Source organism: Lissotriton vulgaris, chromosome 3_2, assembly GCF_964263255.1.
Source record: "Lissotriton vulgaris chromosome 3_2, aLisVul1.2, whole genome shotgun sequence".
Taxonomy (NCBI): domain Eukaryota; kingdom Metazoa; phylum Chordata; class Amphibia; order Caudata; family Salamandridae; genus Lissotriton; species Lissotriton vulgaris.
In genome coordinates this window covers 279223391-279511748 of record NC_141690.1, presented here as the reverse complement: position 1 = coordinate 279511748, position 288358 = coordinate 279223391, and the positions used below count along the sequence as shown (strand labels likewise).

At 48.6% G+C, this 288358-nt stretch overlaps 2 protein-coding genes across 3 annotated transcripts; both read right to left on the bottom strand.

Annotated features, from left to right (window-relative positions):
* Nucleotides 1–60841: 60841 nt before the first annotated feature.
* MOGS (mannosyl-oligosaccharide glucosidase) lies at nucleotides 60842–136983 on the bottom strand. Its single transcript, XM_086964352.1, has 5 exons — nucleotides 136861–136983; nucleotides 122935–123288; nucleotides 108802–109022; nucleotides 80696–80889; nucleotides 60842–63284 (listed from the first exon to the last, which is right to left on the bottom strand). The coding sequence occupies exons 2-5, from the start codon at nucleotides 123278–123280 to the stop codon at nucleotides 61532–61534; spliced, it is 2514 nt and encodes an 837-aa protein (XP_086820478.1). The 5' UTR covers nucleotides 123281–123288; nucleotides 136861–136983; the 3' UTR covers nucleotides 60842–61531.
* A 12920-nt stretch (nucleotides 136984–149903) lies between these two features.
* On the bottom strand, nucleotides 149904–273562 carry LOC147725685 (programmed cell death protein 4-like). 2 transcript variants are annotated; one of them, XM_086964359.1, is made up of 12 exons: nucleotides 273386–273562; nucleotides 241301–241360; nucleotides 230709–230986; nucleotides 211526–211623; nucleotides 211072–211185; nucleotides 206941–207162; nucleotides 206677–206774; nucleotides 198832–198946; nucleotides 194468–194575; nucleotides 193607–193717; nucleotides 192924–193063; nucleotides 149904–151397 (listed from the first exon to the last, which is right to left on the bottom strand). In XM_086964359.1, the coding sequence occupies exons 3-12, from the start codon at nucleotides 230971–230973 to the stop codon at nucleotides 151346–151348; spliced, it is 1323 nt and encodes a 440-aa protein (XP_086820485.1). In that variant the 5' UTR covers nucleotides 230974–230986; nucleotides 241301–241360; nucleotides 273386–273562; the 3' UTR covers nucleotides 149904–151345. The 2 variants fall into 2 exon arrangements, with proteins under 2 accessions (XP_086820485.1, XP_086820486.1); XM_086964360.1 differs by having other exon boundaries at nucleotides 273420–273499.
* Nucleotides 273563–288358: the final 14796 nt, after the last annotated feature.

Below are 288358 nucleotides of genomic sequence, written 5' to 3'. Positions count from 1 at the left end.
AGTGAGTGAGCTCCAGGCTCTTTCCTCTAAACCTCCAGGCTCTTTCCTCTAAACCTCCTTTCCTTTCTGTCCATCCGGACAATGTTGTGTTGCGGACTAGGCCCTCTTTCCTGCCCAAGGTTGTCGCGGCCTTCCACATCAGGCAGTCTATCACCTTGCCCACCTTCTTTCCACCTCCGCATCCCTCAAAGGAGGAAGAGCGGCTCCACCGTCTGGACCCAAAACGTGCGCTCTCATTCTATTTGGATCGCACACGCCATTTCCGGGTGGATGACCAACTCTTTGTTGGTTACGTGGGCGCTAAGAAGGACGGGCGGTACACAAGTGGACCATCTCTCAGTGGGTCGTCTTGTGTATCAAGGCTTGTTACTCCTTGGCAATGAAGGAGCCTCCTGTTGGGCTGCGGGCCCATTCCACTCGGGCCACGGCGGCTACCACTGCCCAGGGCCGGGGTGTGTCCTTGCAGGACATCTGTCAGGCAGCTACATGGGCATCGTTGCACACGTTTGCAAGACACTACTGCCTGGACAGCCATGTCTGGAAGGATGGCTTCTTGGTCGTTCCGTCCTCCAGGACTTTCTGGTGTGATTATTGGTTCGTAGACCCACCACTGGGGTTGATATTGCTGGGGTATCTATTCTAAGGTAAGGAATCTAATACTAACCTGTTTCTTTCAGATGAACAAGTTAGTTACCTTCGGTAACGATATATCTGTAAGAAACAGTAGTTAGTAATAATGATTAAATCAACCCGCTTGATTATTCAGTTCAAAACATCATTTGCTATCTATTACATTTGCAGCGTTTCAATTTAGCTTACACATCAGTGTGGAATCTCAATATTGACTAATGGGTCCACCATTTGAGCCATTGCATATATGTGAAGTGCTATTTCTCACTTGTAAGGTAGCTTTCCTCATAGCTATCGCATCACTGAGGAGAGTAGGTGAGCTTTGGGCACTAACCATAGAAGAACCATTTTTACAAATACACCAAAACAATGTGGCTCTTCAGACCAACCCTAAATTCCTACCTAAGGTCATTTCTACCTTTCATATCAACCAATCTGTTGAGTTGCCTGTGTTCTTCTCTTAACCAGATTCTGTGGCAGAACGTGCTTTACACATGTTAGATGTGAAAAGAGCACTACTTTACTATATAGAAAGGACAACACCTTTCTGTAAGACAAAACAACTGTTTGATGCATATGAGCTGTAGATCGTATACTGTCACATAGATCGCCATCTGGTGTTGGGCCCGGGTGTTTGCACTTTGTTATTGTAGAAGTCTTTGTAGTCACGTGATAGGTGACTCCTCCTTTGGTTAGTAGTGCGCATGGGCAACGACTCCATCTAGTTATTTCCACCATCTGGTTCGGATGTGATTTGCTGTGCTCCAGGTCGGTGTCTTATTCGATCTCCCTTCGACGCGCTAAGCTCCCACCGTTTGGTATTGTTTTGAGAGCGATCTCTTGACGCGTATCCCAAGAACCAACACAATCTTAGAGTCTGGTCATCGACGCGGGCCGTTGGGCTGATCAACGCCATCAAAACCAGCATATGGAAAGGACTCCATTAAAAAAAAAATGCAAGTGTGGTGCTAAATTCCCACACACAGATCTGCGCGAGGTCTGCAACCTTTGCCTCTCCCCAGAACACAAGAGTCAACACTGCCAGGCCTGTGCTTCAATCAGGTCCAAGATAACCGTACGTGATCCCTGGGCTCGATGTCACGAAATGTCCTAGATCAATCATCTTGGCGCCGGACTACATCTTCGATGCAGGCCCAGATGATCCAGAGACAGGAGATGAACAAACCAGCATCTTCTAAGCCGATGAATCGGACTCAGAAGATCAGACAATTAATCCAGGTCAAAGGAGCGTGAGTACTGAGATCAACGCCCCTGCCCCGAAGAAACAGAAGGCTCCGGTAACACCTTCACCTTTAAGTCTGGGTAAACAGTGACAATACTTCAGAAGTCCTGCCTTCAGGCCCGGCTCCGAAGTCCACAAAGCCTTCAGGCAGCTCAGGATTGAGCCAGCCACACCACGGTACCGAGAAACCATATTCGGCACAGAAACCCAAGGTACCGTTGACACCAGACTCTTCGGCACCAAAACAGTCAACCCCAGGCTTCGGATCCGAAAAAACATGTTAAACTGCTGGAGAAAATTTCGGAGTCGAAAACTCCACCTAAGCAGAAGGAGGCTAAGACCCCTCCTAAAGATAAAGATGACAAACCAAAGCACCACTTGGAGCCTAATTCCTTGGTGCAGAAAAAACTGTGGATCAAAAGAACTGTTTCACCCAGATCCACTGGATCCTAAACAAACACTCCTTATCCACCCTGTTAGGTCAGTCAGGTCACGTCTATACCACCTAAAAAGAGGAAATTGGACACCTGAGATACCCTTTAAGAAAAAAGACAGCCACTTCACCTATGAGTCCTTTCTCTCCACCTCCAAAACTTCCAAACGTAATACTCTCTCCAGGACACTACCCAGTGCCGCCTCCTTTCACCTGCACCACAAGGTGATGAGGATATAGGGGTGGAGATGAGGACGAGGACATAGACCCACCACATGATACTGATTACACCCAAAGTATCCCACCTCCTGAGCCAGATGTATATCCCTCTAGGCCATCCCCTCCAGATGACAACGTAGGGTTTGCGCAACTAATAATTAGAGCTGCACAATATCATGGAGTGCAACTCCACTCAGACCCTTTGGAGGAATATATTTCATTGGAGACCTCGCAGCCTCAGAAATCAACAAATACTCTCTTTATGCTAAAGGGGATGACATGTTTAAAGTTTTTAAAGATCCTGTCAGGGCTAGAGTGGTCAATCCTAGAATTGGAAAAAAATATAAATCAGCTCCAAGTGATCCAGCTTACATTAAGGGTCAACTCCCCCTGGATTCACTAGTAGCGGCAAAGGCCTGTAAACTGGCAAATTCTCAAACCACAGGTTATGCTGCTCTGCCAGACAAAGAGTTCAAATTGTTGGACACATCCGGTAAAAGTGTTGCGTTACAGGCGGCAAATCTTTGGTGTATCGCTAATTCACAGGCTTTACTAGCTAGGTATGATGGGGGCCCATTATGATGAGCTTGAAACGCTAGGTCCCTAGTCAAACACAACATTCAAACAGCGGAACTGATTGAAACGCAAGACCTTGACCACCTCTTCGTTACAGAAACGTGGGCAGACGAGGCATCCAATTTAGATCTAGACGCAGCCATACCTGAGGGTTTCAGGCTCAACAGGGCAGATAGGAAGGAGAAACGGGGGGTGACGTGGCCATTATATCAAACAAAAAACGTAAGTTAAAGAGCTCAGATAAGGGAAGCAGCAGGGATTGTGAGAAGCTAGATTTTCAACTACACCATAACGGACTTCTAATTTACAGACCCGCCAAGGCTAAAACGCCCATTATCAATCTATTAAACTCTTTTTTTTTAGAATCTAGCGTGAGAGGCGCCCATTACACAATTTTAGGGGATTTCAACCTACATCTCGAGAAAAGCTCGGACACAGCGGTAGCAACACTTAACCGCATGCGCGCTAGCGGGTTTTCCCGCTGTGCGCTGAAATGTCAAAATCGAGCCTTACTTGACAAAGCCAGCTCGTCATGCGCGCAGCGCAGGTAACGCCCATGACGAGCTGGCTTTGTCACCAGCATTGAAAGGGTTAATGATGCCCTAGCAAACCTGGCCATGGACCAGATGGTCAAGCAGGGCAACCACAACCCATGCCACACGCTTGATGGGTTATTTACATCCAGCAGGGGGGTAAAAATACTGGAAACTTACAGGTTCCGTGGTTGGACCATAAGGCGATCATTTTTACAATCGAGGTCACAGAAGCACTAGCCAGGGCCTTCCCAACAACCAAAGATGTTCACATATCGCGACTGGGCCAAGATTAACACACGGATACTACAAGAACTCCAGTCGCTAGTCCCTGATTTGACCCAAGACAGTAATGCAGCCACAGAGCAAATTACCAAATGGATAAACCTAGCAGTGAGTGCTGCAGTCCCACTGAGAAAGGTTATATATAAAAGGAAAACTCTATCTCAACCATGGTTTTCTGAAGCCCTTAGGGCGCAAAAACGAAAATGCAGGAAAGCGGAGAAAGTGTGGAGGACGAATTACGAACCAGGGCCAAGGGAAGACTATAAAGCCTTATTGGCAGTATATAAAAATATAAAGCCTTATTGGTAGTATATAAAAAACTTATAGAGACAGAAAAAAGCAGCTACTACACACTTAAAATCAATGAGGCCAAAGACTCCAGTAAAGAGCTTTTCGCCACAGTAAAAAAACGGACACAATTAGGCAGCAATGACTCGGTAGAGATTTGCTCCGAGTTTTGTAACATGCTGGCTGATTTCTTTGTCACCAAAGTCTCTGCAGTGTACGACTCTTTTAAAAACACAGACATAACCGAAGGGGTTCAGTCTCCTTTAAACAATACCGATGCAGCTAGGGAAAGCCAGATAAACTCTGAGATTAAGATAGCTCACCCCAAGACATAGCAGAACACTCGGTTTCTTTTCCAGCCAACATCAGAGGAGCAGATTCTGCAGGCGGTTATGACCACCAGGTCAGGTTGCCCTTTGGACCCATGCCCTCCAAAGGTGATGCATCTTTTTCCCGAACCACTGAGCAAACAGCTGGAAAAACTGTTCAGGCATATTCTTACATCTGGAGTCTTCTCAGAAGCCTGGAAATCTACATCAGTAATGCCACTCCTAAAATAAAAAAACAAATCTAGACCCGGAAGATCCTGCCAACTTCAGACCTTTTACAAGGATTCCTTTTGTGGCTAAGGTGTTGGAGAAACTACTGAATAAACAACTAGCCCAATTCCTCACAGATGGAAACATCCTAGACCACTCTGTTTGGTTTTCGAGAGGGACACAGTACTGAAACGGCACTGCTAACGGCAGTGGAGGAGCTCAGGATTGTTCTCTATGCCGGGGGGGGGAAGGCCGCCTTGGTCCATTTGGGTCTCCCAGCGGCCTTTGACACGGTCAACCACAAGACACTTCTGACTCGTCTGGCCGGAGTAGGAGTTCAGGGCTCAGCCTGTACGCTTCTGGCTTCATATCTGAGTAATAGATCCTTTACAGTGGAGCTGGGAGAAGCAAGATCAGAACCTTTCAGATCACCATGTGGTGTGCTGCAGGGGTCCTCCCTAAGCCCCACTCTTTTTAATTTGTACGTGGCACCTCTGGCGGCCATCATAAGAGAAAGTTGTTTTGTTGCAGTCTCCTATGCCGACGACACACAAATAGTTGTGTCCATTGCCAGCAATGTCGATGAAACTGCGAAAAAATTTAAGACCTGCATGACTCAAATCAAGCAGTGGATGCAGAGCAACTGTTTAAAACTGAATGGGGATAAAAGTGAAGTAATGCTGCTAAGATCGGATGCCAAGGTATGGACACCGGAATGGTGGCCAGACAGCCTTGGCAACTGTCCTTCCCAGGTTCAGAAGGTAAGAAACCTTGGTATAATTTTGGACAACAAGCTTTCCTTTGATGCTCAGGCCAGTAAACTGACATCTGCAGTATGGTTCATTTTGAAAATGATAAGGAAGCTTCTACCATGTATCCCGCTTGACACCAGGAAAACGGTGGTAACAGCACTGGCCATATCAAGGCTAGACTACGGGAACGCGCTTTATGCCGGTGCCCAGGCCCAAATTATAACAACTCCAACGCTTACAAGACGCAGCAGCCAGACTGGTGTTGGATGTCCCAAAGTACGAGCCAATAGCCCATAGATTGGATCACCTCCATTGGCTCCCGATATCTGAAAGAATGGCGTTTAAATCACTCTGCCTGGCCTACAAGGCCCTCCACGGCTCAGGCCCTTTGTTCCTTAGAACACGGCTCAAACCTTACGAACCATCCAGAACCCTCAGATCCGGTCAGTTACGACTGCTCCAGGTTTCAGGTTTAGACAGACCAGATGGGGAGGAAGGAGTTTCGTACTGCAGACGGCTAGGACCTGGAACTTACTCCCAGTCACCATCAAAAACGGTACTTCTTTGCTCTCCTTCTGAAAGGAAGTAAAAACCTGGTTGTTTAAGGCAAGATAGATGCGAGCACGCCGGACCATGTGTCTTTGAAATCAGAATCAGTGCCAAGACTCCCACGGGCAATCGCGCGCTTAATAAAATAATACATCGATCAATCAAATCAATCCACATGTAACCTCTTCCAGACCAATATAAAACCAAGGCAAATGATCTCATACAAGAGGGAAAGTTGATCACAAATACCTCTATTAAATGTGCCCATGATGCAGCGGGTACTGCATCTCGCACAATTAGTACAAGTGTGTTACCACGCAGACATGCGTGGTTATGCGTATCTGGTTTTAAACAGGAGGTGCAGTCCACCATCCTCAATCAACCTTTGGATCAGGAACACTTGTTTGGACCTACTGTGGACACCTCTTTAGAAAAGATGAAGAAGGACACAAACAGCCAAGTCTACGGGGGTTCTACAGGCAACAACTAGTAGAGGTTCCTTTAGTCGCTCCTCTTCTAGGGGTGCCTCCAAAACTATTGGCACAGAAAACACCTCTTCCACCTATAAAAGCCCCGCTCAAACTCGAACAAAGGATATTTTAGAGGGACGTACAATAACCGAGGGAGAGGATGTGGTTCCAACACCTGCAACTCCCCTACCACAAAACAGTGGTAGGAGACCATTCCACTCCGGTTGGGGGAAGACTATCACAGTCCTACCGGTCTGGCATTCCATCACTACAGACTGGTGGGTGAGACAAATTATCAAGTATGGTTGCTGCCTAGAACGCACTTCAACCCCCTCCCAGACAATGTCCAATGTCTCCAGAACACCTCATGCTTCTAAAGCAGTAGGTTCTCTCTCTGTTGCAAAAACATGCTATAGAACCGGTTCCCCTACATCAAGATACAGGGGTTTACTCCCTTTATTTTCTCATTCCAAAAAAAGGACGGCACTCTCAGGCCAATATTCAACCTCAGGCCGTTAAACCTGTACATACAATCTGACCGCTTACACACGTTCACTCTCCAACAGGTCCTCCCACTGCTCCAACAAGGCGATTTTCTTGCCACTCAAGATCTCAAAGACGCCTACTTCCACATTCCTATTCACCCTGTTCACAGTAAATACCTATGGTATGTAGTGGACGGTCAACATTATCAGTTCAAAGTCCTTCCATTTGCAAGTGAAAACAGCTCCCAGAGTCTTCACAAAATGTGTCGCAGTGGTAGCAGCCCACTTGAGAAGACAACACATTCATTTGTTTTCTTACCTGAACGACTGGCTCAGAAAAGCCAAGTCATGCAGCGGCTGTGTACAACAAACACAACACAATCCAGCTGCTACACAACTTGGGATTCACAATAAACCTCACCAAGTCACATCTCCAACGTCCCACACCCAACTGTACTTATGTGCAAAAATAGATACTTCCAAAGCCTTGCATATCCCAATCCGACCAGGATAGGCAGTATGCAGGCTCTCATAACAAAATTTCAACCACAACCCTCACTACCAGCTGGAGTGTTCATGCAGCTAATAGGGATGATGGCCTCTTGCATCTTAATCGTTCCTTATGCAAGAGTCCAGATGGGTGCATTACAGGAATGTCTAGCACATCAGTGGAACCAATCTCAAGGTCAACTTACAGATCTGGTTTCGGTGGACAGCGCAAGCATCGCTTTCTGCAATGGTGGAACACACCACATTTTTCCAAAGGGCGGCTGTTCTTAGACCCAGTTCCACAAATGGTGCTAACAGCGGACGCATCGCTCATCGGCTGGGGAGCTCATCTCTTAAACCATACTATTAAGGGTATGTGGATCCCTTAACAGAAACTCCTCCACATCAATCACCTGGAGTTACTGGGCATATTTCTCGCTCTAAAATATTTTCAGATACCTTGTGGGCAAAGCTGTCTTTGTCCAGACGGACAACATGAAAGCAATCTACTATGTGCAAAAACGGGGGGGGGGGGGCACACTCTGCAGCTTTCACGTCTAGCGCAAAGCATTTGGTGATGGGTCATTCCTCCAAAAATATACCTCTTAGCAGAACATCTACCTGGGATACACAATGACATTGCTGATATGCTCAGTCATCAACAACTGCAGATTCACGAATGGGAACTTCATCTGCAAGTTCTTCATCCGTTTCTTCAAATGTGGTGCCACCCAGACATAGATCGGTTTGCCCCATATTTAAACTTTCTGGGGCAGATTTATGTTGTGTATGCGCCACGTTTGCGTCACGCAACTCTGGCGTAAACGTGGCGCATCCCTACGACCGATTTACAACGTGACGCATCTAGGCAGATGCGTCACGTTGTAAAGCCCTGCGCCGCTTGTGGGCGTTCCGGCGCAGGGTGGGCGTTCCGGGGCAGGTGCGCCTCGCAAAAGTGGCTGAGTGAAATCTATAAGATTTCACTCAGTCACTTTTAGGCCAATGCTGCGTCAAAACCCTGCGCCTGCTTGAAGCAGGCGTAAGGCATGAGGCAGCATTGGACAGATAGGGCACCCCCGAGCCTTGCTGGAGCTGCGTCGCGCTTGCGACACAACTCCAGCAATGCGTCACTTTTACGGCACAGATGCGTGACGCATCTGTGCCGTTTTTGCCCCATGGTGCGCCGCATCATAAATGCGGCGCACCATGGGTGACGTAGCTGTGGCGCACTGTGGCGCATGTTAACTGGCGCATCCCTCGGGATGCGCCAGTTAACATAAATCTGCCCCAAAATGCCTAACTTCACCACCAGGTATCCAGACCCACTGTCCAAAGGCAATACGATATGGATGAACTGGTCAGGTAGATTAGCGTACGCTTTCCGCCTCTCCCGCTGATTCCGTTACTGGTGCACAAGCTCAAACAGCCTCTCCCTATGATCCTGGTTGCTCCAACATGGGCCCGACAACCATGGTTCACAACACTGCTGGAACTCTCAGTAGTTCCACACCAAAAGTTGCACCTTTCCCCAAAGCTTCTCACGCAGAACCATAGGGAGAGAGGACATCCAGATCCAGCTCAACTGAACCTAGCGATCTGGCTTCTGAAGTCTTAGTTTGTTTCTCTCAATCTCCCACCAGACTGCATGAACGTCAAGTACCAATTATTCTTATTATTCCAGCAGCCTTTCCTCATAAGTGGTTCAGCTTTCCGAACACATCGGTTCGGCGGGAGCCTGCTGGAAGTGAATACAAACCATTAGAAATGATGGGCATGTCTGTGACCTCTGACCTCCACAAGCTCTACATTTTCAATACCAGGGAAACGGGCGGAGAGGGCCGGATTACTACGATCATGGCCATATATACAACTGGATCTTTTCTATTTTTTCATCCTGAGAAGACTGTTTCCAAAGCTGCCAGTGTTGCTGCCTTTTAAAACATCAAAATTAGATGCAGATGTCACACGACATGGGATTACTTAACAGCGGCGAGTTAATTACACTCTTTAGAACAAGCGCGGCCCCGCCGAGCCTCGCATACAGTAAGGGGCGAAGCCACGTGAAGAGAGAGGGGGGAGCAGGAGGTGAGTCCGCGAGTGGTGCACACGCTTGGGGGAGCAGTCTGCTCATTTTCAAACACTGCACTTGTGCTTGTGGTGCGCCACTGTGCACTCCCGTAAGGTGGATGCCGCCACAAGCACCCGTGTGTTCTTGAAAATGAGCAGAGCGACGCCTAAAGGCCCTCCTAAGCAGCGCATGCGCGCTGCCCGTAGGCGAGACCTAAAAATGAACTTTAAGCAGTCAAAAGCCCCTGAAGTCCAATAGAGTGCTACCTTTGGTTGTAAGGAAGGCTTGTTTAAATTAAATTGGTTTATATACCGCTTACTACCCCTAACAAGGTGTTGAAAATATCAATCTTTATATTACATAAGAAAACATAGTTATGTACATCAAAAGAATACCTTAAAGTGCTGCATGAGAAACAGATATTTTAAGGAGTGTACAGGGAAGATGAGTGGAGGAATACGCACGTTGTTTGCATGATCAAAATATGCTACCTTAAGATTCTTTAAAGTGCTGAAAGGGAGCAGAATCAGAGGTAGAGGAAAGAGGGGACCATTCTGGCTGATTAGGTACTTGACAACTCTTATGCACCCCTAAGGCTGCTTCAAAAAGCTACATAGGGAACTGATAAGAGAGAGTGGAAGGTGAAGTGTAATTCTTTATATGGAACAATATTTTTCCTCACCTACCTCTTGCTCATGATGCCTTATGCCCCAGTGCTTGCCCCAGTGCTTTCCCCATTTTGCACTTTGAAGTAGTCTTGGGGCATCATAAAAATTGATCAAGCACCCAACATGCTGTGATGTTTTCCTCCACATACCCCAACTACCCTCCCTCTTCATACGGAGCAGCCTTAGGATGGCATATGTACTACACAAACTTCCAGAACGCCCCAACAACTCCCCGTTCTCTCTCCTCATCTTTGCTCTCTCCAGTCACTTCTTTCCTATTTCTATTCTCACACAGCACTTGGAAGAAGCTTATAGACTGCATAGAGGCTGTGCAAAAATTCTAAAATGCTATGACGTTCCTATTTTCTCTTTCTCTCTTTGGAGACAAATATGTAAAAATCAATTCTTTATATTATATTCAAGACTGCAATTTCACCTTTTAGCAAGTGCTTACAGTTTTGACAATTGGCAAAGGAGGCACAAACATTAGTCAAGCTTGTATGTAGTGTGCATTGGGTATTGTTTTGCGCTCTTGCAATGGCAAAAGCAATTTTACTTTGAGGTACAAAAGCACTGTTTCTCACCTTCAAAGGAGATGGCATGTCTGCTGGAAGAACATGCCTTTCAAAACCTAAACTATATATAACAGCACATCTGATACACTGGGTAAATTACAATATCTGGTAGTTTGGTTGGAGCCTTTGTAGAAAAGGGGATGTGCTGATGTTGTTTTGATTCCAATATATGTTTTAAATGTATATAGGCCAAAGTCCCTGGTAAGACAGACAATTATTGACGGGATAGAAAAACGACTATAGTAGTTCTCAGGCAATTACCAGTTGACACCTTTACAGCTGATGTTGATTATATGTGACAGGTGAGTTTGTTGTCCACAACCCACCAGAAGTTGAGTAGATTCTTGCTCTGAGGATTGTACCGAAGACTACTTTTAATAAGATGTTTGTGAACGTTAGGAGCCAAATTCTGTGCAATACAATGAATGCATGGAACCTAAAGACTGAAGTGAACGAGGACATATCTTAGATGTTGAACTACTCCGGTATTTGGTGTGAACTCACATTTTTCCATAACAGAGATTGTAAAGTGATCCATCGCTGCAGTATCTTTAGCATCATGATGGATGGGAAATTATTTATGTGACTATTATATGCAACTAAGCTGAACCAAAATACCCCATTTCACTTTGATTTTTAAATAAATCTTTGGAGGGAGATTTTAGTACCTCATGTGCTGCACTCACTTGCATTGTAATGTTTCACGTCTTTGTTGCTCGTAGCCTAGGCTGTATTGCACAAAGACCCTTCGTTGCCGCACACGAAGGAAAATAATTAGAGGGAACATTGGTCATGAGATCACCTTTTTGGATCTGATTTTGAAGGTAAAGGGTTTGGGAAACTTTAGCTCAGGGCTCGTTTTTTTTTACTGGTGTAAAGTCTATGAGCTTCTCTTTTTTTTGACTGGTGTAAAGTCTATGAGCTTTGCTCCCACAACCAAGTTGCCTGCTTGCCAGCAGCCACCAACCAGAGGCCCTCTATCCCCGATTGGATAACATTGGGCCCCAGCACTCTGCACCTGGCCGCCCTAGTGCCGCTGAGGGTGTAAAAAGAGTGCATCCTTGACCCTGGGAGACCCCAGAGTCTAACTCCAGAGCCTCAACTCCCACTACCAAAACCGATCACTATTTTTCTCCATAGGATAATATTGACTGTTTTTCTGTGGAAAGTTTCTAAGCGTGGCGTTTGAGAAACTAAAGAAATTCTTTAAAATTGCATTATCTAACAAAAACGATTTAATTTTTTTTTTATTGTTTGTCATTTATACACAGCACATACAAGAGCACAATGGTAGCAAATACACAGTCATAGTTATACAGCAACTTATTCGCAGAGTAAATTGCATGTTGGCGGCAGCGGCTCCCCAGCTCCAATATAAGCTAATATCACCCGTACAGTAGGTAACCGCACCCCCTAACACTGTGGTGTCAACGGCCACATCTTCCTGCTTGTCGCCAGTATTCGCGGTACTCTACAGTCCACTAATGTAATGTCTCTGTTTCGTCAAGTGGTGACGCACCGTCTCGTGTGTCGTCTGGCTCTATGGTTGAAGCCTCGGCCCCTCTATCAGAACTGCCTCGTGCGGCCCTCCTCTCCAAATACAACGCCCAATAATTTTTCGTCCGGTTTCGAGGGGGGAGTAGGTCACTGTATAGACCATGTAGAAAAAGGTAGAGCCGATGTCGACCAAGAACCTTTATGTATTGCCCGGCGTTAACCGCCTCTCATACCATTTGAATCTATCAAACAAAGAGGCAGGCGCTGGAGACTGGAAGGCAAGAAACAGGAGTTTATTCCGACGGAGCAGAACACATCAAATCAGACAAGAGGGTATCTTCTCGAGGTGCTCTAGCCTCATCTCTGAGGCCTGGCCTCTTATGCACAGGTTTATGGTCTTTATTGCAGTTTATTACATGTGGCACATTCTTGCAAATACTTTGATGTACGGAAAGACATCCTCGGAATCCCTGCTTCATGCCCGTTCCCACACACATTTACAGTAGAAGTCCCCACCCCGGTCTCAACAGGTGATGACTGTCGCGCAGCTGGACATTCCGCCGATTCCTGGAATGTGTGCGACTGATCGGATCTCATGGGGTGGGGTCTTTGATCGGTTGTGGATCCTTTGATGAGAGTAGCTTCCTACTGTATGGGGGCAATAAACTGCATCCGAAGGGCCAGGTGGCGGCCTGGGAACGAGCAGGACAGTCGGGCACAGAGGAAAGGGGTTTATCAAAGAATACGCGATCATGAAAGGGATGGAGGGAGGTGATTAGCTGGGAACGGGATGTGGTTCCGAGGCAGGGTTTAGCTGAAGGGGAGGTTTATGGCCCAAGCATGTGAGGGCGAGGGCTGTCAGCGTGCGGGGGGATGCTTGCGAGGTTAGAGGGAGAGAGAGACGCGCTGGCTATCGGCAGTGGGCAGAGAGGCCATGGCATTCAAAATGGCTGCTACTTGCGCGCACATACGAGCCTGAAAAGGGACAAGATGGCGCCGATAATGTTGATGTCGCAAACTAGATTTCAACAGTCCTCCCTTTTCAACATATCTAGCCAGCTTGTCAGTCGATATCTATCCCCATTATATTCCTAACCTCGACATCGTACAATGCTTTCATGCGTTCTTTTTCGAAGTCCAGAGTCTTAGGGCAGATACAGGTTGCACATAGTGAACACAGAGGCGGCAAGCATTGAATACCCAGGCAGAATCCACATATTATGACAATCGGTATCAGTATGATCATAAATAACCTCCACCCCCAGTTCTTCACGGTACTCCAGAACCAACCCCCAATCGACCATTCTTCTTGTTCCTGGTGAACTTCTGAGCAAAGTCTGTGGAGGTGTTCAATGGCTTTGTACACTGAGGGTGAATTGTCCGGTATGTAGGTGCAACAGCTGGACCCAATAATGCGGCATGCTCCTCCACGATCCGCTAGAACCACATCTAGAACAAGGCGGTTCTGAAGAGCCACCAGGCGGACTGCCTGAAGCTCGGCTGTATTGTTGGTGAGGATGCCAGTTGTAATGTTCATTGTCGTTTCAACTGCCTGGGTCAAATGTCGGATGGCACGGCTGTTCGCCATCGGACCCCAGAGTGGAACAAGTCCCTTCATTGCGTCGAAGAACTGTGCTCCGGTGGAGTCGGCTTGCTCAATGTCTTTTGCTCGCCTTTGTCGGTGATGGTTTGCTGGAGCCACATAGGTAGGCAGAAGAATGAAGGCAATGTAACAAGTACCCCCCCAGCCTTTGTGGAGCCAGATGTAAGTTTTTGTACCACAAAGTACATATTCGGAGAAGTGACAAAAGAGGGTGGATCAGTTGAGTCCAAAGTTCTGGTGCTGCGGCAAGCGCTGTGGCCTACCAGCTGTGTCCCAAGTCCTTCGATGAACATAAGACCTGAGACATTGACGACAGATAGGGCCACAGTCAGGGTGGCAGCTGTTCGTTTCCGGAGGTAGGAGAAGGTGGGTCTGGTTGGGTTGTTGAACACCTGCATTTCAATCCGTTCTTTGACAGGGATGTCCATATGAATAGTCGTTGGATGTCAGGGGGCAAAAGTGTGCAGCAGTTCTCCCTGTTTTGTTCTGCCAGACCCCATGAAAGAAATGTGTCATAGTTCTGCTGGAAGTGGCATTATCCCTGTAGCTTTCTTGCAAGAGGATCAGCCAAGCAAGGCAGGAGCCGTGAACTGAGAAAGGTGAAGGGATGAAGGGGATGGAATGTCCAGTGGCGTGGGGTAACAACCCACATATCCAGCAGTTGGTGGCATTGGTGGCAAGATTGTGCTGGTGCAGCAATTGCACGAAGGAGTTGTTCCAAAACTCCTCACGTCTTTCTCGGAGTTGAGGTGAAAGAGAGACCAGGTAATGTTCTTTCATTGTGGTAGGCTGTGCAGTGGTCAGAAATGTCTTATGAGCTGGTGCGCTCTCTTCCACGATCCAGAGGGTGGTCATGAGGAGGAGGCAAAAGAGAAGGGTGATAAAGAGAGCAATAGTCATTGAGCTGTGGATTTTGTCAGTCTTTGGGTTTCTGTAGTGAATCTTCGGATGTCCAGTTGCTTCCATCATCTTCGTGCCGGGTGCTTCCATCATCTTCAAGGGGCTCGGTAGCGGGCAGAACCCTAAACTTTGTTTGGCTTCTCTCCTGGCAGCCTTTAGTAGTGTTAGGCCACCGCTCTGAGAATTGTAACTTAGTCAGTGGTCTGCTTAGCCGAAGCTCCCTCCTTTCGTCGCAGGTTATACCCTTCTCTGGATGGCACAGTGGGATCGGGGAATTCTGTCAGTTCAAGTGTCTATTCATCAGGGTAACAGCTCAGGGATGGTCGATCTTTGTCCAGTAGCTCTTCTTGGGTGGCCACGTCTTCGGTCGTCGTCAGGGTTGAGGAGATCTTTTTACAGTGGTGTGAATGTAGCCAGTTCCACTGTACGGGTGGTGATCAAGACTTGCCAGGGGCCCGTCCACCGAGGTTCCAGACTCTTTGCACGTTGGAAATTTCGGACTAGCACAAAGTCACTGGGTTGGATGTCGTGTCCGGGGCACCTGGAAGCATCAGGAATGGCATGCAACACCTGTTGATGGATAACGGACAGTGTCTTAGTCAGGTTGTACAAATAATCGGACATTAGGACGTTCGGGACGTCGTGAATGGAAGTTGGTTTTGGTGCAGACCAGACGCTCATGGGCTGGCCGAAAACGACCTCTTAAGGCGTCAAATGGTGTTTGGTGGGGGTGGAACGCATGGATAGCAATGCTAGTGGGAGAGTGTCTGGCCATTTTAGTCCTGTGGTAGCCACTATTTTAGCTAGTTTGAGCTTCAGTGTGGCATTATGTCGCTCAACTAGTCCAGCAGATTGGGGGTGGAAAACTGCATGACATTTTTGTTTTACACCCAACCCCTTCAAGACGAGTTGGATAACTTCGGCTACGAAGTGGGGGCCATTGTCGCTCCACAAAATTCGACAAAGGCCGTAGCGAGGGAAGAATTCTTTCAGTAGTACCTTTGCAGTGGCAGTGGCAGTGTTGTCGCGAGTTGGATAGGCTTCCACCCACTTGCTAAATGCGCACACGACAACAAGCACATACTTCAGACCTTGGCATCTTTCTAGTTGGATGTAGTCCATCTGCAGGACTTCAAATGGATGATTGGGAACCCCAAACCCTCCCCAGGGTACTATAGTTCCCTTCCCAGGGTTGTGTTGCAGGCATATCGGACATTGTTGGACCAGACGTTTAGCAGAGTCTGCGATCTTGTCGTTGAGCCAAACTTTGGAGACAAGTTCGGTCATAGGGGCAGATCCTATGTGTGCAGGAGAGTGTGCCATGGTCAGTATGGGGATCAGGTATGAATTGGGTAGCAACCATTTGTTCGTGTCTTTTGTCCGCCAGCAGCCTTCATCGTCTTTCAGCCCCACCCATGCCCATTCAGTCAATTCGTGCGGTGAGCTGGCCATTTGGATGTCTCTAATAGTCTCCCTAGCGCCTGTCCATTTTTCTGCTTGTGACCGGGTCACATACATGCGTGTCGTTGTCCTATTCTCAGCAGTGGTTCGGGCAGTGATGTCGGCCAGTGCGTTCCCCTGCCCAATGAAGTCTGTCACCTTTTTGTGTGCCTGGCATTTTATTACAGCAAGTTGCTTGGGAAGGAGGACCGCTTCAGTCAGAGCAGAGACTAGATCTCCGTGTAAGATGGGTGTGCCGTGCGAGGTCAGGAATCCCCTCTCCTTCCATAGGAGCCCAAAATGATGAACCACCCCGAAGGCATACTGGCTGTCGGTGTAAATGTTTGCTGTGGTTCCTGCTGCTAGGATACATGCTCGTGTGAGGGCAATCAGTTCTGCTGCCTGTGCAGATTGTTGTGTGATGTGGGCTGTCTCTACTACAGTGTTAACTGCATAAGCAGCTGAGGTGGTGCCGTCGGGGAGTTTGATGCAAGAGCCGTCCACCCATAGCTCCCCGTCAGGGTCTGGGAAGGCTGTGTCTCTGAGGTCAACCCTACTCCTAGTCTGTTCGTCCGTGAGGGTCACACAGTCGTGTACAAGGGACACATTGGGGTCGTTCTCAGGTAGGGGCAACAAAGTTGCTGGATTCAGCGTGGTGCATCTTTTCAGGGTGATGTGGGGGGCAAGCAGGGTCAGTTCGTACCCAGTCAGTCGTGCACTAGTCAGGTGTTGCGTCTTAGTCTGGTTCAGGAGGGTGTCGACCCCATGGGGTACTAACACCGTGTGGGAGTTCGAGAGTACGATCCCCTCACTCTGTCGGATAGAGATAGCAGCGGCAGCTACAGCTCGAAGGCAGGCAGGCAAAGCTCTGGCTACGGGGTCAAGAGTGGCAGAGAAGTAGGCACATGGGCGTTGTTTTGGGCCAATGGACTGGGTCAAGATAGACAAAGCGCATCCCTCCCTTTCGTGGGTATAAAGGGAGAAGGGTTTCGTGTAATCGGGGGTTCCTAGGACAGGGGCTGAGCAGAGGGCGTCTCGAAGTTCTATGAAGGAGGATTGGCACTCAGGGGTCCAAGGGAGCGGGAAGGGGACATCTTTAGCCAGCAGGGAAAGCAGTGGTTTCACAATGAGGCTGAAATTTGGCAACCACTGTCGGCAGAAGGAAGTGAGGCCTAGCAGGGAGAGGACTTGTTTCTGGGTTTTAGGGACAGGGGTCTCTAGAATGGTCTGAATCTGGTCAGGGGTAAGCTTTCTCCCGTCTTTGGACAAGAGGTGGCCTAGGTAAGTGACCTGGGGTTGGCAGAATTGCAACTTCTTCTTGGAGACCTTGTGGCCATTTTCCGCAAGGAAGTGCAGGAGTTGGATGGTGGCTGTGACTGCAAGTGGAGTGGTGTCGGCTGCCAAAAGGATATCATAGACGTACTGTATCAACACCACTCCATCCGGTAACTGGACTGCGTCCAGTTGTCTCTTGAGGGCCTGGCTGTAGATGCTGGGACTTTCAGTGTAGCCTTGGGGTGCTCGACAGAATCTATACGAGCGGGCTTTTAGGGTGAAGCCGAAAACGTATCGGCTGTCTGGGTGGATGGGGATAGAGAAGAAAGCGTTCTTGAGATCAATGACAGTGAAGGTGGTAGCAGTGGAAGGAATCAGAGTCAGAATAGTGGTAATGTCTGAGACTACAGGGTACTGAGGTACAACTACTTTGTTGACCACTCGTAGGTCGATGATGAAGCAGTACGCTTTCTCATCTCCCTCACCTTGCTTTTTTATAATGGGTAGGATAGGGCTGTTGCAAACATTGCTAACTGCTTCCTCTACCACTCCTGCGTCTATCAGGGACTGGATAATCTTTACCAATGCCTTCTCGCCCTCGGGCGATATCCGATATTGTGGAAGTTTTGGGAGTATTGCGTCCTGTCGGGACAAAGTCTGAGCAGAGTCGGGTTATCGTACAGAAAGACTCGAACTCCATCTTGCGAACACCTAATAGTAGCTCGGAAATGCTTCAGTAAGTCAAGTCCCATAATGGCATCAGGGGTGTTGGATGAGAGCAAAAACGTTGTGTCAGTGGTGTTATTTTCTAAGTCAAAGGAGATCGGTGGAGGGCGTTCCATCGAAACCTATCGATGTTACGAGTGAGCCAGACAAGGGTGCCCTTGGAATCAGTCGTTTAGATAACTCACTACGTGTTGCGCCAGTGTATACCAGAATTGGAGACTTCGTACCCAGGACCTTAGCGGTAACATAAGGACCTTGCTGGTCAACATAGAGCTCGACTGGATCCCTCCCTTGCCCCTGGCAGTCCTATGCGAAGTCGTGGGCGTCATCGCAGTCAGACTGCTGGTACTGGTTCTGTCGGGGATGGTCAAATGTGTTCGGTCTGCCTGGCCTGTCGTTGCTGGTGTCGTTTGTGGACCCTCATCCCTGTCCTCTATTTCTTGGCCCACCCGCTATATCTCTTGTGTCCCTATTCTTATTCATTTCTACTAGGACCGAACACTGAGATTTCCAATTGCCGAATCCTTTGCAAAATGCACACTGGTTCTCGTCGATGTCTTTTCGTCCAGCATAGGGTGCGGGTGTACGGTCTTTAGGGAGTGGGTTTCTAGGAGCATTCGACTGGTAATTTTCCTTGTACTGTTCTCGTCCTATAGTCACCCCTTGCAACTGCGCGATCATCACCCTTTCTTTCAGGTCCTTTTTATTTTTCTTAGTCGTCCTATCATTCTCGTTCTTCTGATGCTCGTAATACTGGGCCATCTGGAGGATAGCCGCAGGTTTGGAGGCCGCCCAACTACTCTCGCTAGCCTGTAGTTTCTGAGAGACTTCCTGCGACAGACCTTTAACATAGTTCTGAACAAACAGATGATGTCCGGTTGCAGTGGTCATGTCTTGGCCGCTGTAATCGGAAAACACCGTTTCAAACCGGGAGAAGTATTCTGACACGTCTTCCTGGGGTTTCTGGCGGCAGGCCGTTACTATCGACCAGTCCACCTTCTTTTCTGGGATCAGGGTTTTCAGTTTTTGCACGATTTTGTCTGGGAGTTCTAAAATGGGCTTCAAAGGTTTCTGTCCAGGCTCTCGTTGTCTGTCCACGCCATCGAGTTGTGACCAGGTATGTCCGAACAGCTCAAGGTGGTCGACTTTCCGGATTTGCTTCCAAACATCAGCTGGCAGACATAACCCGAAAAACAAATCGATGTCAGCTAGGGTCATAATCGTTGAACCTAAGGCTGTACCTAATTCAGTATAAATGGCAGTGGGGTTTTTCCGTAAATCGGGCAGGGATTTTTGGAACGTCAGAATATCTTGTCGATCCCATGGTTGGTAGACCCAGTTATAAACTACCCTCCCTTTTGCATCTTGATGGTGAACATCATCGTGCGTTTCCAGACCTCGTGGGGGGACCCAGTAGGGAGCGGCCTCCCTTATAGGCATCATGGCACTAGCTTGTTCTATTCGAGGTTCGGTCGCTACAGGAGCCGTAGGTTTAGCTTCCAACCCCTGTTCAGTGAGGTGGCGGAAAACTTCAAGCGTACGCGTGAGGAGGTCCGTCACGTCACACTCGCCCTCATCCCCGATCTCAACCTTCCTATATAGAGTCGTTAGGCTCTCGGGACCTTTGTCTCCGTATCGGTCTTCATAAGCATTTAGGGTATGGTAACAAAATCGCACAACAAAGTGCCGTCTGTGGCTCTCAGCATATGAGTTGTACATATCCATTACGTACTCCTCACTCTCCTTCCGTTCCACTAGTGTCTTTACTATCTTGTCGATCCCTGCTCGCTCATCCTTGCTCAACCTGTTTATTCTAGTGGAATCTTTCTTTCGGGCCTCAGGGTCGTCTAATACTGCTGCTTGTGCTGCATCGAGTACAAGGGGTTCGGCCGGTGCGGAGGCCATGAGGACCGAGGCCCTGGTACTATTCTCATCTGCGCTTGGGGGTGGCGGGTGTTGTACTAAGGGTCGGGAAGGGGCATATGGAGGGGGCATGTAGATGATCGGAGGACCTAGTAATAATCATCGTTTGCTCTCTGTTTCAAGGGTAGCTCGGGGTAGAGCATAGAGGGTGTTCTGACAGGACACTGACTCGATGTTTCGGACTCTTGCTTCTGTTTGGTTTCCTCTCTCTCCTTTATCTCTTCCTCTAACTTTCTGGCAGCTAGGTGAGCTGCTTTTCGCAGTTCTTTCTCTAATCTGACTTAGTTTCTCTTTTTACGTTGTTCTGTTTCTTTGCGCCACATGCCGAGACTATCAAGCATAGTGGGCGTTGTCTTATTATTATGAAGGGCTGTTTCCAGCGTGTTCATTTTATCATCATCGAAGGATCCTATCAGTGGCCACTGACTTCCCTGATCCTTTCTAGTATATTTATGCCATAGCTTGCTATAGCGATTAGTCCATGCTTCATGAACATGTCCTTATTAGGGGTGCCTTCCAGTGGAGCTGGATGGTTCATCTCTAATAAGCGGTCCGTGCTGAACCAACTACCAATTAGTGGGGAGAAGATAGTCATGACAGATTACAACGGGGGACAAAGGTCCGCACTACCTATCCTTCACTACTTGCAAAGACTAGACAGAATATTTCTATTCTACGTTATTTGCAAACAGAGAATATCTCAAAAGAACCAACTTCGAACAGTCAATGTTCGGACAATCAATCAATCAGTGGGGAGAAAAATAGGCACGACAGATTACAACGGGGGACAAAAGTCTGCGTTACCTACCCTTCACTATCTGCAAAGGAAGAGAGAATATCTCTATTCCTCCCTGTTTGCAGGCAGAGAATATCTCAAAAGAACAAACAATCGAAGAGTAATACTAGTATTTTCCAAACAATCAAACAATCGTTTCGCAATTTGTCGTGTTACACGACCTTACCCGCATGGACAGTTTCTCGTCTTCCACATCCAGCGCCCGATCATCCTCTATTCTCCGTAACTGTCACGGCACTCCTGATGGTTCCCAGTCAGGACCGTAGATCACTCGAGAGAGGTCTGCTCGGAGCCGGCGAAGTTCGGATGATCGGCTGCCAGACGAGGGTCTATCGGGCAGGAGCTCTCCCGATCGTTGCAGTTGTTCACTCTGTCGTCAGGACCTCTCCCACTGGATCCACGTGTCGCTGATGGGCCCCACGTTTGGGACGCCAATTGTAGAAAAAGGTAGAGCTGATGTCGACCAAGAACCTTTAAGTATTGCCCAGCGTTAACTGCCTCTCATACCATTCGAATCTATCAAACAAAGAGGCAGGCGCTGGAGACTGGAAGGCAGGAAACAGGAGTTTATTCCGACGGAGCAGAACACATCAAATCAGACACAGGGTATCTTCTCGAGGTGCTCTAACCGCATCTCTGAGGCCTGGCCTCTTATACACAGGTTTATGGTCTTTATTGCAGTTTATTACATGTGGCACATTCTTGCAAATACTTTGATGTACGGAAAGACATCCTCGGAATCCCCGCTTCATGCCCATTCCCACACACATTTACAGTAGAAGTCCCCACCCCGGTCTCAACAGGTGATGACTGTCATGCAGCTGGACATTCCGCCGATTCCCGGAATGTGTGCGGCTGATCGGATCTCATGGGGTGGGGGCTTTGATCGGTTGTGGATCCTTTGATGAGAGAAGCTTCCTACTGTATGGGGGCAATAAACTGCATCCGAAGGGCCAGGTGGCGGCCTGGGAACGAGCAGGACAATCGGGCACAGAGGAAAGGGGTTTATCAAAGGATACGCGATCATGAAAGGGATGGAGGGAGGTGTTTAGCTGGGAACGGGATGTGGTTCCGAGGCAGGGTTGCGCTGAAGGGGAGGTTTATGGCCCAAGCATGTGAGGGCGGGGGCTGTCAGTGTGCGGGGGATGCTTGCGAGGTTAGAGGGAGAGAGAGAGACGCGCTGGCTATCGGCAGTGGGCAGAGAGGCCATGGCATTCAAAATGGCTGCTACTTGCGCGCACATACGAGCCTGAAAATGGACAAGATGGCGCCGATAATGTTGATGTCGCAAACTAGATTTTAACAACCAGTCTGCGTACAGCAATATAGCATGTCATTCTGCCATCTGGCCATCGTCTGAGTCGGCCCTCGCATCCAAGTCAGTGCAACGCAGCATTTAGCAAGTAGAAAGGCCATGTCTGTCAGTCTCCGCAACTCTGGCACAATATCTTTGGAATAGCCCAACAGGGCAAGAAGCGGCGAAGGCGTTAACGCCAGACCGGTGATGACATTCACTTCTTTGTATACTGCTAACCAAAAGTCCGCCACCCTCGGGCAAGTCCAGGCCAGGTGCAGGAAGTCCGCAGACTGTGTACTACACCTCTCGCAGCTAGGGCTCTCTCGTAGTCCGTAACGGTACAGCCGCTCGGCGGTATAGTAGACCCTGTTAAGAAACTTAAAATGTAACAGGCGATGTCGGCCGTTGAGCGACACATTTCAAACGCTTGCGCAACAATACCTCCATTTATCCTCAGGGAGGTCCACGTTTAAGTCCGCCTGCCACGCTAGTCGAGGTTTTGCATAATGCGTTGTCAGTTCCGTTAGCGTAATACGGTATAGTTGCGATATTAATTTAGTGGGTGATTTAGCAGAGGCCATAAATTCATATGCCAGGACCACCTGCGGCTCCTCCATGTCTTCCCCCAGGAGCGCTCTCAGTGCTTGTCTCACCCTGTGAAACTGGAAGCGTGGTAAAAGCTGGGTACCCAAATCTCCGTCTGAGTCTACGTCCTCCCAAGTACGGGCCGAGCCACCGGCAAAGAGGTCACCCATAGTATATATATTCAATTTAGCAAGAGCGGATAGAACACCCCTGTCCCTACAAGGGCCCAGCCATGTGCACCGGGTCTGCCACTATTCCCTCGATCCTCAAATGTGGTGCTTCCGTAGGGCCATGCATCCAACCATAGGCATGTGCGCCTTGAGCCGCACGGTAATAAAGCTCCATATCCGGGGCGTTAAGGCCACCCTCCTCCTAGGGTCGGATAAAAATGTTCCACGCCACCCTGGCCTGCTTACCAGCCCAGACCAACCGCAGCACCAGTGCGTGCAACTATTTAAAAAAAGCGCTCCACAGGACCATCTGGATGTTACTGAACAGGAATAGCAGGCAGGGGAGAACTACCATTTTCAGCAATGATATGCGTCCCAGCAGGGACAGAGGTAGATCAATCCATTTAGCAATTGTGTCTTCCAGGTTGGAAATCGCCACTCCATAATTCTCCCGAAGGATTACCTCTGGGTCCGTGTGTAGCCGGATGCCCAAATATCGTACCGAGTCCGTGGTCCACTGTATTGGATAATCAGAGTCTACCCTCTTGGTGGCAGGGGTGAGTGGGAACATGACAGTTTTATTCCACTTCACATGTACCCCAGACAGCGAACTGAACACGACCACTTCCCTCAGTACTCTCGAGAGGTTTTCCTCCGGGTTCCGCACATAAAGCAAGGTGTCATCCGCATAGGTAGAAACTATCAGGTTGTATCCCGAAAAGCGAATTACCCGGTGGCCATGATATTCCCGGAGCGCGCACACCAGTGGTTCCGCGACCAGGGCGTACAAGAGAGGAGATAGGGGCAACCCTGTCGAGTGCCCCGGCCTATTGTAAAGGGCTCTGTAATGAGTGATCCAATTCGTACTCTCGCCGTCGGGGAGGAATAAAGAGTGTCCAGCAGTTGAATAAAGAGGTCCCCTACTCCCATGCGTCGGAGCACAAGTAGGAAAAAAGTCCACTTGACAGAGTCTAAGGCCTTTTCCATATCCAGGAAGACGGCAACCGCCGGGACTTCCGGGCGCGTGTGCTGGAACTTCGCAAAAACTGTGCGAAGATTATATAACAGATTCCGATTAGGGACAAAGCCCGCTTGCTCGGGGGCCACTAATCTAGGGATCAGCGGACTGAGTCTGTTTGCGACAATTTTCACAAAGATCTTAGCGTCCACGTTAATCAGGGATAGTGGTCGATAGGATGCACAGTCTTCTGGGGGTTTGCCTGGTTTAAGAATAGCCACTATAATGGCCTCTCTCATCCTGGGTGGCATCGACCCAATCCCCCCCCCCCTTCCGCCATCTGCTCAAACAGCGTAAGCAGCCTGGGCGTTAATATATCTGAGAATGTTTTATAAAACGAGGCCGAAAAACCGTCACTGCCTGGAGCGCTCCCCGCCCTCATGGAGGACAATGCCCAGACCACCTCCTCTCTCTCAAAGGGATGCACTAGAAATTCACGGATGGTGTTTGTAAGCCAGGGTAACTGAATATGCGTTAGGTAGTCAAGGATCTGTTCCTCTGAGGCTGATCCCCTAGAGGCATGAAGTGCCGCGTAATATTCCCGAAAGCGTTCTGCTACTTGCTCCGCTGTCAACTCCTCGTCCGTTTGCGGCGATCGGAGTATCGGTGTCTTGGTACCATGCCTATTCTGTTTTGCGAGTCTAGCCAAAACCGCCCCTGGGCGTTCTCCCTCCCCGTACGATCTGGCTATGGAGTATTTCCCCAGGTATTTCACCTCCGCGTCTGCCTCATCGTGATATTCTCGAAGCGGTTTTGCAGGTTCCCGGGTCAGTGCCGGGGCACGAAGCGTGACCAACACCGGGGAATGATCCGAATAGGTACGGGGTAGCGTCGCGCAGGCCTGCACCGCAGAGAGGAGGGACGGTGACAACAGCCAATAGTCAATGCGGGTATGAATGTTGTGTTGCGCCGAATAATGCGTATACCCCCCTTGCGTCGGGTGCCTGACCCTCCAAACATCCTGCAGTCCCAGTTTCGTCATTTCAGTTTCTAACACTCGGGCAGAGGCACAGGGGCGTCTGTCAGGGCCGTCTGAGCGATCTAACGCCGGGTGTCGCGCCATGTTGAAGTCACCACCCAAAGAACATATTCTTCCCCTAAGTCCCTGACTCTGCCAGCCATCATTATGTAAAAAGAGGGGCAATCAAAGTTGGGACCGTACGTGTTGATAACAAGGAAGGTCATGCCCTTGCCGGCGCATTTCGTTATGGTGTATCTGCCTTTCGAGTCCGTAGCTATGGGTGTGAGAGTCAGGGAGGCCTTCGGGTTCACCCAGGTCAATACACCCCTAGCATTGGAAGTAAAGCCTGCCACATGTGTATTATTATGCAAACCTCTATAAGTCAATGTAGGGCTGTCCGGCCTCAAATGAGTCTCTTGGAGCATGGCTACATCTATCGCGTGTCTCAATAGGTATTGTAGTACCTGTCTGACCTTTCTGTGGTGATTGAGACCTCGGAAGTTCCATGTCAGGAAGGTGAGAGTGTCATTGTCCTGAGTGCGTTGTGTCATGTCAGTGGGTGCAGTAGGAAGTTGCAATTGGTTGCGATCGAGCGCATCACCGTCCAGAGTGTCATCCTATGTATGTGTGCCAACACATGTCAAAGTCAAACAAATAATCCAAAACCAAATTCCTTCCCACAAAAACAGCGTGCAGGAAAAAACAATGTACTGTACCCCAACCCCCTCTCAAGCTTGCCCTACCCCAACCAGGCTGCACCCCTCACCGTCTCCCGCATCCCTCCCTCCACCTCCCAGCAATGATCCTCTCCCAGCAATGATCCTCTCCCAGCAATGATCCTCAATCGCCCCTCTACGCCCCCCACCCCCACCCTCAGCTCTCAGAACTATGAGAATGAAAGAAAGCAGTACATAACAAGAACAAATTTCCCCAATGGAGGATAGGGCAGAGAAACGTGGTTCACACTCCGGGGCATAGGTAGCATGCACATAGCAAATATGTAACAGTATTGAACAGTACTACCGCCACATGGCCCTGCCCCTCCGCCTCCACATAGAAGAAGGTAGCATAATAACAATTCTACTGACTGTATCGGGCCGAGTTCCATAGCAAAGCCCTGGGTGGTCTTAACATCGGATAGTCTCAACGGGTCTCTTCAGCTCCCCAGAACACCCCCCACCTGGGATGCTCTCACTCCGAGTACGGCATTGTGCAAGCCTAGAGGTAACGCATAAGACAAGAGGAGAGGCAACACTTCTTTGCGCACCCCTTCAGAGCAACACCCTGCAAATACACAGAACCTATAAAATCAGGGAATCGCCAAGGCAGCGAATCAAAGAAAAAGTAGGCAGAGAAGCACCCCAGTATAGAGTCATCATGTAAAGTACTAGTGTTCCCCATCAGGTCTGGAAATCATGTTGGCGCACAAGTTCGACAATAGGTAGGGGCCCTCCTCCTCCAACCCCAACCAGTGTCTATACCAAACAGTCCTGCCACTGTGCAGTCCCCGTAGATCAAGCACCTCATCAGATAGCCGACAGCAGACTCAGTCCTACTCTTCCAAAGGTCCTCCTGTCGCCTCCTCTGCTCCGTCGCCTCTCGGTGCCTGTTGATTATCACGGCGCCAGTCCCTCATGGCTCTCTGTAGCGCCTTCGGGTCCGTACAAATAGTAGAGCGACCCTGTCTGTTGACCCTCAGTTTGGCGGGATACAGCAGGGCGTAGTCAATGCCGAGTTCGCGTAGCTGTCGCTTCATGGAAACAAACTGGCGTCTAGCCTCCTGCACCCTAGCTGCAAAATCTGGGAACAGGGATAGCGTGCTGCCTTCATAGTGTAATGGCTGTTTCTCTCTTGCCAGTCTCAGAGCAGTGTCCCGGTCCCTGTAGTTGAGAAGTTTAGCCACGATAGGCCGCAGCGGGGCACCCAGCTTGGGTCTTGGGCCGAGGGTGCGATGGGCGCGCTCTATCACGAACATTCCTGAGAAGGCAGTGTCTCCCAGCAGCTTTTTAAGTAGTGACTCGACGAAGAGATCCATATTGCCCGTTTGAGTGGTCCCTGGAAGGCCCGTGATGCGTATGTTGCATCTGAGCGACCGCGCCTCCAAATCTTCGGCCTAGTCTTGGAGCAGCTGAATCACCTCGCCCAACTGCTTGTGATCCGAGTCCAGTGTCGTCTGTGACTCCTCCACCTCTCCTATTCTACGCTTCGCCATATCTAGGCACTCAGCATGTTTATCCAACGGCTCCGCCATCCTGTCCATGCGGTATGTGAGAGCGTCCATTTTGGCACCTAGGGAAGTGAGGCCGCCCTGTAAGTTCTTTTCCATCGCCAGGAGAATGCTGCGAATATCAGGTTCTGCCGAGTCGCCTTCCCCCGAGCCTCCCGCACCATTCCTCATGTCGCAAGATGGCGGGTCTGGGGCCTTAGTCTTCCTGGTCTGGTCAAAGTTAAGTTTGGGCTGCGAGCGGTCCGGGCGGCCCATGTCGCCTCAGCAGAGAGCAAAGTGCACCAACACACCTAATAACCCCTCCACACACAGCTGGGACAACCAGTGGCCAAGCCACCCTCTGAAAACGGTGCGCCGAAAAGGTTGATGTCCGATTGGATGCCGTGCAGGCCCCGAAAAGTGTGCCTGCCCCCGAGGGTCAGCGTGCGAGTCAGCAGGGCAATAGACAAGGGAACCAGGCCAGGGGTTACTCACGTAACACAACTGCATCCCAGGCCCAGAGATAGTGCAGCTCTCGCAGGTCCACAGCAAACGTCTCTCCACAGTGAGTTCTGAAGATCGCCTCTCAGTTATTTACGAGGAAACCAATGGGGCCACGGCGCACTCCAAATGGGACGCAACGGGCTGGGCAGGTCGCAAACAGAGCGCTTCAGGTCGCGTGGAAAGTAGCCAGCCCAACATCCAGTCGATCAGAAGATGGAGGCAGCGCAGCAGGAAGGCCCGAGACCTATGGGGCACCAAGAGCGCTAGGGGGGTATAATCACTGCGCCCCCATCACTCCCAGGCAGACTCACGGCCGACTCCCAACCGCCCCCGCCAATCACAGTCCCGGTCGCCCAATGCCAGCCGGTCCGCCGTTGCCACAGCGTGTCCCCAGCTCCGCTCTCAGCACAGTGGTGGGGGCTCTTCCGCAGCGGAGGTCCGTAGGCAGCGAAGCGGGCGCAGTCGGGGATCCGCGGCCGGAGCCGCGCCGGGAGACTCGCAGGCCCAGCAGAAGCCTGGGGCTCTCGTGAGTCTCTGCCCCCTCCTCAGGTCACTAGCGTAGTGGGCTCACCTCAGGCGGCGCGTTCACGCTTCAGGCTCCGCCGGAACTATACCGAAGCAGCTCTTCGCCCTGCCACAGCAGAAAGGGCACTTCCAGCCGCCGTGCCGCACACCCTCAGGGAGAAGATTTGGCCAGCCCAGGCTGCGCAACAGCCCCAGCTCCACACAAGCCGCATCGCCTCGTGGGTCAGCACGCAGCAGGTCAGTCAAGAAAAAGGCACTTCCCGGTGCCCTAGGCACCTGAAACTCCAGACGATCGCGCCCTCACTGCTCGGGAGCCTGTGGCTGGCTTCGCGGCGCCCAAATAGTACTGCTACCCTCAGGATAGGTTACAGCCGTGGTTCCCAAACTGTGCGCCGCGGCTCCCTGGTGCGCCGTTATGAGTTGCCAGGGGTGCCGCGGCAAGATGTGGGCAACATGCAGAGTGGAGCTGCAGGGGCTCTTAGAAGGGGTGAAACAACAGCAAGGCCTCATTAACATGCAAATGGTCTTTAAAAGACCTGTGAAGTGCTCGGGTGCGGCTGTGTGTGCACCAGGTATGCTGTCTCATCCTGGGCTGCCACACACAACGGGGAGGCGGAGGGTGGGGGGGGGGGGTTCGGGGGGCTGAAGCCCTTTGAGTCCAATGGGTGTTGCGAGCCGCGACTGTATTTTTTTGGGTGGATTATTGAATGAGAGGGTGGTAGAGCCGGAACACAAACCTTTAATATGATATGACTCAGCTGCTTTAATGTTTTGCAAAAGGTATGAGATATACATTTCTTAAACACTGAAAGAGAAAAATAAGGGATAAAGTAAGCCAACGGTATCAAGCAATGTCTTCATCCATGTATTTACACTGAATCAACATGCCAAACACGCACATCCAGAATGTGTGTTACTTTTGACTAGCAGGATACACCAACAATACAACCTATATTCAAAATGAAAAGGCACTTGTTTTCAGCATCAGGTGTACTGTGCAATCTTCCTTATTTTAACCACTACTCCTTTCAATGTCTTGAAAATGCATTCGCGTGTCTTTCTCCCTCTCTCACCTGAACTCGAAAGGCACCAAGCAAACTGGTTCACTGTATCTCATAAAACTGAGAAGAAGTTCCAATTCGTGGTGTGCAAAGGAATCCTTGACCTCATGGACCGCTCTCACTCTTTATGTTGATCATCTCCATCAATTCACCTAGCTGCAGTCATGCAACACAAATGCATCAGCACCTCATCACTGCTCGCTCATCACTCCCACGCGCCTCCTCCACATTAAAATCATTTCACCTCTTCTGACCTTTACTGGTTGCACCGGCATGCCTTGTGTCTGGAATGCTGCCTTTACTTTATTTATTGATGCCATTGAAACATGGAGGAAAGGCATGGCAGGATGAGGTAGACTGAGAGCACGAAGGGGGCTGGGATGGACAGAAGGGGAAGTCTGAAAGCACAGTGGGAGCAGGCATTGCCAGATGGGTCAATCAGGGGGCACAAATGGAGCAGTCACGGACACAAGGAGCAGTCACGGACACAAGGAGCAGACCGAGTGCACGAAGAAAGGAGGCATGCACAGAAGGGGCAGTCAGAGTGCACGGGGCAGGTATGGACAGAAGGGGAAGTCTGAAAGCACAGTGGGAGCAGGCATTGCCAGATGGGTCAATCAGGGGGCACAAATGGAGCAGTCATGGACACAAGGAGCAGACTGAGTGCACGAAGAAAGGAGGCATGCACAGAAGGGGCAGTCAGAGTGCACGGGGCAGGTATGGACAGAAGGGTAGTCTGAGGGCACGACGGAAGCAGGCATGAACACTAGGAGCAGACTAAGGGCACGAAGGGAGCAGGCATGGAGAGAAGGGTAGTCTGAGGACACAGGGAGCAGCATGGATAGAAGACACAGTCAGAGGACACAAAGGGAGCAGGCATGGAAAGAAGTGACAGTCTCAAGACACAAAAGGGACAGACATGGTTAGAGGGGGCAGGAGAGGTCACGAAGGGAGCAAGCATGGGCAGAACGGGCACTCCTAGCACAGGGCCAGCCACGAGGCATAAAACAAGAGACGAGGGAGAGATCCGGGGGCAGGGGGGAGAGGGTTGGCAGGGTTCTGGCAGACAGGGGTGTATTAAATGAATTTTGGCATGCGTGTTTGCCTGTTGGGTGCATTTTTCCTCCAGTATGCAATGATAACACCAAGTGGCTCTGTCTTAACTTGGTGGAATTTAACTCCAGATTAACCGAGAGTTCTACTGGGTTTTTGTCTAGAATAGATTAGAAAAATAACAATGGTCCTGTCTGTAAACGCACGTTTGGAAATGTTTTTTAAACATAATACACTTTTTAAAAATGTCATTGCAAATGCATATTCCATATATTTAATAGGGTTTACAGACAGGGCCATCGTCATTTTTCTAAACTACTCTGGACCAAACCCAGTACAACTCTCGGATGGTCCCTGAAAGGGGAAGGCATTCAAATATTACTGAAACATCCGTATGGTCACTCGCTCGAATACAGCCTCCCAACCCTGAGTTCACAACACATTTACATTCTCGATGAGAGAAAACTTATCAGCACATAAAACAAAAGTTTGTTTTTCCCCTTTTACAACTGTTATCTTTTTATTTTGTTACAAATATGATTAAATACTGTCATTGCATCCCAATAAATTTAAGGAAACAGGAAGTACTCCCAAGGTCGGGCTTATATCCCCACCCACCGTCCACCGGTAAAAAAATGGGGGGGAGCCACGGCCAACTGCCAATTTGATCAAGGGAGACACGGGTCAAAAAAGTTTGGGAACCACTGGGTTACAGGATCGTTGTCGTGGCGGAGGAGCCGACGGCTTAGGCGGCCATCACTGTTGCAGGCTAGCTCCCCCCCCCCCCCCCCCCCCCCCCGGCACCCCCACAGAAACGATTTTACTTACCTGTTTTCAGGAAATGTCCAATAGTAGTATCTAGGTATACTACTCTGTGTAAGACTAGTAATCTCAAAAGTTACTAAGCTGCTATTTTACTAAAAAGCCTATTCAAGTCTATTTCCTGCATTTATTAAGTATTGCATTCTCTGCATCCATACTGTAAATCAAGCCAACGTATATATACAATTATCATTCAAACTGTATTCTAATTGCATTACCACTGTAAAGTATTTATTGCTTACCTGTACCAGGCTTGATTGGTTCTAGAAAATAAAACAACTACAAATATTTTTTACCAAAACAATTGGTCTGAAGTTCAGTCTTTGGGTGTGTAAATTCATTTGCTGACTGAGTGTGTACAACAAATGCTTAACACTGCCCTCTGATACTGCTTTACTGGTCTACCACACTGACACAGAGACTGAGAGTTAGGTTCTATCTAAATTTACCTCTGCCTACCTTTGGGGTTCCACTGGACTCTGAGCACACTATACCTCACTTTGGTATAGTATATACAGAGCCAGCTTCTCACATTGGTGGATCAGCGTTGGGATATACAACTTTGCAATTGTTGGACTACTTGGTTACCACCTGATCACACAACAGAAATCTTAAATTGTCTTTAGAATTCAGATTTTTTCAAATAGTAATTTTTGCAAAATTACTACGTCTCGTTAGGGCCTTGGTCAAGTCCATGTAGAATTGTATAAAAATAAAAAGTCACTGTAGCTAGGGTTAGAGTTTTTTTTTTACAATGTCTCAAAACAAGAACCCAGTAGTTAGTGAAAATAATCACAATGGCTTTGAGGACCAGGTTGAGGAGCTCATCCTCACCCCTTACCTTTACTTGACTTTCAAGGAGGTGGGGTCCCTATGTAAACTTAAAAACATAGCCATGGGTCCCCATCCCACCAAATAAAAGCTTCAGGAGCTGTTGCTGGGTATGCTAATGACCACCCATCTCAAAATAGTAAAGATCAATCAGATGAGGAAGAAGGGGAAGACCAGGTAGATCAACCCCCTCCACTCAATAGGAAGAAACGGGTCCAGGTACCCTTGACTCCAACAGTAAACCTCTCAGTATCTAGATTCCACACAGGTCGGTCAGGTACCATTGAGGACAGCCTCAAAGAGGAGGACAGCCTCTTAGCAAGGTTGACCAAAAGACTGGATCTAGAGACCAGGTTGCTGGCTCTAGAAAGAGAGAGAGCAGAGATGGGCCTAGCACCCATCAATGGTGGCAGCAATTTACTTAAGGATAAAGAGAAATCTTATTGTCCCAAAATCCCCAAAGGGATTGTCCCTAAATATGAAGAGAGTGATGATATCACAAAATGTTTCACAGCCTTTGACAGGGGGGCATTCATTTAGGAACTGTTCTCTGGTAACTGCAGAGACAGACTCATGACCATTACAGGGGAGATGGATGGGTCTTATGACCTCATGAAGAGAACTCTCTTGTAAAAGAGGGTTGGGAGAGGCCTGTCCAAGAACCCAAACAAGATATTGTGGACTATGTGCTTGGCCTAAGGTCCAGAATGGCTGAGTACATGGAAAAGGAATCCAAGAATCTTGAGGCCAGCCAGGAGCTTCAGAAGCACTGGTATGACCAAAAAGCTGCACTGGTTGAATTTCACCCTGGGCAGAAGATGTGGGGTTTGGAGCTAGTGGCACCAAGGGCTCTACAGGACAGATGGAGTGGCCCTTACCCTATCCTAGAGAAAAAGAGTGAAGTTGCCTACTTGGTTGACCTGAGCACAAGCAGGATACCCAAAAGGGTTATCCATGTGAACCACCTGAAGCTCTACCATGACAGGGGTGACATCACCATGCTAATGGTGACTGATGAGAATCGTGAGACAGAGAGTGAACCTCTCCCTGATCTCCTTTCATACAGCCCAAATGATGGGTCAGTGGATGGAGTTGTCTTTTCAGACATCCTCTCTGTCCAGCAGCAGACTGATTGCAAGCAAGTCTTGCAACAGTATGATAAGCTCTTTTCCTTGACCCCTGGTCAGACAAACTGGTGTACCCATGATGGGACACTGGTGACAGTTCACCTGTCAAAAACAAAATCCATCGACCGTCTGATCAAGTCAAGGAAAGCATCAGAGCTGAAGTCAGCAAGATGCTGGAGTTAGGGGTTATTGAACCCTCTGAGAGCCCCATGGTTCTGGTCCCCAACCTCATCCACCGGGTGGAAAGAGAGAAATTAGGTTCTGTGTGGAATATAGAGGGCTCAACTCGGTCACCAAGACAGATGCTCACCCTATCCCAAGAGCAGATGAGTTGATAGACAAATTGGGTGCAGCCAAATTTCTAAGTATCTTTGACTTGACTGCAGGGTACTGGCAGATTGGTATGGCCCCCGGAGCAAAAGAAAAGACCACATTCTCCACACCTGATGGGCATTATCAGTTTACTGTTTTGACCTTTGGTTTAAAGAATGCCCCTACCACCTTCCAGAGGCTGGCGAACCAACTCCTTGCTGGATTAGAGTTCTTTAGTGCAGCTTATCTAGATGATATTGGTGTCTTTAGCTCCACTTGGCAGAATCACCTGGTTCACCTTGGGAAGGTTTTAAATGCCCTGCCGACTGCAGGCCTACTATCAAGGCATCCAAATGCAAGATAGGACAGGGAACTGTGGTGTACTTGTGCCACCTTGTTGGTAGAGGCCAGGTACAGCCCAAGATCCAGGCCAATCTGGACTGGGCAGCTCCAACAACTCAGACCTAAGTCAGGGCATTCCTTGGCTTGAGTGGGTACTACAGGAGGTTTGTGAAGGGACATGGGTCCATTTTGGCTCTCCTCACAAAACTCACCTCCAAAAAGATACATAAGAAAATCAACTTGACTGTTAGTTGCCAGAAGGCTTTTGACACCCTAAAAGAAGCAAAGGGTTGTGTGAGAAGGTGCCTTCTTTCTGTATGGTTGCCCCCACTATTTGCTGAATTGCTGATGTGCTTTGACCGAGTGTGCCCTGGGCTCCTGCTAATCAGGTACCCTGGGCCTATGTTCTTTCCCTAAAACTGCATTGAAGCCTAAACCCAATTGGCATCTCTGGCCACAGGTCAGAGCCTGGTAAATGGTACCACAGGTACCCACGGCACTGTGACCAGAGAAGGCCTCTAAGGGCTGCAGCACCTATTGTGCCATCCTTAGAGGTCTGTACCATTACACTCACACACTGCCTTTGCAGGCTGTGTGTTGTGGTGCAGAACAAAGTGAAGAGTCAACCTGGCACACATCTATGTGCAATGCCTACAACCCACTGACCTGGTATAGGTCAGTCACCCCTCCAGCTGGGTGCACTATACCAGTGGTGAGGGTACAGGTGCATGAACTTTGTTTCCCTACAGTGTCTAAGTCCATTTTTAGACATTGTAAGTGCAATGCTGCCATCAAGAGTATATGGTGCTGGGAGTTTGTCATTATGAACTCCACAGCACCATAATGGCTACACTGAAAACTGAGCAGTTTGGTATCAAACTTCACAGCACATTAAACCCACACTGATGCGAATGTAGGATTTAATGAAGATTGCGCACAGAGGGCATCTTAGAGATGCCTCCTGAAAACTGACCTACCACTAGTGTCCATGCTGAGTGGCTGCTTTCAGCTGCCACCACCAGACATGTTTCTAGACCCCTGCGTCGAGAGCCTATTGCTCTCTGGGGCCTGAAACAATGCACATCTTGGGACGAGGTGCCAAACCTCCTCCCCCAGGATGGGCAGGGTTCACGAAGGGGAATCTTGAAAGGCATAACACCTTTTGTTAGCTTCCGCAGGCCACTTGTTGCTCTCATGCCCTGCAAAGCATTATGGGACGAGATTCTAGAGTGCAGTGACAATTACAGTATCCAATATCAAAACATTCCTCAAGGAGCAGGCTCTCGGGCTCAGCTAACCTAGGGAGAGAACCAAGCAGATGCCTTGAACACAAAGAGCACATCATGCTGAACGATTGGGTGGTGGTCCCATCCTCCTAGGACCACCCAAGCACAGGTATGGGCAAAAATACAATCCCAACCAAAGGCCCTGCAAAGCATTACGGGACGCTATTCTACAGTGCAGTGAATATTATAGTGTCCAATATCAAAACAATCCTCAAGGGCCAGCTCTCTCAGGCTCTGCTGAGAGCTAATTTATAATATTCACTTCACTCTAGAATCTTGACCCATAATGCTTTGCTGGGCCTTTCGTTGGCATTGTATTTTTGCACATAACTTTGCTTGGGGTGGTCCTAGGAGGAGGGGACCACCACCGAATCGTTCAGCATGATATACTCTTTGTTACAGTTCAAGAATTTATTGAAAATGACAAACTCCCCAACATATGAACACAAGCCCCTAGTGAGACCAGTCCTAAAATTCAAAAGGGAATCAAAACGAATAGGACTGCACAAGTGTAAAAATTATTCTGGTGTACCAATGCATTATTAGACCAATTGTATTTGATTTATTTATGCTTCGTGATATATATGAATTATTGTTAATTTATTGTTTATGATCTTGTGTTTGGTTGTGCCGAAACTCAGACATGTTTACAAGCTGGTATTAAAAATGAAAATATGTGAACAAAACATAGGTGCTCTAGAATTAATTAATCAGAGACCCAGTCTGCTTATAATAAAAAGCAGCATGATATAATCTCGAGACCAGGCCTGTTTGTTGATTATTGATTATAGTGTCCTGCCTGGTCCCGTAGGACAACACCCCTCCTGTGTGTAAAGTTTATTCATTTATAAAACGCACGACTACTTGGCCTAGAGTTCCGGTGCTGGCATAGGAGGAGTCGGACTCGCTGTGGGATTAGCTGTTAACAAGGCAGTCTATAAGCCGAATATCTAGTGGGAGTCTATTCCAGAAGATAGGTCCTAGAAAGGAAAGGGATCTCCCACCCGTTCTGAGACGATCAATGTGGGGCACTGCAGCATCAGTGATGAGTCTCGCGCTGCAGCATCAGTCATGCGTCTGGCACTGCAGCATCAGTCATGCGTCTGGCACTGCAGCATCGGCCATGCGTCTTGCACTGCAGCATCGGTCATGCGTCTGGCACTGCAGCATCGGTCATGCGTCTCGCACTGCAGCATCGGTCATGCGTCTCGCACTGCAGCATCGGTCATGCGTCTCGCACTGCAGCATCGGTCATGCGTCTCGCACTGCAGCATCGGTCATGCGTCTCGCACTGCAGCATCGGTCATGCGTCTCGCGCTGCAGCAGCGGTCAAGCGTCTGGCGCTGCAGCAGCGGTCATGCGTCTGGCGCTGCAGCAGCGGTCATGCGTCTGGCGCTGCAGCATCGGTCATGCGTCTGGCTCTGCAGCATCGGTCATGCGTCTGGCACTGCAGCATCGGTCATGCGTCTGGCACTGCAGCATCGGTCATGCGTCTGGCACTGCAGCATCGGTCATGCGTCTGGCACTGCAGCATCGGTCATGCGTCTGGCACTGCAGCATCGGTCATGCGTCTGGCACTGCAGCATCGGTCATGCGTCTCGCACTGCAGCATCGGTCATGCGTCTCGCACTGCAGCATCGGTCAAGCGTCTCGCACTGCAGCAGCAGTCAAGCGTCTGGCGCTGCAGCAGCAGTCAAGCGTCTGGCGCTGCAGCATCGGTCATGCGTCTGGCGCTGCAGCATCGGTCATGCGTCTGGCCCTGCAGCATCGGTCATGCGTCTGGCACTGCACCATCGGTCATGCGTCTGGCCCTGCAGCATCGGTCATGCGTCTGGCCCTGCAGCATCGGTCATGCGTCTGGCACTGCAGCATCGGTCATGCGTCTGGCACTGCAGCATCGGTCATGCGTCTGGCACTGCAGCATCGGTCATGCGTCTGGCACTGCAGCATCGGTCATGCGTCTGGCACTGCAGCATCGGTCATGCGTCTGGCACTGCAGCATCGGTCATGCGTCTGGCACTGCAGCATCGGTCATGCGTCTGGCACTGCAGCATCGGTCATGCGTCTCTCACTGCAGCATCGGTCATGCGTCTGGCACTGCAGCATCAGTCATGCGTCTTGCACTGCAGAATCAGGCATGCATCCCACATTGCAGCATCAACCATAGCTGACAGTCTTCTTATTTGAGGACTGTTATCTCGCCAAGAAATCCACCTACACGTAGTGCTGCTGAATAAAACTCCGACAGGAGTAAAAGGCCACACACACTATGGGACCTGTTGGCAGGAGTGCGCATGTTAACCAAGGGCATGACAATGCCTTTTTTTAAAAAAATGTTTTGAAACTTGCAAGCAGTGCATGAACACGCTCTTTGTACTTATAGTCCTTGCTTACGAGAAGCAAGGCTAGCAGTAAAAGAGGTGCAGGTATTGCCAGCCTTGCTTCTAGTAAGCAGCGACTAAAAGTACAAAGTGTGTGTTTACACACCACTTGCAAGTTTTCAAAACACATAAATGAAAGGCATTGTCATTTACAATACCAATAGCTCAAACTCTTGCAAATGCGAGACCTATTGCATTGCAAATGCTTGTTCCTATTTGTATTTGGTTGGCAGAGTCCTTGGAACTCTATGCAGACATCTCTATTTGTTTAAATGAGCCAGTCCAATGAGGCCACTGTGTTTTATCAGGACAACCCTCATAAAAATACTTGCTGGGTCTTCATGGCTGTGGCCGTGTGGTGAGGAGAAGCAGTCCAGTCGTTCAGTCAAGGGATTAACGATGGGGAGGCAAGAACCTTGCACATTCTTTGTGAGCTGTTGCCAGCATCGCTTCTGCTAAACATGAGCCCCCTGCCACGGCTAAAAATCAAGCTGGCCAGAGCTTAATCTGGGGAGTACCACGACCCCTGCCCCCAACCCTCAGAGCTTGTCCCGAAGGGGCAAACTTCTGGTGTGGGTCATAAGCTTTCTGAAAACGTCAAGAGTTCCAAGGCCTTAGACTCTGCACTGGTTTTTCCTTAGCCATTGGCAAAGTCCTTCTTGAGTAGGCCAGGGGTGACCGGTTGACCGTAGTTCTGTCTGCAAGCGAATAGGCCTTGCTACGTGCCACCTTTCTGGTATTGGTTCCATCCAGATTGAGATGTCCGATGAAGAGGTCAAGGTTTTCCATCTGGCAAATCAAATGACCACAGATCACTACTCTGAGGACGTCGTTTCTTTCTCTACCAAGGCAAAAAAAATGTTTTACTTGCATGATTGACTGGCAGAGACGTTTTTGCATGACAGGACTTGTACTTGAAATATCCTCCTTTCTGTCTGAAACCGGTGCGTCCCTCCAGATCTGGGCAGCCCATCTCCAAAATCTTTTCTAAAGGCCTTTGGTGGATTGAAGAGGCCAGTCCTTCACATGAACACCTTGTAGTTGAGGGTGGAAAAATTGGCTCTGAAAGCCTTTCTACCCTGGATTGACAGATGACCTTTTATTACACAAGAACAAAAGGTGGAGAAAAGTCACAGATCAGATCCCAGGAGCTCAAAGCCTTTTCATTGGGTCAACCACAGCACTGACTGAATGGAGCATGTACCAGACGTACAAAACGCAATCGCCGTACTTGGGACTACCACGAGTAGAAGCTGAACTTGAATCAACTGTAGCTCATCTTCAACAGATAGAATGAACTCCTACTCGAACTGTTTGCTACTCCGGACAAAGGTAAAATCCACTTTATGCTATCAGGTAGTAGTAGCCAGAGACACCAGGAGATGCTGCTTGAATTTCCTGGTCAGAGATTTATGTGTATGCCTTCGCTTCTGTCCCTCTCATTAAGAGTTCTACTTAAACTAAATAGCTGTGCAAGCTCTACCTTATAACTGAAGCCGGGCAAGGCTGTTTTGCTATACAGACATGTTCAATTCAAGGTAGACCCTTACCTCCTGATCAAAGTTCATGGTCAGATTATTTTAACTGAACATTGAACTGTGTGAAATATTGTACTACATCGACCAAGATGCAATGGGGTAATGGCACTTACCCCCCCTTCCACCACTGAAAACAGCACCTTGAAACTCAAACTCTTGTGACTTAAACTCTGGCCAGTGAGGTGAAGGGACTCGGAGCTCCAACTCCCGACAGAGGTTTAATTGCCTTTGTTTTCTACCACAGTCAGACTGACAGCAAAGGCATCCTCAAGCTCTGCTTATCCATTCAGATATACCTTTTCACTTCTTTTTAGTGCTAAGTTCCATTCCTTGAGACCCATCTCATAACAGTATGCAGAAAAATAAGCCCCTTTTAGGTCGAGTGTGAGCAGTCTCCTCCTCCTGCTACAACACCCTCCGCATGCGCCGCAGGATCTACAAGTGGATCCCGAACGAAACAAGAAGAACGGTGACACAGGCCCTCGTCGGCAGCAGACTGGACTACGGCAACACACTCTACGCAGGAATCCCAGCCAAACACCTACGATGACTACAACGCATCCAAAACGCCTCCGCCCGACTGAGCATCAACATCCCCCGCCGCAGTCACATCATCTCCCACCTGAGAGACCTACACTGACTCCCCATCGACAAGAGGATCACCTTCAAGCTCCTCACCCACGCACACAAAGCACTCCACAATGCCTGACCAGCCTACCTGAACAGCAGACTCTGCTTCTATACCCCCACCCGCCAGCTCTGCTCCGCCAGCATCGACCTTGCCGCTGTCCCCCGTATCCAGCGAACAACCTCCGGTAGCAGATCCTGCTCCAACCTCGCCGCCAAGACATGGAACACCCTCCCCACCCACCTACGGCAGACCCAAGACCTACTTTCCTTCAGAAGACTCCTCAAGACCTGGCTCTTCGAGCAGTAGCGGCACCCCCTTCGTGCCTTGAGACCCTCACAGGTAAGTAGTGCGCTTTACAAGTACTCTGATTAATTGATTGCATGCTGGAATGCGGTAGGGACTTGAAGATCCGCGCACTCTCCACCCACATTTTTCATTGGCTTGTATCATTGTCCACTGTAAACTGTGTCTGTTCATTTGTCAATGTGCTTAGTTGTCCCTCCTTAGTACCACCATGTCTCATTTGTAACCTCCCTGTCAGGTACCCCACAAGACTCACCTGGGCTTGTGAAGCAATCCCGCAGAGACGACACAAACCACCGCCCCTAGTCCCAACAAACCCCCGCGGGGAGTAATACCCGACAAGGATGAGATGGATCCAGGGATGGGGGCCAAAGGAACCAGGGAAGTGGCTTTGGTGGTAGGGACGTTGGGAAGGGTCTTGGCACAGCTGAGGGAACAAGAAATGCCTGATTAGGACTAGGTCTACACTCGTGCTGAAAACACCCCACAAGACACATGCAGACAGGAGCCCCTGTTTCTGACACTCACCATAACTCGTTGTTCGGGTTGACTCAATGAAGAGGTCTGTGAAGTTTCGTCCAGGAGCTTTACGTCCTTGGTAAGGAAAACGAAAATAAGGCGCTCCCGCGCCAGGACCACCAAAGAACCAAAAGAAATCAAAGGAAGGCGCTCCTGCGCTGAAAGGGAGTCACGAAAAAGAATTCCAGGGTAAGCGCTATAGCGTGGCCCATATGTACAATGCTCATACGCTTTAGGCGTGTAGGAAACAAGCAGTAGCGCTCCTGCGCAACTGCCAAAACAAAGGTATATCCGGAGTACAAAGTCAAAGCGCTCCTGCGCTATGGTCAAAACAACTGAGGAACCAAAGTGCTGAAAGTTAAAGCGCACCTGCGCTTCCTACTGCAAACAGGCAGTAGCGCTCCAGCTCCACTGCCAAACAAAAGGACAAAGGCAGGGATGTAGCAGCGAGCCTTCGCAGCTGCTTCCTAAAGATGCTATCAGCAGCGCTCCTGCGCGGCTGACTCCTGTAATACAGCACAGCAATCAGTCACGTAACGCGTGAAGAAAGGAAGCGTTACCGTGACTCGAAGTAGCCGCCCCTCCAGTAGAGCAGCAGAAGACCGGACCTCCGACGTCTGCTGGGCTGAAGCGCATCTGCTGGGAAGTATCAGAAGCACCGATCTGGCGGGCTTCACGCATTTTAAGCGTGTTCCCCCGGAAGTGCTTGGTGTAGACGGTGTGGCAGAGGACTAGACCGGGACACCACTTCCGGCCGGAAGTGAGTATCCCGATGCCTGCATGCATCCTGTGGCGCCGGACAGCGGAAAGCCGCCACACGACACTCCCATGGCGATACCCTGTTACGTATGTTGTTGGTCAGTAGGATTTAATTACAGCTTCTGAGCACTATTTTCTCAAATAGCCTTGCCCTACCTGCTGTTGCAGACAGGACACGCTCTCTCCTAACACTTTAAAAAAAGGTTTATAGCACGCATTTGCAGTACAATAGGTCTTGCATTTGAGAGTGTTTAAGCTATCAGCATTGTAAATGACAATACATATATAAACATTATTTACAATGCCAATAGCTCAAATGCGAGACATATTGCATTGCAAATGCTTACTCCGATTTGTATTTGGTTGGCGGAGTCCTTGTAACTCTATTTAGACATCTCTATTTGTTTAAATGAGCCAGTCCAATGAGGCCACCAAGTTTAACCGGGACAACCCTCATAAAAATACTTGCTGGGTCTTCATCGCTGTGGCCGTGTGGAGAGAATAAGCAACATCTGTCAGACACAGCCAAAGGTTTAAGAACCTTGCACATTCTTTTGCGATATCACCAGCGCATGCCTACTGCTAAACGCGAGCCTCCTGCCAAAGCAAAAAGCAAAGTGTCAGAACTAAATGTCTGGGGACTACCACAACCCCTGCCACAAACCCTCCGAGCTTGCCCTGAAGGTGCTTACTTCGGGTCTGGGTCATCGGCCTCCCTTTTCATTGCAGACACCCCCCAGGATCTGCTGATCCAATAGTGGAGGACGCTCCTTCTCTCACCTGGTGGCCAAAGCCGGGAACGACCTTCCCCTGCACCTCAGGAACGCTGCATCGCTCCGGGAATTCAGAAATGGGCTCAAGGCATGGTTGATCAAATTAACAGCACCGCGAAGAAGCTAGCAACTCCAGCTCCTTGAGACCGTCATGGGTGACTTGCTGCACTTTATCAATCCGGATTGAGATTTTCCAAACATTTCCCTGGGCAACTCAGCAGGCGGTGGCGGTGTTGGTATTCCTGCAGCTCTTACTCAGCCCACTTTTCAACTCCCAGTAAGAACTTTGATGCGCCTCTTATGAAAGATTGAGGCACTATGGCAATGCAAGAGGGCATGTCCAGCCACATGTGCATCTGCTAACGCAATGTCTTTCAGCTTAATGGACACCAGTGCAGGGTCGCTTGCAAGATCTAGTGTTGGTGAAGGACGATGTCCATCACTTTTTGCAGTTGTAGAACAACGACGATTTGTAGCACTAGCCGCCTGGGGAGCGCATCTCAACAACAGGACTAAACAGAATGTGGGGTCCTCATTACCCTGGGTGCCACATACACTACCTTACCTTGAGCTCCTTGCTAGCCATGTTGCTCTCGAAGCCTTCCACTCATTCAGGGCAAAATAGTCCTGATCAAAACGGACAATATGTCTGCGATCTATTATCTCCATGAACTGACAGTGAGTACTCACTATATAACCTTCTGTCGGAGTAACTCCCTGGGAAAGACAACGACTTAGCAGACCTGCTCAGGAGGACGCATCAACAAGTCCACAAGTGAGAACTCCACCCCTAAGTCCCACTCCAAGGTTTCCAACTTTGGGAGACTCCGCAAATAGACTGGTTTGCCACCCCTTAAAATGCAAAATGCCCCAACTTCATCTCCAGGTACCCACAGTCCCCAGGCAATGCACTATGGATGAACTGGCCAGAGATCTTCACGTTTTCCCAACTCTCAACGTGTGTGGAAGATGCAGCAAACATCTCAAACAACCTAATCCTCATAGCCCTCACTGCAACCAGACAACCACGGTGTTCACACTTCCGGAGATGTCCATCAGCTCCACAAGAAGCGCCTCAACAAGCCAGACCTTCTCCCAGACAGACACCCAGATCCCAGGCAACTCGATCTAGCAATTGAGGACCTAGATTTTGGATACTTTTGACTTCTGCAGGAGTGCAGGGATTTATTGCGCAATCCTTGTAGGACTATTACAGGCTCACCATGATGCAGAAAAATGGAAGAGATTCATCCATTATTGCATCAGCAAACACAATGACTCTTAAGACGATAGTTCAGGAAATTGTTACTTGCTCGATCTACAGAAATCAGGTTGTGCATAAACTTTAATATGGCTCCATTTAGCAGCCATAGCTGCCTGCATGCAAACCATAGAACGCGCCTCAGTTCTTCACATCCCTGCAATTAGAGTTGTAGAAGGGTCTCAAAAGGATTATCCCTTCTAGAGTATCCCCTGCTTTGGTGTGGAATCTCAATGTGATCCGTACCAGATTTCTGGGTCCTTCTTTGACCCCTTACATGCTTGACCTCTTCAAATCCTTTCTTTGAATGAAGCTTTCCTCATAGTCATAACATTCCTCAGACACATCAGTGAGTTAGAGGCCTTCATGTAGCAGGAACACTTCTTTTGGGTACACAAAGACCAGGTTGTATTCAGTACCAAATAAAGTATTTTTCCCCTTTCATCTCGACAAACCATAGGCCTCCCAGTCATCTTCCCTCAACCAGACTCCGTAGCAGACCGAGCCCTGCACACACTAGACGTTAAACGGGCTCTCGTACTACATTCATGAAACCAAGTCTTTTCACAAAGCCAACCAGCTATTCATAGCCTTTGCTAAATCACTTAAGGGCCAACCTATTTCTAAGGCTGGTATTGCAAAGCGGATGGACCACTGCACCTAAGTTTGATTTCACAAAGCAAAACAGCATCCAGTTTCCTCCAAGGCACACTCTACACATAAAAAGGCAGTAGTGAGGCTGTTCTTGGTAAAATCAAACTTTTTTGCTCTGAGCCACCCAACCCAAAATGTTTTGGAATGGGGGGGGGGGGGGGGGGGGGAGCTCAGGGGATGAGGCTTTTGAGATCTTTTTAGGGGTATATTTTTTGTTGGCTCCTAATCCACACTAAATGTGTGACTTATAAAAGAACAAATAGATAAAAAAGTGAAATAAACAAAAAACACAGTACTCCCATTAATTTGGGTCTCGTGATCCCCTTCGGTCTCCTGGGCCTCAATGCAACTGCAACTTCTGTACTAATGAAAGGTGCAGCCCCGAGTATCAGACAATCGAATCTACTCTTTCACCCCTTTCCCACCAATCCTGCTGTGACCACGGATTTCTATAGATCATATAGTTTGAAGGGGGGTACTTTTCTTAAAGTGTGCAACAAGAAGAAACAGGATGAGGTGAATTTGTTAATCTGGGTTTTAAAAAGAGTGGCTGGGGTCAAAGATCACCCACTGCCCCGATTACTCACTGATAATACCGGGGGCAAAGTACGAGGTCACCAAGATTAATCCCAGAAGGTAGCGTCCTTGCCAAGCAGAAGAATCTCGGTTTTATCTAAATTCACCCATTCACAGACTCACTGAGACACAAACACGCACTCACAGACCCACTTATACTCCATCACACCCACTTAGAAACCTACTCATACACCCACTGAGACACTCATACACTCACTGTCAAAAGTTATTGGTTACAATTAAGGAATAAAGTTTAAAAACCTTAGAAATTCACTTAAAAAACAAAGATTACAGAGATGTTATAGTTAGGAAATAAAATTGAAAAAAAACTTTGAATGTGACTGAAATAACCAAAGGTAAGATGGACGTTATCGTTAGGAAATAGAATTTTAAAAAACTTAGAAAATCACTGAAAAAAACGAAGGTTACAGGGACATTCTAGTTAGGCTCACATTTCACTTGTACAAGACCACTGAAATTCAGCAGTTATATTTACCTGAGCTAACTATAACTTATGCCCCAGCAATACCCTGCTTATGAACTCACATATTACTTCACTCTTGACATGGTAAGTGATATCACTGATGATATCCAGCATTTGTAAGTGATTTCTAAATGTTTAGGAGTACTCCTCCTTACAGCTCTACAGCTCTTCACTTTGGCAGAGGTTCCTCTTGAGTCCAGAAGTGATCTAATTCTCTGGAGGTTTAAGGTCCAATACTTATACCCCATTTTCTCAAAGTCCCCTTTGTGGCAAGGGTCTCGGAGCCCAGTCCAAACCAGTTCGGTCCTTCCTGGTCCAGCTTTACCACAGGACATGTAGACAGCATTGTGCCGCAAAGGAGACACAGCCTATTTAGGTGCAAGTGAAACTCCTCCCACCACTCTAAATGCAGCCAAGGTCTATTCAGCTCAGTTAGCCTCAACCCCCGTTGTGGCTCTCTACAGTGAATGCACATACCCAGCTCCTGTCACTCTAAAGCTAGACAGTCAATACACAAAAAAGCAGAGACACACAGAATGGTTAAACAAGAATATGCCTAATTTCTAAAAGTGGCATTTTCAAACACACAATTAAAAGACCATCTCCCTAAAAATATGTGTTAGTAAATTCAGAAAGCCTAAACCCCATTTCTCTATCTTGTCCCAATGGAAAGTTATACTTGTAAGATATTACAAAGTAACTCCTATGTTAGCCTATGGGATAGATTGCCTTTCAATAGTGAAAAACTAAATTGGCAGCATTTCACTATCAGGACATGTAAAACACACCAGCACGTCCTACCTTTTAATACATTGCACCTGGCCCATGGGGGTACCTTGGGGCTACCGGAGGGGTGCCTTACATGTAAGAAAAGGGAAGGTCGGGGCATGCAAAGTGTACTTGCCAATCAATCAATCAATCAATCACGACATTTGTATAGCGCACTACTCACCCGGGAGGGTCTCAAGGCGCTGGTGGAGGGGAAAGTTACTGCTCGAACAGCCAGGCCTTGAGCTGCTTCCTGAAGGCGAGATGGTCTTGGGTTCGCCGAAGGTGGGTGGGGAGGGAGTTCCACGTCTTGGCTGCCAGGTAGGAGAAGGATCTTCCTCCGGCGGTGGCTCTGCGGATGCGTGGTACGGTGGCGAGTGCATGGCCGGTCGATCGTAGCTGGCGGGTGGGCGTGTAGAAGGTCATGCGGTCGTTGAGGTACTTGGGGCCCAGGTCGTGGAGAGCCTTGTGTGCGTGGGTGAGGAGTCTGAACGTGATTCTCTTGCTGACGGGGAGCCAGTGCAGGTCTCTCAGGTGTCCGGTGATGTGGCTGTGTCGGGGGATGTCGAGGATGAGTCGGGCGGAGGCGTTCTGGATGCGTTGGAGTCTTTTTTGGAGTTTTGCTGTGGTTCCGGCGTAGAGGGTGTTCCCGTAGTCCAGTCGGCTGGTGACGAGTGCCTGGGTGGCGGTCTTCCTGATTTCCGTGGGGATCCATCTGAAGATCTTGCAGGGCATGCGCAGGGTGTTGTAGCACGAGGATGAGACGGCGTTGACTTGTCTGGTCATTGTCAGGGAGGAGTGCAGGATGAAGCCCAGGTTGCGTGCGTGGTCCGTCGGTTTGGGACCGGTGCCCAGGGCCGGGGGCCACCAGGAGTCGTCCCAGGCGGAGGGTGATGATCCCAGGATGAGGACTTCCGTCTTGTCCGAGTTCAGTTTAAGGCGGCTGTTCCTCATCCAGTCGGCGACGTATTTCATCCCTTCATGTAGGTTGGCTCTGGCGGTGGTGGGGTCGCTGGTGAGGGAGAGGATGAGCTGGGTGTCGTCGGCGTAGGAGATGATGTTGAGGTTGTGCTGGCGTGCGAATGCTGCGAGGGGGCTCATGTAGACGTTGAAGAGGGTTGGGCTGAGTGAGGATCCTTGTGGTACGCCACAGATGACTTCGGTGGCCTCGGATCTGAACGGAGGGAGGCGGACTCTCTGGGTTCTTCCGGTGAGGAACGAGATGATCCATTCCAGCGCTTTTTCTCGAATTCCGATGTTGCTGAGGCGCTTCACTAGAGTTCGGTGGCAGACGGTGTCGAATGCCGCAGAGAGGTCCAGGAGGATGAGGGCCGCTGTTTCCCTGTTGTCGATCAGGGTTCTGATGTCGTCGGTGGCTGCGATCAGGGCGGTCTCGGTGCTGTGGTTGGCCCGAAACCCGGACTGCGAGGGGTCGAGGGATCCGTTCGTCTCGAGGAAGGCGGCCAGCTGTTTGTTGACGGTCTTTTCGATGACTTTGGCCGGAAAAGGAAGGAGCGAGATGGGATGGTAGTTCTTGAGGTCGGTGGGGTCCGCCGTTGGTTTCTTCAGGAGGGCGGTCAGCTCGGCGTGCTTCTTGCTCTCCGGGAAGGTGGCTGTGTGGAAGGAGGAGTGGATGGTGTCTCGGAGATGGGGTGCGATGGTGGCGTCTGCTTTGTTGAAGACGTGGTGTGGGCATGGGTCGGTTGGTGATCCGGAGTGGATGGAGTTCATCGTGCGGGTGGTGTCTTCGGTGCTGATCGGGGTCCAGTTGCAGAGGGTGGTGGTGGTGGGCGTTGGTTCGGTGGTAGGGTGCGTGGTCTGTGCGTCGAAGCTGTTGTGTATGTCGGCGATCTTGCTGTGGAAGAACGAGGCGAGTGAGTTGCAGAGGTCTTGCGAGGGAGTGATGTTGTTGTTTCCGGCGCTGGGGTTGGAGAACTCTTTGACGATGCTGAAGAGTTCCTTGCTGTCTTGGGTGTTGTTGTCCAGTCGTTCTTTTAGTGCCGTCTTCTTGGTGGCACGGATCAGCTGATGGTGTTTGCGGATGGCGTGCTTGAGGGCGGTCCTGTTGTCTGTGGTGTGGTCGAGCCGCCAGGCTTTCTCGAGGGTGAGGCAGTTCTTCTTGGATTCCTTGAGTTCGTGTTGAACCAGGGGGTTTTCTTGCTGCTGTGTCTGCTGGGAGGGTTCTTTAGTGGTGCGAGGTCATCGGCGCAGGCGGTCAGCCACTTGGTGAGGTTGCTGGCTGCTTCGTTGGGGTCCGTTGTGCTGGTGGGAGTGTTCTGGCTGAGGGAGACGGTGAACTGCTCGGCGGTGATCTTGCTCCAGCATTGGCAGGGGACCTGTTGCGGGTGGTGGTGGGTCGTAGTTTTTTTGAAGCTGAAGTGGACACAGCTGTGGTCGGTCCAGTGGAGTCCGGTGGCGTGGCTGAAGGAGATGTGCTTGCAGGATGAGAAGACTGGGTCAAGCGTGTGGCCGGCGTAGTGGGTGGGGGTGTTCACTAGTTGCTTGAGTCCGAGGTTGGTGAGGTTGTCCAGTAGGGCGGTGGTGTTTCTGTCGTCGTTGTTCTCCAGGTGAAAGTTGAGGTCTCCTAGGGGGATGTAGTTGGCAGAGGGAAGGGCGTGCAGGCTGATGAAGTCTGCGATGTCTTCGCTGAATTGTGTGCGTGGTCCTGGTGGTCTGTAGATGAGGGTGCCGCGGAGGGTGGTCTTGGGGTCAGTGTATATCTGGACGTGCAGGTGTTCGGCGGCGGTGAAGGTTTCGTCGGAGTTAGTTGAGATGCGGATGGTGTTCTTGTGTACGATGGCGATGCCTCCTCCCGTCTGGTTGACGCGGTCCTTCCGGGTGATCTTGTATCCGTCCGGGATGGCTATGTCGGGCGCTGAGGAGGCGTTCATCCAGGTTTCGGTGAAGAAGGCGACGTCCGGTGCTGTCGTGTCGAGCAGGTCCCAGAGTTCCACGGCGTGCCTGTGGATGGAGCGGGTGTTAAGCAGGATGCACTTCAGGTGGTTGCTGCTGGTGCAGGGCTTGGCGGTGGCCGTGCAGATCCGGTAGCAGGAGAATTGGCAGGCGAAGGGTCCGTGGGTGCGTCTCGGGGTGGCTTGGTAGCAGGCAGGGTTCCGGCCAGTGTTGAGTGCGTTGAGTGTTGCGGCGTCGTAGGTCCATCGGGTCTTCTTGCTTTGGCGGGGGCCAGGGGTCCTGGCACTGGGCGCGGTCCAGGCGCGGACGGGCGCAGACGGGTTTACCTTTGGCGCACCTTCGGCGCTCAAACGGTGCTCCCGCTGCGCGGTCGCTCAGGGGGCGTCATAAGTAAGGAGCCGGGAGGGAGGAGCAGCTGGGTGGCGGGAGCGGGGCGGCGAATGGAGTCGCAGGGGGGCGGGGACGCAGGGAGGCAGCGGCGGGAAATCCAAGGGTCTGCGGGCAGCGGGGATCCCAGGAGCTGCGGGCGGCGCTCGAGGGAAACTGCAGGCAGGAGGCGGCAAGGCAAGGCAGGCAGGAGCGGCAGCAGAGGGTGGAGCGACCAAGCCCTGAGGAGAGCTGAGCGGTCGACATGGCAGTTTGAAACTGTGTGCGCAGACACTGCAGTGGCATGTCTGAGATACATTTACTGAGCTATTCATGTGGGTGGCACAATCAGTGCTGCAGGCCCACTAGTAGCATTTGATTTACAGTCCCTGGGCATACAGTGCACTTTACTAGGGGCATATCTGGAGATCAAATATGCCAACTATGGATAACCAATCAGAATCACAATTTACCCAGAGAGCATATGCACTTTAGCACTGATCAGCAGTGGTACAGTTTCCAGAGTCCCAGAGCCAACAAAAACAGGTCAGGGAAGAATAGGAGGAAGAAGCAAAAGGTTTGGGGGATAAACCTACAGAAGGGCCATTTCCAACACCCACTTAGTCCCCTGTCCTGAAGTGTTAAATGAAAACAAATATAAGGGGCAGAATAGGGATACCCTGCCCCTCCTAGCCCCTAGGGGGGGAACCCTGAGGGGCCCAGCACCTGTGACCCCTACCACATTTTTTTTTAAAATTACCAAATTGCTGCGATACCACGGGATCAACAAAAAAAATGGTGTCCGGCGCTACACTGTTCAATTATGGGCCCTGCGGTGCCTACTCTTGGAGCCATATTCAATAAGGGGAGGGGAGCCAGGGGGCTACGCTTCCCGTGCCATTATAGGTTCATTGAGCCCAACCACGGGGCCAAAATTATCAAAAAGGGGGATGGGGCCACGCCTTCCCCAAGCCATTATTGAAGGACCCAGAGCCCACCCCCTGGGCTGCAATACGCATAAAAATATAGGGGGCGGGGAGGAACCTAGCGCAGAAGATGGCCGCGTAGGTTAGCAGCTCCGCCGGACCCGGACCCCGTCCCACTATCCTTGTACCTATCCTGCTGCACTGTCATTGCCCAAGATCGGCCGGGGCCAAGCAACGCCCACCTCAGTAACTCTGATCGCGCTGCGAGGTCGGGGACCGGAGCAGTGCACCGCGCTGATTTGGACCGGTCTCTTCGGCGAAGCCAGGGGCTCGAATGGAGTGAGCGGCCGGCGTACAACTGCACAACACCCGGGGCCGAGACCGGTCGGGCCTGGGTGTCAAGATCATCCTGTCGGCGCTGGTGAGAGGAGTGGGGACCAAATGCTGCAGAGGTGCCCTCCCCCCCCCCTGTTAGGAGAGCGAGCAGTGCGCCCCGGACGGTGCCTTTTCGTTGAGGAACTGCGGGGGGGAGACTCGGGCCCACTGCCGGGTTGGTGGAGGGAGAAGATGGCCCCGAATGCGGTAGCAGAGTGATCCCATGCAGAACTGGTATGTGGGGTCGCGTCGGGGGTGCCAGGAAATGTGAAGTAGATCCCCCGCTACCCCCTCCCCTGCCTGAAGCCTAAGTGGGCACAATGCTTGGACTGCAGACTACAGCCCCGGTTGCTGGTGGAGTTGGTAACTGGGGCGACCCGGCCGGGGGGCGAGAAGACCACCCCGGGAGCTGTGTTGGGAGGCCCATTGCCGGTTTCTTGGGGTGCAAATGGGGAGAAGGCCCATTTGCTGCGGAGTCACGATCTATCTCCCCGGGCGCCCGTGTGAAGTTTGCAACATTGGATGCAAGAGTGACGGTGGAGGGCGGCGGGGCCCTCGGAGGACGGCTGTTGCCTATACCATTGCTCCCAGAGGTGTGTGTGAGTGAGAAAGCACCCCCTGAGAGACTTTGACGCATCGGACAGATCCCTCTTGCGGGGACAGCTGGGGGGGTCCCATCTGGTGGATCGGAACCGCCCATTGACGTGCATCGACCTCCGCAGAGTGATTTGGTGGCCCTCTTGTCCTGCCTCCCTGCCCTCGCTGGTAGGGTCAAAGGCCCAGCGGGCATCTGCTTGGCGCTCGCCGGAACTGTACTCATCCTGTCCCAAGTTGGCAGCCCGCTGGCGGTTTCTGTTTCTCGCCTGATCAAAGGTCTTGTTCTTGCTTGAGGCTGGACTTCTGTGTGGCGAGTTGACTGGCCTAGAGTGGGTCATCCTAGTCTAATATTATCAGTTTGGCCTGGTGAGTTATTGTCGCGGCTGTCAAAGTGGTGGGCCTTGGAGGGCTCGTGGAGTTTCCTAGATGGCGACCAAGCCTGAGAGTGATAAGTTGCAGTCCCGGTCTACTAAGGGGTCTCGCTACATCCAGGCCAATAAACCTGACCGCTACACGATGCCTAGAAGGTCGCCGCCCGATCTGAAGAGAGCGCAAGACACTGGTGCCAGTCCTCCACCGGAGACCACATTTCTAGACGTGATGGCAGCCATAGATGGGGTCAGAACATCCCTTGGACAGAAGATGGAGTCGCTTGACCACAAGCTTGATACTGTAACCATAGAAGTCAACCTCATCCGTGCTGATCTCACCAAAACCAGTGAAAAAGTTAAATCCCTAGACATTAAAACCGCTAGCCTGACGGACAATGTATCGTTGCTGCAACAGGATGTGCGAAATCTTAGGGCGGTCAGTGACCTCACGAGCCGAAAACTGGAACACTACGAGGGGAGAGCTTGGAGAAATAATGTTCACATTATAGGTGTACCGGAAAAGGCCGAAGGCCTGGCCCGGACTTATTCGTGGAGGAACTTATCCTTAATCATCTTAAGCCCAAGGGGCTGGGCAACTTTTTTACTATTGAGCAGGCGCACAATGTCCCGGGGGGTAAGACCGAAACCTGGGGCCCCCCCTCGCCCGATGATCGCGAGAGTGCTTAACTTCAGGGACAGAGACGCTATCCTGCAGGCCTCCAGGTCGGGAGGCCCCCTGAAATTTGAGAATGCCAGTCTTGATTTTTCCCAGATTTCACTCAGGCGGTCCAAAGACAACGCCAGGGCTTTCTGGGAGTTAAGAAGAGACTCGGGGAAAGAGGTCTTAAATATGCCATGATGTTCCCGGTCCGGTTGAGGATTGAGATTGAAGGGAAGGCTTGGTTCTTCGACAATCCGGACGTGGCCTCGGACTGGTTGGAGAGACTTCCCCCGGTGGGGTGTGAGGGACAAGATGGTGGGAGTGGGTGGGGGGGACATGCGGGAGCAGGAGTAATGTACGCCACTCTTGTTTGAGACGTTGGAACTGTCGAATGGTGGGCCTCCCGCATGCGCTTCCTTTCGTTCTGACCCTTGAGAGATGTGAGCCGCAGTAGGCGCAGGGCTTGATATCCTGGGGGTGGGGGAAGGGGTTATGGGGTGCTGACTTCCTCCTCATTTCTACCTTTAGATAGTTGGTTAGTTAGAATTTGGGGCGACAGGTGACAAGTTGGGGTAAGGCGGAAGTCATGAGCAGGGGTGCAGGGTGGGGGGAGGGGGATTGGGAAAATTATTGTTGTGTTTTTCTTTTTGTCTTTTCTTTATGCTTCAGGTGGTACTGTTGCAGTTTTTCTCCTTTTTTCTTTATGCATCAGGTGTTAATGCTGCAGCTAGACGTTTTTTGTGTGGGTCAGATGTCGCAGGTTAATCAGGGATCGGAGATGAAGGTGCTGAGCTGGAATGTGAATGGTCTGAGTGACAGGATTAAGAGAGGGATGGTCAATCAGCTTATTAGAAACACTCCCCAGATGTGTCATTATTGCAGGAGAGACACCTTGTGGGTAACCACTGTATGGCCCTCCATAAAGGGGGATAAAATTTGGGGGCGCATGCCGGGTTTACAACCGGGTCCAGAGGTGTCGGTATTTTGGTGAAAAATTCCTTTCCTATGGCAATACAGGCCACTTGGTTGGATCAGAGGGGTAGGTATGTTGGTGTTTCGGGGCAACTATGGGGGAGGACGGTCACCTTTTTATCAATATATGTGCAGCCGGGCCTTCAGGCTGACACTTTTAGAGACCTAAGTATTGTTTTTCTTACTCTGCCTTTTGGTTTTGGGGGGTGATTTTAACACAGTGCCCGATGGAGAGGTAGACAGGAGCCCGCCGCGAGTACTCAGGCCATCGCAGAGATGGCTCTCAAACTTCCTTGAGACGCTGGGACTGGTGGGTAGCTGGCGAGTGCGTAATTCAACGCAGGCACACTTTACCCACATATCAGCAGTGCACAATAGCTTGTCCAGGTTAGATTACATATTGCTACCGGCAGCCATGGTAGCTACAGTTCAAGAGGCACGATATCTTGGCAGAGGGATTTCTGATCATTCTCCACTGTGGTTGTGGCTCACATTCGGACGGACGGTGGTGGGTAGGCTACCTCCTATTAGTGTATGGCAAATAAAAGACCCGGCCACTAAGAAGGAGGTTATTCAGATGTTGGAACGCTATTTCTAGGCGAATGTGGGAACAGTCGACTCAGTGCAGTCCCTTTGGGAAGCTTACAAAGTGGTAGTGAGAGGTGAGGTCCTATCTTTAGTAGCGGGGAAGAGGAAGAAACGTCAGGTGGAGGTGACTAAGATGGAGGCAGAGTGATAAGTTTGGAGGAGAGGGTGGCTAGATCATCTGCGCCGGAGGACCTCCACCTTTTGAGGTTACGGCAAGATGAATATAAATGCCTAGCTAGAGATAGAGCGATAGCCCAAAACAACGCCATACAGAGCCGAATATATGAACATGGAGACAAGGCTGGTAAATTGATCATGTGGCTTGAACATGAGGAATGGGCATCTAGGCTGGTACCTGAGCTAGAGGTAACAGAATCAGATACAGTTACGGACCTGCAGGCGGTGGCTAATGAGTTTTCCGAGTATTACAAAGGTGTGTACACTGCTGATAGAGGGTTTACAGAGGCTGAGAACAGTGAAATGATTAAGGATATTGTCATGCCGGGATTGTCTGAAGAGGTTAAGTGCTATATAGACTCTCCTTTCTCCGATGATGAAGTCGCGCAGGCAATTAGAGCAATGAAATCCGGTAAGGTGACTGGTCCCAATGGGATACCGATAGAGTTGTATAAACTAAATGCCCATAAGCTTGCCCCGTATATCCGAGCCATGTTTCTGGAGAGTAAAGAGCAGGGTCAGCTCCCATATGACCAGCGGGTAGCGAATATAGTGCTTATACATAAAGCGGGTAAGCTCATGACACAATGCTCTTCATATAGGCCCATTTCGCTTCTTAATGCAGAGCCCAAAATCTTGGCGAAACTACTTGCTACTAGGTTGGGCAACTAGTCACAACCTTGATACACCCTTATCAGTCTGGCTTCATGCCGCGCCGGAACACAGCTCTGAACTTGCGGAGGCTGCACTGGATTCTTGGGGGTTCCTCGAAGATACAGGAACCGGCAGTCTTGGTGTCCTTAGACGCCACTATGCCGTTCGATAGGGTTGAATGGAATTATTTGTTTGCGGTGTTGGTGAAACTGGGTTTTGGAGGGGAGTTTATTGGATGGGTACGATTATTATACACTAATCCCGTGGCCAGAGTGGTGGTTAATAACTGTAGATCGAATGATTTTTCACTGGAGAGGGGCACGAGACAAGGATGCCCGTTGTCCCCGCTGCTCTTCGCTCTTGCACTAGAGCCTCTGGCGGCGTGGGTTCGGTCGATACGTGGCCTGTGGTGGACACCGGACTGGGAGGATAACATTTTATTATATGCGGATGATATTCTGCTCTATCTCGCCAATCCCAGAGCGTCTTTGATCAATTTTCTGGATGTGCTTGCCATATTTGGTAGGTACTCAGGATGTGCTATAAATTGGTCGAAATCGATGCTTTTTGTCCTTGCGGGCCAACCGCCGGTAATTCCGCAGTCGTACCACATTCAGATTGAGCCAGTAGGATTCAAATATCTAGGTATCTACATAACGCTCGACCCAAAGTTGAGATACGCCAATAACATGGGTTCCCTCTTGAGCTGGTGTAAGAAGGATGTGGAACGCTGGAGAGCTCTTCCACTATCATTGCTTGGAAGGGCAGCGCTGGCCCTACCTCTATTCTTATATGCACTTCAGAATTCAATGGACCCAGTACCAGTCTGCTATTTCAAAGAAATTGAGCAACTTCAGAGGCAGCTTCTTTGGGACGGTAGACCCCGAATAGCGTTTGTTAAATTAACTCTCCCATGGTATGATGGGGGAATCGGACTCCCGGATTTAGGGAAGTACTACTGGGCGTCGCAATTAACGGCTGTGAATCATATCATCTATGGACCCCCTGGAGACCCAGGTTATGCCATGGACCGCGGGCTTGCGCCTGGTGGAGATATTAATAGAGCTTTGTATGCTAAGCCGGGGTGGTTCGCACTAACGGGCCCAACTGCGCATGCAGTACAGGTGTGGCACGCTGCTAATAGGTATTTAGGCTGGGAGGGAAGATTGACATTGGCCACCTGTTAAATTCGGAGAGACTCTGGAGTTTGTGGAAGTCTAAGGGGTTTGATAAGTGGGATCTTAGAGGGATTACCCAGATAAAGGATGTGTGGGGAGGAGATAAGATACATGCATTTGACTTTAAGCAACAGTATAGATTGCATGATAATGAGCTTTATCGATATCGACAGGTGAGGCATGCTCTCCTCACCCACGTACCTAGAGACGCTGCGCTTCCGGAAGCCTCTCCTCTCGAAGACTTAGTACTAGACGGGCACCTTCCCAAGAAGACTATTTCCTTAATATATAGGAAGCTTGTTAATAATATGGAGGATCCGCTGGGGCGTGTTAGAGCGCAGTGGAGTGCTGACGGGTTGGAATTAGACGACGAGGATTGGGTGGAGGCAGTTTCCTCCCCGAAGGTAGTGGCGATTCAGATGGGACTCCGACTGGCGCAGCTAAAGATTTTGCATAGATCATATATTACCGGGCCTCGTTTGGTGCGAATGGGGCAAGTGGGGAGTGGAGAGTGCAGAAGGGAATGTGGAGAACTTGGCACTTTTATGCATATTCTTTGGCACTGCGAGGCACTACAGGCGTTCTGGACGAAGGTTCACGATGAGCTGAAAGAGGTATTGGGAGAGGACATACGACCAGAGGCTCAAAGTTGTCTATTGAATGTGTGGGAACACAGGGATCTGACTGTGTACTGGAGACAATGGGTGACACTAGGGTACCTGGTGGCTAAACGAAATATAGCTCAGCTTTGGGGAGCAAGCCAGCCGCCTCGAGTCTCTAGATGGGCCGAGGATTTGGACTGGTGTATGTTTAGGGAGAAGTCTGTGTATGTGGCCAGGGATTGCCCGGAGAAATGGGGGAAAGGTCTGGGGGCATGGAACAGTCATCGTGGAGAGATTTGTGAACCACTAGCACCACGAATGGAATCGGAAGCGCAGGAATCCCTGTGATCCTATCACAACATATATAGTTACATGCGATTCTGTACCTGCGATATGTTGACCTATACAATGAGAAAAGTATGGTAGATCCTGATGTTTTTATTTATGCCTTTTTTTTGTAATGTAATTTTCCTTTTGTTAATTTTGATAATAGCTTAAAGTTTTGTAAATAACTTTTGTGAAGTTTATGTTCAGTGTATTTTATTGTGACGAAATTCCAAGAACAGAAGTGAAATATTAACATGTTTTTGTTACATTTGTAATAAAGCTTCAAACATTGAGAGAGCATATTTGAACCAGGTGTTGTTGAATGGTCGCAGAGATTGATGATGTGGTGGCGCTGAGTGATGTTGTGATGGCAAACGAGTGATGCTGTGGTTTCAGTGATGTTGTGGTAGCACATAGTGATTTTGTGAGGGTGAGGGGGTGTGAGGGGGTATGAGGGTGAGGGGGAGTGAAGGTGAGAGGGGGTGAGGGTGAGAGGGTGAGGGGGTGTGAGGTTGAGTGAGGGGGTGTGAGGGTGAGAGGGGGTGAGGGTGTGAGGGTGAGGTGGTGTGAGGGTGAGGGTGAGGGTGAGTGAAGGGGTGTGAGGGTGTGTGAGGGTGAGGGTGTGTGAGGGTGGGGGGTGAGGGTGTGTGAGGGTGAGGTTGTGTGAGGGTGAGGGGGTGTGAGGGTGAGGGGGGTGAGAGGGGGTGAGGGTGTGTGAGGGTGAGGGTGTGTGAGGGTGAGGGGGGGTGAGGGTGTGTGAGGGTGAGGGTGTGTGAGGGTGAGGGTGTGTGAGGGTGGGTGAGGGTGTGTGAGGGTATGGGGTGTGTGAGGGTATGTGGTGGTGAGGGTGTGGGGTTGTGCGGGTGAGAGGGTGAGGGAGGGTGAGGGTGAGGTGGTGTGAGGGTGAGTGAGGGTGTGTGAGGGTGGGGGGGTGAGGGTGTGTGAGGGTGAGGTTGTGTGAGGGTGAGGGGGTGTGAGGGTGAGGGGGGTGTGAGGGTGAGGGGGTGAGGGTGTGTGGGGGTGAGGGGGGGTGAGGGTGAGTGAGGGTGTGTGAGGGTGAGGGTGGGTGAGGGTGTGTGGGTGTGAGGGTGTGTGAGGGTATGGGGGGTTGGGGTTGTGAGGGTGAGAGGGTGAGGGAGGGAGAGGGGGGTGACAGGGGTGACGGGGGTGAGGGTGAGTGAGGATGCGGGTGTGTGAGGGTGAGGTGGGTGCGGGTGTGTGAGGGTGAGAGGGTGTGTGAGGATGGGTGAGAGGGTGTGTGTGGATGTGTGAGGGGGTGAGGGTGAGAAGGTGAGTGAGGGGTTGTGAGGGTGAGGGGGTGTGAGGGTGAGGGTGTGTGAGGGTGTGTGAGGGTGAGGGGGTGTGTGGGTGAGGGGGTGGCTGCATAAACCAACCATTTTATCTTTTCCATTTACTTCAATCACACAGGGAAAGGATCATAAATGCTTGTTCTCCCTTGAGTCTGAATTGACAACACATGACTGTGGCAACTATAGCAGCAAAACTGATGTGCTGCAAGCGTGAGTGTGCCCTTCACACTCACATTTATTACAAACCCAAAGTGCACCAGTGGGAATAATGCAGACCGCTCCCTGCAGGTCCTGTGTCACTTGGAGTGATGGGGCAGCACAAAGCCTATGGATATCTCTGAGACAAGGAGTCTTGAGGCACGGGGATGGTGGGGGGCACGTTTCTTGTTATGCCACAGAAGAAGAAAATAATCCCCATTTAATTCATGTGGGACTTCAAGAATCCCTTCAATAGTTTGTAATATAATTTAAAACAAAACAGAATCCCTCCGTGTTACCAGATGACATTCCAAACTATGCAAATTTTAGGTACAGGATGAGTAAGGATTAGTGTCATGAGGATATTTGCCAAACATTAAAAAAAATGATTTGCCTTGAACAGTTTTCACTTTTACCATTTTGACTAATGCGTGCAAAATATTTTCGGTATTGCAGACAATAGCTTACTACTATAATGCCTACATAAGCAATGTATTATAAACTGTTTGTGCAGGAAAGTAAAAAAAAAAGTGAGAATGCAAAAAATATCCTGCATTTCCAAAGCTTTACGGGTAACTGTTAATCAACAAATATGAATACTTCACAAGACACAGAAATGGTGTACGAATATGAAATACCAGCTCCCCAGTTATGTGTAATACTTGCTCCCCCTGACTGCTGGCCGCCCTATTTGCCTCTTCTTGAGCGCCAATGCAAATGATTGAAGTAAGACAGCGGTGAATGAGTAACATATTCAAAATGTCACCAAATTCCAATTTTGACAGGTGATATGCCCTACTCGTGTCAATGAGCAAATATATAAAACCATTCACACGAGTATCTTAAAACATAGTGGAGGCAAACAGGAAAGGCTAGAATCTGCAATCTTCTGCCTAATGACCACATAACAAACAAGCCAGCAACAAAACAAAAATATTATAGGGCGCCGCCGCGCTGCCCGCGGCGACCCGGAAGCTCTTGGCCGGCCGGCCAATCCGCTCGCGGCCGACCGGAAGTCCCGCCTCCCGAGGTCCGCGAGCTGCCGGCGCATGGAGCGCCCTGCCGTCTGGGGTAGCCCGGGTCCCCAGTAGGGGGCCGGGGAGAAGGAGGAGTGTGGCGCCTGTTGCGGGGCTCCTCTGACCTGAGGGAGCCCCGATTTAGATGAGGAGACGCGCCGCGAGGAGCCCCGCCGGAAGAGCGCAGTCGGTGAGTGGGGCCCAGGGCTGATGTGAAGTGCGTGCGTGCCTGTGTATGCCTGGTGGGGGGTTGGGGGGGGAGTGTGTGCGCGAGGGAATGTGTGTGCGCATGCGTGACTGTGTGTGATTGAGAGAGAATGCGAGGTAGGGGATAGTGTGCCTGTATGTGTGCCTGTATGTGTGCCGTATGCCTGCGTGTGCATGCGCGCGCCTGTGTGTGTGTGTGTGTGCGTGCGTGCGTGCGTGCATGCAGAGGGGTGGGGGCTGCCTGTGTCTGTGTGTGAGCAAGGGCTTTGCGCATGCGCAGCTATCAGACGCTCGCTCCCGAGGTGAAATCTGACCTCGTCAAAGCGCGCGTCTGGTAGCTGTCCACATTCCTAAATACGGGCCACAATAGGTCTGAAGCAGACACCTTCAATGCTCACGCATTGAGGGTAGGTCTGCTCGACCTAAAAATAGAGGGGGGCCACGCAGCCCTTTTCCCCGAGCCGCCCGAGGACCCCATCCCCAGAGGTTGATTTAAATAATAAAAGGGCTGTGAGTCGCCCTCCAGAGCTATTATAGGCTCTGGAGAGCCCACCCACCGGGGCTGAAATGCTCCAAAAGTGTGGGATGGGGCCTCCAGGGCCTAATAAGGGTTGGGGAGGGGCTGCCACTTATCCACCTCCCCTTGAATATACAGGGGCTCTGGGATGGGGTCTCCAGGGTCTAATGAGGATCGGGGGGGCATTCAGCCTTCCTCCCTTTAAAAGAGGTATGGGCCTGGGGGAATGAGGTCCCCAGGGCCTTTTAAAGGCTCTGGGAAGGGGCCATGCAGCCCCACCCCCTTAAAAAACGAAGGCCCTGGGGTACTGGGCCTCTAGGGTCCAGGGAGAGAGGGTGCTTCATCCCCCCTCTCCTTTAAAAAACATAAGACCCTGGGGGAGGGACTCCCCAGGGTCTAATGGGCTTAATGAGGCTTGGGAGCAATGAGGCTCCGGGAGGGGGCGCCATGTGCCCACCGTCCCCCCCATGTCTTTAAAAAGCAAAGGGCCTGTTGGGAGTTTGCTGTTTCGGCCATGCGTGGCGGAGCGTTGGCTTTATGTACGGCAATAAAATATTACTTTACGTTTTAAAATAAACAACTAGAAATTCACGGAACAAAACAACGGTTAAATTAAATCTTTAGTTAGGTGTAAAAAAAAGATCAATTTTTGTTAAAAAAAACAACCTCATCGATGATGTCATTTGAGAAGTCATCAGCGATGTCATAAATGAGGTCATTGAACATGTCATGAGTGATATCATGTGCTGTCATAAGCAATGCATGGTGGGGGCGCAAGTTATAGTTTGCGCTGCTAACTATAAATGGTGAGTTTAAGTGTTTTTTAGTTTAAAACGTCATTGACATATTCACCTAACTATAACGTTACTTAAACCTTTGTTTTTTTCAGCAAAAATATATATATATAATGTTCTTTTACTTTTGTTGAATTAATCTTCTTTTGTGCAAAACGACTTTTTAGTGAGTAATTCTTCTCCAGAGTGCTGCTGTATTTTCTTTTTTGATGATGTATACTGAATGTGTGTGAGTGAGAGAGATAGTAACGCATATAGAGCCACCTAACTTGAAAGCAATGCAAGACCGATGAAGAGTGCCAAAACCCGGAGATGCTCCCTTGCCGTACTGATGGTCTGTTCAATTTGCTGGGTCAATTTGAAAAAGCGATGCCGTGAGAATATTTGTTTTGATTCTTTGTCATGAACAGTCATTTTATTATAAATAGTCCATTTCACATTTTTTAATTTACTATATCATAACAGTAAAAATTATACACCTTTTGTGTGTTAAAACAACTTTTTCCTGCCTTATCTGTGAAAACAAAGGAGAAAGGACAGATTAGTCAAAACCCAGTAAACCTTTAGTCAGAGGACAAGAACTCAAATTAAGTAACGAATGCTGTGCCTAAGAGTAGGAGACAACAGAGTCACAAAGCGAAAGAACAACCAAGATGGAGCCAGTTGTCGATAGCTTGAGGAACATAGCACTTTAAAGAGGTAAGAGAAGACCACAGAAGACACTGAAGAGAGAGATAGGAATGTAATGCAAAGAAGAGAGTAGCCCTTCTCCTGATCTGTGAAGAAATCATTCATGTGTCTTCCAATGTGAACCCTCAGTCAGCTTCTAACATAGAACATCTGCTGAGACTCTTCAAATACTGTCCCTCATGCAGACAACTTAAAACTGGACAATCAGAAACTCCCAATCAGACCGAGGCAGACCAATGATGTCCACCCAGCCTCACATGAACCACAGTCATTTAAGTCAAGGATACCAGCTCCATCCCACAAACGTTGTCTGTTCCAAGAGCTGAGGAGCTCGACAAGTTGGCACCAGCGCACCACAAGGGATGAATCCACATAAAGGGCTTTTAATACTCTTCTGCCATCATCAGTACCACCAGAGCGGACCAGCCTGTGAAAGGGTAGCAGCCTTGCCCTTTTCCAGTACTGTCATTATACTGCTCCCAGATGTAGCCCGTCTCCATATACTGCCGGTACACGTTACCAATCAGGTTTGACCTCAGCTCCTGATACAGGTTTGCTGCCTGCTCACGGTAAGGTCCATCGATGCTTGCATAGTGACGAAGGGCTCGAACAGCTAAATAGTTGATGTTGATCCAGATCGGGCCCCGCCAATAGGGGCCGTCATGCTCAGTATTGTGCTTCATGTACAGTGAGCTGGACTTTGCCAGGGAGCGCAGCCCGTACGGAGTCCACAGTTTCTTCTCACTCCTCATGTCCTTAAAGATGGCCTCGAGCCGGGGCGAATCAGGTTGTAGCACATTCAGCAAGAAGGGGAACAAGCTGATATAACCAAGGGCACCAACATGCTGCAGTTTGGGGAGCTTGCGGACCACACGCACCAAACGGGGTGGTGGCATGTGATTAGGGTTATGACCTGGAGGTACAAAAATCCTCTCTCGTTCTAATGAGACTGCTTGAGTATGATTCCCATAGTCCGCAAAGGCTTGGAGCTGCTCCGACCAATGATGCTTTTCCAACAGTGCATTATCACTAAGCGCAAGCTGCATCCGCTGGTACTCACCAGCTGGCTCACCCAGCATCTGCGCAATTTGTCCCATGACCTCAGAAGCCAGCACCATCCAGCAGCGAAGATCCACATGCCGCTCATCACTGGATGGATGTGAAGCCCGGGGATAGTCGTCTAGACCAGAGGTCAATGTTTTAGGGTTAAGGTAAATGTTGGTGTCCTCATCACGGCCTCTCCATCGAAATGTGTAAGGAAGTGGACCTTCCTGAGTTGTGTTGTACCAGTCGTACCAGGTCTTAAGCCTCGGTAAAAGTTTCCGAAGGTACAGTTCATCTTTGCTGGCTAGTGGTTCTCCTTCCATGCCAGCCAGAAGTTTCTGTAGGGTCAAGAAGAGGGTGGGTGGGTTGGCATTCTCATTACGCTGCAGAATAAACTCTACAGGCACTTTGCTCCGGGCCTCACTATCCAGGATCTGCTCGCGTGGAATCCATCCCTCGATGTTCATCAAGTCCAACCAGTGGGCGACCACCTCCTTGCTTATTGCTGGATCCCACTTACTGACCAAGAGCTGGTGAAAACCCTCATCCCAGAGGAATCCACGAGGGAAGAAGGATCGTGATGGCACAGCTGTATAGAGTGGACCCTCCGGGTAGGCCACCGGCTGCTCATTGTACCGGGATTGCACAAAAGAGTGACCGTAGAAGTACCCCATGCCACCGATCATGTTACTGAGAGCTGACTGGGCAAATTGCACTTGTGCAGGTGAGAAACCTTTGCTGCTCAGCGAGAAGGTCTGCTCAAATTTTGCTTCAAAGGCAGACTTGTGTCTGGCCAACACTGCTGAAAAATTAGGTCCCACCAGCGAGTTAGGACGGTCTACAAAACTACCTGATTCAAAAGACACCTCAATCTCAAAGGGAAGCTGCACAGTGACCTGGTGCATGACAAGATAGCTCTCTTCAACGGGGGCATCTCCAGGTTGTTGCGGCGGAGGCCGATATGTGTCAACAGCAAAGTAGTGTCGCTTAGCACCAGTTGGTGGACTGTACACAAAGCGCCGGCTGAGGCTGCTCTTCACAACATCGGTCAGTCGATGCAGACCTGGGCTCACAGTTTGAAGGTAGTTGTAGCTACGAAAGACAAGAAAATGTTAGAACAAATAAGAAGGGACAATAGGAATTTAACTACGAGGCACATTTGAGTGAAAAAGACCTCATACAATAGCAAATATGAATACAGCATGATAAACTCAGAGTGGGCTATTGACAAACGTAAACATACACGAGAAAACTTACACGTCTAAGTTCATTCATACACATCTGAGTAACTTTAGTTCTTCTGGTTATTCACTAATTACAAGTGTAAAGTTACTCAAGAGTGTAGACCTACATGTCCCCATTCCCAATACAGGGGATGGAGTCAGTAAAAATATCATATACAACTATATCTTCTAGTAGTGGCTTTACAACTGTATTTGATGTTCTGCACACTTGTCAGAGACAACCTCATGGTAAGGTACAGGGTAAGTTATAAAAGTTAAAAAATGTAATTAAAAACAATAGTTTAAATGTTTAATGTTAAATGTCAATGTGAACTATTTAGATGTATTTTATATGTAAGACACATTTTTCAAAATGCGTATCACTGGTATATATTTACCTCCATTATTTTGTTTAGGGGTATTGAGCATCTGTTTGTGGTAGGCCATGTGTGGTGCTGGGCTTTCTCCAGCTCTGAGCTGAGGTACAATTATGACTGCTTTCGGTCTCTTTTGGCCGTAGTAACTATAGAAGTGCAGTTTGTGAATAGCAATGGGCTGGTCTTTTGTCTTTTCGTTTAACCCCTCCTTAACACCCTCTCATTTATTTATAACAATTCCCAATTTTCTAGGCACTCGCCCCTGACATATTTACTTCTAAAATGTGTGTCTATGTGTGCGGAGATCTCTGCACACAAATGAGAGGGGAGGTATAGACCTCAGTAAGCAGGTCAGTGATTAAATGTTGTCGTATTTTAGTCGTACTACTGCATTACTACTAACTATACTACAAAATGCAGTTTGTGGCTAGACACCAGCGCTGCAAACAAAAGTTTAGCAAATGGAGACGGCCCGAATAGAAGATATAATTACAGGGAAACATGGGAGCAAGGAGGAAAATCAAACACAAGAGAGATAAAGTGTTCCAACAGATGGGTGACTATCTGTCACCCTTAATGGCACCTACACAGCACACGACCCGACGCAAAGTGCCTCAACCCAGAACCGAGACACAAATAGGACCTGAACATTTGCGGCTATACATAGAAAACAGACCTATTTTAGCATCAGAGCTTCCAAGCAAAACAAAACACTCCTAAAAAATATCACAGTCATTTCAAATGTGTCTTCATCAAAAGCATGTAGCTTTCACAATGCTAAGAACGAACCACGGAACCGGAGTGCAGTGATGCCACACACCTTTGGAACAGTGATGCCCCATTATTTCAAGCAAGCGATAGTCATGACAAAAGGCCCTTTCATTCCTGTACTCCTCACAAGTCTCTTGGCCGTTGTACGACCCACAGTCCATCTGTCTTTAGTAGTGCTCTCACGGAGGATATGGTGCCTCACCGTATTCAGCGTCTACAGGTAATTGACTGCCCAGTACATGTCTAATGCCCCACCTCATACTAATAGGCACTTTGGGCCCGATTACGATGTCGGTCCGCCCGACATCTGGCATTGCGGTCCGCTCACCGCATTATGATGCGTGGAGAAGTGTGGCTCACCGGTTAGAGGCGGCAGACCCAGATGCAGAGGTCGGCCCGGGACCAGGTTTCAATTCCCGACGCGGCAGGGTACGGAACCAATGTCGGCGGGCTCGATAAATGTCGCCTCGGTGCCTCTCTAACCATGGGTCCCATGCTGCAACTCTGGGCAATAGCTTGCTTAATCTCCACAACGGCCCCAAGAACACAGTGATGCCTGGCTTCACCTTGGGGATGCCCAATAGGGACCATCTCACAGGGAAAGCCAGGACGAGTTCCCCAGTGGTACACAGCACCAAGAAACACCAGGGTGAACGTGCGCTTTACAAATTCATCATAACATAACATAACATAACATGATGCAGCGGGCAGAGGCATCGGGTGGAAGGACCTTCCGCGGTGCTTCCGACAGGCTCAAAGAGCCCTTCGGTGCGCCAGAACACACCATAATCCCATAATGAAGGCGGGGCCAGGGTCGGCTCTACCGTTGGGATTACGATAACAGATTCTGACAGCCTTTTCATGTCAGCCTTTCCAACATGGAAAGGCTGTAGGAAAGTGTTTTAGGGGCCCCTGGCAGGGCCCCCATACCTCCGGCCCTCTGAAATGGGGCTTGGAGGTGCACCTATAATGCCCCCTTAAACATCTCTGCACCGTGTGGCAGGCACAGTGAGGTGACTGCCACACACAGTGGAGAAATGTTTCCAAACATGCATTTTACAATGGAAGCTTGTGCCGAGGGCCTTCTCCGCCTGCTGCACAAGCCTCCATTGTAAAATGCATGTTCATGACTGCCCGATGGGTGGTCGCATCGCAATAGCCAGGTCGGAACCGCCGATTTAAGGTCGGACGATTTCCAGACCGCTATGTGGTCAGACGGACACAAGACCGCCCAACGTCATAATCAGGACCTTTGTGTCCAATAGCATCCGGACTTAGAAAAGGCTTCCCCTAGTCTTCCTGTTGGGTGCCCAATAGATACCGGTGAGAAATGTGGCAGGCTGACGGTGGTGAGGATGGGTGATCAGAGGCATTTTATGTGTTGCTGCTTCACCTCCCATTCCCACAACCTAAACAGGAAATTCATTTTAGTGGGGAAGCAAATATCCCATGAGCGCATTGGTTGGTCAAGCAGTCTCCGGGTCAAGATCTACTCTCAGGAATTGGAAAGGGAGCAGGAGGAAACAGGGAACATACAACTGAAGCCTCTGTACAGCTAAGAGAACGATAATACAAAGTACAAAGTGTTAAAATACATTTATGACTATTGACAAAAACTTGAAGAAAAACTATGAAAGGAATCCGGGGGAAGGGGGAATAATCTGGTCTTCAGGGCTTCTTTGGTGTAGTTCAGAAACATAGGACAACTCTTTATTCCTTGATGGAATAATATGACAAGAACAAGGTGACATAGAAAGGTTACATACATATGTTTACATTCAAGTGGGTCTATTTCTACTCTGTCTTAGGAACTGTGGCCAAACAGGAACGTTTTGTCCACAGGATAAGGAGTTGCCCGGTAATTCAGCACTATTGGGAGTCAGAGTAACACGGAGGCCTCTGCGAAGTGGGGCCTCTTGAATATTTGGGAAGTAACTGCCCTTACCAGTAGGGATCAGATATGAATGACACCACAGTTGAATGACTGGATTGAGAAACTGGTGCATGCTAACGGAGAGAATGGTCTATGAAAGCAGGGGCAATGATTGGTTAGCGCACAAACATCGTAAGTGCGTCCCTGCGTTTGGGCACACCTTTTGGTCGTCACAAAGGACAGACTCTGTTGTATTTTGTTTGGTTATTTAATTGTTGTTTACAAGTTCAACAAGTTCGTTTGCATCATACTTTCATTTAATGAATATTTTATTTCATATCCTCATTTAGTGATTTCCAGTGCACATTTGAGGTAAAAAAACACAAACGCTCCAATGCATTTCGGGCGTGGCCCTTTGTCAAGGAGCTCTGTTGGTGAAAATAACATAATTGATATATGCCGTAATATATGATGTTCATCACACACAGTTAAAGGTTAGAATAACGTGCAGAACATGCTAACTGTATCGGTGTGGTTTTAAATTGGTGCATGCTCGACGTGTTTCGTGGTAATCCGTGTGGGTGCATGGTAACATAGTGACATAGTGGCAGGTTGAAAAACTGCGTGTACAGAGGTGAAACGTACCGGGTGTTTCCTTGTAACTGAATTCAGGGCGGTCGATGGCTTGCGCTGTTGGTGAAAACACTGGAGCTTTAGAATGGTGACCTAATGCAGTAGCAGGTCAGCAAAGTAAATAAAATCGGAATCGCAATTTGACTTACTTCGTTGCGAAGCTGGAAACGTCTCAAAGGTTTACAGTCTTGGAGAGTCAAGTCAGAAGTTCTCCTCGTTTCGGGACACAGAGGAGACCTGAGCGAGGGTGTGTTGGCGCGTAGGTGGGAGATTTAAACCTGACTGGGACCCGGAAAGGTTCGTAGTGTCAGCGAGTGGAAAACGGACTAATGAAACTGATGAAAGTTTGGCGGCCATCTTAGCCTGGGTTGAATCGGGAATGGTGGAAGGAGTGCAATGGATGCACTGTCTAAAAGATGCGGGGAAAAGGGTGATGCGGGCTGAATACAACGACGTGTGTGAAGAAAGGGACATGTATATGTTAATTGTATGTCGGTGGGTACATAAAGCATGAATCAACATAAATTGTTAAAGCAAACCACACTATTTGCAATGCATTACAATATCATAAAGATCTTTACAAATAACAGCTAAGTTCAATGCGGTCATTGAGACCGAACGGTTTCAAAGATTGTAATCGATAAATCCAGGCTGTCTCACGTTGTAGTAGGGTTCTGTTATTGTCTCTGCCTTCTTTTTTTCTCAACCAACTCTAGTACCATGAATTTAAGTTGAGCTATGTTGTGTCTCTGTTCATGGAAGTGCATAGCTATGCTGGATCGTTCATTTTTTGTCCGTATGTTGGATTTGTGCTCATTGAGTCGTATCGTGATTTTTCTCTCAGTTTTTCCTATGTAGATTTTCCCACATGGGCACTTTAGTAAATAAACAAGGTTTATGGAGTCACAAGTTGCATTTACGTTCACCTTGATGTTGTGTCCCCTCATGGGGTGGCTTATGTTGTTTCCTCGTATGATGTTGTTACAACTGTTGCAATTGTAACAGGGAAGTGTTCCATTGATTGTGATCTGTTTTCCGGATTCCCTTGGTAATATCTCTTTCAGATTAGCTGCTCTGGTGTAGGCTCTGTGGCGAGTATGCGCCAATGGTTTAAAACATTTTTTTTGTATTGGTTGCTTTGGGTGGAATATTGCGAAACCACCACCATTCTGTTTTCTTCTTTTTTAGTCGCTCTGGTGAGAGCTTCATTACGTGAGATGGCATTTACTTTCTCAGTTGCCTTGGTTATGATGTCTTGGGGGTACCCCCTGTTCTGAAATCTAATGCCTGTTTCTTTCATGCGGGTGCAGCAGGTTGTGGGATCCGAAGTTATTTGCTTAATCCACAGCATTTGGCTGTATGGAAGGTGCTTTTTTAGGGAGTTCTGATGAAAACTTGTGTGGTGTAGAGTGTTATTGCGGTCTGTGTCTTTCCTAAACAGATCGGTTTCTAGTCTTCCTTCTGTGAATTCAATGGATACATCCAGGAAACTTATTATATGATCACTGATGTGCCAGGTTAATTGGATCCTATTGTCTTTGGTGTTTAATTCAGTGAGCGCTAATTCCAATTTTGACCTTGTGTCTTTCCATATGAAAAAAAGATCATCAATATAACGGACGAACATTTTGAGGTTATCTATCCAGTTCCTGTTATCGTAGATGTCTGTGTTTTCAAACTCAGCCATGTACATGTTAGCGTAAGTTGGCGCGTCGCAATTGCCCATGGACATACCGGACAGTTGTAAGTACCAGTGCTGGTCATAGGTGAAGTAGCTGTGATAAAGCGTATAAATCATCAACTCCATAAGGAATGGTTGTAAGTTGGTGGGGATATCACTGTTCAGAATTGCCTTTTCCATGGCGTCAATCCCTCCGCCGTGTGGGATTGATGTGTATAGACTTCTCACATCAGCGGTGCATAGAATGAGGTCTTCCCCTTCTTCTATGTGTACTTCAGATAATTTAACCAGAAATTCAGTGGTGTCCTTTCTGTAGCTCTTTTGGATAGAACCTCTGGTGGAAACTATCGGTCGGAATGGTGGGTTCACCATATCTTTGTGGATCTTGGGAGGCATTGTCATAGTTGGACTACGGGGATGTTCTACCGTGAGGTATTTGCTGGTCCTGTCATCAATGATCCCTTCATTGGAGGCTTTAAGGATGAGTTCCCTTAATTCATTCTTGTATTCCGAGGTTGGATTGCCTTCAAGTGGCATGTGTTGCGGTCAGAAATGTGCTCCATTATTTTTGCTGTATACATGCTGGTATTTACGATGACTAGTGCGCCACCTTTATCTGCCTTGAGGCACTTGATTTGTTTGTTGTTGGCTATTTTTCTGAGGGTATCCTGGTCTTTCTGGGTGATATTCGGTTGTGTCTTCCTTTGAAAATAGATTTTAGCGATGTCTTGTTTAACAAGAGTTTCAAAAGTATCTATGCTTTTGTGGCTGCATGGTGGCATATAGGTGCTCTTGGGGCGTAAGCCGAGCAGTTGATCAAGTTTCACCTCTGTGGTTGGTGTTAACACATTACTGAAGAAATGTCTCAATCTCAATTTTCTGGTTAATTTGAATGTACTTATCTCTAGTTCGAGAAGGTTGCTGGAATGAGTAGGAATGAATGATGTTCCTTTTTGTAAAAGTTTGGCTTCATGTGGTGTCAACGTCATGTCTGAAATGTTGATGACTAGTGATTCTTCTTTTTGGTGTTTTTCTTTGAACTTCTTGTTTTGGTCTGGTTTGTTTCCTGTTCTTTTGCCCCTCCGGGGTCTTCGGTTTTCTCGGGCCCTCCTCTAAAAAAGGCTCCCTGGTGGGGATGCTAGTTGTGGTTGAATCGGTGCTGAGACTAGCTTCCTGAGTGTTTCTTGGTGTAGTTGAAAAAGTTACGGCGTATATCAATTATGTTATTTTCACCAACAGAGCTCCTTGACAAAGGGCCACGTCCGAAATGCATCGGAGCGTTTGTGTTTTTTTACTACAAATGTGCACTGGAAATCACTAAATGAGGATATGAAATAAAATATTCATTAAATGAAAGTATGATCCAAACGAACTTGTTGAACTTGTAAACAACAATTAAATAACCAAACAAAATACAACGGAGTCTGTCCTTTGTGACGACCAAAAGGTGTGCTCAAACGCAGGGACGCACTTACGATGTTTCTGCGCTAACCAAGCATTACTTATTGAGCGTACTTGGACGGTTACGCTATCTGGTGGAGCACCCAACCTCACGGACTTTATCAATTTGACTTTAACCTTTTAATAAACCACTGCAGTGCGCCTAGCCTCTTCTCAGTTAGCAGGGGCAATGATGCCACCCACATTTGAAACAGCAATGCAACATTATTTCAAGCAATTTATAATTCAGGACAAAAGGCCCTTTTCAGTCCTGTACTCCTCACAAATCTCTTGGCTGTTGTACAAGCCACAGTCCATCGGTCTTCAGCAGTGCTCACACGGCGGATATGGTCTCTCACCAGATTCAGAGCCTACAGACAACGGACTGCTCCCCTATATGTCCAATGCCCCAGTTGGACAAATGGACCAAAATATGGGAAAAATGGAACGATCATCTGGGAAAACGATGTGCTTCTATCGCAGGGGCCGGTTATGATGTTTTGCGTCGTAGGCGCTCGGACTCTGCTGCTGCCTCTTCAATCCTTAATGGTTAAACGGGGAGAGTGAACGGGGGCAGTGATTTTTTGTGGCTGACAGGAGACTGATTTGGTACGGTTATCTCATGATGCTGCAATGTGTATTGCTTAATGTCACTGCTCGTTTGTTTGCTCTATTTGCAATAAAGAGATCTTTAAAAAAGTGTCTCTATTTCTGAGTCAATGACAGTGCAATATTCTGTGTCTTCAAATAAGGAGTATTCTTACAGACAACCTAGATATGAATATGTCTGAATATCTCACTTACTATTTTTTCTTCAGTCCTCTCTCTTTTAAGTCCTCATGTTAAAATTCTATATATTTTAATAAATCCCTGTTTAATGGTTCAAAGAAGAGAGACAGTTTTCCTGTATGGACTATATCTGGCAAAAAGGTAGAGTCAGTCAACGCCAATGCACCACCAGGTTCAAACAGGGTGAGTTTGGCGGTAGCTGATGCCCTCAACTGTCACGCCTCGCAACACCGATACCTAGTAGACTAGACCAGAAGACAAACTGATAAAGGATGGTGCATGACAGACGGCACGTTGAGGGGTGGCTACCTCTATGAAATCCCTGATGACAAGGGAGACCTCAATTATATATTTCCCCGGTCAGGTGTAATCTTAAAGGGATGGGAAACCAAGGAACACGGAGGGACTTAACATTGTTCCCCTCACCATTCACGCCGCTCTGGGACGATAGATATTTATCAATGGGCCTAGATAGGGACGTTTTCCTTTACTGGTGGGAGGCAAGTGGGAGAACCATTAAGAGCATGTTTGAGGAACGAGATACAAGTATTTTACCAGGTTAAAGAGGAGAAAAGGCAAAAAGAGGGAAAATAATGTAAATACTGCCAAGTGCTGTACTGGGAACCACAAACACTCGAAGAAAGCAGCGAGTCAGGACTGAACCTCCTTTGAAAAGTTCCTCATTTCATACAATGAAGATGTAATGACAGCAGCTTCTCAACAAACCAGGGACAGGTTCCCACTCAAACCAGCCTGTGAGAGGGAACTCAATATAACACTGGACCAGGAGCAACAAGGAGGGCCTTGAGACCCTTACAGGCGATCTGTCGAGCTTCACATATCCCGGGTTGATTAATTGATTGATTATCACGATTGACCAATGGGATAACATTCTGACTAGACAACCAACGGAGTGGCTAGTCATCTGGGTGAAAAAGAAACTCTATTTAAAATACTTTACCGAAGGTATTATACAGCAGGTAAATTAAGGACCATCGACCACTCCAGAGATACGCTCTGCTGGAGGGAGTATGGACAGGCTGAGCCTCCGACTCCTATCCTTTGTCCTTGCCCACCACTGTGAGATTTGTGTCACTCAGTATTGCAAAGGAGTGAAGTAGTGACAGGATCACTAATATGGAGTGCCCAGAGGTTAGCTTGCAGGGGTCCCCACCAGAAGAAATACACCCTTTCTACACTAGAAAGGTGAATATCAGGTCCCCTATACTTCTAGCAACCAAGCCGGCCCTCCTAGCACGCTGGAGAACGGTAACAGAACCAACGGAACTCATGTGGATGGGGAGGCGGAGGTGGATTCTCAGTAAAGAGAAACTACCTCAAACAGCTCAGGGGAAAGAAAGACAAAGGAGGTCTCGAGTAGATTTCTTGGTGAAAGATTTCAAGGAGCTGCAGTGTCCCAGGAGATCAGAGCGCTACGTATCCCGGAGAAATCCAAAATAGACTGTTACTGCCAACACAAGCAAGAACTCCGATGCTGGTCAACTAGAGAGTCGACCAGAAGGGAGAATGCGACTGTGTTGGCGGGGTTATTGGGTAAGTTTCGGGGGAGGGGTGGGGTAACACTTAGCATATATGTTAATTTCCCTTCTAATGAAAATATATTTAAACTTAAAAAAGTCCTAAGTATTGTCTACCAAGTCAGATCCCTCCACTCTTACAAATATTCAACCTATCTCCCTGCTTTGGTGCCTCAGTAAAATCACGGAAAAACGAGTTAATACTCAACTGATGACCGATTTAGAAGCGGCAAATATTCGACATCCTAATCAATCAGGTTTCAGGCCTCAGCACTCAACAGAATCCGCGCTTCTGTGCACTGCTGAAGCCCTTAAATCTTCATCAGGCCAGGGAAAAAAGGCTGTGCTGGTCTTATTAGACTTATCAGCCGCTTTTGACACGGTCTCACATGACATCCTACTGGGCCGTCTCAAATCATATGGCATTTCTCATCTTGCCTTGGCTAAAGTAATTTCTACATAACCGAAGCCAAATTATTATTCTTGGCCAATATCAGTCAGCAGAAACCCCCCTGCTCTTTGGGGTCCCACAGGGGTCCATCCTCAGCCCAGTGCTCTTTAACGCCTACATGGCCCCCCTCATTAGTCTGATATCGTCTTTTAACATTGAGACAATTTCGCACGCAGACGATACTCAATTAATTCCGGTACAAGATGAAAACACCACACTTGCTGAAGAAAATCTCCTACAGTGTCTTACTGCAGTCTTTCGCTGGATGAAAGTTAATAACTTAAAATGTAATTCGGAAAGAAAAGGAAATCATGCCGCTAGGGAAATCAAATACCTTTCCCCCCAGCTCATGGTGGCCCACAGACCCCCGTCAACCCCCCTAACACAGTGACGGTAGTAAAAAACCTGGGTGTGAAATTCGACTCAGCACTTTCCTTTCGCCAGCAATCCCTAGCTGTTGCAGAGTCATGTTTTTTCTGATAAAATCACTCCAAAAGTTTTTCGATCTTCTCCCCTGCACGGCTAGGAAAATAATTTGAGTGGCCCTAATCACTTCCAGACCCGATTACTGCAACGGCCTCTAAGAAGGAATTAATAACATGGCCTTAAACAAATTACAGATGGTGCAACATGCAGCCGTTCGATTAGTATTAAAATGGCCTAGAAGCTCATCAGCTGCCTTAAAACTCTTTACTTGCGGCCCATCCACGAAAGAGTCTTGCTCAAGATCTTAATAAGTACTTTCAGAGCTTTTAACTCCACAGGCCCCCGCTCGCTACCGTCAGGGCAGGTTTGATCACTATGCCGACCAGCATTCTTAGTTTTACAATTTTTAGATAATGAACTTATGAAATAGATTTTAGCAAATTTCTTGAAAAGTGTGATATAACGTAGGAAGTTGATAACTGTGTAATGAATTAAAGATCTGTATTACAAACCTGTCCCTACTGGAAATGTATCGAAGTTTTTTATAATGTTTTGTATGATGTGCTTTTACGATTTTTAAGCATCAAAATCAAATTTATCTATCTATCACTATGTGACATACCGCACGCTCACGTCGTTTGATGCAAATATTTTGAAGCCCCCTGATTTTAGGTATACCACAAAGGGTGGGAAATCTATTGCGGTGCTTAGGACCAAAGCTTGGAATCTGCTCCCGAATCACCTAAGTTTCTTCAAACGGAGGGAGACCCTCTTCAAGAAGGCTCTGAAAACCTGTTTTTTTCTGCCCCATACGCTCTATGTAGATCACTCATCTGACTCTCCTAGTTCTAGTTGTGAGAGTTAGGGATCCACACAGCGCCATGATGCTCCTCAAAGTGAAAGCTGCGCTCTACAAGTACTCTATAACATAACATAACACCATCAGACTGCAGCTCTTCTAGGGGAGTAATGTGTGACGCAGAAGCACAACAGGTGTCCTTGGATGCTCAAGGTGCCTTAAATGCACTCAAAGTTACGCTATTCGTTTAGCCACGCCAAGTGACACAGGAGCACATGGTGTCCAAATTCATGCTGCAGGTTTTCTAGGGGGCCTAATAAGGCCCTTGGTTACAGTTTTATGGACGTCTTCAAAGTGCTGCCCCACATGTTAAGGTGGGCTGACCTCAGCATTTGACTGTTTTGGCTTTGCACCAACTGTTGACATCTGTTCTTGGCCTTTGTTATCCTTTGGGGCTTGTAAGAATGAATTCAGGCAGTCCATCTCTTTCGGTATAAATAATCTCAAATGCTCAAACATTATTGACTCACACTCAGCTCACTAACCATCACACTCCCCATCACAGCCAAATAATGTACATATGAGCTACAAAATCTAAGTCAGTAACCAGCGGGATCGAATGACGAATCCCAACAATATCCTACACCAGCAGCACCATAAACCAAATACGCTGCAGGTATTCTGGTCCTTTTAAAAGAAGGCAGCACAGCTTACAAAGGACAGACGTAACAGATGAATGTGCCTGGAACTTCACCAAACAAAAAGGCTGCCAACTAGAACACAAATGACGTCCATCCATCTCCGCTGACGTTAAGCAAAAATGTAGAGATAACCATCACCCACAAAAAGCTCTCTTCTCTGAGAAGCCGTCTCAAGACTTGAGTGATCGGCTTCGTGATTACTTGCATCAACGAAGACGTTAGATCCAAAATGTGAAAGGATTGCTTCACAAATAACAATCATACACCCGCTCCTAAACGGCCCACACAATTTTAATAATGTGCATACGCACAGGCTCGCGGTAAGACATACTTCTACCCTTAGTAATGGTTGAAAGAATATCCCCAGCCTGGCCTTTGACATCCTCAGTTGTATCATTACAGAGAGACTTATTAGGAGCCACTAAAACATGCTGTGCGTAAACCCTGGAGAAAAAGCCTGGCAATCCCGCAAACTACAGCAGGCCCGTAAGGAGTCAGACCTTTCTCCTGAAATATCGAAGATTCTATAGTCGTCTCCCACTCAAAGCAGACTAGAAGGTACTCTCTTACTTTCAATGAAGCTCTAGGCCTACATGTGGTACTGAAACAGTATTACTCAATGTCAGACAGAGGTTACTGAAACTATGAGGCAATGGTTAACCTGCTGCACTGATCCTTTCAGACTTCTCTCAAGCCGTTGAAACTACAGACCGTACATATCTTCTTTATCATCTAAAAGATGAACTGGGAATAAGGGGCAACGATCTCAACAACGTTCTGTCATTTCTATTCAAAAGGGGAGCAACTAATTCACCTTGGTCATTCCCCTAGTCTAATTGAACCTCCTGAGGCAGAAGCCGGGAGCACGACTTGATGATTTTAAAATACTAAAACTGATTGCTTCTTCACCTGTGTATTTTGTGATTTTAAACGTACTCACCATCTGATCCATGTCCCCCGCGCAGCCGACTTTACGCTGCAGCAGTAGGACACCGATCAATTTCACCTTCTGACGCCACTCCGGCGAGCGCCAAGGCCACGCCCCCCTCCGCCTCCTCGCCCACTATAAATCATGTGCTTGCACCGAACGCGCAGCGGACGCGACGATTGCGTGCCGAAGGCGCGCCTAAGACAAGCCAGTCTGCGCCCGTCCGCGACCGAACGGACCTAGGGCTTAGGCAACCCCACTACGCCCGACCGCAACAATATTCATCGGCGCAACTATATGGACTCCAAGGCCCTTGGCCGATTGACGCCTCCGTAAGCAGCTATATTAATAGTTTGGGACTAACGGCCTCACCCCCTTCCCCTTCTTTTCCTGCTCCAACCCACCTTCTCCCTTCCCCTCCCTCCTCCCGCTCTGATTCCCCTGCTGGAACCAAGCCCACTTCTCTTTCTATTTACTATCTCAATACCCGCTCTGCAGTCAAGCATTATCATGAACTCTATGTTCTACTCGACCTCCACAAACCTGACCTCTTATTCTTGACAGAGACTTGGTTCCGTGATTGCTCCCTCCCTTCCCTATTAGCATCACTTCCTGCCACTTACTACGCTCTCCACGCCGACCGGCCATCCGACAAACCGGGCGGGAGCGTCGCTCTGATCGCCCGCAAAGAACTACCCTTTCAGACTCTCACTTTTCCTTCTATCGGCACTTCCGATTTCTTAGTTGTCCGCTCACTCTCCCTTAATGTACCCCTCACATGCTTACTTATGTACCGCCCCCCTCCCCCCCAATCCTCCCAATTCTTCCTTACTGGGTTCCAAGAGCTTGTGGCCACCCTGGCGGTCAACAACTCCTCCATCATGGTGCTAGGTGACTTCAACTTTTGGTCTTCCGACCCAGCTGAATGCTCCACCTCCAAGGAATTCTCCGATACTCTACGATCTCTCAATTTCATCTCTCACGTCCTCTCCCCTACTCATATCCAAGGCCACATTCTCGGCCAGATCTGGTCCCTCCACTGTCCTATTACGTCCCTATCCATTTCCCCCTGCTCCTGGTCTGACCACTTCCTGATTTCCTTCTCTCTACAACTTGGCCTACCCACCAAGCCCTCGCATCCCAAAATCATTTGGGTACGCTCCTGGGGCCGGGTGGATGCGGCCTCTGTAGCCTCCTCTCTTTCCTCCTCCAGTCCAGACTTACTTGGTCTGCCTATCTCAGAACAAGCCAACTCCATCAATTCCTGGCTTCTATCAGGCTGTGACTCCATCGCCCCTCTTAGGCGAGTCTCCTCCAGACGCACGAACGACTCCAACCGCTGGTTCAACGAGGAACTGAAGTCTCTAAAACTTACAGTCCGTCACGCCAAACGAGCCTGGAGAAAACAATACTGTCCCATCCTCAAAGCCCAGTACACCTCCCTTCTGTCGCAATATAAAAAAACTATTTTGACCACCAAAACAAACTACTTTTCCTCTAAAATCTTAGCCGCCGAGAACCAGCCCAGAGAAATTTTCTCTATTGTCCACAAACTCGCTTATTCTGACAGAACCACCCTCAAACCTCCTCCGTCAGAATCTCTATGCGACTCCTTGAACACGTATTTCCTGGATAAAATCGCAAAAATCAAAGCCAATATCCCCCCCCTTCTCCCTCATTCCTCAATCCTTCCCGCCCTCCTCCAGAGGCTCGTCTTGATTCTTTCCCTCTCTTAACAGAAGAATCCTTTCTTTCCCTTCTCCCTTTGGTCAAATCAGGTTCCCCACTTGACCCGTGCCCTGCCCACATTCTCAGGCTCATCTTCACGATCTGCCCACTACCTCCGCACCTTTCTCAACAGCTCCCTGTCGCAGGGCGTTGTTACCCCAACTCTCAAAACAGCTATAATTCTTCCCATTCTCAAGAAACCTGGCGCCTCCGCTCCCGTCAACTACCGCCCCATCTCTCTACTACCCTAATTGGGGAAAGTACTGGAGCGACACGTGACCAGAGCACTCACCACCCACGTGGAAGTAAACCGAGTTTTAGCCCCCCGTCAGGCCGGATTTCGCCCAGCTCACTCCACTGAGTCTGTAGTGGTATTGGTGCACTGAGTCTGTAGTGGTATCGGTGCTTGACAACCTTAAATGATTGGACACCAACCTCCCACAGGCCTTGGTCCTACTCGACCTCTCCGCCGCCTTTGACACGGTGGACCATTCCATCTTACTTTCCCTTGTCAGGGCGGCAGGAGTCGGCGGCTCGGCCTTGGTCTGGCTGTCCTCCTTCCTAGGAGACCGCACCCAAGCGGTGCGCCTGGGCGACTTCTCGGCTGAACCTCGGAAGGTCCTATGTGGGGTCCCTCAGGGCTCCTCTCTCTCCCCACTACTTTTCAATTTGTACATAGCCCCCTCATCTTTGCTCTTCAGCAAATGGAGGTCTCCGTATACAACTATGCGGATGACCTCCAGCTCATATTCTCCCTATCTCAAACCTCTGACTCTAAGGCTAACTTCCAATCTACCATGATCTTCATCCGGGACTGGGTGAACCACAACCACCTGAAACTAAACCCCGATAAAACAGAGCTGGTTTTGACAGGTGGTTGCTCCAGTCCCTGGTCCCCCCTCTTTTGGCCCCCCTCCCTCGGTCCCCCTCCGTCCCCCGCCTCCTACGTCAAAATACTTGGTATCAAGCTCAACGATCAACTCACTCTGCACTCCCAGGTGAGCTCAGTGGTTTCCTCTTCCTTTCTTTCACTCCGCACTATCCGCAAGGTCTCCCGCTTCTTCTCCTTCTCTGCCCTCAAACTAATCATACTAGCTATGGTCGTCTCTCGTTTGGACTATGGCAATGCCCTTTACTACGGTATGCCCGCCTACAACGTACGACGACTGCAACTAGTTCAGAACCAAGCCGCCCGCCTTGTCCACAATCTGGCCAAATCCCATCACGTCACCCCCTCCTAAAATCCTTGCACTGGCTCCCCATCTGCGAACGCTCCCAGTTCAAGGTGGGCTGCATCACCTTCCAGGCTCAGGTAGATTCTGCCCCAGCATTTATCTCCTCGGAGATTAAAGCCTATGCCCCCTCTAGGGAATTGCACTCCTCCTCTCAACACCTGTTGATAGTGCCCCGCTTTCGCCGTAAAAAATGGGGAGGCTCAAAATTCTCCACACTTGCCCCCACTTTTTGGAATTCCCTTCCAGACCACCTCAGATCCTCTACCCAATATTCTCTTTTCAGAAAGGCACTAAAAACCTTCCTGTTTTCACAAGCCTTCCCTCAATAATCTCTCCCATGTCCACCCTCCTCCCCGCCCCTCGAGGCTTCAGTAAACTGTAGCGCCAAGAAACCGCCAGGTGTACGCGCGCTTTAGAAATATTTTAAACTCAAACTCATATCTAAGGCCATTTCTGTAGTCCATGAGGTGACCTAGGCGGTCTTCGATATCATCGCTCCTCTTCGATACCTATATGCCTACTCTGACAGGAGTAATTACTTTGGTCTCCACTATGAGATGTTTGCATTCTGAATCTCCATGAAGACAGAAAAGGCTCCTAAACCATTGCCCTATGCTCACAAGCCATAGGGGTATGTCTGTCCGAAAGTAATATTCTGGCAGTGGGACCAACTAAACCAACCAAAAACCAAGTCGACTAGCCACATGACGTGCCCCAACTCCACCCCCAAAACCAGTCTTAACAGGGGTACTGTTCAACTCTACCATACCCTTTGACCAGCAAGGGCAAGCTCTCACAACATGTGTCAAGTTCAACATCTATAGCCAATCAAAAGACTGCCCCTGTGAGGAATCTTGAACCAAACCACACTTGCCCAAGCAGATGCATTCTCCAGGCTCCTAAGGTATTCCACTGTCCATCAGAGTACAACACTATATCGAAAGTTTAATGGCTACTTTACAAGCAATTATAATCACCTGCCTTGAGAGAGCACAACTAGATCTCCAGACTTCACTAAACTGCTGTAGAAGCACAGACTAAGACAACCCGTCTCAGCATAACCTTGGAATCCCATCCTGGCCAGCCACAAGTTATATCGCAAGCCACTTCCTGTCTTTTAAACCACAAAAGTCATTTGCTTTCCTCCGTAGACTCTAAACCGGCCATCACCAAATGGCACCGGAACATACCCGGGGAGGGGTAATTAGCCTTGGCAGAAGTAGCACTCAGGAACGGGGTCCCCAGTTCCTGCAGATGCATCATCGAACGAAGCACTTTTACGATACAGCTGAAAACCAAACAAGCACTTCAATATAGCACCTGCAATCTGCAATACTATATTCACCATGAACTATAAGGACATTTATCCTCCTGCCTTCTTCCTTTCTCAGATGTAAATAATAATTTTGCACTCCTCATTTTGTACTTAACATATTGTGGTGGTCTATTGTGGTGATCTATTGTGGTGATCTATTGTGGTGGTCTACCGTGGCGTTCACATGCTGAGTAGAATGTTATTGCATAGGTGTTCTATCTTCTCATTGGAATGTGGGTGATGTAAACAAGGATGACAGTTGTCGCCTGGTGCTGTTAAGATACAACATGAATAAATACTTTTCCTTAATCAACACACATTGTGTGGTACACTGGGTCACTACAATTTGGTGATGACCGACACATATTCATTTCTCCATGCACGGTCAGTTTTTCTTTGTTTTGAAGCTTGGTTCTTTTATGGCAATTGTTGCCTCTTTTAAATAAAAATATACATACAAACAGAGGGTGCACACATGTGCTGAAAAGCATAGTTGTACTGGTTGCATAGACATGCTGAGAGCCCCACATGGGTGCACAGATATGTTCCAGGTACTAAAAGTCTGCATAATATTGCTAATGCTCGATGGCCTTACCTTGCATATTTAGATGACTCCGCTTTCTCTCCCCTGGGTTTCTGAAAAGTCATTCTGAAATGCCCCAGCTGGTCCGTAGATCCTGTCACGTACGCCAGGCGGCTTCTATCCTCCACATGGGGTTGCAAAGAGCCTTGCCCGTCTGTGGCCACGTAGAAAATCAGCGAGACGAGGGAGGCCTGGGTATCTGGAGTCTAAGGAGACAAGAGTAGGAGAAGAGATTGATGCAGGAATAGGAGGTTTGGAAGTAGATGCTGTTCTGTGCTAGTTACATAGGCTACACTTTTCTGTGGCAAAATAGTCCTGTTGGTAGTAGCGCACTCTACATGATACAATTTTATTTGGAACACGTGCCTGCTACAGAATATTAACTCTCTACTGAGCTGTGATTCTGGTACGTTCTAGGGATTAAGGGAGGATGCTGTGGGCATGTTCTAGTGGCCAGTGGCTTAATGCCGCTGATGAATCATATTTTGTTCATGGTATGATCGACATGTGGGGGCATAGCTCGTTAGGACGGAAAGTGTTTATGTTTTTAATCTTAAAGGGGTCTTGCATCACCAGACTCTTTCCAGAGCTGAGCAGGGAATGAGATTGATAGAATGGTAGAGTGGCTATACTGTGGAGTGGATAAGGTAAAAGCTAAAGTAGCTAAAAAAAGCACTGACTGCCTAAGACTTAGTTCCCTTCCACAAAAGGTTAGGAGATACAGTAATACCCCAAGAGACCAGGGACCAGATGTAGGTAGGTAATCGTTTGAGATCCCAAATAGCGGATTTTTGCGATGCGCTATTTGGTAATCGCAAACAACCATGTACAAATGTGTGGTTTACACATTTTGCGATTCCCAGTCGGTTGCAAATAAACCTACTTCATGAATATTAATGAGGTAGGTCTCAGTCTGCAACCCATTGGGAATTGCTAAAATTATAGGGATGGTGGCCTGCTGGGGTCAGCAGACCACCATGTTTGTGATTGCTTTTTAAATAAAACAATCATTTTCAGCTTGTTTTCCTTAAAGGACAATGGGATGCGTTTCAAAAATAAAAATGAAGAAGTTTTCTTTTCATTGTTAAGAGCGGGCAGGGGTCCGCGGGACCACCGCCTGCTCTTGAAAAATGTTATAACAAACATTCACTAAGGGGAAGGAGTCCCTTGGGGACCCTTTCCCAGTTGCAAATGGGTTTCCACCTACTTGAAGTCGGCGGTAAAATACATTTTGCACCACGTTTCAGTCGCGAAACATTCATACATACCACTGCGAATCGGTATTAGGAAGGTAACATGCCCCTTCCTAATACTGAACCGCAAACCCAATTTGCAATTCGGTAATAGGTTACCAAATCACAAGTAGAGCTTTGTACATGTAAAAAAGTCTTTTTGCGTTTGCAAACGGGCAGATTCTGTGAGCCGGCCAGAAAAAAAATTGTACATCTGGCCCCAGGTCCTGTTACTAAGAGCTAAGAATACGGCTTGAGCGCTGATCGCGAGCAGGTGCTTTTCAAGCTGCACAGCGACTGCGTTCATTATTTTGTATAGGAAGAGAAGATTCAGTAACGGGCAGTTTTAGATCGGACTAGTTATGGGCTTATTTCTGGATGGTGGAATTACCAGGTACTTAAGAAGTTTTAGTGGAAGGGATCTGAAGGGATGTTAGCTAGGGGTAGATCGGAGGAGCTCGGAGGAGCTCTGCTCAGAGAAAACTTGGTGACATTTTGGATTGCCCAAGAATGCTGTGCAGGAGGTTTGGGACAGGGGTGGAGGTATGATGTGGCATCCTAGAGTTGGCTAGAGGAGCCGAGTATCTAGAACTTTCCAACCCCCACCCAAAAACGGCAAGAGAAGCCACAGAACAAGACCAGGCTGGGCAGCGACGACGACGATAACAACAGAGCCAGCCGTAGAGAATAGTCACTCGATGCCTGTAAAGTCTGGACTAAGGACTTTGTCTCCAGCAGACCCTCAGAACTAGGATGGGTCTTGCCAGAGGTGAGGGTACCCTTTTGCCATGGACTTCAATGTGCCCTCTTGGTGCCCATCAAGAGAGCCTGAAGGCTCTTGGACCTGGATGTGCATGCAGGAGGCCATCACATGCGGTGCTTAAGCTTGCTTTCCCACTCAGGGGCCGTTCCCCATTTATGAAGAGATTACATTCCAATGCCTTGTTAGACCCAGTATTCAGCGTTGAGATTAAAGTAGAAATCATTGAATGCTTCACAAAGAATGGGCATCAAAACACATAATATAGGTACAGTTGACAACGTGTATACACTCTTAAGGCAGTGTTAAAAGGAGCATGTATTGCAAAGGAGAGACTAAAAACGCATTGGGCGCTTATGAAAATATGGTAGATGGGGATCTGCAAGGCAGAACTCAAACTGGAAATCATCTCATATTCTTCAATGTTGGCTGTCCTTCAACAAAAGTAAAAAACAAACACAGAATAATACAAAACAGCAGAATACAAAATTAAGCACCAGCCTAGATGGGCAGCAAGTCGCTCTTATGGGGAAAAGCCACATGGGCCAGTAATAATATTGTGGAGATGACCAGTTGTGCCATCATGTGGAGAAAACTACACACATTCGCTGCATTCTATTCTGACCTCTATACTTCAAGACCTCACAGAGCAACTCTCCATAGACTAGAATACCTTGATAGGGTCGCCCTGACGGGGCTGGGTAGCGGGCAGCGCATCACCACTGAAGAGGTAACTGCAGTTATTCAGGGATTGCCTGGCAGTAAGTCACCAAGCACGGATGGACTGCTGAAATAATTCCACAAAGAATTTGCCTCTGCATTTACTTACGCAAGAGAAGCGCGCAAGAGGCTAATCCTCCCTTACCTCCCTACGAGGGAAACACTCCCGATTCACACTTCTTAAACCCAGACACCCACCAGGAATAGTATAAATCACAGAGGCCACTATCACTCATTAACACAGATTCCATAATGTTGGCTAAAATAATAGCGAACATGCTGTTCCCCAATCTGGTTCTGCCTGACCAGTCTGGATTCATTCCTGCGAGGTTCACATCTCAGAAACTAAGATGCCTGATCGCACTTATCGGCCAACTACACACTGGCCTGGAGGCGGTCCTACTAGATGCACTCTCAAGGTGTTCGACTATTTGGAGCTGAAATTCCTGTTCTCCCTGCTTCGGAGGATGGACATCCCACCGCGTCTTTTGGATTGGATCACATTACTGTACACCTCTCCCAGTGCACTCATATGGACCAATGGGACAGTCTCTGATCCTATTACAATAAAACATTTTCTCTTTGTTCTCTTTGTGGCAAGGGTCTCTGAGCCCAACTCAAACCAGTTCTGCCCTCTCTGGCCTGGCTTCACTACAGGAGGTGGAGGCAGCCTTGTGCAGCGGAAACACTGCGTATTCAAGTGCTAGTGAATACTCCTATCATCACTAGAAATGCATAGTAGGCTTAGTCAGCCCAACTATGAGTCAACCAGGAAAGGCAGGACACACCTCCACCACCCTTGTGATTGACTACAGTGAATGCACATCCCCAGCCCCTGTCACTCAAAAATCAGACAGTCAATACACAAACCAGCAGAGGCACACAATTGCAAGAAAATGCAAATTAATGTTAAACCAGAAAATGCCTACTTTCTATACGTTTTTACAAGAGACAGTGGTCCCTGGGACAGTAAAGAATGCATAATCAATGAATATAGCCCCAATCAGTACTATAGTAACACCAATTTCCAGCCGGATAAAGGCAATTTTAATATGCAAAATAGTTGAAATAGAACACCGAATGCGAGTCAAATAACAGTGGGATACAAGCCTGTATCCGTAGACCCACATATCAAACAAACAAACAGAGTAAAAAGGCTCAGGCAGTTTGTGGTTGTTTCTATAAGGTAATTGTTAGAACTGGGGGTCTCTAGTTGGCAGAGGTAAGTGCCTTAGACCAAGTAGGGACCCTTGCTTCTAGTCAGGGTGAAGGAATAGCCCTCTGAGATAACCCCTGCTCACCCTCTAGGTAGCATGGCGCGAGCAGTCTAGGCTAAACAGAGCCAATGTGGATAACACTTGCACTTAACACAACAATAATCCCCAATCCACCACAAACTGAGACCACACAAGTAAGTATATTTTATAAAAATATATAACTTTATCTAGTTTCAGCAAGGTAAATCAAGCAGTGGCACGATAATTACTTCATTCTAAAAACGTAGCACTTCTTCTCAATGGTTGCACTTAATCTTTAAGGGGGGTACTTGGTTTCAGGAAGTTCGTATAGTAAAAAGAAATGTCTCAAGTCACTTAAATCAGCAGGTAAAAATATTGCCACTGATTCATAATTAATCTGCTCTCAAAGCGAGCCAGGACAACAATGTCAGCGCTTAAAGTAGCCAAGTCGATCTGCCCCCAATGCCAGGAATGCCAAGCGCTACAAGCGCGTCTCACCCGAGGGCTGGGGGACTCCTTTTCCTTCCCACGGCACTTCCTTCGGCCTCAGGCGAGCCTCCTTTGCCAGCGCTCACTCGCGCTCGTGCCCGGCCGGTCTCAGCAGGCTCTCCGCCCGCTCCCAGTCTCTCGGGGGCGGCGAGGAGCAGAGACGGCAGGCCGGGGGCTCGAGCACTCCTACAACTCCCTCGGCGAGTACGGGTCCGTCTTCCCCGGGCCCGGCGATGATTACGCAGGCAGACGAGGACCTTGACGGCGGGAACCAACCCTGTCGCGGCACTTTTGCCGAGCCTCCCGTGACGACACCGTCACACCGGGGGAATCAGCCAATCCGGTCGCGGCGCTTCTGCCGAGCCTCCTGTGACGTCACCGCCTGCCCTGGAGAAATCGACCAATCCCGTCGCGGCGTTTCTTCCTCAGCCTCCGGCGGCAGCCAAACACAGCGCGGCCCCTTCGTGGCTGCAGGCAGACCCTCGGGGGTGATATCAGGGCCCGGGCCCGCGGCGATGCTGAGGCGGGTCAAGCGGAATTAACCCCCGCCACGCTGGAAAGCTTCAGCACCCTCTGGCCCCCACAAGCACGTGTCGAGGCACACGTCGATCTCGAGATACAGCAGTTAGCAGACAGCGCGGCGCTCTCCAGCAGAACAGAGAGCAGCCAGCGCGCTACACGGGGCAATCAGCAGGGCTTAGTCCAGCAGTCCCCGAGTTTCACTGCACACAGCAATTTCTTGATCTCCTCCCCACACAGCAGCTCCAGGGGGGGGCACAGCAGAGTCTTGTTATCCTTGGGCAACCTTTATGTTCCTGGGTTGCAGACAGGGAGCCAGCTCTTCTCAGGCCCCCAGCTCTTCTCAGGCCCTTGGAGATTCAGGTTGCAGACACAGCACACAGCAGAGTCTTGGCAGTTTCAAGCAGGCAGGGACACAGCTCACAGCAAAGTCCCTTTCTCCTCCTCAGCTTTCAGTTGCAACAGCAGAACAGGTCAGCCCTTAGAGCACACAGCAAGGCAATCTTCCTTCTTTCAGCAGAGGTTCCTTCTTGATTGTAGAATTTTAGAATCTAATCTTCTGTAGTCAGGGGTCCTTCCCTTATACCCCTGAACGCCTTTGAAGTTCTTTGAAGCCTTGGTGCAAGGGGGCCCTGAGCACTGGAATGTTTCTGGTGTTCTTCTTCCTGTCAGCTTCAGGGCCAGAGGTGACAGTGGGCCGGCAGGGGAGTTAGCCAGCACGGTGGTCAGGCAGAACCAGCCCAGCACTATCAGGCGCTTCTTCCTCCCCTTCCCCGGGCAACAGATGTCGCCTTTCACCCCTGGGCTGACTCCAACCCCCTCCGGGGCCCTGCAGCTCCTGTCACGCAGGCATTCCACACACAGGCCCAGGCACACAGAAAGGTTTATACAAAAGAACAGCCACTTTCTAAAAGTGCTATTCTCAACCCCAGGATCCAAAAACAACCTTTACTAAAAGATGTGTCATTTAATTCTGAGTTCAGGGATATCTTTCATTGATGTTCCATCTTGTTCCTATAGGAAGATAGGCTGGGATCCAATGGGACCAGCCTCCCCCATTTTACCCTAGGGAGCCATACAGCCCTACAGCAGTGAGCACACAAAGTGGCTGCTGCTCTCTACCAGAGCATGTTACCTGCACTAGTACATGCTCTACCCTACCCATACACTGCACCCTGCCCAGGGGGGTACCTTGGGCCTTCCATAGGGGTGGCTGATGTGCACAGACAGGGGAGGGTTAAGCCCAGCCAGTGGGGACACTGGCCAGGCGGACATGGCAGTCCACTGACTGCACACAGGCCCTGCGCTGGCAGGCCTGAGACACCATTTTAGAGCTACTCATGTGGGTGGCGCAATCTGCGCTGCAGGCCCACTAGTAGCATCTGTCATCACCAGCCCTGGCACACACAGTGCACTTTACTAGGGACTTCATCGTGATACAAATATGCCAATCAGGTATACCCAATCAATATGACAATTTACAGAGGGAGCACTTACCCTCTGACGTTGATCAGCAGTGGCAGAGGGTCCAAAGCATCTAAATCAGCAAAAACGAAATCCAGCACAGCATCAAAAATACATGAGTCAGAGGCAAAAAGAGGGGGGGGGAAACCACGCCAAGGATGTCAGGTCTAACAGTAATACATAAATGGCGAAACAACTAGTATGAAAAGGTCACCTTGCCCTTGAAGGTCCTATCACTTAATGTCAAAGGGCTCAACTCCCCCAACAAGCGACACCAGATTTGGCGCTATCTCTTGCATCACTCCCCTGACATTATCCTCCTCCAGGAGACGCACCTTCTGAAGGGAGACACCAGGCGTATGGCGCACCCTAGATACCCCACGCAGTTCTGGGCTTCCTCTGACACCAAGATGGCGGGGGTGGCAATCCTCTGCAGGGCTGGCTTTAGACGGGGACCCACGAAACCCTTCAAGAGTGCTGACGGGCGTTTCCTCCGAGCCACGGTGCAGATGGGGCGTACGCAACTCACCCTGGGATGTGTATATGCGCCCAACCAGTCGCAGGACAAATACCTCCAGGCGCTCCTGCGGGACCAGTTCCCATCGGGTGACCCTAACGTGATCCTGGGCGGAGACTTCAATTTAGTGTGGGACCCTGAGTTGGATCGAGCGGGAGCCTCCTTTAATGGCATGGGGGCAATGTCCTCTACCCTTAAAACGCAGCTTACAGACTTGGGACTCGTGGATGTGTGGCGCTACCACAACCCGGGGACCCGGGACTACTCCTTCTACTCACACTCCCATAGGACATACTCCCGTATCGACTACCTCTTCACCTCCCTTGAACTGGCCCGAGATTCCTTAGCTGCCGCCATATCTGACATTTCCCTATCGGACCACGCCCATGTGGAACTCTTGCTGCAAGACCCCCTGGCCCGTGCAACTCGTGAGCGCAGATGGGTGCGCCCGCCGGCTGTCCTTCGGGACCCGGAGGACGTTGCCAGCATTCGCGACGCCATAGACTCGGATTTCGCGATTAACGACACCCCTGCCATGCCCTTCCATACGGTCTGGGATGCCTTCAAGGCCACCATTCGGGGCCACATTACCTCCCTGGCGGTGGCGCGGAGGAGGGAGGCGTTCAAAGTGGAAACTGACCTGGCTAGTGAAATCAAACTAGCGGAGGCTCAGGACCGGGACTCCCCTTCGCAGGCGTCTAAGAGAACGCTCGCCAACCTCAGGGGGCAACTCCGCACTCTGCGCACCAACAAAGCAGAACACTCCCTGCTGGCGCTCAAACAATGCTACTATGAGGGCGGGGACAAAGTTGGACGCCTTCTGGCTGGCAGGCTGCGAGCGCGTGCAGCCAGGGCCCACATCGCCAACGTCAAGAAGCAAGATGGCACCTGCGCCACCTCTGAGAAAGCCAAGCAGGACGCCTTCGTCGCCTACTACTCTTCCCTATATGCGGAGGAGCCCACCTCCGCGGAAGCACGGGAGGCCGTTCTCGCGGATTTCGAGGGGTCTCCACTGTCCCCGGCATGTGCAGCCGCGCTAGAGGGTCCCCTGCAGGAGGAGGAAATAACAGAGGCTGTCAAGGACCTCCCCACTGGGAAAACCCCGGGACCAGACGGCCTACCGTTGGCCTTCTACCGCCTATTCTTGACCGCACCTACTGCGGCTGTACGGCTCCTTCTCTGACACCACTGGACCGTCTCCCGATATGGGCCTGGCGGAGATCGCCCTGATCCCCAAACCTGGGAAAGACCCCGACTTGTGTGCCTCTTATCGCCCCATAGCCCTCCTGAATACTGATCTCAAGATCTACACCAAGATCCTGGCCAAACGGCTGGACCCGTACATGCCGGGGCTAATCGACCCGGACCAGGTGGGATTTATTCGGGACCGTCAGGGGGCCGACAACGTTCGCAGACTGGCACACCTAGTGGGGAAGGTACGGCATTGGGATATACCGGCTTGCCTCCTCTCGCTAGACGCAGAAAAGGCCTTCGACCGGGTCGACTGGACCTTCTTGCGGGCGGTCCTCCAGAAACTAGGTCTTGGCCCTAACATGATCTCTAGGTGCATGGCCCCCTATCTCGGACCGCAAGCCAGAATTCGGGTCAATGGCCAACTGACATCGCCGCTCTCGATTCACAGGGGCACGAGGCAGGGATGCCCGCTCTCGCAGCTCCTATTCGCCCTAGCGGTGGAACCGCTGGCGGAGCTGATTAGGCGTACTCCTGGCATCCATGGAATCCCCCACGGGGGACGCACCAACAAAGTAGCGCTGTTTGCGGATGACCTGATTCTTACTCTTACGCGCCCCAGGGACTCCCTCCCGGCGGTGCACGGAGCCCTCTCACTTTTTGAACAAGCGTCAGGCCTAAAGATTAACCATACCAAATCTTGGGTGCTTAACCTCACCGTCCCCGAAGAAGAGGTCACCTTCCTGAAAGGGGTTACGCCCTACCGCTGGGCGGAGGGCCACATTAAATACCTGGGTCTGGACCTAACGCCCCACCTGGATTCGTGGTCCACGCGGAACTGGGCATCTTGCCGCAAGGAAGTCCTGGCGGACTTGCGGAAGTGGAAGCCCTTAATGATCTCCTGGCTAGGGCGGCTCAACACGGTCAAGATGTCGATCCTCCCCCGTATACTATATGTTTTTCAGTGCCTACCCACCCCGATCCCGCTCCACTGCATTAGGAGTCTCCAACGCGACCTCACGTCCTTCATCTGGGGTGGTAAGCGACCCCGCTTTTCGCAGAAAGTCCTGATGGAACCAAGAGACAGGGGCGGCCTCGCCTGCCCGAATCTCCTCCACTACTACTGGGCGGCGCACCTTCGATTCGTAATAGAATGGGGGGCACGCGAAAGCGACAAACACTGGTTCCACATGGACCGGGTGGTCACGGGACGCACCATATGGGACCTGCCTTGGTTACCGCGTGTGGCGCGCTCCAGAAGTGCGTACATGGCGGTCCCAACAAGAACAGTCCTTGACATATGGGACAGGGTGGCAGTGTCCAAGGGCCTAACCACGTTCCCCTCTCCGCACACCCCCATTGCAGGTAACCCGCACTTTCCCCCTGCGGCCCGGGCCCGAGCTTTTGAGAGATGGACACAAGGGGACTGCAGAGTTGTGGGGGACCTCTTCCTTGGAGGGGCGCCTAAATCATGGTCAGACTGCAGAGATGAATTTGACCTCCCCTCGACCGCCAGCCTACAGTATGCCCAACTGCGCCATTGGACTATGGGAGACGATATGTACCAGGCTGCCACCAGGGCATACACGCCATTCGAGAAATTGGCGCGCTCCCTCGGGGGGCTGAAACGGCTTATCCTCAGATCTACAACATCCTGCAACATCCCACCGCCCCACCTGCGCATCCCTATCAGAGGCAATGGCAGTCGGCGACCGGCGCCGATATCACTCCTTCTCAGTGGGCCCGGCTATGGACTGACATCCCTAAAACCTATCGTAGCATCCCGCAGAGGGAAAACGCATACAAGATGCTAACGCAATGGTACTATACCCCCCTAAGACTCAGCAAAATGTTCCCTACTTCCTCGCCGCTGTGCTGGAGGTGTGGCACCGCGACTGGCGACTTCGTACACATCTGGTGGGCCTGCCCTACCCTAGCTGTCTTTTGGAAGGAGGTCCTCAGTCACATTAAGAAGGTGTTGGGTTTCCCCCTACCTGAAGAGGTTTTCACGCTCCTGCTGGGCATTCGACCCCCTGCACTTAGGGCCCTCACGCGCAGCGACTGGGTCCTCACCCTTCACATGCTAGGCGCTGCTAAGCAACTCATTGCTCTGTATTGGAAGCGGGCTGAGGCACCGCCGATAGCCTCCTGGTTTGTGCGCCTCTGGCAGGTCCTGACTATGGAGCTGCTTACGGCGCGAGTGCAATCGAGGGGGGTACGCTTCAAGGCAGTGTGGGAACCCCTTGTGCGCCATCTGTGCTCCATCAGCTATGCCCGCCACATGCCCCCCCGGCTGCGCGCTCTGCAGTTATTCGAGGACGCCCTCATCCCTGCTGACCCAAGCAGACTAGACCCTTAGCTGCTTCCCCCACCGCGGACGCTTTTGCGCTCTAACACTCAGCCCACCAGTTTGCGTCCTCTAGCCCCCGCCCGGCAACTGCAGTCCTCCTCCCCAGGCTCCACTCTTCTTCTCGCTACTGCTCACTCTTCTTCCGACTTTTTCTCCCTTCCTACTTGCCGCCCTGGCTTCCGCCCCTCTACGGGGTAGTTTGGGCCCCGTTGGGCCTTTGGAAAACGTGACACTACTGCCTTTATTCCCATACGCGCCTCCCCCGCACAACGTTACAACATCAGCGCGTGATTGCCTTCGGCCATCATTGCCCCTAAGCCACGCGGCCGGCCCCTCCTGGGGGTTGTAGGCAGGGCGCTGTGTTAATGCTTCAACCTCCCCTGGTTACTTATGCCTATCAATTCTTTACTGCGCGGCCGGCCTCTACACGGGGTTGTAGGCTTATCGCTGTGTTCACAATAAAAACAGATTTGAACAAAAGAAAAGGTCACCTTTACACAAAATTACATGCGAGAATCACTGTGTATAAGGTTGACAACTATGTTGACGGCGTTTCGATGCTTATCTGTAGGATATTGGATCATCATCAGGACTATCAAATAAAGTGCCTGTAATTTTACTGTATATTTAACATGGAGATAAACAGGGAAGAAAAAAGCAGGGAGAAAGAAACTTATACGGTGATAAGTCAGGGATTTAACAATGTAAAGGACGCTCAGAGTGAGAGGGTGCTGCAAGGGGTGAGAGAACTGTAGCTGGTGAGAGAGCGGCGCTGCGAGGGTGTGATGGGCGCAGCGAGAGGCGCTGCTGGGGTGAGAGGACGCTATGAGGGGCACTACTAAGGGTGGGAGGGGCTCTGCTAGAGGTGAGAAAGAACTCCAGGTGGTGTGAAAGCTGCACTGCTCGAGCGAGAGAGGGCCTGGTGGGGGTAACGGATTTGCTGAAGAGGGAGCGAAAGGGCACTGTAGTAGACAAGCAGTACTTCAGGGGTGAGAAGGGTACTAAAGGTTCGGGGACGGGGGCTACAGGGGGCAAGGGATGCCCTGCAAGGAGTGATTTTCTATGGGGGGGAAAGTCCCTGTCTACCGGGACTGTGTGTGCATGTGTGTGGCAGAGGTGTGAATAGGGCGCACACTGAAAGAAGTCACCTTGGGGAGAGTGGATGTGTGCACGGGTGACAGTGAGTGTATGAAATCACTGTGTGAAGGTTGCATCCATGCGGGTGGTGAGGAAGCAAGGAGAGGGTGAACCAGTGTGTGTAATGACTGTCTGCTGGCGGGCTGTATGCAGCGATGGGGTGCTGCTCGGTGAAGGTGTGTACAGCATGATTGTGAGGGGACAGTGAGCGAAAGTAGTGTCTGAGAACAACTGTCTGCCAACAGTGCGTGATACGTCACTGGTACCCTGAAAACTCGCTGGTGGTACATATAGCCCTGTGATACCCCCTCATGGAAAGTGCGTGCAAGGCGCGTGTCTTCAGAGAAATGTGTGCACCGGGAACCATTGTGCAGACGTTATATCAGAGGGAGAGGCTTCTTGCAGAAAGTCTCTTCAACAAAGTGTGTGCAGAAGGAGTGCGTGTAAAGGGGTCACCAACTAGGAAGTCACCAGAGCCGATTAGGAAGTCACTTCAAGAAAAGTGTGTGCATAGGGGGTCACCAGCTAGGTAGCCACTAGCCACTGCAGGGAGAGTGTGTGAAGGGTGAGTGCGTGCAGGGTGAGTGCGTGCAGGGTGAATACCAGCTAGGAAGTCACTGCAAGGAAACTTTAATTTGACAAGTCCCAAAGACTGCTCTGTGATCAAGAACAGAGAATGGTGCATGTGTGCGTGCGTACGTGACTGTGTGGGGATTGCCCTAGAGTAAAACGTCAAAGTGAGAAGAAATGTTCCCTCGCAGATTTTCTGCCATTTTTGCCAACGCAACGCTTACGGACCCTAGGCTGCGAAGATCTCGGCTTGTGGGTTATTATGTTAACATTTTAAATGCAGTGCCTTTTAATTTGTTCCAATATGAAAAGATCATTAACACGCACCAGCATTGATAATGGGAAGGAAAGCATTTTTAAAGGGAACTTTAGCACACTTTCGAGGAAATATTGTTTGTTTGTGGCGGATTGCTGTGTTCAAGTTGTACATTTGGGAAAAACCTGATCTATGAAAAGGCCAATATTCGTGATGTCCATAAAACTTAAATCTGGTAGTAAACATCTGGCACACTCCGAGATACAATTAACGCTGAACGGCCTGTCCCATACAGAATACTGGCTGCGCCCCGAGTTTGCACGGGTGAGACGGGATCGTCCACTCGTAAAATCAATATAAAGCAAGGATTTTGACTTCAGCGGGTAATTATAGCTCCCAGGAATTCTGTGTTACATGTATACGTGTGCAGTGGGTGGCGTCGGGGCTTGTGAAAGGATATTACACCCATTGATTAATTTGTTAAAAAATTAAGTGCCAGGGATCTCGTCAGGAGGCAACTACCATTGGGAAAAATCCCCTCGTCAGGAGGCAACTACCATTGGGAAAAATCCCCTAAAGAGGGGCAAGCGCTACAGATTGAGGAGGCAATTTCCTCCTTGGACTTCACTCAACAGGTGAAGGGACCGACACACGAGAAGGGACATGTGCTTGATTTAGTTTGGACCACTATGCCAGTCCAGGGTTCTACAGAGATCTTGTTATGCGCCTGGTCTGACCACTCTTTAATAAGGGGCAGAATTCTATTGAACGGCCACCTGTCCAAGCCTGGGGAAGGTTGGAAAATGGCCCGGAAGTGGAGAAACTTCGATGGGGAGAAAATGGTGCATCTCCTGGAAGAGTCTCCTTCAGTAAAGGAGCAGGACGCTAATATTGATGCCCTTTGTGGACACCTTCAGCATAGACTGGGGAGAGCCATTGATTTAGTGGCACCCCTTCGTAGGGTGAAGAAGGTGGAGAGAGGAGCTGGGGCTCCTTGGTATAATGACTCCTTACGGGATATGAAACGTGGGGTGAGGAGGAAAGAACGAGCATGGCGGAAAGAGTATGACGCCACTGCCAAGAAAGAATATATCTCATCCTTAGCGACTTACAAACTAGCCATCCAAACTAGGAAGGCTGCTTTCTTTGAGGAAAGAATAGTTGCAGCTAGAAATCCACAGAAGGAAATCTTTCGGGTCCTGGCTGAGCTCAGGATAAACAAAGAGCAAAGCACTGAGTTCGCCCAGGAGGATTGCCAGAGGTTCCAGGACTTCTTTGTGAACAAGATCTCCGATATTCTGGGAGAAATTGCTGCAACTACACCCCTCGCCTGTCCTCGCCCACCTGACCACACTACCCCGCCGGATATTATACCGTTAGCTGAGTTCTCCCCAATTGCAAAACAGGAACTACTTACGATTACGGACCGAGTCAAATCCAGCTCCCAGGCTGATCCATGCCCTCCTGATGTGTTCAAATTGGCACTGCCAGGTATTGAGAAAGAAGTCTTGCATTTGTTGAACACTTCCCTTCACATAGGACAGGTCCCTCTAGCTTTCAAAGAGGCTCGCCTGATTCCTCTACTAAAAAAACCTGGATCGGACACGAAGTGTTTGAAGAACTTCCGACCCATCTCCCAGTTGCTTTTTTGGCTAAGGTGATTGAGCAGCATGTGCTGGCATTTCTCTCAGGACATCTAGAGAGCAACAACCTGTTGGAGCCCAATCAGGCAGGGTTCCGTGCCAACCATAGCACGGAATTAGTCATGCTATCAATCCTGGATGAATTGAGGAGTCGAGCTGATATAAAAACACCGAGCGCCCTGGTACTACTGGATCTCTCCGCGGCCTTTGATACCGTGTGTCATGAACAACTATTGTCGCGGTTGAGGTCTTTTGGTATCAGGGGTACAGCACATGCATGGCTTACATCATTCCTGCAGGGCAGGACACAAAGAGTACAGTTGGGAGACTTCCTTTCCACCTCTGCTCCCATCACTTGTGGGGTTCCACAGGGTTCTGCCCTGTCACCCCTACTCTTTAATATTTACTTGCAGCCATTAATTGCACTCCTGAATAGGATGGACTGCCTAGTATACAACTACGCCAAAGACACCCAGATAATCATCCGGCTGGATGATGGCCCGGGAGCGTCTACCAGGTTGCAGGACATACTCAAAGCCACGGTTAATTGGATGTCCGAGAACTCCTTAAAAATCAACCCAGACAAGACGGAAGTGTTGCCTATTTCCATCACGGGCAACCCCTGGAGCGAGAAATTCTGACCTGTGGAGCTGGGTGTGCCACCGGAACCGGCGACTGCAGTCAAAAGTCTGGGCCTGTACGTGGATGATAAATTCTCCATGAAAAAACAAGTCACCACGGTAGTGGGTACCTGTATAGGCCTGATGCGACAATTGAGAAGGATCTCTGCACTACTCTCATTTTCCACCTTGAGACACGTGGTCTCAGCCACAATCCTGGCTAGGCTGGACTACGGAAACTCCCTGTATATCGGTCTACCCCAGCGGCTGCTGGATAAGCTACAAGGGGTTATGAATGACGCAGCCCGGCTGATTTACAAGAAACCTAGGACTGCCCACTCTTCCCCTCTGATGCAGGAGCTACATTGGCTCCCGGTTCGGCAGAGGGTTGTATTCAAAGGATTGTGTATCGTACACAAGGCGCTGTATGGTAATGCACCAAGATACTTGAAATCCCGCCTATCCCCATATACACCGAGCATGACTTTGCGCTCGTCGGACGCTACCCTCTTGTCCCAATCCCGTTTTAAACTGGCCACGGTGGGGGGACGTGCTTTCTCCAACACACTCCCAGCTTTGTGGAACAAACTGGCCACAGAACTAAGGAAGGAATGCAATCTGTTATCCTTTAGAAAAAAGTTAAAAACTGTACTGTTCAAGCAAGCATGGAGCAGCCTCTAGGCGTTGTGTTAAGATCAAGTAAATACCGAACCCCACTACGTAATCTGGACAAACAGCACTTAGAGACCCCGGTGGTTATAACGCGCTATACAAATTAAATAAATAAATTAAATAAATAAATGTTAAGTACAGCACATACCAACATTATAATTTTTAAAAAGTGTGGTCCCGAAAGTGAAAGAGGACCGCACTCTTGTCTTTATGGGGCCATGTGTTTAAACACATAGCCCCATAAGGGTAAGAAAGTGCTTTGCGACAAACGCAAAGCAGGCCATCGAGTCCGGCTCGGAGGCAAAAGGGCGTCTACAGAAATCCCTCCTTTCCAATGGCAGGCCACCGTTTAGCATACACAGTGACGCCAGCCAATGGAAATGAGGGGCAGGGCTTAAAGCACTCTTCAGAAAGTCCTTGCCAACAATAAATCTCGCGAGGCGAGCAGCGCATGCGCTGCCACGCGAGACCTCAAAAACTTATCTTAGTTGAACAAGGTAAACTATATCTCAGAAAAGTAAGTTAAGCGTACGCAAGAGAACACGGATCGCAGAAGAAGGAGGGGCATTACAGAAGATAAATAGAATCACGGATAGCAAACTAAGATAGGGGCTGAGAAACAGTGCAAAAATGGGAGAACGAGAGGCGGACGAAGCAAGAGGGATCCAAAAGAGTTCCCAGGGTTAGGAAGCAATTGTTAGAGATGCCGCAAGCAGACAACACATATGAATCATATAGGTAGAGACTTCTTGTAGCATTTATTTGTCTTCCTTCCCCTTCGTCTCTACCTCTATACTATGTCTGGGGCCCCTTTTGTTTGAGTGGTACAAGCAGACAACACATCAGCAAGTTAGCTCTTCCATATTTGCATATGAATGTGTATGTCAATTTTGAAGACTAGCAGTAGAAACAGGAAGGATTTTCAGTATTTGGTTTGAAACGAAGATTAGGCAGAGGTGCTACTTGTATTTTGAAATCTACAGAAGCTGAAGTGTAGACTCAGTTTCTCCAAGTTTCAATGCACCTATTGAAAAAAAGGAATGTTTCACTTTTTCGAAGACACCCATCAATTCATAATTTAAAAATATAATAAAAAACCCTGTCCACTAAAACACAAACACCAACTGGGTTCTTTAACCTAAAAAGAAAATAAAGAAAAGACTGCATAAGCAGAGACAGCGAGTCTGAATCACACACAGGTCACCTGATGAGACTGCATAAACATAGACAAGAAGCCCGTATAAATCTCAGGGAAGGAGAGAGTGTAAAGCCGAAGCATTTCCAGCGATGTCTAATGTTAGGCAGTTTAACAAGAGACTTAGTGTCATAGACATTAATGCACAAATCTGCCTATGCGGCGCTAAAAGAGCTACACCGGTTACCAGTGAAGAGACGTATGGAGTTCAAGGCTCTCTGCATAGCATTTAAAGCAACTCATGACATAGGACCTGTCTTTTTTAAACAGAACTTTCAACTATACACTCCTGCACGCCATCTACGCTAGCTCCCGCTTACTATCTGGTGACCCCCAGGTTGAGGAAAAGCTCCTGGGGCGGGAGAAGCTTTCTGGTCGGTACAACCAGACTCTGGAATTCGCTTCTCCAGAGCTTAAAAGACGAAACCCACTTGTTGGCCTTCAGGAAAGCATTAAAATTTAGCTCTTCAATCTTTGATTCTGTACTAAGACCCTATGGCATTTTTTCACCAGATGAGCTAGCACCTTGACACCTTCGGGTAATTGTATCGCGCTTTAAAAATCTCTTTTTCATTTAATTTCAATACGGCGGACTGGAAATCTGCCACTTGCTGGTGGATGTCCCGCATTGCCTAATCTAATAGCCCCACCACAAAATCACACACACGTCCCCATAAGAGAGCAGGAAGAAGAGAGTGAAAACCATACGTATCCATCCACGGAGGCATCTACTGGAAAGGTGCGGAGGCAAAGAGCTTGCATCAACAAAAAACATAACAGGTACATCCAATGAAGCAGGAGAGAAAAGGCTGCATTAATAAAGTTAATAAGGCTATATCAACAAAGGCGATAAGGCTGTATAACGTTCATATCATCAAGGCTGCAGAAAAGCAGCGACTTTAAGATCACTGGCAATGTCGAACATAAGGAACAGGGGAAAAGAAACTGCGGAAAGAAGACCTACTCACACTCAAGTGCATGAAAAGAAACAGAGGAAAAAGAGGCTGCACCAAAGAGACAATACGGGCCCTAGCAGGCATTCTGGTAGAAACATTTTTGAGAAATCCACCTTTAGCAGAGAAAACAGTGCAGCACATTGTAATCAAATGTTTTTGTTGTTGTAGAAAGCAGTAGTGACAAACTATATTCAGATTAGTCAGCACCGCAATTTGAACGCGAACAATTACATCAATAAAAAGGTCCCTTAGCTCACCATCCTATGGACCAATACAAAGATTCCAATGTACTCCAACTGGAGCTGGAATCGTAAATTAGTACGATTGCAGTAGTGGTGAGAGTGGTGATGGTCCGGTCTCAAGGTCAAGTAAGGGCAGGTTATTTGTAATAACTTTCTTGCAGGCCGTGGATGATGGAAGACTGTAGCTCCCACTTCCTCCCTCATTAGGAGAACGTAAAGTTAACAAAGCAGATGGCCAGGGGTATTTTGAAGAAATTAGAAATGTTTAAAACACAGTTTACTCAAATTATTTATCTTCATTCCCATTTATTCGGGTTACGTCAACTTACAACGCCATAGCACATTGCACTTTCTGCTCCCCTGATTGCTTCCCAGTCCACTGCGGCAGTTCCTGCCGATTGAGCGGAGGGACGTAGCTCCTCCCCCTGGCTGCACCAATTTCCGGCAGGTGATAGACTTACTGGATACTTAAGCAGCATGTGTAGCCGGACGCGCGCAGCAGGCGCGCCTAAGCCGGCCAAAGGCAAGCCCGTCCACGCCTGGACCGCGCCCAGTACCAGAGATGCTGTCCGTCAGTCTAACCTGACTGCTCGCCACATGCTTTATACAGGCAGGGAATTATGGGCTCTAAATCATATACATATTACTCACTCTATTAAATGTGCATGTTTTGACCCTAACAAATTGTCTATCAAAAACTGACCACCTGTTCTAGCTGTGGTTTCTCTCTGTCAAGCCCTTGCACACTCCCTCTTAATACTCATCCATCACTGAAAGATCCCCTGCCAACACCTCGTGGAGCCCTTATTAATGCACGATCTCTTCTTAAACACAAGTTGGACATTGCTAAGCTGATGGATGCTCAGGCTCTTGACATGCTCTTTGTTACAGAAACATAGGCTGATCGGGGATCAGGCCCTGGTTTCTGCATCGCTGTTCCACTGGGTTTTACGGTATTCAGACACGCCGGAACTCACAAAAAAAGGGGTGGCTAGCCTTGATCTACCAGGATGCCTATACAGCATCTTTCGAGCCTGTACTCTTTCAAGACTGCAAAGCTTTCTTTTTTAATTTAAAGATAAATAAACTCCTCGCATATAAAGGGCTGTATCTTTATTGTCCCCCAGGGGCAAAAAATGGTTTCCTTAACACACTTCTTGAAACCTATTCTCATGAAAACAGTTTCTATATTTTAGGCGACTTTAATTTCCATTTAGAGTCTGTCACTGACATGAATACTATTTCCTTATTTGATACCTTGAAGATGGCAGGCTTAGACCAACAGGTCACCGGCCCTATGCATCGGGCAGGCCATACCTTAGATGGCATCTTTACTAACAATGATTTAATAAAAATTAAGGAGATCCTACCTCAGACCTGGACCAACCATTTTGTGGTTATCTTTGAGCTTAGAAGTACTTTAAAAGACCAACCGAATATATCCAACAGGCCGTCAGATCCTACCGCGACTGTAAACGTGTCGACAACACCTTGCTTAGGCGTCAGCTTTCGCGCTCACAAACAAAAATGCCGGAAAAGGCAGACCAGGCTTACTTACATTTCAATCAATGGCGCATGCAGACGGCTGATAATATAGCTCCCCTGCAAAAAGCCTCAAGCAATAGGAAAACCCCAACAGCCCCCTGTTTTTCAGAAACCTTGAGTTTGAAAAAGCAAGAGGGTAGAAGACAAGACAGATGTTGGAGATTAAATTATAATGATCATGAACTCGCTAAGGATAAGATAGTCTTAGCTGACCATAAAAATCTAATTCTGACAGAAAAACGCTCCTATTTTTCCAAACAAATTAAGAAGGCGGAAAATTCCACTAAAGAGCTGTTTCGAGTGGTAACTAGTATGTCTACCCTACCTGATAAGATAGTGAATAATCATTCTCGGGACTTTTGTAACTCACTAGCTCAACATTTTTAAAGTAAAATGGAACAAATCTATACCACCATGGGCAATGGGACAAGGTCTGAGATTCGCGATCCTGGAATCCCGCGACATCCTAATGCTCCGGCCTTCAAAGAATTCAGATGAGTAACGGTGGATGAGGTAACCACCCATATTATACAGGCTAAATCTGGCTCTCACCATGACCCCTTTCCCCCAAGAATTTTTAAACAAGTTCCTGAGATTCTTGGCCCCAGCTTAACGCCAATTTTTACTCCTATGTTTATGGAGGGTGTCTTTCCCCCCATCTGGAAGAGGGCACCAAATCTGCCTCTTCAGAAAAAAATCAAATCTTGATGAAGCTGATACCAATAATTATAGGCCCATTTCACGTCTCCCAGTTCCAGCCAAATTGGTGGAGAAAGTTATGAATAATCAACTAACCCAATATCTACTGGAATATAACTTCTTGGATGAATCCCAATTCGATTTCAGGGCAGAGCACAGCACCTAGACTACCCTGGTAAAAGTCATACCCTGGTAAAAGTCATAGTCTTGGATGCAGGTGGTGCTGCGGCCCTTATTCTGCTCGACCGGTCGTCAGCGCTTGACACGGCCGCCCATAACTTATTACTTGCCCGTCTAAATGATTTCTTCTTTTCTATCTGATAGGCTACAATCAGTTTTCTTGGGCAACCATGATTCCCCGTCTTTCACTCTGCCATGTGGGGTCCCTCGGGGCTCTTGAATGAGCCCTACACTCTTTAAAGTATATGTATCAGAACAGGCCGCATTAATCAGATCCTTCAGGGTGGCTTTAACATCCTACGCAGACAACACTCAAATCGTACTGTCCATCTGTGAAAATGTCATACCGCCGGTAACAAGATTTAGAGACTGCCTGCTGGCAGTCAACGCATGGATGAGTTCACATTGCCTCAAGCTTAATTCAAGAAAGACTGAGGGGATCCTGTTTGGGAACTACTCCCCCAACTGGTCACAGATCTGGTGGCCGGATGAATTGGGAACAGTGCCCATCCCGGTTACCAAAGCAAAATATTTAGGAGTGATCACAGACGAAAGACTAAACTTTGAAGCTCAAGTCAAAGAAGTCTCGTCAGTTTCCTTCTACTTAAAGAGGATCAAGGAAATCTTACCTCTGATCCCATTATGACAGCAAGAAAATAGTAATTTCTTCTCTAGTCATGGCTAAACTGGACTACTGCAATGGGCTCCATCTTGAAATTCCCGTGAAGCAGATACATAGATTGCAGATGATCCAGAATGCAGCCGCAAGGCTCCTGCTGGGGATCCCTAAGTTTTAATCACAAGGCACCCATCTTTGGAAACTGCATTGGCTTCCAGTCAAGGGTCGCATTAAGTTTAAGGCCTTATGCGTCGCATATAAGGCACTTCACGGTACCGGCCTTCAGTTTTTGAGACGATCATTACACTGGTACTCCCCAAACAGATCTGAAGGGGTAAAACTGATGCTCTCTCAGAGATTCTGTAAGGCTCATTGGGGTGGTGGAAGCTTGACTGTGGGTGCTATAAAACTCTGGAACCCCCCCCCCCCTTCTCCTTCAGAAGTCTTCTATCTTTAACATCTTTTCGTAAAGCCCTAAAGACCTGGCTATTTAATGAATAGTGCACTAGCCTGCTTCCGGACTGTTAGCCCCAATACACCGTTTGGTATTCGTGTGCTGTATAAATCTCAATAACATAACATAGTGATGCATTCATGTTCAAACTTTTATTTTTTGCAAGAAAAGTTTTCAACGATTCAAGTCTTTAATATGTTCACTGTCAACCAATAAGATCTTATCCTAATCACACATCTTTAGTGCAAGTGATCAGGGAAAAAGCTGACTCAGGGACAAGGGATTTTTAGAAACATTTTTCTGACTACAGAAACTTCAGATACCACTGGCAAGTTACCTACATTTACACACCTTTATCTCATCGGTGCCAAGAACCTACATGGAACAAGTATTCCACCATGAAAGCGCATCACAGAACACATGGTCTCTCGCACAGGGCTCGAACAGAATCAGATGCTTACTCCACAGTGAAGGGTCTCCAGGACGGTGGAGTTCTGGGAAAGGCAATGCAGACAAGTTACTGAACTACTACTGCTAGTTGTAGACTAAATTAATGTTCACGGTGATCAATTAGAAAAGTTTGATTCACTGAAAGGAGACTACCAACAATTAGTATTTTGTATTTGTAAAGTGCGACATTCATCCCAGAGGACATCACGGCACTAGGACCGCATACACTACAGTAAGGGAAGGTCGCAGGTTATTCTAATGACTAATTGGTTTAGTATCTGGGGAACAGGAAGGTTTTTAACTTCTTTCTAAAAAGCAGACAATCATCTGTCAGGCTAAGTTAAGTTAGAGGTAATTCCAGAGAACCGCAGCTGACTTGGAGAAGGAACGATCGCCCATCAGGACTTTGGTAGTACGTTTGACCTTTGCAAGGTCCTGATGGCGCGATCTCAGGTTGCGTGATGGGACGTGGTGTTCCATTTTGTCCCGTAGAATGTGTGGGCCTTTCTTATGTAAGGTTCTGTGTGCGTAGCAGAGGAGCTTAAATTTGGCTCTTTGGCGCACCAGCATCCAGTGTAGTTCCTTTATGTGTGGGATGCTGAACTGTATCTGTTTTTATTGCAGACCAATTTAGTGGCAGTGTTCTGGACTACTTGAAGTCGAGAAAAAAGGTAATCGGCCATGACAACATAAAGTGCATTTCCATAGTCCAGTCTGCTCAGGAAAAGGGCCTGTGTGACCGTTTTCCAGCAATTCAAAGGGATCAAGGGAAAAGACTTCTGAAAAGTTTCAGTTTGGCGAACCTTTTTCCACACAGCGTGCGTACCTGATCCTGCATGGATAAGGTATCAATGAATAGGATGCCCAGATTTTCTGCAACACGTTTGGGTTCAAGGGCGGTATTCAATGCTTGGGGCCACCAGCTGTTGTCCCAAATTAAGTGTGCACCCCCAAAGAGCAAGATGTCGGACTTTCCAGCGGTTAGCTTTAGGCAGTGCTCTGTCGTCCAAGTTGCAATTTCGGTAAGGCAGTAGATTAGGTTGCTCTAAGTGTCGATATTAGTCGGACTGTCAACCAGGGGGATCATTAATTGTGTATCGTCGGCATATGAGCTGTTATCAAAGCCCCATTTCCTGCTGATGTCTGCTAGGGAGGAGACATATGCATTAAAAAAGGGTGGGGCTCAGCGAGGCTCCTTGTGGGACTCCATATTTAATGCTTTTTGGGGTAGAATTTGAATTTTTTGGGTTCTGTTTTTCAGGAAGGATGTGAACCATGGCAGGGCTTTTGAGTGTAATCCTTTCTCATGGAGAATTCGTAGTAGATTGTTATGAGATACGGTATCGAAACCCACAGTAAGGTCCAAGTGGATCAATACCACGGCTCTGCCTTGATCCACAAGGGAGCTGATATTATCCGATACAGCAAGTAAAGTGGCCTTGGTGCTGTTGTTGGCCCTAAAGCCAGTCTGGGAGGGGTCCAGTAGGTTATTGGTTTCCAGAAAAGTGGTGAGTTGTCTATTGACCAATCTCTCTAAGACTTTGGACAGGTACGGTAGCAGCGAGATTGGTCGGTAATTTGCTGGGTCGTAGATTTCAAGACCACTGTCTCCTTCCATATGTCTGGGTAGGAGGCTAGCTCTAGAGATTGGTTAAAAACGTTGGTGACATGGGGGCATAGAATTGACACTAGTTGAGAAAAGATGAAGTGTAGATTTCTATCAGAAACCTTGGGGGGCGCAGAGATCCTAGGAGTCAAACTCAGACAGGGGGCGGCGTGTGTGGTGTTTTTGGTGGTCTACCGCCCGCCTGGGGCTTTGCCGGATTTTCCTGTGCTGTTTATTAGACTGCTGCAGGATTTGCGGTCGAGATACGATAAAATGATTGTCGTTGGAGATTTTAACTACCATTGGGAGAAATCCCCTAAAGAAGGTCAAGCACTATTAATTGAGGAGGCAATTTCCTCCTTAGACTTTACTCAGCAGGTGAATGGACCGACTCATGAGAAGGGACACATGCTAGACTTAATCTGGACTACTATGCCAGTCCAGGACGCCACAGAGATTTTGCCATGCGTTTGGTCTGATCATTCGTTAATAAAATGTAAAATCCTTCTGAACGGTCATCCGCCCAAGTTGGGTGAAGGTTGGAAAATGGCCCGGAAATGGAGAAATCTTGATGGAGAGAGAATGAAGTCTTTCCTACAACAGTCTCCGCCGTTAAAGGAGCAGGGCGCCAATGTCGATGCCCTTTGCGGACATCTTCACCACAAATTGGGGAGAGCCATTGAGTTGGTGGCACCCCTTCGTAGGGTGAAGAAGGTGGATAGGGGAGCTGGGGCCCCTTGGTATAATGATTCCCTACGTGACATGAAACGTGGGGTGAGGAGGAAAGAACGTGCATGGCGGAAGGAGTATGACGCCACTGCTAAGAAAGACTACACGTCTTCCCTGGCGTCCTACAAATCAGCCATTCAAACCAGAAAGGCGGTCTTTTTCGAGGAGAGAATAGTGGCAGCTAGGAATCCACAGAAGGAAATCTTTCGGGTTCTGTCAGAACTCAGGACAAACAAAGAGCAAAGCACTGAGTTCACCCAACAGGATTGTCAGAAGTTCCAGGACTTCTTTGTGAGTAAGATCTCCGACATTCTGGGAGAAATCGCTGCAACTATACCCCTCGATTGTCCTAGCCCATCTGATTACATTGTTCCGCCAGTTCTCACTCCGTTAGCCGAGTTCCCTTCAATTATAAAGCAGGAACTGACCAAGATTACGGACCGAGTTAAATCCGGTTCATTGGTGGATCCATGTCCGCCTGAAGTATTCAAGCTAGCACTACCGGGCATTGAAGAAGAAGTCTTGCACTTACTGAATACTTCTCTCCACACAGGACAGGTCCCTCTAGCATTTAAAGAGGCTCGACTGATCCCTTTACTAAAAAAACCTGGTTCAGACACAAAGTGTCTAAAGAACTTTCGTCCCATCTCCCAGTTGCCTTTTCTGGCTAAGGTAATTGAGCAGCATGTGTTGGTATCGCTCTCAAAACATCTAGACAGTAACAACCTGTTGGAGGCCAATCAGGCAGGGTTCCGTGCTAATCATAGCACGGAACTAGTCATGCTATCAATTCTGGATGAATTGAGGAGCCGGGCAGATACAAAAACACCTAGCGCCCTGGTACTATTAGATCTCTCCGCGGCGTTTGACACCGTGTGTCATGAACAACTTTTGTCGCGGTTGAGGTCTTTTGGTATCAGGGGTACAGCCCTGGCATGGCTTGCATCATTTCTGCAGGGCAGGACACAAAGAGTCCAACTGGGGGACCTGCTTTCCACCTCCGCGCCTATTACTTGCGGGGTCCCACAGGGCTCTGCTTTGTCGCCCCTACTCTTCAACATCTATTTGCAGCCATTGATTGCACTCCTGAACAGGATGGACTGCCTAGTTTATAACTACGCTGATGACACCCAGATTATCATCCGGTTAGAGGAAGGTCCAGGAGCGTCTACCAGGCTACAGGACATACTTAAAGCCACGGTTAATTGGATGTCTAAAAACTCCCTAAAAATTAACCCGGACAAGACGGAAGTGTTGCCCATTTCCATCACGGGCAACCCCTGGAACGAGAAATTCTGGCCTGCAGAGCTGGGTGTACCACCGAAACCAGCGGTTGCAGTTAAAAGTTTGGGTCTGTACATGGATGGGAAACTATCCATGGAAAAACAGGTCACGACTGTAGTAGGAATCTGCATTGGCTTAATGCGGCAACTGAGAAAAATATCGGCACTGCTATCGTTTTCCACCCTGAAACATGTGGTTTCAGCTACAATCCTGGCCAGACTGGATTATGGAAACTCCCTGTACATAGGGTTACCCCAGCGGCTGCTGGATAAGTTACAGGGGGTTATGAACGACGCTGCCAGGCTGATCTACAAGAAACCCAGGATGACCCACTCATCCCCGCTGATGCAGGAGCTTCATTGGCTCCCAATTCGGCAGAGAGTAGCTTTCAAGGGACTGTGTATAGTGCATAAGACGCTGTACGGGAAAGCACCAAAATACCTAAAGTCCAGAATTTCCCTCTATACGCCGAGCAGGACTTTACGTTCTTCAGATGCTACTCTCCTATCCCAACCCCGGTTTAAATTGGCCACGGTGGGGGGACGTGCTTTTTCTAAAACACTCCCGGCTCTGTGGAATAAATTGACCCCAGATCTAAGGAAGGAACGCAATTTGTTAACTTTTAGGAAAAAGCTAAAAACTGTTTTATTTAAACAAGCATGGAGCAGCCACTAGGTGTACTCCAAGATCAAGTAATATGCTGAGCCCTACTAGTTAATTTGGACAATCAGCGCTTAGAGGCCCCGGTGGTTATAACGCGCTATACAAATTAAATAAATAAATAAATAAATAGACAATGATTGAGTGGTGTGCATGCCTTAACCTCAGTCATAGCTTTAGCTACCTGTTCTTCTGAGAAGGGGGCAGAGTGCCCAGAAGGGCCTGAGCCAGGGGATGGGGTACCATGATTTCGCAGTCTATATGATCTCTCTCGGGTAATTGTTAAAGGATGCATAGATTTTGGTCACTTTCTCTGTAAAGAAGTTGTTAAGGAGCTCGTAGTTCTCAATTGAGGGTGCCATAGTTTGAGACAGACTAGTGGGCTTGCAGAGTTCTCGGATTACTTTATAAAGTTCTTTAGAAGAATTCCCATTATAGTCAATCCTTTTTGTTACAAGAGAATATGCAATTCTTGTTACAAGAGAATATGCAATTCAAGACGGCATATGTTTCCAGACAATGCAAATGCAATGTGGGAAATTCTGACAGACTACAGACAACACAAACTCTTCTGTTTCTTATACAGAACACATTGAAAACCGAATTGTTGGATATATTTCAGGGTGCCGATTTGGTCCTTGTACAAAATTGTAAATCAAAGATCAGCCTTCATGAGCAGACAGAGCAAATCTAACCTCAACAAGAGGGAGGTTCAGACAAAAAAACTTGGTCTTCTCAAAGACACTGCTGAAAGTGGCCAGAATGAGGTCTCAAGTGAAATAATGGTTTTATGGAGGCAGCAACGATAAAAGAAGGAGCAGTCTGAGGATGGACAGTCTACCAGAGCTGAGAAACCTATGACTTCAGAGGCATTCCCACTGAGCAGGAGTCAGATACAAAGGGAGAGACTGTCCGCTTCTTCCCAGTGACTACAACGTGCAAGACCCCTCGCTGTATTTCTTTCAGGGCTAAAAGAAGCACTTGACATGGACAATAAGAGCCCAAAATAGAATTTTGATACTACTGTACATTTCATGTGACCTTATGGGGACTATTTGTGTCAAAAGGGGAGATTATGGGGATATTCTTCAAGGGTTTTGTTTGGGTTTAAATTGGTAAAAAGCATTAGGAGTGTAGCTCTGTCACCGGCATGATAAAATGATACATTATACCTCTTAGCTTTGCTTTGTACGAGTTTTGTTACAAGCAAAATTAATCATTTGTAACTTGAGATTAAAGGTTACAAATAATTCATTCACTTGTAACTGAAGTAGTAGAAAGGCAAGCTAATAGGGTATGAGTCGGGCTCCCAGTTTTATGGTATTTATTTTTTCTACATTTCCATCTGTATTTATCCATATTTATTTTTTGCTAATTCTTTCTGTATTTATCATTTTTAATTTTTGTTTTCTGTATAAATGACGCTGCAATGGGTATTTTTCCACATTTATTTAACTGGTAAATGTATACTCGCATTTGAATGTCCAAAAGGTTTCAGGAGTATACAGAGCAATTGCATTATCTGAAAACACTTACATTATAAAATAGCATACAAAACTGTAGATCTGGCCTTAATTAAGCTCAATTAGGAATTCTATTGTCTTTTTTCATCTCTCCTACTTCTCAATCTGTACAGCTACTGACCTGGCACTCATGATTAACAGCAGAAAAAAATAGCCAAAGGCCTATTTTCCGTATTTTACTGTATTTAAAAATAAATACAGACAGGAAACTAAACAGTTTTCTGTCTGTATTTATCTGTAAAAATCAGTAAAAACTGAGAACTGGGAGCTTTTTGTATGATATATGGTGTTTTACGTATAACAGGGTCCAACCTGCCATAAGCTTTAACCCGTTCTGTGCTGCCGTCGGCCGTTGGCCGACAGGAGCACTACCTCCCTAGTGCTGCCGTCGGCCAATGGCCGACGCAGCCCCGCCCACCCTTTAGAACGCCCGCACCGCGGCGGAAAAACCGTAAAAAAGATCCAACACATCTTGGTAAACAGATTTTGAAGCTCAGAAAACACATTTTTTCCATACTCTGCTCTACCTACAGACAATGGACAAGATAATGTCCCGGTTGTGTTACCGTCTCTCTCCTACATCCAGAGGCTCAGTTACCTGTTGTGTGCCAGTGATTCGCCAGCTCCAGTCTCCTCCGTGCTGACCTCCAACCCTCTTCACAAAGTCTGTCCTCAGGGCAAAGCCAAAGTCTTGGATCTCCTGGATTCCAAAGTTGACCCCATCATGCATGAGCCAGCCGTAGCGGGGCAGCCGGTCGCTCTGCTCACAGGTGTGCCGCAGGCTGACGTCCATCTCCCGCTGCTGCATCCACATGAGGCCTGTGGGGAATGGACCCAAAAAGAGACAGACAGGTGGGTGAGAGAAAAAAAGTGGCCAATCAAAAGGGGTGAGATTCAGGGAGGAAGAAAGAGTCAGACACAAAACCAGAAAAAAAAATAAGGGGGGATTTTGAGGGAGCGGGGAATACAGCGAAGTGGTTACAGAAAAGCAGACGAGGAGAACAAAGGGGGCACCAACTACTACAATATTTGCTCAACAACATGAACCCAAACTTTCACCTAATGTGTGTTGGATTCCCACTGTATATACACACGTCTCTCCATATATCTTATATGTTTCCCTTCCCTCTGTTGTGTGAGCACTACAAACACACAGCGCGTTGCTACTTTTTCTTCCTTTAAGTGCCAAATTCGTTTTTTCTCAAGGATTATGACTTGTTTTCACAAGCTCTTCTTGATATGATATTACAAATGGCTCTATAATACACACTAATTGAGTGGGCAAGTAAAACTTTTTTTGCCTCCAGTAATTGTATTACTGCTTATTCAGGTTCAAGTTCAAAAGCTCTTTACTCGGCTGATGCAGCCATAAAAGACAAATAAAATCAGAATAAGACAAATGAAAATCGAACAGAGATTAAGATAATTAATACACACACAATTAAAACAGTAGAGTTCCTCTGTCAGCAATAAACAGCTGACAATAAAATTAACTTCCCGGTGTCTATGAGATTGTTAAATTCATAGGTCATAAAAACTCTAAGATTCCAACATACATAATGATACAAAAGTTGACCAAACAGCAGTAATGAAAAAGCGCTTTCCGAAACCTAGGGGTGGTATTAGCCCTCCACTGTTTTCTTGGATCTAATCGCAGCCTCTAAAAAACAGAACATACACTAAAGCAAATGCCTGGGGTGCTCAACAATTGTAGGTGATAGAAAGCCTCTCTACAACTACCATGGCCAAGGGTTTTAAGCAGAAGTTTAAGAAAGTGCCTACGTGCATGATTAAAATAGGTACAAAAAAAGGTATACTGTAGCAGAGATTGTTCCGAAGTGCCATCGCAGGGACAGGGTGGAGCAGTACTCCCCGTTGTGGCATACGATGGTACAAAAGCCGCCAAACAGTACAGCATCTAAAACAAAATAAAAATGATCGCTCCCAATGCGTTATTCAAGTGAGAAAGCAAATGTTATGTTATGCTATGGTATGTTAAGTATTCTTATATAGCGCACAGCTGCCTCAGCGAAGAGGCGCCCCGGCGCTGATAGCGGTGTCAGAAGGCGGCTAGGGACTAAACCAAGGGGAGCAGGTAAGTTTTGGTGGCCTTACGAAAGGACAGCAAGCAATCCATGCGACAGATCTGAATAGGGAGGGAGTTCCACAGTTTAGCGGCAAGATACCGGAAGTTCCGGCCCCCAGTAAAAAGAGCGCACTGTGCTTTTCTTAGTCTCAGCTACACGTCTACTATCCTCAAGGGACTGCAGAAATAATCTCTTAACCTGCAATTTATCCTCTTTTTTTATGTTTGTAGGAAAAGAAAAAAAGAGTAGACATCCCCAGTGCCTTTAGTGACCTTGATATATACCTCAAACGTGTCATTACATGCCCGTAATCCAATCCGACACAGTCCAGGATAAGGTCTCTGCAAAGCTTGGCACATGGATTAGCCCAAATGCTACTCCAAAGCAGCGAGGGGGGCTGTCCAACCCATAATCAATAAATCGCTGGCTTAGCTCTTCATGGACAATATAACTCACGGTCGTAAGCGAAAGATACAACAACCTCCGGCAAATGAATTCTCCTCGGACTGAAGTGTGGCATCATGTAGAGAGCCATGTTTGCTCAGACAATGTGTAAGGCAATCAGGTTACAAACACTGAGCTCAGGACACCTGGCAGCAGACAAGATGCCCAGGGATATGACAGGGGCCAAGGAACAAAAGGAATGTAGCGTGAGACATGGACCAAGCAGATCTAGAAGCAGGCATGACCCAATGAGACCTAGAAGCAAGCATGACCCAATGAGACCTAGAAGCAGGCATGGCGCAAGGTGATATGGAAGCAGGAATGGTACAAGGAGACCTGGAAGCAGGCATGGCCTAAGGAGAACTGGAAGCAAGCAAGGTCCAAGGAGATTTGGAAGCAGGCATGGCCGAAGGAGACCTAGAAGCAGGCATGACCAAAAGATACCAGGAAGCAGGCATGGTCCAAGGAGGCCAGCCAGAGTACCCAGTAGACATGGCTTTCAGGAGCCCTAGCAGCAGACATAGCTTTCAGGAGACATAGCAGCAAATAGGACATGCAGGATACCTGGAAGCATACATGTTTTTCAGGAGACCTGGCGTCAGACATTAAGCTTAAGACACCTCGCAGCCAGCACTAACCTTAGGGGACCTGTCAGCAGACATTGAACTTAGGAGAACTCTCAGTAGGTGACATTGACCTCAGAAGACCTAGAAGCAGACATAGCGCTCAAGACACCAAGCAGCAGACAGGGTGCTCAGGAGATATGACAGCGGACAGAGCCCATGGAAGACCTGGGAACAGACAATGCTCAGTAAGACATGCATGGTTTCGTTGGGGGTGAGAATACCAATGTATTAGGGCACCAAGCATCTAATTTATGGATGTGGAAATATCCCTGTACCAATGGCTAAGAGAGCAAGTATTAATTCCCAGTCAGTATTTAAATCTAGATGTCCTCACTGTCTCAAGCATTACTCCTGTCTTCCCATATACAAGCCAATCAATCAATTTCTAAAGCGCACAGATACTCCATCCGGAGTGCCCCGGCGCTGACAAACGGCAACCACCCATCCCTCCCACAGTTTCCATCCATATCAGAAAGTCAATCCGAACAAACTGCAAACTCCACACATGTTACCATCCCCCTGGCAGCAACGCTCAGTTTAAGGACCATTTAATGGAGATCATCACAGCCCATTTGTCTCTTCGTTCTAATGATATATTCCTTGGTGACTTTAATTTACATCGGAATGACTCTAAAGACAATGTAATCAATATCCTTGAAGAGCTCCTGGAAGACCTATCCTTCACACAAGCCTGCTCTCTCTCTCCCTACTCATACAAAAGGTGCCACCTTAGACTGGATCATCTCCAGAGACAATGCTGTTAAAATTAGCTCATTTGATCCATGTGATTGGTCGGACTACCTCATCATAATCTTTCAAATAACGTTCATAAAAATGAAAAAAAATCTCACAACCACTCAATAAATAAACATTGGGTCCGGGATACTAAAATGTAAACAATGTAAATCTAATGGCAAGCTGTGAGAGGGAGCTTCACCCACCGGACAGTATGGGTAATGTGAATGATCTCACTGATCACAATAACTCTACAGTGACTAACGTAATCAGCTCCATAGCTCCTCTAAAACTGAAAAGAATTCATGATAAAGATAAACAAGCATTTGCGATGCAATAGGTCTCGCAGTTACACGAGTTAAAGCTATTGGCATTGTAAATGACAATGCCTTTTATTTATGTTTTTAAAACAAATATAAAAGGCACTGTTATTTGCAATGTCAATAGCTCAAACTCGCGTAAATGCAAGACCTATTGCATTGCAAATGCTTGTTAAAGGTGGAAGAGATTTTTTAAGTGCCACATGTGCTGATAAGTGAGAAATGGTACCAAAGAAATGCTACCGACTGGGACTACAAAACCAGCATTTTAGCCATCAAATGAAGTTTTCTTCTCTTTCTTTCCTCCTGGCTTTGTGGTAGTGAACAAAATAAATACACATACCTCTCCAACTGCTTAAGAACGCTATAAAACATAAAGTTACTAGTGTAAAAACAAACGTTATCCCTCGGAAGACAAAACAAGCAGCTGTAACTTTCGGTGCTGAGTAGGTGATGTAGTGACTGTGATGTGTGACCTCTGTTGTGTTCGGCAGCTGTAGAGAGATCAGCCAGGATGCCAGTCAGAGTGGGTGAATATATTATACCTTTTAGAATAAAGAAATATCATTTTATACATCTACAAGGAATAATTTATATATGAAAAGCGAGAAGATATCACCCCTTATAGTTTCAAGGCGCTGGGGGCAGTCAGGGAAATTAAATGAGCTATTGCCCAGAGTCACATGGTGCTGAGCTGAGCTGCTGTGCCGCCGGGGATCGGACCGTGCTCCGGACTCAGCCAGCCACTCTGGCCGCTGCGCCACACCTCTCCCCCAAGGAAGGCCACTTCCTCCACGCGTGCTTCGCATTGGCTTTGCTCTCTTAAATCTGCAGGACAGGTTCCCTGTCCAGCGGCCTTGCATCCAATAACAAATCCCCTGGATGTCAGCTTCGGGTCACTGAAAACAGACCTGTTCTTGGGGGTCAGATGTCATATAGAGTGTAGAGAGGCACAAGCTGTGGTTGCAGCACTGAAACCCTTGGGGGTTAATCTGTTATCTACAGCCCCCACACACCAACTCGGCCACCTTTTGGACCCTATTTTTGCTAACTGGGAGGGTATTAAGGTTTCATCTCCGATCCAAACGATCTGGTCGGACCACAGCATCATCCCATTCGAAATTGAGAATGTGCCCTTAGGAACTAGACCTAGGATACCCCTACCGCAGAAGCGGAGGAATGGAAGAAATTCACCCCAGAAACGTTTGTAAACACCCTATCAGAACATCCCTTGTCCTTAGGCAACACCGTACAGGAGGCATGGAGCAGTTATGAAAATTGGATGTCCAACGCTCTGGATAAGGTTGCGCCCTGGACATCCAAACCCCCGGCAAGGCAATCTAGAACTGCCCCCTGGTTCTCAGAAAAACTTAAATGAGCTAAAGCCAAATGTAAAACCTTGGAACGGAGCTGGAGGAAAAACTATGCTCCAGAACATAAAGCTCATTATAGAACGGAGTTAAAAAAAATACCAAAAACTAGTAAGATCTGAGAAAAGTATCTATCTTAATAACAGGATTGAGCTAGCAGACAATCCCACCAGAGAACTCTTTGTTATTTATAAGGAGCTCACGGTTCCATCTAGACTTGAAGCTCAAGACACTTACTCTAATGAGCTATGTGATTCTGTAGCGGATTTCTTTGTAGAAAAGGTCGATAAAATCTATGCCACCTTTAAACATAGGGCCGATCCTTCATGTCACCATGTGGACGCAAGAGACAGCTCTAGCCCCATAAGGAAATCCCATCTTACATGCTTCAAAACACCTGAAAGACATGATCTATTATGTATCGTCAACAGCATACAATCCGGCTCTCCTAGCGATGCATGCCCGCCGGCTCGTTGTAAAGGAGTCATGGAGAGCATGTTGGTTGACCATATTAGCCACATGGTGACATTATCCTTCCAGGAATGCTACGTACCTGATGCGTGGAAAACTGCTCAGGTTATTTCTCTAAAAAAGAAACCCAATATCCATATCTCTCAACTCCAAAATCTCCGTCCCATCTCCCTTCTCCCCTTCTGTTCTAAAGTCGTAGAAAAGGTGGTTAATAGGCAGCTCATGGAATACCTTGAGGAGGAAGCCCTCCTCCATCCCTCACAATCAGGATTTAGATCCGGCTACTCTACGGAGTCAGCCGTTCTCTATTCCACTGAGTGCCTTAGACAGATAGTGGATGAAGGTGAGACAGCAGCGTTGGTTTTATTAGATCTAAGTGCAGCGTTTGACACCGTGCTGCACACAACGCTGCTGTCTCGACTTTCTGAGATGGGGGTGGTAGGATCAGCACTTGCCTGGTTACGATCCTTCCTGGCCAATAGGAGCTTTCAGATGCACTGCCCACCCTTTAAATCTTCTCTTAGGAAGGTGAGCCATGGGGTTCCCCAGGGCTCAAGCTTGAGCCCTACTTTGTTTAACATCTATATGGAACCCCTGGCTCACGTAGTGGAGGCTTTTGGGGTGGGCATTGTCAGCTATGCTGATGACACCCAACTGATAATGAAGCTTACGCCCGACCACAGTGAAGATGCCACTAATTCTTCCAACTGTTTGTCATCAGTGGCATCATGGATGAACAACAACTGCCTGCGCCTTAATGGCGAAAAAACAGAACTGCTGGTGGTTGGGAAAGCAGCATCTGCTTGGTCTCATAGGTGGTGGCCTACCGATTTGGTTAGCCCTCCCATTCCCGTGGTTTCGTTAAGAAATCTTGGCGTATTGCTTGACTCAGACCTTTCTTAGAAGTCCCACGTCAGCAAGGTGACTGGTAGGTGCTTCAGCATACTGAGGGTCCTTCGGAAGGTTTTAGATCTCCTCCCTATTGGAGCCAGAAAGACTATTGTCCATGCCTTGGTGACCCCCCACCTTGATTATGGGAATGCTCTGCTAGTAGGCTTGAGTGTGAAAGGCCTTCACCAACTCCAGTGTGTTCAGAACGCTGCTGCACGCCTTGTGCTCGGGCTTCCTCGCAGAGCCTCTGGGAAGACCCCGCTGGCCAAGCTGCATTGGCTCCCAGTCAGGGAACGGATTAAATTTAAAGTTCTTTGTTTTGCGCACCGCATTGCCCAGGGCAAAGGCCCAGGTTATCTAAAGAACCTCCTCAGTGTACATCGCCCTATCTGGAATCTGAGATCATCCGGTGCGATGCTGTTTAAACTTCCCCGAATCAAGAGAGCCAGGATGGGTGGCCGCTCGTTTAGGTACTTAGCCTCCAAACAGTGGAATGAACTCCCACTCCACCTCCGAATGGAACCCTCCGAATCTAGATTCCGGGGAAAACTCAAAACATTTCTGTTCCCCACCATGTAACCATCTTTGGCTCTGCTAACATCTGCCTCATGAAACCTAGCAGCAGTGAGCGCGGGGACACACTGTTTTCTGTGTAACCAGGCGCTTAACAAATGGCTTATAAAATAAAAAAATTAAAAAATTTAGACTCAATTAACTGTGCACGGCAGGACGTGGCCTATTTCCTGGTGACAGTTACATTTTGGTTTTACTTCGCATTGGTTTTCACTCCCTTATTCCATCTAACCTTGTCTTTGGTATTAAATGAAATTTAGCTCTGTGCAGCGCTGGAGACCTTGGAGACCACAGAATTAGTTTTGTGCGCTACATAATAGACTCCTTTCTCACAGGCCGGAGACAGATGCAGGCTCATTAGCAGGGGGAGATGTTATTTTTATTTATTCTATTAAATAATAGCACCGATACGAATAATATTTAACATTTATAAATATAGCTAACTCTACACACCTGTCCTGCAGTACATGGACATAGCATGTTCAAATCAGCTACCTTTAACCTGCATTCCCATAGTGATGCTCTTGTCCACATAAAGCACTTAGGCCAGACCACATCCAGATGTTCGAATCAAAATATGGCATTTAACCCAGACTACATGAAGATGGACGCGCTGAAAGAAGGCACATTTAACTCAGAATGCCTGGTGCCAACCTTAGCATGCTGTGCACAGGTTGCATGATGATTTCCCTGTCGACATAAATCACACGTAGTCTAGCCAGCGTGGTGACATCCTTAATTACATCAGCTGAGTGTAGCCCAGACTACAGGGTGGCAGCATTATATAATTTATTGTATACTGCCTGCATTACATGGACAGAATTGTATGCCAGAATACCGAGCACATAAAAATAATGCTCCAAAAATATCGCATACTATGGCACACTTCACACATTAGTCGTGACACTTACCGAGTGAGCAGCACTGCGGCGGGTGCCCTGCCCTCGGCTGCCTGCTTCTGACCTGCCCGTCCTGCCTCTGGCTCCCATGCATGCACAGATGCGGTGTGTACTCAATAGCCCGTGCACAAGGAGCCATCCAGTGACACCCATACGCGCGTCCTCCACCCCCTCCCGCCTTCTCCCTAAGTTTTCATTTCCCGGCAAAGGCTCTCGAAAGTGAAACTTATGGCTGCACCCTCTGCTGAATGCACACTTTGAAGACGCCACAGGCAGGCACGTAATTATGGATGAAGGGGTTTGGGCAAGGTGCGCGCGAGAGCCGGCGGGACCAGAGGGTAGAGGGGCGATGCTGTCCCACGCGCTCCCGGTACCTGCTCGCATCTCTGCCTGCCGCCTTGAAGACACCACAGGCAGGCACGTAATTATGGATGAGGGGGTGTGCGCATGGAGCGCGCGAGAGCCGGCGGGACCAGAGGGTGGAGGGGCGATGCTGTCCCACGCACTCCTGGTATCTGCTCGCATCTTTGCCTGCCGCCTGCCGGGCTCGAAGCTCCAACATCTAGCATGTGTTTAGAGAGCGTAGGTGATTACAACGATCGGCGATAGATGCCGTGAGCGTGCACATGGGCTGTCCAGGCGCCCTCGTGCGCGAAAGTGAAAGCGTGGGGGAGCACGAAAAGAGACGTTACCAACGCCGCCGTACACGCTCACAGCTCATGTCTCCAAAAGCGCGCATTCACAGCTCATGCCTCCAATGTCTTTACAAGCTCGTGCACCTCTCTTCAGACCCTTCACCGTGTCATTGGACAAAAGGACAGGCCCTTCACCATCCCACTTCACTAAGCAAGTCGGCGACAATAGATCTCGCTTAGCGAGCAGCTTCGCTGCATCGCTAGGTGAGACCTAAAAAATCTCTGGTTCAATGGGTTGCTAAATGATGAAAGAAGAAACCTCAGACTCGCTGAAAGGAAATAGAGGCATCACCCCACTTCCTCCCATTTACATCTTCTAAGAAAGACCAGAACCGTTTACAACAAAAGAATTCTCAGATCAAAAAAAGATTTCTTTGGTACTGAACTTTACAATGCGTAAAACAGACCGTGTAAAGTTGATAAAACGTCAATTGAACAGGCTTGCTAAAACCTCACTTGAATCAGCTAGAGCCCAAATAAGCTGCGAGGAATTCTCTTCCTTTTTCTCATCCAAAGCCAACACCCTGGAAATCGAACTCTTGACAGCTGTTGATGCACTCTACTACTCGCATATTCTCCATCCCGAACCACTACACCCTCATTTCCAAAGTCAAAAAACAAAGCACAATGGTCTGATTTCAAGCCATACGGCCACAATGACATTGCTACAACCATATTGTCCATTAGTCCATTAATCCTAATAATCACTACAATGATCCCATCCAAATGCCTTCCGTTACTCCAGCAATGCATCGTCCCCAGCTGGACCAACATAACAAATGCTTCCTTATCTCAAGGAACCTTACCAGACTGGTTCAAGACTGGTCAAGTCCTTCCCATCTTAAAAAAAATAAACAGACAGGGAATGCTGCCTAATAATTTTAAGCCATTGACCAAAATTCCTCTTTTAGCCAAAGCACTAGAAGTATGAGTGCAACAGCAGTTGAGACAACAAATCCAGAAATTCAATTTGCTTGATGACTGTCAATCTGGGTTTAGACCTGGTCACAATACCAAATCTGTAATTCTTGATATAGTGGACCATGCTCTATTGGCGCTTGATCAAAACAAATTCTGCCTATTAGTTCTTCTTGACTGGTCTTCCGCATTTGACACCGTAAACCATGAAATATTGCTAGCCAGACTCGAAAACAGGATTGGGTTATTGGGTACAGTCTTGACTGATTTAAATCCTTCTTGCGGAACAGAACCTAAAGATTTTTGGTTAACCATGATCTATCCTCACCTTCCTCTAGCTCAATTGGTGTTCCGAAAGGCTCTAGTTTATCCCCTTCACTGTTTACCCTTTATGTAGAACCTCTCACTGAAACTCTCCGGCATACTAACACTTCCTACCACATGTATGCGGATGATACTCAGATTTATATGGCGATCTCATCTCTGGAGGAGATCAAGCCAATGGATGATGCCTTAAAGCGGACTTAACATTGGCTAACCTGCAATCATGTTAAACTCAATTAGCAAAAAACAGAATTCCTTTTGATTTCGCTGAACCAAAAGCTCCGCCGATGCTAAGGAACGGACGATCACTGCTCTAAACTGCTCTCCTGTCCTGGTTGAATCCCCCAAATCTCTTGGTATTACGCTTGATAAGAACTTAAAGATGCAAACTCACATGAACTCGATGGCCAAAAGCGCCTGCTTTCAATTGAGTGATCTCATGAAACTGAAACCACTCATTTTATCTACAGACCTCAAAATGGCAGACCAGTCCTTTGTCAACTCTAGAATGGAGTATGGTTGCACTACACTTTCAGGCTTACCCGAGATCGCCACTGCTCCCCTAAAAACGTGTCTCAACGCTGCAGCAAGACTCCTGACAGAATCAAAAAAATGTGATCACATCTCACCTTATCTGAAGGCTTTGTACTGGCTAACATTTGAAGCCAGAATTCAACGTAACTGGCTTGTAATACTCACAAAGCTCTCCACCACAAAACACGGATGTATCTAGCCCAAACAAAATCACGATTTTGAGAGACGGCAGACCATCTCGGAGCGCCAGGGATCTAGTTCTGAAACCACACTTATTCCAGAAGAAAAAACCTGACAGAGCCTTCTCCAGAGCTGCCCCTAAATCTAGAATTCGCTTCCTCCTAACTTCAGAAGAATGAGCTCTACTTCTGCCTTCAAGAAGGAAGCTAAGATCTTCCTTATGAGCAACTTCCTACCATAGCTGATGACTGCACTCAATCCTCTCCATCTCTGAACCCAGGTTGCCACCCAGTCCATTCTTGCCATTTTCCATCAGTAAGCCCTCTGCTCTCTCCCTCTAACTCTATAATAACAACTTTGTTCCTGACTTGGTGCATTACAGAAAGTCCTTACTTGCTGAGATTTATCACTTATTTAACTGTTTGCTTATACCGACCTCCAAGTAACATTGTCAAGTCCAAGTACATTGCATTGACCTGGCTATTACTATATTTATTGTGTCCTCATGATTCGTTTGTTGTTATCACTCTTTTGACGTAATTTTTCATTTTCTACTATGTAATTGTTAGGCGATCTGATACCCACGTGTCATGTTCGCGCTACATAAAACTTTGAATAAATAAAAAAATATATATATATCCATACTAATATAATACAGAGAGAGCCCAAACCTTTGAGGCGGGTAATCTCAGGAACCACAGCACCAATCACAACACCCAATAGAGCGTTGGAAAGGGCATTTGCAGCAGAAGGACATAGGCTATGCAGACGCCCACCATATACATTCAAAAGGTAAAAGAACCGTGCCAGCAAAGTAGTCCCTTGTGGGCATGTCTGTGTTGTGCGCTGGGCATGTGCTGGGGGCGTGACAAGCACTGGGGGCGTGTGGTACGTTCCGCTCTTCATGCCATGTCTCATATCGTGTGCTAATCCCACCCTGCTCCCTTTAAATACCCCTGCATCCCATAATCATAACCCACCCTTACTCCTTAAAATACCCCAACACCCTTAAACACTAACCCATCTTAACCCTATAAATATATCCTGTACCCCAAAACCCAAACCTATCCCTAAACCCTAAAAATAACCATGTACCCCAAAACCCAAACCTACCCCTGAACCCTAAAATACCCCTGTACCCCAAAACCCAAACCTAGCCCTGAACCCTAAAAAAAACCCTGTACCCCAAAACCCAATCCTACCCATGAACCCTAAAAATATCCCTATACCGCAAAACCCAAACCTAGCCCTGAACCCTAAAAATACCCCTGTACCCCAAAACCCAAACCTAGCCCTGAACCCTAAAAATACCCCTGTACCCCAAAACCCAAACCTAGCCCTGAACCCTAAAAATACCCCTGTAGCCCAAAACCCATACCTATCCCTGAACCCTAAAACTACCCCTGTACCCCATAACCCAAAATTATATCTAAACCCTTAAAATACCCAAACACCCCAGAACATATACCTCAGTACCCCAAAACATATATCCCTATACCCATACTTACCTTATCCAAACATTAAAAAAACATGCTTTTACCATTCATGCATTTACAACGAATTTCGTTGTAAATGTATGCGTGGTAAAAGCATATAAATGTAATGCCATGCGTTATAATGACATTGCGGAGTCATGGTACTTTCGTAATGAAAGTATGCGGAGTGATGGTATGCGCAAAGAAAGTTGCGGAATAATGGATGTTTACCCTCCCCCGGTATGTACATTGGTGGCACGGCGGCCCACATCTCCAGCAACATACTCATATTTTTTCACCACCCATTTGAAAAATGCACAGGTCTCTCTCATTGATGGCCAGCAGCAACATACACTTTTAGACACACCTCCCGCCACAAGTTCTGGAATTGCGAACTTTAGAGCTGGGGAGCTACGTTCGAATCTCGGCATCAGCTCAACATCCTGTGATTCCAAGCAAATAGCTTTGTCTCCCCGCGTCTACCACAAATGAATGTGTTCTTCTGTAATGTAAATTGTGCTCATGCCATGTTGTCGAGTTCGCGCTGTATAATATTGCATGGAAAAATAAAGTAGGGAAACTCGAAGTTCACATACTACTGAACGTGCACTCTTAAGGGCATCATCAGTGCACTGTGAATCTGAGTGTTTCACAGGCCTGTCACAGATAAGAAATGCTATCAAAACGAAATCCTACAAAACAATATACTACTGGCCGGCAGCAATTCATACCCGGACAACGTCGGGACGGGCTGCTAGTATATAAATAAAATAAATAAATACTACGTTTTAACAGACTTTCGAAAACAGACTTTCAGCTCTGATTTTACGATTCAATGCCTGGGCAGCAAGATAGGAAAAAGACTGGCCTCTCCAGTCCTTGTGGTTAAATCTTGGGATCTCTTTGATCTCGGAAGAGCGAGGGGATCTGATTGGGTAGTAATGGATTCACCTGTTAGAATGATCACTAGGACCTGTGCTATAAAAAGCTCCATGGGCCAGGACTAGAGTTTTAAACAAAATCCTCTCCTAAATCGGTAGCCAATGAAGCTCCTTCAGATAGGGAGGGATTGACGCCTGCATTGGAACCTTTAATAAAAGTTTCACTGCAGTGTTGTGTACCAACTGTAACCGTTTTAGGAAGTAGGTGGGCAAACCTAAATACAACGTGCTAGCCGAGTGAAGGTATGCAGTGTTCCAACTGCTGCTGAAATCTAGCAGCTCATAGTCAGTTGCAGATCAAATTGAACTGGTCACGGACCCTGATGGTCAGGTAAGGAGCGGGGAGTGCAGCGCACTCCGTCCAGCAGTCAATTCCCATGGGGGGAGCAGCAGAAACAGCAGAAACTCTGAAGGTTGCTGGCCCACATCAACTCAAAGACTGCTATCAGGCAATTCTTAAAAGTACTTTCAGCCTCAGGTGTGTCCCTCTCCATCAATGGAAAAAGCTGTGCGTCATTCGCACACGAGGCTAGCTGTATCCCAAAAGATTCTACTAAAAGATCCAGGAGAGCCATTTAAATATGGAGTAGAGTCGGACTCGACGATGAGCCCTGTGGAACTCCAAACGTCATCTCGTAGACATCCAAGGAATATGGGGCCATTCAGACTGCTGGGCTTCTGTAAAGGAACGAGTCCATACCAAGGTAAGCCCCCCGGCTCCGAGGTCTCCCAGACACTGGAGGAGGATGGTGTGCGACAGGATCAAAGGCTGCTGAGAGATCAAGTAGGATCAGAGCGGCCTGCTTTTCCTGAATAAGCGTCAGTTTGACAGCATCTGTCTCCTTCACCAGTGCCTTCTCAGTACTAGGACGTGCCCTAAAAACGGATTGTGAAGGATGCAGTAGATTACATTTCTCCAAATAGGCAGGTAATCGTGCGTTAGTCCGTTTCTCCAGCAGCTTTGAATTGACCTATTCTTGCAGTGTTTGCATGGAATAACTTCCCAGTATCAAGCTTTCAGACACTTATTGTAAAGACTAATCAAATGGTGACCAATCAAAAAGGCTGGTATTTAAATCTAGAACGTATGCCCCAGGATAATGAGCTGAATGGGTATGAACTGAGCTAGGAATCTCAAAAGCACAGAACCATCCTGTGAACAGAGCTTTAGAAGCATAGGGTCACTATAAAAAGACTCAAGTGGAGTTGCAGTAGGCAGACCCTAGAGGAGTGAACCTTTCCCCTCACCTGTCACCAATGACTTTGGGCTTCGTGTTTTCATCCCGAAGTAAACCTGTGGCCTGTAGGAGCCCCAGAATTTCTCGGGTGACACATCAGGGCTGCTGCTGTTAGTGTCGAGAATACGCTGTGAGCTGTGAAGAGTGGTGATGCGCCCAGCTAGCCACCACTGGAGGTAGAGGTGATAGGCAAAACTGGAGGCCCCCACCAAGCAGCAGATAGCAGCTAGCGACAGGCAGATAGTGGTTGGGTCCACACTGGATTTCTTGTCTTTCTTCTGGGGGCGGCCAGGCTTTTGTTCTGGGCTTCGGTGGTGGGATCCATTAATTACTTGCCGCCGCCTCTCTCGGGCCATTCTGCAACCTAGAAGAAAGTGGATGCAAAGTCAGAGCTTGTGAAAATGGTCCTCAACAATTATCTTCGATTGGCGGAATCTGAACTACATCTGTCGTACAAAATAAATATCACAAGCTGGACACAGTTCACTCATATCTGTCTTACGTAAACAGGAAAGGGGTCTAAACACAGCGTGTAAGTTCAAGAAACGCCTCTGCCCAAGACTTATGCCTTGACTAAATAAACAAAATATTTTATGTCTAAGCCACTATAACCTATACATACACAGGTCTGCTATGAGAAGGATGGAGCCACTGGTTGTGAGAACATATCTTTCACTCATGTAAACAAAGCTGAAAGCTGGTGGGTCACTGGACACAGGTCTATCTGCAAAGCAAATATTGTCATATGGAAGCTTGTGTACTTTATTTGCTGTTTATTTGAACACCTTTAGCATGAACTCTTCTCTCTGTTCTATGCACGTCACCATGCATGTGGCCTCTCAAAGTCTAAGATTTCTAGTTATAACAACACTCGGAGACAGTGTGACATGCTAAAATAGTGGAGACGGGGAGCAGGTCCTCGACTGTGTGCAGTGCCTGCACTGGTGGTAAGGATCAGGTCCTTCACCGTGTCATTGGACAGAAGGACAGGCCATTCACTGTGACAAGTGCAAGGAGTGGAGGTGTGGAGCAGACCCTTCACTGTGTCATTGGACAGAAGGACAGGCCCTTCACCGTTACAAGTGCAAGGAGCGGAGGTGTGGAGCAGACCCTTCACTGTGTCATTGGACGGAAGGACAGGCCCTTCACCGTTACAAGTGCAAGGAGCGGAGGTGTGGAGCAGACCCTTCACTGTGTCATTGGACAGAAGGACAGGCCATTCACTGTTACAAGTGCAAGGAGCGGAGGTGTGGAGCAGACCCTTCACTGTGTCATTGGACAGAAGGACAGGCCCTTCACCGTTACAAGTGCAAGGAGCGGAGGTGTGGAGCAGACCCTTCACTGTGTCATTGGACAGAAGGACAGGCCCTTCACCGTTACAAGTGCAAGGAGCGGAGGTGTGGAGCAGACCCTTCACCGTGTCATTGGACAGAAGGACAGGCCCTTCACCGTTACAAGTGCAAGGAGTGGAGGTGTGGAGCAGACCCTTCACTGTGTCATTGGACAGAAAGACAGGCCCTTCACCGTTACAAGTGCAAGGAGGGGAGGTGTGGAGCAGACCCTTCACCGTGTCCTCTGACAGAAGGACAGGCCCTTCACCGTTATAAGTGCAAGGAGCAGAGATGTGGAGCGGACCCTACACTGTCATTGGACAGAAGGACAGGCCCTTCACTGTGACAAGTGCAAGGAAGGCAGGTGTGGAGCAGACCCTTCACCGTGTCACTGGACAGAAGGACAGGCCCTTCACTGTGACAAGTGCAAGGAGCGGAAGTGTGGAGCAGACCCTTCACCGTGTCATTGGACAGAAGGACAGGCCCTTCACCGTTACAAGTGCAAGGAGCGGAGGTGTGGAGCAGACCCTTCACCGTGTCATTGGACAAAAGGACAGGCCCTTCACCGTTACAAGTGCAAGGAGCGGAGGTGTGGAGCAGACCCTTCACCGTGTCATTGGACGGAAGGACAGGCCCTTCACTGTTACAAGTGCAAGGAGTGGAAGTGTGGAGCAGACCCTTCACCGTGTCATTGGACAGAAGGACAGTCCCTTCACTGTTACAAGTGCAAGGAGCGGAGGTGTGGAGCAGACCCTTCACTGTGTCATTGGACAGAAGGACAGCCCCTTCACTGTTACAAGTGCAAGGAGTGGAAGTGTGGAGCAGACCCTTCACCGTGTCATTGGACAAAAGGACAGGCCCTTCACCGTTACAAGTGCAAGGAGCGGAGGTGTGGAGCAGACCCTTCACCGTGTCATTGGACGGAAGGACAGGCCCTTCACCGTTACAAGTGCAAGGAGCAGAGGTGTGGAGCAGACCCTTCACCGTGTCCTCTGACAGAAGGACAGGCCCTTCACCGTTACAAGTGCAAGGAGCGGAGGTGTGGAGCAGACCCTACACTGTCATTGGACAGAAGGACAGGCCCTTCACTGTGACAAGTGCAAGGAGCGGAGGTGTGGAGCAGACCCTACACTGTCATTAGACAGAAGGACAGGCCCTTCACTGTGACAAGTGCAAGGAGCAGAGGTGTGGAGCAGACCCTTCACCGTGTCCTCTGACAGAAGGACAGGCCCTTCACCGTTATAAGTGCAAGGAGCGGAGATGTGGAGCAGACCCTACACTGTCATTGGACAGAAGGACAGGCCCTTCACTGTGACAAGTGCCATGAAGGCAGGCGTGGAGCAGACCCTTCACCGTGTCATTGGACAGAAGGACAGGCCCTTCACCGTTACAAGTGCGAGGAGCGGAGGTGTGGAGCAGACCCTTCACCGTGTCATTGGACAGAAGGACAGGCCCTTCACCGTTACAAGTGCAAGGAGCGGAGGTGTGGAGCAGACCCTTCACCGTGTCATTGGACAGAAGGACAGGCCCTTCACCGTTACAAGTGCATGGAGCAGAGGTGTGGAGCAGACCCTTCACCGTGTCATTGGATTGAAGGACAAGCCCTTCACCGTTACAAGTGCAAGGAGTGGAGGTGTGGAGCAGACCTTTCACTGTGTCATTGGACAGAAGGACAGGCCCTTCACTGTTACAAGTGCAAGGAGTGGAGGTGCAAAGCAGACCCTTCACCGTGTCATTGGACAGAAGGACAGGCCCTTCACCGTTACAAGTGCAAGGAGTGGAGGTGTGGAGCAGACCTTTCACTGTGTCATTGGACAGAAGGACAGGCCCTTCATTGTGACAAGTGCCATGAAGGCAGGTGTGGAGCAGACCCTTCACCGTGTCATTGGACATAAGGACAGGCCCTTCACCGTTACAAGTGCAAGGAGCAGAGGTGTGGAGCAGACCCTTCACCGTGTCATTGGACGGAAGGACAGGCTCTTCACCGTTACAAGTGCAAGGAGCGGAGGTGTGGAGCAGACCTTTCACTGTGTCATTGGACAGAAGGACAGGCCCTTCACTGTTACAAGTGCAAGGAGTGGAGGTGCAAAGCAGACCCTTCACTTTGTCATTGGACAGAAAGACAGGCCCTTCACCGTTACAAGTGCAAGGAGTGGAGGTGTGGAGCAGACCCTTCACCGTGTCATTGGACAGAAGGACAGGCCCTTCACTGTTACAAGTACAAGGAGCTGAGGTGTGGAGCAGATCCTTCACCGTGTCATTGGACAGAAGGATAAGCCCTTCACTGTTGCAAGTGAAAGTAGCGGAGGTGTGGACCCGACCCTTCACTGTGTCATTGGACATAAGAACAGGCCCTTCACCGTTACAAGTGCGAGGAGCGGAGGTGTGGAGCAGACCCTTCACCGTGTCATTGGACAGAAGGACAGGCCCTTCACCGTTACAAGTGCAAGGAGTGGAGGTGTGGAGCAGACCTTTCACTGTGTCATTGGACAGAAGGACAGGCCCTTCACTGTTACAAGTGCAAGGAGTGGAGGTGCAAAGCAGACCCTTCACTTTGTCATTGGACAGAAAGACAGGCCCTTCACCGTTACAAGTGCAAGGAGTGGAGGTGTGGAGCAGACCCTTCACCGTGTCATTGGACAGAAGGACAGGCCCTTCACTGTTACAAGTGCAAGGAGTGGAGGTGACCCTTCACTCTGTCATTGGACAGAAAGACAGGCCCTTCACGTTACAAGTGAAAGGAGTGGAGGTGTGGAGCAGACCCTTCACCGTGTCATTGGACAGAAGGACAGGCCCTTCACCGTTACAAGTGCAAGGAGCGGAGGTGTGGAGCAGACCCTTCACTGTGTCATTGGACAGAAGGACAGGCCCTTCACTGTGACAAGTGCAAGGAAGGCAGGTGTGGAGCAGACCCTTCACCGTGTCATTGGACAGAAGGACAGGTCCTTCACATTTACAAGTGCAAGGAGCGAAGGTGTGGAGCAGACCCTTCACCGTGTCATTGGACAGAAGGACAGGCCTTTCACCGTTACAAGTGCAAGGAGTGGCGGTGTGGAGCAGACCCTTCACCGTGTCATTGGACAGAAGGACAGGCCCTTCACCGTTACAAGTGCAAGTAGCAGAGGTGTGGAGCAGACCCTTCACTGTGTCATTGGACAGAAGGACAGGCCCTTCACCGTTACAAGTGCAAGGAGTGGAGGTGTGGAGCAGACCCTTCACCGTGTCATTGGACAGAAGGACAGGCTCTTCACCGTTACAAGTGCAAGGAGCGGAGGTGTGGAGCAGACATTTCACTGTGTCATTGGACAGAAGGACAGGCCCTTCACCGTTACAAGTGCAAGTAGCGGAGGTGTGGAGCAGACCCTTCGCCGTATCATTGGTCAGAAGGACAGGCCCTTCACTGTTACAAGTGCAAGGAGCGGAGGTGACCCTTCACTCGGTCATTGGACAGAAAGACAGGTCCTTCACTGTTACAAGTGAAAGGAGTGGAGGTGTGGAGCAGACCCTTCACTGTGTCATTGGACAGAAGGACAGGCCCTTCACCGTTACAAGTGCAAGGAGTGGAGGTGTGGAGCAGACCTTTCATCGTGTCATTGGACAGAAGGACAGGCCCTTCACCATTACAAGTACAAGGAGCGGGGGTGTGGAGCAGACCCTTCGCCGTGTCATTGGACAGAAGGACAGGCCCTTCACTGTGACGAGTGCAAGGAGCGGAGGTGTGGAGCAGACCCTTCACCGTGTCATTGGACAGAAGGACAGGCCCTTCACTGTGACAAGTGCAGGGAGCGGAGGTGTGGAGCAGACCCTTCACCGTGTCCTCTGACAGAAGGACAGGCCCTTCACCATTACAAGTGCAAGGAGCGGAGGTGTAGAGCAGGCCCTTCACCGTGTCCTCTGACAGAAGGACAGGCCCTTCACCGTTATAAGTGCAAGGAGCGGAGATGTGGAGCAGACCCTTCACCGTGTCATTGGACAGTAGGATAGGCCCTTCACTGTTACAAGTGCAAGGAGTGGAGGTGTGGAGCAAAACCTTCACCGTGTCATTGGACAGAAGGACAGGCCCTTCACCGTTACAAGTGCAAGGAGTGGAGGTGTGGAGCAGACCCTTCACCGTGTCATTGGACAGAAAGACAGGCCCTTCACCGTTACAAGTGCAAGTAGCAGAGGTGTGGAGCAGACCCTTCACCGTGTCATTGGACAGAAAGACAGGCCCTTCACTGTTACAAGTGCAAGGAGACTTGGATCAGGTCCTTCACTGTGCAGAGCGAATGCATTGGAAAACTGGAGCAGGTCCTTTACTGTGCACAGCGAATGCAATGGAGACCTAAGAATGTCCTTCACTGTGAACAGCGAATGCAACGGAGCGAATGCACAGAGGATCTGGGATAGGTCCTTCACTGTGCACAGCCAATGCAACGGAGACTGGAGCAGGTCCTTCACTGTGCACAGCGAATGCAACGGAGACGTGGAGCAGGTCCTTTACTGTGCACAGCGAATGCAACGGAGACCTGGAGCAGGTCCTTCATTGTGCACAGTGACCTGGAGCAGGTCCTTCACTGTGTACAGCGAATACAACGGAGACCTGGAGCAGGTCCTTCACTGTGCACAGTGAATGCAACGGAGACCTGAGAAGGTTCTTCACTGTGCACAGCGAATTCAATGGGGACCTGGAGCAAGTCCTTCACTGTGCACAGCGAATGCAAAGGAGACTTGGAGCAGGTCCTTCACTGTGCACAGCGAATGCAACGGAGACCTGAGAAGGTCCTTCACTGTGCACAGCGAATGCAACGGAGACCTGGAGCAGGTCCTTCACTGTGCACAGCGAATGCAACGGAGACCTGAGAAAGTCCTTCACTGTGCACAGCGAATGCGACGGAGACCTCGAGCAGGTCCTTCACTGTGCACAGCGAATGCGACGGAGACCTGGAGCAGGTCCTTCACTGTGCACAGGGAATGCAACGGAGACCTGGTGCAGGTCCTTCACTGTGCACAGCAAATGCAACGGAGACTTGGAGCAGGTCCTTTACTGTGCACAGGGAATGCAACGGAGACCAGAGAAGGTCCTTCACTGTGCACAGAGAATGCAACGGAGACCTGGAGCAGGTCCTTCACTGTGCACAGTGAATGCAACAGAGACCTGAGAAGGTCCTTCACTGTGCACAGGGAATGCAACGGAGACCTGGAGCAGGTCCTTCACTGTGCACAGTGAATGCAACGGCGACCTGGAGCAGGTCCTTCACTGTGCACAGTGAATCGCAACGGAGATCTGAGAAAGTCCTTCACTGTGCACAGAGAATGCAACGGAGACCTGGAGCAGGTCCCAGACTGTGCACAGCGATTGCAACGGAGACCTGGAGCAGGTCCTTCACTGTGCACAGTGAATGCAACGGAGACCTGGAGCAGGTCCTTCACTGTGCACAGCGAATGCAACGGAGACCTGGAGCAGGTCCTTCACTGTGCACAGCGAATGCAACGGAAACCTGGAGCAGGTCCTTCACTGTGCACAGCGAATGAAACGGAGACCTGGAGCAGGTCCTTCACTGTGCACAGCGAATGAAACGGAGACCTGGAGCAGGTCCTTCACATTGCACAGCGAATGCAACGGAGACCTGGAGCAGGTCCTTCACTGTGCACAGCGAATGCAACGGAAACCTGGAGCAGGTCCTTCACTGTGCACAGTGAATGCAACGGAGACCTGGAGCAGGTCCTTCACTGTGTACAGCGAATACAACGGAGACCTGGAGCAGGTCCTTCACTGTGCACAGTGAATGCAACGGAGACCTGGAGCAGGTCCTTCACTGTGCACAGCGAATGCAACGGAAACCTGGAGCAGGTCCTTCACTGTGCACAGTGAATGCAACGGAGACCTGGAGCAGGTCCTTCACTGTGTACAGCGAATACAACGGAGACCTGGAGCAGGTCCTTCACTGTGCACAGTGAATGCAACGGCGACCTGGAGCAGGTCCTTCACTGTGCACAGTCAACGCAACGGAGATCTGAGAAAGTCCTTCACTGTGCACAGAGAATGCAACGGAGACCTGGAGCAGGTCCCAGACTGTGCACAGCGATTGCATTGGAGACCTGGAGCAGGTCCTTCACTGTGCACAGTGAATGCAACGGAGACCTGGAGCAGGTCCTTCACTGTGCACAGCGAATGCAACGGAGACCTGGAGCAGGTCCCACACTGTGCACAGTGAATGCAACGGAGACCTGGAGCGGGTCCTTCACTGTGCACAGCGAATGCAACGGAGACCTGGAGCAGGTCCTTCACTGTGCACAGCGAATGCAACGGAGACCTGGAGCAGGTCCTTCACTGTGCACAGCGAATGCAACGGAAACCTGGAGCAGGGCCTTCACTGTGCACAGCGAATGAAACGGAGACCTGGAGCAGGTCCTTCACTGTGCACAGTGAATGCAACGGAGACCTGGAGCAGGTCCTTCACTGTGTACAGCGAATACAACGGAGACCTGGAGCAGGTCCTTCACTGTGCACAGTGAATGCAACGGAGACCTGGAGCAGGTCCTTCACTGTGCACAGCGAATGCAACGGAAACCTGGAGCAGGTCCTTCACTGTGCACAGTGAATGCAACGGAGACCTGGAGCAGGTCCTTCACTGTGTACAGCGAATACAACGGAGACCTGGAGCAGGTCCTTCACTGTGCACAGTGAATGCAACGGCGACCTGGAGCAGGTCCTTCACTGTGCACAGTCAACGCAACGGAGATCTGAGAAAGTCCTTCACTGTGCACAGAGAATGCAACGGAGACCTGGAGCAGGTCCCAGACTGTGCACAGCGATTGCAACGGAGACCTGGAGCAGGTCCTTCACTGTGCACAGTGAATGCAACGGAGACCTGGAGCAGGTCCTTCACTGTGCACAGCGAATGCAACGGAGACCTGGAGCAGGTCCCACACTGTGCACAGTGAATGCAACGGAGACCTGGAGCGGGTCCTTCACTGTGCACAGCGAATGCAACGGAGACCTGGAGCAGGTCCTTCACTGTGCACAGCGAATGCAACGGAAACCTGGAGCAGGGCCTTCACTGTGCACAGCGAATGAAACGGAGACCTGGAGCAGGTCCTTCACTGTGCACAGCGAATGAAACGGAGACCTGGAGCAGGTCCTTCACTGTGCACAGCGAATGCAACGGAGACCTGGAGCAGGTCCTTCACTGTGCACAGCGAATGCAACAGAAACCTGGAGCAGGTCCTTCACTGTGCACAGCGGATGAAACGGAGACCTGGAGCAGGTCCTTCACTGTGCACAGCGAATGCAACGGAGACCTGGAGCAGGTCCTTCACTGTGCACAGCGAATGAAACGGAGACCTGGAGCAGGTCCTTCACTGTGCACAGCGAATGCAACGGAGACCTGGAGCAGGTCCTTCACTGTGCACAGCGAATGCAACGGAAACCTGGAGCAGGGCCTTCACTGCGCACAGCGAATGAAACGGAGACCTGGAGCAGGTCCTTCACTGTGCACAGCGAATGAAACGGAGACCTGGAGCAGGTCCTTCACTGTGCACAGCGAATGCAACGGAGACCTGGAGCAGGTCCTTCACTGTGCACAGCGAATGCAACGGAAACCTGGAGCCGGTCCTTCACTGTGCACAGCGAATGAAACGGAGACCTGGAGCAGGTCCTTCACTGTGCACAGCGAATGCAACGGAAACCTGGAGCAGGTCCTTCACTGTGCACAGCGAATACAACGGAGACCTGGAGCAGGTCCTTCACTGTGCACAGCGAATACAACAGAGACCTGGAGCAGGTCCCACACAGTGAATGCACACAGGATCTGGGGCGGTGCAGTGTGGGTTTGAAGGTTCATAAGGAGGCCCAGAGAATGCATGGGATGGTAGCAGGTGGCCCCTTACTATGCCCTGTGTGTACAGAGACCTGTACTGCTGCCTCACCCTGACCCACTGTGCTCCTACGTAGCGGTGACATAGTTAATTATTTGCGCTTACCTTAATTTAGGCATTTCTGAACGACGACTGTGCCCCTGTCCCGCGCTACCCTACCGCCATTTGCTGTTGTTGATTGTGTTTACCCTCTCCCCGTGTCTCCTCCCCGCGCCCGCCTCCCAGCCGACCCTCCCACTCACTAGTATCACACTGCAGGCCCCGTCCTCGTCCACCTCTGTGACCGTCTGGATCCTGTACTCAGCGGCCGCTCCCATTCGCTCCCTGCCTGTCCAGAGAAAGTGCCTCGGCGTTTTCCTAGCGCCTGGTATCGTTTACATTGATCTATTTATTTATTTAACTGTGCTCCTACGTAGCGGTGAATTAATTAATTAATTTGCGCTCAGCTTCATTGAATTATTTATTTAACTGTGCTCCTACGTAGCGGTGACATAGTTAATTATTTGCGCTTACCTTAATTTAGGCATTTCTGAACGACGACTGTGCCCCTGTCCCGCGCTACCCTACCGCCATTTGCTGTTGTTGATTGTGTTTACCCTCTCCCCGTGTCTCCTCCCCGCGCCCGCCTCCCAGCCGACCCTCCCACTCACTAGTATCACACTGCAGGCCCCGTCCTCGTCCACCTCTGTGACCGTCTGGATCCTGTACTCAGCGGCCGCTCCCACTCGCTCCCTGCCTGTCCAGAGAAAGTGCCTCGGCGTTTTCCTAGCGCCTGGTATCGTTTACATTGATCTATTTATTTATTTAACTGTGCTCCTACGTAGCGGTGAATTAATTAATTAATTTGCGCTCAGCTTCATTGAATTATTTATTTAACTGTGCTCCTACGTAGCGGTGACATAGTTAATTATTTGCGCTTACCTTAATTTAGGCATTTCTGAACGACGACTGTGCCCCTGTCCCGCGCTACCCTACCGCCATTTGCTGTTGTTGATTGTGTTTACCCTCTCCCCGCGCCCGCCTCCCAGCCGACCCTCCCACACTCCGCCCCCTCCACTATCCATTTATGGACAGATGGACCTACGCGCAGCGTCCACGCGCTTCGGCCACGCCGAAGGTGCGCCAAAGGTAAGCCCGTCTACGCCCGTCCGCGCCTGGACCGCGCCCAGCGCCAGACCCCCTGGCCCCCGTCCCTCCCTGCCCCCCCACATTTCCTACGACGCCGCTTCCCTCCTAGCCCTTAACCCCGGTCGCTCTCCCAACTGCGCCCAAGCCGCCCCCGGATACACCCATGGACCTTTCTCTTGCTACTCCTGCAAATTCATCGGCACCGACAACATCTCCGCTACGACCACACCACAGACTCCCGACCCCACCCATCTACAATGCATCCTTCTCAACACCCGATCGGTCCACAGACACGCCATTGACCTATGGAATCTACTAGACACCATCTCTCCAGACGTCGCCTTCCTTACGGAAACGTGGATGAACGCTTCCTCCGCACCTGACATCACCATTGCCATCCCTGAAGACTATAAGATCACTCGCAAGGACCGTACCGGCACAGGAGGAGGAATCGCTATCGTCCATAAGAAATCAATCCGCATATCAACCAGCTCGGACGCCAACCTCGCCAACTCCGAACACCTTCACTTCCAGATCCACGTCGACCCCAAGACTACACTCAGAGGCACCCTCCTCTACAGACCACCAGGACCCCGCGCAAAATTCAGTGAAGACATCACGGACTCCATCACTCCACACGCGCTCCCCTCCAAAGACTACATCCTTCTGGGAGACCTCAACTTTCACCTTGAAAAGAACAACGACCGCAACACCACCACCCTTTTGGACAACCTCGCCAATCTCGGACTTAAACAACTTGTCACCACCTCCACCCACATCGCAGGTCACACACTCGACCCCATCTTCACATCCAGCAACCATGTCTCCTTCAGCCACACCACAGACCTCCTCTGGACTGACCACAGCTGCGTCCACTTCACCTACAACAAACCAAAACCCAGCATCCACCTCCAACCTACCCTGCAAAGAAACTGGAACAAAATCACCACGGACGAAATCTCCGCTTCGCTCCTTCAAAACACCCCAGCCCTCTCATCCAACGCTAACGAAGACGCCGCCAACCTCACCATCTGGCTATCCAAAACCGCTGACACCCTAGCGCCACTGAAAAAACGTCAAAACAAACCTGGCAGCAAGAAGGCCTCTTGGTTCAACGATGATCTAAAGAAGTCCAAGAAACTCTGCCGCACCCTTGAAAAGACCTGGAAAAAATACCCAACCACCAGCACCAAGGACGCCTTCAAAAACGCCACCCGCATTCACCACCAACTAATCCGAAAGGCCAAAAGAACAGCATTCAAGGATCGACTTGACAACAACGCTCACAACAGCAAGGAACTTTTCAACATCGTCAAGGAATTTTCCAATCCCTCGGCCAACTCAAACGACATCACCCCCTCTCAAACCCTCTGCGACTCCCTAGCCTCATTTTTCCACAACAAAATTGCAGACATCCACAACAGCTTTGACAACCAACCCGGAAACCATCCCACCCTACCAGTTGCTGATCATCCTCCCCCGGCGAACACCCTTAACGATTGGAACCCAATCTCCACTGAAGACACCATCCGCCTAATGAACTCCATCCACTCAGGATCTCCCACAGACCCATGTCCTCACCACATCTTCAACAAAGCAGACTCCGTCATAGCACCGCACCTCCGAGACATCATCAACTGCTCCTTCATCTCCGCCACCTTTCCGGCAGACTGGAAACACGCTGAACTCACCGCCCTTCTGAAAAAACCCACAGCGGACCCCACCGAACTCAAAAACTACCGCCCCATCTCGCTCCTACCATTCCCGGCCAAAGTCATCGAGAAAGCTGTCAACAACCAGCTCGCCGCCTTCCTCGAAGCCAACAAATCCCTCGACCCCTCACAATCCGGATTCAGAACAAAACACAGCACTGAGACCGCCCTCATCGCAGCTACAGACGACATTCGAACTCTACTGGACAATGGTGACACCGTCGCCCTCATCCTCCTTGACCTCTCTGCAGCATTCGACACAGTTTGCCACAAAACACTGTTACAACGCCTCAATAACATCGGAATCCAAGGAAAAGCACTTGAATGGATCACCTCATTCCTCACCGGAAGAACCCAGAGAGTCCGTCTTCCACCATTCACGTCAGAGGCCTCTGAAGTCATCTGCGGCGTACCACAAGGATCCTCTCTCAGTCCCACCCTCTTCAACGTATACACGAGCCCCCTCGCGGCCATCGCACGCCAACACAACCTCAACATCATCTCCTACGCGGATGACACGCAACTGATCCTTTCTCTCACCAATGACCCCAGCACCGCCAAAACTAACCTACACGAAGGAATGAAAGAAGTTGCCGAATGGATGCAACTAAGCCGTCTGAAACTGAACTCAGACAAAACAGAAGTCCTCATCCTAGGTACATCCCCATCTGCATGGGACGACTCCTGGTGGCCGGAAGCCCTCGGAAAAGCACCCATCCCGACAGACCACGCACGCAACCTAGGCGTCATCCTGGATTCTTCACTTTCAATGAACAGACAAGTCAGCGCCGTATCCTCTTCCTGCTTCAACATTCTTCGCATGCTCAAAAAAACTTTTCGCTGGATCCCCTCCGACACAAGGAAAACAGTCACCCACGCTCTGGTCACGAGCCGACTGGACTATGGAAACACCCTTTACGCAGGTACTACCGCAAAACTCCAGAAGAAACTCCAACGAATCCAAAACGCCTCAGCCAGACTCATATTAGACATCCCACGCAACGAACACATCTCTGGCCACCTTAAAGACCTCCACTGGCTTCCCGTCAATAAGAGAATCACTTTCCGGCTGCTAACCCACGCACACAAAGCACTCTACGACACCGGTCCAGAAGGCCTCAACTCACGACTGTCCTTCTACACCCCCTCCCGCCAACTACGTTCTTCCAACCAAGCCCTCGCCACTGTACCCCGCATCAACAAGACCACCATGGGAGGCAGATCCTTTTCATACCTGGCTGCCAAAACATGGAACTCACTCCCCGCATACCTTCGCCTTACCCAGAACCACCTAGCATTCAGAAAACAACTTAAAACTTGGATATTTGACAAGTAATCCCCCCCCCCCCTTCCTAAGCGCCTTGAAACCCTCTGGGTATGTAGTGCGCTATACAAATTCTTTGACTTGACTTGACATTCGGTTATGTTAATCGGATGAGTGCAGCGCTCAGCTGCCCCGGTCAGACTTCCAGGCGCTGACATTTCCCTGGAGAGCTGCACCACGGCGTCCCTGTGTCCAATGAATGCAGGGGGGGAGCCCCCACTTCATGTGCAATTTTTTTTAGTTTGTCTCTTTTATGCAACACATGTAATCCTAATCCTTATGTGTCTCAACTGGCACTTATGTAAAGCGCTCTGACGCCTTCGGGTAAAGTTCGCGCTATAGAAAATCGCATTAAATAAAAATTATAAAAATAAACGAAGAATCCCCTCAGCAGTTGCAGGTGCCCTAGAGACCCAGGCTGGGCTCCTCCGCCCCCACCCCAGTCACAAACCCGCCCCCTGGCTTGCTCTGCTGCTTTACATAGTGTGGTGAAAAGGATTTTAGCGCCTGCGGGCCGTGCGCGCTGCAAGCAGCGCTATACTGATAGGACACGTCGTGCAAACCACATTCATTGAACCCACCTGAGCTTCTCGGCCACCGTACTCCCCTCACTTCCGGGTTCAATCTGCAACGTCACCGAGAGCAGCCGGACAAACACTGGGCGAACTAGAGCGCTGACCTCAGAATCTGGAGGGCCTATGTCTTACGTCACAAGGGGAATTTACCAGAGCGAGCCAATGTGTGGAGCTAGAGCGCTGACCTCAACAATTGAACGTGTTACGCGAGCGCCATGGCCGACGTCACCGGTTAACGGAGCCCTTGTGCGGAGCTAGAGCGCTGACCTCTGCAGTCAGTGTCCAACGAGGGCGCCATGCTGCTGCTGGGAAACCAGCTGCTCTGGAAGCCCTTCAGTCCATGCTGAAGTCAGGTGCGCCAACCAGCCCTGCCAACTGCCACGCTGCGTTGTGACCAACCGTCCGTAAATTTCACGGACAGTCCGTCATTTCGGCCGTCTGTCCGTTGTCTGTGAAGGATCCTTTAACGGACGCCATTTGTCCGTCATTTTAACCGGGCACAGCTTGCCCCCACCTCCCTTCTTGACTCTGATGCTGTTCCAAAGCTCAGACCCCCCACAGCATTGGAGAGGCACAGCGGGATGGCACCCCTCACACCTTCAGCCCTTGATGAGCTGTTAAGAGGTGCTTGAAGGTGACAGAGGGAGGGGCTGCAGGTTCAGGAGCAGGGGCATCCATTCAGATGCAAACAGCCCTGAATGCGTCTGCAATTTAGAGGGGCCGCCGCCTCACACATTCCCTTTCTGCCCGGGCCCCAAACATCCTAGAACCGCCCTGATTGCAGCACTGGTTCTCTTCACAGAGCGGTTCTTCAAACATGCAGTCTATAATATAATAAAATAGAGAAATGGCACAATCGCACCCACACTGATTAACAAAGTATGGAGGACAATCAGTTCTCTTGGAGCATCTCCTGTAAGTACTGTACATCACAGTGGGGGGTGGCAAAACTAACATTTTGGGTAGGGAGCCTGTCTTCTCGTTGTCTTGTCCAGGAGGGGATGAGGAGCCCTACCCCACCCTGGAAGAGACAGGATGATACTAGAATACTGCATGCCCACCCCTGTGCCCACCCTGGTGGATCCCGTTCCCCCTCCAGTGATGGCTCTTGTTCCCCCCTGTGGTGGATTCTGTCTCTGCCCTGGGTGGCTTCTGTCCCAGTCCTGGAATGTCTCCTGCAGCGAGGGTGAAGTTCTTGATGGGCCTCTTCTAAGAAAGGCTTAGCTCAAAATTAATATGAAAAGGTGGGTGAGTGAGTGAGTAAGTGAAGGGATGGGTGGATAGCTGGATGAATTACTGAAAGGGTGAGTGGATGAATGAAATATAATGAGAGAGGATGGCCGGATTGATGAGTGAGTTGAAGGATGAGAGAGAGAAAAAGTAAATAGCTGGATGTATGGGTGGAAGGGTAGCTGGGTGGATGGATCAGTAAAATGATGGCTGGATGAGTGAAAGTGTGGATGGTGAGTGAGTGGATGGATGAGTGAAATGATAGATGATTGATGAACGGATAAATGCAAGGGCGAATGGATGGCCAGATGAGCAAAAGGGTGGATGTAAGGACGGATGAGTAAGTGAAAGGGAGGGTAGATGGACAAAAGGATGAATAGATGAGTGTAGTGAAAGGGTAAATGGATGAGAGAAAGGATGGATGTGTGATAGGGTCGATTCATGAGTGGATGAGTAGATGGGTGGGTGGGTGGATGGATGGAAGGGAGGATTGCTAAGTGAAAGGGTCGATGGAGAGAGAAAGGGAGGATGGATGAGTTAAAGGGTGGATGGTTAGAAGGATGAGTGACTGGGTGGATGGATAGTAAGTGAAAGGATCGCTGGATGGGTGAAAGGGTAAATGGCTGGATGGATGAGTGAATGGATGGATGGATCGGTAGAAGAGAGGATGGATGAGTGTACAGATGAATAGGGTGAAAGGGTGGATGGATGGATGATGGATGAGTGAAAGGATGAATGAAGGGATGGATGAGTAAAATGATAGATGGAAGGCTACATGATGGATAGGTTTGCAAATGGTTGAATATGTTTAGATATGGCTAGGTTTACTTATATACTATTGCGCGACCTCTGATGAGTCTGTAAAACTTATCCAATTGTCCTGAAGTTTTGTCCTGAATTTTGACCTACTGTCCTGAATTTGTGTCCTGAATTTTGACCCTTTGTCCTGAATTTTTACACTCACCGTCCTGAATTTGCACCAATGCCAGTTGGTCACCCTAGCCACGCATCAGGGGTTAGGTTTACAAATGTCACACATTTATCGCTCTAAAATGATCAAATCACTGGTTTTAGTCATGGATGTGATACACAAGCACATGCAAAGCCAATAGGTCTGCCTTGTGTTCACTGCATGCTCGTTGTGTGATATATCTGGACACAGGAATGGATAATTCACAGAGAGGCCCTCCAATACTCTTCATGGTTTCATTTATTCATGGTAAAGCATCATTTGAAGTGTCACGCATCGGATGTTAGAATGTCACTCGTATACCAACTGAAACCATGGAAATGTCACACTTAAGCAGTCTGAAAACTTGGCTGCTTTGTTTTTGTGCCCTTTCCCTCACTAAAATACGTTACAGTCACACATTTTAGCTCCTCTGCGCAATCATTGCTCAAGGCGCTCAGCTCTAAGCACTGTGGTGCAGACAATGTTTATTTGCGAATTTGGTCATTTGCCAATGTTGATCCTTCAATATTCACATTGGAAACTTTCAGTTTGTGAAGATTTACAATGTTCGAAAACCATGCCAAGGTTTCTAAACAGGAGAATTTTTTACAATGGATTTCATCCTTCTGAGGTCGATAAAATGACATTGGGTAACAATAAACATCTGTTATTCAGTGCCAAGATACCCTTGGGTGACCTTGCGATTAACAAATACATGTTATGTAAAGAGTCCTTTGTCACCACCGAGGTGTTCACTTCTCTATTCCCATCAGCACTGTAGCTTTAATTGAAACCTTTTGCTGCTGTTTACTGGATACAGTTAAAGAGCTGCAGCTTTGCAAGATATAGTGATCTGTTTGAAAAATGGTTCTTTTTTGTTAACACAGCAGACACAATTTCTTGTGGATGTATTGCATCATAAACAAGATGGGAGGCTGATAAACTTTTTGGGGTAAGGACATTTTAAATTAACCACTGTCTATCAATCAATGGCTTTCCATCTGTAGTAAAGGATGCTTTGAATATTGCATAGGTCTTACCACCCCTTCACTGCAGGAATGGATTTCATACTGGGGAGAACGTGAGATGCAGGCCTGGAATACAAGAGGCATGCTTTTTCTGCAGACATCTATAAAGTGAAACACAGGGAGAGTTTCATATACTAAATGGCGAATGGGCTTGCTCTGAAATATGTATTGCATTGCAGCATTTATGTACTGCTTACGACCACTATGCGTAAGGTGAGTGGGGAAGTGTGCTGTATTTGTTTTGATCCAATGTGGGAAGTGTTTCCATGCTGTAAGTGATGACCACTGAGGTTTGATGATCATATTATGGCACAGGAGAGCCTAGCAGGGTGTTGGATGACCAGTGTGACAGACAGATGCACAGGTCTATGGTTTCCGGTAAGCGGCTAGTTTTGAACAGCTCTGCACGTTCCTGTGTGGTATTCCCTATGACCTTGTCTGTTTAGCTGATTACTGCACAGGTTGTTTAATCATACATTTTGGGTATAGTTGTGGTCCTGAACTGGCAGGGTTGGAGGGTGAGGAAAGTGGAGACATTATTAGAAAGGGCATTTTTATTATCATCCCTTGTCTGAGTGGCTTTGTGAGATGTAAAGAAGCAGTCACATTGTATGGATATCTGGGACCTGCAGTGGTGGACAATATTAAAGTCCTCAGAATTGTCCAGAAATGTATGACAAATCTCTTCAGTTATTCCATGCTGGGTCTGGTGGCTTAGTGGACTAATGAGTCCAATATAGGTGCCTGATTTCAACCTCATAGTCACATGTTCAAATCCAGATGGGTCCACATAGCCTTTCATCCTCCCGAGGTCGATAAAATGAGTACCATTGAGTTGGATAACATTATACATCTGTTATTCACCGCCAAGATACCCTTGGGTGAATGTGTGCTTTACATATGCACATTATACTTCTTCATTTGGTGACGGGTGGTTTTTGGCTGTACAGTGCTGGTGATAGACGACTCTCACAACAGATGTCTTATGTGCATTTAAAAGGTATAAGTGACCGCAGCGTAGTATAGTTTTAGTAATATTGTGACCCATCACTGTTACATATGCACGTATACAAGTATCTAATGCCATGGCAAACCATAGGTCAGCCCTTCTTAGCTTACTTGCATATCAAGAACAGTTTTCTGGTTAGGTTGTTTGCCTTAGAGGGTTGTAAGCTGAGGATTACACTTGAGGGTGTGCCCGTTTGCTGGACTCTATTGCTCCCAGCAATGCAGTGGGTAATGCAAGTATCTAGGAAATAGCGGTGTTTTTAGTTGTCTTTAGAAATGTATAGCAGCCAGGGTGCTTCTAACGCTAGCTGCTAGTGAGTTCCAGAGCTTGGGGGGTTGTACTGAGAAAGCAGTGCCTCTCACGGATTTCTTATGATAAGGTGTTAAACTAATAAGTGGTGCGAACCTGGAGCACTGTGTTAGGTTTGATTTGTTTTGCTTGAATTTAACTTGTAGGTATAGCAGTCCCTTTGTCTGCAAAGCTCCGTGGACAGTAAGGAGTGCCTTGAGCATTGCCCTTCTAGCTCTGGGTATCCAGTGGAGTGACGGTATGACCAGGAGTCCTACATTCTCGTGGGTGAATGCCTTGTGATACCGAAGGGGATGATGGACGGAGTGATTAAAAAAATCAAACACTCACCCCCATTCAACTGATCTGGGTTTAATCCATCACCATTCTTTAGCTCACTCCACCACCCCAGTTCAGACATGGCCATATGCAAATCAGTCTGACCCTGTGCCTCATGGAAACAGTCCAGCCTGAACTGCCAAGCCATGTCTTCCCTGGACCACAAACAAGCATCCTGGGACCAGTTTTGGGTTCATAACCCTCATCAGCCAGGCTATCTTGAATCCAGTGGCCAAGTGAGCAAGGGACTCACGTCTGAGCATACCCTGCCAACTTAGGGCGAACAAAGCAATACAAAAGGGGGTGATGGACGGAGCGTTTGAGCAGATCAAACACTCACCCCCATTCAACTGATCTGGGTTTAATCCATCACCATTCTTTAGCTCACTCCACCACCCCAGTTCAGACATGGCCATATGAAAATCAGTCTGACCCTGTGCCTCATGGAAACAGTCCAGCCCGAACTGCCAAGCCATGCCTTCCCTGAACCGGAAACAAGCTTCCAAGGACCAGTTTCTGGCAATTCCGCTGTCTTCAGCCCGGCTATCTTGAATCTAGACTCACTGGTGTGGCTCACTGGTTAGAGGCGGCAGACCCGGGAGCAGAGGACGGCCCGGGACCAGGGTTCAATTCCCGACGTGGCAGGGTCGTGGACCAGGGTCAGCGGACTTGGTAATTCTCACCTCGGTGCCTACTCTAACCAGGGATCACACTCGGCAACTCTGGGCATTAGCTTGCCTCATCTCCACAACGGCCCCCCACATACGCCGGGGATGCCTGGTTTCACCTTGGAGATACCCAGTAGGGCCCATCTCACAGGGAAAGCCAGGACGGGTTCCCCAGCGGTCTACTGCGCAGAGATACTCCTTCGGAGTCGATTCTAGCGCATTACAAACCCACAATTAATTAATTCTTTAATTAAGGGACCCACGTCTGGCATACCCTGCCAACTTATGGCGAACAAAGCGATACCAAAGGGGATGAAGGACGGAGCATTTGAGCAGATCAAACACTCACCCCCAGTCAACTGATCTGGGTTTAATCCATCACCATTCTTTAGCTCACTCCACCACCCCAGTTCAGACATGGCCATATTTTAGCTGTCTTTAGAAATGTATAGCAGCCAGAGTGCTTCTAATGCTAGCTGCTAGTGAGTTCCAGAGCTTGGGGTCTTGTACTGAGAAAGCAGTGCCTCTCACGGATTTCTTATGATAAGATGTTAAACTAATAAGTGGTGCGAACCTGGAGCACTGTGTTAGATATGATTTATTTTCCTTGAATTTAACTTGTAGGTATAGCAGTCCCTTTGTCTGCAAAGCTCCGTGGACAGTAAGGAGTGCCTTGAGCATTGCCCTTCTAGCTCTGGGTATCCAGTGGAGTGTCTGTAGGACCAGGAGTCATACATTCTCGTGGGTGAATGCAGAGAAGAAGCCTTGTGGAGGCATTTTGAATGAGTTGTATTTTGCGTAAGATATAAGCAGGTGAACCGTGGGTATAGGCTGTGGATATAGTAAAGCTTGAAGATTATGAGTGTGAGGATGGCTTGCAATTTATGTTGGTGTGCAAGGTATGGAAATATGCGACATAGTGTTTTCATTTGGCAGAATCGCTCTTGGTAACGTCGTTAGCATGCGTTATCAAGGATAAGTCTGACTCTGTAGTTTATCCGAGGTTTCAAGCTACTTAGGCATATGGGGGTAGGCTGGCAGTTCTGCCATTGTCCGCAGGTCATGATGCCGGACTTGGCAGTATTGAGCTTTAGATGTTTATTCATCATCCGTGTGCTTATGGCAAGAGGCAGTCATTAAGTAGAGGCCTTTGGGGCCATCCACTTTTTGAATGATTATTGTCATCTGCATAGCTGTAAAAGGTGAGGTTGTATGATTTGCAACTTCAGAAATGTCGATTATCATGATGTGAGGTCACGTGACATCACGTCCGCTACCCCAGGTGTTAGACGGGAAACCTGAGGGTCGGCCGAGCAAGGGGGAGAGGCCTCCTGGCGAGGGTCCTCTCCTCGGATCGTACGGACGAGCAACCACCCCCCCCTACAGATGGACGCCACACAAAGATAGGTTCTTAGCACTTTTATCGGTATTCTTTGGCAGGTTATTGCAATAGTACAGATGGAACGGGATACTGGGATCCCTCTAAACGTAGTCTCTGTGGGAAGGGGGTAGCGGGACAGTCTTAGTACCGGTCTGGTACAGGGATGCCTGACGCACAGCTCTCAATCCTCGAGCTGGAGGGTTCTCTGGTATGGGCCGCGGCAGTGCCAGCAGGACTCCAAGGATGGTTCACGAAGTTGAGCAGCGCCAGCGCCAGCGCCAGCAGGACTCCAAGGATGGTTCACGAAGATGAGCCGCGGCAGCAGGACTCCAAGGATGGTTCACGAAGATGAGCCGCGGCAGCGCCGACAGGACTCCAAGGATGGTTCACGAAGATGAGCCGCGGCAGCGCCAGCAGGACTCCAAGGATGGTTCACGAAGATGAGTTCGTCTCGGTGTCTCTCGACTCCAGGATACAACTGCCTTCCTGCTCTGGAGCTGCCCCAGTTATAGGGCTGGTGCCTTTTGATGTCCGGACCCTCGCACTTGGAGGTCGGAGGGTCCGGGATGTGCGAGTTCAGACACCCAGCAGGGGGGTGGAGCCAGCGCCCAGGGAGGCTGGGGGCGATCGAAACCAGGCGGATGGGGGTCCATCGAAACTTCTTCCCCCATTGACTCGTCAAGTGGTCTCTTTACCCCCTGGGTGGATCGTGGTGCCTCGATGTCGGGGTTTTGCTGGGCCTGAGGCTGGGGTCGGGCCGAGGCCACGAGGCTGGGTCGTGGAGGGCCCAAGATGGCGGCTGGGCCTGAGACGAGGATCCGGGAAAGGGTCCGGACCAGCCGAGATGGTTGAGGAGATGAGGTCGAGTCCCGTCGGGGGAGAGCTGGGGGCGGCCCGGAGGGGCGGCACTCGTGGAAGGTGCCGCTCTTGGCCGGGGAACAGGGGTCGAGGTAGTCCGGGACCCGCCATGCGGGAGGAGTGGGGCCACGCCACGAGGCCAGGTCCAACACCGGGCATTTTGGTGAATTGATGTCCATGAAAAATATGCCTAGTCTGTATTCAGACGACCTTCTCTGGAAACCAAGACTTGTGACAAATTTGCAGGGACACCTGGTGCAAAATGTAGACCGTCATGGAAAATCAAGGATTTAATGCTTAAATGACTGATTGTCTTTGTTTTCTTACAAACCTTTGTTCTCGTTAAGAGTGCAACATCATTACCAATTGATGAAAGGCTGCAGCAAGGCTAAATTCTCTCACAGAATTTAGAAAGAGACTTAAGACCTGGCTCTTCGACTGGTTGCACCAGAATCCCACTGCCTGGATACCCTCGTGGGTGATTAGCCGCTCTCCACAAATTCCGATTGATTGATCAATTTGCTTGTGCTGCCACAGTTGTTTGTTATGGTGTGGTGGTGGCGAAATGGGGGGGGGGATGAATGTGTTCGTCCGGTGGCTTTGAGTGGAAGGAAAGATGTTTGAGTTTCCAGCACATCCAATCGAGATTAGCGCCATGCAGCAAGGTGGATATTTTAAACTTGGGTACTCATCAGGGCGGTGACTGCCCTGGGTCCGTGGGTTTGCTTTAAACAAACAAGGGAGGTACAAAAGGGGATGGTGATGGTAGGAGCATTTGAATCAATCAAACACTCACCCCCAGTCAAAAGATCTGGGTTTAATCCATCACCGTTCTTTAGCCCACTCCACCACCCCAGTTCAGACATGGCTATATGCAAATCAGTCTGACCCTGTCCCTGTGCCCGAGCATACCCTGCCTGAGTGTTTGATTGATTCAGATGCTCCGTCCATCACCACCCCCTTTTAAACAAACAAGGGGCATGGTTCGTTAGAGCGGTCGGCTCCGCAAGAGCTTCTCCTGAGGCTTCGCTGAAACTCTGGGCATTCTACAAACTATTAGGATTACAAGAGATGTCGTATCCTACCAAGCAATCCAGTTGGGGGGGTTCTGCCAGAATTTGTGCACACTTCCTTCACACCAAATGCAGGCAGTGTCGTGCATTAACTGGCCTATTATCCATCCTCTAGATCCTCTAGGTTTGCTTCTCATATGAATTATACAATCGCTAACTTCACTAAGTGATTTCCTTTCAGTAACCAGGCTTTACCCTTTTGACACTTGTGGTCACGGTTTTTACTTCAGTTTTTTTAGAAACACATCCTTGCATAAGCAAATACAATGTTGACACACAAGTTGTACAAAACTGAGATACTTATCTTCGGGAGCAACACCCCCCCAAGGGACAACTCCCAGTGGCCAGTTGAACTTGGCCCCACAGCGCACGCAAGGAACCTTGGCATTATACTCGACAGCAAGCTCACTATGTAGAAACGGATAAACACTATTATATTGTAAGAATTCCAGAAGTGTGGTGAGCCATAGTTGTCGAGCCCAAGTTGGAGCTATGAGAACTAGTGTGTGAGGTCTGCCTGATCTTTCTGATCACAAATGGCCAGTTCATCCTTAGGGCACTGCCTTGGGATAGTCGGTATGGGAACCTGGAGGCGATGTTTGGGCATTTTGCATTTTCTGGGGTTACAAAAAAGTCTATTTGTGGAAATCCCCACTTGTGGAAGTATGGTAGGAGGCCTCCAGGGTGGAGTTTCCATTAATGGACTTGTCGCTACGTCCTGGTGATGAAGTCTTCAACTTGATTGGTTGCCCCTGGTACATGTTCTGCCAGGAGATAAATGTTGTGATGTACTGCTAAGCACCATATGGTCTGGGCTAAGCACTATAATTGCAGAGCGAGAGCCCCTCCCCCCCCCCAGTTATTGTAGATAGTACATTGTTTTCCTAAGGACAACCTTGTTTTTCAGGTGAGGCGTGAATGCTTTCAAATGACTGGTGAACAGCTGAAAGCCCTAAGTAATTTATAAGAAGACCCTGGTGTTTGGATTCCCACACACCCTGAATTGTAAGATTTTGAAGGTGAGCCCCCTCCTTACCCCAACCCGCCAGGGAAGCATCCGCTGTGAGAATGGCCTGGGGAACTGGGTCTAGAAACGGCCATCCCTTGGACAGGTGTTGTTTTCCACCACTGCAGAGAGTGATTTGTGTAGTTGTCTATCAACAATAGATCATGTAATTGACCCTGCGACTAAATAAATTGACAGGAGAGGCATTCTTGCAGCAGACTCATATGGAGACGGGCACGTGGGAGTATAGCGTTACAGAACCATGCTCAAAAGGAGCATCACTGTCCAGATTGTGGCTTGGAGCCCGCTTTGAAACTGATGTATTAAGGTCAGAATGTTTTTTGTTTTCTGACTGTATTTGTGAATGCGAGCCCAAAGTGTGCATGGAGTGTGGCTCCGAAATACAGCTGTTATTGAGACAGTTGTAGGTGGGACTTTGGCAGGTAGATAGTGAACCCTGGGCGAGTGTTTCCCGTGTATGTTAGCTGCATATATGTGAGCCGTTTGCCTTTATAAGCCAAAGGTCTAAATAAGGAAATATGTGAATGTTTTGTCTGAACAGATGTGCTGCCACTACTGCTAGGCATTTTGTGAATACCCATGGGGCGGTGGCGACTCCGAAAGGAAGAGCCTTGGACTAATCATGCTTTCCATGGAAGACGAACCACAGGTATTTGCGGTGTGAGGGATGGATGGGTATATGAAAGTAAGCGTCATTTAGGCCTAACGCAGAGATGAAGTCGCCCTTTTACAGCAATATTATAACTTCCTGAAGAGTGACCATATGGAAATGTTCTGATAGGATGTAGTAATTCAGGGGCCCGATGTGGAGAATGGGTCAAAGTGAGACATCCATTTTGGGAATGAGACAGTATAGTGAATATACTCCTGTTCCTTGCTGTTGAAGGTGGATTGGTTCTATGGCTCCTTTGAGTAAGAAAGCTGAAATGTCTTGTTTGAGGAGAGCTTGGTGTTGTATGGACAGATTGTGCTTGTGGGGTGTAATAATTGAAGGAGTAAGACTGTTAAGAAAGTAATTGTTTAGTGCTTGTATTTGCAGTACGGGTAGGATTTCAGTGACTGCGGCCTTTGCAATGGATGACCCTAGATGTACCCGTATAGAAGCTTTTAGAGGTGGATCTGGACAGCCCCCATATATTTTGCTACCCAAGTCTTGTTTCATCTTTTCACGGGAAAAATCTACTTGTGGCCTGAAATGGTGCTCCTTTTCGAAGGGAAGATTAAGTATTGTTTGCTGTACTACAGATTTGGAAGAGGTGTGGCGCAGCGGCCAGGGCACTTGACTCCGGACAATGGGGTTCAGATTTCGATCCCTGGTGCCAGGTTAGTCCAGCACCATGTGACTCGGGGCAATAGCTCGCGTAATCTGCCCGATAGCCCCCAGCATCTGCATAATCTGCCCGATAGCCCCCAGCATCTGGACACCCTTGGGTAATTGTGCGCTTTACAAATACTGGATTTCATTTCATTTAAAACCTGAGACACGAAGCCAATCATATCGACGGAGAAGGCTGGTATTGATGCCTTTCGCTTCAGTGTCTGCAGAATCTAGTGCACACTTGATGGGAGTTATTCGTGATTAACTCCCCTCATTAACTATTTCACAACCCCTTTTTTGTTTTCCTCTGGGAGGTGTTGGGGGAGCTCCACCATTTCATCCCAGGTGGCCCTTCATAGCGTGCCAAAAAGGGCTTGGCTCGTGGCAATTCGCCAATGATTTTCAGACTGGTCTGCAACCCGTTTCCCGGAGGCATCAATCAGTTTTGATTCCTTGTCTGCAGGAGGCACTTCTCCAGTTGTTTGCAAGTTAGCCCTTTCCCCTGCATTGGCTACTACCAAGGAGTCCGGTGTTAACTGTCCTTTCATATATATATAGTTGGATGGTGCTGCCTTATATTTTTTTTGTCAACTCTTGATGTGATTATTCAGGATTTTACAGGGCCTTTAAAACCCCATCTGCATGACGTAGCACTCCTTTGAGCACTGGTAAATGCGGAGATCCTCGATGAGCAGTAGTGAGGGTCTCAAAGAGGAAGTCCTCCTCGACAGGGTCCTTACGTCAGGGCGCCTGGAGTTATGCTGCTGCTCTGGATATTGGGTACTGATTAGCTGAAGCCTCATCTGATGGGGATGAGCGTGCAGGACAGAGATCTCTTGTGGCTCTAAATCTTAGGCGTCCCATGGGACATCCTTAAAGAGTTAACTCGACAGTGAGTGGCATAGGAGGGATTTCTGCTCATTAGGGATTTGTAAAAGAACTCTCGGAGAGCTGTGGGATCACACTACCCACTGAGCAGTAGGTATAAGTACCGTTAGCTGTCAGAGGGCTCCGTCTTCCATGTGCACAGGTGCCTTGGGCTGGTGCTTGCTCGGTAGTAGAAGCGGGCGTGCTGCGAATAGCCCATAGGCCCTTGAGGCAAGATTTTCGCTCGAAACGCAAGATTGAACGAGACAATACCATTGAGAAATCTATTGGCAAACCAAAGGGAGCCCAAAAGGATCTTTCAGCGGAAAGACACAGTCTGACAATGGAGTTGATGCCCATGCGCAGTATCAGCAAAAGGAGGAGTCACACAGCCTTGTGACTTGAAAAACTTTTACGAACCAAAACAAATTGTAATCGTCCAAGCCCAACTCTATATGGCTGACTCATGAATAGCATGTGTATCTACAGCGACACATGCCTCGAACATATTATTCTCCAGGCCCACACCCAATCACATGTTCCAGGCAAGGTCTAAGGCTGCAGCAAAGCAGGGGGAAAGTATGTGAACCATTTCTAATTGGGAGAGCAGTGCAAGTGGTCTTGATGGAAGTGAGCCAATGGTGTGCTAAATGGCAGTAGGGCACCAAGCTCTGACAAGGACTTTCTGAAGCAAGACGAGCATTCTAAATATGTCCCATGTTCGCCTCTAGAAGTGAGGGTTTAAACCACAGTCACCTCATTGGCTGACGTTTGGGTATATACAATGCGATGAATGTGTTACTAAACAGACCATGCTGTATTGCGTGTTAGCACATTAATGTTTCCTGTTATTTTCAGTGTTAGTGGGCACTTCCAGACTGATGACAGGGATGATTTAAGCATGTGAATCTATGAAATATTCAGTGCTGAGAACAGTGAAGATCCAATGCTGGAGGGTGAAAGCTTTGCAGAAGCAACACAATCAGTCATTCACAAGAACATGCTCACTAGTTATTGTAGAGGTGTTTATTTTCTTTGCAATTTATTTTATGACCAACAGCACTGCATGTCAGAAACTGTACACAGGAGCTTCAGGTAAGAGTTCCCTCCATGAAGGCGACTCACAAACATGAACTTGTGACTACCAGAGTTTATTTTGTTAATGTCACAGAAAACGGACTGGGTACAAACAGGGATGCCCTTTCCCTAACGTAAACAAGGATTTCTGTACACGAACACTCTGAACAAAGGGGTGAGGAGGAGGAAGCAGGCCTTTTGTCTGCCATCACCAAACAACGAGACCAGTTGTTGGAACATCAAACAAGAACTCAGTACCTTTTGTCGGGTGATATAGGTAATAGCATTCGTTATCTGCCTACCTGGTAGCCAAAGTATACATTGGCACCACTTTGGTTTTTCCTGGAGCCACAGGCAAAAAAAGGCAATTTGGATTAACATAATCACCCTCATTAACGTATAGGATGAAATTCTCTTTCCGCAGGAAATGCAGAGGTTTGGGTGAATGCACCATAATCCGCTGATATACGAGACCGGTGTCGGAAAACAGCTGCAACTTTATAAACTTGACTACGCACTTGTAGTTTAGACTCTTTAGACTGGAGGGCGAGCCGCAGCAGTGTAACCTGCTGGGTCACTGATTGTCAACGGGCCTACAGGCGTTCTGCAGCACCTCTCCAAGACCTGCTCGCAAATAACCTAGACTTGATTTCAACAAAGTCTTTTAGTAACAATACTAATGGAAACGACTCCGCAAACTCAATATTTATTCACGGCTGATGCATATTTACGGGGCAGCCAAACCACAGATTCAGCTACTGGGACACGTTACAGCAGACATGTCCAATACCACCTACCGTTGGACGCACACGTATACAATTAGGGTATATGTCTGCAAGTACGAGGACGCTAAAGGGAGTGGAAGAGAACATGTTCTTCACGATGACTGGCACAGTGTACTCCAGACTCTGGCCACTAAGCAATATTCAGAAAGATCAGTAAAAGGATGTACACGGATGTCAACTGCCCAGCTTCTGTTACACAGCTTGCCACACATGGAGTCACTTCTTATCAACAGGGAGAACCTTTGGTAAAGGGGACCAGCACCACCTCTAAACAGAGCAAGGGCAGCTTAAGCTCACGCCACCCAAGGCCTCAGGAAGGGTTTCGATCAGGTGAACACCAGAACAATGCCTCAGTCAGACATAATTCGCACCTGTACCTGTCAGGTCAGCATGCTGCTGGAGGCGGGACCCTGCTGAGCTACCGGGCCACCATTCACATATTTACATTTTCATTAAATCTTAAAACAAAGCTTTCTCAAGATGAAAAGTGCCAACTTCCCCTCCCCCCACACCACGCCTGCCCCCCTTGTTGCAGTGGTCTTGCAGGAAGCATTGAGGGTTGGAGAGATTGTGGTGTGTTCAGGATTCGGGTTAATGCTTAATCCGTCCGCCATCTCCTTCGCTCACAAAACGTTTGCGTCCCCTAAAAGAAGAGATTAAAAAAAAAAGTATATTTACTTTCAAAATACTACAAAGATATCAAATTATCTTTAATACACTCCTCACCAAATGTGCAGACCATACAAAAAAGCAATACTTCTACTTCAACCCAAAAACATTTCAGAAATGAAGGCCATTAGTGTAAAGTTGACACCAAGCTTGGCATTGTTCTGGGCGGTGGCTCGCTCCAACATCTCCTGGAATAGTCTGCACATCCAAGCCCACTCTGCGCAGCTCTCGGCTTAAGGAGTATACAGATTCAACTAAGACTCAGATTACTCACCTTCAGGGGGTGGAGAGAATCTTGCTCGATAAACTACTGCACTGGGACTTGGTGTTAATCAGGTGTAATAATCACTTATTACGAGTTTGGCCCTCCGAAATAGGCGATAACAAGCAGAATTTGGTTCCTTCTGCTTAAAAGAATTGACAACTTTAAATGTAAAAAAATGTAAATTGATACTTGTATAGCGCACTACTCACCCGCAAGGGTCTCAAGGCGCTTGTACGAATACCGCTGTGGAACCCATCCTGGCTTTCCCTGTGAGGCGTCCACTCCTGGGCACCCCCAAGGTGGAGGCCAGGCATCCTTAGCGTTGTGGGGGCCGTTGTGGAGATTAAGCAAGCTATTGCCCAGAGTTGCAGAGTGGGACTCCATGATTGGAATAGGCACCGAGGTGAGAATTGTCAGGTCCGTGGTAATTTTGAGCCCAAGACCCACAGAGGTGGGAATTGAACCCTGGTCCCGGGCCAGACCTCTGCATCAGGGTCTGCCGCTCTAATCATTGGTCGTCTTGCCCCTGTATATACTGACAAGTTTCATTTTTAATGCAAGAAGCGCACAAAAATACCATTGTTTCTCATTGTATCCCTCGCTTTTGCCAGGATCATACTGCCTGTGAAGGGAAAAAGGAACTACTCCACAGATTCAACATTCTGAAGTGCCAGACACATGCTAAGGCGGCTAAAACTTTGTGTTTCCCCTTTCACTTATAGGTTTGATGCTTTTTGTCAACAGGACTGCTGTGGGCTGAGCAGATTAGAATACTTCATAGTGCTATAAAGTCTAACCCACACTCGCACCATGAGATTTTAAACGCAAAGCCGCTGATAGAGACTGAAACAAAAACACACTACTACCAGTACCAGAAGGTTTGAAACAGGTTATTTTAGGTTCACATACTTGACATGCGTGTGAGCATGTGTTTTTTGTACCCTGAAATGGCAGGCATCAACAAAGGACATGTTTTTAATTAGATACCAATATGATGTCACTCAGTAGAGCTCAAATATCCATGCATAAATGCCATCTTTATTTTGTATTTAGTGTATCTGCGACTGTGTGAGCGGAAAAAGGATTAAACGCTTCGACGTGAAAGGGGGGGGGGGGGGGGGGAGGGGTGAGGGTTGGACTGCGAGTGCCAGTGAAGTACATTGGCCCGGAGGTCCTAGAGGTGGCGGTGGGGCGGACGCAGAACCAGGAGTCCCCGTTGGGTAATCGTGAGGCTGATTCAGCATGGAGGGTGCGCACTAGCCTGGTAGGCGTCTTGTGGTCCAAGCCAAATTTGAGCCAGCGTGCTGCGGAATTGCACAAAGTACAGCCCTGAGCTTCGTCGCAGCGGTGGGCGTTGGGGGGCCCGGATCTTCCTTGGATCTCCCTCGCCCTGGTGAGCTGGTCTGCCCATTGCCTGAGTGCCTGAAGTAGACACCACTGAGTGACTCGCTCCTGCCGGAAAATCCGGAGGCGTTTTTGCAGCCTGAGCCTGTTGGTGTTGGGTGAGGTCGGGAATCTGAATGGTGAGAGCCTGAGGCACCTACACATTGCTGGGAGAGGAGGTGTAAATTGCCGCTACTACTCGCAGAGCTGGTTACGGACCTGGAGTGACCTGTGGAGTTGGCGGAAGGCCTGACTCCCCGACTGACGGCCTGGCAGCAGGGGATGCAGAGTTAGTTGCGGCTGGCTGAGGAACCCTGGTAGCAGGACAGAGTGGGGGTCTAAGTGGGGGTCTACCCTGCGTCCAGTGCTTGAGCGGGGCGGAGCTGGTCAGTGCAGCATCCATCCAGAAGTGGTGGTTGCGGTCAGTCAGAGTATACATATGTTGAACAGGGTGCCTCACACCAAAACCGACAGGTCGAGTGAACGATTTCACGGCAGGGAGTAGCGGTCGCACCCCTACATCATGTGGCGACCACCAGGACAAAAACAGCATGGCCACTGGACGCAACAATCGGACATCGACGCAGACCAAGCTGGAGAAATTTGCATGGCAAAAACAACAGAGTGAGGATCTGGGGAGACGGGGAACCCGAAGGAGGCCTTGGAACCCATGAACAAGGACATCCTTGAGGCAATCACCAAGATAAGGACCTCCCTTGAGGTGCGAATCGACGCTGTGGCAATGGAAGTGGCATTGATCCGGGAAGATATGAAGAAAACGACGGAGCGCTTGGGCACAGTAGAGAGCACTGCCAGGAAACCCGTCTCGGACACTACCCTTCTTAAGCTGCAGGTATCGGAGTAGTGTGCCACCCACGAGGCAATGGCTCTGCAGCTGGATTTTTTGAAATTTGTAATTTGTGGGGGTATTTATAGAGCGCAGCGGTCGCTCCGGAAGGAGCATCATGGCGCTGGGTTTCCAGGTAGGAGATCAAATTACTTCATAGTGGCTGAGGAAATTAGATGGCTGCCTTGGTGTAATCATCGGGAAGGTTAAAGATCCAGGTTTTTTGCGATTTTCTGAAGTGTTTTTCTTGGGTTTGGAGTCTCAGGTTTTTGGGCATGAGGTTCCAGGCTTTTGTGGCCAAGTAGTTTAAGGTTTTGCCACCTTTTGTCTTCAGGTTGAACCTAGCTGGAAGCATGAGATTGTCATGGGAGGAGCGCAGAGATCTACTCGGGTTGTAGTGGGGGAAGCGTCTGGTAAGGTATTTTGGCCGGAGTTATTGAAAGCCCGGAAGGAGACAATAAGCATCTTGAAAAATATTCTCTTATGAAGTGGGAGCCAGTGCAGGGATCTTAAAGCTGCGGATATTGATGATTTTCTGGGCAGCTTTAGAACTAGTCGGGCTTTGGTGTGAAGTACACTTTGAAGTTTATTAAGTGTAGCCTTTTTAGCTCCAGCAAGGAGACCATTACAGTAGTCCAAGCGTGCGAGTACTAGGGCCACTGTTACGGTTTTCCTAGAGTCCAACGGTAAAAAATCAAAGAATTGTTTTAGAGATTTTATAATTCCGAAGCATCGGCCCGCTACAGTCCTGACGTGTTGGTCGAAGGACAAGTCGGTGTCAAACAGGACACCAAGATTCCTTGCAGTTGTTACGGTCTGGGGGGGGGGGGGGCAGCTGAGTCTTCCGGCCTCCAAAGGGCTGGGCAGAAGATGGTGTTTTTTCCCATAGGGAGGATCTCCGTTTTGCTGGAGTTGCATTTTAGATGGTTAATATCCATCCATTGGAAGACAGCCTTCAGACAGTTTTTGAGGTTTAGCTCTGCCTTGGTCGAGTTTTCCTCTAAGGGTACGATGAGTTGCGTGTCATCGGCATACGATGTTACAAGTATGCCGAATGACTCAATCAGAGATATAAGTGGGATAAGATAAATGTTAAAGAGGAGGGGGCTCAGGATGGAGCCCTGGGGGACCCCCGAGGAAACCCTCTTCTCTTTGGAGAGGAAAGGACCAAGAGCGATAGTTTGAGATCTGTTGGTCAAAAAGGATTTTATCCATGATAGGGCCACATCGGAAATACCTATGTGTGTCAATCTACTAATCAGGATGGAATGTGAGATGGTGTCGAACGCCGCAGTGAGGTCTAGAAGAATGAGGACGGCATTCTTCTTCTGGTCTTGCAGCATCTTTATCGAGTCTGTGAGTTCGATCAGTGCCGTTTCGGTAGAGTGATTGGGGCGAAAACCAGATTGTTGCGGGTGGAGTACATTGTGAGCTTCAAGATATCTTTTGAGTTCTCTGTAAACCAATTGTTCGGTGATTTTTCCCAGGGCTGGGAGGAGCGAGATAGGACGAAGATTAGTGAGGTCGGACGGGGATTTGTTGGCTTTTTTCATCAGGGGTTTAACTATTCCCTGTTTCCACAAACGAGGGACAGATCCCGTGCAAAGAGATGAGTTAACAATATTGTTAATGATTGGATTCACCACGTCGATGAGTTGGTGGAGAATTTTGGGGGGACAGGGGTCGGAGGGAGACCCAGATTTGCATGCCAAGATAACTTCTCTAGTTTGATCTAGGCTAACCGGTGAGAAATTTGAGACTTCCAACTGGAATTTCTTTCTGAGGAGAATTGCTTGAGACTTGAGTTGCTTGTGGAGGGGGAAATTTTTTTTGGATGGCGTCGATTTTTTCCTCAAAGTAGTCGGCTATTTTGTTACAAAAGTCTTGAGATGGGGGGGATTTCAGGTTGTAACGCTTTGGGCTGAGTGAACGACTTCACTATTGAGAACAGTGTTTTTTGTTTCTGATTGGACTCCTTAATAGCGTTCATATAAAATATTTTTTTAGCTGTTTTAATGTTGGAATGGTATATTTTCCTCAGCTGAATATATGAAAGTCGGTCAGCATTGTCGTATGTTCTACGCCACTTACGTTCAGCTTTTCTACAAGATAGATGGGATGTGGCTAGATCGGAAGTGAACCAGGGGGCATTGGTTTTGGGTTTTTTGTCTGTTCTTTGGGGGCGATTTGGAGGGTCACGTGCTCTGATTTCCTGAGAAATCCAGCTGTGAAAAAGATTAGCGTCATGTTCAACGTCACCAGTGGGATTGGGGGCCTGAGATTGGGGGATGGGATTCAGTAAGAGAATTTCTTGTATCTTTTTCCAGTTGACGGAATTGTCCAAGTGTGAGTTGGATTTATTGGATGTTTGCGGGCGTAAGGTTTTAATGTGGACCGGGATGAGACTATGATCCGTCCATATTTGTGGGACCGGGGGTAGGGTAGTTAGAGGGGGAAAGTTGGTGCAAACCCCATCGAGTGTATGCCCTAGTAAGTGAGTGGGCAAGGTAACACTTTGCTGAAGGTTGAATATTTCTAGGGTCTGTAGAAAGTTGTTGGTCTGTGGGTCGGATTTGGACTCCAGATGTAAGTTAAAATCCCCGAGTAGGGTGAAATGTGGGTATCTAAGTAAAAGATGACCCAAAGAGTCGCTCAGTGTGTCTAGGAACCTGGAGGCATTACCGGGTGGGCGATAAATCAGTCCACCTGAGAAGGACGAGGATTCGTTGAGTTTGATTGAGAAACCAAGACCTTCGATGTCTTTTAAGTGGTCTAAGTTAAAAGTATGACAGGTGAAACAGTTTTTCAGTATTACTGCAACTCCTCCGCCTCTCCCTTTCGGTCTGTCTTGTCTGAAAATGGAGAAACCCTGGGGGAGGGCAATGGCTAAATCCGGATTGCTATCGTCCGTTAGCCAGGTTTCAGTTAACAGGAGGCAGTCGAGGTCTGAATCGAGGATGAGGTCTCTTATGTCTTGGCTGTGCTTACACATGGAGCGGGCATTAATCAGCCCTCCTTTAAAGTGCGGCTGGCTAACCATGGGGAAGGATATGGGGGTGGGCGATTGGGCTGGGGTTCTGATAGAAGACCAACGGCAGAGTTTACAGCTGAATGAGCCGGTGAGGTTCATCATGTCAAATTTGCAGGAGCAGTTGTTCTTACCACGTAGTAGGTGGAGGTCGTTGGGAAGGTACCTAATAAACGTGGTGGTTTGGGCAGAGTTTCCTGCGCCTGTCGCGGTCTTGGCGCGGACGGGCGCAGACGGGCTTACCTTAGGCGCGCCTTCGGTGCACAAACGGCGCTCCCGCTGCGCTCGTCCGCTGCGCTCCCTGTGCATGCACATATCTAGCTAAGGGGGGTGTGGCCTCAAGGGGGCGTGGTTAGTGAGGACGCCTGTGTTGATGGCGGCCGCTCAAGTGAACCAGATTCGCAATAGCGTTCAGATCGGCTGTGCGAAAGTATGAGCAAAGGGCTGCTGCCCCAAAGGAGTTATGAGGGCGGAGAGCGTCTTTTTTGAAACTGATTCGCAGTTAAAATACAAGAAAAATACGTGACACCACAACAATTTTAAAATTAGTGCAAAGCAAAAGAGATCGTACCGCCACCTCCCGGCTTCCGCCTCAGGAGTGGGTCTGGAAATTGACTAGAACGCTAGTTGTCAGCGTTTATATAGGCGGGCAGGGGGCGTGGCCTCAAGGGGGCGTGGTCAGCGAGCACGCCTGTGTTGATGGCGGCCGCTCAAGTGAACCTGATTCGCAACAGCGTTCAGATCGGCTGTGCGAAAGTATGAGCAAAGGGCTGCTGCCCCAAAGGAGTTATGAGGGCGGAGAGCGTCTTTTTTGAAACTGATTCGCAGTTAAAATACAAGAAAAATACGTGACACCACAACAATTTTAAAATTAGTGCAAAGCAAAAGAGATCGTACCGCCACCTCCCGGCTTCCGCCTCAGGAGTGGGTCTGGAAATTGACTAGAACGCTAGTTGTCAGCGTTTATATAGGCGGGCAGGGAGGCGTGGCCTCAAGGGGGTGTGGTCAGCGAGCACGCCTGTGTTGATGGCGGCCGCTCATGTGAACCTGATTCGCAACAGCGTTCAGATCGGCTGTGCGAAAGTATGAGCAAAGGGCTGCTGCCCCAAAGGAGTTGGTGGATGATAACGAAGGAAGAATGTGGCATAACAACGTCCGCATTCTATGTGTGCCGCAACGCGCAGAGGGGCGTGCTCGCTGACCTTTTGTGGAGGAACTTGTTCTCAAACATCTGCAACCAAGAGGACTCTCCAAATGCTTCGCGGCTGATGGAGATGACGACTGGCTCCAGCAGAGACCCTCTCCCCCGCATTCTGACTCCGATTCGCAGGGACACACAGGGGGGGAGCTGACTGTGGAGTCTGGTAAGACTGTCGATCGAAACTCGGACTCTGGAGGCCCTCCTAGTGATATTGTGTAATGGCACGAGTTCTGTTCCTCATGTGACTCTGTACAAGAAACATTTGCACGGCCACCATTGTGGTTATTCACAAACCAGGTAAGCCTGCTAGCGTGAAGGACGCTTTTATCTTATTAGCGCTTCGTTTTTTTAGTCCTTTAATAATTTGTACACAATCGCTTTTAATTCTTTTAAAGTGTATGTACATTGTGTTCTTTTAAAAACTGATTATTGCACTGTTCCTACCTCAGCGTCACTCCACGCACAGCCAATCTGGTGCTGGGACGAGTGTAGGGTGGACGCCATTTTGGGTGAAGGCAGGGGTAGCGCTCTAGTTGCGGCTGCCTCCCGCCCTCCTCCCCTCCTATAAATGAACATCATTCCCCGACGGCGAAGCGGGCACGCCGGCGGCGCGCCAAAGGCAAGCCCGTCTGCGCCCGTCATCGCCAGGACATCGCCTCTCGCCTGTACCCCTGGTCGAGGTCTGCGGGAAGTCCGATATTATGGTAAAGAGACCTTACTAGCACTAAATGCAGAGCATACCTATGGTGAGCTGCAGGGTCAACTCAGGCTGGCACCCTTACAGTGTCATTCCTGTCATTTTGTTGTACCTAGGCCCTGTTTGGCCAGACAGAGATCCGGGTCTGCCAAGCATGTCTTTCTCACTGTCCTTCAGTTGAATGTTAGATCACTAGCCAAGCACTATTTAGAGGTACGGACACTCATCTTAGAAGAATCTCCTGATGTTCTCTTCTTGTGTGAAACATGGCTGCGCGATGATATGATTACTTTACCTAATCTTACGCTTCCGGAAGGTTACCTGATTAGGTTTGCAAATAGTGAGGCTAGAGGCAGCGGCATAGCTGTCATTTTCAAAGAACAATATGCCTACTCCTTCATCAAGGAAGATATTTTGGGCTGTGAAGGTGCCCGCTTTAATATTGCCATTAGCCCGCGTTTCTCGCTGTCAGGACTTTACATTTACCGACCCCCAGGACATGCATCCAAGTTTATCGATTCTTTACTGGAGGTGGCTAGTTCCTTGGTGGTGGGATGGGCTAATTTTACGATTCTAGAAGATTTGAATCTCCATTTCGACCAGGTTCACGACCCTACCATCAAAAATCTCCTGGCAGACCTAGCGGCCCTACAATTAGATTCTCTAATTCAGGTCGCTATGCACTCGGTAGGGCATATATTGGATCCACTGTTTTCCAACATCCCAGAGATTAAAACGGAAGTGCCCAAACCTATGGGATGGACTGATCACTACCTGGTTAAAGCCACGGTGGAGGTTTTGGAGCCATTCAAAAGAGACGGGCTGAACCGGGTCTTTAAGAGACCATGGCACAAACTTAAACCTAATGATCTCCATGCCTTTATAGGGATGTTTCCCGGCGGGGACACTTTGGACCCTGATACAGCATACACCACCTTCCATGATTGGATCGTGAGGGGACTTGATGCCCTCATTCCGGCTAAGTGGATTAAGGGACACAGTTCCCCCTCTAACCCTTGGTATAACGACACCCTGAGATCCATGAGGAAAGATTGTAAGAGGGCTGAGCGAACGTGGAGAAGGGACTATAAAGATGGAGATAAAATGGTGTACCTAGCTAAATTAAAACTCTATCATAAAGCAATTTGCTCCAGGCGTGCTACATTCTATGCGGAAGAAATTAAAGCTAGCTCTAACCCCACTAAATGTATTTTTAAACTGGTACAGGAACTTCAGAGAAACAGAACTCCTGCTTCTAGCATCACTTCCACACAGCAGTGTGAGAACCTTGCCATTTTCTTTGTAGAAAAGGTGCAAAAAATATACAGGTCTTTTCCGCAGCGCTCTCTGGATTTACACGCCTCCACTAATACTAATGCTGTTGGCGCTGCTCTGACTCACATACCAGAAATCTCGAATGATGAGCTGGCTAAACTCTGCAGGAAAGTTAAATCGGGCTCTCCGGCAGACCCTATGAAGCCGGCACAATTCATGGAGTCTCTGACGCTTTTCTAGCAGCCTTTGAGTTTTATACTTAACCTGTCCTTTTCTATGGCCAGTGTTCCTACTGCCTGGAAACAGGCATGGGTCTCCCCTATCATTAAAAAGCCCACCCTGGATCCTTCTAAACCAGAAAACATTAGACCGATTTCCCTGCTCCCTTGGGTGGCTAAGCTTGCTGAGGCCCACGTTAACAATGTGCTGTCGCAATTCATGCATCAGAACGGCATTCGTGACCCATCTCAAAATGGTTTCAGGCCGGGCCACAGCACTGAGTCTGCCCTACTGGCCACGAACGAACATCTCCGGACAATTCTCGATGCCGGTCAGAGTGCTGCGCGGATTCTTTTAGACCTCAGCGCGGCCTTTGACACGGTATCTCATGACATTTTGTTATATCGTCTGGAGGCAGTCGGGATCACTGGCCTCGCCCTGGAATGGTTTCGTTAATTTTTAAAGGACAGATCCTACAGGGTGTCGGCACCTCCGTATCTTTCTCAGTTCCATCATATCGGTCAGGGAGTCCCTGAGGGCTCTGCACTCAGCCCGTCCCTTTTTAATCTCTATGTGCAACCGCTTGCAGTAGTAGCAAAGGAGTGAGGTCTCACGCTGGTATCGTATGCAGATGATACTCATCTGGTCATCACTCTTACTGAAGGACCATCTGCATCGGCCACGAGATTTAGGGACGGGATGGCTGCAGTTGCCCAATGGATGACTGACAACTGCTTGCAGCTTAATGCTGGCACAACGGAGGTGCTGCTTGCAGGGAAGAACACCACCTATTGGAATCAGCATTGGTAGCCATCCTCCTTGGGCACCATGCCAGCACCCAAGTCATTAGTCAAAAACTTGAGAGTCTGCATGGACTCCTCGCTCAGTTTTCAGACCCACACCTAGAGAGTGGCAGCCACCTGTGTGGGTCTGATGAGGGGCCTTAATCCAAAACTGAAATTCTTCGACTCGAAAGTATGGCAGCTTATTGTCCAGGCTACCATTCTCTCACGTCTGGACTACGCCAGTGTGCTGCTCTTGGGTGCAAACAAAGCGGAGATAACACGTCTGCAGAGGGTTCAGAATTTGGCAGTAAGGACCTTGGTAGGTCTTCCCCGTAGATGTTCTGCCAGAGCCACAATTAGAAAGCTTCAATGAACTCCTGAATCCAGTTCAAAGCTCTCTGCTTGGCGTTCAAGATTCTTTAATCCAGGTGCCCAGACCTCCTGTGTCCGCTTCTAACCCCATATGTGCCCCAGCGGAGTCTGCGCTCACTAGGACAAGACCAGGTGATTGTACCGCGTACCAAACTTTGCCGCATGGGTGAGCGCTCATTCCGGGTCCTAGGAGCCAAGCTCTGGAACTCCTTGCCGCTGGGCATCCGTGGCATGGAAAACCTGTTTTCCTTCCGGAAAGCTTTCAAAACCCTGCTGTTTTCTCCCCCTTGGGTTGCTCTTCTGGCTTGGCCTGCCTCTTCGGTACTGCACTTGATCTACCAGCGCCGGGACGCCCCTTTGCTGGGGCAGCTGTCATGCTTACACAAACTTTTAACATAACATAACATAGATTGCACATTGTACCGACCCATCTCGTTGCTTATGGTTGAAACCAAAATTTTGGCTGCTGGCCAACCGTCTGCTCCAGTTTCTCAATGACTTGATTCATCCAGACCAGTCGGGTTTCATGCCGGGTTGTAACACAGCACGGAATCTACGGCGGCTACACAGCGTATTGGGGCGAATAGACACCCTAGAAGAGGAGGCGATTTGACTCTCCCTTGATGCCAAGAATGCCTTTGACACAATAGAATGGGAGTACATGTTTGCCGTTTTGGCTTGAATGGGGTTTGGACCCAAACTGATCGGATGGATTAGGTTATTATATACGCAGCCCACGGCTCATGTCTCGATGAATAATCATCGCTCCGCCTCTTTTCCCCTCTGTCGTGGCAGGCGGCAGGGTTGCCCTCTGTCGCTGTTCCTCTTCGCCATGGTGCTGGACCTACTGGCAGTTCGGATCAGCGGTGATCCAGGCGTAAGGGGCATTAAATGGACACGAGAACAGGAGGACCGAATATCGCTCTATGCGGACGATATTGGGCTAAATCTGGCCTCTCCAGCGTGCTCGCAACGATGGGTGTTACATATCTTTCATATATTTGGAGCGCACTCTGGGTACCAGATAAACTGGTCCAAATCCAAGATGCACGCACTCTGGGGAGAGCCCCCAAAAAGTACCAGAGCATACGATATTCCTGTGGCGAGCCAGGGTTTCTGATATTTTTATCTCGCCCGATGCTACACTCTTTTTCAAACAAAATCTCTTGGGTCCCTTACAGCGGTTCAGATCGGATGTCATACATTGGCGAACACTGCCCCTTATGCTTTTGGGACACGCATCCCTGTTTAAAATGCTCGCCCTGCCTCGCTTTCTTTATGCCCTGCAAAACGCTCCTAATCCGGTTCCTGATTTCCACTTTGTGCAAATTGAGGGAGTGGTGCGGAAATTGCTGTGGGAGAGCCGACCTCCACCGATTGCTATAAACAAACTCACCATGGGATGGTATGATGGGGGAATAGGGTTCCCTGATATGAGACTATACTATCAAGCATCGCAACTGACTGCCGTTAACAGATGGGTGATGGGTGTTCGGACGACATGACAATCCCAGCTTTCGCAAGGACCATTGGCTGCTGGGTAAGGGAGGCTACAATAGGGCACTATATACAAATTATCCGAAGATGCGTCTGACTGGCCCCACTGCACGTAAGGTGTTCAGAGTAAGCTGGGGTCGCAGGGGCGACTGACGAAAGCTACCCCCTTGTGGGAACCAGACATATTAGGCCGCCTCAGAACCTGTCGCTGGTTTGACAAATAGGACATTATTGGGATATCAACAGTGGGGGACTTGTGGGTGAAAGGGGGCAACATTTGCGGACCTTCAAACTAAATACCAACTTGCATCTTCGGAGACTTTCCGGGATCTCCAGATTAGTCATGCTATTGATTCAGCCCTCCAGAAGGCTACCCCCTTCCGGATTCCTCGCCGTTAGAGGACAGACTGTTGCTTGACCCTATGGATAATAAGGCCATTTCCCACACGTACAAGAAATTAGTAAACATGCTGAAACTAAGGTCGAGCTGGGAGACTGATCTGGGGGAGATTGCTGACGAGGAATGTAGAGAGGCACTGGCTTTGCCTCAGGAAGTAGCGATTCCTATGTGGCTACGGCTGGTCCAGCTCAAGATTGTACACCGGGTATATTTTGACACCAAATAGATTGTTGTTTAGGCTGGGCAGAAGACCCGATCCGCTCTGCCTCTGGCGGTGTAATCAGACTGGCCCATTCACACACATTGTCTGGGACTGTCCCCACATAAAACAATATTGGAAGGATGTCACCCGACAATTGGCCAGGCATGCGATAAACCCATTCAACCGTCTCCCAAACTCTGCCTCCTCAACATTTGGAAGACAACGACCTCTCACAGGTGGAGCAATCATGGGTTACAATGGGTTGCATTATTGCTAAACGAAATATTGCACGGAAATGGGGAGTTGACACGACACCACACGTTTGAGACTGGGCAAAAGATATGGACCATGACATGGTCGCAGAAAAAACTGTATATAAAGGGAGGGGATGCCCCCGAAAATGGGACCAGAAGTGGAACAAATATAGGGGTGAGGTCTGTATTTCCCCTACGGTGGAGCTGAGGAAGGAGAGACGAACACGGTTGGAGAGGTCGGGAGAGACAGGGTAGACCATGCACTGGGTAGCTGCAGATGGTCTGCCACAACTCACAAGCCAGTCACTGGTTTTATTATAGCTTCAACCCCGATGCATTGCAGTAACTAAGTAGGTGGGCATTGCCTCTGAAGCTGCTGGTTTTATGTATTTCTGGTTCTGAAAATGTTGTGCAACATAGCTGAAAACGTTTGTAGCCTTGCCAAAGAGATGTGTATTTTGTCTTGTACTGCTGCTTTTTGTGATCAATAAAAACAGTTTAAAAAAGAAAAAGAAACCTCAAACAGGTAAGGATGCAACTAGTGGCAGTGTTTACAGAGCAGTTCAAAACAAACAGTGTACACAGACACACTCTGGAAATCAACCCTCTGATTTCCCACCAAGGGCCCCAGATGTTACTGTGCTTTTGGGACATCCTCTCACTTTAGAGACAACCTCATCCACCCGAGTGCAGTGGTCCATTCTGAGGAGATGTTTGGCAACCAGGGGCACCATACTTGACTTCAAGTGGCAGGTAATGGCACACTTTACCAGAAGTCCCAATCCAACCAGCTTCTATAGCTATGCTCAGGTTCCAGCACCACTGAGCATTCATAGCAAAAAGTACACCCTCCAGCCCCCTATTGAAAGTCCCATACCGCGGCATCACGTTTGATCCACTCTCCCAATGGCTCAATTACAAGGGCAAACAGTAAGGGTGCTGTGGTAGGGAGAGGGCACCCTTGCCTGGTTCTACGCTTCAATGGAAGTGGGGCATTCTGTGTACCATCAACCACACGCTTCGGCCCTTGGGTGAGTATACAAGACCTTACCTTATGCAAGGATAAGGGGACCAACATTTATTTTTTCCAAACCTGATGGAGGAAGGTTTAGTTCACCAAGTTGACGACCTTCTCAAAGTCTACCTTGAGGAGAGTGCTGGTACCAGAAAGATCATGAACCAAGGCCAATGCCCGATGCGGGTACCCAAGACAATAGATGCATACTACTGCCTGGCATGAGGCCAATCTAGTCTCTATGGATCAGGACAGTCAGAATGTGCCTCTGCCATAGTACGGGAGCCGCCCCTGCCCGGAGGACTATCCTGAATTGTTGGCCCTGGACGAGAGGTTCCTGGATTGTCATAGGTTGGGCCCATCCAGGTCTAAACTGGGTTGGCATGGTGAGCAAAAGAATGATGGATTTAACCCAGATCTCTTGACTGCGGGTGAATGTTTTGATTTGTTCTGCATTCGGTCTATCAATTGTGTGTCTTTTGCCATCATAAAGGTCTAGCGGCTCGTAAGGGCCACCTGGGTGTGAGAAAGTATTATCTTACACAAAAGAGGGACTTGGAGCGCATCAAGGTCCATAATATATGCTCCAAATAATCTAGATAATGTATAAAGGGTATGCAGTTCCTAATGGAGTACGAGTGTCTATGTAGGTCAAGGACTGTTCTGTGCTTCATCATTGGGCGTTTGCTCCACGTCAGGCCGGTGCTGCAATGCCAGACAGGCACCCTCAATGGTGGCTCTTTGCCGGAGATCTTTTTGTCCGTTGTTTGATGAAGTGCGGGTGTGGGGGTTAGGAAGTAGATCGGTGTTAAAGTGTTAGAAGTGTGAGGTTAAAAATAGTATAAGAGGTACTTCTCAGGAAAAACTTTATTGATAATAAAAAAAGAAGAAGTGCGCGTTGACTGGAAAGGTCTTGCTGCAGTGGAGACGACACTCCCAACACCTTCGGTGAGGAGCACGCCCAGAAATAGCCTGCTGCCGAGGAGAATGAAGGGGTGTTAACCCTCGAGGAGATCTTGGATTCCGATGTGGAGGACGAATTGGAGTACACTCTGCCACTCGGGCAGGACATGTGTACTGTCGCCACAGAACCACCCAAAATGACTTCCAAACACTCACCTTTGCCACCTTTGCCACTATCAGAGGGCGCCGGACCGCCAGTGCTCTCTGGCCGTGGTGGGATTCGAAAACATACTTCAGATGCTATGCCTATCAAGATGGTTAACAGAGATGCCCATTCATTTTTGAATTATCCTTTATTGCACTTAACTTTTTTTAATTGTTTTGCGCTAGGGATATCATTTTCAGTTCCAAATATATTGTATTGGGTTGCTTCTTGCGTTGACCACCTTGAGCCATGCGTGCTTCCCAACCTATGTGTGAGACATCTGTGGCTATGATAGCGTGCAGACGGGGAGCAGTGAAAGGTTTCTCTTTTAGCATGTTGTCTGCCATCACCTCTTTCCCTTATTGACCCAGGTGGTTACAACCACAAGAAAAAAACATTTCCTCCATCGATGGAGCACTGCTGCTCTCCGACTCATAACCCCACCTCAAGCCCAACATGCTTGAAGATTTTATCACTGTGAACCTGAGTTTTGGGTTTAAGTAACGAGTGTCAGACGCAGTCCTCCGACTTGTTTATCTCTTGCAAGGCAAAAAAAACAAACTGGATGTTTGTCGATTAGAGCCAACTTCCTATGGTAGAATGGGTAAAATCTAAAGATTACGCCCAGAATATAAAATGGTGCTGAGGAACCCCGGGGATCCCATGTCGACACTGTACTGCTTTGTGCATTTGTCAAATTCTCTGAACAAACCTCAAACTAAACCTCTCTATCAAAATCTTGATGACATCTCAATCGCTTACTGGATTTCCTTAAGGTCCTTTTGACGGTCTTCAAAAAAAAAAAATGCTTCTGAGATCATGGGCATGCAGATGGACATTGTGGGATTACGGTTGAGGTCATACAAGGGCTCCGTCTATGCGACAAAGTTACACAGTTGGCATAGAGAAGAGGACTTTCTGCACAATCCCAAATAGCCTCACGGGTGGCACACTAAGCCCCCTGCTCTCAAGGCATGGCCAGGACTAATAAACTAAAGTGAATCACCCCAAAGCTGCAGCAAGCAAACCTCACGCCCACCCTGAGAAAGCGGTGCAAAACAGCCGGAGGAAGCGCCAACCCACAGGCCACTTCCTTTATTCTGCTGCCTCTGAATCATGAAAAAGTAAAAAGAGTACTTGAAAAATGCTAACTTTCTAAATATCAGAGGGCAAGGTTCAAATACTGCTCTGACCACCAATCATTAGCATAAGAAATCAGGTAATGTGGCGGAGCTGACCATGCCTTCGCTCCACGCGAGACAGCACCATTACACACAGGTACACACAACAAACTACACAGCATACAAGGGCAAAATATTGTGAAATTACCAACAGAGGGATCCCCAATTTTGGGTAGCATTGAAGGGATAGCAAAATACTGCTACAAAGTAACCTGGCTTCCTTTAATTTGATATATAAATGAATGTACTACTTTTTAGTCCGTTGTTGTTAATTCTATATCCATAAATATTGGTATCGTGATTATAGCAAACGAGTCACTGATCCCCGAGAAATAAAATATTTATTTGATTGGACATAATGGAAAACACACCAAAGGGCGGACCCTTTCAGTCAGATGACCAACAGTATTTTATTCCACTTCCCTGCTCCCTAAACTTGGGGTTACCTTATTTGTGATGGTTCATTAGGGTTTGTGTACCATCTTTTGGCTGAAGTAGTCCACCCTTTGGTGGTTTGTTTTCCCACTAGTTGGGTTGGTTTGTTATTGTTTGTTAAAGATAAGCTGCACTTTAGTGGTTTCTTTTGAATGCACTTCATTTTGATGAGTTATAGTTTTCCCTATTTATTTCTTCTCACAGACTGCCTATTCTTTTCTACTTTCTTGCATCAAACTCTCTTTCTTTTCTGGTCTGATGTCATCAGAGAATCACTAGGAACAGGTGGTTCTACACATGAAGAGCTCAATAAGTGAACTGGCATCCCTTGTCTTTGGAGAAACTAATTGTTTTGTCAAATGTTCATAATGTGAAATGGCTTAAATGACTTAATTTGAAAAAAGAAGCCAAAACATAAGGAGTCCCCGGCTCAATTAATGTTTGAAGCAGTGTAGGAAGCTGGCTCTGTATAACTATACCAAAGTAAGGTATAGTGTGCACAAAGTCCAGTGGAACCCCAAAAGGTAGGCAGAGGTTAAAGTAGATAATGCCTTACTCTCTATTTGTGGTATTGTGGGTGAGCAGTAAGGCTTCATCAGAGGTTTGTATTAAGCATTTATCGTACACACTCAGGCACAAATTGTTATTGTTATTGTTAGTGTCAGTTTATATAGCGCCAAATCACCGGCAGGTCTCAGGGCGCTTTTGACCGCAAAACACAACAACCTAGTCAGCAACAGGAGAACGAGTAGAAACTATACTGGGCTCAACGCTGCTCTGAATAAGATGGTCTTTAGAGCTTTCCTAAAGCGGAGCAGGTTTCCGTCTTTGCAAAGAGCCTCAGGCAATTCATTCCAGATCTTAGGCAGCAAGACCGAGAAAGATCTCCCTCCTTTTGTAGCTAATCTGAACCGGGGGCACACGAGCAGTTGAGCCTCGGAGGACCTTAGGCTTCTTTCAGGCCGATAGATCTCCATGATCACACAAATGATGTCACACTGAAAGACTGAACTCAGACCAATTGTTTTGTATAAAACAAATTCTGAGCTGTATTTTATTTATAGACCAAGCAGGACTTGGTGCAGGTAAATATGATGGTACTTTTCAAGACGGATTGCTAAAAAGTAAGCTGGATGAATAATTACTTTTCTTACAGGTTTGTAAAAAAGCGTAACTACAGTTGTAATTACAGTGTCTCAAAACAGAGTTTCTTAGGTTTCCATAGAAGTTTTTCAGAGGAAAACAGTCAATGCAATCCTATGGAGAAAAGGATAATGTTATTTACCCAGTCAGCATCTGTTCTTGGCATGTAGAGCTGTAGATTCACATGCTTTGAATACTCCAGCCATCTAGTGTTGGGTCCGGATGTTTTCAAGATGTTTTTCTTTGAAGAAGTCTTTCCAGTCACGAGGTAGGGGACTCCTTTCGAAGATAGTGCATATGGGCATCAACTCCATTGTTAGACTGTTTTCGCGCAGAGGAAGAGAATGGAGTTAGTAAGTAAAGAATAGAGTAGTCCATGCGTATGTATACAGAGGAAAAGAGAACTGCAACAGGTACAGGTACCCGGGGAGGCGGGTGAGTGCATGTGAATCTACAGCTCTACATGCCAAGAACAGATGCTGATTGGGTAAGTAACATTATCTGTTTGAGGCATGTGAGCTGCTTTGCATAGCTTATACAGCAGTATTCTGCCAAAGCGGTGGCTAACCTGTAGCTGTTGCAGTTGTCTGAAAGAGTGTTTTAAGTACTGCCTGGCCCACATTAGCTTGTTGTCTCGCTAACACATCTACACAATAGTGTTTGGTGAATGTGTGCGGTGTAGACCATGGTGCAGCTTTACAAATGTCAACTATGGGGATGTTTCCTAAGAAAGCCATAGTAGCCCCTATTTTGCGAGTGGAATGCGCTCTAGGTGGTATTGTTAAAGTTCTCTTTGCTTTGGCATAACAAATTTGTCCTTGTATGGTGGAGCAAAAGCAACAAAAAGTTGCTTTGTTTTACAAAATGATTTTGTCCTTTCAAAGTAATATAAAAGGAGATGAGTTTTGTGGTGAAAGGCCCACTTCCAAATGTCCTGAGCTAAGTGCAACAGTTGCAGAGAGTGTTCCCCCCTGTTTTTGTATACAATACATAGCTGTCATGTTGTCGGTACGAACTAGGACAGCTTTGCAAACCAAGTGAGCCTCAAATTCTTTGAGTGCTAGAAGCACAAGTTACTTACCTTCAGTAACAATAAATCTGTAAGAAACAGTAGTTAGGATTAGATTCCTGGATCCGGAAATTTTTGCGTAGCAGTACCCCTGCGCGTCGGTAGGCATCGTCTGCGGCTCCGCGACCGTCGTCGTTGGCGCCGGGATGACGCAGCTTTTCCGTGCCAGAAACGCAGAGCCATGATAAAAACCAATACTGGTGCCATGAAACTAGGGCCCTGAAAGGGGATATACCTAAACCCTAGATATCGGTTTCATGAAGGGGAAGGATGGGTGGGGTGGTAAGGGATCTAATACCAACTACTGTTTCTTACAGATATATCGTTACCGAAGGTAAGTAACTTGTTCATCTGAAAGAAACAGGTTAGTATTCGATTCCTTACCTTAGAATGGATACCCCAGCAATACCAACCCCGGTGGTGGGTCTGCGAACCAATGATCACACCAGAAAGTCTTGGAGAACGGAACGGCTGAAAAAGCCATCTCTCCAGACTTGGCCGTCCAGGCAGTAGTGTCTTGCGAATGTGTGCAGCGAGGCCCACGTAGCTGCCTGACAGATGTCCTGCAAGGGCACTTCCCGACCCAGGGCAGTAGTAGCCACCGTGGCCCGAGTGGAATGGGCACGAAGCCCCACAGGAGGCTCCTTTTTAGCCATTGAATAACAAGCTGTGATGCACAAGACGACCCACAGAGAGATGGTCCGTTTGTGCACTGCCCGTCCCTTGTTAGCGCCCACGTAACCAACAAAGAGTTGGTCATCCACCCGGACCTGGCGTGTGCGATCCAGATAGTATGAGTATGAGATAGTATGAGAGCGCACGTTTTGGGTCCAGACGGTGGAGCCACTCTTCCTCTTTAGAGGGATGAGGAGGCGGAAAGAAGGTGGGCAAGGTGATGGACTGCCCGATGTGGAAGGCTGTGACTACCTTGGGCAGGAAAGAGGGCCGCGTCCGCAACACAACTTTGTCCGGATGGACAGAAAGGAAAGGAGGTTGAGAAGAAAGAGCCTGGAGCTCACTCACTCTCCTGGCAGAGGGGATGGCAACCAGGAATGCAGTCTTAAGGGTAAGAAGACGAAGAGGACAGTTATGAAGTGGCTCGAAGGGAGCACACATCAGATAAGTCAAAACAAGGTTCAAGTCCCACTGAGGCATCACGAAAGGAACAGGGGGGAAACATGAGTGATCCCCTTCAAGAACCTATTTACACCGGGGGACTCGAACAAAGAGGCCTGACCAGGGAGCCTTAAGAAGGCGGAAATGGCAGAAAGGTAGCCCTTGATAGTGCCCAGAGCAGAGTCCTGCTGGGCAAGAGAAAGAAGAAAGAGGAGAACCTCAGAAAGAGGGGCAGAGAGTGGATCCACAGCCTTTGCTGTGCACCATGCTGTGAGAAGGTGGCCTGATATGCAGTGCTCACTATTCTAGTGAACACTATGTATCAGTCCAGCAACCCTTATTGATGATTAGTTGTAAGTCAACCTTATAGACCAGCTATCCTAGTAGCGTGGATACGAGCAGTCTAAGGCTAAAGACTCGAGAGGGCGTTTTAAGCCAGCTGTTATACCACACATATACCCCTTGAACACCAAGTGAAAGGACACCACACAAGTGTTATGAAAATAAACAGTTATTTATTAAGAATCACAACAGCCCTGTACTCTTTATGAGGACAGGGTACTAAGCACAAACCAAAACTCTTACAAAAATACTTAAGTTAGCACAGTATATACAAATGCCCGAGGGGCACGGAAAACCATATACTCTGAAAGTGGAATGCAAAATTACTAGCAGGTAAGTACAGTACTAATAGCCTTTGGAATCGCTAGGACTTGACTATAGAATCGTTAGATTACTTCTAGGAGACCCAGGGGACTCGGTGCAGAGTGTGCACTCTCACGCGTGATGCGGGACAAAGTCTATGGTAGCTAGGAATTGCAAAGTTAGTGTTCTCGGGCGAACCCGACCTGGTAGGAGGAAAACGAAAGTGGATTCTGACCCTTGGATAGTGAGGCTATGCTGGGGCACCGAAATGCCGAAGTTACCTAGCCCAGGGGCTGCAGCTGCATAGGACTCAAAGGACGTCGGGAATCCTCGTTGCCGGACCAGGAGCCTGGAAGAAAGAAGTTGCTGGCAGGCGACCAGTGAAGAAAGTTCGATGGATCCAAGCCTGGATCGATGGAAGATGACACCTGAAAGCAGAGGGGACCAAGTTCGTGACTACTAGCCAGTAGTCAGTGGGCACCAGGAGGGCACCGGATGGTAGCCACCTCGACAAGGTGAGTGGGTGACGCTGTACTCGAAGATCTCACGGACCAGGAGGCGTTGTCGGCGACCAGGAAGGAGGATCGAGCTGTCCCACGAAGATAGAAGCTGTCGGCGTCGCTGGACCCAGGATTGGGCAACGAAGCCTTGGCAAATTCAAGCCCACGCGGTGGACCTAAAATGGCGTCTGGAGTGGACCAGGAGGGTCCGGGGTGCCTCTCTTCAAGAAGGAAGCAAGGGCCAGTCTGGAGCAACCAGACCAGCAGCAGTGATGTCGTCGGGCGTCGTTCGGAAGGCCACAAGCCAGCCGGCTAGTAGCCAAACAACGCGGTGCACAGCAAACAGCAGAAGGGCCCCACGCAGATCGTGGAGATGCAGGGAGGCTGATCTTGGATGCTGGAGCTGCGCAGGGTTGGGGCTTCTCGGACCCCAAAGCACTCACCAGTGGAAGACTCGGTGGGCTTGTTACAAAGAAGTCGTGCAGTCTTGGCGATCGTCGGTCCCTCGAGGTCTCGTCGCACTCACAGTTCTCAGCTTTGCTGTAGAGGTGAGTAGAGGTCAGAGGTGCCAGGGAAGCCGGGTCTCGTCGAGCTGGGTCGTCGGATTCGTGAAGAAAGACTTGCAGCAGACCGCAGTGTTCTTAGGATGGTGCCCGCTTGATGCAGGGTGACTACTCCTTAGCCACAAGGGAGAATCTTGAAGTCCTTTCGAAGAAAGTCGTGTCTTGATTCCAAAGATGATCTAATTTGAACAGGGGGCCCGCTCCCATCTTTATACTAAAAAAGGGGGCTGACCCGGTGACTAGGTCCTGCCTATGGGTGGGACTAGGAGGGGGGTGGTTACACCCCTCTGCCATGCCGGACTTCCCCAGGCCAGGGGCTGGTGTGCCCCTGGAACTGGTTCTGACCGGCCTATGCGTAGTGAGCACCGGGGTGCCACTCAGCAGTCACCTTCCTGAAAAGCCCTGCCTACCCAGGATACACAAAACCATGTCTGGGACGGTGCTAGCACCGCCCCTGACAGGAAACCTTTTGTCCAGGCTCCCCTCGCTGGAAGGACTCCCAGCTGCAGGGGGTCAGACTCGTGTCTGTGGTGGCAGCATCCATTTTGTGGAGCTGAGGCTTCAGTTAACTTTAACCGGGGTTCACAGTTACATACAGGTCGTGTCCCTCTAGAAGGGTGGAATGCTAACCCCGTCGCCAGAATTGGCGAGGGGTTAGTATTCCAATTCGTATGACACCTTACTCGACATGTTTTGATAAAGCAATACCAAAGATAGCATTTAACCGCGAGGATTATAATGCACTTAAGAGTATATGGTATGCGATATCATGGAACAGCTATTAGGACTTGGTTCCGCAAGCTGCAGACAGGCTCAGCTCATGCCAGAGCACCATCTCACACGATTCCAAGCACTCTGCCTTCAGGATTGTCAAGGCCTGCCATAGGAGTGACTGATAGGAATCTGTGTGTCCATTTTAGGGTTAGGTATAGGTATACTACACCTACAGCAAAGGGTGATTACACGACTTTGCCCCAGCTGTCATGCAGCCAGTTGTGTCAAATTTAGGAGGCCAGCCAGGGGTGGCATAATACATGCTGCAGCCCCTGGCAGCCCTGGGTACACCTATGCCCTGAGTTACAGGGTCTGATAAGGTGGCCCAGTACCAATTGGTAAATGCACCTAGGGTACATGGAATCCATTTTAAAGAGAGAGCAGTAGGCATGGGGTCCTGATTGGCAGGATCCCAGGTCGACTATGTCAAAAACCAGCTAAAACACAGGGCAAAAAGTTGGGGGCAACCATAGTCAGGAGGTACCTTCCTACACAACCCCCCCCCCCCCCCAAACGAAAGGAGATAAGGCTATCCTTGTCCAGGTAAGCCTCTATTACCTAAGTGGCCATATAAGGAAGGACCAGCTCTAGCTTGGTTTCGCCCCGTGTCATGGTCCACTAGGCAACCCCTCACCCTAAGGGTATCTGAGGGTCTCCACCATAGGGAATCTCTGTCTCTGGTGTGTCTTGGGAAAGTAAAAGGCTGATGCTGGGATGGAGTACTGAAGTGAGGCTCCTCTACCTTTGGGCTCAACTTCCTCCAATCACCATTCATCATGTGTGCCTTTCTTTCTTTAGCTGAGATGCACTGAGCTCTCAGGGTCAGCCTCTGGCTACCTAAAGCTGGAGGCTGAGTCCCTCTGTTTGGCTTACTGGAGGGACAGGTCAGGTCTGGGGTTTTTAGGCCCCATGTTTGGCTGTGCCCAACAGTGTCCAGCTGTGGGAGTTCCCTAACTACTTTTAAGGGGGATCCCTCAGGAGTCTGTTCTATTTTCACTTTGCTAGGGTTACCAGCTTCAGTGATCCTAATCTGCTGATTAAGGGGTTCTTTTGGACAGGGGGCCCTTTGGGGTCCACCACTGGCCTCCCTGACCTCCACAGCCCTGGGCTGACTGAGGCAGGGTAGAGAGGTGCAGGTTACCTGCTCCAGACTGGGTCCCACCTGGGAAGGGTCCACTGCCATCAGGGGCTCTGCCAGGCTAGGCCTGACTACCTCTGGGGCAGTTCCTTCAACAGGGGTAGAGTCAGTTCCCTGAGGAGGCTGGCTCTCACCTAGTGTCTGGGAGGGGGAAGACTCTTCTTCCTCCTCAATGCTCTCTGTTTGAGTGGAGTGATCCATTGTTTCAGGCTTCACAACCTCACTATCTGTTTGGGTAGAGGCTGAGACCATTTCAACCTTGCCAACCTTTTCAGGAGGGCACTCAGTCTGTGTTTGGGCTGTGACTGTCACAGCCCTCCTATCCTGTTCTGGAAAGTCTGTCTGAGCCTGGGCAGTGGCTACCACTGCCCTTCCAAACTTTTCAGGGAGGAATGGTGCTTGGACTGGGGCTGTAGCTATTACTGCCCCACTAACCTGTCTGGATAGGCCTATCATTCTGGAGTGAGTTTCTTGTTCCACCTCAGCCCATGCTGAGAGTTCCAGGTCATTCCCCAGTAAGCAATCTACAGGTAGGTTATCTGTCACTGCCACCCTCATGGGCCCTGTGACATTTCCCCAGCTGAGCTTGACTACTGCCATGGGATGCCTTCTCTTCACTCCATGAATGTCTGTCACCTGATAAGTAAAACCAGGGGTCAGTTGAGCAGAGGGGACCAGATGGTCACTCACCATGGTGAGGCTGGCCCCTGTGTCTCTGAATGCCTCAACTTTCTGACCATTCACTAAAACCTCTTGTCTATACTTTCCCAAAATGTGGGGTCCAGTAGTGAAGTTGGCAAACCCCATGCCAGTCTCACAGACAAGAGTGTGGTCAGGGAACCTGGCTAGGCCATAGTCCTCCTGATTGCCCAAAGTAATGCCCACCACATTCTTGGGGGCACTCCCACCACCTGGGGGATTACCACTAGTGGTAACAGGAGGTTTAGGAGTATTACCTGGGGGTATGTTTCCCTTATTACCATTTTTAGGGCAACTGGCATCACTTTTGTAATGACCCACCTGTTTACAGGTATGGCAATAAGGTTTCTTCTGTTCTGAAGGAGTGTTCTGGGACCCACCACCCTTGTTGGAGTTTTGGGGCCCTTGGGAAGTCTTCTCTGTGGATTTATCCCCACCCTTCTCTTGAGGCTTGGTTGATTCCTTTTTCTGGTCACCACCCTGGTTTTTAGGCCTAACCCTGGTTCTGACCCATTTGTCTGCCCTCTTACCCAATTCCTGTGGAGAGGTCAGATCAGAGTCTACCAGGTGCTGATGTAATAACTGGTTCTGACAATTATTTAAGATTTGCTCCCTCATAATTAGATTATACAATCCTTTAAAATCAGTAACCTTACTACCCAGTAGCCAGCCTTCAAAAGCCTTAGTGGCACAATCAACAAAGTCAGTCCAATCTTGAGACTGAGTTTTCTGGGTGTCTCTGAACAGCATCCTGTATTGTTCAGTGGTTAAACCAAACCCATCAACCAGTGTATTCTTCAAGATTTGGTAATTGTTAGCATCCTCAACTCTAGTAGTGAGGAGCTTATCTCTACCTTTACCATCAAAGGAGAGCCACAAGATAGCTGCCCACTGACTTTGGGGAACACCCTGCACAGTGCAGGCTCTCTCCAAAGCAGTAATCCATTTGTGGATGTCATCCCCTTCTTTAAAGGGGGGCACTATCTTATTCAGGTGCTTTGTATCAAAACTCCTTTCCCTATTGCTAGGTTTATTGCTGCCACCAGTGGGCTGTAGCCCACATAATTCTTGCTCTCTAGCAAGGGCAAGTCTCTCTTTGGCCAGGGCAAGTTCTTCCCTTTCAATCCTCAGTTTGATTGCCCTTTCTTCAGCTTCATACACTCTCCTCTTAGGGGAAGACATCCCTCTGTGAGAAGAGTTGAGAGAGCCATTGGTTCGAAAGGATCTGTTAGAGCCTCTTGATAGAGACCTAACTCGTCCATTCCCAATGTTAAGCTGACCTGAGAGTGGCCCCAGGGGTCCCCCAGTACCAATCTCATGTCTGCTTAAGTTGGACCTGGTTAGTCTTCTGACTTCTACCTGTCCCTTATCTGCCTCATCCCCTGACAACTGATCATCATCCTCATCCTCAGCATCATCTGCTTCCTGGAGAGGATGGTCAGTGCTATCAAAGGGTCCCTGTAAGGAGGGCAAACTCCCATCTGGATTAGAAGGGTCTGGGTTACCAGCCCTACTGGCATCATACGCCTCTAAGAGACCAATCAGAAAGGAAGTTGTGGGGTTAGACCCCTGTTTTAGTTTCCTGAGAGTACACACTTGTCTCATCTCATGGAAGCTAAGAGCAGCATATTTTGAAGTAAGGACCTGTGGAAGGTCCACTGACACAAGGGGATACTCAGAGTTTCCTCCTTTGTCTGACATGCTGATTCTAGTGTGGTGTAAGTGATGCACCTACCTACACTATGTGTTACCTACTGATCCCTTGCTAAGAGTTGCAGCCAAGGTGTGCTAGGCCTTGAGGAGCTGCAACAGCTGGTTCAGTAGAACTCAGAGTATTCTAAGCTTAGTTATATGTACTAACAGTACTTATGTGATCTTTCAACAAGATATTCTTAGGATACGTGTGGTAAAACAACAGCAAGCTCAAATCCCAACCGCTGCTCACCAATGTGAGAAGGTGGCCTGATATGCAGTGCTCACTATTCTAGTGAACACTATGTATCAGTCCAGCAACCCTTATTGATGACTGGTTGTAAGTCAACCTTATAGACCAGCTATCCTAGTAGTGTGGATACGAGCAGTCTAAGGCTAAAGACTCAAGAGGGCGTGTTAAGCCAGCTGTTATACCACACATATACCCCTTGAACACCAAGTGAAAGGACACCACACAAGTGTTATGAAAATAAACAGTTATTTATTAAGAATCACAACAGCCCTGTACTCTTTATGAGGACAGGGTACTAAGCACAAACCAAAACTCTTACAAAAATACTTAAGTTAGCACAGTATATACAAATGCCCGAGGGGCACGGAAAACCATATACTCTGAAAGTGGAATGCGAAATTACTAGCAGGTAAGTACAGTACTAATAGCCTTTGGAATCGCTAGGACTTGACTATAGAATCGTTAGATTACTTCTAGGAGACCCAGGGGACTCGGGTGCAGAGTGTGCACTCTCACGCGTGATGCGGGACAAAGTCTATGGTAGCTAGGAATTGCAAAGTTAGTGTTCTCGGGCGAACCCGACCTGGTAGGAGGAAAACGAAAGTGGATTCTGACCCTTGGATAGTGAGGCTATGCTGGAACACCGAAATGCCGAAGTTACCTAGCCCAGGGGCTGCAGCTGCATAGGACTCAAAGGACGTCGGGAATCCTCGTTGCCGGACCAGGAGCCGGGAAGAAAGAAGTTGCTGGCAGGCGACCAGTGAAGAAAGTTCGGTGGATCCAAGCCTGGATCGATGGAAGATGACACCTGAAAGCAGAGGGGACCAAGTTCGTGACTACTAGCCAGTAGTCAGTGGGCACCAGGAGGGCACCGGATGGTAGCCACCTCGACAAGGTGAGTGGGTGACGCTGTACTCGAAGATCTCACGGACCAGGAGGCGTTGTCGGCGACCAGGAAGGGAGGATCGAGCTGTCCCACGAAGATAGAAGCTGTTGGCGTCGCTGGACCCAGGATTGGGCAACAAAGCCTTGGCAAATTCAAGCCCACGCGGTGGACCTAAAATGGCGTCTGGAGTGGACCAGGAGGGTCCGGGGTGCCTCTCTTCAAGAAGGAAGCAAGGGCCAGTCTGGAGCAACCAGACCAGCAGCAGTGATGTCGTCGGGCGTCGTTCGGAAGGCCACAAGCCAGCCGGCTAGTAGCCAAACAACGCGGTGCACAGCAAACAGCAGAAGGGCCCCACGCAGATCGTGGAGATGCAGGGAGGCTGATCTTGGATGCTGGAGCTGCGCAGGGTTGGGGCTTCTCGGACCCCAAAGCACTCACCAGTGGAAGAATCGGTGGGCTTGTTACAAAGAAGTCGTGCAGTCTTGGCGATCGTCGGTCCCTCGAGGTCTCGTCGCACTCACAGTTCTCAGCTTTGCTGTAGAGGTGAGTAGAGGTCAGAGGTGCCAGGGAAGCCGGGTCTCGTCGAGCTGGGTCGTCGGATTCGTGAAGAAGGACTTGCAGCAGACCGCAGTGTTCTTAGGATGGTGCCCGCTTGATGCAGGGTGACTACTCCTTAGCCACAAGGGAGAATCTTGAAGAAGAAATCTTGAAGTCCTTTCGAAGAAAGTCGTGTCTTGATTCCAAAGATGATCTAATTTGAACAGGGGGCCCGCTCCCATCTTTATACTAAAAAAGGGGGCTGACCCGGTGACTAGGTCCTGCCTATGGGTGGGACTAGGAGGGGGGTGGTTACACCCCTCTGCCATGCCGGACTTCCCCAGGCCAGGGGCTGGTGTGCCCCTGGAACTGGTTCTGACCGGCCTATGCGTAGTGAGCACCGGGGTGCCACTCAGCAGTCACCTTCCTGAAAAGCCCTGCCTACCCAGGATACACAAAACCATGTCTGGGACGGTGCTAGCACCGCCCCTGACAGGAAACCCTTTGTCCAGGCTCCCCTCGCTGGAAGGACTCCCAGCTGCAGGGGGTCAGATTCGTGTCTGTGGTGGCAGCATCCATTTTGTGGAGCTGAGGCTTCAGTTAACTTTAACCGGGGTTCACAGTTACATACATGTCGTGTCCCTCTAGAAGGGTGGAATGCTAACCCCGTCGCCAGAATTGGCGAGGGGTTAGTATTCCAATTCGTATGACACCTTACTCGACATGTTTTGATAAAGCAATACCAAAGATAGCATTTAACCGCGAGGATTATAATGCACTTAAGAGTATATGGTATGCGATATCATGGAACAGCTATTAGGACTTGGTTCCGCAAGCTGCAGACAGGCTCAGCTCATGCCAGAGCACCATCTCACACGATTCCAAGCACTCTGCCTTCAGGATTGTCAAGGCCTGCCATAGGAGTGACTGATAGGAATCTGTGTGTCCATTTTAGGGTTAGGTATAGGTATACTACACCTACAGCAAAGGGTGATTACACGACTTTGCCCCAGCTGTCATGCAGCCAGTTGTGTCAAATTTAGGAGGCCAGCCAGGGGTGGCATAATACATGCTGCAGCCCCTGGCAGCCCTGGGTACACCTATGCCCTGAGTTACAGGGTCTGATAAGGTGGCCCAGTACCAATTGGTAAATGCACCTAGGGTACATGGAATCCATTTTAAAGAGAGAGCAGTAGGCCTGGGGTCCTGATTGGCAGGATCCCAGGTCGACTATGTCAAAAACCAGCTAAAACACAGGGCAAAAAGTTGGGGGCAACCATAGTCAGGCGGTACCTTCCTACACATGCCACACATTTGTTCCACCTGCAGGCGTATACCGATTTTGTGGAGGGACGCCTGGCTGCCAGAATAACATCACAGACTTCAGGAGGCAAGTCAAAAGGCCTCAATTGTCGCTGCTCAATCTCCAAGCATGGAGGTGGAGACTGGACAGGTTCGGGTGGTGGACCATCCCCTGCTGCTGCGACAGAAGGTCCTCCTGAAGAGGCAGACGAATCGGGGGATCGACTGACATGCTAAGTAGCGCAGGATACCAGTATCTTCATGCCCAGTCCGGAGCCAAAAGGAGACTTGGGCCCGGTCGCACCTGATCTTCAGCACTCGGGGCAGAAGTGGTATAGGCAGAAAGGCGTACAACAGACCGCAACTCCACTCGTGACGAAAAGCGTCTCCGAGCGAGTGCCGCCTTGGAAATTCCAACGCGCAGAACTGATGACATTGCGCGTTCTCTTCTGTCGCGAATAGATCTAACCAAGGCTCTCCCCACTGCAGAAAGAGACCTTGGGCCACGTCAGAGTTCAGACGCCATTCGTGATCCATCATGCACCGGCGGCAGAGTTCGTCCGCCCTGGCGTTCAGGGAACCTGCCAGGTGTTGAACCACCAGGGTCACACCCTGATGTTCCAGCCACTGCCAGAGGCGCAGAGCCTCCTGGCATAGGGTCCACGACCCCACCCCGCACTGTTTGTTGGAGTACCACATGGCGGTGGTGTTGTCCTACACTCCCCCGGAGAGAGGGGAGGAATGCCTTCAGTGCAAGCCGGATCGCCCGCAGCTCCAAAAGGTTGATGTGGAGCCGGGACTCCGCCGGAGACCAGAGGCCTCTGATCTCCGCCTCTCCCATGTGGCCCCCCCCAGCCCTGGAGGGATGCGTCCGTCACAACTACGTGCTCCGGTTGGGGTAGGGAGAGGGTTTTGCCGCTGACCCAATCGAGGTCCGTGAGCCACCACTGCAACTGTCTTGCAGTGCCCTCCGAGATCAAGACATGGTCGGACAAGTTGCCCTGATGCTTGGCCCACTGAAACTTCAGGTCCCACTGCAGAGCCCGTATCCGCCACCTGGCGTGATGCACCAGAAGGATGCAGGAGGCCATCAGCCCCCGAAGCCACAGCGTCAACCTGACCGAGACTCGGAATAACGGCTGAAAGATCGGAATTAGAGCCCGAATATCCCGAACCCGCTGTTCGGGAGGATAAACCCAAAACTGCACTGAGTCTAGAACCGCTCCGATGAAGAGGAGCTTCTGAGAGGGACACAGGTGCGACTTCGGCACATTGATGGAGAACCCCAGCAGGTGTAGGAGGTGGGCCGTAGTCTGGAGGTGGCTGACGACTGTCTGGGGCGAGCCCGCCTTCAACAACCAGTCGTCAAGGTAGGGGAAGACAAACCCCTAACCTGCGCAGATGAGCTGCGACCACCACCATCACTTTCGTGAACACCCGTGCGGCGCTGGAAAGGCCGAAGGGGAGCACGGTAAACTGAAAGTGCTCATGCCCTACCATGAAAAGCAGGTAGCGTCGGTGGGCCGGCAGGACGGGAATGTGGAAATAAAACAAGGAAATGCCTATGCACACACGAAATAGGGTACATAATAGTGAAAATGTTGTAGAATCAATCTGTAAGGTTAAACCAGAGCGTTTCAAGTTAACACAGTTAAGTTGGTGTAAAACTCGCTGTCAAGATAAAGGTCGCAAAGGGAGACGACTCGGTGGTGATAGTGCTCTAAAGGCAAAATCCAGTTTGGAAAGCCCGGGAGTTGCTGACTGCTAATTTCAAAACGAGGGGATCACTCGGTTTGAATTTTATATGGAGAAGACGTGAGCTGCACTCCAGTCTCCCGGGTCGCGTGTTCCAATGTGTATACAGATTGATTCTACAAATTTGAATTCTACTTGATCTTTCACGTGCCCTGGCGGGGCGGATTTATCACCGGTGGAGCGACCTTTCAACCTTCTAGACAGACACCGCAGCCCTGAAGAGTCGCAGGATTACTGTTCCAACGCGACGAAACACGTGTTGGCTGGTTGTGGAACCATTAAACATACTCCGAAATCCTAACATTGATTGCTTTCTAATTCTGATTACTTATGTTGTCTTGGAGCGTATATAATCACGTTGGCAAAACTTTTTCACTATTATGTACCCTATTTCGTGTGTGCATAGGCATTTCCTTGTTTTAGATTGTTGTAGGTCAGTTTCCACTGACATACTTTTGAGTGGTTAAAGGGTTTATCCACTCGCCTGTTGCACCACAACCATTGATTTACTGTTACACTTTGTTTTGCGCATACTCTGGCAGAGCACCCGAGCATACACTCTGTGCTTCTTAAACCCTGTTTCTAGTCGGGATTGTGGAAATAGGCGTCCTGTAAGTCCAATGCTACCATCCAGTCTTCCGGGTCTAGGGCAGCTAAGACCTGAGCCAAAGTTAGCATCTTGAACTTCTCCTTCCGGAGGAAGCCGTTGACGTTCCGCAGGTCCGAGATAGGGCGTAGGCCCCCTTTGCCCTTCTTGGGTACCAGAAAGTAGTGGGAGTAGCAACCACACCCTACTTCTGGCCCAGGAACGTTCTAGACGGCCCCCTTGGCCAAGAGGGCCGTAACTTCCTCTTGCAGAAGTTGCAAGTGATCCCCGACACGCGGTGGTACTGCAGTGGCATGGCTGGAGGGGTCGTCTCGAAGGGGAGGGAGTAGCCCCTTCGTACGATTTGCAGCACCCACCTGTCCGATGTGATGTTGCGCCAGTGGAGGAGGTGATTGGGAACCCTGCCCCCCACTGGTGTCAAATGGGCCTGAAAGCTCGGATTAGGAAGGCTTTGAGGTGGATGCTGCGGGGGTAGATGTGGACTGGCCGCGCCGTTGTCCCCTGTTACCGCCGCAACGGTAACCACACCAGCTGCTGGGCTGAATGTTAGTCTGCGCCCCTTGGCTAGAAGGACGTGTGGGGGCACCCCTTCCGTGGCCACGAAAGGAGTGCTGGGCAGAAGATTGCTGGCTCGGGGCCGACAGGCCCAAGGACTTGGCCATAGCCCTGAAGTCCTTAAAGCGTTCCTGCGCACTATCTGCCTTGCCACCGAAGAGGTGGCTGCCATCGAACAGCCTGTCCATTATGGTGTTCTGGACATCGGCAGAGAAGTTGGCGGACCTCAGCCAGGCGTGGCGGCGAACCGCCACAGACGTGGAAATCGCTCTTCCTAGCAAGTCCGTGCTATCCAGCCCACATTGTATGGAATACCGCGCTGCGTCTCGTCCCTCCGCCAGGGCTTGAGCAAGCTTCACTCGGGCTCCCTCCGGGCACTCAGGCAGCACGCCCGCAACCGTATCCCACAGGGAGTGGGTGTAACAGCCCAACAGGCACGCGGTGTTGACCGACCGCAACCCCAAACTAGGGGAGGAGAACATCTTCTTGCCGAATTGCTCATACCTCTTGGATTCCTGATCTGGAGGTGCCGTCGGGAATGCGGATTGGGAAGTAGAGGCCTGGATAACCAGGCTCTCAGGGGTGGGGTGGGTGGACAGGAAACTAGGGTCGCACGGAGCAGGGCGGTGGCGCCTAGCGACGTTCCTATCTACAGGGGGACCTGTAGCGGCCCTGGACCAAGTGCCCAACAGGACGTCCGTGAGAGCCTCATTAAACGGCAGGAGAAGCTCTGGGGAGCTTACCTGCAGTTTAAGAACCTCAGTGAGGATGTTCGACCTCACCTTTGCAACGGGGAGCTCAAGAGCCAAGGCCTTGGCCGCCCTCGTCAGCACCACACTATAAGCAGCCCACTCCTCCATAGCCACGGTAGGAGGGGAGACAAAACCAGTGTCTGGGGAGGTATCCAGGCCACTGGCTTTCCCTAGCTCTTGTGTCCAGTCCTGAAATGACTGGCACTCACGTGCCAGAGGGTTCTCAGACCCCCTCCCAGTCTCCCTCGTCGTCCATCTCCTGGAATTCAGGGGTAAAGGATGGACCCAGATCTTTGAAGAATTCCTCTTCGGCCGGCGTCGAATGCGGGGACGGCGCTGGGGGTGGCACCCTAGGGGTCGACGCCGGCGAGGTCGTAAGGTCGACCAGCGGCGACCCGGAACCGGATCTAGTGGGGCCTTGCGGCGCCGGGACTGAAGTCGCCGACAGCGCCAGGGCCGAAGCACCCGACAGCGCCGGGGCCGAAGCACCCGGCCCGCTTGGGCTCCCAGTCGGGACCCGAAGGCGCGGTGGAAGCCGACGGAGGAGTGTGCGACCTCATGGCCATGAGGAAGGCATTGATCTCCTCCGGTGTCGCGTTCTGCCCAGGGACCGGCGGGTATGGAGCAGGCCGCGATTCCTGCGGCTCCGGCGGAGTCGCGTGGGCGGTGTCACCCGAACCCCCGGCAGGATCGCGCGAGCGTCGGAGGGAGTCAGAAGAGCGATGTCGCCACTTCGACTTCTTGTGCCTCTTACCTGAGGACTTGGAGCCCGACGAGTGGTGTCGACTCGCCGAGCTGCGATGACTCCGGCCCCGCAACCGGTCCCTCGACCTCCTTCCGGACCGGGACCTCGAACGGCGAGGGCCGACTGCCTGAGCACGAGGCGCTTACGGGACCGCTCCCGCCTAGCCTTCGATGTCAAGGCCCGGCAGTCGGGCATGACTTGTCCTAATGGTCGGGCCCCAGGCAATACAGGCACCGACGACGGGGGTCGGTAACCGACATCAGTCGGCAGCAGTCGACAAAGGGTTTGAACTCTGGCATCCCTACCGGCACCGATGTAGTCGTTCGACTCGAAACGGATCCAAAAAGGATCGAAAAAGCTTAGTCAAAAAGTGACTAAAGGGTACCACTTTCTCTGGACCTGCGCTTGCTGGCGCGGAAAAAAAAGAAGAACTGACGTCAGCGCGCGAGGGCGGCGCCTAAGTACGCCGGCAACGTCATCCCGGCGCCGACGACGGACGCGGAGCCGCAGATGATGCCTACCGACGCACAGGGGTACTGCTACGCAAACATTTCCGGATCCAGTCCGACGCCTGGGGATATTCTAAGGTAAGGAATCTAACACTAACCGGTTTCATTCAGATACACCGCTAGCAGCCGTAGATGATTTATGTGGAGAGTTTTCGGCTGTTGACTCCACAGTCCTTGCACTGTGTGATGTTGAAGATGAGCCCCCCCCCCCCAACCAGTGAGGGATGCGTCTGCTGTTAGTAATGAAAAGCTTTGAGTGCTAGGAACACTTTTAGAAGTTCTAAGTAGTTGATGTGCAGACTTTTGTGAATGTCACTCCACTGACCCTGGATTATGTAATGTTGGAGATGGGCCCTCCAACCAGTGAGGGACGCGTCCGCTGTTAGCATTGTCTGTGGAACTAGGTCTAGGAAGGGCTGTCCATTTGATACATTTTGTGGGTTCCACCACTGCAGAGAGCAAAGAGTACGGCCGCTTACCAACACTAGATCGTTTAAAAGACCCTGTGATTGGTTCACTTGGTTGACTTGCTAAGAATTCCTGGAGTGGAAACATGTGAGGCCAGGCATGGGGAACAATCATGATTCAAGAGGCCATCATTCCCAGCAGTTGCATATACACTCGAGCTGGTAGTGAGTGAGTGTGTTGAAAGAGGAGAACTAGAGCCTGAATATTGCAAATTCTGGTTGCATTGGCGAAGGGTAGAGCCCTTTGAGTATCTAACGTGGCTCCTAGATAGTTTTGAGTGTTGGAAGGTTGAAGATGCGACTTCAACACATTGACTGTGCACCCCAGTTGGTGCAGTAATTGCAGTGTCCTGTGAGTGTGTTGGAGACACATTGGATACGTACTGGCTTTGATGAGACAGCCGTTCAAGTCAGGGAAAACATGAATGCGTTGCCTTCTCTGGTGAGCAGCGACCACTGCCAGATACTTTGTAAAGACTCTGGGAGCTGTGGTAATTCCGAACAGGAGTACCTTGAACTGGTAATGATGCCCCGTTACCACAAATCTGAGAAATTTGCGATGAGCGGGATGTATTGGAATATGGAAGTACGCGTCTTTTAAGTCTAGAGTAGACAGAAAGTCGCCCTGTTGTAGGAGTGGGAGCACTTGAAGTGTTACCTTGTGAAAATAGTTGATTGTATGTAAAGATTTAATTCTCTGAGGTCCAGGATAGGTCTGAGAGAACCGTCCTTCTTGGGTATGAGAAAGTAGAAGGAGTATACGCCCGACACATGGTATTGCAGTGGTACGGGCTCTATAGCTCCTTTTAAAAGGAGAGACTGAACCTCTTGTTTGAGGAGATGTAAGTGGCATGGTGACAGTTATTGATTGCCAGATGGGTAGGAATTGTGAAAAACGCCCCTGATAGGAGTTAAAAGGAGTGTAGGCAAGTCACTGTTTGGTTTTGGAGGGGGAGGCGCGTGTGTTCGAACCTCTACATCTTCCTGGTCATTGTTGCCTCTGTAACCCTCTTTGAAGAAACCCTTAGAAGCAGAGGGCGGATTGTTGCCTTTGTAAGGCTTCGAGGCGGTGTCTGAAGAGGAGTTTTTGGATCCTCCAGGATAGAAGGAGCACCGAAAGGAACCACGGCCTGACGCTCACTGAAGGGCTCCCAAAAATGTTGTCCCCCCTGTGTCCTTCATCTTTTCTAATGATGAGTCTACCACAGGGCCAAAGAGGTGCGTTATGAATAGAAGCTTGAACTTCTGGTTTAAACCTCAAATGCGTAACCAGGCATGCCTTCTCAATAGAAAGCTGGTATTGACGACTCTAGCCGCAGTGTCAGCAGCATCTAAAGCGCACCTGATAGAATTGTTCGAGATGAGCTGTCCCTCCAGCACTAGGTCTTGAGTTTTGGACTTATGCTCATCAGGGAGAAATTGGAGCAATTGCTTCATCGCAAAGCGCCCTATCGGAACTGGCTAAAAGTGCTTGAGTATTGGAAATTTGCAGCTTGGGAGGCTACACTTTTTACCGAGGCGTCTATCAGCTTAGACTCCTTGTCTGGTGGTGGGGCATCTCCTGACGTTTGGGAATTGGCCCTTTTTCATGCATTAGAAATGACTAGAGAATCTAATCGTAACCGCCATCCTGATGTAAGCTGGATCTGATGGTGCAGATTTAGATTTTTTGTCTACCCTGGGGGTGAGGATACGTGCCCGCACAGGATCATTAAAAATTTCATCTACATGTCTTAACATACCCTTGAGCATGGGAAGTGTGTTAGAGGATTTTTGGGAACTACTAAGTGTTTAGAAAAGAAAATCTTATTCTAGGGCATTCTAGTGGTAATATGACTAGTTGTTGGATGAATGCAGATTTCTCTTTGTTTCAGATACGGATTTGAGGGCGGAACATCAAAACGTTGTTCTTTTGATTGGACGGGACATTTGTTTGTTTCAGCGCCAAAAGGATTTGGTGCCGGTGTTTTGGGTGCTGAGGATTTCATATGCGAAGAAGTTTTCGGCCTTGAAGGGGATGGGGCTGAGCCTGATCTTGATCCCGACGGTTTCGGCTCATTGGCCGATTTTGAATGACTCAGTTCGGAGCCTGAAGGCTTTGGGGTGTGTTGCGGTGCCGAACCGGACAGCGGTGTGGAGGGGTTGGGGGGGGGGGGCGGGGAGGGAGAAGGGGGGTCGAAATATGTTCTCAGTACCAACTGTGGCTCGCAGGTGGGGGTTGTACCGGAGCCTTCTTCTTGGGCCGAGGTGGACTTTGGGGCAAGGGAGGATCAGTACTCCCCATACGCTGCCCTTGCGGGATGTTTTCGTCCCTATCGGAACCGTATTCAGAGATGGAGATAAGCTCTTTACTTCTTCTTCAACTCCTATGGCATCCTCGGCCTCTTGTTCCAAGTCTTCTCCAAAAAGATCCGGAATGGTACCGGTGTGTTGGCTCTGCATGTCGCGATGTCGAGCCGCAGAGTCGCAAAGCGTCTTCTTCGATTGAAAAGCCTTCCACGCGTCGCAGTCCTGTTCTTTGTGCTCCGGAGATAAGCACAGGTTGCACACTTCGTGTACGTCAGTGCGTGGGAATATCGCGTGGCACTGAGGGCCGAATTAAAATTGAGTCTGTTCCATCGACTGCGAGGCAGACCGATATAGGTAGGCCCTACTACCTTCCACCAGCTACCCGATGGAAAGAGGGATTGTCAGTATATACGATACGCAGAGAATGTAAATACGCGATCGAAAACAATACCGTCGAGGGTGAGTGTATTGCGCACTGAGGGGAACCCAAGAAACTGTGCCAAGCCAGAGCACATCAATACACGTCCGAACAATGGAGTCGATGCCCATTCGCACTATCTACGAAAGGAGGGGTCACTGTCCTATTGACTGGAAAGACTTCTTTGAAGAAAAACTAGCAAACATACGGACACAACACTAGATGGCAGGAGTATGCAAAGCACATGATCTACAGCTCACATGCCTCGAACATAGGGTTATTGTTTTGCAAGTAAGTATACAGTCTTTTGGGTGGAGTTTCTGGGGTTAGAACAAGGGTTCCCCCAGGGTTAAGGATGCACTCAGAAAGCTCCCTCAGTGGCGCTAGGGCAGCTTGGTGCAGAGTACTGAGGCTCAATGTTAGCCCATGGGGCCCTCGGTTGGTGGCTGCTCACGAGCAGGCCTCAAGGTTGAGGGAGCAACGCTTCTGGGGTTAAGCTCAGGGCAAATGGGGGTCCAAGTTAGCACACAAGCTGTACCCACAGGGACAGGGTGCTGTTTTGGCGTCCGGTGCCCTGTTGTTTTCAATGGGAGTGGCAGTTTTTGGGTTTTGGCTGCAAGCTCGGTCCAGGAAGTCTTCCGGGAGGAACCAAACGGCTGGGCAGGTAAGTTGGAGGGCCACCCTTCACCAGAGTGGCCAGATGCAGGGGTGTCTTTTGAGGTTGGATTTCACCTTACCAGGCCACTCACGGTTGGGGGAGGTCTTCGTGTAGAGGCTGCAGGCGATGTCGTAGAGTCCTGGATGGGCCAACCCCACAGTGGACTCTGACTCTGGAGCGCTGGGGGACCTCACTGGGACCAGTGGTCCACTTGGAGTCGGGCCATAGGCGACGGATGCAGTGGTGGTTCCACGCATCAGGTTTCTTGGTCTTCAGCAGGCTCGGAGTCTTTCTTTGGAGATTCGTTTGAACAAAGCTGCTGTTCACAGGGGATCCAGTCTTTGCTGAAGGTAGTCAGTCCTCCCAGGGGTTCTGGAGGTGGCCGTCTGCAGGACAAGGCACCTTTTGGCGCAGGATCTCTGGAAACTGCAGACATGCCTGTAGGGCTGGGGCCAAGTCAGTTCTTCTCTGCAGTTTCTTCTGCTGGATGTTTTCTTTCGTACTTCTTTGTAGGTTGCGGGAATTTACTTTGTGGGTTCATGGCTGCCCCTAAATACTGTATTTAGTGGGCGTTTTAGGGGTCTCAGGGTCAGAAGCCAATAGGCTACTGACCTTAGGCAGTGTGCTCCCCCCACGTGGGTGAGTGGGCACAATCCCTAATCCTGATTGGAGAGTGCCTGCCATCTGCAAGATGGCGGGCACCGAAGAGCGGGTTTCATTGTGGCTCAATGGTTAGAGTGGCAGACCCTGATGCAGAGGTCTAGCCCGGGACCAGGGTTCAATTCCCCGCCTCGGCGGGTCTTGGGCTCAAAAATTCCACTGACCTGATAATTCTTGCCTCGGTGCCTATTCTAATCATAGAGTCTCACTCTGCAACTCTGGGCAATAGCTTGCTTAATCTCCACAACGACCCCCACAATGCTAAGGTTGCCTGGCCTTCACCCTGGGGGTGCCCAGGAGTGGACGCCTCACAGGGAAAGCCAGGACGGGTTCCACAGCGGTATTCATACAAGCGCCTTGAGACCCTTGCGGGTGAGTAGTGCGCTATACAAGTATCAATTTACATTACATTACATTACCTCCCCTTCCCCACCGAGGGGTGGGGTTGGCCGAGGTGGCCACACCTTCTGGGCTGCTCTAATTTTTCCTGCATGTATTCCCACCAAAAAGGGGGCGAGACAGGATGGGGGCTGCTCCTGATAGCAGGGGAGGCTGGGGGTCGCATTACTAAGGCAGCAAGGTCTGTGAAGCTCCCCTGCCACAGACGGCTGTTCCTGACCTGGGGGAGGTGTGAACATCTTTGCCCAGGAAAGGCTTCGTTTCTGGGCTCAGGGAGAGAAGGCTCCCACCCGGGGGTTCCAGAAACTGGTCTTGTGGCCACAGGCTGGCGTTTACCAGTTAGGGAACCGAACAGAGGCGGATTGTTTTTCAGGGGGCATCTCTAAGATGCGCTCGGAGTGCGTTGGATAATAAATCTCACACTGGCATCAGTGGGGGTTTATTATGCTGTAAAGTTCGCTACCGAACTTCTCAGAATTCAGTAAAGCCAGTGGAGTTCGTAGTGACAAACTCCCAGACCATATACCCTTTATGGCTTTACTGCACTTACAATGTCTGAAAATGGACTTCGAAACAGTAGGGTTAAAGTGCTCATGCAACTGTACCCTCACCAGTGGTATAATGCACCCAGCTAGAGGAGTCTATTACCTATACCATAGGCAGTGGGTTGCAGGCATGGCACACAGGTATGTGTGTGTGGGATTAATCGAGCATTATAGCTTGAAAAGAATCAGGTGCACACAGTTCTTTTCAAGCGATCACGTTTGATTATTCCCACACATTCATGTTCAGGTGAGGGGCTGGCAGCCCTCAAACACTGTGTAGCACACAATAGCCGGTACATTTGAGAACATCTTCTTTCTTTTTGTAGAGTTTCAGCATTTTTTGGGTGGCAGTTCTCAATTAATCTCTTTCCACTTAGGTATGTGTGCCATGTCGACTCTTCACTTTTCTCTGCACTAAAACACGCAGCCTGCAATGGCAGTGTGTGTGTGCCAAGGGCACAGGGCCTCTAAGGGTGGCACAATAAGTGCTGCAGCCCTTAGAGGCCTTCCTTCGTCACAGCGCCCTTGGTACCCAGGGTACCTTTTACAAGAGTTTACCTGTGGCCAGAGAGGCGCCAATTGTGGTTACAAAGGTACAGTTTTGGGAAAGAACACAGGTCCTGGAATCTTATTGGCAGGGACCCAGGACACATCAAGTCAAAGTGCATCAGAAATCTGGCTAAAGTGTGTGTATGTGGGGGAGGAGCGGGGGGGGGGGTTCTGCAACAGAAATACGCTTTCATATAAGCAGGTTTATTCTCTCAAAACATTTGCAAAAGGATACTTATATGAAACATTTTTGTGAATGAAGATTGTATGTTTGGTAATCAAAAATGACAAATTTGCAATCATTACAATGCCAAAAACCTTCGATATAGAATAAATCTGACGACAGACCACATAGTGATACATTCACTGGTACATGAAATGGAGGCGAGCCGGGCTCCTTTGCAGCAGTAAAAGGATAAGAATAAGCATTTCTAGCAGGGTGTTCATAAACCATTAACAGAACAGCCACAAGTGCCACTCTCGGGCGCCGCGACTGGACGCAGGTCACAGGGATTTGATAAAAGCAGATATCTCCCCAGGTCCTATCTCTAGGCCAGAGAGATAAGGCAGGCGGGGCTGGGGGAAAGGAGAGCCTCTAGTCTTGGGGGAGGGGGATGGTAGGTGAGTGGGGAGAGCGACTAGGGAGATGGAGCAGGAGGGGGTGGAGTGGGTGGTGTGGTACGTATTGTGCCTCCTGAGGAGAAGGTAGAGGCCAGGCTGCTCCTGGGGGCCTCCTGAGGTGGAGGATGGGAGGTGACCAAGGAAGAAGACTATGGAGACACAGCCAAGGGGGCTAAAGGGGGGGGGGGTGCTCCTGAGGTGGTGGGGGGAGGGAGACAGACAGAGCAGGAGGGGCTGAGGAGAAGGAGGGCAGGCTGCTCCCGAGGGCCATATGAGGTGGGGTGAGGGGGGGGGGGAGAGAAGAGGCTGGGGAGGGAGACAGACAGAGCAGGAGGGGCTGAGGAGAAGGAGGGCCATATGAGGTGGGGGATGGGAGTTGGCTGGGGAAGGAGACTAGCGAGGAGTGAGAGGGTGGGGGGTATGTTGCTCCTGGGGTCCCACTGCGGTAGGGGGGGTATTTGAGGTGGGAGCGGGCTGACTGCTCCTGGGGGCTTGGAGGTGACTGGGGAGGGAGACAGAGCAGAAGGAGGGGGGGGGGGGGGAAGGGAGAGGGGGAAGCTGCTCCGGAAAGCCTTGTGCTGGGGCGTGGGGATAGGAGGTGAAGGTGGGGGGGGGGGAGTCAGAAGGGGGCAGGCTGCTCTGGGGCCCTCCTGCGGTGTGGGGGATGGGAGGTAACCAAGGAAGAAGACTATGGAGACACAGCCAGGGGGGCTAGAGGGGGAGATGATCCTGAGGGCCTCCTGAGGTGCGGGGGATGGTAGGAGACTAGAGAAGGGAGAGCAGACGGGAGGGGCTGGGGGAGGATAGGTGCCTCATGAAGGGCTCCTGCGGTGGGAAGGGGTACAGGAGGCGAGGTGGGGAGGAGTCGGGGAGGGCAGGTGGAGGGCCTAATACACAATAGTAGTGGCTATGCCAAGTGTCTGCACATCCATCAATAGTAGATAATAGATTATAAAATATAGATCAGTGCAATGACAGGACATATACAGAGGCCTATGATCAGGAAAAAAAGGCATTCCGATTGTGGTGCTTACGCGGTGGTAATACATGGCCCACCTGGGTGCAGTAAACCTTACTGTATGAAAACTAGTGCTCATGCTCCGGAGGGCCTCCTGAGGTGGGGGGATGGGATTGGAGTAGGGAGACAAGACAGCATGAGCCGCTGGGGGAAGAGAGGGTTGGAGAAGCTGCTCCAGAGCGTGATCTTGAGATGGGGGTATGGGAGATGAAGTGGGGGAGGGAGAAGGAAGCAGGCTGCTTCGGGGGCCCTATTGCAGTGGAGGGGTTGAAGGTGGGGGGGAGGGGATTGAAGTTGACTGTAGAAGGGAGACCGAGCAGGAGGGGCTGGAGGAGGACGAGGGCCGGCTCCTCCTGAAGGGCTCCTGTGGTGGGGAGGGGCACAGGAGGTGAGGTGGGGAGGAGTCAGAAGAGGATAGGCTGCTTTGATGGCCTCCACGGTGACGACAGGCATGCATTGTTGATAAACTCACCTTGAAGGACAGGCATCCCTCAGCTGCTTGGTGATGACGGCCTCCTCGAAGCAGAGATCCACCATGTTCTCCATGATGTTGTGCGCAAGAGGCACATCCAGATTGATGTCTGGTAACTCGTCGTAGACTCGCTGGAAGCCCTGAGGAGCACAAGCCAGGGATGAAAGTCAGCAACATTACAGAACCAGGAACCTCTTCAGTAGAGGCGCTCACCACAGTTTTACCGCTCTGAAGCGCTACAAGAAAACAGGTGATCCCATGATCCAAACCAATCCTTTTCAAAGTATGGATTGCAGAAGCGTAGGACCTGCACCAGCGGCCTGCAAGGTCAACACTCAACCCCGCTGGCTCAACCACAGACTTATCGCACAGTATTGAGCACAGGAAATGTTGGCAGATCAACGCAGTGTGGCACAGGCAGCTGAAGATATGGGGCCCAACTGCACGATGTGATCCACTGGGGAGGTCGCAATTAGATCCCAAGAACTCCATTTCTCCAGCTTGCAACTTAGCAGCGGGCTCCGGTCTCCCACCCCTGGAGGAACACCAGCTTTTGTCAACAGATTGGTGAGGCTTAGCACATCTGTGCAGGCTGACTTGGCATCAGAAAGGAGGAGAAACGTTCTGCACTCTGTGCCTTCGGATAGGCTCTTCGTGAGAGCAGCCATGCAACAAACACTCACCCGGTTCATCTGGTCCAAGGTCACAAGGCCAGTCTCCCACAGACCCTTCAGCAGCTTCACTATCATCACAACTGGGGCCTCGCCGTTGGACTCCAGCACCATCAACAGAGCCTTGAAAGAAACATCACAAAACCTCAGCAACGCCAGGTAAGCAGCCAGAGGAAAACAATACATCCTAGAAACCTCTACTGAGAGACGAGAAACAGAGACTAGATCAAAAATCTCAGAGTAGCCCTAGCTGAGCAGCAAGAGGTAAATGAAAACTAGAGGCCACACATGAAACAAACTGGTAACACCAGAACAAAAAGAAAATAGAGATGACAGACCACAGAGCAACAGGAAGCAGAACAACAAGTAGAAACAAACCTGAGAAACAGGAAATATACAGGAACACAACAAGAACAAAAGTTTGTAAAAAACACAAAGCTTAATGTTTGGGAATAGATGGGAAAATGACCAGTCACAAATATACCTAAAAAATAAACTCAGACAAGAGCTGAACAGAAAGTGAACAGCAGACAACCAATACCTAAAAGATGGCGTAAAACACGCAGCATAAACCAGAGAGAGAGAGAGAGAGAGAGAGAGAGAGAGAGAGAGAGAGAGAGAGAGAGAGAGAGAGTATATCAAAAAGTACAGGGCTAGGAAGAGTAGAACATTAGGCCACATACACTGGTTCTACATGTATTCAGAGCAGAAGAAACAATCCCTCTTGGTGTAGGCGTGGAGTGGAGTGGAGTGCAGAGATCATCTACACTCAACCTACACTTCAGTCCTCACGTAAAAGACAACCAGCTTTCTCCATGGACTGCTTATCTATCCGGCCACAGCTCAGTTTGCTCACAGACGGCAGTAACCTACCTCGTATACCAGCTCGTGATGGAAGTGTGGGACCTCCAGCTCGCGGAGGCAGTGCTGGGCCTCTGTGACCTGCCCCGCAGTCAGGTACTCCTTCAGAAGAAGGTTCATCTGCAGGAGGAACATGAGAACCACAGAGTCAAGGCACTACATATGCACTTATTGGAACCAATCAACAGCATGACTATCTGGGAAGAAGAGGAGGAGTGGGGATGGTTTATGGGCCCACGTCAGGAAGAGGTTTTGGGCGCAACAGCAGTCAGGAGGTTCATCCGCAATGGCTGGAGAAATGAGCTCGGAGATATTTCACTCTAACTACCAGAGAGAATGTCATGGTGGAGAACTAAGGTTTCATCTACCTACACACAAACACACACACACACACAAACACACACACACACACACACACACACACACACACACACACCTTTATTTGTGCGAAAAGAATCACAAGGGCTGCTCTGCCTTCTAAAAGTCCCATCAAGAACATACCTCCCACAACCCCATGAATCTTGCTTTTCTCATGCAGTACACCCTGCTGTTTGACATGGCTTAAGCAGCTTGAATCCCTCCTCTGCAGTGGAGTTCAGGTGCTCTTCATGCCACCCGCTCCATTGTGCTGACATTTCACCACCTGCAGCGCAGTAAGAATGTGCAGGTGAAGAAGTTAGTGTACGCTCATCAAGTAAAGAAAGGAAAAAAGAACTGCAGGGGATTAGAGGAAGCAGCCCTAATTAAACGAGCATTTGCAATGCAATAGGTCTCGCATTAGGAAAGTGTGATTTTTGGTATTGTAGATAATATGTTTCTTTATTTATGTTTTTCTATACACAAAATATAGGAATTAATAGTTTTGTATTTTACAATGCCAATATTTTTATTTTTTTAAATGTGACACCTTTAGCAATTGTGATACAATATGTGTTGTTTGTATGTGACTTGTATGTATTGATATTACAAATAACAACGGCTTTTATTTAAATGTATGAATGCAATTTTGATTTAAAAAGTTATTGTAACGTATTATGTTATTTGCTAAAACATGTAAATAACTTGGTGGATTTGTATGTGGAGGGTGGAGTTTGATTGTGGTTTTGTTATTTGATGTTTGGATTTTGAGGGTGGTGTTTGTAGTTGATGTTAGAGGGTGAAGTTGGAGGGTGGAGTTGGACTTATTTGATGTACTGTAACAGATTCTGTTTTGTAGTTATTGCACTTTTGCTGTTTGTTGTTGCTGTGGTGGTGCCCAGTGATGCTGTTATGGTGTATGGTGTTTATTTATAATGTGGTGGTACTGAATGATGCTTGTGTAGCGTTGAGTGATGATGTGGTGGTGCGGAGTGATAATGTGGTGTTGATGAGTGATAATGTGGTAGTGCTGTATGATAATGTAGTTGTGCTGAGTGATGTTGGAGTAGCGCTGAGTGATGATGTTGTGATGGTGAGTGGTGCTGTGGTAGTGCTGATTGATGCTGGTGTGTTGCAGAGTGCTGCTAGTGTGACGTTGAGTGCTGCTGTGGTGGTTCTGAGTGGTGCTGTAGAGGTGATGAGTGCTGCTGTTGTGGGCCTGTTCAGTGTAAGTGAGTGAAACCTGCACTGCTGCTGCCTGCGCTGTGACTGTTTCTGTATGTGGGCGAAGCTTGCACTTCTGCTGCCTGCACTGTGTCTGTTCTGTGTATGTGAGGGAATCTTACAGTGGTGCTGTCTGCACTATGCCTATTCTGTGTATGTGTGGGAAGCTTGCATTAATGTTGCTTCCTGCACTGTGCCTGTTGTGTGTATGTGAAGGAAGATTGCATTGCTCTGTGTATGTGAAGGAAGCTTGCACTGCTGTTGCCTGCACCATGCATGTTGAGTGCATGTGGGTGAAGCTTGCACTGATGCTGCCTGAACTGTGCTTGCACTGATGTTGATTGTGCATGCTTGTTTTGTGTATGTGAGGGAAGCTTGCTTGGATGCTGCCACACCCTGCTTGTTTTTTTGTGTGAAAGAAGCCTGCACTGATGTTGCTTATTGGGTGCCTGTTCTGTGTTTGTGAAGGAAGCTTGCACTTATGTTGCTTATGCCGTACCTATTCTGTGTGAGGGAAGTTTGCACTGATGCTGCCTGCACTGTGCCTGTTTTGTGTATGTGAGGGAAGCTTGCTCAGACGCCGCCCGCACCGTCCCTGTTCTGTGAACGTGAGGGAAGCTAGCACTGATGATGCCTGTGCCGTGCCGGTTCTGTGTACATGAGGGAAACTTGCACTGCTGCTGCCTTCACCTTGCCTGTTCTGTGTATGCGAGGGAAGCTTGCACTGATGCTGCTTGCATCATGCCTGTTCTGTGTATGTGAGGGAAGCTTGCATGCCATGCTTGTTCTGTGTACGTGAGGGAAGCTTGCTTGGATCCTGCCACACCCTGCCTGTTCTTTTTGTGAAGGAAGCTTGCACTGATGTTGATTGTGCATGCCTGTTCTGTGTATGCTTGCACTGATGCTGCTTGCACCATGCCTGTTCTGTGTATGTGAGGGAAGCTTGCATGCCATGCTTGTTCTGGGTACGTGAGGGAATCTTGCTTGGATGCTGCCACACCCTGCATGTTCTTTTTGTGAAGGAAGCTTGCACTGATGTTCCTTATTCCGTGCATGTTCTGTGTTCACGGTCAATGGGGTTTGAGAACAAATGAAGAGCTAAGAGCGCACATGAGAGGGAGGGGGGGAGTGGAAGAACGTGCAGCTGAATGGGAGAGAGACAGTGGTCTGTGTGTTTGCGCGCTGGAAAGGCAGGAGATGGCATGACTGGGCAGCGTGAACATCTGAGTGTTGGCATGCTGGAGAGGGAGGGGAGAATGATGAGCGAGAGGCGCGCGCTGGACAAGGAGAGGGTGGGAGGAGTCAGCAGCTTGAATGGTGCGTGCACAAAGTGAATGAAAAGCCAATAAAAACTGATGCTGTGGGTATGGCGTTGGCGTGCCGAGGTAGTGCTAGGCAGATGAATGCTTTGTGGGCAAAATGAAGAGGAAAGTAGAGCGCGAGTTAGAAAGAATGGGGGGGGGGGGAGAAGAACGGGCAGATGATTAGGCTGTGGTGTGCGTGTTGCCATGCTTGAAAGGCAGGGGGTTGGACGTGCACGTCTGAGTGCTGGCATCCTGGAGAGGGAAGAAGGGATAATGAGCGAGAGGCGTGCGCTGGACAGGGAGAGGGTGGGAGGAGTGAGCAGCTTGAATGGAGCGTGCACAAAGTGAAGAGCCAATGAAAACAGAAGCTGTGGGTTTGGAGTTGGCGTGCTGGGTCGTGCTAGGCAGATGAATGCTGCGTGGACAAAACAAAAAGAAAAGTGGCGCGAGAGTTACAGAGAAAGTCTGTGGCACAAGTTTTGGTGTTTGCAAACAAATGTAGAGAGAAGAGCGCGCATGAGAGGGAGGGGGGAAGAACGGGCAGCTGAATGGGAGAGAGTCTGTGGTCTGCGTGTTGAGTTTTAAAAAAAGGTATAGAGAAGAGCGCGCATGAGAGGGGGGGGGAGAACGGGCAGCTGAATGGGAGAGAAGCTATGGTCTGCGTGTTGCCGCGCTTGAAAGGCAGGGGGTGGGATGACTGTAAAGAGTGCACGGCTGAATGTTGTAGTGCTACAAAGGAAGGGGGTGTGATGAGCAAGAGGCGCGCGCTGGACAGGGGGAGGGTGGGAGGAGTGAGCAGCTTGAATGGAGCGTGCACAAAGCTCGTGAAAAAAAGCCTGTGGGGGAAAAGCGCGTGCTTGTGTTCACGTGAACTGTTTGAAATCCGCCAATGGTTTGAGAACTTATGTTGCCGACTATAATTCTCCCCTATCTATTCCTTGCAGAATGGGATAGGCGAGACCTAAAAAAAAACACAAATAGAAAAAGAAGGCTGGCTGCAGAAGACGGGTTCAGACCCGGGCTCAGTCGGTCCATACTAGCCACATGAGACTTCTCTTGCAAAACAAAATGGAAGAGCAGGAATAGAAAGAAAAGAAAAACAAAGGGAAGCAGAGTGAGGGGGGAGGGAGAACCAATTGGAAACATGGAGAAGATTGATACCACGCCCAGGAAAACAGAAAGCAATGAAAATGGGGGTGGAGGCAAAGCGTACAGGATGGACTAGAACAAGCATAACTTGAATTTGTAAAGCGCACGTTCACCCAAGAGTATCATGGTGCGGAATAAGATATTTATTGCTACCCAACACAATGGTACTCATTTTATCCACCTCAGAAGGATGAAAGGCTGAGTGGACCTGCCGGGTTTTGAACCTGTGACCATGAGGTCAAACACAGGCCCCTACAGCAGACACAGTAGTCCACTAAACCATCTGACCATCTTCCTGAATCAATGCCCATGTTTTTAGCACCAGAAATGAGCAAGCCAGACCTCTCTGATGAGATGCTTGACAGGTCTCTGGCCTCCGCCCACGCCCCAGACGTTGTCCAGACGGATGATTTCCCTTTTGATGCGGAGGAGGACAGCAGCTCGGTCCAGAGCAGCTCTGCAAAGGGAAAGACAGCGGTACAAGCATGAGAAATGGGAGACAGGGCATGGCTGGTGACAGTCAGTGCATATCTCAACTCGCTCAGTTCCATCAGGTAATTTTCAGTAAGGCTATTTGCACCAGTGGACATGCATTAGGAGCTCTCGGAGAGCCGAATGGGATGATGTACCGAAGAGTTACATGGAATCGTTGGTTGAACACCCACAACTGGGCATACAGCCCGCTTCCAAGTGGACGGCTGAGGCCAAGAGATTCATCATCTATTTCTGTGATCAAAACATTTTATTACATTTTTAGTTACATATGAGAAGACCATACATAAAAGACCACCGAAAAAGGTAGCTGCAAATTTACATTATAATAATTGAGTTAATAAATACATAAACTGTAGAATAATATCAAGTAAGAGTTAATAAATTGCCTATAAAACAACAACTATAATCAAGTAATAAAAATAAAAAGGAAAGAAAAAGGGATTAACCCCTTCCGTGCTCCCGTCGGCCGTCGCAAGCACTACCTGGCTGGTGCTGCGAACGGTCAATGGCCGACGCAGCCCCGCCCGTTTCTTCGAACGTTCCGTACTGGCGCAGAACGTTTGAAGCAGCTATGAGGTTAAATAAAATCATTATACAAATTATTGTTAATAGAGCTTCTAACTTTGACCAATATACCAATATATGAAACACTGAATCACTATTAATAAGACTGAAGATGTAAAACTACTTCATCATCAACTGGTTTCCAAAATAAATGACCAGTAGGAGTGTTGTAGAGGACACATGATAAAGTCAAATCAGCTCCTCTGCTTGTAAACATTATCCATGCCCACTGTGCATGAATTGACAGTAATGAGGCATGTTTCCAATTGGAAGGGATTGATTTTAAAGCTGCAAAAATCAGTAAATATAGAAGTTTGCTATTCATGACAGAAAATGTGGTGGAAAGTTGACCCACATATTAATATAGAATATGTCAAATTATTTTTGTGTTATTCAAAAGTTTAGTAACAATCTTCCAAACCTCTTTCCAAAATACTTCAACAATATGACATTCATAAGCATATGTCGTAAGAAGCGTGTTTTCAGAGAACTATTCCAGCAATTGGGCGAATTCACAAGTATTTTTTATTAAATAACCTTAAAGGAGTCCACAGACAATTGAATAGTGTAAAGTAATTAGTTTGGTATAGAGAAACATGCAGCCACCCAGAGATACTATTCAACCAAATGCTCCTCCATATATCTATGGAGAACAACAAGTCTAATTCCTTATTCCAAAAGAAAGTTCATATTGTCCCCTTAATAATTGTACATTTTTTTATTAAACAGTGACACAGCGTGGGATGACGAAGAAAGTGTTTCAATATACAATTCTAAATCAGAGGTAGCATTTATAGGAACATTATTTGGCAATGAATCAATGATTGAACTACATGAGCGTGCCTATTTATAAATATCTGACGGCTGAAACTTAAATGTTTGCTGTAAGTCACCAAAAGGCATTGTTGTGATAAATATCTTATACATAAAAAAATACCAGCTTTAATCCAGGATTGTCAAAAGTTTGAGTGGCGAGCTGGTTTTAAAACATATTTATACCATAATGAGAAATTTAATGTAAGTGACACAAAATTTAGACCAAATCTTCCAATTTCCTATAATATAAAATTTGTAGACTACAGTATTAGCAAAGCATTAGAGTTATTCATGGTGAACATTCCAGGTAAAGGAAATGGCGATATCAAACTTCGTTCAATACGAAGCCATGAAGGTGAATTAATAAGCTCCGTATGCTGAAACCAGAAGGTACTCTGTTTTAAAATAAATGCTTTCTGATAATTAAGGAAATCTGTTAAACCAAAACCACCATTGCTTTGAGCCAATTTTAATTTTTAATAACTTCGATGAGATTTGTTATTTCAAATAACGTTAGAAATGAATGTGTCCATATTTTTATACAACTTAAAAGGAAGTTGAATAGGTATCATAGAAAGAAGATAAAAAATTGATGGAGCAATATCCATTTTTATAGCACCAATTTTCCCCAGCGGGATGAATGTAGTGCAGACCATGTAAAGATTGCTTAATGGTATGGGAAAATAATATACCACGATATTTAAGTTGGTCTTTCTGACAAATTATTTCTTTTTTTGGGAATATATCAGGTGTACCTTGAGCATTTAAAGGAAAATAAAATCTGTTCTAATAATGTTTAGCGTATATCCTGAAATCAGAGTAAGTGCTAATTTAAATATAATAATGGAAGATTCTCGATTACCAATATATAAGAGCATATCATCACGTTTTATTAGGGCCGTTATTTATAGTGAGGACCTCAATGTCCATACTGTTCCTAATGACAAATAGTAAATGTTCAAAAGCAAGAAGAAAAAGTAAAGGTGATAAGCGGCAACCTTGTCTAGTGCCCCTAAACAAGAAAATATTATTGGAGATTTGACCGTTAATGAAAAGTCTGGCAGACCGACAAGAATATAGAGCTGAAATCATAAGAATAAACAAAGTGCCAAAATTAAATGTATACAAGCTACGGAAAAGATACTGCCAAATAACTTTATCAGAAGCCTTTTCCGCATCTAATACCAGGACACCGGCTCACAGTGTTAGTGATGATACAACTTCAAGCGCATGAAATCATAATCTTACGTTACTCACAACATGTCTATTTTTCAGAAAACCAGATTGGTCAATATGCATGATGGTAGGAGTACAGAGGCCAACCTAAGTGCAAGAATATTTGCATAAAGTTTGAGGTTTTAATTAATTAAAGAATGCAGTGATGATTTGAAACAATAGCCAGATCTTCATTAGGTTTCGGGAGGACTAGGACCCAGAAGTTGATCCTGTACTAGAAAGGTAAGTAAATAGTTTGAGTAAACGAGGTGAAAGGGGAGGAGGAAATTCTTTATAAAATTTAACCGGGATACCATCTGGACATGGAGATTTAAGTAACTTAATAGATTTAACGGCTAGATGAACTTCATCTAAAGTGATTGGTAAATCTAACTTATTTCTAACTGACGGAGAAATTTTAGGTAAACCACACTTCTCTAAAGAAATTATCAATACGCAACGTATCATTAGGAGGAGGTTTATTATATAAAGTTTAAAAGTAATTCATAAATTCATTAACTACTTCTTTATGGGATAAAGTGATTTGACCATTAGAATTATGGTTAGCATTAATTTGAATGCTATCCTTCTTAGTACAAAGATAATTGGCTAAAAATCTTTCTGATCTATTAGCAATAAAACAGAATTTAGCTTTTTGATTAGAAGTTTGTATGCCCGCCCTACTGCTTAATGTGGAGTTTAATTCATAACGAAGTTGTTGTAATTGTACATTATATTTGATGTGGTCAGATGTGAGGAAGAGATGTTCATACTTCGCTATTTGCTTATCTAATTCTTTCATTTTAGAGTTCAAGGATTTATTATTATGTGCCATAATAGATATTGTCTCCCCTCTGACATATGGCTTAAATGCATCCCATCAATTTACAACAAATGTAAAACCCTCAGGATAAAAAGGAAAATAGTCATGTATTGGTGATAAAAAACAATTTTTGCCATTAAGGATAACATTGGTATTTATGAGCCATCTACCTTGAGATTATGGACATAAAATGCAAGAAAATAGCGCATAATTAGAGATATCAATATTCTGGATAGTAGGATTAAAAATTGAATGTATTAAAGTATTAATAATCAATTTGAGAATAGGAATTATGAGGATTAGAAATTGTTTCTCCGTTGGATGGTTCAAACGCTAAGAGCCTAACAATTTGGTAATTATAAAAAAGGATTTGAGAGTGAAGTAAGTCTTTGGAGGGCGATATTTGGTTTGGGAAGTCCTATTTAGAAGAAGAAAAGAAAATACTTTATTCTTGATTAATAAAAATCATTACAAACGAACAAGTTACTTACCTTCGGTAATGATATATCTGTAGGAAACATTAGTAGTGATAGATTCCTTACCTTAGAATTACTCCCAGGCGTCAGACTGGATCCGGAAAGGTTTCGTCAGCAGTACCCCTGCGCATAGGAAGGTGGTATCGTGCGACTCCGCATCCGTCGTTGGCATTGTGGTTGCCGAGATGACGTTGCGGTAGCTATTTAGACGCCGCCCACGTGCGCGGACATCAGTTCTGTGCACGACTTTCCACGCCAGGAACGCAGAGCCATGCAAGATACTGATCACTACTGCCTTGAAACTAGGGCCCTGAATGGGATGACCTTAACCCTAGAAATCAGTTTGCAGAACGGGGAGGATGGTTGGGGCGGTAAGGAATATATCACTACTAATGTTTCTTACAGATATATCGTTACCGAAAGTAAGTAACTTGATCATCTGAAAGAAACACAGTGATAGATTCCTTACCTTAGAATAGATACCCCAGCAATACCAACCCCGGTGCTGGGTCTGCGAACCAAGATCACACCAGGAAGTCCCAGAGAACAGAACGCAAAAGAAGCAGTCTCTACGGACTTGGCTGTCCAGGCAATAGTGCATAGTAAAAGTGTGCAGCGAGGCCCACGTAGCTGCCTGACAGATATCTTGTAAGGCTATACCACGTCCTAATGCCGCAGTGGCTGCCGTCGCCCTGGTGGAATGCGCATGCAGCCCCACTGGAGGCTCCTTTTTAGCAAGAGAATAACAGGCTTTAATACACAAGACAGCCCATTGGAAGATAATCCGCTTGTGTACAGCCTGACCTTTCTTGGCGCCAACGTAGCCAACAAAGAGCTGGTCATCCACCCGGAACTGTTGTGTATGGTTCAAGTAAAACAAGAGCGCACGTTTTGGGTCTAGGCGGTGGAGCCTCTCTTCCTTCTGGAAGGATGTGGAGGCGGAAAGAAGGTGGGCAAAGTGATGGTTTGCCCGATGTGAAAGGCAGTGACAACTTTTAGCAAAAAAAAAGGATGGACGGGTTCTGAGCACAACCTTGTCCGGATGGACAGAAAGAAAAGGAGGTTTACAAGAAAGAGCCTGGAGCTCACTCACTCTCCTAGCGGAGGTGATGGCAACCAGGAAAGCAGTGTTCAAGGTTAATAAATGTAGAGGACAGTTGTTAAGAGGCTCCAAGGGAAGGCACATCAAATATGTAAGAACCAAATTCAAGTCCCACTGTGGCATCACGAAAGAAATAGGAGGGAATGCCTTTGAGGAACCGATTTACAACAGGCGACTTGAAAAGAGAGGGCTGATCAGGTAGCCTGAGAAAGGCTGAAATAGCAGAAAGGTAGCCCTTTATAGTGCCCAGGAAAGATGGAACAATAGAACTTCTGAAAGAGGGACAGAAAGGGGATCCACAGCCTTTGCTGTGCACCATGCCACAAAATTGTTCCACCTGCAGGCGTATACCAACTTAGTGGAGGGACACCTGGCTGCTAGAATGACAGAAACTTCAGGAGGCAAGTCGAAAGGAATCAACTGCCGCCGCTCAATCTCCACGCAAGGAGGTGGAGACTGGACAGGTTCGGGTGGATGACCGTACCCTGCTGCTGCGACAGAAGATCCTCCCAAAGAGGCAGTCGGATCGGGGGATCGATGATCATACTGGGTAGCTCGGGATTCCAAACTCTTCGAGCCCAGTCCAGAGCCACAAGAATGACTTGAGCCCGGTCGCACCTGATCTTCTTCAGCACTCGGGGCAGAAGTGGTATAGGCAGAAAGGCGTTCAACAGACCGCAACTCCACTCCCGACAAAAAGCCTCGCCGAGCGAGTGCCGCCTTGGAAATTCCAACGTGCAGAACTGCTGACATTGCGCGTTTTCTTTGGTGGCGAATAGATCTAACCAGGCTCAACCCACTGTTGAAAGAGACCTTGCGCCACGTCCGAGTGAAGACGCCATTCGTGATCCATCATGCACCTGCGACTAAGTTCGTCCGCCCTGGTGTTCAGTGAACCTGCCAGGTGTTGAACCACCAGGGAAATGCCCTGATGTTCCAGCCATGTACAGAGGCGCAGAGCCTCCTGGCAGAGGGTCCACGACCTCACCCCGCCCTGTTTGTTGCAGTACCACATGGCGGTGGTGTTGTCTGTGAACACCTGCACTACACTCCCCCGGACAGAGGGAAGGAATGCCTTCAGTGCAATTCGGATCGCCCGTAGCTCCAGAAGATTGGTATGGAGCGGAGACTCCACCAAAGACCGGAGGCCTCTGATTTCCACCTCTCCCAAGTGGCCGCCCCATCCCAGGAGAGACGCATCCGTCACCACGGTGTGCTCCGGTTGGGAAAGGGAGAGGGATCTGCCATTGACCCAATGCCGGTTCGTGAGCCACCACTACAATTGTTGTGCAGTGCCCGCCAGGATCTGGCCGGACTCCGCCAGGTTCCCCTGATGCTGCGCCCACTGGAACTTCAGGGGCCACTACAGAGCCCGCACATGCCATCTGGCATGACCGACGAGCAGGATGAGGGAGGCCATGAGGCCCACCGGCCTCAGGGTCATCCTGACCAAAACCCAAGATAGAGGCCGAAAGATCGGAATCAGAGCCTGAATATCCTGGACTCGCCGATCAGGAGTATAGACCCAAAAGAGGAGATCACAGCGGTGATTCAGCGGGAGGCAGCCATCTTCTCTCATCATTTATTTTTGATCGCTAGTAAATACCTCTCATCATCTACTACAACAAAGTCATCATAACGCCCACCACAACCTTCACTTCTTTTGAGGGTAAGGTCTTTAAGACCGGACTCTTTGACACATGCCGCAAAACAGTGCCCACTGTAGGAGTTTCCATTGTGTTCAAAGTGAAGCTTTGCAGATGGTGCAAGCACTGAATAACAACATCTAGAAGAAGCAGATACCAAACTCCGCATGGATAACTCCCACAGTCACACTTTGACCTTTTGATGTCAAGAAGTCCAAGAATAATTTTCCAGCTTTCACTTGTTTAGCTTCAAATTTGTATTCTTTCATTTCCTGGGTTCTTGTAAAAGGAACAGATAGATTGAAATAGTGCATATGACTAGATAGAAGATGACAACCTCAGATTTTTTTTAAAAATGGTTACTTTTGTTTTCACCATGTGACCCTAGATCAATTTCCTAGTACAAAAAACGCAGTGCGATGTACATCTATAAGAATGAGCGACTAAGAAAAATGTTACTTACCCTGTAACCATATGTTTGTAGCGATTAGTGCTGTAGCTTCACATGCACCGCATTCTCCTGCCATCTGGCGCTGGACGTGCAGACCTACGAGAGTGTCACTGCTTTTGCTTGAATGCAGACAGCAGAACTTACAGAGAAATGACTAGATCCAATAAAAGTCATCTGCAAGGGTGAGATTTCCCCAATGTTTACCTCTGCTCTATAGGGCCTGCTTTCTGATGGGACACACTGAATGCAGCAAATTGGGTTGACAGTACCAAGATTAGTAGCAGGCCACAACAAAGCATGTGGGTTTGGGACTGCCTTAAGCTCAAGAACGCTACTTGCTACAGCTGCCACAGTAATCCTGAAAATCACTGCTCACCAAGACAGCACCCAGGAGCCCCTTCAGCATCCGGTGAACACAAAGACACCTCACTGGAGCAATCAGATTCATAAAGAGAACTGCAGGAGGCTGGCAAGGCAAGTGAATAAGGCACAGTTCTGTAAAGCCACTCTCAGATGTTTCTTTTTTTAAATTCTTGATGCAAATGCAAGATTCGGACAACTGTGCCCCCATAATTCTGCCCAGGGTCCACATTGCTTACCGTGCATAGTCGCAGTCCACCTGGCCCTTGTAGCGATCCAGGAAGTTCATTGGAAGCGCATGGTCAGCAATCGCCCTGGCTATGAACTGCCCCAACATCTGCACAGGATGAAACAAAAGCACATTTAGAACTAGACTGTGCCCAAAGCTGCTTCACAGGTGCTAACCTTCCACGTTACACCAACATTCACTGAACGTAGAAACAGCCCAGGCTGCACTGAGCACAAGGGCTTGCTGGCCATCGCTCACTCCCGAGCGCACTTACTTGCGGGGCCTCCGGAGTGTCCAAGATGAGGTCAGGGAGATCCTTCAATATTTTATCAAAGGCTTGAGCGATATCCTCCGGGTCCATGATCTTGCCCACCAGGTCAGAGAGGAGCCGGGATGTGAGCTCTCGGTGACTGGCCTTTCCTTCCAGGGAGAGGGAGACAGCCAGGGAAGGAAACTCATGCCTCCTCCTGCCCAGATTCAGCTCCTTCAACAAGGCCTGTGCCGGAAGGAAAACACAGGGTTAGACGTAGCATCACATACCTGCAACCAGCCTCGAGCGCGCAACTACTCAAACTGGACATAGCAGTGAGAGGCACATGCAGCCTCCTGAGGGCCCCGTGCCTCACCCATCAGTGTCTCGATAACCTGTTTGATGGGATTTAAACTTGACCCGAGTGAAGAGGATGGAAGGTTGATAGTAGTGGATGGGTTCAGATTAATTGTAAATATATCATCCGAAGCCAATCAATCGTACAAGCTCCCAGCTCCATTCTCCACGTGTGGCCAGATGCCCAATATGAAACGAATGATATCCAAACTAACATTCATCTGCGCTAAAGGTGTGGGCCACAGGAAAGAAAGTAGGAACGCAGATAAGCATGCTCGCATGAAAGTCTGACAGTACTTTAGGAGTGATTAAGGACGGCTCACAAGTGCCGCCATTTCAATACAGAAAACAGTATACGGCTCTGCTGCCGATACGGACATCACACTGGTTCATTCAGACATGGAGGCAACTTGGAAATGGGTCTTCTTAGCCGACAGCTTCATGTTACCAAAACCAGCCAGAACAGGATGTCCATCCTCTGGCAACCGTCTAGTGGTGCCTGGTGGACGAAAACCCAATCTTCCTTGACCCAGACAGACTGATGCACTGCCCACCCAACTGCCTAATCCCTCTCAAACGTCGACTATGTATAGTATCGAACTATTACCAGGCTATATTCTATTTTTTCTTTTTAACGCACCTGAATCCAAAACTCTGAACAGGTCGTTGCTCTGTGGGTTTATTGACTCTTGTCAGTCAAATAAGTAATATAAAGTGAGTCGCTCCCAAGATTCATTTGGGCTCTGCTTATCTTAATGTTCTTTTGGAGAGTTGTATACAGTTTACTGGCTGGTAGGAATGTACCAGGAGAGGTCTTGTCTGGGGCCTCCTGACACCTTTTACTGTCATCTCACATCCCCAAGGTGGGTTCTGTTTTGGGTCATGCAGTGAGAGATGCTTCGACATTCCCCTCTTTCTATACGTAAAAAGGCATGTTGACAGGTCAGCTAGACTGAGAAGCCATCACTATCACCACGCGAAAGACCACATCACACCTCACAAACCTACCATGCACCCCAAAGCCTTACAACACTACTTCACGTCGCACCATTTGTCATCTCGCCTCCCTCGTTAATGATTCTTAGAGCGCACACTTACCTACACTGACCCTCAATTAGGCCAGGACACCTCCATCAACACATGCCCGGGTGTGGCCTCACATGGCCCCACCTTTGGGAAGTGGGCAGTTAACAGGCCCCTTCCTGGCGCTTCGTCACTAGCAGCACGGATGCCACCGGGCACCATCTAGTGCAGTCACAGATCAGCACAATGGCTCCCTGAGATTACACAAGCCGCATTATCCCGTGTGGAAATACAGCTTCGGCAAACTTGTATCCATTTTCCACTGCACAGGTTGTTACTGATGGATCAGTAACAACCTTTCGGAACATACACCCCTTCTTCATGAATAACAAACTCTGAAATTTACCGTCAATCCTTGCAGGGTTAGCCACCATGCCTCCACACATTTCCAGCTAAGGTCGGCATCTTCCCTGAAGCTTGGTAATGCCTTGTAAACCTGTTCTGAATGCATCAACTTGCTAGTCTTTCTCTCATCACTTCCTCATCAGATCCCACAGTGTCCACATAATTTCCTACGCAGATGACTCCCAACTCATCCTCTCACTCGCCGACGACCCCACCACCACCAGAACCAACTTTCACAGATGCATGACAAACAACTGCCTCCTAAGCTGAACACAGACAAGATGGAAGTACGGATATCCTCCTGGTGACCATCAGACCTAGGACCCACACCCACTCCCTCCAACCACGCCAGAAACCTCGGAATCATCATTGACAAGCTCATTATGAAATCATAGATCAACACTGTCTCCTCCACCTGCGTCCTCACTCTGTGCATACTACGTAAGATCTTCAAGTGGCTACCCCTACACACGAGACGCACCGTGACACAGGCCCTCATCACCAGGTGACTGGACTACGGCAATGCCCTCTACGTAGGAACCGCTGCACACCTCCTCCAGAGACTTCAGACCATACAGAATGCAGTAGCCAGACTCCTTCTCGGCCTTCCCCGATGACCCCACATCACACCCCACTTCAGGAAACTCCATTGGCTCCCCGTAAAGAAGAGCGGTCAATGCAAACTGCTGATCCACGCACATAAGGCTCAACACAACTAAGGACCCGCCTACATTGACCACCACCTAAACTTCCACCAACCATTAAGATGACGACTCTCCGCCTCCCTTTCACTTGCCCATACTCCCTGCATCTACCGGAGCAGAAGTGGAGGAGGATCCTTCTCCCACGGCGCAGCAAAAACCTGGAGCAGCCTCCCCACGCACCTACGGACCATCACCTCACGTCCCAATGGGCCTCAAAACCAGGCTGTTCGAATACGCCTCAGGACCTGCAAGCACCTGGATAACCTATCGGGTGATGAGCCACACTTTATAAACCTTGAGTGATTGATTTACTAGCCACTCTCTCATCAACTTGCTAGCCTCTCTCTTCGACTTGGTAGCCTCTCTCTCTCTCATCAACATGCTAGCCTCTCTCTCTCTCATCGAGATGCTAGCCTCTCTCTCAGTGACTTGCTAGCCTCTCTCTCATCGACATGCTAGCCTCTCTCTCATCGACATGCTAGCCTCTCCCTCATCGACATGCTAGCCTCTCCCTCATCGACATGCTAGCCTCTCCCTCATCGACATGCTAGCCTCTCCCTCATCGACATGCTAGCCTCTCCCTCATCGACATGCTAGCCGCTCTTCCATCGACTTGCTAGCCGCTCTTCCATCGACTTGCTAGCCGCTCTTCCATCGACTTGCTAGCCTCTCTCTCATCGACTTGCTAGCCTCTCTCTCATCGACTTGCTAGCCTCTCTCTCTCTCATCGACTTGCTAACCTCTCTTTCTCTCATCGACTTGCTAGCCTCTCTCGCTCATCGACTTGCTAGCCTCTCTCTCTCTAATCGACTTGCTAGCCTCTCTCTCGCTCATCGACTTGCTAGCCTCTCTCTCTCTAATCGACTTGCTAGCCTCTCTCTCTCTAATCGACTTGCTAGCCTCTCTCTCTCTAATCGACTTGCTAGCCTCTCTCTCGCTCTCTCTCTCTCTCTCTCTTTCTCTCTCTCTCTCATCGACTTGCTAGCCTCTCTCTCATCGACTTGCTAGCCTCTCTCTCATCGACTTGCTAGCCTCTCTCTCTCTCATCGACTTGCTAGCCTCTCTCTCATCGACTTGCTAGCCTCTCTCTCTCTCATCGACTTGCTAGCCTCTCTCGCTCATCGACTTGCTAGCCTCTCTCTCTCTCTCTCATCGACTTGCTAGCCTCTCTCTCGCTCATCGACTTGCTAGCCTCTCTCTCATCGACTTGCTAACCTCTCTTTCTCTCATCGACTTGCTAGCCTCTCTCTCGCTCATCGACTTGCTAGCCTCTCTCTCTCTAATCGACTTGCTAGCCTCTCTCTCTCTAATCGACTTGCTAGCCTCTCTCTCGCTCTCTCTCTCTCTCTCTCATCGACTTGCTAGCCTCTCTCTCTCATCGACTTGCTAGCCTCTCTCTCTCATCGACTTGCTAGCCTCTCTCTCTCATCGACTTGCTAGCCTCTCTCTCTCTCTCTCTCTCTCTCTCTCATCGACTTGCTAGCCTCTCTCTCTCTCATTGACTTGCTAGCCTCTCTCGCTCATCACTAGATAATACACTGACACTTGCTGGCCTTTCCAACATACGCTGATGCCCATTCCTCTACAGGGGCCTATAGACTATTCATGCAATCTTACATCGTCCCTACAGGCCATCACCATCACCTCACGGTTCACGAATACTCACTACAACTTCACCGGTGTCCCCGTGCTCAAAGTATTCCTGCACCATGGGGTGCACATTTTTCTCCAGGTCGCGTTCCTCCAGCTCTGGCACCACCTTCTCGTACACTGTGTCACCCTGTAGAACGAGGTGGAAAACGTAGAAGGGTTTAAAGCAAACACACCTACCGTAGAACTGAAGCTCACAGCAGGCACCTGAGGCAGACTAACAGGTTGTGGGTACGCACACATAAAATTTCTCATGATTTGTAAGACGTTTCTTGAAACAAAACAGCACCCCCATTAGCAAGTAAACATGTCCTTGCCTGGAAGTGGAAAGGACAGAGCAGGGCACAGATCTGAAGCAGAGGCAGGAGACACTACCTTGGGGTATCCTTTTTGCAAGCAATGTCTATAAAATCTGCAAGGGAACAGAATTCTCGGTCCCTAGGTGGGTGGGGGTGGTCCTGGCAGCTTACCTGAGCAGACTCATCATAGTTGGGGTCATGGGCGTCCGGCTCTTGGTATCCATAAACCACTCCGGGGGCACCCCAGACCCCCTTCCCTCCAGCACCTCCTGCAGGAGAAGCCAAGCACATGCATCAGGAAGGAAAGTAATAACATGCAGAAAAAATAAACAGAGGCTGCATCATGTACTTTCTAGGGACACAAACAGTTAAGAGCAGCTGCTGCCACTTTTGGGTCGGTGTTCAAGGACCTCATGATGAAAATACCAAAGTAGGTCCAAGATTATCCAGGTGCCAGGAACCCAGAAGACTGCAACCCTCCTTCCACTTTTAAGAGCTCTTCAAACCAATCACCACCCCAAACCCCAGGAAAAAGAAAGCCCACAACGGACTCTGAACTCTCGAACCACTACCGACCAATCTCCCGCATCAAGTACCCTGGTTAAAACCCTGCAATCCTCTAGATAAAAACCCTACAGTGGCGGAAGAGAAGTTTCACCCCTGTCTAACAGCAGTGATGGATTGGATGAAACTGAATCATCTTCAGTGTAACAGCTCAAAAACAGAAACGATGCTGTTTGATAAGTCCAATGTGTTTATGCCCAACCAGTGGTGCCCCTCCAATTCGGCCCCACCTCCGAACACAGTGGACCCAGGGAGAAATTTGGGAATCAATTTGGACCCTACATTATCTTTCCACAAGCAAGCTCTTGCTGCGGCAGGCACGTGTTTTCAAACAATAAAAACTCTCCGAAAATTCTTTGACCTTCTCCCTATGCCTGCTAGGAAAACTGTTGCAGCAGCCTTAATTTTATCAAGTCTGGACTACTGGAACATTCTATACGCAGGAACAAAAAAGAAGGTCTTGAAAAGATTGCAGGTTGTCCAGAACGCTACAGCGAGGGGAGTACTCAACTGGCCGAAAGGCTCCTCCTCAGCAGCAGCACTGAGAATTCTTCACTGGCCGCCGGTCCATAAGAGGATTCTTTTCAAAATCTTGACCATCATTTACAAAGCCACAAGGGCAACTGGACCAGGATATCTAAGATCCAGAATCAGGCCATGTGCCACCCAACGCACTCTGCTGTCATCCGCGGATAATTTTTTAACAGCTCCCACTTTCAAACTGAAATCTAGAGGGGGGAAGGCAATGGCTGTCCTAGGGACCGAAGCCTGGAATTCCCTGCCCACTCAGCTTAGACAAACTCAAACTGAACTCACTTTCAGGAAGCTCTTGAAAAACCTGGATTATCGCCACCCCGGATCATATTGTGCAATCTCTTATCTAATCTCTGCTTCTGCTGTTGTAACTTCGCTTTCTCTCCTCTCCGGACTTTCAGATCCCCTTTCTCGACAAAGCTCCAAGATGCTCCTGTGAGTGAACATTGCACTATCTAAAACTACTCATGCATTCATTCATTCATTCATTCCAACACAGCCCACAAGGACAGGACTTCCAAACACATCATCAGCTACACAAACCCCACATCGGGGCACCGCGGTCGCCATCATCTCCAAAACCTCAGTCTAGCAACAGATTTCGACGATTATGGTCTTTCGACCCTTTCCTCGTTTTCTCTGAAACCAATAAAGAGCAAAAGGTAATCTCACTGGCATTGAGCAACTTACAACACAACCCATATACTGCCCTCCCCTTCACTGTTCGCCCCAAATGCCCCATGACGCAGGGTCCCAATTCCCTGGCAATGCATTCACAGTGCGTGAGACCAACCGCACTATTAATTACACCAGATATATACAGTCCCTTTTGCCACCCCACGTGGCCCCCCAGAGGTTCACAAATGCCCCATTGCTTGCATTTTAACTTAATCCCTGAATCTGCAAACCTCCACAGCTGTGGGGCAGCTCCAACCCATGCAGCAATGGCTTTCAGACCTCCCCAGCTGATGGGCAGCTCCAACCCATGCAGCAATGCGCTTTCAAACCTCCACAGCTGGGGGGCAGCTCCAACCCATGCAGCAATGCGCTTTCAAACCTCCACAGCTGTGGGGCAGCTCCAACCCATGCAGCAATGGCTTTCAGACCTCCACAGCTGCGGGGCAGCTCCAACCCATGCAGCAATGGCTTTCAGACCTCCCCAGCTGTGGGGCAGCTCCAACCCATGCAGCAATGCGCTTTCAAACCTCCACAGCTGTGGGGCAGCTCCAACCCATGCAGCAATGCGCTTTCAAACCTCCACAGCTGAGGGGCAGCTCCAACCCATGCAGCAATGGCTTTCAAACCTCCCCAGCTGTGGGGCAGCTCCAACCCATGCAGCAATGCGCTTTCAAACCTCCCCAGCTGTGGGGCAGCTACAACCCATGCAGCAATGCGCTTTCAGACCTCCACAGCTGTGGGGCAGCTCCAACCCATGCAGCAATGCGCTTTCAGACCTCCACAGCTGGGGGGCAGCTCCAACCGATGCAGCAATGCGCTTTCAGACCTCCACAGCTGTGGGGCAGCTCCAACCCATGCAGCAATGGCTTTCAGACCTCCACAGCTGTGGGGCAGCTCCAACCCATGCAGCAATGCGCTTTCAGACCTCCACAGCTGTGGGGCAGCTCCAACCCATGCAGCAATGCGCTTTCAAACCTCCCCAGCTGTGGGGCAGCTCCAACCGATGCAGCAATGCGCTTTCAAACCTCCCCAGCTGTGGGGCAGCTCCAACCCATGCAGCAATGGCTTTCAGACCTCCACAGCTGTGGGGCAGCTCCAACCCATGCAGCAATGCGCTTTCAGACCTCCACAGCTGTGGGGCAGCTCGAACCCATGCAGCAATGGCTTTCAGACCTCCACAGCTGTGGGGCAGCTCCAACCCATGCAGCAATGCGCTTTCAAACCTCCCCAGCTGTGGGGCAGCTCCAACCGATGCAGCAATGCGCTTTCAAACCTCCCCAGCTGTGGGGCAGCTCCAACCCATGCAGCAATGGCTTTCAGACCTCCACAGCTGTGGGGCAGCTCCAACCCATGCAGCAATGCGCTTTCAGACCTCCACAGCTGTGGGGCAGCTCCAACCCATGCAGCAATGCGCTTTCAGACCTCCACAGCTGTGGGGCAGCTCCAACCCATGCAGCAATGCGCTTTCAAACCTCCCCAGCTGTGGGGCAGCTCCAACCCATGCAGCAATGCGCTTTCAAACCTCCACAGCTGTAGGGCAGCTCCAACCCATGCAGCAATGCGCTTTCAAACCTCCACAGCTGTGGGGCAGCTCCAACCCATGCAGCAATGGCTTTCAGAACTCCACAGCTGTGGGGCAGCTCCAACCCATGCAGCAATGCGCTTTCAGACCTCCACAGCTGTGGGGCAGCTCCAACCCATGCAGTAATGGCTTTCAAACCTCCCCAGCTGTGGGGCAGCTCCAACCCATGCAGCAATGGCTTTCAAACCTCCCCAGCTGCGGGGCAGCTCCAACCCATGCAGCAATGGCTTTCAGACCTCCACAGCTGTGGGGCAGCTCCAACCCATGCAGCAATGGCTTTCAAACCTCCAAAGCTGAGGGGCAGCTCCAACCCATGCAGCAATGGCTTTCAAACCTCCAAAGCTGAGGGGCAGCTCCAACCCATGCAGCAATGGCTTTCAAACCTCCAAAGCTGAGGGGCAGCTCCAACCCATGCAGCAATGCGCTTTCAAACCTCCCCTGCTGTGGGGCAGCTCCAACCCATGCAGCAATGCACTTTCAGACCTCCACAGCTGTGGGGCAGCTCCAACCCATGCAGCAATGGCTTTCAAACCTCCCCAGCTGTGGGGCAGCTCCAACCCATGCAGCAATGCGCTTTCAAACCTCCACAGCTGGGGGGCAGCTCCAACCCATGCAGCAATGCGCTTTCAGTTCTCCACAGCTGTAGGGCAGCTCCAACCCATGCAGCAATGCGCTTTCAAACCTCCCCAGCTGTGGGGCAGCTCCAACCCATGCAGCAATGGCTTTCAGACCTCCACAGCTGTGGGGCAGCTCCAACCCATGCAGCAATGCGCTTTCAGACCTCCACAGCTGTGGGGCAGCTCCAACCCATGCAGCAATGGCTTTCAAACCTCCAAAGCTGAGGGGCAGCTCCAACCCATGCAGCAATGCGCTTTCAAACCTCCCCAGCTGTGGGGCAGCTCCAACCCATGCAGCAATGCGCTTTCAGACCTCCACAGCTGTGGGGCAGCTCCAACCCATGCAGCAATGGCTTTCAAACCTCCCCAGCTGGGGGGCAGCTCCAACCCATGCAGCAATGCGCTTTCAAACCTCCACAGCTGGGGGGCAGCTCCAACCCATGCAGCAATGCGCTTTCAGACCTCCACAGCTGTAGGGCAGCTCCAACCCATGCAGCAATGCGCTTTCAAACCTCCCCAGCTGTGGGGCAGCTCCAACCCATGCAGCAATGGCTTTCAGACCTCCACAGCTGTGGGGCAGCTCCAACCCATGCAGCAATGCGCTTTCAGACCTCCACAGCTGTGGGGCAGCTCCAACCCATACAGCAATGCGCTTTCAGACCTCCACAGCTGTGGGGCAGCTCCAACCCATGCAGCAATGGCTTTCAAACCTCCACAGCTGAGGGGCAGCTCCATCCCATGCAGCAATGCGCTTTCAAACCTCCCCAGCTGTGGGGCAGCTCCAACCCATGCAGCAATGCGCTTTCAGACCTCCACAGCTGTGGGGCAGCTCCAACCCATGCAGCAATGGCTTTCAAACCTCCACACCTGAGGGGCAGCTCCAACCCATGCAGCAATGCGCTTTCAAACCTCCCCAGCTGTGGGGCAGCTCCAACCCATGCAGCAATGCGCTTTCAGACCTCCACAGCTGTGGGGCAGCTCCAACCCATGCAGCAATGGCTTTCAAACCTCCCCAGCTGTGGGGCAGCTCCAACCCATGCAGCAATGCGCTTTCAAACCTCCCCAGCTGTGGGGCAGCTCCAACCCATGCAGCAATGCGCTTTCAGACCTCCACAGCTGTGGGGCAGCTCCAACCCATGCAGCAATGCGCTTTCAAACCTCCACAGCTGTGGGGCAGCTCCAACCGATGCAGCAATGCGCTTTCAGACCTCCACAGCTGTGGGGCAGCTCCAACCCATGCACCAATGGCTTTCAGACCTCCACAGCTGTGGGGCAGCTCCAACCCATGCAGCAATGCGCTTTCAGACCTCCACAGCTGTGGGGCAGCTCCAACCCATGCAGCAATGCGCTTTCAAACCTCCCCAGCTGTGGGGCAGCTCCAACCCATGCAGCAATGGCTTTCAGACCTCCACAGCTGTGGGGCAGCTCCAACCCATGCAGCAATGGCTTTCAGACCTCCCCAGCTGTGGGGCAGCTCCAACCCATGCAGCAATGCGCTTTCAAACCTCCACAGCTGGGGGGGCAGCTCCAACCCATGCAGCAATGCGCTTTCAGACCTCCACAGCTGTGGGGCAGCTCCAACCCATGCAGCAATGGCTTTCGGACCTCCACCACTGTGGGGCAGCTCCAACCCATGCAGCAATGCGCTTTCAGACCTCCACAGCTGTAGGGCAGCTCCAACCCATGCAGCAATGCGCTTTCAGACCGCCACAGCTGTAGGGCAGCTCCAACCCATGCAGCAATGCGCTTTCAGACCTCCACAGCTGTGGGGCAGCTCCAACCCATGCAGCAATGCGCTTTCAGACCTCCACAGCTGTGGGGCAGCTCCAACCCATGCAGCAATGCGCTTTCAAACCTCCACAGCTGGGGGGCAGCTCCAACCCATGCAGCAATGCGCTTTCAGACCTCCACAGCTGTAGGGCAGCTCCAACCCATGCAGCAATGCGCTTTCAAACCTCCCCAGCTGTGGGGCAGCTCCAACCCATGCAGCAATGGCTTTCAGACCTCCACAGCTGTGGGGCAGCTCCAACCCATGCAGCAATGCGCTTTCAGACCTCCACAGCTGTGGGGCAGCTCCAACCCATACAGCAATGCGCTTTCAAACCTCCCCAGCTGTGGGGCAGCTCCAACCCATGCAGCAATGGCTTTCAGACCTCCACAGCTGTGGGGCAGCTCCAACCCATGCAGTAATGGCTTTCAGACCTCCACAGCTGTGGGGCAGCTCCAACCCATGCAGCAATGCGCTTTCTAACCTCCACAGCTGTGGGGCAGCTCCAACCCATGCAGCAATGGCTTTCAAACCTCCACAGCTGAGGGGCAGCTCCAACCCATGCAGCAATGCGCTTTCAAACCTCCCCAGCTGTGGGGCAGCTCCAACCCATGCAGCAATGCGCTTTCAGACCTCCACAGCTGTGGGGCAGCTCCAACCCATGCAGCAATGGCTTTCAAACCTCCCCAGCTGTGGGGCAGCTCCAACCCATGCAGCAATGCGCTTTCAAACCTCCACAGCTGGGGGGCAGCTCCAACCCATGCAGCAATGCGCTTTCAGACCTCCACAGCTGTAGGGCAGCTCCAACCCATGCAGCAATGCGCTTTCAAACCTCCCCAGCTGTGGGGCAGCTCCAACCCATGCAGCAATGGCTTTCAGACCTCCACAGCTGTGGGGCAGCTCCAACCCATGCAGCAATGCGCTTTCAGACCTCCACAGCTGTGGGGCAGCTCCAACCCATACAGCAATGCGCTTTCAAACCTCCCCAGCTGTGGGGCAGCTCCAACCGATGCAGCAATGCGCTTTCAAACCTCCCCAGCTGTGGGGCAGCTCCAACCCATGCAGCAATGCGCTTTCAGACCTCCACAGCTGTGGGGCAGCTCCAACCCATGCAGCAATGGCTTTCAAACCTCCACAGCTGTGGAGCAGCTCCAACCCATGCAGCAATGCGCTTTCAAACCTCCACAGCTGGGGGGCAGCTCCAACCCATGCAGCAATGCGCTTTCAGACCTCCACAGCTGTGGGGCAGCTCCAACCCATGCAGCAATGCGCTTTCTAACCTCCACAGCTGTGGGGCAGCTCCAACCCATGCACCAATGCGCTTTCAAACCTCCACAGCTGTGGGGCAGCTCCAACCCATGCAGCAATGCGCTTTCAGACCTCCACAGCTAGGGGGCAGCTCCAACCCATGCAGCAATGCGCTTTCAGACCTCCACAGCTGTGGGGCAGCTCCAACCCATGCAGTAATGGCTTTCAAACCTCCACAGCTGTGGGGCAGCTCCAACCCATGCAGCAATGCGCTTTCAGACCTCCACAGCTGTAGGGCAGCTCCAACCCATGCAGCAATGCGCTTTCAAACCTCCCCAGCTGTGGGGCAGCTCCAACCCATGCAGCAATGGCTTTCAGACCTCCACAGCTGTGGGGCAGCTCCAACCCATGCAGCAATGCGCTTTCAGACCTCCACAGCTGTGGGGCAGCTCCAACCCATACAGCAATGCGCATTCAGACCTCCACAGCTGTGGGGCAGCTCCAACCCATGCAGCAATGGCTTTCAAACCTCCACAGCTGAGGGGCAGCTCCAACCCATGCAGCAATGCGCTTTCAAACCTCCCCAGCTGTGGGGCAGCTCCAACCCATGCAGCAATGCGCTTTCAGACCTCCACAGCTGTGGGGCAGCTCCAACCCATGCAGCAATGGCTTTCAAACCTCCCCAGCTGTGGGGCAGCTCCAACCCATGCAGCAATGCGCTTTCAAACCTCCACAGCTGGGGGGCAGCTCCAACCCATGCAGCAATGCGCTTTCAGACCTCCACAGCTGTAGGGCAGCTCCAACCCATGCAGCAATGGCTTTCAGACCTCCCCAGCTGTGGGGCAGCTCCAACCCATACAGCAATGCGCTTTCAGACCTCCACAGCTGTGGGGCAGCTCCAACCCATGCAGCAATGGCTTTCAAACCTCCACAGCTGTGGGGCAGCTCCAACCCATGCAGCAATGCGCTTTCAGACCTCCACAGCTGTGGGGCAGCTCCAACCCATGCAGCAATGGCTTTCAAACCTCCACAGCTGTGGGGCAGCTCCAACCCATGCAGCAATGCGCTTTCAGACCTCCACAGCTGTAGGGCAGCTCCAACCCATGCAGCAATGCGCTTTCAAACCTCCCCAGCTGTGGGGCAGCTCCAACCCATGCAGCAATGGCTTTCAGACCTCCACAGCTGTGGGGCAGCTCCAACCCATGCAGCAATGCGCTTTCAGACCTCCACAGCTGTGGGGCAGCTCCAACCCATACAGCAATGCGCTTTCAGACCTCCACAGCTGTGGGGCAGCTCCAACCCATGCAGCAATGGCTTTCAAACCTCCACAGCTGAGGGGCAGCTCCAACCCATGCAGCAATGCGCTTTCAAACCTGCCCAGCTGTGGGGCAGCTCCAACCCATGCAGCAATGCGCTTTCAGACCTCCACAGCTGTGGGGCAGCTCCAACCCATGCAGCAATGGCTTTCAAACCTCCCCAGCTGTGGGGCAGCTCCAACCCATGCAGCAATGCGCTTTCAAACCTCCCCAGCTGTGGGGCAGCTCCAACCCATGCACCAATGGCTTTCAGACCTCCACAGCTGTGGGGCAGCTCCAACCCATGCAGCAATGCGCTTTCAGACCTCCACAGCTGTGGGGCAGCTCCAACCCATGCAGCAATGCGCTTTCAAACCTCCCCAGCTGTGGGGCAGCTCCAACCCATGCAGCAATGGCTTTCAGACCTCCACAGCTGTGGGGCAGCTCCAACCCATGCAGCAATGGCTTTCAGACCTCCACAGCTGTGGGGCAGCTCCAACCCATGCAGCAATGCGCTTTCAAACCTCCACAGCTGGGGGGGCCGCTCCAACCCATGCAGCAATGCGCTTTCAGACCTCCACAGCTGTAGGGCAGCTCCAACCCATGCAGCAATGCGCTTTCAAACCTCCCCAGCTGTGGGGCAGCTCCAACCCATGCAGCAATGGCTTTCAGACCTCCACCACTGTGGGGCAGCTCCAACCCATGCAGCGATGCGCTTTCAGACGTCCACAGCTGTAGGGCAGCTCCAACCCATGCAGCAATGCGCTTTCAGACCTCCACAGCTGTGGGGCAGCTCCAACCCATGCAGCAATGCGCTTTCAAACCTCCACAGCTGGGGGGCAGCTCCAACCCATGCAGCAATGCGCTTTCAAACCTCCCCAGCTGTGGGGCAGCTCCAACCCATGCAGCAATGGCTTTCAAACCTCCCCAGCTGTGAGGCAGCTCCAACCCATGCAGCAATGCGCTTTCAAACCTCCCCAGCTGTGGGGCAGCTCCAACCCATGCAGCAATGGCTTTCAGACCTCCACAGCTGTGGGGCAGCTCCAACCCATAAAGCAATGGCTTTCAGACCTCCACAGCTGTGGGGCAGCTCCAACCCATGCAGCAATGCGCTTTCAAACCTCCCCAGCTGTGGGGCAGCTCCAACCCATGCAGCAATGCGCTTTCAAACCTCCCCAGCTGTGGGGCAGCTCCAACCCATGCAGCAATGCGCTTTCAGACCTCCCCAGCTGTGGGGCAGCTCCAACCCATAAAGCAATGGCTTTCAGACCTCCCCAGCTGTGGGGCAGCTCCAACCCATGCAGCAATGCGCTTTCAGACCTCCCCAGCTGTGGGGCAGCTCCAACCCATGCAGCAATGGCTTTCAGACCTCCACAGCTGGGGGGCGGCTCCAACCCATGCAGCAATGCGCTTTCAAACCTCCCCAGCTGTGGGGCAGCTCCAACCCATGCAGCAATGGCTTTCAGACCTCCACAGCTGTGGGGCAGCTCCAACCCATGCAGCAATGAGCTTTCAGACCTCCACAGCTGTGGGGCAGCTCCAACCCATACAGCAATGCGCTTTCAGACCTCCACAGCTGTGGGGCAGCTCCAACCCATGCACCAATGCGCTTTCAAACCTCCACAGCTGTGGGGCAGCTCCAACCCATGCAGCAATGCGCTTTCAAACCTCCCCAGCTGTGGGGCAGCTCCAACCCATGCAGCAATGCGCTTTCAGACCTCCCCAGCTGTGGGGCAGCTCCAACCCATGCAGCAATGCGCTTTCAAACCTCCCCAGCTGTGGGGCAGCTCCAACCCATGCAGCAATGCGCTTTCAGACCTCCACAGCTGTGGGGCAGCTCCAACCCATGCACCAATGCGCTTTCAAACCTCCACAGCTGTGGGGCAGCTCCAACCCATGCAGCAATGCGCTTTCAGACCTCCACAGCTGTGGGGCAGCTCCAACCCATGCAGCAATGCGCTTTCAGACCTCCACAGCTGTGGGGCAGCTCCAACCCATGCAGCAATGGCTTTCAAACCTCCCCAGCTGTGGGGCAGCTCCAACCCATGCAGCAATGCGCTTTCAAACCTCCCCAGCTGTGGGGCAGCTCCAACCCATGCAGCAATGCGCTTTCAGAACTCCACAGCTGTGGGGCAGCTCCAACCCATGCAGCAATGCGCTTTCAAACCTCCCCAGCTCTGGGGCAGCTCCAACCCATGCAGCAATGGCTTTCAGACCTCCACAGCTGCGGGGCAGCTCCAACCCATGCAGCAATGCGCTTTCAAACCTCCCCAGCTGTAAGGCAGCTCCAACCCATGCAGCAATGCGCTTTCAAACCTCCCCAGCTGTGGGGCAGCTCCAACCCATGCAGCAATGCGCTTTCAGACCTCCACAGCTGTGGGGCAGCTCCAACCCATGCAGCAATGGCTTTCAGACCTCCACAGCTGTGGGGCAGCTCCAACCCATGCAGCAATGCGCTTTCAAACCTCCCCAGCTGTGGGGCAGCTCCAACCCATGCAGCAATGCGCTTTCAGACCTCCACAGCTGTGGGGCAGCTCCAACCCATGCAGCAATGCGCTTTCAGACCTCCACAGCTGTGGGGCAGCTCCAACCCATGCAGCAATGGCTTTCAGACCTCCACAGCTGTGGGGCAGCTCCAACCCATGCAGCAATGCGCTTTCAGACCTCCACAGCTGTGGGGCAGCTCCAACCCATGCAGCAATGGCTTTCAGACCTCCACAGCTGTGGGGCAGCTCCAACCCATGCACCAATGGCTTTCAGACCTCCACAGCTGTGGGGCAGCTCCAACCCATGCAGCAATGCGCTTTCAGAGCACCCACCGATCCAAGACGCGCACTCCACGAGTACCAGTTACACCACCTATAGCAACTCTCATTGTTTTGACACTCTCAACCTCAGCTTTAGGTTCCAACAAGCTGAGGAACATTTGTGGGGCCCACTGTGTGTCTCCCATTAAAGACCAATCTGCTTCAACGAGTTTCAGAAGTAACTTGATGCTGGCTCCTCTTTAAGCGGTCTACATCCCTGGTCTACGCTTTCTAGTGTTGAAAAACATAGAGGTTTATGTTTAACATTATATGGTCTATAAATCAGCCACAGAAAAAGCTGCACAGTCCCAAGAGCAGCCTTGAAGAAGGCGGCCTCCCCCCCCCCTGCCTCCATCCCTGGAAGATGTGAAATACCATTTCATGCCAAGTGACCAAGGACGCTTGGTGACTCACTCTCTATTCACACATGGCAGGGGCGCTGCCATGTACAGTGTGCCCCAGAGGTGCCCTGACAATCACATGAGGCATCACTGTGCCATCACCAATCCCTCAGGCATTACAACAGGGCTCATGGGGGGCACAGCCAATCACAAGCGGCATCATATGGGGGCACTGATATTAATATTAAGCATCAGCAGAGCACTGCCAATCACACAGGGCATCATGGGGGCACGGCCAATCACACCAGGCATCGTGGGGGCCCGGCCAATCCCACTGGGCATCATGGGGCACAGCCAATAATGCTAGGCATCAGCAGATCACTGTCCATCACACAGGGCACCATGGGGGCACGGTCAATCACACTGGGCATCATGGGGGCACTGCCAATCACACCGGGCATCATGGGGCACTGCCAATCACACCATGCATGTTGGGGGGCACTGCCAATCACACCAGGCATCATGGGGGCACTGCCAATCACACCAGGCCTCTAGCAGCACTTGGCATCACTGTGGCACTGTGTTTATACTGGGTATTTGTGTAGCACGACAATTGTTTACGTTTTTTGGGGATCTACAAACACAGGGGCCTGGGTGGCTCACCATGGCCTAAGTAGAAACGCTGTATTAAGTGTTTCATCAAGCTGTTCGGTATCAACTGTATCTGCAGTCTGTTGACTGTTGTGTTACTGTATATACTGGAAAAAACTAAATAAAATTTATCTATTAAAAATAAATTGGAAAAAAAGAGGGGGGGGGGGGGAAACACTAAAGATTTTGGAAACTAACCTTAATTTTGAACTGTTTACGCTCAGGTAAACTAGTTTCTCTCATCCACAATTACAAAAGCGACCGACCTTTCTGTACAATCCCACGGCGCAGGTGTGGCGTTACCTGTCAAACCTGTTACACGTCAGAAACACTGGTGTCGCTTCAAAGACTTTACTCATCAGGCCCCATTTAAAGCCAGAGGCAAAAACTAATGTAACACTGCAAAAACACACACCACACACACCTATTTTTTGGCATTTCACTGGAAACTCCAGAAAGTTAGTCACTACACTCAGAAAGGGCTGGAGCCCTAACAACGCTTCATTTAAGACCTCCAATTGGTCAGAAAGAAGGCTATATATCTCTTCACTGAAAAACCCAAAGGTTACGGGGACGTTCTAGTTAGTAAATAGAATTAAAAAACAGAAATTCACTTTTAAAATAAACTATGGTTACAGGGACATTATAGTTAAATTCTGAATGTGCTCGCACAGAAGTTTAGCAGTTACGATTAGCTAAAGTAGCTAATCATGCCCTAAGGTAACTATAACTCGCGCCCTCGCCATGCACAGTTTTCTCCTCAATAATTTTACTGCAAACGTTACAGTGATAGAATCAATGATTTGATCAAAAATGTCACGAGTCTTGTAATGTGGGTGCTAATTGGCAGCGTGAGTTACCTTACCAATTACCATTCATGTGATGTCATCGATTGTATACGTTGTCTCTGTGACCTCGCATATATAGGTCAAACAACACAATGGAAAGTCAAGGATATCACAACACAAGAGCAGGATCTGCTGCAGGTACGCAACACTCCATTGGTTGAACATTTTGAGGAAAAAGGTCGCCCAGAAAATGGTTTCATGTGGCAGATTAGTGACAACTTGAAACCACGACCTAGAGGAGGCAACAGCCAAACGCTACTCAACAGATGGGCGTGTAAATGGATTATCAGATGGCAGTCCATCAGCAATGGACTCAGCACACAAGAAGAATGGAATTCAATAATATCCCTTTTTTTATTTCCCTTACCTTCAATTACTCTCTATATTAAGCCATTAATCATTCAGTAAGGCAGGTCTTACTAATTCTATACCTCCATTAGCATGACAAACTAAGTATACATGTCACTAGGTTAAGCCATTAAGGGTGCACCTATAAATGATAGAACTTAGACCGTGGCCCTGTTACCTGGAACTTTACATACGAGTGCATCTGCCTTTAAGTAAGTGAATCTTCAACTTTGATGATCATATTGGGTTTTTTCAATTTTGAATAGTCTTGGTCCTATAAGTAGTTTAGACCACGAGTTCTGACGGGCACCCTAAAGATGTGTCGTCTGAGCCACTTTAAAAATTACACTTTGGCAAGTTAATTAAGTGAATAAAAATAAGAAGTCCCTTAGGGTTCCTCTGTTCTGACCACCACCTTTCGCTTTTTATTCTAGCGATACTAGGTGCTCACACACCTGTCCTGATGAAGAGCTCAAATGAATGAGATCGAAACGCCATCGACCTTAGAACTACCCAACTCCTTGTTTTACTATATAAAATAATCAAAGGGAGTTCAGTGTCTTGTTGTTGTAAGGAGTTGCACGTTTTGACCTTTTCCCTCACTACAGCACTTTTTCTTCAGTTTTTGGTGAGCACTGGATTGTGATCAGTATACAAAAAATAAGTTAAAAATTAGTTGGTATTCCGCAACGAATACATTAATTGCATTATAAATTTTGGAGGATGCCCTGCTTTATACGTGCCTTGATTGAGTGTGTATATTTGCTTCCCAAATGAAAATGTATAGTACTCAATGTAAAAACTCTTCTTTCTTCTCCACAAAGGAACTTCTATTGGACCAACTGGCCCCAATGAACAACTGTTCGCTCAATATTCTTAAAGTTACCTTGGGGCACAAGTTACAGTTACTTGATGATGATAGCAATTTAAAGCGTGCACAGCTACTCCCAGGAGTGTCCCGAGGCAAGCCAGCAAAGATCGGAGGATGAATAATAGAAGATTAGGTCTGCACAAAAAGCCAAGTTTGACTTTTTTTTCTTAAACATTACAGCATCACTCGCTATCGCAGCTCCAGAGGAAGCAGATTCCAGGCTACTCACCCCGGATACTTTAGAGACCTTCCTCCTGCACGCTGAATTCTGGGTATCTCTGCAAATCATTTGTTGGCGGATGTCAACTGTCGCGTAGGATCATGGAAACCAAATCTGGCTCTGATGTAAGAGCCCCCCCGACTGATAAAGGGCATAACGCACTAGAACAAGAGCCTAGAATTTGACTCTTCCCCTGATGAGCAGCCCCCACCGCAATACACCTAAAGGAGTTGAAGAAAAAGAGAAACGCCTACTTCAGGAAAATAAAACGCTCAAAATCGGACTTCTTCAGCCTCCAACTTAACCAAGCAAAAAACCGCCCGAGAAAACTGTTTGAGCTAATCAAATCGCAATCCAAGGAACAACCACAACCACTCAACACTGGTCGTGAGGCACCCTCCAGTGAAGACTTCGCTGCTTTCTTTATCCAAAAAACTGACAAAATAAAAAGCGATCTCCTCATTGACGCAAGCCTCTACTCCAAACCCAAATGCCTAGCACCCGCTGAACCAAAAAACAATGCTACATGGTCAACCTTTGACACATACTCGGAAGAAGAAATTGGCAAATTACTCAGCACCCTGAAACCATCCAATCACCTCACGGACCCTCTCCCTGCCTTCGCAGTAAAAGACTTTACCCCTTTGCTTCTCCCTCTCTGGACTAAAATCATCAACAGCTCTCTCCAACAAGGAAACATACCTGACTCCCTCAAAGTTGGTCAGGTCACACCTCTACTAAAGAAACCAACAGCCGACCCCTCTGACCTCAACAATTACCGTCCCATCACCAATATCCCCACTCTCGCCAAACTGCTGGAAAAATGCGCACAACTACAATTGACTAAACACATTGAGAAATTCGATCTCCTCAACCCTCACCAGTCAGGCTTCCGAGCAGGACACAGCACAGAAACTGCTATGACTCACATAATTGACGACGCACTTAAAATGCTAGACCAAAACGACACCTGCCTCCTCATCCTTCTTGATCTCTCCTCAGCATTCGACACCGTTAAACATGAGAATCTACTAGAACTACTAAACACAAGAATGGGCTTATCTGGAACTGTCCTCAAATGGTTCACTTCCTTTCTGCACAACAGGTCGCAGAAATTCAAGAGCAACAACCTGATGTCTTCGCCAATACCTGTAACACTAGGCGTCCCCCAAGGATCCTCTCTATCCCCAACTTTGTTCAACCTAGTCATGGAACCTCTCACCACCTTGCTACAAGCATCCAATGTACACTTTCACATGTACGCCGATGACACCCAACTTTACCTCAAATTACAATCACCCAATGACATCCTGCTCCTGAACTCAACGATCAGATGCACCCAATCCTGGCTTGCCGACAATCACCTCAAACTCAATGCCCTGAAAACAGAGTTCCTTCTGATCTCACCTCCAGCGAAGATATCCACCACTCAACATTGGCTTAAACTCCTAACCGCACTCAATGTCCAACCCACCACCGTGGACTCAGCAAAATCTTTAGGCATAACACTCGACACCAATCTCAACATGCAGCAACATATCAGCCAGGCAACAAAGGGAGCGAACTTCCAGATCAATACTCTGAGGAAACTTAAACCCTTCCTCCTAGCCAAAGACTTCCAAACCGCAGTACAAGCACTAGTCATCCCACGAATTGAATACGGCAGCACCGCCCTCTGCGGACTCCCCCTAACTACAACCGCACCACTAAAAGCGTTTCTAAATGCTGCAGCGAGACTCAACACTGGGTCAAAAAAGCACTCCCACATTACCCCGGACTTTAAATCCCTGAACTGGCTGCCTTTTGAAGCCAGAATACATCTGAAAATCGCCTGCATGACACACAAGGCGGTACACCTAAACTCACCCGGCTACCTTGCTCAGAAATTGACAATCTCTGGGGGAATCAGAAACACGAGAGGCACAAACAATCTTCTGCTGAAACCTCGAAGATTCCGGAAGGAAAAAACATACAAGCGCTCCTTCTCAGGAATGGCGCCTAGGATTTGGAACTCACTCCCTCCCGAAACCAGGCTTATCTCCTCCACTACACTCTTTAAAAAAGAAGTAAAAGCTATCCTCATGGCTAAATACACTTGATCTACTATCTCGAACCCTATTAACACCCTGCACTGATCTGTACTACTCGCTTGACCCCTTTACTTATTTGTATGAGTTGTCTTATCACTCACATGATTGGCTTTGCAGCCACCTATTTGTATTATTTGTACTGTATGATCTACTGATTTACCTATTTGACTTTGTTTTATTTGTATTATTTGTACTGTATGATCTACTGATTTACCTATTTGACTTTGTTCCCTCATGTACCCGTCTATGTAAAGCGCTCTGATATCTGCGAAGATCTTGTTCGCGCTATATAAAACTTTGAAAATAAATAAAATAAAATAAATGTGTCATAAAATAAGGCGAAATACGCGTTCAAGGGCACATTTAACAGGAGACGGGCAACCGCATTTGGATGACGTGGAGCCTGTCCGACAGGTACTCCGGTAACCCAAAGTATAATGCATCACATGGGATGGCGGAGCATGGGGGAATACAAACTTGCTGACACCCATTAGCTAGAAGGGACGCTAGCCGTCCAAGGCCTGCCCAGTCACTCCAATGCCCTGAAGAGGGCCCAACTTCAGCTAACCAGAACTGCTGAATTTCTATGGTTTTGTGCAAGTAAATTCAGAACCTAACTATAAAGTCCCTGTAACCTTAGGTTTTTTTAAGTGAATTTTAATGTTTTTTTTTAACTCTATTTCCCAACTATAACATCCTTGTAACCTTTGTTTTTTTTCAGCGAATTTCTATGGTTTTTAAACGTTAAGTTCGGCTGTGCCTGGCAGGGTGTGGCCTAGGCCCTATACACAACCAACCCTGCATCATGCATTGCCTTCAGCAGACTTTTGTTTGCTCCCGCCAAGCAAAAGCAAAACAGCTATCTCCCGAGAGTGGGTACCCCAGTAAATAGCAGGAGCCGGCCCTGGAGTGTGCATACACACACACACACACACACACACACACCCCCACACACACACACACACACATATATACATACATATACACATGCACAATGTTTCTATGAGCTCTCTGTGGATCGGTCTCTTCTGATGCACCCAAGAGGTACAACGCAGCGGAAGGTTCAACTGTTCTGATGTACCTCAGTACAACCTTCACAAGATGGCTCCTTCGCGTAGCAACAAGCTTGGTGCAACTCGTCTGGTACACCACTCCAGGAAGCCCATCTAACATACACCACATTCCACAACAAAGATCTGTCTCTCACATAAAGATGATACGTGTATGAAACTACTCTTTACTCCAAGGGGCAAGAAAGCCACAAGAGATTCCCCTGTAGCAGCACGCCAAAATAATACCCAGAAATACCACTATATAAACCTACACCCAAATCCACTAGCAAGCAAGTTCAACACCCCAACCCCCCTATCTACCCGAGGCACACAGGGGTGTTATCATGGGCAGTGCAAATGCTACTATACAGTACAATGTAGACTACCTAAAATATTTCAAACTAATTTTATTTGATTCAGCACACGGTCAATGGAAATTCAGCAGATCAGCTCCATATGGCACCACTTTAAACATTTGCATGCTCCAAAAAACAGAAGTAGGCTTTCAGAGACGTCAACCATGAGATCAACACAAAGGTGCTTGTGCCTACACAATACGAGTGGTCTATATATATATATAGCTGTCACTCTAAGGTGGTGTTAAGGCCCTGACGGCGGAGGGGATGAGGCTAAAAGAGGGTGGGGAGGATGAAACAGGAGGTTGTATTATTACTGAGAGCTTCCTATGCACTCACAGGAATAATAATTTCTAGGGGAAGTCATATTAACGGGTAAAGATTGGAATGTGTTCGAAGGAAAAAGTTGAGCCACAATGATCAGGGAAATAGGCTGGTAAGGTAACCCGTATGATCTGCAGATATGTGCATGCAGCCTGTATGTTACAAGCAGATATATAGAAAGGGACAATACCAAGGCGCTGTGGCAGCACTGCGAGGAATGGAAGGTCAGATTCAGTTCTCAACATAACCTTAAAGAGGGAACGCCCAGGACTCAATCTAACCCGCTTGCTGGAGAATCCCGGCCTCTACTTCACTTCAATGAAAGATTACAAAGAGTAGCCCACCCTCCAGGGCGAGCCTCACCAGGCACCCGCCATGGACATCTTTTTAGATACCCCGTCCACCGGCTCATTACTCAATGCAAGAGACCCAATGTGTGCAAAGGACGGACCCTTTACCTCAAGCTGTATGTTGCAGTGGGCTGAGCTAACTGAGAATGACAGTTCCTACAGACCAATAGATGAAGTGTGTTGATCCAAAGCCTTTCTATTTATTTTCTTTTACTACCCAAGGTTAATGACACAGCTATTGGGGTCTGTGGGCTAGACCTGAAAAAGGGCCTTTAACTCAAAACCAGCTAAAAGCTAAAGACACAACATTCCATCAACAAATAAAATGTATGTCACAAACTCAAGCTTTTCTCACACATGTACAGGTAAAAAATGATGAACTGCAACAACTTGAATAAAGCTATGAACATTTTGTCCCGGCCACACAACCTCCCCACTCTTACACACACTGCACCATTAATACTGGAACACTACGCCAATGCAGCCTACGACCCTCACGCTTACAAACAAAGTAAATGTTGCTTCATGCTTGCACCACCTTGCTGCAGACAGAGCTGTGTTGATATCTCTGCACCAAGAGGCAGGTTCTGGGAGCTTGCAGCTCATACACTCTAAAGGTAATCTCTCTCACACACTCTCCGAGAGCCAACACTTCCAGGACCACTTGGACCAGCTCTGGGCATCTTCAGAGCTTCTAAATCTATCCCCACTTTAAATAAAGCCAGACTTTAGAATCTTGAGTAGCAGCGCCAACACACCCAACAATCTCTACCAAACACTCAACCTAAGCTACATGGGGGGCAGGCTCACCTTTTTTGGGGAGTCCCCGTCCCTTTCCCATGCGTGACTTCCGGTCGTGGGTCTTCCCTTTGGTACCTAGTGGATCGACCTCAATAGGTTCACCGGTCTCCGACAGCGACTCGCGTGTGGAGTCGCGCGAGGAGGTCCTCTTCAGGCGACGCTTGGCCTTCGCCTTGATGCGAGCTTCGTGCAGCGCCTTCTCCTGCGGGGTCCAGTTCTGGTTCACATCTCCGTCAATGATCTCCTCCTCCAACTCCTCATCTCCAGATCCCATACTGTTCAGTTATCTAGGCGAGAAAGGCACAGCGATGAGACGGGCGGCGGCGGCTGTATTTAGAGTAGATCTGAAGTTTCTGACAACCAACAAGACATTCAGAGATAAAGCGATACAGTTTAAGAATAGTCCCCCCCCCCCCCCCCAAAAAAATATATATATACACACACTACAATATTAATAATACTAACAGGGCAAATAACTTGAATTTAAAGAAAAAGAACCATTTAAGCTTTTAGAAATCTATGTTTTCAGTAAAAACAACCACAAACTCTTAATGGGATCTTATTCCCACCATTCTGATAAAATTGCATCATTTAAGAGTATATGAACATAGTCGGCAGACATCGGCATCGCCTGCATTTCTCACAATCCAACAAGCCAGGTTTTTCCATTTGGTGGGTCCTGTAAATTTGCACGACTTGTTGCATTCACACAGACTGCGGGTTAACATTGGTCCTGGTTAAATTCCGTAGATATCTGGACCATCCTTATACAGTTTCTTTTCTGAATCAAAGGCGGTGGTTTAAAGAGACTCTTTAGCCGTAGAATCAAGGTGACCTTTCTTAACTCACTTCTCCTTGAGAAAATATCTTCAAATTATTTTTAAGGGCCTGTTTTAGATCTTCGTGGATGGGTGACTCCATCCATAAGCATTAAAAGCCTACAGTTGTGAAATTCAGAATTTTTTTTGAAGCTGACGAACAGCTGGTGATGATTTGCAGACACCAGTAGCTATGTGTCCACAGATACAAGGTCAGAGATGTTAGAAACGGGGCGTTCGGGTGATGAGCAGCTGAAGGGATTATTAGGAAGGACATGTGTCCCCAGAAAAGGAGAGTCGCACATTAGGCTACTCTGAATGGCCTATGAATTATGCCTTTAAAGATCAAGAATTCGTATTTTCAAGAATTAGATTAGGTGAACAGACTAGAGGCACTGAGAGGGGTAAAGAGAATGTTACAAAAAGTTAAAGCTCGAACAGGGAAAACCAACGGGTATCAGGCAGTAAGGAAAGCGTAGACTGCACCTCTGAGCCAGATGACACCCAGGAACTGGGCGCGAAGAGGGGGCCGGGGAGATGGTAGGATGACCATCGAACCACTGGGAAACCAGCAGGTCAGAGGGCAGGAGCCATGGAAAGAGAGTAACTGAGGGCTGGCGGACAACGAGTTTAGGGACAGTTCGCCACTCAAGGAGCTGTGTCCGAGATCAGGTTTGAGAACAGTCAAGGAGCACAGAATAGGGTGGCAGGCTACATCATTGGCGATGAAAAACTGCCAACTTGAAACGGGGTTTGCGGAAGAAAAGTTATCATTCTGGAGCCAGAAAGGGCGGAGCTTCATATAAATATATATGAAGCGATGACACACCTATGGAACAGGGAGCACCAGAACAAGATGCCGGCAGCAGCATCACCCATATAAACATATATGAAGCGATGACACACCTATGGAACAGGGTGCACCAGAACAAGATGCCGGCTGCAGCATCACCCATATAAACATATATGAAGCGATGACACACCTATGGAACAGGGTGCACCAGCATAAGATGCCGGCTGCAGCATCACCCATATAAACATATATGAAGCGATGACACACCTATGGAACAGGGTGCACCAGGACAAGATGCCGGCTGCAGCATCACCCATATAAACATATATATGAAGCGATGACACACCTATGGAACAGGGTGCACCAGGACAAGATGCCGGCTGCACCATCACCCATATAAACATATATATGAAGCGATACCAGGACAAGATGCCGGTAGCAGCATCACCCATATAAACATATATGAAGCGATGACACACCTATGGAACAGGGTGCACCAGCATAAGATGCCGGCTGCAGTATCACCCATATAAACATATATGAAGCGATGACACACCTATGGAACAGGGAGCACCAGCATAAGATGCCGGCTGCAGCATCACCCATATAAACATATATGAAGCGATGACACACCTATGGAACAGGGTGCACCAGCATAAGATGCCGGCTGCAGTATCACCCATATAAACATATATGAAGCGATGACACACCTATGGAACAGGGAGCACCAGCATAAGATGCCGGCTGCAGCATCACCCATATAAACATATATGAAGCGATGACACACCTATGGAACAGGGTGCACCAGGACAAGATGCCGGTAGCAGCATCACCCATATAAACATATATGAAGCGATGACACACCTATGGAACAGGGAGCACCAGCATAAGATACCGGCTGCAGCATCACCCATATAAACATATATGAAGCGATGACACACCTATGGAACAGGGTGCACCAGGACAAGATGCCGGCTGCAGCATCACCCATATAAACATATATATGAAGCGATGACACACCTATGGAACAGGGTGCACCAGCATAAGATGCCGGCTGCAGTATCACCCATATAAACATATATGAAGCGATGACACACCTATGGAACAGGGAGCACCAGCATAAGATGCCGGCTGCAGCATCACCCATATAAACATATATGAAGCGATGACACACCTATGGAACAGGGTGCACCAGCATAAGATGCCGGCTGCAGTATCACCCATATAAACATATATGAAGCGATGACACACCTATGGAACAGGGAGCACCAGCATAAGATGCCGGCTGCAGCATCACCCATATAAACATATATGAAGCGATGACACACCTATGGAACAGGGTGCACCAGGACAAGATGCCGGTAGCAGCATCACCCATATAAACATATATGAAGCGATGACACACCTATGGAACAGGGAGCACCAGCATAAGATACCGGCTGCAGCATCACCCATATAAACATATATGAAGCGATGACACACCTATGGAACAGGGTGCACCAGCATAAGATGCCGGCTGCAGCATCACCCATATAAACATATATGAAGCGATGACACACCTATGGAACAGGGAGCACCAGCATAAGATGCCGGCAGCAGCATTACCCATATAAATATATATGAAGCGATGACACACCTATGGAACAGGGTGCACCAGGACAAGATGCCGGCTGCATCATCACCCATTTAACATATATGAAGTGATGACACACCTATGGAACAGGGTGCACCAGGACAAGATGCCGGCTGCAGCATCACCCATATAAACATATATGAAGCGATGACACACCTATGGAACAGGGAGCACCAGCATAAGATGCCGGCTGCAGCATCACCCATATAAACATATATGAAGCGATGACACACCTATGGAACAGGGAGCACCAGCATAAGATACCGGCTGCAGCATCACCCATATAAACATATATGAAGCGATGACACACCTATGGAACAGGGTGCACCAGCATAAGATGCCGGCTGCATCATCACCCATATAAACATATATGAAGTGATGACACACCTATGGAACAGGGTGCACCAGAACAAGATGCCGGCTGCAGCATCACCCATATAAACATATATGAAGCGATGACACACCTATGGAACAGGGTGCACCAGGACAAGATGCCGGCTGCATCATCACCCATTTAACATATATGAAGTGATGACACACCTATGGAACAGGGTGCACCAGGACAAGATGCCGGCTGCAGCATCACCCATATAAACATATATGAAGCGATGACACACCTATGGAACAGGGAGCACCAGCATAAGATGCCGGCTGCAGCATCACCCATATAAACATATATGAAGCGATGACACACCTATGGAACAGGGTGCACCAGCATAAGATGCCGGCTGCAGCATCACCCATATAAACATATATGAAGCGATGACACACCTATGGAACAGGGTGCACCAGGACAAGATGCCGGCTGCAGCATCACCCATATAAACATATATGAAGCGATGACACACCTATGGAACAGGGTGCACCAGGACAAGATGCCGGCTGCAGCATCACCCATATAAACATATATGAAGCGATGACACACCTATGGAACAGGGAGCACCAGCATAAGATGCCGGCTGCAGCATCACCCATATAAACATATATGAAGCGATGACACACCTATGGAACAGGGAGCACCAGCATAAGATACCGGCTGCAGCATCACCCATATAAACATATATGAAGCGATGACACACCTATGGAACAGGGTGCACCAGCATAAGATGCCGGCTGCATCATCACCCATATAAACATATATGAAGTGATGACACACCTATGGAACAGGGTGCACCAGAACAAGATGCCGGCTGCAGCATCACCCATATAAACATATATGAAGCGATGACACACCTATGGAACAGGGTGCACCAGGACAAGATGCCGGCTGCATCATCACCCATTTAACATATATGAAGTGATGACACACCTATGGAACAGGGTGCACCAGGACAAGATGCCGGCTGCAGCATCACCCATATAAACATATATGAAGCGATGACACACCTATGGAACAGGGAGCACCAGCATAAGATGCCGGCTGCAGCATCACCCATATAAACATATATGAAGCGATGACACACCTATGGAACAGGGTGCACCAGCATAAGATGCCGGCTGCAGCATCACCCATATAAACATATATGAAGCGATGACACACCTATGGAACAGGGTGCACCAGGACAAGATGCCGGCTGCAGCATCACCCATATAAACATATATGAAGTGATGACACACCTATGGAACAGGGAGCACCAGGACAAGATGCCGGCTGCAGCATCACCCATATAAACATATATGAAGTGATGACACACCTATGGAACAGGGTGCACCAGGACAAGATGCCGGCAGCAGCATCACCCATATAAATATATATGAAGCGATGACACACCTATGGAACAGGGAGCACCAGGACAAGATGCCGGCTGCATCATCACCCATATAAATATATATGAAGCGATGACACACCTATGGAACAGGGAGCACCAGGACAAGATGCCGGCTGCATCATCACCCATATAAACATATATATGAAGCGATACCAGGACAAGATGCCGGCTGCAGCATCACCCATATAAACATATATATGAAGCGATACCAGGACAAGATGCCGGTAGCAGCATCACCCATATAAACATATATATGAAGCGATACCAGGACAAGATGCCGGCTGCAGCATCACCCATATAAACATATATATGAAGCGATACCAGGACAAGATGCCGGCTGCAGCATCACCCATATAAACATATATGAAGCGATGACACACCTATGGAACAGGGAGCACCATGACAAGATGCCGGTAGCAGCATCACCCATATAAACATATATGAAGCGATGACACACCTATGGAACAGGGTGCACCAGGACAAGATGCCGGTAGCAGCATCACCCATATAAACATATATGAAGCGATGACACACCTATGGAACAGGGTGCACCAGCATAAGATGCCGGTAGCAGCATCACCCATATAAACATATATGAAGCGATGACACACCTATGGAACAGGGTGCACCAGCATAAGATGCCGGTAGCAGCATCACCCATATAAACATATATGAAGTGATGACACACCTATGGAACAGGGAGCACCAGGACAAGATGCCGGCTGCAGCATCACCCATATAAACATATATGAAGCGATGACACACCTATGGAACAGGGTGCACCAGGACAAGATGCCGGCTGCAGCATCACCCATATAAACATATATGAAGCGATGACACACCTATGGAACAGGGTGCACCAGCATAAGATGCCGGTAGCAGCATCACCCATATAAACATATATGAAGCGATGACACACCTATGGAACAGGGAGCACCAGCATAAGATGCCGGCTGCAGCATCACCCATATAAACATATATGAAGTGATGACACACCTAAGGAACAGGGAGCACCAGGACAAGATGCCGGCTGCAGCATCACCCATATAAACATATATATGAAGCGATGACACACCTATGGAACAGGGAGCACCAGGACAAGATGCCGGCTGCAGCATCACCCATATAAACATATATATGAAGCGATGACACACCTATGGAACAGGGTGCACCAGCATAAGATGCCAGCTGCAGCATCACCCATATAAACATATATATGAAGCGATACCAGGACAAGATGCCGGTAGCAGCATCACCCATATAAACATATACGAAGCGATGACACACCTATGGAACAGGGTGCACCAGCATAAGATGCCGGCTGCAGCATCACCCATATAAACATATATATGAAGCGATGACACACCTATGGAACAGGGTGCACCAGCATAAGATGCCGGCTGCAGCATCACCCATATAAACATATATATGAAGCGATACCAGGACAAGATGCCGGTAGCAGCATCACCCATATAAACATATATGAAGCGATGACACACCTATGGAACAGGGTGCACCAGCATAAGATGCCGGCTGCAGCATGACCCATATAAACATATATATGAAGCGATACCAGGACAAGATGCCGGTAGCAGCATCACCCATATAAACATATATGAAGCGATGACACACCTATGGAACAGGGAGCACCAGCATAAGATGCCGGCAGCAGCATCACCCATATAAATATATATGAAGCGATGACACACCTATGGAACAGGGTGCACCAGCATAAGATGCCGGCTGCAGCATCACCCATATAAACATATATGAAGCGATGACACACCTATGGAACAGGGAGCACCAGCATAAGATGCCGGCTGCAGCATCACCCATATAAACATATATGAAGTGATGACACACCTATGGAACAGGGAGCACCAGGACAAGATGCCGGCAGCAGCATCACCCATATAAACATATATATGAAGCGATGACACACCTATGGAACAGGGTGCACCAGGACAAGATGCCGGCTGCACCATCACCCATATAAACATATATATGAAGCGATGACACACCTATGGAACAGGGTGCACCAGGACAAGATGCCGGCTGCACCATCACCCATATAAACATATATATGAAGCGATACCAGGACAAGATGCCGGTAGCAGCATCACCCATATAAACATATATGAAGCGATGACACACCTATGGAACAGGGTGCACCAGCATAAGATGCCGGCTGCAGCATCACCCATATAAACATATATATGAAGCGATGACACACCTATGGAACAGGGTGCACCAGCATAAGATGCCGGCTGCAGCATCACCCATATAAACATATATATGAAGCGATACCAGGACAAGATGCCGGTAGCAGCATCACCCATATAAACATATATGAAGCGATGACACACCTATGGAACAGGGTGCACCAGCACAAGATGCCGGCTGCACCATCACCCATATAAACATATATATGAAGCGATACCAGGACAAGATGCCGGTAGCAGCATCACCCATATAAACATATATGAAGCGATGACACACCTATGGAACAGGGAGCACCAGCATAAGATGCCGGCAGCAGCATCACCCATATAAATATATATGAAGCGATGACACACCTATGGAACAGGGTGCACCAGCATAAGATGCCGGCTGCAGCATCACCCATATAAACATATATGAAGCGATGACACACCTATGGAACAGGGAGCACCAGCATAAGATGCCGGCTGCAGCATCACCCATATAAACATATATGAAGTGATGACACACCTATGGAACAGGGAGCACCAGGACAAGATGCCGGCAGCAGCATCACCCATATAAACATATATATGAAGCGATGACACACCTATGGAACAGGGTGCACCAGGACAAGATGCCGGCTGCACCATCACCCATATAAACATATATATGAAGCGATGACACACCTATGGAACAGGGAGCACCAGGACAAGATGCCGGCTGCAGCATCACCCATATAAACATATATATGAAGCGATGACACACCTATGGAACAGGGTGCACCAGGACAAGATGCCGGCTGCACCATCACCCATATAAACATATATATGAAGCGATACCAGGACAAGATGCCGGAAGCAGCATCACCCATATAAACATATATGAAGCGATGACACACCTATGGAACAGGGTGCACCAGGACAAGATGCCGGCTGCAGCATCACCCATATAAACATATATGAAGCGATGACACACCTATGGAACAGGGAGCACCAGGACAAGATGCTGGCTGCAGCATCACCCATATAAACATATATGAAGCGATGACACACCTATGGAACAGGGAGCACCAGGACAAGATGCCGGCTGCAGCATCACCCATATAAACATATATATGAAGCGATGACACACCTATGGAACAGGGAGCACCAGGACAAGATGCCGGCTGCAGCATCACCCATATAAACATATATGAAGCGATGACACACCTATGGAACAGGGTGCACCATGACAAGATGCCGGTAGCAGCATCACCCATATAAACATATATATGAAGCGATGACACACCTATGGAACAGGGTGCACCAGGACAAGATGCCGGCTGCACCATCACCCATATAAACATATATGAAGCGATGACACACCTATGGAACAGGGTGCACCATGACAAGATGCCGGTAGCAGCATCACCCATATAAACATATATGAAGCGATGACACACCTATGGAACAGGGTGCACCAGGACAAGATGCCGGTAGCAGCATCACCCATATAAACATATATGAAGCGATGACACACCTATGGAACAGGGTGCACCAGGACAAGATGCCGGTAGCAGCATCACCCATATAAACATATATGAAGCGATGACACACCTATGGAACAGGGTGCACCAGCATAAGATGCCGGTAGCAGCATCACCCATATAAACATATATGAAGCGATGACACACCTATGGAACAGGGTGCACCAGGACAAGATGCCGGCTGCAGCATCACCCATATAAACATATATGAAGCGATGACACACCTATGGAACAGGGTGCACCAGGACAAGATGCCGGCAGCAGCATCACCCATATAAACATATATGAAGCGATGACACACCTATGGAACAGGGTGCACCATGACAAGATGCCGGTAGCAGCATCACCCATATAAACATATATGAAGCGATGACACACCTATGGAACAGGGTGCACCAGGACAAGATGCCGGCAGCAGCATCACCCATATAAACATATATGAAGCGATGACACACCTATGGAACAGGGTGCACCAGGACAAGATGCCGGCTGCAGCATCACCCATATAAACATATATGAAGCGATGACACACCTATGGAACAGGGTGCACCAGGACAAGATGCCGGCTGCAGCATCACCCATATAAACATATATATGAAGCGATACCAGGACAAGATGCCGGTAGCAGCATCACCCATATAAACATATATGAAGCGATGACACACCTATGGAACAGGGTGCACCAGCATAAGATGCCGGCTGCAGCATCACCCATATAAACATATATATGAAGCGATACCAGGACAAGATGCCGGTAGCAGCATCACCCATATAAACATATATGAAGCGATGACACACCTATGGAACAGGGAGCACCAGCATAAGATGCCGGCAGCAGCATCACCCATATAAATATATATGAAGCGATGACACACCTATGGAACAGGGAGCACCAGCATAAGATGCCGGCTGCAGCATCACCCATATAAACATATATGAAGCGATGGCAAACCTATGGAAATGGGTGCACCAGATATTTCGGACCCACATTGTTTCCTGACGATCAAGTTGGCCATCGCTGAGATAACTCCTTTGTGTATTCTTTTTTCTGAAGCACTCTCGTGCTTCCCTGAACCTCGAAGTTAGAGGTTAAGCTTCGGAAATACCGCTTCGCCTGGTTTGCGGTGCATTTCCGATTCACCCCTTTTGTTTTGAGACACAGACATTGTCCCCGGTGCCGGCTGTCTCTTCTCAGGGTTCTGGAGGGGGCCCCCTCGCCTACACTCTTGCGGATCTGCCTTTTGGCCGGACTACTGTTCCGTCAGATGGCCGGCCTTGCGGGGTGTGGGTTGTTGGTGCCCACTGTTGGATTCTGGGATTTGTGGTTCACCTGGTGGTTTATTTTTGTTGTTAATCCCAGTTCCTATATGGAGTTTGCTTCACTTCCTGGATGTTGGCATTCGTTACAGTGCTGGGGAAAAGACGACCTGACATACTATTGCTGTTATCCTAGTCAGCTCCATAGTTCAACCACACTGTTTAGCCCGTCCCCTTCAGGGCATTCCGTGGTACTTAGTCACTGTGGACATTTAGGAATACAGACTGATCCCTAGAATCCCAGTTCACCCCTCGTCTTTATCAGCACCAGCTGCATCCAGAGAGAGAGAGAGACATCCAAGAAGTCCAGTGTCTCTTCCCTCTTACCTTGTTTTGTTCCCTCCTTTCCCTCCCGATCACCATTGCATTCTAGTGTTTGATAGCCGCAATTGGTGTAGGGGGACGGGTTGGGCTAGACTTCGGTTCCTGGCACTCCTGCAGAAACAGCCTTGGCTCCTTACAATTACCCATATTAATATATATGAAGCAATGACACACCTATGGAACAGGGAACACCAGGAAAAGATGCCGGCAGCAGCATTACCTGGGACTGGAGTGATGAGGAATCACGAGGCAAAGTCTTTCGTCAGCAGCAGATACCAATCTGTGGAGGAAAAAGGTGAAAGTCAAATGTTTGTTTCGCTGAAGCTACCTAAAGCAGTTGGGGAGAAGAAAAAATAAACTTGTTACTGCGCCAGGAATTGAAACACCAGTGCACGACTTTTGTACTCAACGCATGCAAGTAAAGTTCCCATTTTTAAGAGTCCATCCTAACGTCATCAAAGCTTTGCCTACGTGGCCGGCTCGGAATCTATTCACTTCATGAAACTGAACTTGTGACAATCCAATACCGTAAAGATATTTCCTTCCTGCTTCCTTCTCGGCAGAGACCGGGTAATCCCAATACCTGGGCCGGTATTACATAAAGTGCCCCAGGGGCACAAACAGTGTTTGCGCCTGCTTTGCGTGCCCCCGGGGCACTTTGATTTTACAGAAGGGCCACAGATGCTTGTGCGTCTCCTTCTGTTATACCAATAGCCCTGGCCCACATAAAGCGCCTGCGCTATCTGCAGGGGGCGTTCCCCGATTTACATTGGGGCGTGCCACATGCAAATGAGGGAATCCCTTTGCCTCTGTGACCGCGCCGTATTACACTCGCACGCGCAGAAGGTCTCAGGAGGTGCCTTGACAGTGCGCCCCCCTTCTGGTGGGGGTCCAATGGACCCCCAGGCATCCCCTCACAAGTGGGTGAAGTCACTCACTCCACCTGCCTGCAAGGGGATCTCTAATCCCCTTTAAAAGTGCAGGTGGGTTGCGGCGTGCGCTGTGAAAAAAATGGAGCAGCTGTAAAGCAGGCGCTCTCTTTTTCACAGGAAGGCACTGCCCTGGTGGCAGCGCATTCATGGTAATAGGGCACATTTTCAATGTTTGCGTCCGGAGCACCTTTTTAAACAATGAAAATGCGCATTTACTGTAATACGGCCCCTGGTGGGAGCATGGCCCAAGCACCAGAGCTCTCTGACAATGGGCCATTTTGAGAGGTTGTCCAGATCAGAATGAGGATACAGCACTGGTCCAAGACAGGATATGATCCAGAAACCATGGGGCCGTATTACGGTAAATGTGCATTTTCATTGTTTGCGTCCGGCGCACCTTTCTAAAGCCATTTTGCACCTCTTAAATTTACTACGAGTCCTCCAAATTCACGTTGGTGGGGTAGGGCTGTGGTGAGATATGAACCCATCACCATCCACGCTCGTCACGGTCATGCGGCCTTTCCTGAGACCGGATTATCTGGTTCCAGTGAAACCTGGAAGGGCTGTGCACCGGAGGCCCTCTTAAATGCAGGTTCCGAACAGGAAGGAGAGGTGGGGTCATTTTCACTTTGGCAGGGTAAGGGTATAGACCTCCTGTGGACAACCTCGTCCCATGCATTAGAACAACTACTTTTGGTGTCCATACAGGCTCCGGAGTCAGAGAGGCGATGGCGGCCACCCTCTAGAGCAGCACACACAGGGGGTTCAATGAACTCCACCCTGCACCTGTCCAGGTATACAAGTGAAACTGAAAGAAACGCGTACATGTGCATGGAAAACCCTTAGGTATGTTCCAGACATCTTGTATGTAAAAAACTCACAGTATGGGAGATTAGTTGGAGGGGGCCGGTACACCATCGCTCGCCTAGGGACACTGGTAACAAGGCCTGTGACACCGACCATAGATGCATGCTACCACCAGAGCCATCCCTCATAACCAGGGTAGAGAGGTCAGTGGTCCCTCGCACAAAGGGGGGTACACACTGGGAGGTCACTTTACGCTGGAGCCCACCTCTGCTCGGCCACAGCATTAAAGGGGGGCACCTCCTGTGGGCTCACATAATTGTGGGGCTCACAAGATAAACAAAACGCACATGGTGGTCCATACGTAGGAAGGTCTTCAAGTCTTCCCCCTGGCCACACCGGGCTCTTTTACCCCAACAGCTGGTTCAGGCCGAAAGGATGGATTCTGGAAGGACCCTTAATTTTGGCGTCAAGGTTCCTTTAGCTGCCACACATTGGCTCGTCTTGAAATGCTACGAGCCCCACTCTGCTGACTTCAGAGTCCTGTCCAAGCCATTGGTGAGTCAATGTGACTATTGGCTTCTGGCCCACCGAGCCCCTCACATCTTATTCCTTGCACGTCTCGTGCCTGAGAACAGGTGGCCAAACGTCTTCGTATGTGGCACCTAAAGTTTCTGTTGGCGCTGTACCTCTGGCTCACAAAGAGCACTTGTCCTACAAATTCTTCTCCGAAAACTTGGCCTAGTTTTTCTTGCACAGCTGAGATATGCCTTCAGTTTGGCAGCGCCAGGTTTACCGTGTAGGTCATCATTGTTCTTCAATTAATCCTTGTGACTGAAGAGGGAAAATTAGGCAGACCTCCTGCAACTCTCCAGCAAGTCTACTGGATGCCTCTTAGAAAGGAGTGAATTGATGGATTTTCCAAAAACAGGCGTCTGAGTTGCACCACTTCCCCGCCCCCTATTTATGCAAAGCAAACAGCAGCAATTTAATGGCAGGTGACTTCTGGAGAGACACGAAGAACAAAATAAGACGGTGAACTGTATTTTTAGGATTATTGCTGAGAAACTAAAACAGACAAAACTTGTCAAGTTTCACTGAAAAGTCCAACATGTCCTGCTCTCCCTCCAGTCAGTACATAGCTCCCCCCTCCATCCTGTACCTCCAGGTCTCCTTTACGCCCTGCCTCTCCCCCTTCTCCCCTCACACTAGATGTAAGTGCACGTCTTGCCCCACCTCGCCATGGTTTCTGCCCCCACCCCACACACCTAAGTGAGGGCTCCCTTTCCACCCAATGCGCTTCTGACCCAGTGTGGGAGTAGGTACGGCCGCCTGGGTTCTGTTAATAAACAAAGCGCCTGCGCGTTGCATGGTATTTCTGCATGCTGTGACATACTTAACACGTGACCCTGAGTCCGATCTTCTTTTTAGTATCTCAGAGAAAAACATCTTAGAAGAAGATCTTGCTATCAAGCGCCTGGAAGCCCACCTTCTGGTTTTTGCGTTAAGTGAACTGTAAAAAAACTAAAAGTTGGTCTGCGGTGATTATTAATAATTAGTGCTCACACAGCGAGTTTCAAGAGTGATCTGCTGGTGTTTACCTTCATCCTAGTTTTAAATCGACGTCACAACTGCACAAACGTTCTCTTGCTGGGAGTGTGTAGTGATGGAACACAACATACCTACTATGTGTTGGATCTGGCCTGGGCACTGTGGTATCTGCACAACGCCCATGCTTGTGGTTTTCAGGGCCCGCTACCTCGGACTCCTACCTTTACTTCCTTCTCCACCAACAACATCCTGGTGTCACAGTCCAGCACGGCTGCCGGCTGCTCAAGCCAACTCCTTCCTGGGTGCTGCTGCTCCAGCCTTGGACCCTGCACCCTGGGGCTCGGTGCCAGCCTCACACCTGGCATATTCTCACGTCAGCCTCACGGTGCCTCCTCCCATCCACAAGGGTCGGATAAATGCCAACGGCCAAGATCAAGAATCAAAACCTGGCACTGAGACATCATCCACCACAGGCACTGTCATGGGGTCAAACAGAACACCCCGCTACGAAAGGCACCAAAGTAGGTGAAGAGGAGACAATGCTAGTGACTGAACAGGGCTGCTGCAGCCAGCCTGTAAACACTCCGACCCTAACAGGAGACCCATTAGCAAAGTGAGCAGTCATGTGGCGTTTCTCCCTGCGCACAGGGGCCTGTGCCTGCTACAATCAGCAGACATCACTACATGCCACATGCACCAAAACTCACAGAAAGATGAGCCCTTACCCCGGTCAGCCTCCTACAAAAGGCGCGAGCACCATAACCAATAGAATACTACCTGTAACCAAAACAGGAATGCCACTGTGCTACTGTGGACAGCGGAGGGTTTAAGGTTGCCCTCTGAAACAAGAATGGAGAAACCAAGTCTTGGCAACAACCAAAACAGTCAGTACTTACAGACTTTGCAGATTATCCCACCCAGAAAGGCAGCTTATCAATGGGACTGGCCAGATTCTCTTCAACCATAAAGCTGCGGGGAGTCCTCTGTAAACTGACAGCAGGTCCACGGTAACCTCAGTCTAAAGGCCCCATCACTCCTTCAGCTGTATCTGCAGGGTGGCAATCTCGTCTTGCGGTATTGCTGCCACCCGGGGCATTGGTAAATAACGACTGCATTACTCTGTGGGTTCACAACTAATGCCCTAAGGAGTATAGGATAAAAGGCAGAACTCTGAGCTGCGAAGCGATTCTTTCAGGCCTTATTCCTGATTAAAATTCCTCCAGGTTTAACTTGGAGGCTTTGTTTGAGAAATCAGCGTGGTATTACCACGGGCAGTAATATTGAGCAGGTATTGAGCAGGAACTCCTGTTTCCGCCCAAGTAGGCATTAAGAGCCGCGCATAATGAGGACTTAACATGTCCTTCGACTTAACATGTCCTTGGGTGATACTGAAGCTTGACTAGGGTGTAATAGCTTCCCTAAATCTTTGGCTGTCGAAGGGCTAAGCGTCCGCAGCAAAGCACCTTCGAACACAATTTTCTCAATAATTCTAAACATTTAAAATGAGGAAGAGATAGAATATATACATATATAAATCTACACACACACACTTCAGGAGGCATAATACATTTGCAAAAAACTAAACATGAAAAACACAACTGTAAATCTTGATTGGGAAGAACATTTTTGAGAAGAAATAGCCACAATCTGAACAGGAAAAGCTACAGCCCTGGAGTCAGTAGAGAAGCATCTTCTAACATGCTTAGCCATACCATGGACCCAGGCAACCCTCAAACACTCTCAGCATGCCTCCACCCACATCAAGACACCACTACCCCGGCCCACCCACCGCCTCCCAACAAAACAATCCCATTCCACATCAGTAGCCCATCTATCCTTCCTCCATTTTAAACCACAACAACCCTTTACCACTCCACCTCCAACCAAAAACCTTTTCTTGCCCACCTTTAACCACAACCATTCTGACCTACACCCAACCACAATCACACCTGAGACAACTAGAAGAGCCACATCGCCAACTATAACCATCCCCAGTCAAATATAAATCTCTCAAGGAAATAAAAGAACCTCCCACTGTTTCAGCATCAACTCCTACACCACCATGGTAAACTTCCACCACCAAACACTTCTAAGCCCACCTGCAACCTTCCCTGCTCTTATCTTCAAGTACAACAACCCGCTCTGGTCTCACCTCCGAACTACATAAATAAACACTTAGCACAGCCGGTAAGTGTAGCTGTTGGAACTAATTGGCTTTGCAAATGCAGTTTGCCAATGCCGTGCAGCTTTGGCCCAAATAGAAAAAAAGTACAATGACATGACTTTTTTTGCGGTCATTTATTTCCCAAGGTATGCATCACCACATGTGTGCACCACTACAGAATAATGCAGGGGATATTTTCCTTGTTTAGTTTTACATGTTTTTAAATGTATTTATAGATCCGAGGCAGTGGATGGTAAATAAAAGGATACATTGCAAGGGAAGCAGTACTTGAGCCATACTCCAGGGTAGGGACAAACACACGAAAAGGAAGTGAATCAAGGAAATGATTGACAATGAGGCCAACCAATAAGCCCACGGTAAATAAATAAAATGCCTTCAGGCAAGACCTAAAGTAAAACAAGCATTGGCATAGTCAATAGGTCTCGCCTTTGGGTCTTTGTACGTGTTTAGTTATCCAGCACAATATCCTTGGTGCAACAACATCAACTGCTGCATGGCTAAACACTTATAAGAACCCAAAGGCGAGACCTATTGGCTATGCCAATGCTTGTTAAGTGATGACAACAGGAAGGAGTGCTCAGTGGGTTAAATGTGTGTACAGTAATGAGTCGATCTGCAGGTCACAAGTTTGAATGCCTGCAGGACAGACTGCTGTCTATCCTTCTAATTGAGTACCTGTTACAGCGCTATGAAACAGAAGTCATGCACGAAGCGCTATGAACTAAGCACATTATTATTATTATTACTGTCCTACTCTGACTGCTCTCAATGGTCTTTGTTGGTCACATGGTCGGAAGTCCTCCTGGTGGTGGCAGCACGCCTCTGAAACTTTCGTGTGTGGATTCTGTGCCACCAAAGGCAACTTAACTCTTGTTCAAAAATGTAAAACCTTATTTTACTCTGAGAATGTCAGGCAGGCGGACGCTTTATTGGTAGACGAACGCTGCAGAAGACAGATTGTAGCTGAACTGCCTCGTGTTGCAAAGGGTACGTTAAGTACCCAGAAGATAAAAATCTGAAGGTCTCATGACAGGATTTATCAGCTATACTAGAGATAAAAACACTGCAGTGACACTGGGTGCTTTAAATAAAAGTCTGTTAAGAAAAATCTTCAAATAGCTGTGACTGTGCAAAGTGGACAAATCTGAATGTACCTAGAACACATGCTATATATAAATGTTTTACAAAGCCTAAATACCATACTCAACTCACGCATTACCGAAAAAGCCGATGCCCTGCAAACAGTTCAGTTTGAGTGTATGTAGCGTTCGACGAAATGAACTGTACGTAAAAAAAAGACAATGTAAAAATAAATAATACACATGAACACAAACCGGCTGTTTCGTGGATGACATAACATTCAGTAAATTGCCAATAGAATCTCTATTGGCTTGCTTGTTTCTGTGAAGGATTAAACGTTTCTGCAAAAAGCACAAGGTTCCGAATGCCACGGCTGGGAAAACTACAGAAGTTCCTTATGAAGTGTCAGCCGCCATCTTCAGGTTTGCCCTTTCACACTCCCTCCTTAATCACAAAGGGCCCTTGAGGGTGCTCAGAATGGAGGCACTGCCCTCGCGTTTCAAGGCATGGCCTGTGGAATGCGTAGCAGTGAGTTCAGATTTCAAGCAGCATTCTTACCTCCGGAAAAAAGATGTAAGACTGTTGTAGCAATGAAATCTGAGAAAATAAAACTGCTGAGATAAAATCTCCCCCAAGAAAAGAGCTAGCAGGTCTAGCGTAAAGGTATGCTTTCGTTTCATGCCAGTTATGTGAGAACCTTATAACGAACAGCTTTTAAAAACCAGCGCGTGCCTCGCGCTGAAACTTTAAAAAAACAAAGGCGTGCAGGCTGCAGTGGGAGAGAGAGGCGGAGGGGTGCACCCGCGAGGGGTGCGCGCGCGCTGGGGAGAGCAGTTTGCTCTTTTTTGAAGCACACACTTGTGCTTGTAGCGCACCGCTGCGCACTCCTGCAAGGCGTATGCCGCCACAAGCACGAGTATGTGCTTTGAAAATGAGCTGCACAACGTCTAAAAGGTCTCCTATGCAGCGCATGCGCACTGCGTTGGCGAGACCTTAAAAGGGGGAGGGGGGAGATGTGAAAGGTATTTGCCAAAATAGTGAAGAGATTATAAAATGAATGTGGAAGGGTGCTGCACTCGACTCAAACTAATTTGGATCGTTATTCCGGTATGTGTGCTGTACTAGATTAGTGTCTGCTAACTAGATTAGATGAATGTATGTGGCCTGGTGCTGTCAGTCACCAGGACTCCAGTACGCACTACTACAATACAAATTCTCCTTTAGTACATTCTATTTATTTTTTCAAAAAATGAATGAAAAGTACATCATATTTCACTTTACTTTTTTACATAATATCTTGTAATATCACCATTTATATCATCATAGTAACATAGTGAATACAAACAGATTTATTTACTCATAAAAAAATAATAATTGATCAACACCCAATGCATTTCGGGGCTGGGGCCCCTTCGTCAGGGGTCTGCGTTAAAGGAAAAAAGAAAAACAAGGAAATCTTATTACTCCTGATGCAAAGTAGAGGTATACATTAATTGTATTAAGTTTATAAGATCAAAGACTTCTTACCACAGATGTGGGAAGATTGTGAGATCCAATATTAAGTAATCGTACCCAAGAGGCTTTATTTTCTCTAAAGAAAAGATGTTGCACAATTTAGAATGCGGGATCTATTTAATTTAGAGCGACACCATATGTGTCATTTTTCTAAATAAGTTTACCTGAATGTCTTTCCGTTATAAATTATCTGTGAAAAAAAGGTAAATACGGTAATTCAGGGTGAATGGGTTAACAGAAAACCGGTATGCTTTAACCTCATACATGCTCATATTAAAAGCTCACCTGTATTATGTCTTGGTCACGTGGACTTGAGACAGCCTAAATGAAACAAGAGTTACAATTGACCGTCAATATACTATGTCGTGTCGTATAGACGTGGGTTGCTAATGGTTTAATGAAGGGTGTTTACCTGCGAGTCTTGGCGCTTTAGCTGCAGTCTCACCGGAGTCTCAAAAAAAGGTACTCTGCAGATATAAGAGATAAGCGACCGTTGAGGAGCCTGGCTTTCATGTGAGGTGAAGTTTTTAAACATACGAAAACATATAATCGTTTCCGAGCTTACCGTTAGCCAGAAATGCTGCCGCTCGAAGTGGCGTCCAACTCGAAGTTTGCAAACTAGGATTAGTCCCTTCTCTAATACTTCTACTCAGTCGCCCGACGTATAAACATGGACGAGGGACTCGAGAGCAATCGCCGTTAGATCGTCTGTGATAATATTACGAGTCTTTGAAAAACTATTAACAAATGCGTTTAAAATGTACCTGCATCGAAGCAGCATTTAAACGAATGGGTCTGAAAACCGGATTTTGTCTCAAACCAATAGTGGGACTCAAGTTTTTACCGTTCCGAGAACAGTCCAATGCAATTGTTGACACGAAGTTAGCCGCCATTATTAAACGACAAATATCTCCCAAAATTTGGATAACATCTTGAATAAAGCTGAAGAATTAAATTGGATTGACAACACAACCAAACGGTACTTGAAGCACATTTACCCCAGAAGACCGAAAATTTACTTTCTGCCGAAAGTACATAAGAACTTGCATAACCCACCATTCAGGCCCATTGTGTCAGGGTGTTCTTCAATCCTTGAGAATCTCGGTGTCTTTATTGATGCACACATGCAATCATTCATTCGAAATTGGTCAACATACTTGGAGGACACATCAGATTTTCTAAGAAGTCTCGCAACCATCACAACTGACGCAAACACCGATTGGACACTTTGCACTATTGATGTTACCTCCTTGTATACATCAATTCCTCACAAACAAGGATTGGAAGCCATGGAATGGGCCTTACTAAGATCAGATAAACCGGATGAGCTCAAATACTTGATACTACAGTTACTGGAGTTTTGCCTCGAAAATAGTTCTTTTCTTTGGCAAGAGGAATTCTATACCCAACTTACAGGCACGGCAATGGGATTTCCGGGGGCATGTATTTATGCCAATATCTTCATGGCAAAATTTGAGCTGGACTACATACTAGAGGATCCCACTTGGAAACAAGGAATTGTATATTTCAGGCGTTATATTGACGATATATTCATAATATGGAAGCGCCCTACTACAGAACTACTTCAAAACATCAACAGTTTGAATTTGGCTAATCCTAGAATACAATTCACGTACAATGTGAGTATGACGCCATTACCCTTCTTGGATGTTTTAGTTGAGCTCAAGGAAGGATCTATCCAAACAAAACTGTTTAAGAAAGAGACTGACAAAAATACAGCATTAATGTACGGAAGCTTCCACCCAGCAAACCTCATCAACAATCTTCCTGCATCTCAGTTTATGAGGATTAAAAGAATTTCTTCAAATGAAAAAGAATGCGAAAAAAGTTTGATTGAACAAAAAACAGAGATACTTGGATAGGGGTTACCCCATGAAATTGCTGGAGGCACATTTGGATAAGATAAAAACAATTCCAAGGACAGATTTATTGCAAAAGAAATCCAAGGCGATCAATAAAAGGATGGTCTTTGTATCCAAATATTCATCAGCTTCAAGGGATATAAAGAAAATAATTCTAAAAAGATGGGAGATTGTGCTAGCTGAAAAGGATTTTGGAACAATGTTCATGGATAGACCGTTATTTGCCTATAAAAGATCCCAGAACTTGAAGGAGCTTCTAAGTAAACCTACAAAGGAGATCACAGAACAAGCAACAATTCATAAAGGCACAACACGATGCTTTAATTGCAAAAATTACAACAATGCAATACTAGGAAATACCTTACTACATCCACGTACTGGTGAAAAAATACCACTGAGACACACAACTAATTGTAATTCTGAACATGTGGTTTATTCCATCAAGTGCCCATGTGGATTACTGTATGTTGGCAAGACAGACAGGAAACTAAAACTAAGACTTTCTGAACACAAAAGTCGTATCCGCAATAAAAACCATACTTCCCCGCTGGCGAAGCATTGGATTGAAGCTGGGCACTCTATTGCCCAGTTACGATTTCAAGTTATTGAGTTGGTCCCGCAGAGACTAGGTATGGACAATGCGAAAATATTTCTCCAGAGAGAAGCATTTTGGATTCGCAAACTACAAACGCTTATTCCAAACGGTCTAAATGATAAAATGGAGATGGTATGTTTTCTGTGAACTACGTACATCTGAATCCCCAGGATGCCCAACACACAGTGATACTTACATACATGATCACACGTATACTTAGGGTAATAGGATTTGCAAACTCAATAGGCAGGTTGTTTTCTAAATAAGGTTATTGTTGACTCCACTAGAATGTATATAGGCAGGAATTTGAAATGTTGTTGTTGTGATAATTATCTGAAAATTATGTGTCCACATTTGTTATTTTTATCCTGTTATTTTTATTCTTTTATTTTTCTTTCCTTTTTAAAAAATGTTCATTCATTTAATAACATACGCCTTCCCTAAAGGCTTTTGACGTAGTGGTAAATGCGTATAATAATTCCCTCTAAATATTTCTTCTTCACCATTTAATAATGGCGGCTAACTTCGTGTCTACAATTGCATTGGACTGTTCTCGGAACGGTAAAAACTTGAGTCCCACTATTGGTTTGAGACAAAATCCGGTTTTCAGACCCGTTCGTTTAAATGCTGCTTCGATGCAGGTACATTTTAAACGCATTTGTGAATAGTTTTTCGAAGACTCGTAATATTATCACAGACGATCTAACGGCGATCGCTCTCGAGTCCTTCGTCCATGTTTATACGTCGGGCGACTGAGTAGAAGTATTAGAGAAGGGACTAATCCTAGTTTGCAAACTTCGAGTAGGACGCCACTTCGAGCGGCAGCATTTCTGGCTAACGGTAAGCTCGGAAACGATTATATGTTTTCGTATGTTTAAAAACTTCACCTCACATGAAAGCCAGGCTCCTCAACGGTCGCTTATCTCTTATATCTGCAGAGTACCTTTTTTTGAGACTCCGGCGAGACTGCAGCTAAAGCGCCAAGACTCGCAGGTAAACACCCTTCATTAAACCATTAGCAACCCACGTCTATACGACACGACATAGTATATTGACGGTCAATTGTAACTCTTGTTTCATCTAGGCTGTCTCAAGTCCACGTGACCAAGACATAATACAGGTGAGCTCTTAATATGAGCATGTATGAGGTTAAAGCATACCGGTTTTCTGTTAACCCATTCACCCTGAATTACCGTATTTACCTTTTTTTCACAGATAATTTATAACGGAAAGACATTCAGGTAAACTTATTTAGAAAAATGACACATATGGTGTCGCTCTAAATTAAATAGATCCCGCATTCTAAATTGTGCAACATCTTTTCTTTAGAGAAAATAAAGCCTCTTGGGTACGATTACTTAATATTGGATCTCACAATCTTTCCACATCTGTGGTAAGAAGTCTTTGATCTTATAAACTTAATACAATTCATGTATACCTCTACTTTGCATCAGGAGTAATAAGATTTCCTTGTTTTTCTTTTTTCCTTTAACGCAGACCCCTGACGAAGGGGCCCCAGCCCCGAAATGCATTGGGTGTTGATCAATTATTATTTTTTTATGAGTAAATAAATCTGTTTGCATTCACTATGTTACTATGATGATATAAATGGTGATATTACAAGATATTATGTAAAAAAGTAAAGTGAAATATGATGTACTTTTCATTCATTTTTTGAAAAAATAAATAGAATGTACTAAAGGAGAATTTGTATTGTAGTAGTGCGTACTGGAGTCCTGGTGACTGACAGCACCAGGCCACATACATTCTTCAAAATAGTGAAGAAGCCCAAAAAAAATCGACAGAGCCCCCAAAACATTTAGGGGCTCTAGGGTGAAGGCAAGAGAGTGTTTAGGGAAGGGTCAGGATGTGTCCTGCCTGAGGGGAAAATGTCTTTACCTCGCATCACACATGAAAGCATTAAAAAAAAAATATATATATATATATAACACATTTTGCTTTTTTTTTTATTTTGATGGTTTTTGTGTTCAGGGCTGGTTAGAGGTAAGGTGGTGTTGGTGACTTGAGGGTTCAGGAGTAAGTAGAAAGAAAGCCAAGATTACTTGAAGGGTCAGGGGTGGTTAGATATAAAGGGAGGTGGGGGTGACTTGAGGGCCCTGGTGTGGGTAACGAGGTAATGAGAGGTAGGAGTGACTTGAGGGGTATGGGGTGAGGAGGCAAGGCCGAATTGAGGGTTCATGAAAGAGTAAAGTGAGTCGAGGGGGACTTGAGGGTTATGGGGTGGGTGAGGTAAGGGGATGACTTGAAGGTTCAGGGGTGGTTATATGCAAGGGAGAGTGACCTGAGGGCAGGGGGGTTGGGTAGAGGTACAAGGAGGCGAGGGTGAATTTAGGGTTAAGAGATGGCTAGAGGTAAAGGGAGGGTTCAGTATTGTGTAGAGGTAAAAGGGGCGAGCAAAGTTAAAGGGAGGTGAGGGGGATTTTTGGGATTTAGGAATAGGTTGAGATGAAGGGAGATAAAGGGTATTTCAGGGTTATGGGGTAGGTTGATGTAAAGAGAGGTAAGTGTGAAACAAGCCTTTTGCAAAAATCACTGCATATTTGATGATAAAACATCTTTTAAATTATAAAACCGGTAAACAACAAATAAGGAAATGAGAGATATCTGTACGGCAAGAGTCTTAAATGAAGGGAGTATGTTTACAGCTTCATCATCAATAAAAGCGACAGGAGGCCAAATTGTATACTTTGGAAATTGGTCAAATGCCACAAAATTTTCGTTATTGCTAGAGGTTTGTGTTCAGCTCTTGGAAACGCCCACAAGCGCGAGCTTCAACTTGATGGTTTCGGTTCTCTTGCAAGCAAAGGCAACAACAACAACCAAAAAGGCTTTATCTCAGTACACTAAAGTATGCAAAAAAGTAGAATGCTTGAATTAATCTTAGCCATTGGTAATCATTCCGGGCCGCGTCCTTTTAAAGACTGCTTTACGCGTACCAGTGAAAAGGAAGAAAAGAAGAACAACAACGAAATCAAACAATAGTAAGTTATGGGTGAGTTAAAAGCTTCTTCAAGAGTTTTTCTCTTTTTTAGGTCTCGCCTAGACGAAAGCAAAAGCGAAGCTTTTGCTGTCTATGCGAGACAACTTATGTTGCCGCTTTTCTGGGAATATTGTGGACATCAGACTGTGACGAGCCTGTCCTGGAGATTGCAGCTCGTGAGCGCGCACGTCGCGTCGCCCTGCCTGCTATTCGCATTCACACAACGGCTCCTCGGACAGTCTCTTCTCTCTCGCGCCGCGATGGGGGCGGGACTTCCGGTTGGGGCCGCGCTGCGATTGGCCGGCTGCCCAACCGCTTCCGGGTCGTCGCAGGCAGCGCGGCGGCCCGGCGGCAACTTGTTTGGTAAGTCACCCGATTAGGAGGATGTCAAGAAGAGCATGGAGCTTTCTCTATCTGAAAAATTCCAACAGCATTGTTACCTAGCTCGTTTGCAGAGGGAACAGAGCGGAGTGGAAGGTTCCCCACTGCCCTGTCGGTGCACGGGCCCCCCCATTTGTGTCAGGAACGGTCGGCATCATGCGGGACAATGAATGCCTCAAGTTCTCCAGAGATGTACCTGTGTCGGGAATAGCCGAGCTCTTGCATTTTTAAATGGCGGTAGAAGTTCATTCTTAGAGTGTTGTCGGGGCACGAGAGAGCTGGTTTGTTGCAGCCAGGCGGGCATATGAATTGGTTGAATTGGCCTATCCGACAGTAGTGGCGGAGCACGCACTTCCGGTGTTCGCTACTTTAAAAAATAGAGGTGTGTTTCGGCGCCAGCGCTCCATCCCGTGATTCGGAGCTGATCGCTTGTTCCCATGGTGCTACGGACAAGTAAGGCTAGTTTTTGAGCTGAAACCTTTGCTTAAGTAAGCCTGGGACATGTAGTCGGGTGGAAATTAGAGAATATAGAACACGGGGTGCATTATGTATGACATGGTGTGTCCTTGCAGCCCAGTGCCTGGCCGGATAGTAATTACAGATGAACGTTTACGAGGCTCCCGGCTATTATTGTGTAATGCATCGTATGGTTCGCAGCGGATCACTTGTTCCCATGGTGCCTCCTGAGGGGGGGTGTTTTGAGGCTGGTGCTTGTAGGTGAAGTTCTCTTGTCGGATGAGGACGGTAGATGAGGCAGACTCAGGCTTATCCACGTACATCCGCCCAGGCTGTGATGCTTTGAGGATATGTTGCTCAGGTCGGGTCACATGAGCACCGCCATGAGTTGTTAAGGAGGGTTTAAGCAAAGCAACGTGGGCCTTGGGCATTGCTTATTTGCTTTTGAATTTTGACCGCTTAACACACTGCTCGAAAAACAGACCTCTGAGGCTTGCATTTCCACGTGTCCAATGCTTAGGAGTATGCTTTTAAAGTGAGAACACGTTAACAATGCCCCATTTTTAAAGTTGTTGGTGCACCAAGCGACCGCTTGTAATTTGTCACTTGTTTAGTTTATAGAAGTTAAACCAAAAAGTAAATCTAGTTTTAGGAGTCAGCTGAATTTATGAAGCGACAAAGAGATTATGAAGTGACAAAGGCATCTAAAATATATTAAAGTTTTTGGCAAATTGATGAAAAGTGAGCGCTACATAAATGCAAATTTTTAGCGCTGCGGATGTTCCTATTATAAACTGTCTTCTAATAAATCTGACATTAAAAAATGTGAAAGGTAAGGCCAGTATTATAGGCCAACGTTGGGCTCGTCAATGTGTGACTTTCCAAAACTGATCTTGTCCAAGGTCAGCCCAGCAAAGCTCTTGCATAATGGGCTACAGCTTTTGTGAGATGCTGTACAAAGCGAAGCCCAGCTCTGCTGACAAAATAGTATGTGTACTGCGCTAGTGTAGTTGCACCATGAATAGCACTTGTGCAGCACTGCTGAAATGAGGTGAAATGTGTGTAGTGTGAAGGAGTAAAAAAGTCCCAGGCCTAACTCTGCTTTACTGATGTAAAGTAAGCTCAGCTTTACAGACCTGCCTATTTTCAGGACAAACTGTGTCCAGGTGTTATAAAGTTTAGTCTGCATATTGAGTTAATATACCCTACAACTGTATGCAGCTACACCTATATTTCAGCCTGTGGCGTCTGTTAAATGCATCACTGCGCACATGTTACACTTGTTTTCTTAAGACATCGTTTTTGCACTTTTCTTGAAGCGGACATTATTTCATAGGGATTTTTCCACAAAGTAACTTAAACAGCACGTGATTTGAGAGCAGCATAGTAATTTTCTGCAGCCTGGTCAATGAAATCAAATTAAGAGTCTACTCTATTTAACGTCTAATGTATTGATTTTCAGTCTATCAATAGTCACACCCATAGTATAAATTGAACAGCACAGTCCTGGAGGACTTTTTTATTCACTATAGACGTGCTTTCTACATACAACTTCACACACACAACCACACCGTCAGTGCAGACTTCCACCAGGCACACACCACCAGCCGTCAGTGCACACTTCCACCAGGCACACACACCACCAGCCATCAGTACACAATTTCTACAGGCACACACATCACCAGCATTCAGTGCACACATCAATTGTTAATACATCCACAATTAACTATTGTAGCAATTGCAGTATGGCACTTTACTTTTAAACCTATTCATCTAAAGCGCAGCATGCCACCATTGCTACAAAATAAATACCCATTTTTTTGCCCTACAATTTATAGACTTTTGTTGCAATAATTAGCAATGCCAAAAGCTCAAACTTAATTAATGCGAGACCTATTGCATTGCAAATGCTTGTTTAGAAACAGTAGACGGTTGCAAGCGACAGCGTATGCATGCTGTCTCAGGCAAGAAATAAAAGAAAATTATATTAGTTCCCAAAAAGTGAGCAGTGGCAGGATACAAGTCAGCCAATCAAAAGGAAGCTAAAGAGGTTAGCCTCAAGGGGAGGGACAAACACCATAAAAGAAAGGCAAGACCGACTAAGAAGAAAATAAGAGTGACAATAAAGTCAACCAATTGGCAGGTTGAACGCCCTCAGAGTGCTTAGTAAGCTCACAATAGATCTTCTGCAACCAAACAGCAGGGACCGCCTGGTAGGCGAGACCTACAAATATATGCTGCCCCATCTCCAAGACAAAAAACCCGCCTGCTGCCTCACCTGGTACTAAAATACCCCTTGATGCCCCATCGCCATCTACAACAACCCGCCCGCTTCGCAGCCTTCATGAAAAAAACAACCTGCCATGCGTCTGAAAAAAACCAACCCTCCTGCCGCCCGGCCTCCAAGTAAAAACAACCCACCCACTGCCCTGCCTCCAAGTAAAACTCACCTGCTGCCCCGCTTCCTTGAAAAACAACCCAGCTGCCCCGCCTTCAAGTAAAATGACCCCCTGCTGCCCCACCTACTACTAAAATACCCCCTGCTGCTCTGCCTCAAACTAAAACAACCTTCCTGTTTCCCCGCCTCCAACTAAAACACCCACCCTGCCATGTATCCAACTAAAATCTCCCTCTGCTGCCCCGCCTTCAACCAACACAAACTTCCTGCTGGCTAACCTACTCACCTAACTAATCCCATCCTGCTATCCCATTTGCCTCACCTCCAGCCAACCAACCTGTCATCCCACCTCCAAAATGATGCCCCACAACCTAAACATCCTCCCTGCTACCCCACCTCTATTCAGAACAGCTCTCCTAGAGTCCCGATTCCCACCTCAGCCTCCACGCAACGGCTCCAGGCAAAACCAAGACCCTAACAGCAACAGCATCACACCTAACCACCCCCCCCTCCCGCTCTGCCTCTAGCAAAACAGGGGACAGGAGATCACACTCACAACCTGTAGAGGCGAAGGAACACCCCATGGCACAAGTAGATTGCAAAAGTATCAATTCATCTCATGTCTCAAACATCACCCGCAGACAACCGCCGTCCTGGTTCACAAACTATATTTCGAGAGAGAACATGGAACAAGAGACCTGGTGTCTCACACTAAACCTTATAATAATAGATTACCACAACATCTTCCGATACTCGCATACACTGGAGCAATTCTATCACTCGCTTCCCTTCACTTTAACAGAATAATCACAAACCGCTTCAACTTTTACAGGTTTCCTGAACTTAGTCTCCCCTTTCAGCACCTGAGAAGGTTCTCTTATGCGGATCCAATCTACTTTCATCATTTCGATCCAAAGCTTGTCCCCACCATTTATCTCCTCAAAACTCAGTTTAGTTCCCTTTGTGCCATTTCTACCATAGTGTGGTAATTCTGATATATGCCTCACCATGAGAGGAACCAGACCTGCACTCTTTCAACCAGGCTGAAAAAATACCCTGGCAGGTAGCCGACCTCTCATGATTTCGAAAGGTGTCTTACTTAGGAGTGCATTGGGACTGGGGCGATGAGCAAACAGCATATCCTCAAATGCTGTGCGCACACCGACACCTTTCTGAACCGTCCACTGGATACAGTCTACCAACGTTCTAGTAAATTTTTCCACCAAACCATTTGTCTGTAGATTATGCAAGGCCACCCTTGTATGCTTAATTCCAGCTTTACTCAGAAATTCTCTAATTTCTATTGACACACACTGAACCTCTTTTTCAAAGCCTAACACCTTAGGTAACCCTTCTTTCTTTAAAAAAAACGTGTTGATAAATGATCAGACATGGGTCCTGGGCTCACTGTGCCACTGGAATCCAGCTATCCTGGATGAAGAGGGATGAAACCCAGAAACCGGTCCTCTGTAGCTTGTTTCCAGTCCAGGGAGGACCTGGCTTGGCAGTTCGGGCTGGACTTTTCCCATGAGGCACCAAGTCAAGACTGATTTGCATATGGCCAGGTCTAAACTGGGGTGGCATGGTGAGCAAAAGAATGATGGATTTAACCCAGATCTCTTGACTGGGGGTAAATGTTTCGATTTGTTCTGCATTCCGTCCATCAATTGTATGTTTTTTGATAAACGATATCTCAGCACTAGTATTTGGTTCTGGGACAAATTCCACCTCCCACTGTTTGCTGTAACAGTCCACCAAAACAATGGCGTATCTAAACCATTATGGCAGAATGATGAATGGTCCAATGAAATCCACAGCCAGTTTGGACCATGGCCTTTCTGAAAGCTCAATTGGGTGTACAGGTGGAGTGACAATTTTCAAAACCTTATCACTTGTGGAACAGATTACTAAATCACTGACCATTTGAACAGTTTCACTATCCATACTGGGCCATTAATACACAGAATGTATTCTTCTCTTGGTGACCTTTTGCCCCAAATGACCCTTGTGACCAGAATGAATTATACGTCCTCTGAGCGCCACCAGTAGAAGAACCTTGTCACCTCTCACAATAAGATCCTCATCCTCTAATGTTAGCTCATCAGAGATCTTAAACTATAGTTAGACACTAGGATGCTAAGAATACTCGTTTGGCCATCCACCAACTAGACATTTATTATCCATTTTCAAGACTTCATCTTTCTCCATACCGACCAACATTTCTTCTCTTCCAAAAGAACTCTCCAAACACAAATCAACTGCAGCTCCGTTAGCTGTCAACTTCCATGACAGCTAACGGAGATCTCAACAAATGAGCAGTCCTTATGTTCTTCCCACGAGGGATATACTCAACCACGAAATAGTACGGAGTAGTTTTGCACTCAATCTGGCAATCCTGTGAGTCAAAACTCTAATGGCATCACCACTCTAAATGCCCCCGAGGGGTTTGTGGTCTGTAAAGATTTTGAACTTCCTTCCCCATACAAAAACACTTGAATTGCTCAACCACCCAACAGCAAGCAAGCAGTTCATTTTCAATCACAGAAATGTTTTTCAAATTTTCACGCAGAACCCTGGTAGCAAGTAAAACTGTTTCTTAACCCATACCAACTATTTGGGAAAGTGTGATAAAACACTGGCAAAAAGTTCTCGGATCCTCTCTCACCCTTCAAAAGATCAATCTCCTTCTGACAACCTACATCCCAATTTAGGACTATTTTCTTTTTGAGAAAACACCTCAAATTCTACGTCTTGCTGGCAAGATTTTAATGAACTTTCCATAAAATTCAAGGACACCCAAAAAAGATCACACCTGTTTTTTACTATTGGGTGCAGGAGCTTTTACAATAGACTCCACTAAATCAGGACATGGTTCTCCCCTCGTCATGAAAAAACATGACCCAAATATTCAATTCTGGACTTACCAAACTCACACATCTTGATATTTGCAACCATACCAGCACGTTCCAGCCTTCCCAATACACTGTGCATTCTTTTGTCATGTTCCTGGATATTCCTAACAGCTACAAGTATGTCATCTAGAAACCCAACTAAACTATTGATGCCCTTGCGTATAGATTCACACCGAAAGACATCCTCTTAAACTGAAAAGTGCCCTCTGGCGAGATGAAAGCGGTGAGATGCCTGCAAGGTTGATCCAATTCCACCTGATGGTAGGCAGATGGCAAATCAATCTTGCTAATCACCAATGCACCATCAAAACTAGACACAATGTTATCAATCTGCGGTAGTGGACGCGAGTCAACTCATATGACCTTGTTCAGGCTACACAACTCAATACAAACTCTCAGATCACCTTTTTTCTTTCTGGAGATAACTAACGGAGACAGCCACAAAGAGAACTCTATGGGTTTAATGACACCTTGGATACATTTTTTTCCAGAGTGTTCGCCAACTCATCTTTGATGCTAGAAGGCACCATCCTAAATTTGTGTTTAATAGGTACAACATTTTCTTGGACCTTAATCCTGTGTCTGAACTCACTAATCTTCCCCAAAATAGTTTACCACACAACTCCCAACCATACATAAACACACAACAGGCACTTTACAAAAGGACCTCAACTGGCTTTATCGTCAAGTACCCCAGATATCAAAAGATACTAATTCATAAATAACTTTATTTTGGCAACATGTGCCATAAAAGTTTTAAACATACAATAAAATACAGTTAAACAAATGAAGAAAAAAAATAGCACAAAGTCCCATATACATTTGTTAAAGTTTCATCCAAAACAGTCAACCAGCATTACAAAGTGTTCTTGCCTTAAGTACATTGTTTGTCGCCTTATATGTTATGCGTGGCATCTTATTTGTATCATGTCTTAGTTTTAGGCACCATCCTGGAGGTTGTCAAAAAAGAGTAAATAGTTGTGCAACTGGGTATAAATTATTGACAGAACACAAGTGCCAAGGGATGTGACCTTTCAGATGTTTCAAAGTGCTATGTGCCTAACCCTTAGAGGAAAATATGGAATACAAAAGTGCAAAATCCACTATGCAGTAACATTATACTTAGTAACTTGTGACCAAAAATGCTAAAATTTATACTAATGCTAAAATTCCTCCATTTGTTAAGAATACCAACATGGCAGGTTCTAGCAGTGGCAAAGTTCAACCAGTCAGGACAATCCCATAATTTATTTTTGACAATTGTATTAGTGCTTCTATTTCCTGGTTGCAAGGTGCTGCATGTAAACTTTGCCACAAAGTGCAAAATGCAAGTAATACAAACCCTAGTGCAATGGCATCACACCTCTTAGTACATAGAAGAGGGGTGGGGAAGCTAAGATCTAATGGCTTTACGCCGGAGTCAATAAAGCCTTCCTCCTTAGCAATCTACGTCCTGCCCAAGAATTTTGCAACAGAAAAAGCGTAAAGAGGACTACGATAAGATATTAGTATTCTCAAAGCAACCTAGTGACTACGTATGCCCATCTCTTTGTAAACCGGTGTGACCTAAATGGATCGAGTCGAGAGTAAGCTGCAAAGGTAAATCAACGCGTTCATCGCTAGAGCCATCTTTCCTGGCGCATGGAAACACACGGAATTCCGACCACTCCTCAAGAAACCCTCCTCTGAACCGAGCGAACTCCAGAACAATCGCCCCATCTCGATGCTCCCTTTCCCGGTCAGCCCTCGAGAAGGTCATCAGCCAGCACCTTACTGAACATCTGGAGAGAAACAACCTGGGGCAGAGAGCAAACTCTAAATTAGATATATAGCTTCATGTCCATAGGGTATATAATAGTATGAAAGTACTGTTCAAAGGAACTTATGGACTTGAATTCAATGAATTCCCTTGTCAGTGAGCCTCTGGTAGCAATTTGTACATCGTTCTACACAGATAATAACCAATAGCAATTCCTTAGTTGCTCTTTGGAGGGAATAAGCTCTTGCGTGGGAGAATCCCAAACCTCTCGCATGCCCAGGGAGTATAGCCTCGTGCATAAGAGAGAACCAACACGATCAACGACTGAGACCCCAAGTTCTAAGACTAGGAGACCCCTATTAGCGTGGATGAGATACCTCTCAGGAGCTGTGAAAATAAGTCTGACCCCTCCAGGCGTTTGCACGAGTGAAGACCCACAGCTCCAGCTGTTTACACGAGTTTTGGCAGATTAACTCTGAATGGAAAACGACCGACATTAGTAACACAATTCTATTGTAATAGAGCTTATCACACAATCTATGATAGTATTGGCACTATGAAAATATTCTTTCCTAATATGGCACCTTCCCTTGGTCTGTTCTAGTGTCCTAGCAAAACACATATATATATTTTCCATTCTACTCTCTTTCACTATGACCACCACCACTTTAAGATGGGACCTGCCTCCACTCCACGCTAATGCACATAATTCCTTGGGACCACTTCAGGGTTAAATGACACCTCCTTCATAAACTACCAGTATAATAGTGACGCTCACGCTGAGCGCGCACTGGGACCGCACAAATACCACCCCGCACGCTGAGCGTGCACTGGGACCGCACGAATACCACCCCGCACGCTGAGCGCGCACTGGGACTGCACAAATACCACCCCGCACGCTGAGCACGCACTGGGACTGCACGAATACCACCCCGCACGCTGAACGCGCACTGGGACCGCACGAATACCACCCCGCAACCATTCTGCACTACACGCTGTATTACAGGTATGATTGTTTGTTATTGCCATTACAGGCCAAATCAGCATTTTAGTATCCTTAGCTTCATCAGGTGCTGCTTTGTTGGGTGCAGAGGTGGAACCAGGGGCAGGCTTTGTGGTTCTTCAGGTCACAGAGTTCTTCCTTTGAAGATGCTTGCCTGGTGAACAGGTCCGCGGTTCTCTGGAGTCTTGACCTCTGTCGAATGCAGGCAGTCCTCCCAAGGCTTTGGAGGTCGCTGGGCTGTAGGACGGGTCGTCTTTTGGTGCAGGATCATCGAGGGTCGCAGACAGGCTGGTAGGGCTGGGGCCAAGTCAGTTGGTGTCTGCAGTCTTCTCTGCTGGTGCGACTCTGTAGTGTTTGGCTCTTCCTAGGTCATCAGGAACTGAAGTTCAGGGTCTTTGGATGCCACCTAAATACTAGGTTTTCGGGTGTTACAAGGGAGGGGCAGGTAGTGGCCCACGGGCCACTTACCTGGGGGTGGCGAGACCCTTGATTCTGCCCACCTCCTGTGGGAGGTGGGCATAGACCTAGCCCTGATTGGATAAGTCCTACCAATCTTCAAGATGGTGGGCACTGTGTGCACTTCTAAATAAAGCTGACACTGGAATCCGTGCAGGTTTTCTTTGCTGAGATGTTTGGTACCAAACAGCTCATATTCAAGTGAGGCCATCATGGGGCTGGGGAACTCGTACTGACGAGTGTCCAGCCCACGTACTTACAAGGACATTGCAGGGGCATATCTGCTCATGCAGAAGTGGCCTCACAGGAGCTACAGTGCATCCTACCTTATTGCCAAGGTCTAATAGAAGGGTGTCTTACCTAGATCTTATGCAGTGTCCGTGGGCACAGCACACATGGATGCATGCCAGGTCGACTCTTCAGTTTTGTCTGCACCAAGACACACAGGTTGGAGTTGAAACGTGCATGTGCTTGGTGAGGGGTCCCCTAGGGTGGCACAACTTGTGCTGCAGCCGTTAGGGACAATTCTTTAACTGCAAAGGCCTTTGGCACCAAGGGTACCTTTTACTAGGGACTCATATGCGAGCTACAGGGGTGCCACTTGCAAGTTTAGGGAAGGAGATCTGGCACAGGGGACCCGTTTGGTTAGGGACCCTGTGCACTTACAATCGAAGGCAAAAAGTGGGGGCGAACCATGTCCAAAAGAGGCACTTTCCTACATGCACACTTATGCTCAAATGTTATTAGGACCTGAGTAAAGATAATAGGGTAACCATCGGATTTATCCACTGATGCACGGTTTTGGTGCCCCTGGGGTTGATATATGGCACTACGTACGGATACCTCACGTTGCACGGACTAACTACCATGCCCCCCGATGCACAACATGCACAATTTCCACATGATAATGAAGATCAGAACCGACACCTTAATCCAAACCCACATTGTGCAGAATGCGACTGGCACACCAGCAGTCAGTGATCACGCTATTACTAATCCAGCAAAATCATCAAGTGCCCAAATCTAATCGCCTTTTTTTATTTTTTTTATTTCTTTACCCAACAACAATTTCCTCTTTTCTTTCCCTGACTCTGGCATTTACCACATGTGGTTACCTCTATGTCCTCAGGATACTTGACTGGACCTACTTCGAACCATTGAATCTGTAAGTATGAAATGAAATAACACAGTATATGGCCTTCTATTTCAGGGTCATTTTGGCTGTTTGTTTTATCTACCGACACTGTTGCTTGAGGTTTTACCCCAATTGCAATTGCTAGGCTGGTCTTGTTATCCTTCCTTAATTCATTCGATTTCTGGGTATTTTATTATGTAACTCATTTTTCACTGCAAATTATATTTTCTTGGGTGTGGTTCAACACCATGTAAGGGAATATGTTGAGGAGTTTTCTTCAGTTATAAATGTTTTACATTTGTGCACATTAGCAATTATCTTGTGTTTGGTTTGCCTCCTGCACCACTCCCAGCCTTAAAAAAGCCCCAGGACTGCCACAGCGGGTGAAACACGTGTTGGCTGCACTTTTTGCTTCACACTTTGGCTCACCAAAACAATTTGGGTCATAAAATAAACACTGATAAATTGGACTTCATCTTGCAAGGAACTGTGAACTATTTTCGTAGGTTATCCATTAGGATAGAGGGTTGAGCACCACATCTTTTTACCAGCTCTGTCTATCAACCTTGTTTAAGGCAAAACTCCACCTGTTTACACATTAGAGAGCCCCACAGCTCCCTTCTGTTTACACAAGTGAGGACCCACAGCCCACAGGTGTTTACACAAGCGAAGACCCCCAGCCCCCAAATGGTTACGAAGAATGACAACCCACAGCTCCAGCTGTTTTCACGAGTAAAGACCCAGCTTTTTACACGAGTAAAGACCCAGCTGTTTACACGAGTGAAGACCCAGCTGTTTACACGAGTGAAGACCCAGCTGTTTACACGAGTGAAGACCCAGCTGTTTACACGAGTGAAGACCCAGCTGTTTACACGAGTGAAGACCCACAGACCAAGCAGTTTACACAAGAGAAGCCCAAAGCCCCAGCTGTTTATATGAGTGAAGGTTCAAAAGCCCCAGCTGTTTACACATTAGAGCCCCACAGCTCCCTGCTGTTTACACAAGTGAGGACCCACAGCCTCCAGGTGTTTACACGAGTGAAGACCCACAGTGCCCCAAATGGTTACGAAGAATGACAACCGACCCCCAGCTGTTTACATGAGTCAAGACCCAAAGCCCCAGCTATTTACATGAGTGAAGACCCAAAGCCCCAGCTGTTTACACGAGTGAAGGTTCAATAGCCCCAGGTGTTTACACATTAGAGAAGACCCACAGCGCCAGCTGTTTACACGAGTGAACCCCCAGCTGTTTACACGTGTGAAGCCCCAAAGCCCCAGCTGTTTACACGAGTGAAGACCCCCAGCCCCCACGGTTTACACGAGTGAAGAACCACAGCCCCAGCTGTTTACACGAGTAAAGACCAAAAGCCCCCAGCTGTTTACATGAGTAAAGACCAAAAGCCCCCAGCTGTTTACACGAGTAAAGACTAACAGCTCCAACAGCCCCCAGCTGTTTACATGACTAAAGACCAACAGCCCCCAGCTGTTTACACGAGTAAAGACCCACAGCCCCAGATGTTTACAAAAGTGAAGACACGCAGCTGTTTACACAAGTGAAGACTTACAGCCCCTCAGCTGTTACAAGAGTGAGGACCGTAGCCCTCCCCAATGTTAACTTGAGTGTAGGCTCACAGCCCCTGTTTACACAACCCCAGCTGTTTATGAGTAAAGACATACAGTCCTATCTGTTTACAAAAGTGAAAAACCAACAACGCCATCTGTTTACAAAAGTGAAGACCCACAGTCTCCATCTCTTTACATGAGTAAAGACGGCCAGCGGTTTACAAAAGTGAGGACCCACAGCCCCATTTACAAAAGTGAACACTCACAAAACCCCAGCAGTTACAAGAATGAAGACCCAGCGGCCCCCAGCTGTTTACACGAGTGAAGACCCATAACCCCATCTATTGAAATGTGAGAACACCTATAAACCGATCCGTTGACCCACAGTCCCATCTGTTCACACGAGACCTACAGCCCCCCCAACTTTTACATGAGTGAAGACCAACAACCCCCAGCTGTTTACACAAGCAAAGGGCCACAACTTCCCAGCTGTTTACACGAGTGAATACCACAGCCCTCATCCGTTTACACGAGGGAAGACCCACAGCCCCCAGCTGTTTACACAACCCAGCTGTTTACATGATAGAAAACACACACAAAAGGGAAGATTCACAGCCCCCGCCCCCACTGTTACAAGAATGAAAACCCAGCTGCCATCTGTTTACACGACTGAAGATCAACAACCTCCAGTTGTTCACAAGAGAGAAGACCCTTAATACCCATATGTTTACACGAGTAAAGACCCAAAGCTGTTTACATGAGTGCAGACCCACAGCCCCATCCGTTCACACAAGTGAAGACCCACAACTATTCACAAGAGTGAACATCCATAGCCCCCATCTATTCACACGAGTGAAGACTCACAGCCCCCAGCTATTTACACGAGTGAAGACTCACAGCCCCCAGCTATTCACACAAGTGAAGACTCACAGTCCCCCAGCTGTTTACACAAGTGAAGACTCACAGTCCCCCAGCTGTTTACGCAAGTGAAGACTCACAGTCCCCCAGCTGTTTACGCAAGTGAAGACTCACAGTCCCCCAGCTGTTTACACAAGTGAAGACTCACAGTCCCCCAGCTGTTTACACAAGTGAAGACTCACAGTCCCCCAGCTATTTACACGAGTGAAGACTCACAGCCCCCAGCTATTTACACGAGTGAAGACTCACAGCCCCCAGCTATTTACACGAGTGAAGACTCACAGCCCCCAGCTATTTACACGAGTGAAGACTCACAGCCCCCAGCTATTTACACTAGTGAAGACTCACAGCCCCCAGCGGTTCACACAAGTGAAGACTCACAGCGTCCCAGCTGTTTACACAAGTGAAGACACAATCCCCCAGCTGTTTACACAAGTGAAGACTCACAGTCCCCCAGCTGTTTACGCGATGAAGACTTGCAGCCCCCAGCTGTTTACACGAGTGAATACCCACAGCCCTCATCCGTTTACACGAGGGAAGACCCACAGTCCCCAGCTGTTTACACAACTCAGCTGTTTACACGATAGAAAACACACACAAAAAGGGAAGATTCACAGCCCCGCCCTCACTGTTACAAGAATGAAAACCAAGCTGCCATCTGTTTACACGACTGAAGATCAACAACCTCCAGTTGTTCACAAGAGAGAAGACCCTTAATACCCATATGTTTACACAAATAAAGACCCAAAGCTGTTTACATGAGTGCAGACCCACAGCCCCATCCGTTCACACAAGTGAAGACCCACAACTATTCACAAGAGTGAAGACTCACAGTCCCCCAGCTTTTTACACAAGTGAAGACCCACAGCCCCCAGCTGTTTACGCGATGAAGACTCACAGCCCCCAGCTATTTACACGAGTGAAGACTCACAGCCCCCAGCTAATTTACACGAGTGAAGACTCACAGCCCCCAGCTATTTACACGAGTGAAGACTCACAGCCCCCAGCTATTTACACTAGTGAAGACTCACAGCCCCCAGCTATTTACACGAGTGAAGACTCACAGCCCCCAGCTATTTACACGAGTGAAGACTCACAGCCCCCAGCTATTTACACGAGTGAAGACTCGCAGCCCCCAGCGGTTCACACAAGTGAAGACTCACAGCGTCCCAGCTGTTTACACAAGTGAAGACACAGTCCCCCAGCTGTTTACACAAGTGAAGACTCACAGTCCCCCAGCTGTTTACACAAGTGAAGACTCACAGTCCCCCAGCTGTTTACACGAGTGAATACCCACAGCCCTCATCCGTTTACACGAGGGAAGACCCACAGCCCCCAGCTGTTTACACAACCCAGCTGTTTACATGATAGAAAACACACACAAAAAGGGAAGATTCACAGCCGCCACTGTTACAAGAATGAAAACCCAGCTGCCATCTGTTTACACGACTGAAGATCAACAACCTCCAGTTGTTCACAAGAGAGAAGACCCTTAGTACCCATTTGTTTACACGAGTAAAGACCCACAGCTGTTTACATGAGTGAAGACCCACAGCCCCCATCCGTTCACACAAGTAAAGACCCACAACTGTCACAAGAGTGAAGAACCACAGCCCCGGTTTACAAAAGTGAAGACCCCGAGCGACCATCACTTTACACGAGTATGGACCCACTGCCCCAAGCTGTAACAAGAGTGAAGACCCACAGGCCCCCCAACTCCAACCCCATCTGTTTACGCGAGTTAAGACCAACAACCTACAGTTTTTTACAATAGTGAAGTCCCCATCTGTTTATTTGAGTAGAGACCCACAGCCGTTTCCATGAGTAAAGACCCACAGCCCCCCTCTGGTTACAAGAGTGAAGACCCATAGCCACATCTGTTTACACAAGGGAAGACCCACAACTACTTACTACAAGAGTTAAAACCCCCAGCTGCCACAAGAGTGAAGACACACAGCCACTGTTTACAAAAGTGAATACCCAGAGCCCACTTCACTTTACACGAGTATAGACCCACTGCCCCCAAGCTGTAACAAGAGTGAACACGTACAGCCTCCAGCTGTTTACACAAGTGATGACCCCCCCAGAGCCCCATCCGTTTACACGAGTAAAGACCCACAGTCCCTAGCTGTTTACACAAGTAAAGACCCACAACTGTTTAGACGAGTGAAGACCCATAACCCCATCTATTCACTCGAGTGAAGACCCACAGCCCCCAGCTGTTTACGCAATGAAGACTCAGCCCCCAGCTATTTACACGAGTGAAGACTCACAGCCTCCAGCTATTTACACTAGTGAGGACTCACAGCCTCCAGCTATTTACACTAGTGAGGGCTCACAGCCCCCAGCGGTTCACACAAGTGAAGACTTACAGTCCCCCAGCTGTTTGCACAAGTGAAGACTCAGTCCCCCAGTTGTTTACACAAGTGAAGACTCAGTCCCCCAGCTGTTTACACAAGTGAAGACTCAGTCCCCCAGCTGTTTACACAAGTGAAGACTCAGTCCCCCAGCTGTTTACACAAGTGAAGACCCACAGCGCCCAGCTGTATACATGAATTAAGACTCACAGCCCCCAGCTGTTTACACGAGTGAAGACTCACAGCCCCCAGCTATTTACACAAGTGAAGACCCACAGCCCCCAGCTGTTCACACAAGTGAAGACTCACAGTCGCCCAGCTGTTTACACGAGTGAAGACCCACAGCCCTCATCGTTTACACGAGTGAAGACTCACAGTCCCCCAGCTGTTTACAAGGGTGAAGACTCAGCCCCAAGCTAACACAAGTGAAGACCCACAGTCTCCAACTGTTTATACGAGTGAAGACCCATAGCCCTCATCTGTTTACACGAGTGAAGACTCAGCCCCCAGCTGTTTACACGAGTGAAGACCCACAGTCCCCAACTATTTACATGAGTGAAGACTCACAGTCCCTAGCTGTTTACAAGAGTGAAAACCCAGAGCCCCCCACAACTGTTTACATGAGTGAAGACCCACAGTCCCCCAGTTGTTTACATGAGTGGACTCAGCCCCCAGTTGTTTACACAAGTGAAGACTCACAGTCCCCCAGCTGTTTACACGAGTGGACTCAGCCCCCAGTTATTTACACAAGTGAAGACCCATTGCCCTCATCGTTTACACGAGTGAAGACCCATAGTCCCACCAGTTTACACGAGTAAAGACCCACAGCTGTTTACAAGAGTGGAGACCCACAGCCCTCCCAATCTGTTTACATGAGAGAAGACTTACGGTCCCTTAGTTGGCGCAGGAGTGAAGACCCACAACTCCATGTGTTTACAAAAGTGTAGATCCACAGCCCCCATTAGTTTACATGATCGAAACCCCACAGCCCTCCAGCTGTTACAAGAGTGAAGAACCACCAACTGTTTATACAAGTGAAGACTCTAGGTGTCCAGTTGTTTGCATGAGTAAAGACGTATTGTCTTATCTATTACACAAGTAGAGACCCACAACTGTTTACACGAGTGAAGGCCCACAGCCCTCCCGCTGTCACAAGAGTGAAGCCCTCCCGCTGTCACAAGAGTGAAGCCCTCCCGCTGTCACAAGAGTGAAGCCCTCCCGCTGTCACAAGAGTGAAGCCCTCCCACTGTCACAAGAGTGAAGCCCTCCAGCTGTCACAAGAGTGAAGCCCTCCCGCTGTCACAAGAGCGAAGCCCTCCCACTGTCACAAGAGTGAAGCCCACAGCCCTCCAGCTGTCACAAGTGAGGCCCACAGCCCTCCAGCTGTCACAAGTGAGGCCCACAGCCCTCCAGCTGTCACAAGTGAGGCCCACAGCCCTCCAGCTGTCACAAGTGTAGGCCCACAGCCCTCCAGCTGTCACAAGTGTAGGCCCACAGCCCTCCAGCTGTCACAAAAGTGAAGCCCTCCCGCTGTCACAAGAGCGAAGCCCTCCCACTGTCACAAGAGTAAAGTCCACAGCCCTCCAGCTGTCACAAGTGAGGCCCACAGCCCTCCAGCTGTCAAGTGTGAAGCCCACAGCCCTCCAGCTGTCAAAAGAGTGAAGCCCACAGCCCTCCAGCTGTCACAAGAGTGAAGCCCTCCAGCTGTCACAAGAGTGAAGCCCACAGCTGTCACAAGAGTGAAGCCCACAGCCCTCCAGCTGTCACAGGTGAGGCCCACAGCCCTCCAGCTGTCTCAAGTATGAAGCCCACAGCCCTCCAGCTGTCACAAGAGTGAAGCCCACAGCCCTCCAGCTGTCACAAGAGTGAAGCCCACAGCCCTCCAGCGGTCACAAGAGTGAAGCCCTCCTGCTGTCACAAGAGTGAAGCCCACAGCCCTCCAGCGGTCACAAGAGTGAAGCCCTCCAGCTGTCACAAGAGTGAAGCCCACAGCCCTCCAGCTGTCACAAGTGTGAAGCCCTTGACCCTTCAGCTGTCACACGAGTAAAGCCCACAGCTGTCACAAGAGTGAAGCCCACAGCCCTCCAGCTGTCACAAGAGCGAAGCCCACAGCTGTCACAAGAGTGAAGCCCACAGCTGTCACAAGAGTGAAGCCCACAGCCCTCCAGCTGTCACAAGAGTGAAGCCCACAGCCCTCCAGCTGTCACAAGAGTGAAGCCCTTGACCCTTCAGCTGTCACACGAGTGAAGCCCACAGCCCTCCAGCTGTCACAAGAGTGAAGCCCACAGCTGCCACAAGAGTGAAGCCCACAGCTGTCACAAGAGTGAAGCCCTAACCCTTCAGCTGTCACACGAGTGAAGCCCACAGCCCTCCAGCTGTCACAAGAGTGAAGCCCACAGCCCTCCAGCTGTCACACGAGTAAACGAGTGAAGCCCTTGACCCTCCAGCTGTCACAAGAGTGAAGCCCACAGCCCTCCAGCTGTCTCAAGTGTGAAGCCCACAGCCCTCCAGCTGTCACAAGAGTGAAGCCCACAGCCCTCCAGCTGTCACACGAATGAAGCCCACAGCTGCCACAAGAGTGAAGCCCACAGCCCTCCAGCTGCCACACGAGTGCACGAGTGAAGCCCTTGACCCTCCAGCTGTCACAAGAGTGAAGCCCACAGCTGTCACAAGAGTGAAGCCCACAGCTGTCACAAGAGTGAAGCCCACAGCCCTCCAGCTGTCACAAGAGTGAAGCCCACAGCTGTCACAAGAGTGAAGCCCACAGCTGTCACAAGAGTGAAGCCCACAGCCCTCCAGCTGTCACAAGAGTGAAGCCCACAGCCCCACAGCTGTCACAAGAGTGAAGCCCACAGCTCTCCCGCTGTAACACGAGTGAAGCCCACAGCCCTCCCGCTGTCACAAGAGTAAAGAGCCACAACTGTTTACACAAGTGAAGACCATCAGTTTCTAGTTGTTTACATGAGTTAAAACCCATAGCCCCCCATCTACTACACAAGGTATGACCCACAGTTGTTTGCACGAGTGGAGACCCACAGCTCCACGTGCAAGCGAGCCTCCAGTGATGCTAAGCCTGAGGGGTCGAACCCCATGCCTGCACGACGGGGCTCTTATGTTGTGCTCCAGGGCCCCGCCCCCTCTCTCGGTGCACGAGTATGTCCCGCCCACCCCTTTCCCCGCACGGCCTCGAGGGACACGTCGACCAGTGTGCATGCACGAGGGGCACCAGAGGCCCCGCCCCCAGCACTGTGGCGGCCTCGTGCCCCTCGGACCTCCACCACCCCCATGTGGCAGCAATGCCCAGGGTGCCAGGGGCCCATGCGTGCACCCTGCACCCTCGCCCCTGCGTGCACGCACCCCACCTGCAGCTCACGCACCCTACCTGCAGCTCACGCACCCCACCTGCAGCCCACGCACCCTACCTGCTGGTGCACACGCGCGGGCACACGCACTCACAAGCAGCGCCCAGGTCCGCACATGCACAGCAGCACCAGAAATAGCTGCAGGAAGTGAGCTCACAGGAAAGAGGCAGGATCGGGGGAGAGGAGGGACGGAGGGTCAGGGGGAGGGTCCGGGGCGTGCTGGGCGGGGGATGGCACGAGGGGCGTGCACTCACACTCACAAACACTGCCAGGCAGGGGAGGGTAGTGTGGGCACTGCAGAGAGAGTGTCAGAGGGAGGGAGCTGGGGTGTGCCCACCAGGAGGAGGGTCCATGGTGTGCAGGAGGAGGGCACAGGGGGCGTGCACACAGGAGGAGGGCACAGGGGGCGTGCACACACACTTAAAAACACATACACAACTCGAGGATAGGGGGGTGGTCACTGGAAATAGAGGGGCGTGCACGCACTGTAACTCAAAACAAGTGGGCATGGGGCTGGGGGGTCATGAGAGAGAGTGTGTCCCAGGGTGCGTGTGCTCACCGGTGGGCACTCCACAAGTGGGCATGGGGGGTCATTAGACAGGGGGCCCAGGGAGCGTGTGCTCACCAGGGGGGCCCAGGGGGCGTGTCCTCACTGCGGGGGTGGGGGGGGGCACTCCACAAGTGGGCATGGGGCTCGGGGGGTCATTAGAGAGGGGGGCCCAGGGCGCCAGGGAGCGTGTGCTCACCAGGGGGCCCAGGGGGCGTGTGCTCACCGGGAGGACGGGGGGGGGGGCGCTCCAGAAGTGGGCATGGGGCTGGGTCATTAGAAAGAGGAGGGTCCAGGGGGCGTGTTGGGGGGGGGTGGGGTAGGGGGCGTGTGCTCACCAGTGGGGGGGGGGGGGGGTTTCTCCACAAGTGGGCATGGGGCTAGGGAGTCATTAGACAGGGGGCCCAGGGAGCGTGTGCTCACCAGGGGGGCCAGGGGGCGTGTGCTCACTGGGGGGGGGCACTCCACAAGTGGGCATGGGGCTTGGGGATCATTAGAGAGGGGGGCCCAGGGAGCGTGTGCTCACCAGTGGGGCCCCGGGGGCGTGTGCTCACCGGGGTCGGGGGGGGGGGCGCTCCACAAGTGGGCATGGGGCTGGGGGGGTCATTAGAGAGGGGGCCCAGGGAGCGTGTGCTCACCAGGGGGGGCCCAGGGGGCGTGTGCTCACTGGAGGGGGGGGGGGGAAGGGGGGAGCACTCCACAAGTGGGCATGGGGCTGGGGGGGAGGGGCTTTAGACAGAGGGGGCCCAGGGAGCGTGTGCTCACCGGGGGGGGGGGGGCACTCCACAAGTGGGCATGGGGCTGGGAGGGTCCTTAGAGAGGGGGCCCAGGGAGCGTGTGCTCACCAGGGGGGGGCACTCCACAAGTGGGCATGGGGCTGGGGGGGTCATTAGAGAGGGGGCCCAGGGAGCGTGTGCTCACCAGGGGGCGTGTGCTCACTGGAGGGGGGGGGGAGCACTCCACAAGTAGGCATGGGGCTGGGGGGGGGGAGACTTTTAGAGAGAGGGGGGCAGGGGGCGTGTGCTCACCAGGGGGGCCCAGGGAGCGTGTGCTCATCGTGGGGGGGCACTCCACAAGTGGGCATGGGGCTGGGGGGGTCATTAGAGAGGGGGCCCAGGGAGCGTGTGCTCACCGGGGTCGGGAGGGGGCGCTCCACAAGTGGGCATGGGGCTGGGGGGGTCATTAGAGAGGGGGCCCAGGGAACGTGTGCTCACCAGGGGGGGCCCAGGGGGCGTGTGCTCACTGGAGGGGGGAGCACTCCACAAGTGGGCATAGGGCTGGGGGGGGGGATTTTTAGAGAGAGGGGGGCAGGGGGCGTGTGCTCACCAGGGGGGCCCAGGGAGCGTGTGCTCATCGCGGGGGGGGCACTCCACAAGTGGGCATGGGGCTGGGTTGGTCTTTACACAGAGGGGGCCCAGGGAGCGTGTGCTCACCAGGGGGGGCACTCCACAAGTGGGCATGGGGCTGGGGGGGGCCTTTAGACAGAGGGGGCCCAGGGAGCGTGTGCTCACCGGGGGGGGGGGGCACTCCACAAGTGGGCATGGGGCTTAGGGGGTCATGAGAGAGAGGGGGCCCTGGGGGGGTCATTAGAGAGTAGTGGCCCAGGGGGTGTGTGCTCACCAGGTGGGGCACTCCACAAGTGGGCATGGGGCTGGGGGGGTCATTAGAGAGAGGGGGGCCCAGGGGGCGTGTGCTCACCTGGAAGCGGGGGCACTCGACAAGTGGGCATGGGGCAGTGGGAAGTAGGTGCACTCTCGTGACAGCTGCGGGTCTCAGCTTTGCTGTGATCTCGTGTCGGCCTCAGAGATGTCTGGAAGTCCATGTCCTGTGTCGCAAATCCTTCGGGATCCGGCTGGAGCCTCGAAAATGCAGACCGGCAAGATGCTTCTTTGGTGTCTGTTTGAACAGGGGAGTCACTCCTTGACCCCCAGTGAGATTTGTTCCCTCTTCTAGTCGATATAGAATGTCGAAGGTCCAAGATATATGTTGCAGAGTTTCGTCCAGGGTAATCTAAAGTCCTAGGGACTGGGTTCCTATACTTATACTTTTCCAAAGGTTGCCAATCTAAACCTAGTCATTCCAATGCTAAACCTCACACTAAAAAAATGTATTCTATAGATCAAAAACCAGAGATGTACCAGAATTCTGACAGTGAAGATGGTAATGAAATCATGATGTTATCTTGTACTATGGAACAAATTACTCAACCTTCTTCTTATATCTTGAATAGCGTTCATGATCTCACGACCATTCCGCAAATTGTAAAGGATGAGAACGTTTTGGAAGAGGCATTACAAAATAGTACATGCTCTGATTCAGGTCTTTCTGAAAATGCATCGCATGTATTAAAAATTCAACCTGAAACTGTAAAACAACCATACTGTCAAATTGGGATAAATGGTCATCATATTTCCATGATGGCTGATTCAGGTTCATTCTTCACACTAATTGGTCCTGAAAAATGGTGCAAATTAACTGATATTCCTTTGAGGAAATCGTTAATTAAACCAGTAGCATATGGTGGTAAGCCTGTTCAAGTTTTGGGTGAATTTGATTGCACTTTAACATTTAAAAATCATTCTACCACCGCTACTGTTTATGTCTCTGAAGATCGATCATCCCTTCATTGTTGGTTGGAGCAGAAAAATGTGGGAATCATTTTAGATCCAAATAGTTCTGTAAAAGTTTTGCTTAGAGATCAAATTGCATCTGTGTGCACTGCAGAGTCTCATGATTGGAAGTCTTCCTTTTGTCTGTATTTATTGATACGTTGGGGAAAATTAAAGGTTTTTTTCGCATCAAATTATTCTTAAGCAAGGTGTTCAACTCATAGTGCACAAATCCAGACGAGTTCCACTAGCTATGAGAATGGAATTATCTAATGAACTTGAATCTCTTTGTAATCAAGGGATCATCAAGCCCATAGAGAGCTCAGAATGGCTTTCTCCAGTGGTTTTAGCCAGGAAACCTAACGGTACTCTTCGAATGTGCATAGACTTGAGGACCTTGAATGACAGAATATGGGTGGATAGACACCCTCTTCCGAACATCACTCAAATGTTAACGTCACTCAAGGATGCCAAGGTGTTCACCTACTTTGGACATGTCATCAGCGTACCATCAAATTTAATTGAAGAAAAATTGTTATCATCTTACTTCAGTTTTCACTCCAATTGGTGCGTACAGATTTAAAAGAATGCCTTTCGGTGTGGCTTCTGCTTCAGCCGTATTCCAAATGGTTATTGAATCAATGTTTGCGAATGTACCTAAGGTAATATGTTTCCAAGAGTACATTTTGGTTCATGGTAAAGACTTAGAATCGCATGACAAGACATTAGCCACTGTATTATCCATTTTAACAGACTGCGGTGCAACTCCAAAGGCCGAAAAATGTAAATTTGCTGTCAAAGAAGTAAATTATCTAGGTTACAAACTGTCTGCTAAAGGTGTTAAACCTAAGGAGGATTTAGTTAGCGCTATAAAATCTTTTTCTTCTCCACAAAACATGGATCAACTTAGATCATTTTTTGGCATGCTGGAATTTTACGCCAGGTTCATTCCTAACTGTAGTAGTAAAACGCACAATTTAAGTCTATTAATGAAAAAGAACCAACAATTTCTGTGGTCATCTGAGTTAGAAAAGGAATTTCAGTCCATCAAGTTAGAACTAAGTATGGCCATCTCTTTGCAACCATTTGACACACATGATAAATCCATTATAGTCACTGATGCCAGTCAATACGGTTTGGGAGCTGTGTTACTACAGGTCAGAGAAGGAAAGGAGGAAGTTGTGGCATTTGCTTCACGAACATTACGAGGTGCAGAGTCCACTTATTCTGTTAAGAGCGGGAAGCTTTAGCTTGTTAGTGGGGTGTGGACCATTTCAGAGAATATTTATGGGGTTCTGAATTTACTATTTGCATGGATCACAAGCCATTGCTTAATTTACTGACTACTAAAGGAGCTGGAAATGCCACTCCTCGCATTGCCAAATGGCACTTTGGATTAATGAAGTTTCATTTTCATTTAGAATATATTCCTGGTGCAAAGAACATTTTTGCGGATTGTTTGTCCAGATTACCTCTGGTGAATGGACAATCAGGTGAACAAAAGGAGGAGGAATTTTGTGTTGTAGCTTCATTAGCTGATTCTAATTTTTCATGCATTTCAGAAGAAAAATTGAAATATGCTGTTCAGCATGATGTTGTATTACAAGTAGTAATTTCTATGCTAGGGAAAGGTTGGTTGCCTAAGCATGAAGATGTGGCTTCATTTAAACATGTTTTCCCTGAAGTAAATGTGCAGTCTGGTATTCTAAAAAGAATGGATTTGTTGGTAGTACCTGTTTCTCTTCAGAATAAGATCATGATCATTGCTCGTGAAGGCCATATAGGAATGAGAGCAATGAAAAGAAGACTTAGAGAGGTATTCTGGTGGCCTGGTATAGATCGTTTGGTTGAGCACTTTGTAAGGGATTGTATATCATGTGCCACTAGTGACAAGTCTCAAATTACATTCCCTAGTCCTATTGAAGCTATTCCTATTCCTGACAGACCTTGGGTCAAATTAGCTGTAGACATCATTGGTCCAATGTATGTATTGGATGAAAGAAGCAGATTTGGTTTGGTGTAGGTGGATTATGGTACTAAGTGTCCTGAAGTTAAAATTGTGAAATCAGCAACTACATTGGAGGTTATTAACTTTCTTCAGTCTTTGTTTTTAAGAGAAGGTTCTCCAGTTGAACTTGTAACTGACAATGGTGTACAGTTTGTGTCCAAGGAGTTTCAAGATTTTTTATCACATTGGGGCATCAAACACATTACTACCGCTTTATATCATCCCCGCAGTAATGGCTTAGTAGAACTATGCAATAGAGTTATCAAAGATAGCATTCAATTGTCTGTGGTCAATTGTCTAGACTGGAGGAAGGAACTTTCAATGTATTGTGGGCTTTGCGTACCACTCCAAATGCTGTAACAAAAGTTTCTCCATTTACATTATTAAAGGGGAGAACAGCTTCATCTAAGTTGATTAGATCATGGATGCATGATCTTAGTGGTCTAAAAGTTAACCGTGAATTGGTGAAAGCAGGTTGTGTCAAAGCTCAAAGGAAGTATATCACCAGTGAACCGGTTAAAAGAAGGAAACAATTTGATTTTAAAGTAGGTGATTGGGTCAAGGTAGGATTTCCTGGTCATATCACCAAAGGTCATTCTAAATTTTCATGTTCTAAACAAATCACATACATAAAGAACAGATCTGTTAAGTTATGTGATGGTAAATGGTGGAATATGGAGAAGTTATCTAAACAAAATTCACCTGGAAATACAGGCGTAGATTCTTTTCCTCACAATATTCCTATTTCTGGTCAAGGTTCGGTCAAGATGAATCCAGAACTAGGATTTCTGTGAGAGAAAGGAAGCCTTCTGCTTTGGCTAAAGGATTATGTCAAATCTTAATCCTTACAATGTTTGAGTTTAATGGCAATTATTTTTTCATTATACTATGTGTTTTTTAATCCATTTGTATATATTTCTGCATGTTAAATTTGTTAAGGGGAAGATGTGTTGGGTCTTGCATTCTTGTTTAGGAGCTCATATATCTTTAAGTGTTTGTTATTCTTTGATTAGGTGCACATGCCACCACTTCCATTGTCACGGCTTAGAATGGTGCCGTGTCGAATGGTCAGAACAGCAGTTGTACGATGCGGTTGCTCTGGCCGGTCGAGGTCTCTGAACCTCTGCTACTAAATAAATAAATACAACTTACCTGATCCAGTGCCACATCTTTTCAACCACCTTTACTGAAAGGTGTCCTAGTGGTAGCTGTGGAGAGCAGCCTTCAGGCTAAGTCTCAAAGGAATGTAAAGCAGCTTGTTTTACCAGATCAGAACCTCATGAATGACCAAATGAAAGGAGAACCACACCAGATATATATAATATATATATACTTATTTCTAAACACTCTCTACTAACCTCTTTATGAGATTAGAGCACAAAGTACACATTATTAAATCACTAAAATGACAGTAAATAGCACAATACACAGCGGGCTCCAGGGGGAGACCGAACCATATCCTAAGAAATTGGTATAACGACCACATCTTAACTAGATACAGTGCCTAGAGCACGTAGAATCGCTGGGACCCCAAGGAACAACCCAAAGTAGTGACACAGGGGACCCACGGAGGATGGATGCAGTGTGGGAAAACAGGCGCGAGCTCCGTACAATCCTATGGGAAAGTCACTGTTGGAATTTTAGAGTTTAAGGACACTTCGGAGAGGCTTTTAAGCAAATTCTTTCAAAGATGGAAGGTTCTAAGGCCAGCACCGTTGAGAGTGCCGAGATACCCGTGTTACCTATCCCAGAGGAGCCGGTGCATAGGGGTCAAGTGATGTCGGAAACCTTTGTTGTTTTCAACAGCGTGATGTGAAAAAGTGCTGCTGCCGGGAAGATGAAAAGTGTCCGGTGGAATCCAAACCTGGATCCGAGGTGAGAAGAACCTGAAAGCAGAGGGGACAGAGTCTGGGTCAACTCAGGGTGACCAGGGGCTCAGTAGATTATTGTCCACCGATGTCGGGTCCTTCAGGTGAGAAAATAGGATCCTTGACTCCTGCAGCCACGGGGACCAGAAGACGTTAACGATGACCAAAGTCCCAAGGTGAGCTGTCCCACGAAGGATGTTGAGTGCTGGGGGGGATCAGTGGCCAGATTGAACACCAACAAGCCTTGGCAGCTGCAACCCACGCGGGCTGAGGAAACAAGATGCGGTGAGGACCAGCAAGGTCCTGGGGACTCTCCAAGCAATGGAGAGTCAGGGCACGGCTAGAGCAACCAGGGAAGCCCAAGGAAAGTCAAAGTTACCTTCACAGGGACACACAGGCCAACGGACCAGTGTTTGCAAAGGGATCTCGAGTTGAATCACGAAATACCAACCCACGGAACACTTGTGGAGTGTAGGCTGGAAATCTTCAGTGCAATTACTACTCGGGGTCTTAAACATACTATCAGCGTACTTAAAACAAGAAGGTTTGGATCTAAACAAAGAAAAAACCAAAGTGGTCCGTCTAGTAGACCCAAAAAAACTTAGATACACATGGACTTACAACGGGACAGAGGTGAACGAACAAGGTTCGTATAAATACCTTGGAGTTACAATTTCCCAGGGAGCAAAACAAACTGAGCATATAACTTCAGTACGCGCAAAAGCCCAAAGCCTAATATTTGCTTATCGGTTGCTAAAAACAAAAATGGACTGTCCAAACCACAATCACCTCCTAAAGGTTATGTCGGCACAAATTTTACCATCTTTGTCTTACGGTCTCGTCACCTGGTGCGGCAAGGAAATAGACCTACTAAATGAGCTTCAAACCAAAATCTATAAAGCAGTTTTTAACCTTCCAAAGTGTGCTTCAGCCTCGCAAGTTAGGCTGGAATTTGGTCTGCAAAATCAGAAATATAGGAGCATGAGCGCCTTCGTAAAACTGTGTCATAAGTTAAGATCAGCAGATCCGGATTCAATGGACTGGTTAAACTGGGAAGCTATAAAAAATCAAGGAGTGAAGGGAACCCTGTGCCCTTGGGGAAAACATCTGAAATTCTGTGTAAAAGAGCTGGGGTTGGAAGGCACATGGGAGTCCGTGACGGACAAAGCAACCATAAGTAGATTAGCCAACAAGGCAGCGAGGATGAAATCTTTTCAAGATGACAAAGCGTCACTTCTCAAACTGCGACATGGTTGGACCATAATTAACTCCTTTAAAGCTGGCCTACCGCATGCATACTTATCCTCTCACTTCAATGTGCATTTAAAAAGAGCCTTCACAGACTACAGGATGGGGATGCACATTTCGAAGGATCTAGCACCATCCTGGAAAGGTAATTACCAGACGGAGAGTTGTAGACTATGTGGATACAAAACAGAATCATTGGCTCACTTTTTGTGTGTTTGTCCGGCTCTCCTGGCACAACGTCGTCGATTCTTAAAACAGACCTGCAACAAGTTAAAAATCCGCACCTGCAGGCAAATGGTAACTCGTTGGCTGGGAGGGAGTTCAATCATATTTGCTTGCCAGGGAATAAAATTCTTGGCAGAAGTGAAAAAATGCCTGAGTCTTGTGGAACAAGGACAGGGTTAATGAAGCGGGCCACCAAAGCTGCATCGATCCCATCAACTGGTAAATTCCGCACTACTCACGTAATAACATTTTGATCCCAAAACTTGCGGGAGTATCCCCGGACGAAATTTTTATTTTTTATTTTTAATTTGTGTTACATTATTTTAACAAACGAGTAGTCCAATTTTTAAGCAAGCATTTTGCAATTTTTTTAGCAAGCATTTTGTCTTTTGTATTATAAAATTATCATATGGAAATTGTAATGATTTTAATTAATTATGCAATAAATCTTTTTGACTTTGACTACTCGGGGTCAGGACTGCAAGTAGCCCAAAACACAGTCTCAGGGATTGCCAAAAAGCATATGCTGCTGCAAAAGTACAAGGTGCACAGGGGTTCGGGTTGCATGGTCCCCATGAGTGGTACTAGTCTCAGAATTGCTGAGAGGTCAGATCAACCTCAGGGATGCTCAGGAACCCACCTCCTCCGTTTCAGAAATCTTCGGAGTCCTCAGGAGCTCGGATGATGCAAACCAGTCAGATGCATTAAAGGTGCCTGCCTTGCAGGGGAGTGACTCCGTTACTCCAAGGGAGATTCTTCAGTCATCCAGCGTAGTGTAGATCATCAAAGTACTTGGTTTCTGTAGCAGAGTTTAGTCCAGGTAAAATCTAAAGTCCTGTAGTCAGGGGTTCCTACTTCATACCCAAGGAAGGGGTGGGACAAACTCTTGGGACCCACCTATGGGAGGGTCAGGACCAGTTTTGCGCCAGAGCAGGAGCAAATGGCGCCTGCAACCGGTTTGAACTGGGCTATGCACAGGGACACCAAATATGCCCCGAGTGCAGACTTTCTGGCACTCTCAGACTGCACCCACCCAGCCCCAAAGCACTAAATCCTGCCTCTTACCCTTTCACCTCCCTGTGACAGGAAACCTATTGTCAAGCCTTCCCCTGCTCAAGCTTGGCTCAGCAGTAGGAGGGCAGACTGGTGTCTGTGGCTGGCAGCATCCATTTTGTGATGCCCAGATTGAGTAGCTGTTACCGGGTAGCCTTTGTGTCACATAAGTCCCTCTAGAAGGGTGGAATCATACCTCCCCCGCCAGTGCTTGGTGGGGAGGTATGATTCCAACGTGTTTGACACCAAACACGACCTGTTTCTAAGCAACCATTTTAAAGTTAACCTTTACTGCGAGGTTATAATGCAGTTAAATATATCTGGTTGGCTGCACTACATATGGCCAACCACTGGTACTGCAGCTCCCTCCCATCGAAAATAATGGAGGAAGGAACTTAAAGTAAAACCCATTGGAAATAATATGAAATTAAACTATTTGAAATAATTAAAGATATAAATTATTATAATTTAATGTTAAACATAATATTAAATAATGCATATCTTTAATGTAATTACACATTATTTTAATAATCTATTTAGCATTCAAAAATAAATGTAAACATTATAATAAAGAATGAACTTCTTAATTTTACATAATTCTTTACATCAATTTTAATAATTATTAATGCATATTTTGTTTACTTTAGGTGGGAATTTTTTTATTTAAACTTCAGCAAAATAATTGTAAGTTAATTTAATATGTTTAAATTAAAAAACCCATTTGAAACTGTTATTAAAGTGTCAGGATCCATGGTGGCTTGAAAACACAACTCAGACTTATTGGCGGATCATGATTCTCTCGTTGCCAAAATTGGAGAGAAGAACCAAATAGAAGCCCGAGTTGGACTCAAATGTGGCAGACTCGGAATTCCAAGATGGCTGCCACTGGGGCTAAGTTGGTGGTCTAGTTGATCTAGACTTTCCCGGGGAGAATTGAGGTGACGCGCGCTCACCTGCGAAATTGCGCACTTCACCGAGGCTTCAACCCGGAATGATTCATAGTTCGTTTTTTCCTCCTAAAAGTTAGTTTTTGATAACTCTTTCAGGAAAAGGTTATTTCCTAGAGTGTTCCCGTGTACAGAGGCACAACGCAGTCGGAAATTGGAAGTGCGCCTCTTCTTGCCCTTCTTCGTGTTTTAAGGTCTCCTGTCAGACGTCGAGTCTTCTCAGCGGTAGAGTGGCAGAACAAGAGCATAAGGTCTTCTGTGAGACATCGAGTCTCCTCAGCGGCAGAGTGGCAGAACGAGAGTATAAGATCTTCTGTGAGACGTCGAGTCTCCTCAGCGGCAGAGTAGCAGTACGGAAGCTTCCTAAAGGCAGAAACAAGAAAACAAAGCTAAATTATTCTTGAGTTGGTAATACAAGATTAAAGACTTAACTCTTCATTTTGATATTTGCTTACCTGAAAAAATCCTCAGAGTTGGAGTCTCTTCGAACTTGTTGTACCTATAAGAAAAGAAAGACATTTGTTAAGTCATAACGTTTTGGAATCCTTAAACCAGATTTGAACTATAAAAGAAACTGAATGCTTACCTGAGTTTTTCCACAGAAATAAATAGAAGTTCCTCTAAGGCAAGATTCAAGTCTAAGCAGGAAGAAACTTAATATTCCAGACGATTGTTAATACAGATTCCTTCAATGAAAACTATAAGAAGAGGTTAAATATAATAAGCTGGTAGGTTGCTGATAAAAATATCAAAATATTACATAGAGAAGGTTAAGGAATAGGGCTAATCACAGTTAAAAGTTTTTCAGATGTTGATTCCTGCATGACAAATAGGAACACCTTAAGAAGAGAGGCAGGTTACTCCAGGGCCTAGGGTAGGTCATAGAACAAAAGTACACAAGAGTCAGAGTAGATGAGAGTAGGAGAAAGGAACTTATAATGCTTGTATGTGTTTAGTTTCCTTAGAGATCTTCGGTGAGCTGATTGACAAGCTGACGGAAGAACCAAACGGAAACCAGAGGGTCCCGGACAGTCTCTTCTTGTTCTTTATTATTTTATCCAATTCCCCTTTCCCTCCTTTGAATTAATTAGAGTTGGAATTAACCTGAACTCTGAGGAATTTGAAGGGGGGCATTGGGACTTAGCATCTTCTGCTCCTGTGCAAGTCATCAAAGACAAGAGTTGGTAAGAATTGTGGACTCTGACAGAGTGAAGTGCCCACGTTATAAAACTTGCACCCGAGCAGAATGGTTGAGGCAATAAATTTGCAGACCTTGGGGGCGGTTTTAGACGCTATACAGAAAGAGTTGGTAGCGGTAAAAGAAGAAAATCAAAGTTTGAGACAGGAAGTCATGAATTCCAGAAAAGAAACAGCAGAGTTAGCTCAGAGGATAAGGCAGCCACATCATGCTGATAGGGAGGGTCCCTCCACTACAGCTGGAGATGCAAATAGGTTAACTACGCAGGTTATACACTCCAGGTCCCCTGTAATTCCTTTGGCTGCCCCAGAAAGATTCAGTGGGGATCCACAGAAGGCACAAATATTTATTACACAATGCTCTTTGCATTTTATGTGCCGCCCTTCCATCTTCCGTGATGCGCAATCCAAGGTAGCATTTATCTTATCATACTTGAGTGGAGACCCAGCGGCGTGGTCAATGCCCATTGTATCGCGAGATGATCCTCTTTTACAGAATTATGACGAGTTCAAAAAAGAATTCCTGCGGATATTTGACCGAAGACGACTCTCCCAAGCGGTGGATAACGAGTTGTTGGAATTGAAGCAGGGAAATAGAGATCTGGTGGCTTATCTGGCCCAGTTCAATAAGCTCATTATGGAAACAGACTGGCCAGAGAGTAAAAGAACGGCAATATTTTATCGAGGTTTGTGTGATAAACTAAAAGATGGATTGGCGCAGATACCAAACCGTCCTACTGAAATCTCAGCTCTTATAGACTTGGGGCTGGAATTGGATTTCCGTCAAGGAGAAAGAAGGGGGGAGAGAAAACGGGAGTTTAGAAATGTAGTTCCCCGATTTGATCGAGTAAAACCAGAAGTTGGAAGGATTTTAGAAGGATCATCAGTGCCTGAACCTATGCAAATAGGAACTATAAGGGGTCCACTTTCCAAGGAAGAAAAAGAAAAAAGACGAACCAGCAATTTATGTATGTACTGTGGTTCGAGCGGACATTTTGTGCGAAACTGTCCAAGAAAACCTAAAAGTACCTTTAAGCCCAAGGAAAACTCGCAGCACCCCCTGTAGAAGGAGTTGTACAGGAGGATGCGAGTTTAGAAACAACTCCACCAGAGCACTGATTGGCAAACACTTTGCAGTCTTCCTCACCACATTTGATATTATCCATGATTGTAAAATTCTGTCAGAAGACCTTGGAAGGAGTGGCGGTGATGGTTGATTCAGGAGCCACTGGAAACTTTTGTGACTTGAAGTTTACAGCAAGGATAGGACTGAGAGCAATCACCAAGACTAAAAGTGAACCACTTAGAGCAATAGACGGAACTAATCGCTCGTCAGGACCCATCGTTAGTCGCACAGAATTGGTACAGTTAATCAGAGAAGATGGGCACAAAGAAGATATTCATTTTAATTTAATTGATGCTCCCCAGTTTCAATTAATTCTAGGACTTCCTGGGCTCACTGAGCACAATCCCACCATAAATTGGAGTGCCAGAACAATTGAAATGAACTCAACGTATTGTAAGGAAAATTGTTTCAGGGATGAAAATGGAATAACAAAAGAGAATCCAGCGCATTCCTTATGTTCAGCTGAAGTGTCTGTGTGTGTGATCAACACACAACCCATACCGCAAGCGTACCAAGATTTCAAGGATGTGTTCAGTGAGAAAGAAGCTGAACAATTGCCACCTCATCGTGTGTACGACTGTAAAATAGATCTTGAGCCAGGTGCAAATATGCCATGTAGTCGTGTCTACGCTTTGACGGAGAAGGAGCATCAACATTTGAAGGAGTATCTTGACAAAACTTGGCCAATGGATTCATTCGTCCATCTCAATCACCGGTATCCTCGCCTCTGTTTTTTGTACCTAAGAAGGAAGAAGGAGAGTTGAGAATGTGTATTGATTACCGAGCAATAAATACAATCACGAAGAAAAATCGATACCCACTTCCTCTCATTTCAGTCTTGTTGGATCAGGTGAAAGGGGCGCAAATGTACACAAAGTTGGACTTAAGGGGAGCCTATCACCTCATTCGCATCAGAGAAGGTGATGAGTGGAAGACGGCCTTCAGGACCTGATTTGGGTTATTTGAATACCAGGTCATGCCCTATGGGTTATGCAATGCTCCTGCGGCCTTTCAACATTTTATAAACGATGTTCTCAGCGAATTCATTGACCAATGCGCGATTGTGCATATTGATGACATTTTGATTTAATCAGCGAATTCACAGGAACATCAAGGACAAGTTCGAAGAATGTTGCAGAAACTTCGTGAGAATAGACTGTTTGTAAAACTTGAAAAATGCACTGAATCGCCGGACGTCGCCTTCCTTACAGAAACCTGGATGAACGCTTCATCAGCGCCCGACATCGCCATAGCAATCCCGGACGCTTACAAGATCATCCGAAAAGACCGCACCAACCAAACCGGAGGAGGCATCGCCATCGTCCATAAGAACACCATCCGAATCACGACCAGCTCCGACGATAACCTCGCGACCGCCGAACACCTTCATTTCCAGATCCACACCGACCCCAGGACCACACTTAGAGGCACCCTCATCTATAGACCACCAGGAAACCGCACACAATTCAACGAAGACATCACCGACTTCATCAGCCCACATGCCCTCACCTCCGAGAACTACATTTTACTGGGAGACCTCAACTTCCACCTGGAAAAGAAAAACAACAGCAACACCACCACCCTTCTGGACAACCTGGCCAATCTCGGACTCAAACAACTTGTTGACACCCCCACCCACCTTGCCGGACACACGCTCAACCCTATCTTCACCTCCAGCAAACACATCTCCTTCGATCACACCACAGCTCTCCATTGGACAGACCACAACTGCGTTCAATTCAGCTACAAAAAGACCATGACCCACAACCCCCCTCAACCTATTCCTCGAAGAAACTGGAACAAAATCACCACCGACCAACTCTTCACATCACTAAACCAAAACCCTCCTGCCACATCATCGGACCCAAACCAAGCTGCCACCAACCTCACACAATGGTTCACCCACAGCGCTGACGTATTAGCACCCTTGAAAAACCATCAGATCAAACAAGGTAGCAAAAAGGCCCCCTGGTTCAACGATGACCTTAAGAAATCCAAAAAGCTCTGTCGTACCCTTGAGAAAACCTGGAGAAAAAACCCAACCTCTGACAACCTGACCACCTTCAAGGATGCCACTCGCAAACACCACCAATTGATCAGATCCACAAAGAAATCAGCATTCAAAGATCGACTCGACAACAACGCCCACAACAGCAGGGAACTTTTCAACATCGTCAAAGATTTTACCAACCCCACCGCCGGCAC

Excerpts from the sequence above, each read along its gene's own strand:
- LOC147725685 (XM_086964359.1), bottom strand. The coding sequence starts at position 230,973 with ATGGGATCTGGAGATGAGGAGTTGGAGGAGGAGATCATTGACGGAGAT. Across the intron at positions 193,718-194,467 it reads ATCACGAGCTGGTATACGAG|GCTCTGTTGATGGTGCTGGA; the intron begins GTAGGTTACTGC and ends GTTTCTTTCAAG. Across the intron at positions 193,064-193,606 it reads CCTTGGACCAGATGAACCGG|GGCTTCCAGCGAGTCTACGA; the intron begins GTGAGTGTTTGT and ends TGTGCTCCTCAG.
- MOGS (XM_086964352.1), bottom strand. The coding sequence starts at position 123,280 with ATGGCCCGAGAGAGGCGGCGGCAAGTAATTAATGGATCCCACCACCGA. Across the intron at positions 109,023-122,934 it reads CCCAAAGTCATTGGTGACAG|GCCTCATGTGGATGCAGCAG; the intron begins GTGAGGGGAAAG and ends CATTCCCCACAG. Across the intron at positions 80,890-108,801 it reads GAATCACTGGCACACAACAG|ACTCCAGATACCCAGGCCTC; the intron begins GTAACTGAGCCT and ends TTGTCTCCTTAG.